This window comes from Platalea leucorodia, assembly GCF_965183815.1.
Source record: "Platalea leucorodia genome assembly, chromosome: 5".
NCBI lineage: Eukaryota > Metazoa > Chordata > Aves > Pelecaniformes > Threskiornithidae > Platalea > Platalea leucorodia.
In genome coordinates, this window is record NC_138827.1 from 39,936,650 (window position 1) to 40,225,007 (window position 288,358).

Genomic DNA, 288,358 nt, shown 5'->3' on the forward strand with positions numbered 1-288,358 from the left:
GATACAAAGACCCGGGGCCTCGTTGCCGCCTCCCGCCAGGCGCCCCCTCCTCCTCCTCCTCCTCGTTAATGAGTAACGACGCCGGCGGCAACGGGAGGCGCCTCGCACCGTGACACCCCTCCGCCCCAACGCCGCTGGGGGCTTCGGGGTGCACGGGCGCCGCGGGAGGGAGGCCGGGCGCCCACCTCCCTCCCGCGGCGGCGGCGGCGGCGGCGGCCTCACCCCGTCCCGTCCCCCCGCCGCCTCAGCCGGCCCCGCCCCTCTCCCAGTTTCCTCCGCGGCTCCCCCCCTCCCCGCGCCAGGCGGAGCTGGATCTGGGAGCGACGTCGTTCCTTGCCGCCGCCGCCTCTCGCCTCTCCCCAGTGACCGAGGCCACCGGCGGGACTTCCCCCCCCCCCCCCTCCCGCCCTTCTCCGGCCGCCGCCCGACTCCTGATCCCCGCCGTCGCCTCTGCTGGAGCCGGCGCTGCCCCCGGAGCAGCCATGAGCTGGGGCACGGAGCTGTGGGTGAGTCCCGGCTCGCCTCTCATTGTGTCTGGGATTCGCCGCCTTCCCTTGTCTGCTGAGGCGGCTTCCCCGGGGGGGAGGTGCGGAGCGGCCGGAGCTCAGCCGGCCGCCGAGGCGCTTTGTTCGGTGCTGGGACGGCGGTGCCCCGGGCAGGGGGGACTTCGGGGGGGGACGAGGAGGCGCTGGAAGCGGCGGAGGGAGGCGGCGTGAGGGCTGGGGAAGGGGGGCTGGGGCGGTGCTCGGGGGTCGGGGAGCGCCTCGGCCGGGGTGTGGGTGCGCGCGCGCGCCGCCTGGCGCGGCCATGGCGCTCACCGCGGCGCCTCGCCCTCCGCCGTTCGCCCGGTAACGGTCGCAGCAGGTCGGGCTTCTTTGTGTGCGCCCCCCGCCTTCCTCCGAGGCGAAGGGAGGGGAGGGCTCTCGGTGCGAGGCGGCTGGGGCCGGCGGCGGGCTTTGGGGGGGGCGTGGGGCGGGGTCCCGGCTCGGCTCGGCTCGGGCTCGGGCAGCGGCCGCGGCCCGCACCGGGCACCCCGTGGGCGGCGGTGCCGGGCGGTCGCAGGGCTGCTCCTCTCCCGAAAGCCACCGGACTGCTCTGACGAGTAAAGCGTTTTGAGCTGTCGCCCCTAATTGGAAGCAGCTATTATACAGCTTTGTCTCTGAAAGTACCCCAGAACATTGGCTAATACTGTATTGTGTTTTATTTTTTAAATACAAAGAATTGGCAGCAGGGAGACAGGCAGCGTCTGTGCGCCTGTGTCTGCGTTGCATTAGGTCTTGTCTTAAACCTCCACCCCTCCTCCGAAGGTTTTTTTGGCTGTGCCGAGGGCGGCAAAGCAGGGGCTTCTCCCGGGGGAGTCTGCCGGAGTGAAGCACGGCGATGTCTGCTCGCAGGCAGTTGTGGGATGTTTTATTTTCTCTCTCAGATTCCGACTGTTGCGGCTGGAGCTGGAGCTGACGCTGATCGTGGGAAAGCTTAAGCAAAAAAAAACTGTAGTACCAAGGAGGGTTTAACGGCGCCGTTTTAAATGCTGCCTGCCCTTCGTTTATTTGCTCTTAAAGACCAAAGACTGTGAAGCACAGACACTTGTGCTCAGAAAAAAATTTACACAACCCTAAACATTGCAACTTGAAGTCTATTCAGGAACTCTTAACTGGGACCTAGGATTATAATTTTTTTCCTCTCCTTTTTTTTTTTTTAATTTGAAGTTGAATTAAATTCCTTTATCAGTAGTTTCTAGTACAGGGCTATTAGTCTCTAGAGGAGCAAAGATCTGCTCAGCACCGAGGCAACTAGTTGCCCGAGTAAGTTGGGGAATCAAAGGCAGGTTGTGGCATTGCAGCTGGAGCCTGTGGGTGGGGTGGAGGAGCTGGGCCAGTGAAGCTCCTGAAGCCACCTGAATTAAGTTGCGTCTGGCTATGCAAAATGAAGATGTAATAGCATTGCATCAAGTGTATGACGTGGAGAAGCCTGATTTAATGATATTTAGGGGTTACTTTAGTGTTTTATACAGTACCTTGTACTTAATTAGGATTTATAGGCATGATGAGAATTCAGATAAAATACACTTATGAAGTACTGACAGCACTGCTGTAACAAAACAGAAATATAAAACTGTTGTAATATTAACAATAAGGAGTAAGTAAAAGCCGTGATTTATGTCGGCAGCACAAGCGTGTCTTTGTAGCTCATGCTTGTATATACTTCAGATGAGAGGTTGTAGGTCAGTGTTTTGGAAGAGTGGGGGGTTTGCATTTTAGGAGAGCACAGAATTTTCTTCTGTAAGTGCTTAAGTATGTCTCACTTTAGAAAGCAGAGTTTTGGCTTACTCTGTTAATTTTGGCAGCCTCTTAATTTTATTTTCTTTGTGCAGCTTGTAAATGACAGTTCAGGTTTTGTCGTCTATCTTGTATTCGGTTTTGTAAGAAAGTGTTCTTCTTCCTTATGTGCTTAAGAAATGTATACAAAAAGGTGGATTTTGACCTCAGACTTCCTTTTAATGACAGGTACTTCATTCACAGTGTCGTGAAACTAGCTGAATTTTATCTAGACCTACTATATGTTATTTCCTAAGTCACTACTTCTTATGTGTTGGTTTGAAGAAATAATGCCAGAATTTTAAAAATTTTTAAAGTTTTACTGCAACATTTTTATTTCAGCAAAATGTAATACACTTTTTGCTTCATATCAGGGGATACCTGCAACTGTATGCTAATCAGGTAACTATGCATAAAATGGTCTGTTTGTAACTATATAACTAGACTCTGACAAGACAAGGTTCTTTTTTACATTAAAGTGTGCCTTCTAAGTGGGTTATTTTTTTCTGCTGAATCTGATCATACTTTTTAAAAAATATCTATTAGGGATATGAAGCAAACTTCTCTTAGTTTAGGAAGAATATTCAGTGCTTCTCTTACTGATGGGGAGGAACATTGAACATTTAATTGTTTTAACAACTTGGGCAAATAACAATATTTTTTTTAAATCTGGCACAAAATTAAGTTCATTAAAAATTAGCTTAAATCTGGGTTAAAAACACAAGGAAAAACAGTATTTGTGGAGTTTCAAAGACAGGGCTCTGCACAAGGAGTAAATAAACTATTAGATGTGTTTGTGTTCTACTGTAGCTTTTCCTTCATTGTTCTGGGTTGCAGGCATCCGTGCAGCTTCAGAAGGCAGCCCAAGCCACGCTGGGTTTGCTAATGGCAGCAGGGCACTCACAGCGGTAAGAGTCTCCAGCTGCAGAGAGCTGTTCTGCACAGGTTTTCTGGAGACCTCGTTGAGCCTAAAGCTCTCCCTCATTAGTGCTTGCACCTGTGGTCATAAAGTGGAATTTTTCAGGATTAAGACTGATATCTAGATGATAGTTTTTCAGAACATTTGCAAATATATATGTAGGCTTTGCTGATTCACTGAGGCAAATGTGATGATTTTCTATCAGGTGTTTTAATATCTCCTTAACCCTGCCTTCTCAAATTGTATCTCTTCATGCTGGTTATTGGTATTTTATGTTGATTTGCAGGTCTGATTTTTTTTTTTTCTTTTTTCTGGAGTCTTTATGCTCTTTCTGATAAAATAAAAAGTGTGCGTGGATGAATTTAGAGACCAGTAAGGAGCGGTAAGAAAAATTAGGGAATTAGGAAAGCAACTTATATCGGCTATTTATAGGGTACGTATTTAATACGGCTGTTCTGGTATTGAAACGATGCATGCGCTACTCTTATTTCTTAAATGGTTATATCAGGGATATGACAAGGGAAAGATTTTATTTGATGGGCCAGTATTTTCTAATTCTTTAAATTCTGTAGCTGCTATTCCTGTTCGTGGATTATCGGGCTTTTTGTTTTTCAAGCAACCATTTTTATAAGTACACCACCATTCTCTGAAGTGGGTGTGCATTGGCTAAAACATGTATGTCTTGAGTAAGCTGAAGTAGTCACTTTGTGCTTTTCAGCATGTCTTGGCTAAACAGCATGCTCCCTGTTGCGTTACTGCTTCCGATTATGAATGTATTTTCTGTGATAGCATTGTATGAAATAATGTGAATTAATAATAGTAAAATGTTGATTCATTTAAGCCATCCTGTCATTAGAACTGTTTCATTCTACAACGTTTTCTACGCTGTGTGAAATGTGTTCCCCTTTTATGCCTTTTTTTTAGCACAACAAAAAATTTTGATCAATTTTGAAAGTATTATTCCACAAATAGTTTTATTCTCATTAGTGCATTTATCTTTGTGGTCACTCTGCAGCATATTCCTTATGGTATGTCCACATAAAACCTGAGACACTTCAGTGAACTGCCTTGCATGATAATATTCTCTTAATAGTTAGAACTGGAAAGTCTAGTCTTCTGTAATGCAGTTGAAATTATATTTTCTGAGAATTTGACTGTTGTGTGCTAAATTTTCCTGTCTGTAATATTAACTTTTTCCTAGGTAATATTTGTAAAGCAGTAATTGTCTGATGAAAGGGGGCACATAATCGCAAAGTAGCATTGCTGCACTTCATTAGTAATAGAAAATTGCTGCTGTTTATTTAGATACACTTTTCAGAGTTTTAACTTTTTTTAACATGCTTTTTTCAAATGCAGCATGCTTATGTTCACCTCATGAGCAGTAAGAGGATTTACACACTGAAGTCCTGGTCAGACTTGCATACTTTGCTTAATAAAGTGCCCTGTCTGACTTCTAACAGACTGTACTGCAATGCCCGAGGCAAGAATAGATGAATGGAACTAAAATAGTTTTTTTTAGTAACTTGAAATATTTGGAAATAAAAATGATGGATTCTGATGCATTAAGGAATCTACGCAGCATGAGCATCTGTTCAGCGTGTATGTTTCTGCACATCTGGAGTTCTTTTTGTGATGGGCGTAAAGCCTACAAATAACGTTAACATAGAATATTTAACAAAATGTATCTGGTTATTGTTGTCTTAGGTTTTTGTTCAGTGAAATTGAATATGTAGTGCCTTTGCTTTGATGCTAAAGGCTCACTGAGCTTTGGAGACAGGAGGATGGTTGATAATGAAGTTCTTGGCTTAATGAGTGGAGGCAAGTGAAACTCTCTGTGATTGGCACTCTGAAGTGGCTTCCTTGGAAATTAATTAAAGAGTTTGTGCTGTCTCTTTAAAAAAATCAGGAAGGATGTTTTTCAACTTTTGATGCACATTCTGTCTTTCGAACCTCTGTGAACCCCTTAATAGCAGTTGGCAGAAAAAGAGTTTGAATACCATGTCAGAACGTTTTCAGTCTGTAAAACCAGTCTAGCCATCTGTTTCTCAGCTCTTGATAAATATTTAAAGCAGAAGTTTTGCTGAGGGCTTTTGTGCTAAGATTTTATGATTAAAAAAAAAAAAAGCTATAGAAGATTTAATGATACTATTGTTGTGAGCTCCTTGGGGCCAGAAGCACACCATCTTTTATAATTAAGAAACCACTGGCACTGTAGAATATTATTTTAGAAATAAGTTATGTTTGACCAAAGAAAGATCAAAGTATATTTGATGATGTGCTCTTTTTAATCTTTCCTTAAACAAAATTCATTTTGTGCCTAAACCCAAGTTTTATTCACAAAAATATTAAATAATCTTCAGTTGCATCAGTAGTTTTTCAAAAGCTGTTAAAAATTTTCTTATGCTTTCGTTGTCTGTTTCAGACATTGTTTCCTTCTTGTTTTAAAATCATATATTCTCTTTTTGTAGAAGATGATAAATTGTGTGGTGATGTTGTCTAATCTTAAAAGTTGGTGAGTTTAGCTATATGGAAAACATCCACAGAATGTAAATATGAAAAGGTTGACTTCAAAAAGTAGCTAAGTATTATGTAGCATATTTCTGATGTAATAATTTCTTGTATTTTTGTTCACTAGGTTAGAAGATTTGATAATTTTTTTTAGCTAAATAAAAGCTTTTTTTCCCAAGCAGTTTGAAACTAAGAAACCTTTCTCTATAGTTAATATGACTGTGTGGTTATGTAGTCACTAGCATTGTTAATGCTAGTCAATTGTTTTTTTAAACAGTTAAAAAAGCATTGAAAGTAATTCTAAATATCAAACCATATCTCATGCGGAAATTCTTCTGTGCTTTTGCATCTTAATCTTTCGTAAACTTCTTTTCCAGTGTGCTAATGTATACTGTGTTAGAGGCAATATTCTGTTTAATATGTAGATGTTTGTGAGATGAAACCTGGATGTTTTTTCCCAGATTTCTTCTTCAACTTAACATAAAGATTGCGAGTAGTACTGTGTACAGATTCCCTTTTCATTCAGTGTTCTTGCTGTTGTGGTCTGCAAATGTGTGCAAGGAATGTGTCTTGTGGCTAAAGTATGAAATTACAGAGTTTTCCAGATGCATGGGATGGCCATACATTTCCTCTGTCATGGGTAAGACACTGGGTAAAATGCTTAACCTCTGTGAGATTAGTCTTTCGCAGAGAGTATTGTGCAGCTTATCTCACTCTCCTGAAGACTTCGAAGATTTCCAAATAGAAAGTTATGTAAGGATCAAATACTTGATTATTGAATGTGTAGTTACTTCAGGCTCCAGAATGAAAACAATTGTATTGAGTTTTAGTTAGAAATAATGTTTGTCCGTATTTTTCCAGCAATTGTCTGGTTCATAAACATCTGACCTTTTTACTGGTTTTTCCAGGAAGGGGTGAGTCATTGTCTTGAGACTTTTATCAGTTTGGTTTTGATGTTGAACATAATTTAATTTAAGAATGCATATGTGTTTGTGCCCTTGAGTGTCTGTTTAGAAAGTATTTTTTCAGTTTTGAAAACTGTTTATCACCTGATATGTATTAAAATGGCATCTGTTTTTATTTATGTCCCCACTTGTGTATGTACTTGGAAATGTATATGCTCTTCAAGGAAGTTGCAAACATGCATGGGACTTTACTAATCTGGAAATTCTGTACACTGGAAGAATATTTCTGTCTTTTTAAAAATGTATGTAGTATCCTTATTCATAATACAAAATCTGAGAGTTGCCTGTATCAAGATTCTAAATGCTACAGCTGGCAGTTTGATTTCCTGAGTGAGAATAGGAGGAGGTTGGTTGAGATTGCAAGATCTTTTATCTCAACCAAGCAGAGGATTTCTTTAAAGAGTGTGTCTGTCAAAACAATGATCCTTTGGAACGGCAAATCCATCAGAACTTGGGATGGAGAAAAGCATGAGCAGAGAAAAGTCTGTTGTCAACGTGTTCAGGTTTCTGGTTTTGGTGAGGGGTGTCCCAGTAGGTACTATAGACATACTGAAAAAAGTCTAAAAGTGTTTAAAAGGTCATTTGTGTGTTTAAATTAGTTCTTACACTGGATTGATCTGGGTGAGACCCTCTGTTATTAATACAGTAGTTGAATACTTCAGTCCTTACATTTGCAGAACAGTTTTTTAGCGTGCTTGGTAAAGCCAGTAATTGAGTAATGCAGGTTTTGGGTGGGTTATTTTTTGGGGTTGGTTGGTTTGTTTGTTTTTTTTTATGGAGGGGAACAACTTTAACACATTTCAGATTAAATTTTCATAGTTCATAGCACACATGTGCATACTTTTTCAGCAGCTTGAATTCTTTTTGGTAGAAAAATAATTCCCCAAAGTCCAGATATGTTCAGCTTTTTCCTTGTGTTGGTGAACAAATTGTTCAGTGAAAGCTGAAATTCCAATCAGCTTGTTTCATTTTGCCCCTAGTGAGTTTACGTACCCCAGTCCCAGTGCTCTCTTGGCAGAAAGTTGAGAGGTCCGTCTTCAGATGCATGTCAGTGCTTCAGCTGGATGGGAGGAGAAGGAAGAAAAAAGTATTAGGCTAATGAAAACCTTCTGGTTGTCATTAAAATGCTGACCCTCTACACTGACTTTGTTTGTAGAATTATCTGCAATGAATTTATTAGTCTGGGTTGCTGGTTTTTCTCCACTATAAGTTCTATTCTAAGAGGAGAGGGCAACAGTATTGTACTTCCTGCTAGGTGACAAGAACAAGAAAGGGCTTAGTTTCAGGTGTACTTATATTTCTGTTAATTTCAATAGTATCGAAATTTTGAAATAGTTACATGTGAGATTCATTAATACCTTTTCCTTGATTTTTTCTTTAGTCAGAACTCTGCTTCTGCTTTGTCATTTACAACAAAAAGGGTGTTAGAGTGCTAAAACTGCTTTTTGGCACTGTGGTTTGTACACAGTTTTGTTACTTTTTACATCTTTCAAGGGAAAAGTGCAGTCTTCCAGTGAGCTAAAAAGCTAAAATTGCAAGACCTGGATTTTTCTTGGGCTTTACTGTGGAACTCTTGTGTGGTCTTGGGCAAGTAAACTTATTTTTTCTCTCAGTTAGTTGGGTTGTAAAATTGGACTAAAATTTGGATCCTTTTTAATCAAATCAATATTGTAACAATACCTGCATTTGTAGAATACTTCAGCATTCTTTAATGTGTAAGTGCAAACCATTATAGTGTTTTAAAATGTTAGAAGCAAAACACAAAAAGCAGCAAATTCTAATAACTTGTCCTGATTCTCTTTGACCAGACTGTGTACTTGAAGTAAACATTTAAGTGTCTTCACTTGAATGGGTAAAATCTGCTGTGTAATAACAAGAAACTTCATCGCTTTATCATAGTATCTATTAGTGTAATGCTTATGTTTAGCAAGTGTTTGTTTAGGAGGCAGGTACCGTTCAAATCACTTCTCATCGGCTGGTACACAAGAAATAGTACAACATGCTTTTCTGTAGTTTCATATTAAGTAAACAATATTTTTTCAGCATTGTGCAATGAAATGACATTCACTTGATTTGAGTTTGGAGTGTTATTCAATTACTGAAGAACTTCTGAAATATGACAGCAATTGCACTGGACAGCCGAGGGGCAGTCTTACTTTCGGAACTTGGGGGAACCAGATGTGAGTGAAGGTGATGAAGATGGGTGTGCCTTTTGGATCTTTTTCTGCTTTGTAAGTCCTTTGGAAAGACAGCACTTGATTGCTGGATTCTTTCTCATGCATGATGGGTGACCAGCTCAAGTGGATGTGAAAACCTCACTTTGTAAATTGTAGTTGTAGTTGGCAGAGTAATTGAGGGGGTTATCTTTGAATGTGAGGTATGCTTCTTGTACACTTTGTTTTTCCCCTAGATGCTTAATTTCTTTCAAAGAACGTAAATAATGTTTTACTTTTCTAATAATGTTTTCAAATAATCATTTGCTCCAGGTGGCATAGGGTTTTCTTGTGACCATGAGTAGGAAAATAATTGATACGTGTGAACCCAAGACAATATCTGCTACAATATAGTTGGCTTTCTCTGCAGTAGAGGAATATTCTGGTAGAGGAAATTGTAATGTTTCTAATAGCCAACACTTCCCCCCCCCCCGCCCCCAAATGGGTGGATAAATTGTTCCTGTTTTAGCTATCTGTTATGGCATCTAATTTTCCTGCAGTTTTTTTCCCCTATTTATATGAAGTCAGTCACAATTAGAGGAATATTTAGGGTACTTGACATCTGTAATCAATAGTTGGAGTGTATTTTATGTTTGTGTATATTTAGTGCCTAGAACCATTAGTCACATAATGGGCTTGTGTTGTGCTGCATTCTACACAAACACAGAGTATAGAGACCATCCCCAATTCAGTTAACTTTCAGTTCTGGCAGAAGAAAACCAAATGTTCAGCATGATGGGCAGCGATCTCAACTGCAACATCTTAACTGTTTCTTTTGGTATGCCTTGCAAGCGAAGGGCAGCAATGGGGTGGACCTTTGTCATGTTTGCAGGGGATTAGCACGTAAGCAACTTAAGAGAATGCAGGAAATACTTGTTGAAATGTACAAGGGAGTGCTGGAGTCTCATGAAGAGCAAACAGTAATCCTTTGGTATAATGAGGTAATAGAGCTGGAATCAGCCAGTAATATCCTTGAAAGTGAGGTTAGAGGCTAATGTTTGACACGACAGAGAAGGATGCAAAGAAACAGGGCGAGATGACGCTCAAGAAACGTATGTGGGTGAGAGGATAATCTCTCAATAGCAGAGAAAAGGATGTTGCTGTAATTGAGAAATGAGATGGATAAAGAATGGATAAGGATTGCAGCTATTGCAATGGTTAGAAGCAGCCTGATTTTCAAAAAAAAATATATAGAAGTTGTTAACAAGTCTTAGGATAGAATATAGATTTGAGATTCAGGAGAGAAGTCAAATGCTCAGGTGAAAGAAAAGGTTAAGACCCTAGTTTATAAAAGGTACAAAGCAATAAAGTGCAGTAGCTGATAAGAGATGATACACATTATCTGGATTTTAATGAAACATGTTTTATCTTAGTTGTTCTCTGAAAATAAGTTCAAATTTGTGATTAGTAAATGGAAAACTCTATGAAGGTTTATTAATGAGAACTGATGGTAAAACAGTTTTGTTCTGAAAAGTCAAGTATGGGTTCCCTCATCCCCTTTAGATCTACTTTTATTTAGATCCTAATAGTAAAGATACTTGTCTATATATTTAATTTTACCCATATTTGTTCATTTTAGGAACAAAGGCCTCACAGGATCAGTGAAACTCATTAATGTGCTTGAGAGAAAGTATTGTATACTAGGAACTTTTCAGAGCGGATTTTTTTAAGAGAGGGGGTAATTGCAAAGCTGATTAAAATGTGCAGATACTCTAGTGATATTGCAGTACTAATGCATTCTTCAAGGTAATCTTAGAGGACAGTCTTCTATTTCTCCCCGTGCCTGGCCCCTCCAGTGTGTTTCTGTGGTAAAATGTGCAGTATATCCTGAGTTACCACTTTGCATCTAAGCTTCCTGACTCTACCTGTAGATTGTAGTTGCTGCACTGCATTATTTAAATCAGCAAGAATTACTGATGTTTTGTTATTTTCTTTAATTATTTAATGGGATCTCTTTTCAGGCTTATGAGCTTTGACTGCTCTAAACTGGGATTTAGTAGAACAAGGATATAGGTTGGTACTGGGATTTATGAATGGTGAAAATTTTACTGTCAAATGATTTAGAATTCATCTAATTAAAAGTTTTATTTTAATTATGTTTTTAATTATCTGGGGAATTTGCTAAACAGATGATGACATTTGAGATCTGTGCAATATGGTCAAGAAGATGTTACAAATTTATTTGGAGGAGGGGTAGAAAAGGATGAACTTGTGTTGAAAGGTTCTTCAGCATGTTGTAATAAAATTGGAAAAAACAGACTGGAATATCTGGTTAGGTCTTGTATCTAAGAAGACGGTATGTTTAAAAGAGGAAAAATGAGTTTCTTGAAACTAAATAGTAACTTATCAGGAAAATCCAAATGCCTGGGATTTTTCTACTTCATAAGTAACGCGAGGGGAATGTAGACTGTACAGTTCCATGAAACTTCAATAGAAATGTCACCATGTGAGGCAAGCCAAGCAATTTTGTGAAGTATCCTGACTCTTTGGCATGATACTCAAATATTTATTCCTGTAGCAAGAGGTATGGTGGTCTGATTAAGTCTTTAGGTTGATACTAAGGAAATAGGAGTTGTGGGTTATTTGTTTTGGTTTAGCTTGATTGCTTCTTTGTTTTGTAAAAGCTGCGAGGCCTTTTGTTTTCCTTGTCATGTTCTCATTCCTGCTGAAGTATTGCATTTATATAACCTAGGTTTTCTAATCTATCTCCCCGAGTTTGATACACCATTAATATTGAGCATTTTTTTCCTGACTGATCTCTGTCTAATAACAAGGGCAACTTCTTTCTATAATGGCTTTTTAAGAAACATTTTTATTTTGGTGCTGGTGCTAGGGAGTCTAATGATTATCTCCTTCCAGGGACAATGCTGCAGTTCCTTGGGCACTAGCCTAGCACTTGAGAGATACAAGTGTGATTCCCCAAGTTTCGGCTTTATCTTCAGCATTCCTGAGAGGGAGATAGGGAGGTAGGAGTGGTTGTGTGTAACTAAGAAGTTTTTACCAGAAGAAACATCCAGTCAGTGGATTGGAATTGAAGTCTTGTCAAACCAGGAATTGGTTCTATGTGTTAAAACCTTAGTAGGTGCAAAGAAAAACAATGACAGGCTGTGTACGCTAGCTGCTCTGTATGCTTGGATGGCTTAGCACCCGGTGACTTTCAATTACTTTCATTCTGAGGGGGTGTCGTTTAGTTTCATTGAAATTTCAATAGTTGAACTGAAGTAATTTTCTTAGAGTTTTAAAATAAAGTCTTAAAGATGAGGTGGCAGTGGTATTTATGCTTAGTGATTCTTAGATAAAACATGTTTCCATGTTCTGTCTGGTTTATACTGCAAGGCTGTAATTGTGGGCTATGTTACGAATACATCTTGACATAATTTCTATGAAATGCCTTGCAATTTTTGAGAAACTATGTAATCAGCTGAAGGTGATAGTACTGAATGGCCAGCATTCATGCTTTTTTCAATAATGAGATACGATGGCATATCAGTGCTTCAAACACAAGTTTCAATCTTGAGTTTTAACTCTGAAAGGAGAGCTGTTGTTTCATCTTAATACAGACCTTAGGTGGGAGTACTGCTATTAGTTTATCTATACCGGATGCTGGGAAACTGAGAACAGTGAATTTCTAACAAAGACCTTATATGTAAATGTTTCTTATGATCTTGATAGTCTATTTGTAGTACTTTGGACTTACTTAGCATTTCAAACTTTTATCGTGCAGACGTAATCAGACCGTAAGTTAAACCTGGAGCTTGTGGCTTTCATGACTGTTTTTCTTCCTTAGGTCATTGGAAAAGAGGCTTAATTTTTTGCTGACTTCTGTTCATTTGTGGGAAGAGGATCATGCTCCTCTATCTCCCAGTTAATCTGACAGCTATTTGGATGTTGCCTGTGATACTTCTAGGACTGGTACTGGTTACTCTGTTAGGAAGACAGCATAGTTTTTCATAATGTTGTTTCTTCCTATCCTTTCTTAGGTTGTTAATTCCTCTTACTCAATACAGTGTACCCTCAAACTTGTTAATAATTTCAGTGGATTTATAGGTGACTTTTCAGTAATTAATTTCACTGTATGTCTGTTGTAGAATACTTTCTCTTCAGTTCTGGTTATATATTTTGTTTGTTAAACATTGAGGAATGAGTGATCCATATTTTTAAACTTCGGTAAATTTTTGTCTTGTTATTGGTCATGATGATGAAGTACAAAGGAAAGAACACTTGCAGGCTTCATCTGTCCTAAAGCAATCAATGTAAAACAATGTTTCATATGTTGGAAAGGGGTTTTTGTTAAGTACAGAAATTGTCCAGTCAGCTGCATGTACATAGCAAAAATGCCTTACATCTCTCCATACTTGTAATTTCAGACGGTGAGTTTTAAAGCATTTTTTTCAAAAGCACTTTGCAAATTTTTCTTTTCTTTCCAGTTGATTTCAGTTATCTCAAAGTAGTACAGTGTGGAGTTTAATCTCATTGCATGATATCCCCCCCCCCCCGAGATGTTACTATATTTTATAGAGAGCTGATGAGGGCACTTGAAAAATCTAAATAAAAAATTGTGTATTCCTGTCATAAGTAAAGGGTTTGAGGCTTTGCTTGAAGTTAGATCCTTTATTTTTCAATATTCTCTGCCACTAAACAAGCTAATGCAATAGTCGGTTCATACCAGGAAATGGCACCCTAACATATTACGCAATTCTTCACCATGAGATTCTGTTTTTTGTTCTCCTGAAAACAATTTCTTTTAATCTTCATTTGCTGGAAGTTCCTGACAATTTACTTGCTCCATTTTTAGTTTGTTTAGACTATCTTCTTAAGTTATTTTTATTCATAATCTTTTATCTCTTTAGAGTTACAATTCTTTCAGTTGCTTCAACAGCATTAGTTTCTGTCTTCTGCTTAGTATTAACTTCTATTTTATGAGGAAAGTAGAAGAATAAAGAGTTAGCACGGCAAGTTAATAATGAAGAAGTACCAGTTATGTAAAGTTATGTTTGGGGTACAGTATGCTTTCTGATGTGTGCAGTTTTCTTCTGGGCTTTGTATAGGCTGTGATTTATTTTCTCTATTATATGGTATAAAACACCTGCAACATCTTAAAAAGGTGTTACCGAAGGCTTTCGTGTTAATATTTCAGCAGTCTTTTGTATCAGTATTGCCATATGAAAAATACTTTTCAGTAGCTGTTATTGCTTTAACTTTTTTGAGTGGAAACAATGGTAGATATGTTTTACATAGTGCTTAAATGTGCAGTTTATGAGTTTATCTTTTGGCTTTAAACCTTAAGGACAGTATATGAAAAGACATTTCCAGTAAAGCCGTATTTAATACTAGCTGACACAGAAGGTAGTACGGCTCATCCAATTACGTTCATCTGGCTGGAAACAGGTTACTGTTTCAACTGCAAGTAGTTTATTTGAATTACATTTGGGATGCTGTTACCCTACATTAATATTAGGAATCCTAAGTTAGATCTTGAGAAAAACACCTTTGTTCAGTATTTTCTCCATGATTTTATATGCCCAATTTCACCTCAGTATTTGTGTACTGGTTGTGCATTTATCGATGTTGTGGCCCAGTTTTATTGCTATTCAGTATTCTGCTGTAGTTACCGGGAATCCACTTGTTTCCATTTGAGTTCTTTACCTATTAAATCTGTTACACTGCAAAAAAGCTATTACTAGTTTACACATTACAGTTGTAAAAATGAATAGAGTTGTTCCTAGGTTGCACAGATTCAGAAAATCAGAGATGAGTATGCAGATGTCGTGGTAAGTGTATTGTGTAATCTCTCCAGTTTGTTGAAATGGGGAAAACTATTTTGCAGCATGGTGAAAAACATTTTAATTAACATTTTAGCTTATTGTTGAATTTGGAATCCTTGATGTGAGATGTTGCACTACTCATGAGCAACAAAGTTCTGTATCAATCAAAACACTTTATATAGGCTTAGTTAAAAGCATGATTATTAAGATATTAGTATATTGTATCTCAGCATGATTTTAAAATGCAAGTAGAACAAATGAAACTAATGATGGTGACAACCATAGCAGTTTTGAGAGTGTTAAATTATTTTTAAATCGGTCTCTTGTTACTAGTGATTGCCTCTATGAACTGAATGGATGATACATTTGATTGTTGTGCGGATGATCCGGTTTGTGGAATGCTAGAGATTCAAGCATTTATTATGGGTTTGTGCTGCTATGTATTCTTGAGAGGCATAAAAATTTGGAATTGCTTGTATGTAATGAAAAAAAACCCCAACTTTACTTTTACTATCAGCAGTGCGTTTTTAATTGTAACACATTGATATCAAATAAGTATTTCCAGCCTAATGGACTAATGCAAAATGTGTAAGTATTAATGCTGGGCACATCTCACGTGAGTTGGTTCCTGCATATACATAATCTAATTTGAAAACTGAGTTTTTATCAATTACAATAAAACCAAGTCCAACATAACTTTCAGAGCTGAAAATACAATTTGTCACAGTATAGGCTTTCTTTTCGCAATTTATGAAATACCAAGAATTAACCTGTGTTTCATGCCATTATTATCAGGGTCACATTCATTTACATGACTTGGGCTAAAATCTAGTTCTCTGGATGACTCCTTCAGATAGGAAGATCAAATTGCAAGCAGTATTCTTTCTTTTCTCTTTTTCTCTCCCCAGTAAATCTTTCTAGATTACAAGGTTATTTTCAATTCGCGGAGGAGTGAAGTTGCTTCTGAGTAAAGAAATAGAAGAAATATGGCATTCTGAAGTAAAAATTTATATGCTGAGGGTTTAATTGCTAAAGAGATGTTTTGGGATACTGCTGACAGGTTAAGATAAAAATATATTCTTGACTCTTACTTGATTCAGTTTTGCTACCTTTGTTTCAGTTTATTAATTTCTTTTGAAACTGGAGAGTGGAGATACTTAATCTTGGTACGAAATACTATTTAATGTATCTCAATTTGTCAGTTAAATATTTTGTATATGCTTTTTTATGATCTGAAAACAAATTTTGCTCTCACAATAAGCCTTGTGATTTTGTTTTTTAAGTGTGAATTGCCTGTTCTGCTCTTGTAGAAGTATAATAGTTTTGCTTATTCTTATCAAGCATTTTAAAGCATCTGGGAAATAAATCCTTCATGTGACTGTTTTGTGATATCTTATGTGATACAGAAGAACATTCAAAACTTAGTCAAATATATTTTGATAAATGATCTTTTGAACATTTAAAGTACTTCGTATTTTTCTGAGACTCGTGTAAATGTAAAAAACATTTATGACAGTGGTGTTCTCCTTTGCCAGAATGATACGTAGTCTTTGAACTCTTTTCTTGAGATTTTCTTGCTTCCTTTCCAAATCATTCTCTTCAGAAAAAATGTGTGGCTGGGGAGTCTCTTTAATTTCTTTCATTTCCCATTATATGCTAAAGACGCATTGAATTAATGTAGTGATGCAGATAAGAAAACAACTAATTAAATTTTATTTTGTTTGTATTTATTTTCTTTTTAAAAGGTAGGCGTGGTTTTACAATATGTAATGATCTATGAAATAAAAAAAGAGATACTTAGGGAAAAGGCACTTCTCTTGCATTTTTTTTTTTCTACCACAAAATCCTGATATGTTTTTGATTACAAATAGGCAAGCTTTAAGCACTGATTTGAAAATGTTTTTGCTAGGATGTAAAGTGTTAAGGCTCCCCAGATATGAAACACGGATTTTCAGTGGGTTTTTAATCAAGCTGATAATGTTAAAAAGTTGGAACTCCCATATGCAATTAGATGGTTTCAGTTTTATAGTCAGTGTAATAAAAAAAGACATAACTTTTATTCAGTGTAAAAGAAACTGTTTTGTGGTTTTGTCATTATTTCATGTTTTATTCAATATTTGAGGCTGTTTCTCAGAATTTATGTAGCATTTTCTGACAGTTCCTAGAACATTGATTATTTACTGAGATTTATCACTTACTGTTTAATATTTTGCTATTTTAATTCCCTGAGGACTTAGTGAAATGAGTATTTAGTAAAGACATGCGTAGCACTTCATGTTGAAGAACGAAATTACAAATAGTTGGGTTTTTCATACAGGACATAAAGAGTGTGATGTGGCAATGACATAAAATACAGGAGAGGTTCCATGTCTTTAGGCAAGAAAAAGACTGTGTCACTTTCTTCTACTTACAGGTCGATGTGTAGTAAGGAGTGTTAGTTTTATAGGGTTCCTTGGTTACAACTGGGTTTTGAAAGGGAAGTACTATGATTCGTAGCGAGTTACTGTGCTGATCTGCAATTGAATTTTGAACTACATCACCAGTATATTGTTGAGCACTTTTTAACTGTTTTGCTCTTTATTATGTCTGATTTGGTAATACTGTAAAGTCATTAGGAAAGAGACCTACTAATTATTTACTGCAATAGCAGTTTTTCTGTGGCTGTCATCAGTGGAGCGAGCTGCTTTGTGTGGAGTATAGAATTAACATAGTGCTTAAAATGTTGCTGCTAAATTGGTTTCCCAAAGCATTTCTTGATTAGGGCAGAGAGAAGGTTCTCAGTATCTGCCTATTGGGTAAACAGTGAAGTTAGGTCAGTAGGGTAAATTGTGCAAAATAGGCTTAAAGAAGGAATTAAAAGGGAAGTAGTAGATGGACAGGAGATGGAAAAATTAGATTAGAAGATGATTAAAAACTGATCCTGAGAAATTACGAGAGGGGAAAAAATGGCCAAGACCCTTCTGTTTCAGTGACAGGTAAAGTACCTGGATTTGATGCTTGTTTATCTATACCTTTCTGATCTCTACTGTATTTCAGTGTGAACAACCTTGTGTTTTTGTTAGTATAGTCAGGAAGGCAATAACTGCAGAAGGTAGGCTCCTACTGAGGTACCTTTAAATTTCTACGTTGGCTGTTTGATTGGCTCTCAAAAAGAAATCGGCTCTTCAAAAAGAAATGGATGCAGTCTGGTGTCTGTACTGCCAGATGTGACCCTGTTGTTCCATGTTTGCTTCTGTCCTGAACGTGAGTACTATTTGTCTTGCTTCAGAAATATTTGCACTGATTATGCTATAGATTTGCTTGCTTTCAATATTGAACTCCTGCAGTGGTGTGGAATATATTTATGGAGTCCATTGTCTTTGTAATACTGCTGTAATTGCTATGCCGGATTACAGAAACAGTATGAAATTGAGCTGTTTTGAGTTTGGGCTTTGTATATGTTTTGGAAAGAATGAGAAATGTAGCTATGACAGTTTAAAAATGCATGTTTTTTTTTTTTTTTCAGTATGCTGAAGTTCGTACTCAGCTTTTGTATATGCAACTTCAATATCCAAATATGCTGTAATAGGGGCTTTTTACCGTTTTAAAAATGTAACTTTTCTAATGGAAGTGCATATGCTTATGGTTAAATTACATCACCGATAATTTCCCTTGTAATTTAAGGTATTTGGGAAGGAAAAATACCTTGTTAACCTGGAAGGGGAACAGCATGTGTTTGTATTATTTGATCTTGCAAAGAAAGTACATTTCTACTAGAAAAAAATGTTTTATGAATAATTTTTATGTTATTCTTGCAATACAGGTTATGATTCTGAAGTTTATAGTGAGGACTTTATATTTCTAAGCTCATATCTTAAAAACTCTGAGATAAACGGACACACAGCAGAATCCTGTTACATTTTAAGTTATCTGAATCACAAAACCTTGAAAAATTCCATTGTTTTGAAGATGCCAGTAGTAACATCTGGTTTTAGTTTACATTCTTTATTCAGTTACGTTAATGTTACTACAAATTTTACTTTAAAAACAATGAGTTCAGTAGATTCCATTGAAAATAGAGGATGATTTTTGTGGGTTGGTTTGTTTTTCTTGTTGGTTTTTGGTGGTTTTGGGGGGGGTTGGTTTGGTTTGTTTGTTTGTTTGTTTTTCCCCCAGGGTCTTATCTTTATCTGAAATAGTGTCCCAGAGAAGATAGGAAGGCTCTAATTTACTGCCATGTTACTTTCCTGTTAAGTATATGGATCTGGTTTTATAATCAAGTTTGAAAAGTACTTACTGTTGTTTGCAAGATACTCATGAAGGGGAAAAGATGTGGCTTGTGTATTCTTTCTCTTGAGTGCTAAAATATTCACAGGTGATGCTGAAAAGGGAAGTTCACCTTAGAGTAGGACTTTTTACAGAAAAATCCCCTCATCTTTTGATTTGACAAAAACAAACAGTATATGGTGTATCAGTTAACAGACGAGTGTTCTGGTTCCGTAACTGTTTACCTAACCAATCCCCAGTGATCTCTCATCTTCTGAAGTGTTTGACCAGTGTCTGCTCCCATTTGATGGGAAATGAGTGTACTCAGAACAGAGTCTGTAGTGATTAATTTTGTTAATATTTGCAGCCTTTCCTAAACAACAAAAGGCTAATCGTTCAGTTCAATAAAATTGAAGAGCTGATCAGAATACCTGTGTCTGGGTATCTTACTCTGCGTGATTTAGAAGAGCAAATAGTTGTTGACAATCTGTACAGTACAGCTGTATCTTTTGAATACCAGTAGCAGCAAATGTGTATGCCTTCATCTTAAATCTGTCTGATGGGAGCTGATAATAGCATTAGGAAATACTTTCTTATATTCCAGTGGCATTCACTGTATTACAGTGTATGTATGTTAGGAACAGTGAGAGTAGTTGAAACAGCTTATTGGAGCTATGCTAAATAAGGAGATTCTGTCTGGATCTCTGTGTCTGTGTTTGAAGGTAAAAGATTAATGTTTACCAGAAGGTTCAATATGTATTATTTCAGTACCAAGTTCTTGTAGGTTTACTGGGTATTTTAGTTATGCTTATTGTGAGAAGTGATCTAAAAGTTAACACCAGGATATGTTAGTTTTATTCCTGTGCTATAAGTTTTATTTTATGAGTTTACTCCAATTACTGTTTAGAAATAGTGCCACGAAAGATATTTTAAGGAACTGTTGACTTGAGTTTAATATTCTGAATAACATGCACCTTTATTAAATACATAGAAGGCAAGTTACAAGGGATATATCTTACTCTCTGTGTGTTGAAACAGTGAAGTTCTGCTGCTGATACTCAGTGCTTGGATTCTGTATAGATATTTTTATACTATGTTTGTCCTAATTGTCAGAATGATAAACAGTATGATTCAACCCATACCAAACAGGTTTTTTTTCTTTCTACTTATTCCACTGAGATAAGGCTTAAATGTGCATCTTTAAATGTGAAACACAGCAAATTGACCCTTCTGCATGCGATTTGTGCACCCTGTTTGTTAAACACTTTATGGTTTTGAAGTCAGTTAAAAATGCTATCCTCAGAACAGTCTACTTAATAGCTGAGCAGATAAATACAAGGAAGTGATATTTGGATGACAGGGAAGTTGATACTCTCTTCTTTTTTGCCTCACCCAGCTGGCAGAAAGTACTTCCTTGTTTTAAATTTGTATCGCTTGCTATCACAGTCATCTTGGCTTTTTGGTGAGTTCAGAGCTATGACTCTGTTATAGTTCTGAACTGTAGTATAGTCTATAGTACAGACTCTGACTAAGTTACATGCAAACTAATAATTCTTTTACTTACGTCACATTTTAGTTCCGTAAAACTTTCACTAAATAGCGCAGTGTAAGCTGAGTTTCATGGTAGTACAACTGGACGTACTGTAATACAGCTTGCACTGAGTTGTGCATGTAAATGTAAAGGATGGAGATGTAGCTTGATAAGCAGTGACTGTGTTCTGCAAAGCAGTGGATGCTGGCTCGTTGCAACAAAATGAGCAGCAAAGCTGGTGGAACTTGTTTTCTTCTGAATTTGTGATGTAGGGCATATAGGTGTTCTGTAATAATATTCCATTTGCATAACCTTTAGCTTTCCCCTGTTCTTTCCACTGTACTGCTCCCCTTGTCATTATACTTCCAGGGTAATAACCTCTTACTCTCAGGGAACCATTTCGCTTTGTAACATCGATACCACTCCCTTCTTTTCTTGAGTGCAGTGTTCTAAGTTCACTCCTGTAGTGTATGGAGAGGAAAAAAGCAGTGCATACTTTGCTTGTTAGATGCTATGCCAGACTGGGCAGAGCAGGAACTGAACCCTTCTCTGAAGAAGTTGGCAGTAGGTAAGACTTCTTTCCCGTTTCTACAAGTTTTTAGAAAACAGATTCTTTAGAATGCAAAAATAGGTTGTTAAGTCACACATGGAAGAACTGGAGAGTGTCAGGGTTGCTTGCTCATTCAGTTTCCTGTGGATGCATTTTTAATAATATTGTAGAAGTATCTATAATTTGTAGAGAGGCATTTGAAAGTTTTTAAAGTTTTCAGTAGTTTCACCGGTGGATTGCTTAGTCATACAGTAAAATGTTCACCTTGTACACTGAGTGTCAAACCATGTAGTAATCTTTTCTAAGTGAAGAATGAAATGATTCTTCGCACAATTTTCCAAAAATAAAAATCTTGCAGCACTGTTTTCCAAGCCAGATACTTTGTTCTTGCGGATTTTCTGCAGGCTGATGTTAGACATGCAGTGAATGTGCTGTGTTTGTACAGAACTTCTGCTTCATGTGAGGCCTGGCATGGCTATTGCTCATACAGCAAATTCAGCATTCTGCTGCTTCATTGATGTATAGCCCCACTGCTTTATACTGTGTGGTGTTCCAGTGTTGCTGTAAAGATGGGATTTTCTCCAGGTATTTCTTAATGAGCAACGGCATCTCTAAGCATCGTACAAACAGTAATATTTTTTTTACTGTGATGCATCATATCACACTTACTTCATTTATGGTTAAATGTGAAGTCTTCCTGGCTCCTTTTGCAAGTGACGTAGCTAGGACTAAAATCTAGTTATGCTTCTGTCTGTTTATTAACAGCATTCAGCCACTCCCAGAAGACTCAGGAAGTGCCTGCTTTCTGGCTTGCCTATGGTGAAAATAAGATTTCTTGGTGTTTAGGGGAATGGACATAGTTACGTCCTTTGTATATACAAGGCAAGTGTAGTGCTGTCCCTATGTTAAAGAGGAAACTGTTTTAATCCAATAATGCTTGAAAACATATTTATATGATTTGTGATCTGCTGCTGTCTTGGACCGAGCTGTTTGATAATGGTCTGATATGTGTTAAAGTAGGAATTAAGCTTAAAGTGGAACTAGGTGGAGAATTACTGTTTCAGAACTCAACTTTGGTTCAAATGCAAATAAGATTCAAGTATTTTAAAGATCTTTATAAAAGGCATATGCAAAAAAATTTCGTTAATTTTTTTTTAATCAGAAGTTGATTATTTAAACGAATTTCCTCCCAATTAAAAGTTTAATGAGATCAAGGGGCTATTTGAAAGCCAAGTGAGTGGATTCTGATCCAGTTTTCAAAGTGGGATTTCCTGGTACACATTTTATGTATGCTTGTATTCTACAAGCAGGGGTGTATGGTTAGTGATAACTGCTTTGTATGTCTGTGTGTGTGTTTGTATTTTTCTCAAGTGGTGGTGGTAAGGAAGTCCATTCTGTTTGCTTGGGACAGAGTATCTCACCTCCTTACTAACTTGTAGGTAAAGATGTTAAAGTAAAGCTAGTACGTAACCACAACAAACAGCCCTGGTTGTTTGTTGACCAGCACAATGTGAAGAGGCTGTAGCAGAGAGGAAGGATGCCTGTAACCATCTTCTGGCTGCTGCTGACTGTTGATAGAATTTCCTGAGGAGGAGGCGTTGCATTTAGGCAGCTGCGCTCCCCGCGGAATGAGGCGGGCAGTGAGCCTGCCAAGGGAGGACAGAGCGGGCGTCCCCTGAGAGAAACAGAAAGCAGACCCGTAGGTAAAGTTGTGAAGAATTGAGTTTTTCTTTACTTAAGTTTGCATCCTGATACAGTGAGGTAAATACACTGTTCTAGTTCATATGAAGGTGCCTATCCATCAAAGAATTCTGGAGGTGATTCATAAGCTGGAAAAATAGGACTGGTTGTTGAGATGCCCTCTGTGGCAGCATGTTCCATTCCTCTCTTGGCTTAACATTGATGTTCAGTGTCCCAGCTGTGAACAGTTTCAATCAATTTGCTCTGCTGGCAGAAAACTGATGCTGTTAAAATCTAATCGTTAATCCAACTGATAGATTCAGTGGCATGGGTGAACTGGAGTGCACAGCTGTAATCTCTAATGCCAGTCTCTAATGTCTTTTCACCTGATCTGCTCATCTCCAGATGCAGAACTTGATTCTGTTGTGCTTCTGGCTGCTCAGTCCAAAAGCAGTCACAAATGTTTCTACTCCTATTCTCTCTGTGGTGGATTCCTGCCCTTTCCTGGAAAATGAATGTGTCTGCCACACCTGTGAAGTTGCTAGCTGCCAAACAAGACATCCCCTCCTGCCAGACCTGACTTTCCATCAAAAGTTTCCAAAGCAGTTCCTTTGCTGCTGGTCTGAGGACATCTTTAAAGAGAAGTGCTTCTTTTCCTCAATTGTGTCTCTCCATTTTTAGGTCGCTTTAGAAACCTGACTTGCTGTATATGTTATCTTACAGCATGGCTAGATCTCCGTGGTTCTGTACCACTTTTCACTTATAGAATCATAGAATACCAGGTTGGAAGTGACCTCAAGGATCATCTGGTCCAACGTTTCTAGCACAATCTAGATGAGATGGCCCAGCTGAGTCTTAAACGTGTTCAGCGTAGCGGAGTCAACCACTTCCCTGGGGAGATTATTCCAATGATTGACTGTTCTCATGGTGAAAAGTTTACCTCTCGTGTCCAATCAGAATCGTCCTGGGAGTAACTTGTCCCCGTTACCCCTTGTCCTCACCATGGGACTCTTGTAAAATGGGAGTCTCCATCTTCTTTGTAGCTGCCCTTTAAGTACTGGTACATGGTGATGAGATCACCTCTAAGCCTCCTTTTCTCAAGGCTAAAAAAACACAGCGCTCTCAGCCTATCGCCATACGGCAGGCTTCCCAGACCCTTGATCATCTTGGTGGCCCTTCTCTGGACCCCCTCCAGCCTGTCCTCATCTTTTTTGTATAACGGGGACCAGAACTGTGCACAGTATTCCAGGTGTGGCCTGACAAGCACCGAGTAGAGTGGGATGATGACTTCTTTATCTCTGCTGGTGATGCCCTTTTTGATGCAACCCAGCATCCTATTGGCCTTCTTGGCCGCAGCAGCACACTCTTCACTCATGTTGAGCTTCCTGTCCACCAGGACCCCAGGTCCCTTTCCATGGAGCTGCGCTGTAGCCAGGTGGATCCCAGTCTGAGCTGCACTCCTGGATTATGTTTTCCCAGGTGCAAGACCTTACACTTGCCTTTGGTAAACTTCATAAGGTTTTTTGAGTTGTTTACTCCCTTTATCATGCAAACATTTCTCTAATCATAGAAATTGACTTTAAAATCGAAGTTGACAGTGGTATTGCTTTTTAAGAATATATACAAAAGTTTAACAGGCAAATGGATTTTTCATACTGCATTCATGCTATGAATTTACTAATTCTTTACTCCTTAGAGCAAAGTAGTCTTTCATACAGAGTAATTTTTTAATTCCCATTGTTTTCCTTTTACATATTAAGGACTTCAAGTCTGCATTTATTGGAGAGTTTCTCACTTAACTATTTTCAATCTGCGACATACAGTTTACTGTTAACACCAGTGTCTTAATTTTTGCAAGCAAAATAGCTCCATGTCCTGAAAGTCAGCTAACAAATTGTTTTCAGAAGTTCTTTTTAGGAATTATTTTTCCTTTTCTTGTCTCCAAAAGACTCGTAGATTTTCTTCATGCTATCCTGCCTGTACAGTCTATACTGAACTTTTGTTTTAATATGAAATTAAAATGTGAAGTACTGTTTAGTTTATGTACATACACCTGTAATTTTTTTTTTTTTTTTAATCTTAATCTCTGGGTGCCTCTGCTTTATTTCCAGTGTAGCTATGGCTTTTGGTGTTGCTGCTCTGAACCTTCTCACTGATATTAATCTTCTACTCTATAAAATGCTTAGCCTTTTAATTTTTCTCACAGCCACATTTTTTCCACTCTCTTAACTCTAATGCACAGATTGTTTTCAGAGAGGAATGAGGTATAATTCGCAGGTTAGTCTGGAAGCTACAATCCAGAACTCATAGAAAGCAGAAAAGCAAGGCACTTTCTATTTTGTTTTTGGTATAGAAACAGCTCTTTGTTAGTTTTTAGATGTAAAACTAACAGGATGTTTAAAAAAATAAACTGCTGTTTAGCTGGAAGCAGTTCTTGTCTGCCTGTTAGGAAGAAGGACATTGCAGTTGCAAGAAAAATAGGAAGACCAGAAGACCAAATTGGTAATTATAAAAACAAGCAGGCAGGAAGAGAGAGAAGTGATAATTAGTTCAGACAGTAAAATAGAGGCATTATTATCCTAGGATAGAAAAGGAAACAGAAATGCATAAAGACAGAGACAAAAGTAGAAAATAAAACCAATTAGGCACTGAAGAGATTTTTGAAGATCAGAAAAACTGAAATGTATTCTCAGAATAACATACTCTAATTAAAATACAGTTTTATAATCCAATTTGTCCTGAAGACAAATAGGGAAAGGTATACTCTACTATACTGGTAACTTCTCATTAATATATTTATGTCCGATTATGGTTCCCATAATTTTTAATGTAGCACATCAAGTAGTTCTTTGCACAAAAACTGCAAGGTATTTTAAAAATAAATAAATTTACCTGGAGTTATCTTATTCATGTAAAATGTTGAATTGTTTGAACTTAATTCAAGGCCTTGATCTTTATTAAAAAAAAGAAAAAAGTGAGCTGCATAATGTTTCATAGAAACACTTCAGATATTTCAGGAGAAGAGTTTGATAAAATCTTAATATGTGAAGTAGTCGCTTTATAATGTTTTGTAGCTTAAAATATTTAACTTCTTGAATAAAGTTGGGTCTTTTTGTCTTCTGCAGTACTGCTGATGCAGGGAGGACGGACATGCAGAATTTAACCTATCATTTAAATTTATCCATAATTCAGGTTCATTTGAGAAACCCTCATGGGCTTTAATTGTTTAAACAAGAACTGTGATGATCAATGTTGAGGTATATAATCAGCCACATTTTCTCAGTTGGATTACTGTGTACTTGGAGTTGTGTGGTTAAGTAATTTGTTGCTTTTCCTAAAGTGATAATAAAATGCAACATTTCTATCCACAAGTGCACTGGGACTTTTTTGATGCCAAATGTTTGGGTTTTTTTCCTTGAAGAAGGCCCGATTCCTGCTTTTCTGTGCTCTGAACATTTTTTTTTTTTTTTGTGGCATCTTGTTAGGGCATAGTATGTATTTCCTTATACTGGACTGCATAAGTGTTAAGAATTTAGAGAGCAAAATATGGGATTGAGCTTTTAATCTCCCACTCACTGAATCGGAAGTTTAGACTGGCCAAGCTATGCAGCCTGGAGAACAAAGAATTAGGAAGAAAACTAATCTTGTGCCAGTGCTTCAAAACTGCAAATAAGATTACTTGGGTAACTGCAGACTAAAACTGTGGTCAGATAAAAGTCTGGAAATAATGATGTGCAACTGAGTCAAAAGAGAATAAAATGATGGTGGCATAATTAATGCAATGTGTCATGATTTTGAATAAAATCTTTTATTAAATAATATATTTAAAGATACTGCATATTTAATTAATTATGGTAAATAGTTGAGACAGATTGCTTAAACTTGTAAGTTGATGTAGTTCTGTGTTTAATATGATGAAAGCTGGGAGCGTGAACCCTTTAAAAATCTCAGTCTGGTTAATGCCTTTTATTTGAAACACCCATATAAAGCAGTGTCTGGACTAGCTACCGATAGCTTTGGGAAGACTAAAGGTTTGGTAGTTATGCTGTAGCATCCCCTCCATGCTCATCCCTCTGAAGAGATCCTCCATGTTTTTATTGGTTCTTGAGGCTTGTTTGGGGAAAAAAAAACAGGCATCTGTAAGAGGGGGAGAGCAAATCTTGAGTTTAACCCAGGAAAGGCTGTTTTGTCTGTGGTGCAGATTTGATTCACCATGGCTCCTTGCTTTGATGTTTCAGCTGCTATTATTGTAAAGCTTCCTGGTATCTGCAAAAACCTGATAAGTATTTGTAACGTTGATCTGTGGTTCCAGTAAATGAGCTGGAAGTAGAATTTAGGGAGGTAATATTTCTTTGGGAATAGTCTATATTGACCTACTACAAAGTGTCAGATTTGTTTGTTTATATTGTAGAGAGTTTGGACTACATTCCAGCATTTGAGTGGGCAGTTTCTACTTAGGGCTACCATCCATTAGCTGACATTAATCAGTTTAATAATAGTCAGCTGCAGTTTTAATAAAGTTTTTTACAAAAGTTGCCTGCTCAGCTGTTAAGGGGTGTGGGGAGTTACTAGACAAACAGCAATATATATTCGCCTTGGAATATTGTTGAGAACATGCTTTGCTCTCAAGGTAGTAGATAGCCAGATATTGTAGGATGTGCTCTTTTCTTTAATTGCCTTTTGCTGATCTCTAGTTAATGCAGCTTTCACATTTTTTACAAAGGAGCCAGACTAATTATTACACTGATGTATTTATTTTGAAATTCCAGGCTTAAATTTTATTGCAACTACTTGGTCCATTTTCTCCTCTGTATGGTATTGCCGATTTTTGCACTTTTTTTCCATTCAAGATATCGCTTGGCTTGTGTCTCAGTGCATTAATTTGATTTCCTTTGTAGCCATATGGAAGATTTTCTGCTGGTGTTCCTGGATGAAAAGGAAACTTTTTTTGCGTAATCGAGGCTCAGAGCTCAAACGTGGATGCTTCTGGAGAGATGTTGAAAGGACCATGAGTAACTTTGTGACTCGCCTCTAGATGCCTTTCTGAAAAGGCCATTCTTTTCTGCTCATTTATTGATGTTTCCTTTATCTTTTGCTCACTTATCTCATGCTCAATATCATTATTGAGCAGTGTAAGGTGATTTTTGTGACTGTGGACTTTCATTCACTGGTTTATTGTTTATAGAGAATTTTAAAAATTGTGAAGCTGATGTGTTTGCTTAATACATTTTCTTTATCTGTTAATTGAGAGCTCTTTTCTCCAGTACATACATGACTTATACAGAACTTAAGAGACATTGTCAGTATGTCCAATTTAATCCAAGGAATCAGTGCTTATGTGGGAGCTCATTATAGTGTTTTTATTTTGAATACAAATCTACAAATAATCTGTAGATTTTTTTTTTGTTTTGTTTTTGTTTTTGGTAGGCATCCGACTTTGGTCATTTATAAGCCAGTTTTCAAAAAATGCTTTGGTACTTCTTGCAAGTATTATTTTTTTACCCTTCATACTCTATGCTTCATTTTAAGATGGTGCATAATATAATTGCTGACCAAAAAATGGCAGTGAACAAACTGACGTTGTGAAGCTGTCTTACCCTTCAAAAGAGTGGGAACTTACTACTACTGTTTTTTTTTTTTTAATTCCAGTAAATGTGGACTAATGGCTCACTAAATTAGGATTTCCATTCCTTATCTAGGAGATCATTAATGCATCCATGAGTAGTTTTGTAGATGTCAATAATGGTGGAGGAGCTGGACTAATGTAAAGGTCTGCAGAGTGGGGAAGAGAGCTAATGGGTTTGAATTTTTTTCTTACACAGGATTTACTCCATTCCGGTTGTTCTGTGTATGTTCTATGCATGTTCCTCATACAGGGAGGGAACAAATTCTTTCTTCCCTTGAGGGGTATGGGATAATCCTACAAAGCTGTCTTTGCACAGAGCATACTGTTTCTAGAATCAGATGAAGAGGAATTGAGGAAAGGAAGAGTTTTTGGCACTCGGTCAGTGATGAAATACTTCTAGTAAAGCGTGAGGGGAGAATAGCATGTCAAATGTACTCACTTTTTTCTGTTCCAGTTTCATATTAGTAGCAGAGAATTAGTGTTGACCAGTAGAGTCCTTTTTTTGTTTGAACAAAATATTTGGAAAGGCATCCTCTCTGGTTACATGTTCGGAAACATAAGTAATGTGGTGTTCCATAATGCTAATGAGCCTTAGCAGCAAATGAGAGCTTTGTGGACTGAAGAGCCTAAGTAGGACAGCACAGGCTTTGTTCTGCTGCACACTGAAGGAAGCCAGTTCTTCTTAATGGTACTGGATGTTGGCTCCATGCCAAAAGCACCTTTTGGAAACCTCTTGGATGCCAGGTTAATGTTGTCAGAGTAATTACAAAAATGAGTGGAATATAAAAAAGAAGGGATTCTTGAGAGTGATGATGTATTTTTACGCATATATGTAACCGTGGATTGACACTACAGTGTGGTAACTGTCTCCCTCTTCCCACACACAAACAATGCGTATGCAGCTTTTCTAAAAACAATAGCAGGAATGTTACTCTATTTGACAAAAGAACTTGATGTGGAAATGTCCAGTTGGTGTAAAGTGGACGCATCAGAACAATATAAGATGCAGGCCATGGTTTCCCAAATACATTAAAATCTTGTCTTTAGTTGCTTTCCTGTCCTGTCTCTTGGCTGTTTATATGGGTCTCTGGTGAAACAGATCAGGGAAAGTGGTTGTGTTTTTGATGGAGAGAGTGATGCAGAGGCAGGAGGACATGGCTGGTAGTGGAACAGGATGGGTGGTTTTGCTTGGCAGTACTTGCATGCCATTGGATTGAAGTGTTCAAGGCTCTAACGGCCATGGTTGTTAGTCCATGTTGCAGGATACTAAGAGCTACAAGGCAAGATTTGAAAGCAACCTTAATCCTGTTATGTTCTTTTTTTATTGTTCTTCTTGGTTCTATATAGTTGTGCTGTCTTGGTATCTCTTTTAGTGAATACGTTTTCTTTGAGTCTTAAGTCCTGCAGCATTTTGTGGCATTTTTTTGTGCCATAAGAAATGCTTTCTTCAGCTTTTTTTTCCTTTTTCTACTTTTTATCTTTTAAATTCACCATGAAGTGTATTTGGATTCAGCATATATAGGACACAAACTTTGATGTTGCAGTTGCTTGTCTTTTTGGATTACTAAGTAACTGTTAAGAAAAATTTACTGTAAATGCTGTCATAAGCTGAAAATCCTCGAGATTTTCACTGTGGCAGATTTTTTAGCATAAAATACAAATGTGCTCGACTAAAAATATTTGCTAGGCTGTATTTTGTATCTTTATTCATTCCTGCCTAATTCCTAACCCCCATATTTCCACTTGTTTTTTGAATTTTCAACTTGTCCTAATTAGTGTATCCTCCACCCATTGATCAGTACAGAATACAGTGAAAGATTGGTTTTGAAGATGATTTAATGTATTAAAAAATCTCCCAACTTTTTTTGGAAGCGTGGTTTATTTTTGACTGTTCCTCCTCTTTGTTTTGTGCCTTTGCTTTGCTATAATTTTCTTAAGGGCTAAGGACAGGTTTGCTTTCTTTGAAATCTCTTGCTAGAGCTGATCATGAACTGTGTATATAAATTTGCTTTAATAAATGTTTTCTGTATGCCGACTACACCCAACTTGGTCAAGCAGCTGTGATTTATATTCTTTCTCTTTCAGTGGGTAATTGTAAGAGTTGAAGTAATTTTTGTTTTTTAATCCAATGAAATGACAACTTCTTGTGTTTTAAAATTGCCAGACACATCTCTCTTGTTGAGATACTTGTACCTAATACTGATCTTTGGTTATGTCTTTGTTATCTTAGTGGCAAAGATCCACTTCTGAATTAAGGGATTTTTAGGGGGGATAAAAGACATACTTGCATTGTGAAAGTGATCAAAGACTGCATACAACTTAAAATGCAAGTATTTAGAGCTGTTTTTACAGAAAGAGGTAGATCTGTACCTGCACATACAGCTTACTGTTCTGGTATATGGCTGGTATATATATATATATATTTATAATATACACACACACACAACTGATATATAGCTTGAATAACTTCCATCCAAGTAGCAAGCATTCCCTCACAGCACAACTCATAAATAAATTATATGTCGTTTCTGGTGCTGCTGTGATTCTTAATTAATTCTGGGTATTTTTGTTTCCTTTTGTTTTTAAAGGATCAGTTTGATAACTTGGACAAGCATACACAGTGGGGCATTGACTTCTTGGAGAAATATGCAAAATTTGTAAAAGAAAGGATAGAAATTGAGCAAAACTATGCAAAACAACTGAGGTAAGGTTTTTTTCTTTTTAAAAGAATCTTAACAGTTACTTGAAATCACTGTGTCAGATGATGGGCAAATATGTAATGTTGTGATTAATGACCATTTTTCATTTACAGAGTTAATTACATCACTAGTCTTTTTCATGACAGACAAGTTTTTCTTTACCAGTCCAAAACACGAAAATATCTTTGGGTGTGTGCTTGCTTGCTTGCTTGTTTTTGCCTTCTTCCCTCCCTCTCTTCCCACCCACCCTTCAAATCTTTGAACTGAAAAGGTTTAAGACTTAACATTTGAGATTTGAAACAAAACAAAACTGTAGTAGTATTTTTCCACTGACTATCAGCACGTTTGTTGCAAAGTGTGTTATCCATATCTACGTTTTTGTGTGTGTGTGCGTGTGTTCAACCAGCTTCAAGCCTCTGCTACTAATTAATTTCTCATGTTGAATTGGCAAGAGCTACACTACATTGCGTTGAGAAATCTGATTGAAATCATTGAGTAGAACTTGAGAAAGCAGTAGAACTTCTTGTCCTTTAAAGCACACCCTTTCCGTAGCTGGTCTTGTCCCTTTGGGTGAGACTGTAACCCAGCCACCCTTTGTGGTGGTTATATCTGCCCCAGCCTCTCCAGTTTACTTTCTATTGGTGCCAAGTGAAGTATCTTTTAGGTCCAATGGGAATTTCCCCTCAGGTATCGTACGAAGATCGTGCAAGAAGAGTAGCAGCAATGAGATGGCGGAGAAGCATGTTCTTCAGAATAAAGTAGGATTGATTTTTACCAAAAGGTGCACACAGTGTTTGAAGAACAGGATTTAAAATGAGACACTCCTGTGAACTTGGCCTTCACTGTAATCTTTGCTGTCTTGAATTCCTTTGGGGATTCAGGTGAAGCTGCTGCCTAGCCCTTGTCAGACTGAAACTGATAGCAGCTTCTCTCCTGTGGTGTCTTCCATTGACTCATCATTGGCAAACTAGATTGTCACCAGATAGAGAATTGTTGAATCCTTCCTCGGAAATGCAGTAATGAGGTTCACAGCTGAGGGTATGGATGTTCTCCGTCTAGGCTGCTCATTTTCTTTTTGATTTCTTTGTCAGTTTCTTTTGATCCAGTTGTGTGTATTCACCTAACATAATACTCCATTACTTTACTGAAGGAATTTTTTTCTTAAAAGGAAGGAAATAAATACCACTTTTCCAAAGCTGGCATAGAAGAACTTCAGGAGGTAAAGGAAAGCTTGAAGCATGCACAGCACCAGTTCACAGCCCATTTTTGATTTGTTTTCAGTTGTCTGTTTAAAAATGGAAATGTGTTTTATTTGCACAGATCTATCCAGATCTTTTCATTAAATAGTATGAACAAATGTCGTTTTGCTTAATTATATTTAAAGGTTCATTCCACAGCTAGCAAGATGAGACACCATGTTACTACTTCAGGACTTGACTAAAAATAGGAAATCTTCTCTGTTCAGCTTTTTACTCTTTTGCGTAAAACTACTGATTTGTCTCAAAGTGTCTTTCAAAACTGAAAGAGTTATGTCGAGTACCCCTTCTGTCAGATGACTGGACTGACTGTCCATGTGCAGTAAGTATGACAGTTTTGGGAAGCACAGGTCTTGCTGCACACATGTGATACAGTGCATGCATGCACTTCCCGCCTGCTGCCAACAAGGGTCTGGACGGCACACACACGAGAGGGAGACTGATTTTCTGCCAGTAGACCAGTTCGTGAAGCTACTCTTCGATATTCTTGCCTGTGTATTCGTTGGGGGAGAACTGATTGTTAGTAGGGAACTGTCCTGTGATAACAATTTGATTTCAGCCACCATGTAAAACAGTCGTGAGGCCCCAGGGGAGATTGAGATTAAGCAAAACCTTCACCTCCAGAAGAGTTAGCCATCCTACAGCTTGCTCCTGAGAAGGTTCTGGTGAATTTTAATGATGGCAACATATGGCCTTTGAGATACATATTAGTATCTCTGACAGAAATTTCTAGTTTATCATCATTTTTTTCCTTTTGAAATGAAATCAATCTGAAAAATAGTGTTGAGAATCTCTTCATAAAGAACTTTATAACTGAGATTTATTATGCCCTTGTTTAGTAGATGTATAAACAGTAGGGTGAGTGGTCACCTCCTGGTATTTCTACGGCTCTCTCAGTACTTGAATGGGAGACCAAGAAAAAACAAGTTTAATGAGGGAAGATAATGTTAGTGGTCTATGGTGGTATTTTTTTTTCTGTCTTGGTTTCAGTGTGGGCCATGAACATTCTGTGGAGATTCTTGATGGATCTTATAGACTTAAACTCAAGGATGAGAACTTGAGTGACTTTTTCATAACAGTTTTCACAAATTAGAGTCTGTGTCCTGGCAGAAATTCATGCTCGCTTTGTGTATACCCTTGCATTTTGATAAATTTTTTTTTTTGTATACTGTCACAACTTAGTGATGTGACTTTCCCAGGTGCAACAGCTGTTCAGAGTCTTGTAGGAGATGACAAGTGATGCATGTACAGCATATGAGGAACTGTTTGAGTGAACTCACTATGTTCTTACTGTAGGCAGTTATTGCAGTTTATGGTCGCTGAGTAATTCCAGAAATGATAATGATTGTAGATTAACAGATTTCATTTTAACTGTATGCCTGTTTAATTTTTTTCTTATTTTATAATTGAAAAAAAAATAGATTTAGTATGTGCCAAATTACTGGGCTCTTGGCTGAACTTTGAATTCTCAGATGCTGTTTTTGATCAGCATTGTTGCTTAAAAGGGGCGAGGTGAAGGTCTGTTTTGTTTAATTCCACATCATCACACACAAAATAATTCTGGAGGTTCACTCCCTTTTTGTTCTGTCTGAAGCATTATGACACTTGAGAAGACAGAGGAGTTCCACTTCCTGTGATGTTAGGCAGTAATACAAGTTATACCCGCAGTGATAGATGAAACTACCATGCGGAATAAGATTTCTGAATTCGGTCAGCTTCTCTGGTGTCAGTTTAAAGAAAATAGCGATGATTGTTCTTGAACTATTTGAGTGCTTCCCTTTAAAATTGCACTTGTGATCTCTGGAGACGTCTAGTTAATCTGAGCAAATGTATTTTTCACGTTCCTTCTGCATACTATTGTGTACGAGTGGGTTTTTTTCTAAATACAATTTTAGTATATGCATACGTCTAGTCAAATTGAGACATAGTTACATTTTTATATGCAGAATCTTGGAATCATTATTTAAAATGGGTGTAAGCTCAAATGTGAAGTTGGGGACACAAATTATCACCATATGTGTTCACTTCTCAAATCTCTCTTCCTTTGATTGGAGCTGAGAATTTACACTGTTATTATCCAGATATGGATGTGGCAGGTTTTTTTTACAGTGATGTTTCTGCAAGCCAAAGCATACAAATTCCTAATGGTTCCAAGGATATTCAACTTTGTAAATTCAAATTCCATGTTACAATTTTTTAAGATTCATCTCTTCAGTTAAAACTTTTTCTGATGACGTTACTAAATACAGTTCATTGTCATTGCTCTCACCCAGTCCATAATATTGATATGCAATTACTGAAGCCATCAGAACCCTGATGAAAGTATTACTTTATGTATAAATTTGAAATGCCTTTAAGTACTTAGTGCCTTTTTTTTTTTTGGTAACTTATGAAAGCAGACTTCAAAGTTTGTTCCCAAGCTTGTTTGTAATATGATGTAGAGGCTGTAGAAGTTTAGTATAAGCAGATGCCACAGTACCTGAGCTGCTTCCTTAGTACAAATTCTACCATATTGATGCTGCTGCTCCCATTCTTTATGTTCTATATTAATTGACTGAAGAAAACTTACTTTTGAGTTGATAAACACAATTTTTGAAGAAATGTTTTGTAAAATTTTATGTAGATGTTTTATGTACATGACTATAAACAATTTTAATTTATTAACTAGGGTGCTTTTTTAAACTTCTGGCTATGTGACTGAGGTACTTCTCTTAAAAATCAGTAATATAGCCCAGGCTGCTATCTCACTGGTGTTGACCCGAGACCAATTTATACGGAGAAGAGAGGTTGATAAAATTACAGGAGCAGCCAATTGGATGTGGTTAGTCCTGTAGGAAATCTGCTTCCAGATGGCTGTAAGACAGAGTGTAGTAGAAGTCGTCTAAATTGTACTTTCAGAGAGGATTAAAGTGTCATCAATCTACACTTTTCTAAGGAAGTATGGAGCAATTTATCCCATAGATTTGGTTCGGTTCTGGTGGTCTGCAGTTACTTCTGCAGTTTTCTTCTAAACCAGTCCAGATCCATATTTGAATCCTTAGGATTAGATACACATTTAGATAAAAAAGAACATTATGCCCCCTGAAAGTGTCAGCTGGCTCCTGTTTGAAATAATGCTTCACTCTTCAGATCCACACTCATACTAGCTGCTTGTCAACCTGTGTTTTTTCAAAGATTTAAATCCAATTTCTGTGTTTTTTTCGAAGTGTTGGTGTTCACTTCTTGGAAAAGCCATTTATGCTTCATTGTTCACAAGAACACTGGCTTTTTCTTTGAGCTTTAAATTCTGCATTTGCTTGTTGTTTCGTATTTATTGACTTTGATTATTGTACCTTGTGCTGTTATTGAACCTTAAATCCTGATCACACAGGATCTCAAAACTCTATGTTCCTGTGACCTTAAGGTAGGCAAGATTGACTAATGAAACTGACTTTTATTAGGAGAAAGGAATATATACTATTTTTGTCTTCCTAGAAATAGTAAACAGTTGCATTAAAAAATGAAACTAGAACAGAAATCAGCATGCTAGTAAATAATCTATATTTGTGACACTTCTGCCACTTTAAACTGTATATTTTAGTAAGTGATTTCTTTTCTCATTTTTAACACCTCTGAAAATCTTCCCTTGAAAAGGCCTGTGCGTGGTTGCTTAGCTACAGCATTGTATGCTTGTTATGCATTTCACCTTCTGAATAACAATAAGGTGAATTTTAGGAGTTTCCCATTTGTTAATAAGCACTGAGGAGCAAAGCAGAAAGTAAGGGAGAACGAAACATGGGAAAGTTACTTAGCGGAGAACATTATTCTTATTTTTCTTTTACTTGGGTTTATGCATTTTCCAATCAAAATGTCTGTGCTTAATCCATACCAAGTAGAATGTTACAACAGGCAGTGGATTCTGGTGATAGCAACAAGATATTCTTGTTTTAACTTCAGTGAGAAAGTTCTTATAAAATTTGTAGATACTTTTTAGAAAGTCAGTGTTTATTCTGTTTCTTAGCACATATTGATGTAAAAAGGACTTGACTGTCTTATCATGGTTGTTCTTTCTGGTTGTAGTCTCTGAGGGTATGGAAGGAGACAAAGGGTCTAAGCTTGCTATTTCCACACCGACTCCCTACTCATATTTTGGTATATACTTCATGACTGAACATAGTCTCACTACTTGTACCCTTGTACCATAGAGATAATATGACTTCCAAATAAATTGATTTGAGAAATTGCACACGGTTATTTTAGATGAAAGCAGGATTAGCACCTTTGTTTTAATGATAAGGTAGTTTATAACAACCGAAGTTACACACTGGACAGTGGGAATGAGATATAAAACATGCATGCAAGATTTTGTTCATAGAATCTTCTTTTATTTCTCCTTTCCTTTTTTTCTGGAGCATTGGGGGTGTACATTACTATATATAGCCCATGTCTTTGCTGCTTTTAGGGAAAACTGTTTTGGGCTATGTTAATAATTAGGCTAAGAAGTCAAGAGGCCAATTAAAAGGCAACTGTTAAAGCAACTCTGCTGGGTTTGCATTGTTTTATACCAATTTCTTCTTTGGGTGTATACTTTGTATATATGTCTAAAATAGTTTCATTACAAAATATCATCCCTTTTCACAATACAGAAGTTTGAATGAAGTCTATTTCATACCAGTTAAAAAGCAGAAGCATTCTTTGCATAATCCAGGTCTACCCCAAGAACGCACTTAGAGAAGTGTTCCCTGACAAGCTCAAGGCAAACAGCCTGTCTCTTGAACAAAATGATTCAGTTGTGTGGGCTTGTTTTGTTGTTCGGGCTTTTTGTTCTTAAATGGAAAGTATGATTATTTAGAGATGTACGGGGCGGGGGGGGGGGGCGGGAATTGCCAACATTGTGTTGCTTCTATTTGTGGGTTGTAAAGCAAATAGTTGACATGCATTATTTTCTGCTGAGATGTTTAATTCACACTTAAAAATATTACTTTGATAGTTTAAATGAGAGATATAACTGGCAACCTGATCCACAGTTTAAACATTACTAGCAAGACTTCAATGAAGTGGTTCTAATGTTTGGAAAATCTGAGAATTTTTGTGAGGGTGGGCATTGGTATTTAAATACTGGTCTATTTAATTTGAGTAATAGACCTCTCTTTAAATACTGTTTGCTGCTTTTAAAAATACACAGCAACTGAGATGTTTAGCTTCTTTGACCTCAAAAAGCACAAAGGTTTTGAGGGTAAGCAATTTGAGAAAAATCCTATGTCTTACCTGTTTTTCTTTCATACAAAAAAGGGTTCTTTATTTGCTGTAGAATGACACACTCTCACAGGGAAAGGAAAAGAACTGCAGTATAGAGTTACAATTTCATTTTTTCTGTTTCATGGAAAAACCTGACAATTTTGGAAATTGCTAGAATAAAAAATGCAACCAATTGAAGGTATGAACGTCCTGCTACTAAAAATGAGAAGGAAATTATGGATTTTTTCCAAGACTGACAACATATATCCTTTTGAATTTCAAGAATTTTAAAAGACCTCATTGCTGTCAGAAAAACAATATTGTAAGTCAAGGCAGAATGCTGTGCTGGAAAAAATGCGTACTCAAAAGTTTAAAGCAAAGGTTGACGTACAGGAAGATAAGAATTCAAAAAATCATTGGACATTCTCTCCTCTAATCCCTCCTGTCTGTAAAATTGTGTGGCTTCATTTCATGTTCATCACGGGATTTGGGATATTTGTAGCAATATAAATAACTGCAAATATTTTGTGGTTGTTTGTGTAAGCAGTGTATGCCTCTGTTATTTATGCTCTTGGGTAGAGTAGGTGATGTGGTTTGTATGTTTCTTAAGGTGCTATTTCTGCATTGTGTGATAACCATATGAGTTCATATCAGTCTTCTCGGAAATTGGACTGTGATACTGTGTAAAGTGCTCGTCCTATGGATCGTCTTCTAGAGATTTTCTTGGTTTCTAAAAACCTGATATTTACAACACTGGTGGTAGGGCAAAAATGTAACATCTTTCCTGAAAAGAGATGCTGTCTCTTCTGTTCTGGAAATATCCTTACTGAAGTTTTGGAGATACTGTGGTTAAAATATTGGACCTGAATGTATGCTCAAAGCTTAATGTAGGCATGGAGTTTTGTGCTCATGGGTATAGCATACAGTGTGTGCTATCTGTACGTTATACAGTGATCATACATTTGCTTTTTTCTTGTCTGCTAGCTTCTTTTGCATGTGTGAAAAGGATGTTAAATAAAGAACTCGTTATTTTATGTCTAGTCACTGTGCAATAGAGGTTTTAAAATACTTACATTGTTGTAGGTCAAAGTGACTTAAAACTTTGAAAATGCTATCGATTTCTGCCTTGTGTTGTCTAAAGGACCATTATAAGATTACAGAGGGAATAGATTTGTTCCTTGAAGTCATTAAAGAGATTTGTTCATGCAGTTTTCTATGTGTATGTCTTCTCTTCTCAAAAGAGACTCTAACATAGCATCTTGTTTTCATTCTTCTTTAATAGAAATCTGGTTAAGAAGTACTGTCCTAAACGTTCACCCAAAGATGAGGAACCCAGGTAAAATGCGCATTTCAACTTCTATGTATAAGAAACGAGGACTACAGTGTACTCTGTCCTTTCATGGATTTTTTTTTTTCCTTTTTTTTTTTAAGATAAAGTATTTAATTGGCTAAGACAACAAAAGAATTCTGCTTGGCTTCTTGTAGTTCTGCTGTAATTCTTAAGCGTGAAACCTGAGTTTACTTATATTGGTATATTAAAGTAGTAAACATGGCAGGTTGTACTTGCTCCATTCCAAATTAATCTTTAGCTAGCTGAAAGTTTGAAAGCAGAAGTTTAGTATGCTATGTACAGTCTAGTATTATTTTTTAAATAGAAAAGCAATTATGTGTCCTTAGGCTGTGTTTTTTGCTTAGTTGAGTAGAGTTTTTCAGTGCATTTGTATGGCAATACAAATGTAGCTATATGTTTGTATGCTGAGACTTGAGCGTACACAAAATTGTCATGTTTTTGGCAAGAAGAGCTGTTAAGCTGCTGACTTGCTTTGACTCTGGAGACAAAATAAGTGAATGTTTAATTGTGGAGGAGCAATTTGTGCTAAAAAACTTTATGATTATTTGTCAGAGAGGTGCCTGTTTTGCTGTCCATGTCTGTAGCCATTTTTTTATTTATTTAGAAAAACACAATACTTTTTTCTTTAGGGATAACTCTTATGAAGGAAAGTGGGCAAGTTTCAAGTTGCAGCCAAAGCACGTGCTATGCACAGAGCGCCTGAGAATTCACACTAGGGTTTCCTTTAAGTCTTTCGATTATTTAAAGACCTTGGACCACAGGGAATGGGATTTCTAGTGGTAGGGAGGCATTTGAATTCCCCAGAGCCAAGCCTGTGGAGATGGCAGTATTCCACAGTTAAAAGAGAGAAAGATGTATATTTTAATGTGGTGCCTGTTTTTTTTTTTTTTTTCCTTTCTTCCCTTCCACACACATTTTTCTACCCTTTGCCCCTCCTCCTCCCCCCTTTTTAGTGCCAGCCATAGTGGCACCTTACTTCCAGCCAAGAGGTGGGCAGGCAAACAGGCAGCTGTCTCCAGAGCTGATAGCAAACTTGTTCTGTAGACCATCTATCGGGATGCATATGAGTGGTATGATTGGCATGTTCCACCCTCAAGACTACCAAGCACATCACCTCTGCAGCAAGTTCAGCCTCCGAGCCTAGGGACGTATGTATCCGTTCCCAAGCTCAGGCCTCTCAGTTGGCAGCTTAGGAGATACCACTATACTACAGGGCTTTCCAGGTAGTATTCTTCTTCTTTCTTTTCCATCCACAAAAATCCATATTCTTATAAAATGTATTTGAAGAGACATTGCAACATATAGTACATGCTAGGCTTAATGTAGGCTTTCCCAACTTGCATTTCTACTATAATTCAATTAGCATTAAGATAAGGTTTATTGTAAAATATATATATATATTTTTTTAAATTTAATCAGGAGTACAGACTGTACTAAAAGAAGTCTATTTAAAAAAAACCATCTCACTTTTTGTATATGTATGTTTGTGTGTGTGTGCTTCCTGTCAGGTTTACTTCGTGTATTGCCTTTTTTAACATCCTTAATGAGTTGAATGACTATGCAGGACAACGAGAAGTAGTTGCAGAAGAAATGGGACACAGAGTGTATGGAGAATTGATGAGATATTCTCATGATCTAAAAACTGAGAGAAAAATGGTAATTTTTATATTTTGATTTGGTAATAGGATATCAAAATGGACGTGTCTTTTAATGAATTGATGTATTTGTTTACCCAATTTAATGAACTTGGCAATAAGTAGGTTTTGTAATACATTTATAAAACACATTTAAAGTTATTCTGTATTTTTATGTACTGGTTCACTACAGTTATTAAGCCTAAAACTTAAGATCTTGGGAGATGGTGCTTACTAGTAACTTCTTTGCCAGTGTAATTTTCATCTGCGGTACTGTTCTTTAGATAATTAGTAATGTCTTTGAAAGAGTACTGGTAACCTGTGGGAGATAACTGCACATCATAGAGTGTCAACTAGAGCAGAGACTAACTAATGGTAATAGTACTAAAAAGATACGTAAACTAAACATATTTGTGGTGTTTTTAGCATCTTCAGGAAGGGCGAAAGGCTCAACAGTATCTGGACATGTGCTGGAAACAGATGGATAATGTGAGTTTGTGGTTTGGTTTGGTTTGTTTTTTTCCCCCATCAGACTTAATAATATACAGTCTGTAAATGGAGCTGTTGTCATCTTGCTTGCTTAGACTTTAATGTTTAGCTGTATTACTGAATGTCCAAATCAGACTTAGTAACATGCAAAATACAGCTCCATGTATTTGTAGTTCCCTCCTTAAAAAAAATCTCCTGTAAACAGCTTCTGTGTGTATGTTTGAGTGAAGCCTTGGCTTTTATCCAGCATGAAGGAATCTGTTTTTAAGATGGGTACAGACTTCTTTGGTTGCTTCTCTGCAGGCTACTTTTTGTTTAGAGAGTAATTAATAATGAGAGTTTCGTTATGTGAAGGTGAAACCTTAAGTCACTATATTTGACTTGAGTTTGAGGGCTTGTTACATGAGGTCTATTCAAGAATACCACTATAGACTATTATACTTTCAGGAGGTAGAATTACTTTTTAACAGAGAAATGCAGGAAGTGAATTTCTCTAGAACAGATTATAAGCTCCTTTTTCTTGAGACATATGCTTTTAAAGATGAGGAAATATAAAATTCAACCAAGTGTGTTCAAGATGCATTCTGATATTCTGCTGGTTTTGTGTCTTAGAAATTTATTATATCTTTGATCCAGATTATTGTGAAGCAGTACTGGAGAGGTAAATTTCTGTTTTGTTGTTGTGCAATGTCTTGCTTCAGTGTCATGTCGAAGAGTTTGATTCATGGTCAGAGGACCGGAGTAGAAGCAGATGTGGTAGTTTCAAATGCTGTCACCTTTCATCAAGATAATTCCCAGAGTTCACCTCAAGCAATCAGTTGTGTTGTGTGCACTGTATTTACTTGAGTGCAAAGTCAGTCTTTTAAATGCACACAGCCTTTAAGGGACACACTAACCTCAATTGCCTGACTTTGCACGGAAGCAGGAGAGCAGTGCTTACACAATCTCTGTTGCCAGTTTGTCTCTAGAGATACTAACTTCTTGAGCTGCAACAGCTTGTCCTACAGCAGTTGTCTTGACAACAGTCGGATATATTGAACATCAAGTATATTGAATAGTGTTGTCTGTGCTGCTTGCAGCTACACCAGTTGATATGAATACTGGTGATAATGGATGGGTATGGTAAGGTCTTGTAATGTAGATAAATCCTTCAGACTACCTTCAAAATATTATAGTTGAATTTATTCAACTCAAATTGATCACTGAAGAAGGGAACTTGAAAATTTTACTCATACAAGTCCTGGGTTAAGTTTTCTGCCCCCTGACTTTTATTTAGGTTATTGAACTCTGTTCATAATTAGCTGTGGATCTTTGTAATAGGTTATTTTGTATTTTGATTATCTGATATTTTATAGCATAATTACAGTTGCTTCCTTGCCGGTACTTCAAGGAAATGGGTTTTAAATAGAAAAGTTGAAAATTTTAGAGACTTGGTTGCTGTGACAACAATGTATTTACTTAAAGGTACTTAGTGAATTTAAGATATTAAAATGGAAGCTTTGATATCTAGAATTCAAAATTACAGTACAAAACCAAAAGGGGATAGTGGCTGTTGAAGCAGTACTTTTGTGGCTTTCGTAGAGCAAAAAGAAATTCGAGAGAGAATGCAGAGAGGCAGAGAAGGCACAGCAAAGCTATGAAAGACTGGACAACGACACTAATGCGACAAAGGCTGATGTTGAGAAGGTAAGAGCGGTGCCATTTCTTTCTTTACTCTCTCTCTATTATAAAAATATTTTATGTGCATGTTTATAACCAGTACTGGAACAACATTCTTTGAGTGTATAAAATACCCTTGCTTGTTATGTGCAAAATCAAAGCTACAGTAAAATATAAGACAGCAGAGAGAGGGAGTATGCTTCATTAGTCTTGAGATGATGCTGTTGAGATGACGACTATCTTCCTTAAACAGACAGGCTTACTGGTATGTGGTATCTTGTGCTGTATATGTTCAGTCACTTCCATGTTTTTTAGGATATGCGCGTTTAAGCGACGCGGCTAAGGGAGCCAAAATGATCATTGCTCTCTCTGTATGTGACAAATCAGGTCTGTAGACTGTCAGTATACATGAAGTCTCACATTCTTATTTCAATTATAAGGATGTCAGTTTTGATGACCTGTGATTAGTGTTTTTGATAGTTGGTAAAATAAATTAAAATAATGCTGTATCTAATTGAAAAGCACAAGACATGTTTGAACTGATAACACTTTCCTACTAGGCTAAGCAACAGTTAAACCTGCGCACACATATGGCTGATGAAAACAAAAATGAATATGCTGCACAACTACAGAATTTTAACGGGGAACAGCACAAACACTACTACATTGTCATTCCTCAGATTTATAAGGTAAAATAATTAACAGAGAAAGTATGTCTGATCTTCTTTTAAGGGAGAAGTAGATTTTAAAATTTAAAACTTTTATTTTGGGGATTATAGTGGATAATTTTATCAAGAAATTAGCATGATCTTGCTATAACCTGCATTTTATCATGAAACTTACTGCTTACAGTAATTATGCTTAGACTTGTAATGAAAATATTCTGTGGTGTTTTCTATGAAGATTTTATATTTTATAGACTTTGTTTAAATATTGCTGAAGACGTATGGCAAAATAAACTTTTGAGACATTTGGGTGAGAGCAAACATTTAAAACAGTCGTTCTAGTAAGGTTTGATCACTAGTTCTCTTGATACTTTGTGTGTGTGTATGTGAGTGCTTTAGACTCCAGCAGAGATGAAGGAAAGCATATAGCTAATGGTGACTATGTGGTTTAATGTATCCCATGTACAGGTATAAAATGGGTGGATTGGAGGCAGAAGTACTTCCCCCTGCCTCCCCCCGGGTTGGGCATTGCTTCACCAATATTACCAGCAATCCACAGAACTCTTCCAAAACAATAAAAAAAAGTTAAAGGTCAGATTAGATCAATACTTTGCATCTAAAAAGGGGATTTCTCAAGGTGCCTCATGTAACTATTAAGGTTTTTTTTTAAGATTCTTTCAAAAACAGAGAGACTTTGCAAACTAGTTTAAAGTAAAGTAGTTGGGGGGCATCAGGTGAGGGAGAGTTGCGAAGTATATTGGCATGTATGTTCAGCTATTTAGGAGAATACTGTGACTGTAGAAACTGTTTCTGAGACATGGAGTGAGGAAATGGAAAGTAAAAATGCTAACCTTATTTGAAGGTGTATCAACTTAAGAATGCTATGTATTTTCCAGAAGCATAAGGCAGTTCATATTTGTAAAAAATACTTACTAGAAGGTCTAGGATTCACAGGAGAAAATTGCCTTGGCTTATTAAAGAATTTTCTAATATTTTAACTGTTAAGCAGCACCACAGTAGATCTGACACTAGCACACTGATGGAGGAATTGCAGTCAACTCCCAGGAGAAACAGTTTGATCATCTTTCTGTGTAGCTTGGACCAGAGTTTTGGTTTATTGCCTTTATTTCTCTAGGGTTAAAATCCATTATCGTCGTAAGATATTACTGATGGTTTTTGAAATCTCCAGTGAGAGCAGAAAGGCCTAGTCCTTTCTCTTGAGACTACATTTTTATTATTTCCTTGCAAGTATTTGGTAATGTTCTATGGGAAAACCTTGGGAGAGGGATTTAGCATGACTAGGTTGTTGCTTTGTTTTGGAGAGATGAAATTGGATGCTGTTTGAGACATCTGCCTTTGTTAGAGTAGATACAGGAAAGATCCAACTTCTTATCCTGTTTTTGATAACCTATTGATGAATGTACTATTGCTTTTTGTTTTCTTTTGTTGGTGTTTTGTTGTTGTTGTTGTTTCCCCCCCCCCCCCTTCAATTAGATATTTCTCTTTAATTTGTTCTTTTTTTATTGTGTCCCAGTAGACTTTTATTACAAATCTTACGTAATGGTATTCTTTTCTTTATTTTCTTGCGCGCTTCTAAAGGAAATGGTTTGTATTTCAAATCAGAGAGCATGTCTAAACAGCATATAATTTTAATATTTCTAATTTTTCCTAATTTTTAATTGTTGATATTTATTGGAAAGTATAAAAATGAAAGCAAGATAGAGATATTTATCACCAGAAAGAAATTATTTGGAACTAGGAGAGTGTGAGGAGATGTAGAAATTAGTAGAATTTCTTTACTGTAGTTTTCATTTTTGCATGAAACAAATATTTTAAACTAAATAGGTGGCTGTAGACACTGTACACGTGCTTTGAAAAAAGAATAAGGAAAAGAAAGTCCAGTCCTTTACATCATTTTTCAAAATCAAAGAGTATCAACTCTTCATAATTACTGTTATGGGCATCTTAAGTCTATGTCTGAAAGGACTTGATTTTTTAACTTAATCAACTTCTGTTTTGTTAAGCAAGTAAAAATACTGGGAAAGCACAGAAATTCTGTACTATGCTGTGGCGACCACAGTAACTGCATACGTCAGGATTGGGGGGGAAATCTGCAAATAAAAGCTTTATTTTATCTTACTTTGTGCTTGCAGCAACTTCAAGAAATGGATGAAAGAAGGACTATCAAACTTAGTGAATGTTACAAAGGCTTTGCTGACTCTGAGCGCAAGGTTATTCCAATTATCTCTAAATGTTTAGAAGGGATGATCCTTGCAGCAAAATCAGTTGATGAACATAGAGTAAGTAGACCTGAGTGACTTTCTAAATGTGCATGAGCAACTTACTGATATGGAAGCTGTGGAGAGGGGAAAGGTGGACTTAGCCTGTACGTTTATCTTTCTGTTGTCAGACATTTGTCTGCTTGAAAGATGTTGTGACTTCAGTTTTAGCCTAAATGGTCACTTCTGCTTTCAGTGTCTGTTTTCTTCCTGTTTTTTTTTTGCTTCCTTGTGGTCTGAAGATTTTTGACACTTTCTCACTGTATGTGATTTTGGACACATTGTTTGGTTATCCTGAAACATCCTGGAATACCAACACAGTTGGTATTTTCTCCAGTATGTAGCATTAAATCATATAAAGGGTGCTCAGTTAACAGAGTATCATTCTGTGTCCTGTCTGATTACAGCTATTGGCACGTCTTTCTTATTCCTTCTAATACGGGTTCTTGCCTATTATATCTTACTACATCTAGTTTCTTAGTGTTATCTTCCTTTCAGTGCTAATGTTGAAGGATTAGAAGGTGGGGTGGTAGTTTGGCCCTAAAGCATGTCCTGTTCTAAATTTGTGATAACCCTCGGGGAGTATTTGCTGGATTCTGAATAGCAGGGTATGCTTTGATTTACAGTCATGGTAACACTGCTGAGAAAAAAAGAACAGACGTCGTCTTAACTTGATCTGTCCAAAAGTGTGCAGTTTGAGCTCTTTCTCACTTTCCCATCTGTGCATCTCTGCAATTAAAGGGAAAATTTATGTCTCCGTGTTTTTCTCTCTCCAGTTCTTGATGGGTTTGCTTGTTTTGCTTTTTAAACTCCTTCATGTCCTATGTTTAGGACTCTCAACTAGTGATAGACTGCTTCAAATCCGGTTTTGAACCTCCTGGAGATTTTCCATTTGAAGATTACAGTCAGAATATTTACAGAACTATCTCTGATGGAACCATCAGTACACCAAAGCAGGAAGGAATGAGAATTGATTCAAAAACTACAGTGGGCAAAGCTAAAGGAAAGCTGTGGCTATTTGGAAAGAAGCCAAAGGTAACAATTCAGAAATTACTATTTGGAAAATTAAAATGTAAATATCTAGAGTGCATGGAAGCAGCAATTTATTTATTTTAAAATAACCTTCCCCTTGCCTGCCACTGTCTCTTAAAATATGTGTAAGGAGATCTGAAAGTTTGAGTAGGACTGGATACTTCTCATATTAAAAGTCACGTTCTCACTGGGGGAAGTTTTTCAATTTTTCTTCTAGTGATTTGTGTCTGGGAATGTTTTTAATAGCTTTTGATAAAAGTAGCTTCCCATTTGTGTAACATTTCTGAGTTTCCGTAAATACTTTCTGCAATTGCATAGAAAAGGTGTTAATTGTGAATGTAAAAATAAGGGGAGGGGGAGCATGCTCTGGAATCGGGCAGACTTCAGATCTCTCTTTTATACTACAGAAAAGGAACCCCCTTCTAAACGTCATATTTTATAGATGTTTATATATAGGAGTGTTATACAGATTTTTATTATACCTGCTGCTAGTTTTGAAAACCTCTGAGGTCTGTCTGAAAACATTAACATTTATAATACCTCATTGATAAAACATACTGTTGAAGCTCCATACAGGTAAATGTCCCAGAAGAAATATTACTGTGAAATAGGTAAAATTATTCCTATGCTCAAGAAAAAAATTGAAAGCAGAGACATTACTCCTTTCTTGTATTATTATATGAGTTTCAGTTAAAACTTTCTGTGCAAGATGCTTTCATGGATCAACAAAAAAGATTATCAATAGATGAATTAGCTAGATAAATGACTAATGAAGCACATACATACTTAAATTTATGCTAGGTCTTTATATATGCTATGGGAGCATATCAGTGAGTCATTTTAATGATGCCCACAAATTTCTGTGAGGTTATTTTAAGGCTCCAAGTCAGTTTCTGCCATTCATTATAGGAAATGATTCTTAGAGCTTGTTAGTGGTAGGATTTATTTTCCACTTGATAGTATTCCAAGAAAGCAGATCTTAAGCAAAAGAAAGGCTACAGCTGATTCTTTATTCCCTCCTCAGTGTATTATGTAACTGCAGCTGTGTGCTAAAATGAAAACTGATTGTTTACTTTTCATGCAGTATAATTAATGATTGAAAATAGTTAAAATGCATTAATGCATTAGCATATTTATTGCATTTGGCTGCAGAGGTGGGTGAGATTCAGCCAGTTTTGAAATTAGATCGTGATTACCGGTTTGACAACAAGACATCTTTCTGAGAATTTTGGAGAGGGAAGCTATGAAAATCTGCATTGGTTTTCAATCTGGACCTTGGCATTTCCTGTAGTTGTAAGAAATTCCTTAGTATGATGACAGCCGAAGAAAGCTGACAGGACTTTCCCTATTCTTCCTTCTCCCCATTTCGTTCGCTTTGTATGTAGCATTCAGAGCGTCAGCCGTACTGTTTCCTATATGGAATCACAGATACACATATGCATCTCTTCCTTAAGGACCTGGAGGAAATGGAAGATTATGTCCCATTTTTCATCTGTTTTTGGGGAGGATGGAGGGGCGCTCTACAAAACAGCAGCTGGGAGCAAAATACTTATCAGGAGATACATACTTAATTCCAAATACTATTTACAGGTTTTAAAAGATATTCTTAAATTAGCTAATATAAAAATACGCTGACTTATTGTAGCTGGGGTATTCATGGTGGCCTTTGGGCCTTCATTTAGTTGAAACTGTGGCTGGTCTTGGCTTCCAGATACGCATTTACCTATTTTTGATGTTGTCAAAGACATAAAACCCTTTGGGAAAGGGAATGAGTTGTGCAGCAGAGGAAATGGTACAGAAGAATCAGTCTGGGAAAAACCAGCAGAGGCATGAGAGACAAAAGATGAGAGAAGCAATTTGAAAACGGGGAGGAAGAAAGTGGAGGCAGTTCTCGTGATGATATTGATGAAGAATGCCATGCAGCCAGTGCGTCAGTCCAGCTTGACTACAGAGATTGAGTATACTTTCTGTTTTAGTCATTCTCCGTAGATGTACCTAATATTTCTATTTTAGGCTTACCTGGTAGGGTACATCAAAGTGTAGGAAAAAAGAGTGAGCAGGAATGCAGAAGCTTCCAGAACGGCTGTAACTAAAGCTGGGGAAAAGCAGGACTTCCTGCTTTAAGAAAAGAGACAGGCAACTTCGGGATCTCGTTTAGGATCTTGTGGAAGTGTTGAGTCTAAAGCTTTTTTGAATATTCCTTCATTCTCTGCACCAACCTGTAGCTCCGAAGATTATTTCATGACGGAAACCTTTTAAAACCGATGCAGTTATAGTGTAAATGTGTCTGGAACATTACAAGCTGTTTCTGTGATGGATGGAAATTTTATTTTTGTAAGACAGAATTTTCATTTTAAAATTACTTTGAACATTTGGCTTATTTATTGCTTTCTTTATTTCCACATTAGCCACAATCCCCACCCCTAACCCCTACTAGTTTATACACATCCAGTACTCCTAATGGGTCCCAGTATCCCATATTCTCCATTGAACCAGTGCATTATTGCATGAGTGACATAAAAACAGGGAAGCCCAGAATTCCTTCTTTCAGAAGCCTCAAAAGAGGGGTAAGTTTGATAACAAGTCGAAATGCATGATGGGCTATGAACAGTGTGTTTGTGATGTGGCTTTTCTAATGCTCTTCACCCTCATTATAAGGCTTAATTTGTTAAACGTAACACTTCAGCTATAAGGTCACCGATAGGATCCTTTGTTTCATATTACACAGAAGTTACCAACAGGTTAAAAATAAAATAAAACAGAAGCGCTCTTTATCGCATTCCAAATGCTTGTGCCGAAAAGAAAGGTGTTATAAAGAGGGTGCTCAGCATGTGTTTGAAACCTTTCTTCATTGTTGTTCACATTCACAAATGTTTTCCTACCATCATGTAACATATTTTTGCAGTAATTTATCATTGGGCATATAGTCACCACAAAAAACATCTGACAGATGAGATGTTTATTTGCTGACTTTTAATTGAGATAATAGTAGTTGATTATGAGACACTGAACTAAGAAGGGAGAAATTTCATTTCTTTTGTACCTCAAATGCTATAGCACATGGTGCTTGCAGATTCTGAAATACTGATTTTTGAAACAGTACAATTCTAATGCATTTTCTGATTAATAAATTGTTCTTGTTTGTCCAAGGTTCTTTTGGGTAAAATTATAGAAAAATTACTACCAAAAGCCACCTTCTGAGATTTATCAATTCGCTTACCAACTTACCGTGGCATATTCTACAAATAGAATTTGTTTGGAAGACAGTAAAAGGGAAACGTTAAGTGGTTTCCTAGCAACATCTATAGTACTATTGATAAATGTACTGGCACTTTCCTGTTCTGTCAGTGAAGCATAGGCTGCCCAGTTTATGTATGTTTTATGATATTTATTGATCCAAATAATGAGATAATTGGATGCATTTGACTATATATAATTCATGATTTTCTGATCTTTGAAAACAATATTGACTTGGCTGTCTCATGTGCACCAAGACTGGTTGACTACTGTTGACATAATGTGGAGATCAAAGTACAACATTGCGATATTGCAGTAAATTATGATTTAGAGGTTCCCTTGCTGTCATTCTGAAATAATGAGTTACACTTAAAACTTATTTTCTTTAAGTCATGTTGTGGCATCTTATTTCAGGCCCCCAGATATCTTGGAAATACCCTTTCTACCACCACCATTTTTTAGAAAATTCTTGCATTTATGGAGGACAGTTTCTCCTTTCCCCTTCCGTGTCACTTATCTCATAATTTGTTCTGGTCATGAAGATAATGTTCCTTCTTTAGTACTCAGTGAGGAGCTAACTGGATTAGTTGTTGAAATGGCACAGGCCTTGATTACGCCTCCTTTTTGTCGATCGCTAAAAGTATTGACTCCTGCCTCACAAATCAACACCTTGTAATATCAGTACTTCTAGAACCTCTTATTGAAGCAAAAGATCATCTCCTAACCACTGCAGAATGCTAATGGAAAATGTAAACATATTTTTATTGAATTTTTTTGTTTTTACAATTCATTGATCATGTTGTAAAAGTGAATGATTTTAATATAGAAAAGTATTCCGTAAAATTAGCAAGGATCAGTAGTATCCTACAAATCCGGATTAACTCAAATATCCCAGAATATCAAAGAGTTAATCTCTGTAAATCTTTAGGATGAACATTTAACTTTTATATATTTTGAAATTCCTTGCAAGCATTTTAACAGACATCAGATTATCACACACTGAGTGCCTTTTCAACTTAAATGTATACTGTAATTCTAATAGAGTTTTTTTTATCTCATTGATCAGTCTTATCTTTATAATATATCTTGATTCAGTGCTTAATAGTTGCTAGTACATGATGCTGTTTTCCGCAGTTTTGTCCCTGGAAAATGATGTCCAAGTGGTATTGACATGCAGAACTACCAAATGGCATTTAATTTGCTTCTGCCTCTACCGAGATTTATCCATGAGTTGGCACGTATCAGTCAGTAAGCGTACCGGGTCTTTGGTTTAACGTGCCCTGTACACGATTTCACTCAAGGCACCGAAGATCGCAAAACCGAACTGCCCTCGTTCTGTGCTTCGTGCATTGGATTGTCCTGTCGTGACGTATAGCGAAAGCAGCACACAGTAGCTGTAGAACAGGTTATTGAAAAAAAGTCTTTAAGTGTAAGCAAGTGTAAGTTGCTTTATTAGTACTGCTGTTACATGCTGGCTGTTATCCTTTCACATCTTAACATTTCCAGACAGCGTTAGTGCTTATGAGAGGTCTTTGCTCAATGCCACTTGATACATAAATAGATGCATCATCAACAGTGATACATAAACCTTACTTGTGTTGTCTTGGAAGACGCTTTCTAAAGGGAACGAGAAATTTATTCTGTAGCCATTTTACATCTTTGGACTTTATCGAGGTTTCTACCAAAGTATCGTTTGTTAAGGTGCTTTACTTTCCTCGTTGCTAGAAACTCCAATTTTGTGTGTGTGTCCCAGTCAACAGCCTTAACAATTGCTGATGGTCATAAATGATGTTGGAGGTGTATATCATTTCAAAGTCATTGAAAGCATGCTAGATCTTCAAAATGCTGTGAATGTTAAACCGAAGATACGACACCTGGCATCCCATGTTCTCTTTGCTTTCTCTGAGGATAAAGTCTTTAGTCTTTAAACGTCTTTATTTTTATCTGGACTAAAACATTTCTAGATTAGCAGCAATGACCCAAATGCTGTTTTCAGAAAGTAAAATTACTAACTAACTTCTAAACTTGAAAAAGATGTTTACTGTAGTTCTGCTGTGATAGTAAAGTAAATACATTGTAAAAATTACTTTTGTAAAAGTGATGGTAGTGGATTGTTAGCTGTAATTAACAAATTATTTGCATATGGCTGACCAGTCCTTCATCATCATCAAATTCTGCTATTTTGTGCGATGTTGGCTGTGTGTTTGTTTCCTCTCCTACAGTAGAAGTTCTTTACCACATTACTCAAAACACTAAAATTCAAAAGTAGTTTAATGAAGTTGTGCACTAGAATTTCGTAAGTTAAACTACCCATTATCACCTAGTATTTTTAAGTGGGTAATTCTTAAAGCAGAAGTGCATTTCTGATTATTGTGTTTTGCTTTTCTTGTGCTCATAGTAAAATGTTTTTTAAATAAATTAAAGTTTTAATCCTTAAGTAATATTTTAAAGATACATTTTTAGACATGAATCATTTTCGTAACTGGTCGTTGCATGTGAATAATTTCCCGTTTCTTTCTGTTTTCAAATGAACTGTGCAGTGGTCGGTGAAGATGGTAAGCCCGTGTGCTGATCTGTCTGCTGTACTTCTGCTAAGATAGCATGAAAGTAATCTTTTGAAAGTGTTTCCATATCATAACTGCTTTAAGTCAGGTGCTGAAATACATCTTCAGATTTTCCACTCATATACACAGTCTTCTTAATCATCCATGCTTACAATAAGATAATTAGACTTGTGATCTGGCTGCAGCTAAATCTGTGATTTTGGAAGTTTAGGGTTGACCAGTATTCACAAGTTGGTCGTGATGGAAATAGTTGGTGATTTATCTTTGTCAGGAAAATTGTTAAGGCAACATAAAATAGGTATATGAAAAGATTACAAAACTTGTGTAAAGGAGAAATATTGAATACTGCAAAATTCACTCCTTTGAATTTAACCAAAAAAATTGCAGGAGAGATGATCCTTTATGCTTAGGAATATTAGAAAGCTGTTTGAAAACCGCACTTCAATCAATATTGTTGTTTTGCAGAGTAAATCAGTAAAAATTCACAAAAAGACCTCTGTTTCTGATTAGTGCTGTAGGATACCCTGGTTCTAACTGACCTGTAAGGAAGAACGATACCGAGGATGTGATTGTCTTCTTGTTTCTTTGTAGTTTGTAAAAGCACCTGAAAGGATTTTAATTTTTTTTTTTTTCCTCCAGAAAGAAACACTTCTGCTTTATTTTGGAAACATCGTATCTTGATTTCCCTCCTTTTATGGTGTCTTGTATTCCCTTCTTAAAAAGCAGTGAGATTTTGATTTTACAAGTGCAAAAGAACCGAGAAGTTGAGGGGCAAGAAGATCTTAAGAGGGGGTGTTAGAAACTTGGCACCCGAGCCTAAGGCTGCTTGTGTCAAAATCTCGACAGCCAAGTTTCTGTCAGGTTTCTTCTTGACAAAAGCAAAGCTGTCCAGTCCGGTTTGCCTCCATGGAGGGTTACTGTGGTGGCGAGTGGGTCTCTTGTGCTAAAACCAACTTTCCTAGGCAGCTAGGACACAAATAATGTAACTTAACTCTCTGTTATTAAGATGTGTACCATATTTCCTTCTTAACACTGTCAGTGTCTGTCACCCTGAAGGGGGAAGAGTTCTCACAACAAACTCACAAGATACATAAAAATCTCTTCCCGTGCTTTTCATACCCAAGTCCTTCCATCCTGTTTATAAGCTTGGCACAAGTCTGCAGTCAAACCTTTGCAGGTTTGGGCTCCTAACAATAGGTGGTCTTAAGGTTTTTTGTTTTGTTTTGTTTTGTTTTTTCTTTGTTTTGTTTTTTAAAGTTTGGAAAGTCGGAGGTTTTTTCCCTCCCTGAAACATTACTTTTTATAATGAAAAAGGTGACTTGGAATACTTGAGCAAGTTTTGAGTCAGATTAACAAATCTAAGTCAAAATTTTGATGTTATAAAGGCTTTTTCTGTGCTCTGTGAACTAGTGTTACTCGAGGTAAAATGCATCAGAACTTTGTAAGTTTTAATGTGTTTTCTAGCAAGATTGCTGAACTTCCAGAAGAGAACTATAATAGTACTTGCGAATGAAGATCCAAAATACAGTATTTTTCTTTTCATATCATCCAAACCACCATATAACACACACTCCAGAGAGAGAGTCAATTATATACATGTTATTATTATATACACATCTTAGATTTTTGTTCTGACTGAAATTACTCTGTAGTAATTAATTCTGTCCTTTCTAAATCTGCTTTAAGTGCAGAGGATGTAACAGGAAGTATGTGGCTCAGCTTTTCAGAAAAATAATTAAGTCTACAAATTTTGAATGACATCTGTGAGCCAACTGTTACAGAAGGCAGAAAGAACCTTGAATGAATGGCTACGATCTGGCAGCGAGAACGTGCATTTATTCTGTTGCCGTCTTTTATAGCGCTGTGTGTCAAGTAAGAGTTTTTAAGAAGGTCCATCCTGCTTCCAGTGAACACTGTCCTTGTGTGGGTATGTCACTTCAGCTGTCCGGACACGTGCGTGCTGCTTGTTTAACAGTATTTCTACTTGCAGGGCCCTGCACTAGAAGACTTCAGCCATCTCCCTCCAGAACAAAGACGCAAGAAACTGCAACAGAGAATCGATGAACTCAACAGAGAACTACAGAAGGAAACAGACCAAAAGTGAGTGCATTTTTTTGGAGTTTTGTCATGGTTCTCTCTCTGTCTCTTTCTGTTGAAGGCCTCTACCTAAGCCAGCAGTGCTGAGATGCTGGGTGAGATTATGCTAGTCCAGGCTGTTACAAAGTTCATGGTTTACGGTATGTAGGTTCTGTTAGCACTGCTTCCTTCTGCTTTATTATAACACGCGTTTTGATCCTAATGTTGCATCGGAAACATTGGATCTAAGAGCGTGCATTACAAAAACAAAAACAAAAACGAACAAAAAAACCAAAAACCAATGCGTAGGTCTGCTGAACAAGAGAGCTGCAACTTAGTGTGTTAAGAAAAGAACGTTAGTCATATTTAGGAAACTGCGTATAACAAACAATATGGGAAACAGTATTGAGAGTGGATAGAGAAGAGCCGACAGTTGGAGTCCTTGTGTGCTCGTGCACGACACAAGAAAGGAAGGCAAAGCGCCAAGATGACAGAATGGCAAAAGGATTTAGGCGTGGTGTGGGGAGCAGTAGTTCCTCGTGTCTGTGCTTAGTATCTAATCACGGGTCAGGGTCTCATACGCATAAACGTTATTTTAACGAATGGGTACTGATGTATGCAATTTTTATGATGATTGTCGGGTTCTGTATGTTTTTAGAGATGCCCTCATCAAGATGAAGGATGTTTATGAAAAAAATCCGCAGATGGGTGACCCAGGCAGTTTGCAACCAAAATTAACTGAGACTATGAGCAACATGGACCGTCTTCGGATGGAAATACACAAGAATGAGGTTAGACTCTAAAACAATTCCTTGGAAAATATAAATGAGTGATAAAATTGTAGTAGTTTGCCTTACGGGTTATAAACATAGCGCCCAGAAAAACTACTTGATTTAAGAAAGCGCTCCTGATACAATTCTTTGTGGGGTGCCGTGTTTTAAACAAGTACGTTCATCTAGTTAGAATAAGGATGTACATTATTAAAGATGTAAACTGTTTAGAAGAATTTGTTATTAATCACTTATTCTGAAATTCATATGTGATTAAAGACGAGTTTTTTTCCTTAAGACTAGTATGGAGTATAGGCTATGCGTGAGGGATAGGTTCATGCTTCATGTGAAGTAATTATGAGAGTTACGCGAAGGCAGTCTCTATGTGGCTGCGTACTGACGAGCAAACCGTAGGCAGTTGAGTGCATTTGTTAAATGGTATTTGCTGCTTCAGGATCAAGTTTTCTTTGACACCAATATTTGCCTTTTTTTCCCCAAGGCCTGGCTCTCTGAAGTCGAAGGTAAAGTGGCAGCCAGAAGCGACCGGCGGCACAGCAGTGATATCAACCACCTTGTCACACAGGGCAGAGAGAGGTCACTATTCTGTCTCTACTGCTTTTATACCTTATGCTAGAATCGGTACATCTCTTTGATGGTTAACAGTAGGTGACGGTTGTTACTTATCCTCTGAAAGTTTATGTCCTTCTAAAGGAAGATCTTGCTAGTTCTGAATTCTAGAGGTCACTTTAGAATCATTCAGGTCATATCATTAGAGGTCATTATGGTAACATAAAAAAACTAGTGAGTCGAATCGAAACACCCACTCATTAAATAGCAGTGCCTTTTAAAGCGATCTTATTCCATTGCATAAGGCTCACCAGTTTTCCATGCTCTGTAGAGACAGGTTTGTCAAATTTATGTTTGTTTTTGTAGCAGAATTCAGTCCAAGCCTTTGTTAGATCGGTGTTTTCAGAAAATCGCCTCCAGCAGTAAATACAAACACTGCTCACAGGCGTTCCCAGAGCGATATCCACAGTCTGCCCTTTCTCTGATGCACCCATGTCCTGAGTTTGAGCGCTAAGGACCCTGATTCAGTGTCCTCACGCTCCGATCGTTGCATTGTAGCCCTGAAGGGAGTTACACGGATGATGCAAACCAGGAAGTTCGAGGCCCACCGCAGCAACACGCGCATCCAAATGAGTTTGATGATGAGTTTGAAGATGATGATCCGTTACCAGCTATAGGACATTGCAAGGCAATATATCCGTTCGATGGTAAGGTTAACAGCACGCACTACGAGTCCTTGACTGTAAGGCAACTTGACTATAGGGCATGGATTATTTGCCACAGAGAAGACAGGTAAAATGATGTAAAGTAAATTAGCTGTATGAGCAACCAGTTGCTTATGAGATCAGTGGAAATATTTTATAAATCAGTTTAATTCACGAGCAGTACTTTTGTGCTGTTCTAAGATAAATATTAGCACAGCTACTGGCAAATATTCAGCTTTACAAATGGGACTAGGTTTTTGTCTGTAAGCCTGTTTGACCATATGTTCTCTCGCGCAGATTTTTGGTTCTTCCTGTTTATATATAATCTGGAAACTATGCCCTGGGAAAAAGACGACTTGAAATTCTGTCTGAACGTTGAGACTTCTTTGCCTCTTGTTTTCCCAGGTCATAATGAAGGCACTCTAGCAATGAAAGAAGGGGAAATTTTGTACATTATTGAGGAGGACAAAGGAGATGGGTGGACAAGAGCTCGAAGACATAATGGAGAGGAAGGCTATGTGCCAACATCATATATAGATGTAACGCTAGAGAAAAACAGCAAAGGTGCAGTAACCTATATCTAACAGTAAACTGGCAGCTTTCAGTTGTACGTTCCCCAGGGAAAACAGTGGAAAAATAGTAATTTACACAGGTTCATGGAAAGCATTAGAAAATCAGAAGTCAGCAATGGGCTGTTGTGGGCAATGTCAGTTTGCTGTAGTTTTCTTCAGAGGTGACCGCCTTAAATGACGCATTTTACACTGGTCTGTAATTTTGACCAATGTCTTCTGCTTTGTTTAACTGATCTCGTGTTGTTGCTTTACAAAGCACTAAATCCGATTCAGCTATTAAACTGAAAAAGACCAGGATTCCTGCTTTTTCTATAGAATACTTTGGTTTTTATAGAGAACTGAAAACGTACTTAGCCGTAAAGATCTCTAAGAATGAGTGTTCCCACTTTTATGACTTAAACTATATGCTTAAAACAGAGGGTTTTTTCCTCTAATAACTAACTGAACTCAGTTACTGAAAATTATGAATTTCCTTCCTTACCAAATACTTGGCAGCTTTCACTTCTTAAACAGGAAAATGTTTTCTGATTCTGAAAGCTCAACAAAAATACTCAGGAAAAAACATTATGATTAAGAAGGACAGAAAGTCCACTGACCTGCCTCTCTCCTTCCTTTTCAGTACTTGTAATGTAGAATGTTGTGTATTGGACACAACCTCATTGTTTTAACTCTAGATACCTTGAACAAACAAAAAAGAGACCACGTGTAATGCTCGATGTCTTACTGAAACCTCTCTGCTCCTGAAAAGGGAATGATTTTACATTCTTAATCTGTGCCTGTAAGCTAAGTCTTCTAATTGCATCATGTTTAGTTTGAAATCAAGGTCTTAACAGTGAGGGGAAATTACTGTACATTGAAATGGCTGAGGATTGGAAGCTGCATTGCACTACTTGATTATTGGGGGGGGCGGGGGGGGAGCTAATCTAAAAGCCGTGGCTCGTATTTCTACCGAGAGTTTGTGGAATTAAGTACAAGGCTAATGTCTAGCCACTGAGAAGGCCTGTTAGACCTGAGCACGCTCCTCTGTCTTCTGAAGGCCTTCAGTAACTTTGTTCTTTTCTTTTTCCTCTTGGACTGCAGGTTCCTGAAGCGGGTTTCTGAGAAAATGGGCGAGATCTTGAAGGAGGTTACATGCAGCTGCTGGGGGGGTGGGGTGGGGGAGGGTACTAGGCTGGGAGGCCCCAGGGGAAAAGCTAGTTGCATGAATGCATGCAGACGTACATTTAGTCACTAACATCTTAGCATCTCCATACGTAGGTAAGGATGTATTACAAATTTTTCAATTCATGCAGGAAAATAGAGTTCCATTACCAGAGTAAAAAGGCTACTGCTCCTGAAATTGCTTTATTTTCGTTGTCCCAGGTGCACAAACTATTTTAGCTTGTGCTGTGTTTTGGTTCTCTCAATCACGCTCTTGTCCAACTCCTTTTAATTGGCAGTCATTTAGAACCAGATGTCAGGTATCAGTCTGCCTGTGCCACCTCCATGCTCGCCCTTAACCTCCTCCTGCATGCCCAGGACAGTCAGGCATGTCTGCGTAACACTTTGCCATCATCGCTTGTCTTATTTTGTAACAAATCATTTTGTTTAAATATCTTCAGCACTAGAGTTTCATCCCAGTATCCATGTATGCTGCTATAACTATACCACTGCAACCATCATTACATTCCAGTTTTTGGCATAGCTGATAAGAGACCATAATGTGTTTGTGTTGATTTGGGGAAATAATACATCTCGGCTCTAGCCTACAATGCAATCAAGAGAAACTCCTAGAACTGTGGTCCATCTTCAGCACTTCAGTAACCTGTTGTGAGCACTGGAAACCTGGAACACCACCAGAGCGATTCACCACTGCGAGCTAATGACTGTTTTCAGAAGTCAACCACTTGCCATTCAACTGCTGCCTTAAACTAGAGTGCCTAAATCTGTTGTTTGCCAACACTACCACAGTATCCCCCAAAGGGCTCTGCGTCTCAGCTCTTTTCACAGTGCTGCAGCTGCTGAGGTAGCCACGGTAGGTGTTTTCTAGAGCTCTACGTTACTGGATACATGGTGCATCATGAATTTTATACATTGAAACGTGTATCTATCTCTTCATTTGACTTTAATATTTTTTAAAGTATTTTTATGGAAACTGTCTTTTAGTTTTTGACTATGAAGTTCCAATTTTAATTACTGCAGTGCTAGTCCATTTCCAGGTGATGCTTCATTGTACGGACCAGTTGAAATTTGAGTGATCCTTCGTAATGATCTATGTGCACTTTTACTTGTAAACAATGGAAATTTGGATATGTTTATACGTGTAAATAGAGTTGTCTGCAGTGCCCCTATTGCTTATGTTGTCTTGCCTCCCAGTTGTGGTTCTATTAATAAATGCATCATATCTGATTTATTAGGGTGATAAGAATTAGACTAGAGATGTTGGGGGGAGGAATACTTGTATCCAAGCCAGCTTGTTGACCCAGCCACCTGCTGTTTGGGGAAATGAAAGAATAATCAAAACATCCTGTTTCTCTGGGGTCTGAAGCAATATTGGGATGCAGCAGTGCTGGATTCTTTTTAATTTCAGTGTTATTAGGAACTGTACTACCAGTAAAACTGAATTTGAGTGACTTGTGTAGAGGTTTATTCCTTTTATGTATACCACTATTACACAGCTTGACCTAGTGTATTATGGGGGCTATTAAACTCTAAAGTTTAGATTTTTGGAGCTTGTATACAGGGTTATTTATATAATAATGTGACATTACTCAATACTGACAAAACTACTTAGGTGGTTTTTTGGGTTTGGGGGCTTTGGGGGGGTTGTGGGGGGTTTTTTGGTTGGTTGGTTGTGTTTTTTTCCCCCCAAATCTAGTGCTTTTTTATTTTAGAGAAAAGGAGGAAATGTGATCTGTGTACTTTCTGCTAAAGGGCCTGTGGTTGCCTGGCTAACAGCCTTGCAGGTCAGTAAGAACACTTCCTGGTAAAGGACTAAATGTTCTTTTCACGCTACTGTTTGTTTTCCTAAAACCGGGATTTGCTTCCTTTGGAGGCAGGTTGCTTTCGTGAGGGATAGTGCAACTTGTATGAGGGTTATTAAACATAGGAAAAAAACATTTGTACTTGCACAGCTAGTTATAAATCACTTATTCTAAAATTCTGATCGTGAGTTGTCTTAAAGAATCTTACATTTTCCAGTAATTTTTAATCCTTCTTTTGTGCACATGTTGATTTCCTAAATGTTAAATGCTTTGTTTAAAAATAGTGTTCTCTGTTGAGAATATTTTCATGGAATAAAAAAATCTTTTCATGGTCTAAGTAATTAGCTTCCCCATTTGTCTTCTGTTAAGATTGACAGGGAGACTTTCCAGTGTGAGGCCTGTAACCTCTTGTTATGCTGGTAGAACCTCTGCTGTGACTGGAGATGGGGGGAACGGATAACGCCATTTTGGTGTTAGCTTTGTTGTTAGCCTTCTTTCCTCAAATACGTTCAAATGCTGTAACTAACCTCTTACTCCAGGAACAGGCTTAGTGACAACAAGCACATGCAGCTCTAACCATAGTTCTTGCTTAAATATTTATACAACTTCTGAGGATAACGCTTATACGCCAGTTCTGTATGTGACAAAGTGGAATTTGCTGCTAAAGCACTCTTTATATAAACACCATGCACGCTGGTTTCCTATTAAAAGTGCTAACAGCTTATACTTCGCCTTCATCCAAGGGAAAAAAAAAACCAAAACTACTTACCAAAGTGATTCACCTTGGTAAATGAAGCAAGTTTAATATATACATACACCCACACTTACTCATATCTGAAAGCATTTTAATTATCTGGATTGTTTGTTCTTGCCATTTCATCATTCGTTCCTGGCAGCGTAGCTGTTGTGCAGGTTCCAGCAAAAGCCAAACTACTACAGATGCCGTCTCAAAAAAAAAGTAAATTGTCCCAAGACATACACAAGTCATTGTCTGCTGTCAGAGGTGCAGTCATATCTGAGCCTTCTGTTGTGGTCACAGAAAAAGGATCATTTCTGCAACCTGCAAATACGCAAATTATTTTGCATAAAGATACACTTTCATTCCCAATTCTATGTACAGCGGTTTATATTCATTAAAGGAATATTATACAACAAATTTTCTGCAATGTCACATACTTAATCTATCATTTTATTTACACTATTATTATTTGCTTCATTTTAATATTAAGAAAGATGCCAGTGCCCTTACGCCTGGGCATTATCAAAACATTGCAACTCTGGGGAGATACAGAAAGCTGTAAGACTGTCTTACAGGGATAACCTAACTGTTTAAAGGGATCATTAAAGGACTTGGTGACACAGTAAATAAATAATTTGTTTAGAAATCAGTAGTTTTAAAACAAGTGTGCATTGTGCAGTTAAAAGTTCTAAACATCTCGTGAAATGCAAGAAGTTTGTGCAGTATCAAATTGCCAAAAATTGCCAAAGCTAAGATTATTTCAAGTATATCAATCACTTAAATAGTGATTACAGAGTCTTATATACTTAATTGTTCCACCTGCTTCACTGGAGGAGGTTCCAGTTTTCGGGAAAGTGCAGTTAAAATCTGGCTGAATTTCTGGTATCTTTCGTTTTGATTAACTTGTGCTCCTTTGCTGCCCCAGAGCAATCTCATTTGAAATTCGGTCTTGAAGATTTCACTCATCTCTTCATCTGGCTGGAAACCTAGTCAGTAAAAAGAATCCCACACTATCGCCATCACGCAAGTTTTTTATTCAGAAGAAACGGCTTTTAAACTGTATTCCCTCCAAATAAGATAAGCTTTACTGTGCTGCCTTCCTTTTGCACAGGGATTTTAACAAGCTAGTAAGACAGGGACAATCCTTTCCATCGGTGGCAGTCTAGTAGCACACAGATGGCTCGAGGGACGCTGGGAGAGGCTGTTCTGTGCTCAGTTCTAACGCTCTAGAATTGTCATTTTAGCCTGACCTTAAATATAGCGACCGAGGTATACATGCTGCCTGCAGAAATACTTCCATTTCGCTCCCCTCCCTTGACCTTTCCACTGCGAGTTTAAACTACAAAGCCACGTGATTAACGGGTTGCTGCTTTCGGGCTGCAAGCAGTAAGAGCTCGGTGTTGCACCTTACACTGCAATAAAGAATCTTATTGTGATGGGGGTGTTTCATTGGCAAAAATCAAGAGTATCAGGAATGTTAAATTGTACAGAAGGCAGGAAGTTATCCTCGGTCCTTACTGTACTTCTATGCAGTTGCTAGATGGGTCAGCATATTACGTCATGAGATCTTTGAGTATGTTTAGCAGAAATGTATGCTCTATTGCTTCCTGGAGAACTATAGCAATGAGTAATTTACTGTCTGCTTTTCAACAATATTGATGATATCCTCAGACTGAGTTTCCTGCCGGACATTTGCTACTGTCTCAGCTCCCATGAAAGAATTTCTTGCACTAACTTTTACTGGCGCTTACTTAAGTGGAGACCTTACTCTTCAGACACGACCCACACGTTCTGTTAACGCACAGCTGTTTCTCCCTACCTTCCAGCATCTGTTCTGCAGTCAGGCTGTACATTTCTGCATTCTGTGCTATCTGACGAGCTGTGGCCAAGTGCCTGAGCATGATTTCGCAGCTTTGGTCACTGCTTTCCCACAGGTCCGTGCCTTCAAATACGACGGCTTGTCGCTCCATCAAGGTAACGAGAGGCATCAGCAGTGGCACTGTTACGTTGTTCTGTGGAGCACCGATGGTCTCTGGGATAGAGAGTAACAAACAAATCGTATCACCAGACAGTCTAAAACCTGCTAATTGAGGAAGGTACTGTAGCTGCAGTATTCTCAAAGTTGGAAACTACTCTTTGTCTTCCACCTTTCAAATTAGCACCTTACCTCAATACACCTGTCCTCCCCGTTCCCAGTGAACTGGTTGGGCGAGAAGGCCAAGACAAATAGCGCTGGAAAACCATATTTGCTACAGGAGAAGGCTCTGCTGAATTATCAGACAGTGGCACAGAGATTTTAAACACATTTAACATCTGGGTCATTCCAATAAATTCTGGGAGGCAAAAACGTTTTCCTTCTCTACCCATTCTCTTAGAGAAATGTTATCTCCTCTTGTGCCCCTTGGGAGACGAGAGCTGCAAAGAATCTGATGGAGGAGCACCCGATGTGATCAGAGGAATTGCCCATTCTTTGTGTTTGAGAATTCATCCTCTGAGCCGATAGGCAAAGCAAATAAAAAGCAAAATCTGCCAGAAATAACCCTCCTCTGAGGAGGAAGGGGATTTTTTTCCTGTCTTTGAGGCAAGATGAGGCAGAGTGTTTCAGTTTCCGCTCCACAAAGAGGGAGAGTGGGTTTGGGCAGAACGTTCTGTTTGGCGTGGGTACGTGCACACAAGCACCTATACCGACATTGGGCTGGCAGACTCTTGCCTTCTATTTCATTGTCTTACACAAGTTCACGTACTCATTTTAACGTATGATGCCCGGCTCTCGAAACAGCAGCTGCCTCAGCTCCCTAGACAGGAGATCAGCAGCGGGAGAGGTAAAAGGCTAAACAGAAACCAGTGCTGCTCATACTCACTATTCCACTCCTCTTGGCCTTCGTGCAAAGCTTTGCTAAACGGCTTCAGCTGTTTTTCATACATAATGGCAGTCTGGGTATAACGATGCCTGAGAGAGGTCCAGGTTTGTTCTAACCTAGCGACCTGTTCAAACAAAACAGAGAAGACCCGTTATTGACTCCGTGGCGATTCACAGGAAGAGTACGCTGCTGGTGACAAAGTTTCTGTGCTGATGATGTCTCTACTCTTGAAGAAATTGCATAAATTAAATTAAATTAAACAATCAAACACCACCATGTTTTGGAACACAAAGAGAAACAGATTTTTACCTGTGGCATTTCCAGTGCTTTCATAATGGCAGAAAATGCATACAAGTCCCCCAGCGAGTCCTTCAGCTCCACCGCGACTTGGATGATCCTGTTTAACGTTGCTGCTCTGTCTTCTAGATTTCCTGTGCAACCCAAGATATCCACAGCTATTCCTATTGCCATGGTGTTGTGCCTGGAAGTGAAACAATTTATACTCCTGGTTACAAATTAGTAAATTAATAATACATTATGCTCTACATGTGTTCAGAGAAGATGAATTCAAAGGTATATTTCAATATCTTGGTGTGCCCAGCAAACTTACTCTTACCAACATCTTTGCATCAAGAGCAGTAACGCCACTACTGGAATAGATATACATTGGCTTTGAATTTGTGTTTCAATAAATGTAATGAATTTTCCTAAGACATACAAAATTCTGCTCAAGCAATGAGCGAGTGAACACTTCCGGGAAAATTGCCCCAGTTCCCTTTGTCCCCACACTCAAATCCTGGGACGTTCCCCCTAAATTTCAGCAACCAAACTACTGAAGTCTGACTCAGAAAAGCCAGATCAGGGATGGAAGGCCCTAATTGTTCCCCCTTAACTTGTGCAGAGGTTTTACAGCAAGCTTTGTTGATCTTCTTTTTTTTACTGTAGTAGATCCTCTAGCCTATTCCCCAGTTGCAGAAGGCTGCTACCTTCAGTCCCTTCCACAAACACTTACACGCTCAGCTGGATTACAGGTCCCCTGAACTTCAGTTTACCTGAGCTCTGGAAGGAGAGCTGAGGGTGTTCAGCAGCTCTAAGGACCCTGCTTTCAATACAATTCCCCCTTCCCTCTGTGAGATGCATGGAGTTGCCCAGTGACCTTAAGGAATTTTTCCTACGCAAAAAAAGTTCTGTACCATCTCACTAGATTTCCTTCTGTACGCGTGAATTCAGAAAACGTGCAGGAGCGCATTCTTTGAGGAAATGTAGAGTGCAGTGTAGCAATGCTCTGATCTTCTGGCCATCTGCCCTGGAAATGAGTAACAGGAACGTTTACCTTTCAATCAGGTCAAGGCGCAGTTGATGTCCGTAAGGCAAGGTAATCAGTTCAAGACCAGAGTTCACTCCCATAATCCTCCTCATCTCGTCAGAAACATCTAGTATCCTCGCCACCTGTCAAGTGCAAAAATCTCTGCGTGAGTTTTGAAACTTAACTTACTTCAAAAAAAAAAAAAAATCCCTAGCCACATAGAAGTCCTCCAGGTTAGTGCAGGGCATATATAGTCATCTAAGAACTAGAATACAGTCATCTAAGAAAAAATTAACTTAGGCACATTAGGTGCCTTACACAAAAAAACAATAACATTGTTTTTGCATGATTCAGCTATCAGAAAAACATACAAAAAGTGTGACCAAAATGCTTTATCAAACTTCCGTCCCCCCCTTCCAGAGAGATTCATACGCAAGCTCCAGGAAACGCTCTCTTGGCCTGGGCCTTGTCAGGGTGGCACTGCTCTTTGGCCTTAAAGCTGTACGCATGTGCTCCGCCGCCTTCGTTTCTAAAAAGACGACCGCGCGAAATGTTTTTGGATAACACCGCAGGGGCCTCGTAAGGATTAATTAGTAAAAGGACTTTAAGGAGGACACTGAACGTTGAGTGCCTCATGAAGTCAGTATATGAAGGCTGACACCCTCACCAATTTGTCTTTGCTTTTTAAACATACATACAGTATTAGCTACTGGTTATAGCAGTAACAATTATATATGCGAATTACAAGTAAAACCACATTAATACGATCATGTGAGATTATCTGCTGGTTTAAGGCCTGTATGTTGACACACTTACAAACCAATCTGCCTGCTGTTTTCTGATACGCCCATCAGCAGGCTTTCTGGGTTATGAAAAGATGAAAGCAATCGGGGCTACACAAGCAGCCTCACTGCTACAAAACCTAGCGCTGGAGAAACCTGTTTCACTTCTAGAGACGCAGGAGTGAGAGAAGCCCCTGGAGACACACCGACTGCTACTCCTTCGTCCCAAAAAGCCCTCTCAGGCACACAAAGTGGCAGGTATTCGCTCCATCACTTACTTACCACAGGGGTGCTTCTTTCATGATTAGAAATGTCATTATTTAAAAGGCAAACTGAGCTACTGACGCCCGGAGAAGACCTGTGAACTTCAGCCTTATCACAGATCTCAGAACAAAGCATTTATTCTGGCCCAGTTCACGTGCCAATCTCATTGTATCATGCCGTTCTTATCAGTGCAGTAGTATGCAACAAGTTCGCAATGACAGCCACTGGCTCAGCGCTGCAAGATGAAGATAACATAGACTTCTCTACATGTCCCAGCTAGTTACCGTTCCTGCTCCAAAATCCAAAAATCTGTTTCTGTAAAACACTTCAGTGACTCTTAATTAATTGTACAGGCTCCCACACTTCCAGCAGGCCAGTTTCCTTGGCCCCATTCCAAAGTTTATAGGATTTAAAATAAGGAGACTAATAATGAGCTCACTGAATATAATACATACATTAAAAAACCCTTACTACTTCTCTAAGGCATGCATATCCAATGCCTTCAAGCAACATACTCTTTAACAATATATTAAAAGACATTCTGGTTATTGTTATTAACTTGAAGGAGGAAAAGGTGAATTTTGGAAGGAAAACGTTAGAGAATGCTGTTACTACTCTTGGAACCATAGTACAGAAGCTGCAGTCTATCACCTCTGACAAGACCAAGCAGTTGTGGAGCCGAGTTTCTCTGAGTCACCACGTCTGCATGAAGCCTCACTTAGCAGCAGCCAACGCTGCTACTGAGGAGAGAAGCCGTGCTTGCTGTTGGCCGAGGCCAGCCGCTGGCCGGCACCCACGTGCCCCCATCCCACTCCAGTGAACTGCCCCCTTCCCAGACCCACGGTGCCAATCAGTGCAGCAGCACTAGGAGCGCGCTACAGCCACGTTTCTTCTGGAGCGCCACCCTTCCCGCTGCCTTTCTTGTCCGCAGCGGAGCTGCCCAGTAAGGCGCCACGTGTCGCTTCTCAGGCTGCTCTTAAAAAAACCAACCACCAAAACCCACCGAGGCCCGTGACACTCGGTTCCTCTAGCTCCTCTGTGGCAGGTACAGCACTCATCGTCCCAGCAAAGTGGTGCAGATTGAACTGCAGTTGCATTTCTTCTATTACACAAAGTCGTCATCTCATAAGGAGATGACTTCTCCTGTCTTTCTGACCCAATAGCCAATCTCCAAGCCCTGTCAGCTGAACAAAGTCTACGTTGTGAAAAATAGTTCTTTGTGTTTTTACATCTTTCTAAACAATTCCACTAGCATTACAGTCCTCTCATAGGAGAGAAATGCAGAAGTCCTGATAGCTATTTTCCCACACCACGTATCCAGCTGTAAGACAGAGACTCAGACAAAAATTAGAAGAGCAGCTCGTTTTAGAAGTTCCACTGAACGTCTTCTGTTACGGCCAGCAGTTACCAACCAGGTAACGTCCGTCTGCTGTCTGCCATCGCGAGCTAACTAGCTATTCCCCCTCACGAGTAGTTCTTTCCACCATGGTTTACAGCACAGATAGCTCTCCTCCAGTATAGCAGAAAGGCTGAATCGTAGACACACAGCAGCCGATAGGAGATTAAACAGATACATGGAACACTGAGAATTTGAGTCTAAAGTCAAGGATGGTGGGAGACCTTTAGTCCAAAGGGTTTGTTAACATTCTTGTTCTTCAAATGGAAAAAAAAACCCGCCCTAAAAATTCCTGCAAGCAAGTCAACACATTTATTACATTAGCTGCAAACCTACCCATTAATCTTTTCAAATCAGTTCTTGAAAAAAAGTCTAAACTTGCAAAATATAAAATAAAATGCAAGAAAAATTTTTTCTTTTTTTTTACCTTGCAGTCCATTCTAAGAATATGCTGTGCGATAATCTTTGGATTGTTGTTGGTGAAAAGCTCCTTAACTCTTCTTAACATTGATGTTTCCAATGGCTTGTTTTCAGGAGGAAGTAGTTTGGATTCAAAATCATTCGGTTTAAAACTAGACACTGTCTCAAAAACAGGTGCAGAAAAGATGCTGTCTTCTTCAGCCGTCTCAGTTGGAGCTTCTAAAGGATCTGCAGAGTTCATTGTAGCGTCATCTTCCAGGATCAAATAGTTTGTTTCAGAGTGCCTGAATGAGTGTGTTCCCCTCTCCTTTCCTGTCAGATGTTCCACATAGCTGTTTTTCTGACATAAATGTTGTTTTGTTGCGGCAGGATCTCTGGCGGGGCTTAGTTCACAATAGTGTCCTTCGGAACTGTGGGAAGCCAAAGGAGAATCCGGAGGCTTCATCAGGGGTGCCTTGCTGGGTTTAGGTGGAGGCTTCGGACAGAGCTGGCTGTCTGATCCTCTAAGAGCTTCCCCGACTTGTGACTCAGCGGTGACTTTCTGAGCGACTGTGGGGCTTAGAGAAGGTTCACTGCCTGTTCTAAATGCAGGAGAGCTTGGACAGGAGTCGGCACCTACTTCAGGTAATCGAGATGGATGTCTTGAACCTGCAGGGGAAAACGGTAATTTAGGAGGCCAAGCCATATACAATTCCTGATGCCTATGCCAGGGTTCATCTCTTAATGCTATCTCCTGAGGAAAACGTTGTCAGATCACGTCAATTATTTGCTGACAAAAATGTATATGAAATTATATTTTGAGGAATGAGCTAGCCAGCAAATTCCATTCACTCGCTGATCCTCCCCAAATCCCAAATACACAGAACAGCTGCACCATAATATTATTCTGTGGTAATGCTGACAATAATTCCAGTCCCTGCTGCATACATAGGCTATACTGTCAGAGCTGGATAGTCTCCATGGCTTGGAATAGGAGGTTTCTTTGTAACCTGATCTCCGCTATAAAAGCAGAAACTTCCAGCCACACCACATAAAAGATGAGTCATTTCTGAGAACGACAAGTTGGAGATGAAAGAAAAGCTTCCCAAAGTCAAGCCTGAACCTGCAGTAAGGTATGGAAGGAATGAATTTCAGGGATGCTAATCTTTTTGCTAAACAGTAGCTGATTCGAAGAGCTGGAGAAACGCATCCATATACTTCTGTGTATTTATGCCTCACCCTGTACTCATTGCATATGCAAACCTTGGCATCCAATACAGGACCGAACGCTGTATCAGACATTCCCAGTCTGCAGTTCTCAGTGCCTTTGCAAAGGTATCACCTTTGCAAAGTGGCCGGTTGCATCAAATCTGCAAATCACAGCCTGTCACCACTCAGAAGTAGTGTGACACCAGAACGTGCTCAGAGGACCCCATGACAAAATGCACAGCAGTACTCTTCAGGTTAACTGTTATAGTACCAAGAGAAAAGTTTTGCAGCCATGGATTGGAATAAGATAATCAATTCAATTACAGATGGACAGAGACTTGTTTTAGGAATGTCTGTCCATCCCACTGTTAAACACAGGAGCACACCCTTTCTATCAAAATACAGTCTCACTATACAAATACTTAACATTATCTTTGTTTTGAGAAGTCTTTCCACAATAGGCACTATAAATTTTAACAGCTACCGTATTCAAAACGACTCGCAGCCTTGTAAGTCACACTAGAATTTGTCCACATGGGAAGAGACGCATCATTGCAAGCTTCCTTACACAGCATGTCAGTTTGGAAACAACTGCCTCGGAAGAGTCTGAGAAAGAAAAAGCCCCAATCAAGTGTTGGTACACCTTGTATCACTGGAGGAAGACAATGACGGTGGCCGTGGAACCAGACAGCAGCAAAGGTGGTGAAAGGAATGAAAAGCAAAACGGATGCGGGGGGAGAGAGACAGAAGGACAGCACTGGGCACAAAAGCCATGGTAGTGCTTTTCTCCTGGTGAGGACCGCTACTGCATCTGCATACTTTACCCTGAGAAAAAGCAGTTACCAGGATTTCCATGAAACACAACAGACTTCTGTCAGAATGACACGAGTGAAACTTGTGCTTGTAAAGCACAAGTGAGGAAAGGTAATACTGTCAAAAAGGATATTAATGCCGACTGTGGCTGTCATTTTTTGATGTGGAAGCCTGCTGAGCTGTGTGCTAAGGTACTCGACTAGCTGGTGCGTTGTAAATAAAAAACCTGTTCCAACGACTTAAAAAGCAAGCAGTACGCTAACACAGCTTACATTGACCATTAAATACAACTGTACGTACAGTACTCAGAACACTCAACAGTCTCACTTTGGTCTGAAGTGTAACAGACCACCTGGGCGCACACAGATTCTAAGTGTGAAACATTGAATTACAAAACATACCTATTAGCAGATAGCTCTCTGACTGGTGAGCCTTTAGAGGGAATCTTTTCTCCAGAACATGATCCAAACTAGCTGGGTGGCTACCACTTTTTTCTTTGTTTCTAGGGTAAACAAAAATGCAAACAAAAACATATCAATATAGCCAACACACTTAACAAACATAACTAATTGCCAGAATACATCATAACCAGGGGAAGGATCATTAGCTTTCCACTTGGGCAGTTTATAAGAATAAAAGGTACTTCATGCTGTTGTAGTAGCAATGAAATGGGCTATGGTATGTGTAACCCTGCAGCATTCGTGAGGGTGTTTCTTTGAACATTGAGACTTTTTAATGGAACATTTGATTTGGACACTGAAATTAGGATCCATTATCCCACACCTGGGATTTTTACTGCAGAAGTCAAATATGGAAAGAAAGACTTCTCTGGAGCAGCAGCAAGATTTTATTTTAATCCTTTGTCTTATATTAGTCAAGATTTGCCAAGTCACCGAAGAACAAGTTGCACTGCTGTTGTGCTTCCAGAGTCTACATTTGCTCTCGCTCTGTGGATTTCACATGAATTATCCCTTCCCTCTCCCCAATATGCATCAACTCACAAATGGAGAACCAGAGCCAAAGCCACAACATCTTTAAGCAACTCGTCCCTTTGGAACTGCAGACACGCGTCTTGTTTTTCCAAAGATATTTTCAGAATCTGATTATTGCACTCATTTACCTGTCTGCTGGAATTACTTTGTTTTGCAAGGCTAATCAAATGGCACTCAGGAAGCACTATTTTGTCACTATTGTAATGCAAATAGCAGGGCTAAGAGCCTCCCCATAAACCCGGGGCACGCTCTGGGTCACATGATGGGTGAAGACTGTGTGCGGCCTTGCCACTTGCATCACGGCTTCATCCATTCCCACTTATTTTACCTCCTTAATGTAGCTTAAATGTTCTAAAGATATAACCATAAGATATAACCAAAATATATAACCATAACCACGTAACCCCATAACCACAAAGTGGTTAGCATCTTCTTAACAATGTCAGGAAGTTTCAAAAATCAGGCCCTAAAAAATCCTTTGCTAAAAATCGGCAAACCCTCATGCCTAGTCTTCCATCGAAAATCAGAGTGAAAATTCACATCACCTACAGCGGGAGCTGATAGAGTTACCTCCTTTCCCTCCATAAGGACAGGAAAATTGAAGTACCTCAAAAGATTTCCTCTGGGTACGCTCTGCTCCGGGGATTGCATGCTGGGTATGCCAAGACTCAGCCTTTTTGCAGTTTCTGTTTTTCCTTCAGGGATACTTGGCTCTTTTTGTTGGACTGGAGTTACACCATACTTTTCTTCTAGATACCTGAGAGGCACAGTCCTGTTGATAGGCTGAAAAATAATTGCTCCACTCTGCTTTGATATCGGTGTGCGATTCCCAACATAGTATCTAACTAAGCCGGGGATACTGTCGAAACTTTCAAGTTCGAACTGATACTGAACACGGCAGTGGGCTTCATTGAGTCTTAGAACTGTTCTGTTGATTTTAAAATGCTGAGAAGTATTTTTCCACTGACAGGTAAGAACAAAGTTCCCCAGACTGGAGAGAGAATCCCTAATCAGAAAATCTCCATCTCTCTGAACCAGGCCTTCTGCCACCTTTGAGGAAAAAGAATTATACAAAAAAATACTTTCAGAATCAGAAAACAGTCAAACAACACATAGCAACAAAATATTCTTAAACGTAGGACTTAATTTGGCTGCTCTAGGAGGACAGACAATGCCAGAAATACAAAGCAAAGCATGAAGCGTGGTAGAAGAATGATGTCTCCAATTCTAAAATTAAGAGCTCATCCCACAGCAGAGATCTGGAGGGGCTTCTTGGAAAATGCCCAGCAGCCAGAAGCACAACCCACTTTTGCATATATATTTCTTCTAGTTTGCTAATAGAAAATAAGGCATGAAGGGAAAGCAACGATTCAGGATTTTAGAGTTTGAAGTATCTGAATAGACAGTCTCACGGTTTAGAAGTCACAAGTTTAGAAGCCATTACTACAGGACTCCAGAGACGGTCCTTTCATTATTACCTTAAGTGACAGAAGCTTTCAGTTTTTATTCTTTGTGAATACCGCATAGTACTAGGAAGAGTCAGAAAAATCCCGTTTTTCTGTTTTGAGTTAGTCCTTTCATGTGATAAACTACGCATGTAGCAGTTAATCTTAAGCGCAGTGTATGTGGCTGTCGTGCCTGCTCTGCTCATTCAGGTGAAGGGCGGCAGGCAGCTCGCAGCTCCGGTGGGAGCCGGGTACGCACAGGAGGGAGGCCCGCAGAGGGAGCTCCAGGTGCTCTGGGAACCTCAGCTCCAATCCAACGACAGCTTTAACATGAATTTAACTACGATTGTAAGGATCAAAATTAAGTTATCACATAGATTTTGTTGTGGGTATTTTTGCCCTCCCCCAAACTCCAAGTGCAAGAAAGAAAATAAACAAGAGTGTTTTAACTTTTGTTAAGAATACTGAACCAAATTAACATCAGTCGGTCTGAACAATATGTGGGGATAACACGCTCATATAAAGCTTAAATTCCGTTTCCGCCTTTATTCAGTGCACACATATCCTGAAATACCTGTATCTTCCACCCTGAATCCTTCCTCAGCCTCATTTTATGCCAAGCTGTGATAACACCATAAATACCATAGCTTTTACACAAATAAGCATTATGTTTCTACTAAATTAATGCAGGTATCAGAGATGGGTATAGTACTGTAGTGCAATTCTGCTTGTCTATAAAAGCTCAAAGCGCATTTCGCAATGCAAAGACCACTTACCTGCCGAGGAATACGTCCATGGTACCAGGCATGGCTACGCAAGTCTTCACTACTCAGCTGCAGTTCTTCCTCTAACTCCTTCTTCAGTTTTTCCGGACTGTTGTCCATAACCTGCCTCTCCCTAGAAAACTGCAATAAAAGATTAAAAGCTTCAACCGTGCCAAGTTTAGTGATTAACATTTTACCTGGGTTATAACTCCCATCACATGATCTGCACTAGCCACTGGAATGCAGGTGCTGCTTTTAGCCAGCTGCCTTGCCTTCGCTCTCTAGATTGTATTTGCAAAATCCAGCATTCGGTGAGATAACATGTGATTGTTATATACTGCACTGAACAAAGTGTTCTGTCCGCACACCAAGCTAATAATGACACACCTACAAAGTCCCTTCCTTCCCTCACTTCCTCTTCCCAATAAGAATTCTAACTATACCCCAAAAAATGGAGCTGGACCCAAATGCCCTGCTCCAATATTCTTCCTCCTGTTTAAACTTGCATTTTAAACTCGGATTCTTTCCTCCCACACCTTTGAACCCATCCATTTAAGAACATTCCAAATGCATCAAGACAGGCTAACCTGGACATACATAGTTGTTCAGTATTTCTGTTGCACTAAAAAAAAGTTTGCCAAAGTGAATTTTCGACCTTAAAGGGCTCACTTCTAATGGTTATTAAATCTGCATATCCAAGATGTTCCCTGCTTAAGGGAAAAAAGCTCTTACTGCCCCTTAGCACAAAAAATCATGAGATCCGCTTGGAGATCTCTCCATCACCACTATACAACTATGATAAGATTTTCTGGAAAATGTCAATCTTCGTCTCTTCTTGGAGTACAGCTTCCATGCCGGACCATTCTGGCTCATTAGCCCGTCTTGTGGATGCAGCGTTGCTGACAAAGCACGGTGCAGTATCTTCTCTAGCGAGTTGTCATTGTACTCTTTCATAAGCACCCAGCGGAGGGAAGTTCTTTGGACTCCCTTACATTCTCCACGGGCTGGGGACTCCAGCCCGTCTTTACTGTTGCTGAAGAGTTTCAAAAGCCTAAGATAGCCAAGAGAAACAGGTCCATTGCAGGGAACATGTTCTACATTGACCAAAGAATCAGAGTACACCCTCTCTTAAAAGAAAGTATATTTGAAAAAAGGGGGGGGGGGGAAGAGAGGGAGGCCTCCAGCTGGAGAGAAGACTAAAATGCAACATTTTCCCCCAGTGCATTATGGATTTTTTTCTTAGCTCTGGATACGAGCCAAAGCTCACAGGTTCCCTTCACTGACACACTGATGTAAATATGCAACACATGCATTATTTAAAAAAGAACTGGGAATGCTCGCCCACCAATCCTATTCTTTCTGTGAGCACTGCTCTCTATAGCATTTTTCATCTTCAATTTGAATACTCACAGCACCTAACCGTGGGAGCAGGTGGCATACGTTTAGCACTTCTTTCAACAATCCTCCCTGCAATTTCAAGCAGACTGAATTACATCAGATTACTAGACAGCAGCTTTTTGGTGGAATAATGCCAGAAGAGGCATCCTGCTGCCAAGACTATTTAAACATGCTGGGAGCCCAGAGAAATTCTGAGATAAATTCTCCTCTCTGCTTTTCTCGGAGAAAACTAAGGCTTCTCTTAGACAAACACAAATGAGTGTAGTAGCTTATACAAGGCGGCAAGAGATAAAAACAACCTGGTAAAGAATCACCTTTCACCTCAGTGTTGCTTCTGTGAACCATAACAGGTTCACATGGTATTTATCCATACAAATGTGGTTCAAAATGGACAATCATTTTCAACAAGGAGCAAATCCTTTGTGCTTTTGTACAATCAAGGTCTTTCACCAACTCCTCCCAAGCTTTACGAGAAGAAAAGTCTGCAGGAACAAACCATGCCACAAAAAAAGACCTTCACTGCAAGGGCTCTTTCATGAAACCGTGTACAACGTGAAGAGATTAAGTTACTGGGTGTAGAAAGAGTCATAGAAGAGGCTTGCTGAGGACTCAAGTCCAAAAGTGTATCAAAGTGTCAAAACTACCAAGTAAGGCCAAAAATCCCCCCGCCACTCCAAACCTCTGTGACCTATCAGACTAACACAGCTGATGGACCAGGGGCACATGCCTGCCGCCTTTATTTCCCAACTCAGATGGCTGGGTACCCATTTAAAGCGTTGATTCCAGAATTAGCAGTTAACCATTTCACTGCCACACATTATAGAATGATAGCAAGTATTATAGCATTTACATAAGCTGAAGGTAGAGTGAAGAGCAGACAAATGGAGAGTAGACTTCAAGAGCACCTTTCCCCTGACCGCGCAAGGAAGCGGCTGGAGAACCAAAGTACCCCCTCCAATCTAAACAACAGCGCTCACTTGTAATGGTATACACATCTTTTACATTCATAGCTGTGTATTTTGCTGACCTTCTGAAAAGAACTACTATTTTTATGTCAACTGTATTTAAGTTTTTGAAAGATGCTTTTGACTGGAGATCTTAAAAAAACCCAAAACTACTGTACAAATTGTTACCATCATTCCAAAAGCATCTCACTGTATCTCAGTGGTAGGCAAAGCTACTGTAAAAGGAACAGACTACAGCATACAAATGCAATAACTGAATTTGCTTAGGAGAGCTAGATTCATAGCCAACAAAAAGAGCTATAGGTCTGTGTATGGACTAATTTCATCGATCGTACTGACACAAATTATCTTAAAAAACAGGCCGATCAAGTTACAGATACACATGAATTACAAATACAGCAGAGAAACCTAGAATTTTTTCTGGCGGCTAAATGGATTTTTCACTACTCAGATGAACGTAATGAGACACATATTGCACTTGAATTACATCTAGCAACACAACAAGAAAAAACATTTCAGGAATCCAAACCAACTAAATTGTTAACATTCATGATTATCGGTTTGTTAAAAATCCCCTTCACCATGGTCTACCACATTGAGCATACTCTGATTGCCAGAGGTCAGACATCTCCCGAGATGAAGCAAACATGCTTAAATAACCCTTATGCAACTCTGAACTTAGTGGAAGAACTCCTGTGGCTAGCACAAATCCCAAAATACACAGGGGGGAAACTGCCTAGGTAAGCAAGTTTAGTAATAGCATGTCTTCCTGGACAGTTTTTTGTTGGCTGAGACTGACTTCTTATACAGCCTACATCCATTAAAGGAGAAGTGTGACTGATGAACTGTCTGTAATCGTACCAGCCTATGCCTTTCAACTCTAAACACCGTACCCAAGGCCTCTGGTCCTGCAAGGATCTCTGCATACACTGAGCCTCCCATCATGCAAGTAAGGGCTCAAAAATCACCCCGGGCGCAGCCTACGCAAGCATGTTAGCCTGTAAATAAGGAAGAGTGTAAGCTTAGAACAGCGTAATTAGCTATGTCAATGGACTGTCTTTTAAAAGAAAAGCTGACCTATTCCATACAACGTGACGCAGATACTTCAGCCTCATTTCCCAATAGCACCCAAAAGTTAAGGGACAGTAACGGTATGCTGTAAATTTGCACTAACTTCATAGTGACAAACCTCCATTTAGTAGTATGTCCTCAGTTTATGCTTTTGTCTAAGACACTTTGTAGGCTCCCACCCAATGACAGAAAGAAACCCGAATTTACATTTACACTTAGATAGTGAAGTGGATGGTAAAAAGAAATTTAAAAAAAAATCTAGGACAAAAATTGAAGACTTCAGGATATTCTGCAATAAAACATCGTTGAAGCAACAGAGGGAAGCTTCCAGTTTAAATTCTTTAAGATTCCCAAATAGTAACAACCCTGTCAGAGATCCCTGGAATATAAAAGCAAATCAAGTCAGCAGAACTCTCTTCAAATAAATACAGGTGCTTCTCCTGACCTACAAAGAACTCACCCTAAGTATGCGCTTTCCAGAACTGTTTGTTCACATTTTAGTCACATTGTTTCCAGTCCTGGTGCTATTTAAGATATTCCTGCCATACTGAGTTTTTGCGAACAGGTCTTTAAAAGAAAAATACAAAACTAGTTAGCAATACAATATTATCAGCCTCCAGCAAAAGCCCCCAATTCTACTTACAAACCCAATGGAAAACGTAGAGAGCCAGGAGTTTAGAAGGGGTAAAAAAAACTTACCGTCAGTACAGTTATTTTAGTGTTTTTAATAAATGCCATGCAAGTTTATTGTATTTTACAAAGGCTTTCTACTTCAGGGCCATTAAACTAAAAGCAGACTGTGCTTACAGATGTAACAAGCTATCCTTTATGTTACATATTATTTTACATTTTTTCAGGCAAATATTCATTTAGTGTACCAAAAACTGGAAAATACCAAAATTTAAGGAAGCAAAACATCAAACTATGATCTTATTCAGGGTAAATTTAAAGAGGACTTGACCTCACACAATATGCTGTACCTATGTAACTTGTGAACACATTTTAATGGGAATTTCTCACAATAATCTGTTGTTTGTGCATCCAAGGGGTTACTTTCATTTGAGTCTTTGGCACTCTCCAAAGGAAACTCACTATATCAAGCTCTTGTGTCAACCATCCTAGCTGAATTCATCACGTTAGATTAGAATAATTTTTAATTGTGCTGAATAATCTACTCTATGAGTTTGGTGGTAAACAAAATAGAAGTCCCACAGTTATTTCTGTTGCCTACTGGCAGTGGATTCTTTCTCCAGTTCATACCTGCAACAACTCCAGTGAAGTACATGTATCCATGGAATATCAAAATAGCTGAGAGAAGAATCACACAGGTTTCTACATATATACCCAAAGTTGCAATTTATACGTTCTAGCTTTTGTGGCTTACCTCAATTGTTATTAATTAATTCCTCTCTAAGGTGATCAAGTGAGGGGTTTTTTTGTTTGTTTTCTTTTTGTTTTTTGTTTGTTTGTTTGTTTTTTTAAACAGCTTGAATTATAAGGGACAGGCTTTTACTTTTTAGACACAGTTTGGAAGTGGTCCAAAATCTGTCATGCTAGATCATCTCCCTCAGTTCTGATAATGTGGAATTTCATACCATCTCTCTTTGCATCCTCCTGGCAAAGTACTATTTACTTAAAGCACAGCCAAGGCCTGTTACAGGTACATGACTAAAGGTCACCACATTTCCATCCCATCTCAATTATTTCCTGGTGCTTTGCACAGCTCTGCCAGCTGATATTTAAATTAGCCCAACAGGCAGCCTTGGAACCACCTGATTTCCTGTTGCCTTGAAGGTTTCAAGAAAAAAAAGAAAAAGAGAAAATTATTAGGGATAAATGAGAACAGCTCTGTGAAAACTGAAGTGCGATCTGATTGAGGAAATCAGTCAAGCCAGTACCTTTCCAAAGCTTTTAATAAATGTACTGTATCTACCTAAATCAAATCTGTTACAGCTTTCTCCCAAATCCATCTTTTCTCCAACACTGGAGGCCTTCTACTTTTGCTTAAGTGCACCATGAACTCTGAACTACAACTTTCTGACCTTGTAACATCACTAGGTCCTACAGAATCTCCAAATAAATGAGGAGAGATGGGAGATACTTTGTGATGCAGCAAAAACTTAAATTCTGTGAGATTTCCATAGCTTTTAGCCAAGCGGATAATTTAACAGAAAGCCCAATCAACAGCAAATGTGGAGGGGATGCTGGGGCAGGGACAGGAAATACCAGGAGGGAAGACAAAGATGTGAAACGAGAAAGAAGGGAGGGGACGCACAGACACAGGACACTAAAAACATCTGGAAAAGTGAAAAATTAATGAAATTCTTCTATTTCCAAACCACTAGAGAGCAATCAACTTGTTCATACAGAAAATGAACGTTTTATTGTCAAAGTTCCAATTCTGGATTAAGATATACTGCACTGGCTGCAGAGATCCCTTAAGTCTCTAACCCTGTGCTCTTGTGATCCTGATCAGACTGCCTTTCTGGCACTATGAGTACAAGCATTTTAAAATATACAGTTACATCAATTTATAATGATTTAATTTTATTTATAACAAGTACAATGTATTTCATTTCACTTATAACTCTACTAATCTGCCACCAAAACCAAGAGACTTGCACTAGGCACTGAAAAGAATACCCATGTGGAACCAGATTCTCCATCTTTGTTTGGAAACATTCTTGCCGGTCCTTATTTTCTCCTGTACAAAAAAGTAGTATCACTGGCCAAGAACTTACAAAGTGACAAGAACACGCAGACAGAGTTATTTCTGAAATGGTTATTTTGAGAAAGAACTAATGGGAGAAAGGGAGTTTCTAGATTCAAGAAACCATTTTCTGATTAACTTGGACATTTTTACCTACAACTGTGGCAATGTTCTTCACAGGGGCAGTTTTCTCCTATCTTCCAGAGTGCACAAAGTTCACACAGGACTACAATGAGTGCTATGTTAAGTAATGGGAGGGACAAAATGGATGATAAAAGTCTCTTTGCATAGATGAGTGCCAACTTCTGCAGGATTTTATTTTTATTTTCTAGTGGCGTAACTGGTTGGTTGAGACATAGAACAAATAGCATACAAACTTTTGCCATGCCCAAGATACAGGAGAGGAATCTTGAACTAATCAGAGAGATTAATTAATACAGGAGAATGGCAATTTTGAAGCCACAAGATTTCTGTGTGCTTGTTTAGGTAACAGGTGACAGCTTTTGAGGTTACTGATGAAAAGATAACATGTCACTATGAAAACTTTCATCGTGACTGTGATAGCTCTTTAAAAATCAAACTCCGTCATGTGCATGTTCTCGGTCTGCCACTATGAACAACATAACCTGCCTGACATTCAGAGAAAAGTGGCCATTTTTTATTAACTAATAAGTGAGATATTTGTTTGGGAGGAGAAAAATAAAAAAGGCTTTTAGCACCAAGTTCCATCTAATTTTAACTGAAGGTAATGGAAAGACTTAATTCTAGTGGACTCTGCATCCACCTTCAACTAAAACACTATACTGATAACAATTCCTTAATCTTCTAGGTGGCCACATTCAGAGCCAGGAGGACAGCCTCATTTCTGGAATATGGATCCTGAGAAATCCCATGTTTACAGTTAGTCAAATCCTCATCTGCTCACTCAGTGACCCTGAGGATTTTGACTACCAAATCTAAAGGACTTTAGAAGTTGGGTGTTTTTTTTGTTTTAATCTGAGAAATACCTAAATGAAAGGTATTACCAAGAAGTTAAATGAAAAAATATCTACTGGAGAATGTTCCCATTCCCATTAAACAGGAATCGCTTACAGAGCACCAGTGGTCCCTCTGCTATCTATAGATATATATGATAGAGGGTATACTGCAGTGAAAATTTGATAAACTGTATAAAATTACCATGGGAAATTTAAAAAAAGTTATATAGTATAAGACTCATCAAAACTCAAACTCAGCAGCAAGACAACAGGGAATCAAAGTTCAGGGAGCCACACCAAATTTCACATCATTTTGATAAGTCAGTCTTCTCCCATCTGGCCCTCTCCAACAACAACAGATCTAACATCAAAAAGGCAGACCCATAATGCTGGGTGGTGATGACTTGTAAACTCATGTTATCAAATCCAACTGCCTCCACATACATGCTGAAACTGGATCCATGAAGCCCAAGGATGCCAGTGAAACAGATTTAGATCACCACATACTGAAGAAATATTAAGATCTACTATCTATAAAAAGTGTTTGCAATTCATCCAAGATAAGAGATGGCACTTGCAATAAGTAGCTGCTTATAAAAGGCTTCTTACGCATGCCACATTCATAGCATTAGTACATTACCCAGTAATGAGCTAGATCAACGTGCTGGAAGTTTTAAAACTTGGCAGTCCTGATAATTTGAGTGGCTTTCTCCTTTTGTGCAGCTTCAGCTGAGGGTGAATCACAGCAGAGAATTACGAATGAAAATACTTGAACTTCAAGGTCTTTCCCTCCAATCGTAACAACCATACTAGCTAGAACGAAAAGAACTGTCTTGTGGCAAAGTTAACTTTATTAATTTAGACCTCTTCATTTTTTAAGTCGCTGTTTATCACTGATTTAGTCTTAACTTAATTCTTAACTTCCAAAAAATGCAAAAAATTAAAGAACAATATTTTGGCCTGGAAGTGGTGTAAGCCACAATTTAGAATTCTCTTTTCACTTTCTTTTTTTAACCACAAACAGGAACCCATTGCCTTGAAGTTTCCCTTTATTTTCCTCAAATGTAGAAGCTGACCTTAACTGTAAACAGCTATTAAAACCAAATGGGATTGTAAAAGGTACTGACACATCGCGAATGAAGAATGAGTTGATCCAAGTTCGGACCTTCTGCACTGATCATTGTGTTTTCTACTAATGTATGGGAAAACAAACCAAACATCTGCTATTGAGATCCTAATTTCACACACTAAAATTAAGTATAGCAAAACATGAGTGCTCAAGTGCTGTACTGTTTCCTGTGCTTTGATGGGACACGACGAGGCATCTCTGAGCTTGGCCACATACTGTTTTCAATTAAGTCGGACAACATAATTACAATGAATTTATCTCAGTGCAGCAAAAAATCTGAATCTCTCAGAGGCAGCTGCGGACTTCGGCATGCTAACTTATGGATCAATTTGGTATTTCATTACAATCGTAATTACTACTACAACTAAGAATTAATCTCATGTAATTACACAAACTGATTTTGCTTGAAGTGGTATATTTTTACAAATTAAGTAAGAAGACAACTTGGGCTCAGGTGTTCGTATCATCCTAGGCACTTTGGCATTTCATGGGACAGACATCATTTGGCCCCAAGGTGCAGACCTTACTTGATTTGACCACCAGCTGTTTCTGTACCTACAGACACTTTCTCTTCAGCAAACGCACCCCAGTTTCCTACCATCAGAACTTCTTAAAATAGCAGTTCATCAGATTCAACTAATGCTAAATCTGCATGCTGGAACACATGCATTCAAATCTATTTTAAATGGTGCAAATCTCTTTAAATAGAACCTTATTTTTGAAAGAGCCCAGCTGTAATTTGTTTCTACATAAAAGGTTTTATTTTCTACCCTCCATACAGCAAACACTATTAATGTTTCAGTTTCTCTAGAGACTATATGGATTAGACTAAATGGAAAGTTGCCATGACAACACCACCGTTATTTTAGGTATTAGAAATTCATGCCAAGTTAAACAAAGGGCATGCATGGTCAAGAACAACGGTTTTATAACTGTTCTGACAGCCAACAATAAAACTCAATGTCATTTCTAAAGTTTTAGAAGAGAAGAGTTAAGCCTTATGCTTAAATTTGGAATGAAAATGAATTACAGTAACAGGAGAGCATCTTTAGCTCTCTATTCTGCTGATAACTTCTGACATTTGTCCCGGTGAGAAAGAGAAGACAGTCTGATCAGAGTCACTTTTCCAGTGTGCCCAAGACTGAGCCCTTCACCCCACTTTCAGAAATGGACAGTTAAAAGGCAAATCACTGGAAGAGAGAGGAGGGGGGCAGCTGTTCCCAACTTTTAAGTGCCTCCATCAAAGTTTGAAAGCTGACAGGCCAGAAGGTAGCAACCTTCACATCCCTCCTCATTGCATGTGCTCTGGAAAATCTATATACATTACACAGTGACTTAGAGAGCTGACACTTTGTTATTCAAAGAACAATTCAAGCATAAATCTTAAATAAAAAGATTTAACAGCTTAGGTGTAGCTCACAGATCCTCAAAAGTAGTTAGATAGCCCACCTGATTACAGTTCAATTCCCAAGTCACTTAGACACTTCCATAAGTGTGGCTCAAAATGTTTATAAAGGCTTTTTCTTTGCATATAGTGCATTTTTGCATAAAGTGAAAGATGTCCCTGCCCACGGCAGGGAGCTGGACTAGATGATCTTTAAAGGTTCCTTCCAAGCCAAACCATTCCATGAGTATATGATTTTGTGTATTTTGTAATTTTAAAAGTTCTGAAATATAAGGACAAGTCCAAAATTGTCTGAGGCATTTTAAAAAACTGAGCTCCTGAGCACAATTGCTTATGTTTTCAGTAAGTAGGTGAAAAAGTTAGGGAACAAAGTGGTCTGATCAGTTAAATTCTGAAAGCTTGAAACTTTACTAAAATTCTCTACAGCAAGTTCCAAACCAGGGCGTTTTTAACTTAGTGCCTAAACATAAAGACAGTCAGCTTCAGGCTCATAAAACTGAAAGTTGTTTAAGCTTCTCTCTGAGACAATGGTGAATTCTAAAGATGTTCTTTAGAACAGAAACACACTGTACCCAACCTTCGTATAAAAACAAACACTTCTGAAGAAAAACCAAAAGCATTACTGACTAGCAGACTGTGTATTTACTGTTATTGAAAAAGGGCACCTACCTTGACTCTGATAATAGACTTACGATGATAAAAGCAGCAAAGCGCTGCAATCAGCATTTGAAAAACATTATAATCCTTTGGCATTTTCAGTTCTGCTCTTTGTGGCTCCTCAAGATTGAAGATAAACAGTCACCATTAGCAGTTTTCAGAGATTTAGCAAGCTCTTTAGTATCACCACTGCCTCCAGAGCTGCTACACCCCCCTACTCATGAATCAGTCTGGGACACTTTCCACAGCTGAAGCTGATACTATCAATGCAGTGGCTGCTGGCATGCTTGCTTCCAAGCATGCCATATAGAGAGTGCCAGAATCCTCATGTGATCTCTTTCACCCATCAGTGAAATCCTAGCTCCTCTATCTTGGTATCCCCTGGCTCAGAGATGTATTTAAGCCACCAGCTCAAGGCAAACTTCTCTTCTTGATGAGATGCAATACCTGACTGTCTCCCTGTGCTGATAAAGGCTTCATCAGTTGCTCCAGCTCAACCATGCAATGTCTCTACCTACAGCATCAGTAATATACACACAGAACACATAAAAGAAAAAAATGAAGAGGAAAAGCAGTTGATTACTGTTTGACGACCGTTCCTCTTCATACTCAGATAAGAATTACATCCTTAGAGCTTATGTAACCAAGGAAAATGATAAATCTGTTTATTTTTAATTAGGAAGCTTCTGGCAAGCAGCCCTTGGAAAAATAGCAAGAAACCAACACTGTCAGCATGGTCAGTATTAGTGGTGCAACCGAGGTACCATTAGTACTTAAAGTTATCAGTGGACAGCTTTAGCTTGGTGATAGTCCCATGGGATTGTGCAAACTGCTAAAGAAAGAAAAGAACTGAATTCAAGAATACCTCTGATTTGGCAAAATAAAAATAAAACACTAAAACAAAATTAAAAGTAGCAGTTTTATTTATGCCTGTGATTCTGTTCTGTTGGACAGCATAGTCCATAGTTTACTGACCAGCAAACCACTCATCATCAAAGAATCTGTCCTACATACTTCAAGGCCTGTTCAAGAACAAAGGCAAAAAAGGGAAATAACTTGGCTAATTATAATAGCTCTTAGAGACAAGACCTCACCTCCATAGCAGCGCGGTTAACGGACTTGGTGAAAGGAAACAAAATGCACTGGATTGAGGAGTACAAGAAAGCCTTTAACACTTAAACAAAAGAGAAACTTCAAAGAGATGAGCCATTTATAACTTGGATGGTACCAAAAAGTCCAGAAGTCACAGGTACTTCAGATCTCAGATTAGGAATAAATTAGTCCCATGGAGTGGTTAAAAGGAAGAGTTACTTGTCTTTTTCATCAGCAACAAATATATTCCGTAATTAGGAAGGCATATATATTAAATGCTTATTGATGTCCTCAGGTATTACTTGCAAGGCAATACTTCTCACCTAATAATAGAGTACTTCCTTCCCACATTGACTGAACAATGTGGAGTGCGCTCAGTGCCTGCATCAAGCAATGGGACTTGGCACACAAACAAAGCAGCAGCAAAGACAAGACCTAAAACGTGCACTGCCTTTCAAGGCACGTGGGATGGAGAGCCTATCCAAAAAGAAAAGGAAACCTCAGTCTTGATAACAAGGAAAAGGAAGCGTGATGTGTAACGTTCTTACCTGCTTGACCACCTAAGGTTTGCAGGTATCTAGCACCAAGTTAAGCACTAAAACCAGGAATGTCCATAAAGCTAGTCAGACTACTTGGCCATGTGTAGGAGACGTTATGCCTATGATTCTTTTGAGAAAACGAAAACTCTGTAGGAATAACAGATTAGAGCATTAAATGGACTGAAAAGTGATTACCCTGGCAAGAAAAAGGATGAAAGATTGGCTCAGCAAAGAAGCTGAAAATCATGACTTTGAAGATGGAGTCCTGCTATAGCTGGGGAGAGGAAATGCCTCTCCAAGTAGTTTATGACAAACTCAGATAATGAATGAGTGGATAAAATACTGAGAATGTGAAAGTATCCTCCTTTTCTCTCTACTCTGTGGTGCAGCATATTTTAATTTACTTTAAGTTGTTTTTCCACTTTGAGGAAATCTATAGGATTGCTTTAGCAGGTAGCCAGAGAAGAGAAGATTAAAAGATACCCTGCAGAACTCCAAACACAAAAGCCTCAACTGTGACTTCTTGTCTGGAGGTTTTTGGTACTGTGGGAGGACATCTCATCGAGGACTATATTTTTGAAGAATCTTCATCAAGAAGTTCTTATAATAACACCCTAATCCAATTTACATAAGGGGGGAGAGGGGATGACAAAAAGGGAAATGGAATTCAAGAATGCATGAGCTGAGCTGAGGCATTTCTGCTTTATAATGGTGACAATAAAGTATTAGTACCACTGCAAAATACACTAAGGTTTCATTTGGAATACCACGAACAGAAACTATCAAGACAAGTAACTCAAAACTACAGCAGGTGACAAGAAGGACTATTAGGATGAATGATCTATTTTGGCAGCAGAAACCAACCAGTTTAGCAATGCAAAATAAGGTGGGCTACTTTTGCTCTGAAAAGAATTAGAAGTAAGTTCCAAAAAGGAGAGGAGTTCTTTATGGGATAAAAAAAAAAAACAACAAACCAAACCAAAACAAAACAAAAAAAATGGGCGGGGGGGGACAAGAATTATTATGACCTAGCAATGAGTAAACCTACACTGGAATTTAGAGAAAGGTTCTATATCATCACCAAGAATAAAAACCCCAAGCTTTCCAAAAATGAGGGTTGCAGTGACAGTTCTAATAGAGCTCAACATGAAGCACTTTATAAAAAGAAAAAAACAACACCCAAGTCCCCACAGTAGCATGATACAGTACTTGTTACAATAGAGAGGATGCAGCATCCTTTATGTACTCGTGTTTTCCTACTTTCTCAAGCTCTAGATTGCAAATCCAGCCATTATTGTAGCTCACTAGCTAACAAACGCATTTTCCCCCAGGCCTCGGTAACTTTACGCGTACATTCATGTCTTACAGAAAGACCTATTAGTTTTGCATCTTCTTCTATGACTCGTTTACTCAGGAATACTTACTGGTAGAGTTCTATTGGTCTAGTTTGAATGATATAATTCTCAATATGGTTCCTTTCCCTGAAACAAGTAGTAAAAACACAAGGGAGGCAAAGAATGAAGTTTTTGCGTATGGATCATCTTCCCAAACCTTTTCAACAGGACCTAGGCTTCCCCTCTAGTCTTTTCCCTACTGAGAGCAAAAGGACATAATGGGTGTATCTTCAAACAGATTCCCTGGATTGTAGGCACAATCTCCCCCCTTCAATGGGAATAGCACAGCTCAACCTGGGAAGTAAATTTGGCCTAATACATATTCAATGTAGGCGTGTCTATTTTTCATTTGAAAGGCTTGTTACTAAGCAGCAGTGAAAGAAGTTTAAGTGTTGCATCCACAGCTCTACATGAACAGCAGGGCATAAATTACAAATGGTAATTGCCAGTTCCTTATTTCCTGTCTGTAATGGAGTAAGTAAAGAATCAAAAATTATGTATGCTGTGAGAATGCCAGAAATAACAAACCTTAAAAAAATTATACGGTACAATTTCATACAGCAGCTGCTGACACTTTTTATCAACAGTATAACTGGCAGGAAAGAGGGTGCTTTATTTAGATAGTGAATCTAATTTTTTTTAAACAAAACTAATGGGATTTTTGTTTTTATTAAAGGTTAACATGACTTCTGCACATATAGTTCAATGAATGGATGACACGTTCTTAAGAGTCAGAACCAGAACCTTTGCATGACACTGTGATACAGCAGCATGAAAATTAAGACTACTGGAAGGAATCTCAAAGAGTACATGAGAAACCTCTGGGTGATAGTATGAGAGTTCCTGCACTGCTGGCTATCATGGCGCTGTTTTCAGCCAGCATGATTGAGAACAGCCTTCAGGCTGCTCCAAATTACACCTCGTATGTAGATAAAATTTACACTTGTAAATATTGACTGAGAGAAACAAAGGATGGTTTAGCCACATTTTCACTCTCCTGTCCTGCAACTGTTTGCTGGTACTTTGGGTTCTTGGACTCTGCACATGAGAAACAAACCATCTGTTTCTTGCACCTTAGAAACATCAAATACAACCTTTCTGCTAAGTCAATCTATCGATTTATTTCTAATGCTCTCCAGCACCAACAGATCAACCATCAACTTCATTTCTTTGTTTTCAAAGATTCTGGCCAAGAATCTTAAAATATCTGATAATCCCTTCATCTGTTTCTAAGGATGGCTGGCTACAGTGGTTTTGATAACTAAGTTTATTAAGAAAGGATTTCTAAGTTCATAGGATTCAAGGCCACACGAGTTTAAGGATACTTGATCATATATTCTGTGTTGAGTTCCTAATAGTCCATCAGGAAAAGAAATTAAGGTGTCTCTGCTGACCCCATCTGTGTTATTACAAAGCCTCTAGAGTTATTTAGGGAGTTTTCATGGTCTGGTTTAAATTACACTTACCCGTCACTGCATATTGGGACTGTTCCCCTGACACACCTAAACTGTGTCCAGCTCCACTCACAGCACATTGCATATGCAGGAGTTTGAAGCCTTCACACTGGACAGTGTGAACCTGCTCTGGGGGAATCCTCTTAGGCTGCTTTAATTGTACAGGCTGAACAAAATAGAATGTAGGGATAATTTCTCTAGGAGGATATGGTTTCTTTTACTCTCATCACAAAAAAAAAAAAAAATTCTTTGGCTCCAAAGTTGCAAGTGGCTCAAGTAAAACAACCAAACTCCATAAAAATATAAACATTCGACAACTCACAAGCAGTCTGACGTTATCAAACAGTCTACAGGTGGCTATTCTGAACCAAATACCACTGATGTTCATGGAAGTGCTTGTAATTCACACACAGAATTATGATTTGTGATTTCATATTACAGAGAAATAATTTCAGACTAAATTAGATGAGGGAATTGGTGGCTTGCCACTGTTACTTAGTACCACATTAACAAATCATTTAAGCATTTCAATCAGCCTAACAATATTCAGTGAAATACATATAATGCTTCAGATTTCTCTCTACTAAATGAAAGTAAACAATCCAGGCAGAAAGCCAGCTGTAAATGAAAGACGGCATGGTGTACCATACAAGGGTCAACAACATAAATCTGATTTGATACAGCATGCAGCCAATCCAGAGCACGCTGCGCACTGTTGCTGGATTAATGACGTCATATGGAATACAGACACGTCCCAATTACACAGTGCATATGCACAATTTAACTATGGTTACGAGTGCCTATGGCTATAGAATGGCACCTGTAAGGTTATAATAAAGTACAATATGAATAAAATTCAAAAGAAAAACCCCAAAGAAAATCAAGCATTTAAATCTTCAGATTGAGACATTCTTCACTTAATACAGAAGACTTTTCTCTATAACTAGTTATTTATTCTTTTTAATGTAAGAAAAAGTCAGGAAACAGGGGACAACAACTGATAAATAACTTGTCCATGCAAACATCATCTTCACAACGCCCACTACCATTCAGTCTTAGTACTTAGTCCTTCAGACATGGCCCATCGCCTCTAACAAAGTTCTGTGGGGGATGCCTTCAAATACAGGTAGTGCCCAACTGTTTACATCTGAACACTTTCTAAAGCATAGAATAAGTGGAAGAAAGGGGATGACAACGCTGTCAGAACGCGTTGCTTGCTTTTATCTGTTCCTAACTCTACGGGCGCACAAGGTCCCACCACCCAGCTCATGTCCTACCAATACTGTGTCAAATTCTTAATAGAATTGACTCTTTCATGTTCTCTTCCATAACCTCACTTCCTGCAGGCTGTTGTTGGTGCAGCTTCTGATCATGAATCAATAGATACCACTGCAACTGTAATTACACTTGTTTGCACGGCACAGGCGTGGTATGGGAGAGGTCAGCGTAATTTCCTCCTCCTCTCTATCGCAGTTCTGTGAGGCAAAGTCAGAAATACGCTGCAGTTGTACAGGAATAGTGAGAAAACAGAATTTGCATCTATTTCATTTTCAATGCTGCTTGAAAATCTGACTCTCATAAAAACCCAGATCGGCAGCTACAAGAAATAAGCGCCAACCTGCTTATGAGCTTCCTACTAGGTCCTAATTTGCACTTTAAGACATCCAAATATCTTTGAAAAATCTGATCTTTTATAACTAAAACATACAAACTTTAAAATCATCTGGCAATAGGCCTGGTTTTCCTACTAGCCATCTTCCTATTAAGAAGGCACCAGAAGGTTTTATCGATCCTACCAAAAACTAGTACACATATTCTTGAGCTCCATCTACTGTCTGCCAACCCATGTACAAACATGAAGCAATTTAGTAATGTCTCACCAGTCTTTCCTTCAATTTATTCCTTGGATTGGAAAAAAACCCAAAATATGAAAAGGCATGAATTTCCTTTTGTTCAGAATTAGTTCACCGCTTATGGCTCCTATTTTCTTCTCTTTCCTGCTGATTTAGCTTCATTAGTCTAACTTTAGCTTTGCTGGACAGCATACAAGAGCTCTCTTGCTTATAAAAAGAAGCCATTAACACAATCGCTAACTACAGATTTCTGTTTTTGAAAGCCTCCACAGTCCTGTCCAAGTAAAGTGATTGTTTGTCTCAGATTTACACGAATTCCAAATATAATTCAGAGATGAAAAAACTCTGTTACTTCACCAGGGTAAGTGGAGGCATTTCAAAATCAGCTATTCATTTAAAACTCCTGGATACCCTAAAATACTTCTGTTTTATACAAAGGGAGATTTTGGATGCGTAGCACTTGAAAATAAAACTCACAAGTCACTTGGGCTAGTGATCTAGTAAGTCTTTCCTCTTTCTGTATATCTATGTGGTCTTTTGTAGCTAGAGGGGAATTCACTCTGCCTGCACCTAAAGCCAATCACAAGCAGCCTAAGTGTTAGTGCAATGCTGACTTTAAGCCAGTTAAAGTAAGGCTCTGTCAGAGCTCAGTTTTTCAAAAGTCTTTACCAGCATGTATGAGTTTGAAGAGGCCTGTCTTCCTCCCACATTTTCGCACAATACGCTTTGATGAAGCAAAAGTAGCAAGCTCACCTCAGCTCATATACCTCCCTTTCAACATTTTACTAAGCAAAGGATTTGAGGGCATGGACGCAAACGACCTCTGGGTATTCTAGATAACCAACATAACATTATACTCCCTCATTTGTGTAAGTGCTTAGTTCCTAATAGTATGAGACATACAAAAGTCTCAAAAACCTGCTCCTTTGACAGCACATATCAATAGATGGCATCCCAATTGAAGTGTACTAATGCTCCTTCCACTGCCCTTTCCACAGGCCAAACTGTATCTAAACAGTATGTCTCCAAAAAGAGGCAAGATGCACAGTCTTACTCTAATTATTACGTATAAACGCAGCTCCAAGAGATTAAGAGCTTTACCTCCATAGGCTTTATCAGGAAGAGTACCCAAAATGCTTATTAATAATCTGCCTTCCACAACCTATATACTCACTCCCCCTTGTGGTTCATATGCTTATATACATTTAAAAATCAACTTCAGTAAGGCATAGCTATGAAGGAGTTAAATATAAGTATTTTCATGTCCCAGTCAGCTTTTGCTATTAGTCCATCTTCAAAATTATGAAAAGGATCCAACAACATCAGTACCTATCATCTTTAAGGTATAGTTCCTGTGAAAGGATACTGAAAGCCTAAAATGAATAGAAAAATAAATATTCCACGCAAGAGAGACAGCTCAGAAACAGTTAAGAAGAGATCAACACAAAAGATGGTAGACTGTAGTCAGATCTCTGCTGTTATTAACAGTTTAAATATCTCACATGAAAAGGAGTAGAATTCTGTGTGGCACTCATACCTTTTATATTCACACCTATTCATATATATATATATATATAAAAGCCTACTGTAAGCTGTAAGAATTCCAGCTGATGCCATCACACAAAGATATCTTTTCCTTCTCTTTGTGTCAACTGAGACAAGTATTTGCACAGAAATTGAAAACGGAAAAAAAACCCAACTCACTTTACAAGTAGATTAAGCTTTATGCACTTTACTGCTTAGTCTCCACTCAAATCTTCACATCCTTTTCGTTACGCCTGAGGTTGCTCTTACCAAGATAGATAAAATGTTCACTACAGATGAGGTAGAAAAAATAGGCATGGCAATATTATAATTCAGCACCTTTCTTTCTTCCCCATAGGTACCACTTTTGTGGGAAATGGCATGTTCTTTTCTGGCAAATGAGGCAATACAGTGCCTACTGCAATGGAGTGGATTTGGTCCAGGATTACACCTTGGAAGCACAGTTTGTCAGAAATGATCAGTCCCTTCAACAATCACAGTATCTGATAGAAGATACAATAACTCTGCAACAGAAAAGGATCACAAATCAAGATGAACCAATGTCTTAAAAGTAAAACACACCCTTTTTTTCTCCTTTCTTTGAAAAGTAAATGCATGTCACCATTTAATAGTATTTCCTTTCACTGACACTGTCATTTTGACTTGGGGATATTATCAATAGCAATGTATAACTGTCAGCATTTGAGAGCCACAGGCATCAATATTTTGGAGAAAAAGGGTAATTCATTTAAATTCAAGTCTCACAAGATTGCCAGAGACAAAATGAGAAGAATATTTCTTTGTACCTCAAAACTTCTGTCCTGTGTTTCAGATTCAGACCTTTCCAGCTTGTATTTCTCATCTGTGAATAAGGCTTGATAGTAGTTACTGATCATCTAACAAAGATATCGAAAAGATCAACTAAGTATCTACAGGCACGAGTATTACTACTGGTGCCAAGGTTTTTGCTGACTCCAGGTCAGACATAATTTAAGAGTTAATGAGAAATAATACAAGAAGTAGAATACAGACATTAACAGGGTCAACTTCATGATAGGACAGATGTAAGATTAACCCTTAGCAGGCAAATAGAGAGAGTGCATGCTGCTTTAAGAATTATCAGCATTTTAGATTTACCAAAGCATACTTAGCATTACAAAAGATGCTCCATAACCAAAATACCCTAAACTCCATTTCAGCATCAGAAGAAGGGAATGCAAGAGCCACTGCTAAAAGACTTCACCATAAAGGCCAGAATAATTAGAAAGCCACTATCCACTTGACTGAATTCATATGAGGATTATCATTCACAAAGAAAAAAAATCCCTCCTCACAGTATGCTTAAATAAATAAATAAACCCAACAAAAAACCACCCCACAAAATCCCCCAGATCTTAGAGCTAATCAGGTCATTCAGGAATTGGGGGCTGGGAAAGAACAAAAAGCCCCGAACAGTAACAGGCCAACGTGGGCATCTCTCTACTAGGAAAACATGAACTAGGACAGTAGACTGAAAAATGCATTGTCTTGCAGAGCTGTAGAATCATACTGCCTGCATACTTGCTGCAAACACGGCTTAGATTTTATTCATCACTTTGCACCCAAAAGATTACAGAACTGCTGACTCGACCACCTTTTCAGAAACTAGCCTATTGGTCAAACAAAATTCAACATGAGAAAATACCAAAACTTGGGTGTAAGATTCCATCGCTAATTATGGATAACCGCATTCTATCAAATAAAACAAGTCTTCATTAACCCCAAATAAATAGGGCAAGATTCTCATACTGATTGTAGGGGAATTAACTACTTGAGAGCTGCTGAATTTCAACTACATATGTAATTCCTTAAGTCTTTTTTGAAATTCTTCTGGGTTGCAGAAAGCTTTTAGGAATAACTATCATACATACCTAAAGAAATAGTTGCCCTTTCTAAGCAGAGAAGGGGCACATGTTGCAAGAAACAAGCCTGGTATAAGGCTGAGGAAAAAATTCTACTACCCGAAACTTGAATACTACCAGAACAGGATTAAAAGTACAAGACAAGATGATTTGTGCAACTTATTGCAACAGCCAAAACTTATCCCACTAGAAAATTAAATCAAGGTAACAAAAAGAAGACAGAGGGACACACACAAAAAAAAGCCACCCGTATGTCCAAAAAAGATAATTTACATCACATTTTAGGAAAAACTTTTCCACAGTAACAATGAAAAGACAGGTAGACTAATCTAGTTTGGGAGGTAGAACAGATTATCTTGGGAGGCTACGGAATCTCTGCTGGAGGTTTTGAACAAATCAGAACATCTGTTCTAACAATCTCAGTGACACCCCGACAAAGAAATTTCGGAAGTTCCCTCTAGGACCTACTTTTATAACTTAATGGCTCATTCTGTGCCTCTGGAGAAAAAAAGCAAGAAACTTCCAACAGTCAGGCTACAGACTTTTTATCACTATAAAAGTTTCAATGAAATTATTATGAAAAATGTGATTTTAAGAGCCATGACTTGATTTTAAAAATCTAGTGCTTTTTCTCCAGCAGAGGGCAGTGTATAACTAGCAACTACCCCTCAAGCATCAAAACTGAGTGTTCATTGTGAGACAGATCAATATATGTATTTAACATTAGATTAGGTCTAACAGGATCTTATCTTTCTGAATCATACAGCTTGTATACAAAAGGCAACTGCTGTGGAGTGATGTTTGTGAAGCTTCAGTTCCTACTAAGAAGAGAAACATGGAAAAAAGGTAAATATCTCTGACTGAAACATCACTGACACCAGTAATGATCTTTGAGTTGGATGTCAAATCTGTAATGACAAAGACAGATGTGTAAAGTCAAAGTCAGCTGTATGGGCACACTCCTTTTCTCTTCAAAAAAATACATTCCATCTGGTATTTCCACCTTCTGTGATGCTGTTGCCCTTGCTACAGTTGCAAAAAGGAAAAAAAAAAAAAAAAAATAGAGCTACAGATTCAAAAAGAACCTCCTGATCATTTGGTGCCATAGTGTCAGGCATTCCTCCAAGCTCAGATACATCGTGTGTAATGCTGTCAGACAATGCAGAAACCCAAGAAACTTTCTGCTCACAAGTCACAACTCGCATCTCAACAGGCAAGTCTCCACAGGACAGTGATACGCAGCAGCTCACGAACAGGTATACACTGTAGTTGGCAACTTTGCCAGTGGGGTGGGGATTTCTCTAATATATTTCCATGTCTAAAAAAGGCTCCTTGTAATGAAATTTCAATGTCATCAGGAAGAATTCTTCCCCAAACTGTGACTACTTGTCATGCTGACACAGATTTTTTTCCTAAACTTTCCCTAACATTCATACATGCATAGAAACTTTGCTTTTGATAGTCTTCTTACCGTGTTATCTCCTTGGCACAGCCATTAGAATGATAAGAGACAAACACCCACACATATATGTGATTGGCATCCACAATATTATGAATTTGTGCAATTAACTATACAAACTGTGCATCAATAAACCTCATCACCTGAGCAAAGTTCCCTGAAGTTGAATTAAACCCACAAAATACTGTCCTATCTTGCAAAACTACAGATAATGACCAAGACATCAGAATGTTATCAAAATTTTATTTTCAGTTGCACTCACAAAAGCCACCATAAATGACAATAATTTCTATGACAGTTTGCTTTCTAACAAAATCAAGGAGGAGTAAAAATAGGGAAAAAATTAACACTATGGGGCTGAGACAAACAAGAATCCTTCAGTAGAACTTCATGAGGGAACAGATTTTTTCTGCAGCTGTGACTTCCTTAGACCAGTGATAGTTTTTTCAAGTCTGAATCTAAATATAAACCTCCCTCATGACCACACTGAGCAGACAATCAGTCATAAATTTTGTAATTTTTCCGCTAATGGATCAAAATACAACTCCAAAACCGCAGGCCACAATAATACTCATCAACTCATCACCAATTTAAGTATTTCTGCAATTATTAGCACTATTTCCACAGGAAACGCTCAAAAGGTTTCCATGAAAGGAGAGAAATCTGTTTTTCTTTCTTTCCACCCTGATATAGCCTTAATGATTACAGCACAGACTTCTATTAAAAAATCCTAAAGTATCTATAGTGAATAGGAATGGGACAGCAAGCTATCTTGAGTTCACATGAATTTGATCAAAATGACTCACAAGAAGTTCTCTGACACACTCAAAGCTGCCACCACTTGATCCTTTTTTCCCTGCAGGAGTCTGTTCTGTGGATGTGCAGACTCAGGGTGTGGGAAGAACCTGCTGAGACTACCAATGGATCTATTATTTGGCTCATAAAACTTGTAAAAATCTCACAGAATGTACAATGTGCTATTGTGTCTGTAAATCTCTTTCATGACTTGGTTAGCGGCCTGACTCAAAGCAGTCTGGCCTGTTTTCTCTTCTACCATAAAAGGGTTTTTGAAAGAGCCATTTAACTGTGACCATGGTTTCAGCGACGCTGTGAAGACAAAGGAAGGGTTGAAGCCATACGGACACTTCAGTACTCAGACTCCAGTAAATCAGTACTTTTTTTCTTTTTTCCTTCAAACTTCCTTTTGCATAATTAGCTCTCTTTATATACTTGAATGAACTAATACATCAATATTCAAGATGCAGGAAACTGCCGTTTGTGAGCTGTAATTTAGATTCAAGTATTAGAAACCATAGTACATCTATACAGACATTCTCTAAAAAAGCCTTCAGAGGATTAATTTTATAATCAATGCTTTCTGTCTTGTATCTTGAACAGAATAAAACAGGAGAAAAAACAATTTATTTTGCCTTTCCTCTGTCCACAGTATGTCTAAATACAAGGAATTATTTATATTACGTTTAGTCACGAGATTCTAGCAAGGAACAGTTTGTGTAAAAAGCAAATTGATACAGTCAGCTTCTAAGGTTACCATCAGTCTCTCTGCCCTATACAGCAATGCCTGCTTGTAGTCACTACTGCCACAATAAACGCTGTGATATTCTTGTCACTGTGAAGCAGAGCACACTGAATCAAAAAAATAACCGTGTTACTTTTCCTCATACCCAAATGAATTCTCCACCTTCTGTTTACAACAGAGTCCAATCCTGAAGAGATGTTGATCACTCCCCAGCAGGAGCACATCCTGAACAAGTATTAATTATCTATCTTATGGGACTCGCACGACACTTACGTAGCATGTTTGCATCACTGCAGAAACAGTGCTAATTTGCAACTGTGAAGCTGCAGGATCAGCTCTGTGCCCAGCTTCCCTTTTTAGAATTACTTTTTAAATCTAGCTAGTTTAAAACTAGCTGCTTGTGTTGGAGTTGAAGGAGACTAGGTATGCCTGTGCAGCCTGATAAAGTGGATCAGTTATGAGGATGGCACATACTTGATCATATTGGATCTTTCAAACCAGCCGGCTACAATTAGCACGTCAGGGAGCAGCAAGGGTGGGGCTGCTCCCTAAGGGAAGGCGGTCTGGGAGCACAGGGTGGGCAACGCGCTCACCAACAAGGTGCAGTCCCACAGCACCGAGACGCAAGCAAGCTGAGCAGGGCGATGACACCAACAGGTCCTATCACAGCATGGGTGAGCCTCAGGCAAGACCAGGGTAACAGGCCAGGTCCAAGGTCCACCCAGGGCTTCCCACATAGCACTTCAGGAACAGGGCTAAGGGCAGGCACACCTAAGACGCAGCTCAGGCAGGGCCTGAAGGCCCCAGTCTGAGCTTAAATGGAGCCCTTGCTCAGTGGGTGTGGGTGGAGGTCCTGAGTGAGGCTGGTGAGGACACTTAAGGCCAATTAGTGCCCTCAGGGCCCTGACATAGTACGCTTTGCTTGGGACCGTAACTCTTGGGTAAAATCACCAGCAGCCAGACTACCCTAATGCAACTTAAATTCGTGCCATGTACTACTTTCAAGATAATGCAGTTTTTCACAAGGCAAATAAATCCAAAGTCTCTCTTCTCTTTAGTCTGAACAGCAAGATGAGAGAAACAAGAATCAGTATCAAGACTTCGTGCACAATTAGCTTGTTCTAGTCTTTTGATATATGCTTGATACATCATACATGCTTAATACTCAAGTTTATATGTGTTTTCAGTCAGTCAATCAACACTTCTCTCCCTAGAGACAACACTAACTGTATTTTCACGTGCATCAGAAATATGAATCTGTCTCTCAGAACTTTGGTATCCTGAATCAGCAAAATAGGATTCCCCAAAGTGCTCTTGTTGTTGTCTCCCTCTTCTCTTACTATCTCTTCTTCATTTAAAGGTATTTTTTTCACCACTTAAGCAACATCTGTCAAAGCCTACCCAACTGGCACCAACCCTGCTTGCTCAAACTAAAAAAAAAAACATTATATGTCAAATAGACTTGTGCAAACGGCAATGTTGGTACAAGCATAGTGAGATGCTACAGAAATCTATTCTTTCAGCTTTGTAACTTGAGTAGGTCAGTGTTCTGCAGTTTATACCTGACTTAACACTGCCACCATAATTTATTCAAGGAGTTGGAAAATTTATAAACATTAATATAATAGTTACCATAAGGTAAGTTATGCAAGACAATGAACACATACCTGCTGAAACTTAAGCCAACAAAGGGGGTTCCAAGATCCTGTTGTTATGAATTCAGGCACATCTTTTGCAGTCATAGTAAACTGATAACAAATTATTGATGAGAGTCCTCCTTTATTTGGCATTAATGATCATTTTTTGTGTAAGAATGTATTTCTGGAGTCAGTTTTGTTAGTAACATAGACTTTTACAGCCAAAAAAAGTTTTTGGGGGCTATATTTGTTAGAAAGCAACTTCTGCATATTTTTCAAAGTTGTAGTTTAAGATTTCTTGTCCAGAATTCCTATTATAATACCATTGAACTGGGGACCAAACTCACAGTTCACTAAAGGCAGGGATATAGACAGGAAAAAACTGAAAGAGGGAGGAGAAAAGAAGGGGATGGTAACCCTTGTATTCTCCCTCAAAGTCTCTTTTCCCCAGGCTTTCCTCCCCAACATCAAAGTTTTAATAACTAAGCTTGCACCATTGCTATTGACAAGAGTCCAAGACAAGCTTCTACTAGAAAAGTTGAAAAGATCAGAAACCACATTTATTATACAGAACTTGCTGCAACAAGACAAGACACACATATTGATGAATTGGCACATGAAACCTCTGCCTTCTACTTGGCCATATTATTAAAACTGTAACAACGTACTCTGTACAGCACAGTGCAAGATACACAGTAAACTAAACAGAGCAATTAACATGTCCACCACTTTGTTGCCTTTGGCATCCCCTCTTCTACAGTACTCTTCAGAAGGCTCTTGGCGTTCTCTGCCTCTGCTACTTTATCATATCCCAACTTTAGGCTGGGATTGAGGCCAGGGACCTTGCAACACTGAGCTAACTGTTCAGAGTGGAATTCCAGCAGCAGTCCTAAGAGTCCTTTGGCAGCCCATTTTCCACGGACCTTCGTGTTCTGCTCTTCTCCTTCTCTTCTTCCAAACCTCAGTTCCTACCTCCACCCCAACCCTAGGCAGAAAGTCCAGCAGAGGACCCCTCCGCACTTTCAGGCACATAAATTCTCGGCACTTGCCTTTGGCAGTCCCCTCTCAACACTGCATTACATTCTCCTAGTTTACTTCTTCGGTCAACCTGAACCCTAACCTGGGCACCTCTCTGTTTCCCTCAACTATGAACACCCACAGAGAGAACTCTAGCAGCAGAACCCAGCTGGCTGGCTCTCCTCAGTCTCTTCCTCACCTGAACTCTAACCTGAAGCAGAAATTCAGGTGTCTGAGAAATTCAGGCTGTCCACATGAATAGCTACAGAAATATCCTATGTTCAAGGATAACCTGTGTTTATCAGACACTTTTCAGAAGATTATGGTCTTCTAAAAGACAGGGAACAAAGCCCAACCATTAGAGAAGCCCATTGTTGAGAGACATGACACAGAAGCCAGATTCTTTCAAGGTTCTGAGAAATAATATTCACTTAAATGAAACATGTTGAAAGGTACTAATTCAGTGGAAATTACAGCACTGCAAGAGACTCTCAGTACAGAATCACATCCCTAAGGTTTCTTCCAAAGTTTCTATATTGACAATGCAGGACTGATTTTCGAATAGAATTTATGAACGCTCCAGAGTATTTTTTATTTACTCTAACAAAATACACATTTATATATTTTTTTCAGCACTCTGGTCTTATACAAAAGGAAAATAGAACTTACAATTTTGCCAGGATTCCAGTTACTTTTTGGACCAGAAGTGAATTTTTAACTGTAATGTTAGTAAATACATTGCTAAAAGCATAAACCTAAATCTGACATTTTTATGATTTCAGATGTGTTCCTTTACTACCCCAGAAATCCGTAAGCAAGAAATATGGATTCTTTTAATATGTTAACAAAGGCAAGATCATAGGTAGTCACCATGTAACTGAAAAGAGGCCCCAATATAAAAATGCAACCCACCCCCAGAGCACAATGCCCACAGGTATTTCACTGAAGCATGCAGAAAATAGTCTGACATATAAAATTAGTTTTTCTGTAGCAAAAGATAGACAGAAGCACTATTTAACTAGAAATGACTGGAAATGCTCTGGCAGTGCTGGTTATATACTGAATAAAATATTTGAGGGTAAGAAATGATACCTTACCTTAACATATTCCAAAGTAGGATCCAGAACATTCTGATCTCTGTAAGAAAATGGAGCACGGAGGGAGGAAGAAAGGACACAAAAACAAACAAAAAAACAAATGGTGAGTCCAAATATAATCTCATACTGAAAAGATGCATTCATCTGAGCAATAGGCTACTAGGTCGTGTTAAAATCCTCCTTAAAAACTGTGCGTTATAGCTAGATGGCCTATGCTATCTAACTTTTAACAAATATATAACACACTGATTTCTTCTAGAAGGTCAGGTAGTGGAGCCACTAGTAATCAATTTGGGGAAAAAAGTTAATTATGCAGAAAGCAAAAACAATCTTGAAATTTCAACAGATGGCTGAAAATACTTATATACCACATAAAACATTTGAAATAAATTTAAAAGAGAGCTCTCCCAACGGCTTCTAAATTTATTTCTTTGCTTGTATGGTTTCCCTTTTAAGCTACTGCTACTTGATAGCATTGAGAGGGCATTGCTAACACAAGAAAACAGAAAGTAGAACATTCACTTTTTGTATAAACAAAGCAAAGAATTCATAGATTTGCAATAGTAGAATGTTTTATTTTACATTTGGAAAAATAAATATGGTTCTTGCACTCTTTTAAAAAGTTCTCAAAATTATCATAATTTCAACATTACAATTATTTGAAAGCCAGATAATCAAGTCATTACCCTATTTTAAACAGAAAAGATCTCTTTGCAGGTTTTCTACACGTACAGATGGCAAAGGGCACAGAAGCCTAACTGAAGAGCCCTGTGATCAATTACAACTTTTTCTATAAATAGAAATAAAAATAAACATATATTTTCAAAGGTTTTTGTATATTTGTTTTTGTATGAGAACTAGCAGGCTAACAGAGTTTGCAGTACACAACTGGATGCTTTCTACAGAACCTGGGATGACATACATGGTGCTGCCTACATACAAACGTGTAACAAGCACAATGAACACCTTGCAAACTGACAGAGGGATCAGGAGCTTGCTATTGCAATCAAGTTTGCCACACGGACAACATATGCCCCATAAATTTAGAAACAGAACCCTGTTTGGTGGAAGTTGTTATGATGATGTAACACTGGAAACCTAATAAGCAGCTTCAGATATGTAGAAATTGGGTTACACTGGAATCAACCAACCCAGAATACAGTCTCTAAATTCCCTGTGTTGTTTTGAATGTAACTGTATATCACCTGAAACTAAGTTATTATTCTATACTCAGTTTTTAGTCTGGTTCCCTAACAGTTTTTAATCCAGAATACCTATACAGAGGCAAAACAGAGCCCTCTCACTTCTTAGCCCTGCCCGTAAATAATGGTGCTCAGCTGCTCAGGCTGTATCATGTGCTACTGTTTCACATTATCACAATATTTACCAAGGGTCAAGTTCCATTTCTAGCTTAGTTTAAAAAAATAACAACAACAATGCTGCCAAATTCAATGGAAACAGAATTTGGACCATTTGAAACTTTTTCCTAGCCAATATACAAAGAAGGGGCAGCTTGGTAACTGCATGCACATAAAATATGTATAAGCATATCAGAGAAAACAGGGGTGAAGCACAGAGGAAAAAGAAAAATGAAGTTTCTGAACAGAAAAAAAGTTTTCTTCCTCAACACTTGGCAATTTGACTGGGAAAAAAATCTGATTCTTAATCAGTTCAGCAAAGCCATTAAGCATGGCTGAACTCTTCTCACATTCAAATGAACTGCTGGAAGCTGTGCCAGCGCCAAATGTTCTGAAAAAGTTTGCAATTTAGTTCTTCACTTGCCTGTGGAACCTTTCAGGACAAAGGGTCTACCACCACTGCATATGCAACACACTCCAAAAGAACAAACCTGAGCAATAAGGCTAACAACTACTTTACTTGCTTACTTTGGCAGTGAGCACATGTTGTTATCGTCTGCATTTACAAACTCCACTCCTGCAGACTGGCCTTGCTACGGACTCCACTGTTCCCACCCTCAGGTACAAGACAAAAGATCTTTAGGACAGATCAAGCCAAAGCAAAATGAAAGAGGCAGAAAAGCTTTAAGACAAAACAGTCTATTTACAGCTACATACAGCAGGAAAACCAGAAGAGAGAGGGAAAGAAGTGACCTACATTTCCTTCATCAACCACATGACAGAAGTGCTTTGAAAATTTTGCTTTTAGGAAATGGATAGTGTAAAAAAATGTCTTCACAAGTACTATAATATTTAATCTGGTAGGCTGTTACACAACAAAACGTAGGAAACCCTGCAATTCACTACAAGCACAAGTTATACATACAAGATGTTTATGTTATAGCCCTATTCACCTCAAATACCTCCTACCAGATCGACCCCTCTCTCCCCATCTGCCCTTGTTGTTTAAGTCTTCATCTTTGTGCAAATTTTTGGAAGTTATTTTCAAGGAATGGTAACTTTCATTGATGTGCAGTAACTAACAGTGAAGATTAACTACTGCATTTTCCTGTCATTCAATTCCACCATAATACTGCCATATTATATGCAGAAAAACAGGTTAAGCGGTTAGCCCAAATAACTAGGAACTAACCAAATAACTAGATCACAAAACTAACTCCTGAATCTCAGCGCTCTGTTAGCAATGATGATGTGCTCCTTTATGCCATATGCTCCCAGCAAAGGAAATCTATAATGTCAGGAACCTAAGAAAAATATAAAAGCACTTCTTTTCCTTCCTCAAGGAATCTTAAAAAAAATGGTGAACCCACAATCTCACTTTTTGTATCAGATGATCTGCAGAAAAAAAAAAAAAAAACTTTCAGATAACTACCAGATCAGCTGAAAGGTAATTGCAGGCTCTGCCATCTCTCAAATCAATTCAAATGAAGGTTTGTTTCAATAATACTAAGTTCTTCATCTTTCATCAGATTTTACTACATTTCAAGTAATGCTAATGTTTATCTGCATAATAAGCTTGACTTTACAGCTGTATTCATTTGCATCTGTTTACCAACAACAGGCATGTATTAGAGCCTGCATATAAGTCAACCATTACTGTATAAACTGAGGGTTCACGGATTGGGTTTTATTACACATTTTGGCTTCCTAATAATCAGACAAGCCCTACTTTCATTCAGATAAAAGGCACATTTAATGCAGAAAGATGTCACCTGGAATAGAGAAGCTTTCAGAACACCTCAAGGTAAGGTGTTGGGTAAGGGCTGCAGTAGGACACACAATATTGACTTCATGCTCTTTTCATACTCATTCAGTCACAGAGAAGAATTTAAGAAAGGGATGCAAACACACTCCCACATCCATTTTGAATACTTACATTGCTGCCAGACTCTATCACCACATTTCATGACAAAACAAAATCCCTTTCCAGCATTTTTTTGCTCATAGCAAAAAAAAGAAGAAAAAAAAAAAAGTGCCTGACTTGATACATGTAATTAAGCCATTCTCCTGAGTAGTGTAAGTCCTCTCTTGACCCTTCTCCATATGCACAAGATCTGTGTGGAAACTGTAGTAGCATAAACAGTCCTGCACTAATAATTAACCACTAAAAGAAAGCAGTTAGTCATCACAATCTGTCTTAACCGTCACCATTCTGAGGCTGTCCTAGCCAGAAACATATTCTTTCTAGAGCATCCTTACTGACATCTGACAACACCTTCCTCTCCGCTGGCTGATCTTACAGACATATAACCCTTTAATCTCTCCCTACTAGTCCTTGGAAACTATCTCAATTTCTTTCCAGTCCAGCTGGAAATTCTTATTGGAATTATGGGGTTTTTTGTATGGGTTTCTTACCGATATTGTCAAGAAAATACACAGAGCTTGAAAGTCAGGCATGGAGCTCCAGCAACCCTACAAAAAGATGAAGTAGACAAGACAACAGAAAATGTGGAGCTGCTCCTTTGCTTCCCTCTTCTTCCCCCAAAACAAAATCTGTTGCAGCAATGAAGAGCTTGGTGTCATACTGGTTGGAAGTCACTGTCTATGAGCAAGTACTCATACCTTTGAACACTGTGAGAACCAATGTAACTTCTCAGAAAACAGGGATTAGTGTTATATGTAGACTCCTTCAAGATACAGCTAAAGCTGACTGAGATGAGAGAAGCGAATGAAATTCAGATGTTATTGGATGCTATTCTTCCACTTCCCAACACCTCTAAATGACAGCCAAATGTGTGGGAAGAATTTAAAAAAATGCCTTTTGAAGTTGTCAACATCAGTAGTCATCAGCTAAAAGGAAGAAAAAAAATTCCTATAAGCAACTTGAATCATACTTCTGGTATGACAAACTAAATACTGCCATACTGCCAACTTCAACTCCTGCATTGATTTGAAGACAATGAGCAACCAAATATGAAAATCGGGTAAAGAAAACATTGACATCTGAGTAACTAGTCACTCTTCTAAAAATATTTAATTGTTATGTGCTTATAATCAATGCCACAACTGAAAAGCCGAATCCCAGAGTTCAACCCCAACATAAGTTATTTGCTTCAGTGGGTGCAGGAAAATAGCCAGAATCTCAGTAACTCAGAAACAGTCTTTTTTTTTTTTTTTTTTCTTCAGACTCTGAGGATTGCCTAATAGCTCTCTATAGCACTGCTTCAATAAAGAACCTTTAAGCAGATATCCTGTAATCTTTAGCTGTTGATTCTATGAAAACCTCCATCTTTCTACTAACAATTGTACGTTATCTCCTCTCATCATTGTTGCCGTAAAGAATCCTGCAACATACAGACCTTGATGGACTAAGCCATATTAAGCATCTGCTTTCTCCAAGCCTTTGGCATCCTCACAGACATATCAGTCACAACTATAAATTAGTTGTGATAGCTTTAACAAAATTTAAGCGTAGATACAACAGTATTATCAGAGATGCCCAAATCCTCACCGTCATTCAACTATCATGTAGATATTCTTACAGTGATGGAAACTGCTGAATGGCCCTGAAGCAGCTTTGTGCTACTCCACACTTTCATAAATGTACTTATGGGAAAAACATTAGGACACGTTGCCAGTACTTGATGTATGAAAGTACATTTGTTTGTTTATTTTAAAGTTACCTTTGTTGGGGACATTTTCAAAACCATCTCCTTTCTACTACATTGAAAGAGTGATCCCGAGAAGAACAATCTTCTCAGTAGTGCCAATGCCAAATCAGAGTGAAGACAATAGAGGCTCAAAGGGAGCTTGAGAAACTGAAAACGTACCAAGCTGTGGCATAGTTGCTTACACAGACAGAACTGCTATAAAGAGACCAGATGGGATCAAATGCCTTCTTCAGTTTGTGTCTTTGAAATCTCTCCATCTATGTAGATTTAAGAAACACACTACTACTTAAGTATGAAGGTGCAAGTTTGAGCATGCTAGACATACTGTGTTTAAGTACATGTACTGCAGACTGATGTTATTTGTACTGTAAACTAGAGTAAAAGACCCAGTGATTTTATCCTCCAGCACCTTCTGCTTCACACACACACTCCTACTACATTCCTAAGGCCATTCCACCCTTCTGTCTACAGCTGCACACCACCATGGCCATGACTCATTCAAACACCAGTGGAAACAAGTGCAAACTGCTATGACTAACTGCGTAATGACCTGCAGTTCACACAAGAACAGCAGGGTCTCTTCAGTAACCAAAACTCAAGAAAAGATACAATGTACTTTTCTCTGCAGTAAATGAAATCTCAATTCATTCATCATTGTTCAGAATGCCCCTGCAGAGATAATGTTACAGCCATTTACTTTCACCACTTCAATCTTCTGCACCTCCCCACTTGCTCCATTTTACCTATCACAGCAGAAAATCTACCCCATTTTTTCTACCTTTTCCAAATCTGTTTCTGCTTCTGCACCACATACAGTACTGGTCTCTACAACCTGTTCAAAAGCTCAGACTAGGCACCCCCATCCTTTTTCCCTTTATTTTCCTTAACGTTTAGGAGTCCCAGAGCCAAAACTCTGTTCTTCAAAGCCCTTCTTAAATCTTCTATTCTCAAGACTGTTACAATGTCGCGAAAGTAGTGGCTGGGCCGCAAGACTGTTGCTTATCCAAAATGGTCACTGTTTCTACAAACTCCTCTATATATGTGCTGCTGTCTGTCAACTTACACCTTCAGCTGGCAACTCTTTACAGTCACTGCTTTCGTTGCTGTAGTTATTGAGAATCTAGCTCTGCAAATTTTTAAGTGTTCAAAAATAATTTAACCTTGGAAAATGAATATGCACATTCCCAAGAGACTGACAAATGCTCAGTAGAACCACAGACTCCATCAATCCATCTGAAATTCATGTAAATCTAGGTACAGTTTATTCACAAAGCATGGCTGTCACTTGGCTTATGTGTCTTTCAGAAACGTGTATTTGGACTGAAGCATAGGAAAGTGAATCCTTTGCTTTAGTACTGAATAAGATGAAGGTGGGAGGAAGAACTGTCCTCCCTGTCTATTTCTTTAGCCCAGTTTAAGAAGCTTGTTACATCAAATGCCTCTCTACATTGGATATTGCACATGAGCATTAGGAATATATCCCCCTATGTGACATTTAACTACACTGGGGATATTCTACTCAATTTCACTGATTTCCTCCTAACTAACAGAAATTTATAATCCTGTATTACAGTTGATCACTCATCTCCCCTCCCCACCTCCCATCATCAAAATAAGATTGTATTTTGACAAGTTTGCACCGGTGAGCTGTAACAAGCTCAGAACACAACTCCGAGAACACGCAACCTTAGCACAAAAAAGTGGCAAAAAGTGGGCGCAGAAGTACTGTTCCTTTCTTGGAGCTGGTTAGCAAATGTTAGGGACACTTGATGTTAATTTCACGTGTCTGTATGTTTCTGTGCTAAGTGAACTGGTTTCTGCAGTAGTAGTTGAAATTCTTCAGATGTGGAAGTGTCAAATTATCTTATTACCAGAACAGACATGAAAAATCCACTAGCTCTACTCTTTTTTTTCAGCTACAGAACAGAAAGCCTGAAAATCCTTTAAGAAGAACAAATTCTGAAGTGTAACAAAGCAGTTCCAAGGTATTAAGAAGGATAACAAGGGCATGGAAGAAGAGGAGTTGTGAAGAACTGACTGCAGCTTCTGTAATACTTTCAGAGGCCAGCAGGTACCTTGCAACCTATCATAAAAATACATATCAGACTGCAGCATGGGAGAAATTGCAATGCAGGATACCTTTTGCTGACAAACACTTCTTGCTGAAAGGAAGAAGTACAGCTACAAATGGTAGTTTCACCCAGAAGGTGACAGATTATGGGTGCCTGGCAGCATATATGTAGTTGGTAAAACTTTTGATACAGAAATGGTCTGTCATAATCTAAAAATATAAGGACAGTTGTGCTAGTACAATATTGTCATGATCTCTTCTGATTTACCATGTTTTTAAAAAGAAGGCCTCTAAAATGATTGCTGCCCTGATTAAGAAAAGCGTTTACTAGAAGTAAGCACCTAAGTGCAGGTGAGAAAAAAGGTATTTTAAAATCGCAGTTGCCTTTTTGCTACGTGCTTTCTACCTGTCTTCATTCAGGGACTGAAAAGAAAACAGTTACTTTCACATTTATCTGCAGGATTGTTGGTTGTTAGCCATAGGTGCCAAGATACTGCTGTTATGCCCTGCAGTAGTCATGGAAAGTGGATCTTTATTTAAAGCATAAAAGGGGTAGAAAGGAAAACAAATGGCCACATGTGGACAAGCAGGCAAGCTGAGGAAGCAATACAGTACTTGGTACAAGTGAATAGGGCTCTCCAGAATCTTCACAAAACAGACCAAGAAACAGCAGAACTAGAAGAGAAACTTTGGGTATGATGGAGGGGTAAGTCAAGAAACTTTCCATTACATAGTGTCCTCTGCCCAAAGAAGAAACAGCCTGAAAAGATACAAGTTTTCAGGAAGTTTAAAAAACAAAAAACAAAACCAAACATACACTCATTTTGTTTGGGCTTTGATGAATTTGGGCCCAAGTTTACGTGGCAAGTCATTCATTAACAATAAGGTCCCGATCCCACAATTAATTTCAAACAATGATACAACTGTGCCCATCCCATACGGTACTTCATTTCCTCTGCTCAGAAGTTGAAGGACTGGGGTTTAATTAATCTCCAATACTGGAGAACTGGTCTCTCTTTTTGAGACATTTTGTCCTGTTCCCCCAAGATCCCCCATGTGCAGGTATTTGATAATTGTCACCTGTGGCCAGGTTTCCAAAATCCCCATAAAAAGCAAGAAGTGAAGCTTTGGTTCTGCAGGTCTCTGTCAAGCAAGCAAAGACAGCAGAATCACAGAATCATAGAATCATCAAGGTTGCTTCATACAACTGAGATGGAAAGTAGTGTAAACATTAAATGACTGTAAGGAGTCAACACAGCTTGTGCTTCTGCCTGATCAGATTGACATTAAATCATAGAATCACAGAATCGTTTAGGTTGGAAAAGACCCTTAAGATCATCAAGTCCAACCATTAACCTAGCGCTGCCAAGTCCATCTATACCATGTCTTCAAGCACCGTATCTATCCATTCTTTAAATACCTCCAGGGATGGAGACTCAACCACTTCCCTGGGCAGCCTGTTCCAATGCCTGACCACCCTCTTGGTGAAGAAGTTTTTCCTAATATCCAACCTAAACCTCCCCTGGCGCAGCTTGAGGCCGTTTCCTCTCATCCTATCACTCGTTACTAGGGAGAAGAGACCGACCCCCACCTCACTACAGCCTCCTTTCAGGTAGTGGTAGAGAGCAACAAGGTCTCCCCTCAGCCTCCTCTTCTCCAGGCTAAACAACCCCAGTTCCCTCAGCCGCTCCTCACAAGACTTGTGCTCTAGACCCTTCACCAACTTCATTGCCCTCCTCTGGACACGCTCCAGCACCTCAGTGTCCTTCTTGTACTGAGGGGCCCAAAACTGAACACAGTACTCGAGGTGCGGCCTCACCAGTGCCAAGTACAGGGGGACAATCACCTCCCTGGTCCTGCTCGCCACACCATTCCTGATACAAGCCAGGATGCCATTGGCCCTCTTGGCCACCTGAGCACACGGCTGGCTCATGGTCAGGCGGCTGTCAACCAACACCCCCAGGTCCTTTTCCGCCAGGCAGCTCTCCAGCCACTCCTCCCCAAGCCTGTAGCGCTGCATGGGGTTGTTGTGACCCAAGTGCAGGACCCGGCACTGAGCCTTGTTGAATCTCCTACAGTTGGCCCCAGCCCATCAATCCAGCCTGTCCAGGTCCCTCTGCAGGGCCTTCCTACCCTCCAGCAGATCGACACTTCCACCCAACTTGGTGTCATCTGCAAACTTACTGAGGGTGCACTCAAGCCCCTCATCCAGATCATCAATGAAGATATTGAACAGGACCGGCCCCAGTACTGAGCCCTGGGGAACACCACTCGTGACCGGCCACCAACTGGATTTGACTCCATTCACCACCACTCTCTGCGCTCGGCCATTCAGCCAGTTTTTAACCCAGCAGAGAGTGCACTTATCCAAGCCGTGAGCAGCCAGCTTCTCCAGGAGAATGCTGTGGGAGACAGCGTCAAAGGCCTTACTAAAGTCCAAGTAGACAACATCCACAGCCTTCCCCTCATCCACTAAGCGGGTCACCTTGTCATAGAAGGAGACCAGGTTAGTGAAACAGGATCTCCCTTTCATAAACCCATGCTGGCTGGGCCTGATCCCTCGGTTGTCCCGCACTTGCTCCATAATGGCACTCAGGATGATCTGCTCCATGACCTTCCCCGGCACCGAGGTGAGGCTGACAGGCCTGTAGTTCCCCAGATCCTCCTTCCAACCCTTCTTGTAGAGGGGCATCACGTTTGCTAGCTAGAAGTGAGCATCAAATGGGAACAAAGGGGTGCAGTGTTGAGTAGAACTTCACAACTGAAGAATCTGACCCCAACAACAGATGGAGGGGCTGGAAAGGAAAGGCAGAGAAGACAAACCAGAAATGACCCCCAAAAGTTAAAGGATAAGAGGATTTGATACTAAATGCAAGCAGAGAACATTAGCTATTCTCTGCTTATACAACAGAGCATTCCTTCTACCACAAACATCTACCAGCTTTAGGGGGTAGCTCTGCTCTACCTCTGAGACAGCAGAGGTCAGATTTGCAGGTGCATGTGAGAACAGGACAGATCAACAGAAAGAATGGGAAATTCTGGGACAGAAAGCATGAAGCTTTGGCAACATCTAAGGAATCCTTCCTTTTGAAAAAACATTTATGTGTGCATGGAAGAAGTCAATGAGACATTCAGTAGCCCTAAATTCACCATACTTGTCTTATCCCTATTAAAAAACACAACCGCAAACTCACAAACAGTCTGGTTCAGGTTTTTTGGAAAACAAAACTCATACTAAGAGGAAGTTTCAGGCATTACACCAAAACCGTAACTATTTTTATATAAAAAGTTCTGTGGTTTTACAAAAATTTCCTCCCCACCTTACCCTAAAATTTAAAGGGAACCAAAGGTATTGATCTTCTTCCTGCTAATGTTACAAATATTTTCATTCCTGAAGAACCACACTGCATTCTACAAACCCAACAAATATTATTATTTACTTTTTGTCACACAGGAAACATGTAAAATACTTATTTTGCTTGACATATTCAAATCGTAACTTGATAAAACTTTATTTTTATTTTAATTTTCAAAGTGCACCTAAGCGTACGCTCTAAGTGCACACACAGTATTCATAGAAAAAAGTAACACATATTCAAACTAAAATTATCCAACAAATAACATTTTCAAAATCACTAGGCTAGAACAAAATAAATGCCGTCTAAATACCTGACCCACCACATTCTCAGAACCCAAAGCAAAACAGAATTTGCAGCATCTGGAGAAGCAAAACAGGCTGCAAATTCTGGCAAGGAAGAAGCAAATCCCTGAATAGTGTGCTCCTCACCAAGTACTGCCTTGTCAGCTCTTTTCCCTTATCAATCAACTGTCAATTCAAGGACTTCAGGAGGTCTCATCTATTGTAGTAATACCACTAAGAGGAACGGAAAAGTTTCAGGAACCCAGACTACAGTCATTAATGGCTTTATACCTCAAGACTAACACCTTGCTAACTTCCAAAGGTACTGCCTTCCAAGGACAAGGTCCTGCAGAGGACAGTGAGCCTGCTTAACTTTATACTGATGAAGTTACCCTATTAATGTCAGTGGTACTGGTCAAGTTTAAAATTGAACATTTTTTTTTTTCTGTACAGTTATACAAGATGAGACAAGTAGGCAAGTCTCACCCAGCTAAACATGCAGAGCCTTGAAGATCAGAAATGTTGAAGAGTACAGAACATCCTAAATGACCAGATAAACTAATCTGCTCTAGAATAACTCTCTGCTGCAGCAACAGAAAGTCCAATGCTAGATAATAGCACTTTATCTGAAATAATAGGGAAAAAAGCTGACATAGAAAAACAAGAGGAAAAAAAAGTCTGCTGACCAGTACTCAAACTACGAGTCTGAAGTCTAGCTAAATATACACTTAGATATACCTATCATACCTTCAGAACTACAGAAACTAAGTGTATTCTTAGCATCTGTATGTAGATGCTTAGGGTTAATCTATAAAATAGATTTTAGTTTACATGACATTTGCCACATTTTGATCTTTTGCAACAGGGTTCAGTGAGCACTGGAAGACGACAGAACTACTGGTTTGCCCATTTCCTCAGTGAAAGAACCACGCTATAATCACAACCTGCCCCTCTGCCCCTCCCCACAACCATCAGATTCAATTTTTCTTTTTTTTTTCCTAATTTTGCCTAAATCATGTTAAAAAAAAAATGCTGGATATGAACAGTTCACGTCTGAGATTTTGGTAGAGTAAAAAGAAGCTGTTATGCCTTACCTACCTACAAAAAGGAATAGTTTGTAGCCACATCAATAAAAGGAGAAGTAGTGTTGCAGCTACAACTGCATTCAGGACTTTCAATGCAGCCAAGAATTTACAGGGCTTGAAAACACAGAATCAAGACAGGAGAAAAGGAGAAAATATTAAAATTAAAGCTCTGTAGTTACAACTCTATGCTTCTAAATATATAGACAGTTAAAAGTAAAGCTTTAAAAACAGAGGGGGAGGGGAAAATCTAATTCTGACCAGCTGGTAGGTCAGAATCTCTCATGAACAGTGATACAACAAAGCATCCGGGGCATTATATATAATTTAGAGGAACGTACAACGTATTGTGATTCCAAGCCAGTTCCAACAGTACAGCCCTACTGTTTATCAGTGACTCTATTTCTGAAATGTCAGTATAGACAAAGAATGGAATTTGAACAAAAAATCTTCTTTGCAAGTGTGAACAGATGAAATGGTTACTGGAAAGACAGCTAGTAAACAAGAATTAAACCCAGCATATATTCACAAACATCCTGTATAATGCAAAACAGCCAGTGCAAATTAATGTCAACTTTGTTTGAAGGCTTTAATTAGCATGAAAACTTAGAGCGATCATTTCTGGCAGATGGTGTGCTTCAACACTTCCTAGGGGAAGGCTCAGCAGAGGGAAGATAGTGATTTAATGGAGACGTGTGACCATATAGTTTCTTCTAAAATATCCAAAGCTCTACTCTTCAGAGAATCCCACACTACACATACAGGGTAAAGACAAAATTAACTCATCTTTCTTTCCATCAAATGCTAAAATTTCTCATACACATACTTTTAACAGTCAAGTATCTTTACTAAAAAGTCTGAGTTCAAGAAGAAACACTATGAATATCCTAACCACGGTAAAAGTCTTTGTTGATGTTTATTCTATACTAAGTACTGAAGAATACATGCAGCAGCACCCATGACTATGGAATGGATTTTTGTGTGTCTTGTAAAAGCACTAATTTCAACTCAAAACCCTAACTGAAGGAAAAACCTTCAGAATGTGTCTTATGCTCCTTTTTCTTCTTCTTTCCCTGGTATGTGGATTGACTTACCAATAATGGACAGCATATATGGAGCCCTATTGAAATTCAATCAAAATATAAGCCTTGCATGAGAAACATGTCTTTTGGAATCAGACTGTTAGTTTTTATGAAACTGTTAGATTTTTTTTTTTTTATGAGAAAGTTTAGGAACACAGAATAGTATAGCTGTCAGCTGCCAGACAATCCAAGAAGCAATTACTTGTTCCGCTATCTCTTGCAATCACACTGCCTTGTGAAACAGAGAGCACAGTATCAATACTGGAATCTAGTTTTGCTTTGGAATACTTGCAAAAGATTCTCTGCAAAAATCTTTACTCCATTCCATCCTCTTAACAACCCCCAGAAATCCCTTGCACCTCTACAATGAAGAAACATTTAAGCATGTTTGTACCAGAGCCAGTACCAGACCCACAGAGGCAACTACTATCTTAACCCAAGACTACATGGGTACTGTTGACATCCAACTGAAATGGTGTAGTGTTGAGATTGGTCTTTGACAGCAGCCTTCATCACTACATTCAAACTTGCTGTGATAGCGCTAGTTCTGCATTGCTTTTAGGTCTTGTTTATCTGAGGGATACTTGGCTGGATTAATGAAAAAGCATGAATATACCACAAGTCTGTTAAACTGGAATGCCAGTCAGGGAGAATGGTAATCATCCAAGTGCACAGGTAGTTCCAAGTGACACCATTTCTTCTGTTAATCCAGTGCAAGTTCAAGTTTGTGCTTTTAACAACTTGAGGTTATTTCTCATCACCTCTCTGATTTTTGCCCAAATGTAGGTACATGACAAATCTTCCTCATCTTCTACAGCCTTGTGATGTGCTTGGTCACAGAAAAACTGAAGTGAGTTTGACATTTCCAATACTCATTTATTTGAAATGAAATATGCCTGGTAAGACCTATGCAGAGTTTAAAATTATGCAAATAATTGAGCTAGCATTGCCTGTGAAAACCAGGAAAGTATTGGGGCCAGGGGGGAAGAACCACTTACCCTTCCCAAAACACTAGAATAGAGAAACAAGAATTATTCTACTTTCCTAGGAGAGATACTAGTCAAGATAGCTGCACAAGACCATGAGTATCAGCATAGTGAAATGAAGCATTTGATATAGCAAACACAGCTGGGTACTCTTTGCCTCAGTAAGAAGAGCAAGATAGATGTCTGGGCTGACCCTCTTCTTCATCCACACAAGGGTGAAACTTTAATAATTAAAAAGAACTTGGAAATTCTGGGTTTCCTGATGGCAGCTACAAGAGGAAGGCCAAAGAAAGACTAGAGGTTCTGGCAATATATATGCATTGGAAAAATTTTTGTTTTAAATAAAGGTATCATAATATAAAGTGAAGCTAATTAAACAAAGATAACCCATGGACTGGGTGCCAAAGGGAAATCCCAACTGTGCTTTATTTAGGTTTAATTGTCAACATCAGGTAATAAAGAATATTCCACACAAGCAGCTTTACAGTTTTACAGGCTAAAATAAGAATTCTCTCTTGAAAGTGAAGAACTTTCAAGACAGAATTCTTATTTTAGCCAATAAAACTAACTTTCAAGAACTTTCAAGAGCTCAGCTGCTTCTAACTTTGGCCATTTAATTATTTCCAAGAGACTAAAAATCGGATATAGGCTTTCTCAAGAAAAACATTTTTTTCCTCTTGAACTGACTAGCGCAGGTGTACATTCCCAAACCAAACAGAAGAGAACATAACCTTATTGTATTGAAAGCTGACAAAATAATTTCTCCAAGTTTTCAGAAGTGACTATCAGGTTTGAAGAGACTTCATCTCATGTGTGTTTTGTTGGTTTGCTTTTTTTTTTCCCCCTGAAACTGCATGAATTAGTTACTGCAACATTAGAAGAGTGCTTTTGTATGTCAGAATTTTATTTTTCCATGTTAATCCAGAACATACTAGAAATTCCGTAAAGACATACTATTTCTGGTCATACAGATGTAAAAATCCTGACAGTATATAGTCCTTCAAATAAATGACTGTACATACACTTCATCTTGGCTGCAGAGTAACGCAATTAGGTAGCTGTAATATAAGACAGGAGAAGAGTTTCTGGAAATCAGAAGAGTTCCATTAGGAAGTGACACAATTCATTATCTTTTTCCTGTTCTCCTCACTTTGGCTTATTTTTTTGTCCCACAAAATTATGTATTGTGTATTTATATATTAAAGATTACATTATTCATTTTGAATTATTGAAAAAGTTATCATAGTTATGTTTTCTATGTTAGAATTAATCAAACTTAAACTATGACATGCCTGAGTCACAGTTCAGTATAATCAGATCCATGTGCACATGAACACTGTAATCCTAATGACTATTAATTCTGGTCTACTGACATCAAATACAGCAGTTGGGTTGAAAAATGCATCATGAGAAAGTTTCATTAAAATGTGTGTTCACACTTTTAATTTTTGTAAACAGCATTATAGTAATGAAAGACTTTTACTCCTGAATGAGAATATCCATGTAACGTTACACTATTTCACGAGTCCTACACTGAAATAAAAATGTTACAAGGCTTTGTGATAAAACTCTGAAAAGGTAAATTGGACTTCCCTATACTATTAGTCCCGACTAATTTCAACATGAGTTTAAGCATTAGAATATATACTATAGCATTTATGGCAGAACGCTTATCACAGGAAAATCAGACTTGCTCTCTCAATTTTCTTTTATGTATACTAAGGAAAGGTGCAGAGTCATCCCGAGAAGACTCAAGAAGTTATATATTTGCTGACTGTCAAGTTGGTAGTGTCTTCTGCTCTAATACAACTGGGCTGTCAGGTCAGGGAGCAGAACGTATAAAGATCCATTGTAAAAATTAGTAGAAAGCTAAAGTTAGAAGCTGTTACCATAGCATTCCGTGTGTGTTTTAGCAAAGCGATTGGAAGATCAAACACAGGGAACAGCACTTGCTGCTAAGACTCAAAAGACGCAAATTCTATTAACAGGCTGCACTAACAACATCCTTTGAATCTCTTAGTATTTCAAAAGCATCGTGTTTGAATTCTAAGCAGGCAGAACTTCTTGACATTTTCCTCTCAAGCATTTTCTTCTTACTCTTATTGCTTGTGCAAAAGTGTTCTTCACAGGACAAGGGAAGTTATCAGTTACAAGTATAAATATATTTAATATGGAGGCTTTGGTCTCTCAAGAAAACAAAACATCTCTTGCAAATCATGTTTAGTAACTGCTCTTGAGAAGGAAGACATAAGATAAAACTTCAGTGTATACCACCATGTTCTTTTTATGGCAGCAGCACTGGCTGCTTGCGTTCTCTAAAAGTATGCAAATCAAAGCAGCAAATTATGTTAAAAAGCCAGTTCATATAAGCAGGTACAGCTCGGAGATCAGTGACAGAGGAATACTTAACACACTGAAGCCCTTTCTTCTTTCAAAGTGAATGGGGTATAGAGAAGAAAGACTTATTTTCAAGCGAGAAGAAAGCTTGATCCTGTATGCCGCAAGCAAAAAGCATACAAAAACCACTCTACACACACAGCCCCACATAATTAGAACTGTCTTCCCTCACGAGATTTGAGAACAAGAAATCTTATAGCGATGGACACAGCAAAACTATAAATCCTAATTCAGAAGTTGTCATTTGGTTGTCTTTTCTCAACCTGTAACGCTGTCACCCAAGCAACCTAACACTCTCTCATCTTTGTGCCTTTAACTGATCCACTGTATTACACTGAATTTTTCTTGTGTTAGCTGGAAAATTTTTCCCATTTTATAGACCTCAATATGAGAACAAAAAAAGGACATTTACAAACTAATTACTTTTTTGCAAGCAATGAAATATCAGTGATGATAATAGATTCCCAAAAGAAACATTAGCTATGAAAGCATAATTCTTTCTCAAGAGTCATGGATGTTATAACCAGGAAGTCAGGCAAGAATAGTACACAGGGATAATTTGCCATTAGCTCAGTGTATGTTGGGTTCCATTGAGTCCTCAAGAAAAACAGCTCACACGTAGCTCTAGGTTGGAGGCAGCTGGAACACTGCTCTCTGTTTTCCCTCTGCACTCCATCCACACAAGCATTGAATCCAAATCAAAACCAAATCAAAGTTTGAACAGTTTGACTTCCTGGTTAAAATTGCTCTGTTAGAACAATGCAAAAGGTCATTTCAAAGCAATTCAGTGACTCTTAAGAGTTTCCTCCATGGGAAATAGTACATGCAGTGCTATACCTTTTAAACATTCAGAAGCAAGACCTCGTCCTTAAAAATTATTTTTAAAAACTACACAGATGTCAAAAGAAAGACTAAAAATTCAAATCACTAGATCCCACAGAAAGAGTAGCATAGAAGGACATTTTAAACAGGCATGAGTGTTTAACAGCCCGTATACTGACCGATCTTATTGCAAAAGGAAAATTACTTTGAAGCCTGAGCTATTCAGTAAGTCAAAAAAGAAGAAATTCTCAGAATTCCCGAAATCCATGAATCAGATTCACTCCTCCCCCTCCCCACCCCACACATGTTTCACACTGGTTTTTGTCTGGCTTCTTCCATCAAGATCTGAATCGAGTACTGGAGAGAAAAACCAACCTCTGTTAGAATGCAGAGTTACAATAAACAGCTGCACTTATAACTGGACATTTAGAGGTCTAGAAAAATACATAATAATTCCTATGCAACAAACATATGCAAGTTAGGGTTTTACAAGGTACCTGGTATGGAGTTTCTTGCTCTTCCCATTTTGCAGAGGGTACTCTTCTATAACATCCTGCACACAAGGTGGCTGCTGCCGGTGTGTTCTGGTGTATGGCAATGTTCCCATGTGGCTAAACATATCACAAGACCTAACAGGAATTGTCCCCTTCTTCTTCCTGGGGAGAGTGCCATGGATAGAGATGTCTTGAAAGGAGTCTGAGCGATGCTCAGTTGGTGAAGGTTTAGTGGTCAAAAGGTCCATGGAAGAAGCTAATGAGAACTGGTGGTTCACTGGGCCATTTCTTGGAAGACTTGAAAATTTTCCTGCAGCTATCATTTTTCGTTCTGGAAAAAACAAAAACAAGATTTATCATAGCGTATCAATCAAAGCCCCCACTTTAATGGACGTTAAATAGTATGACTAACACAGGTATCTAGAACTGCACTTCTGCTTTCCTTTGAGGCAGTCGAATACCTCAAGACGCAGCCTTATTATAATTCAGTCACGTTGCTCCCAACTGCACATCAAGCACACGTGTACATTAACGTTCATACATGTGAAAAGTCACAACAAAACACAACCAATCTGGACACACATGCAAGAGCAGGCCCTGAGCAATTCTCCATTTTTATCCACAGAGTTCCTCCTTCTTGTTCCTTCACATCTTCTGAAGACTCAGACATCAACTTAGAATCATTAACAAAAAGCAAAGTTTTAAGAACATTTTGACAAAAATAAAGGACGCTCTACAGCTTGGTTTGGAAGAATAAGTTTCTAAACCCAGTAGTTGGCACACTGTGAGGAAGAAACTGTTTCTGAAGAGTCTTGCTCAAGTAATAAATCTAGCAGAGAACTGGTCGCATATTTCTAACAGGCTGTAAACTAAAGTGCTCTACCCAAGAGATAAGGGCAGGAGCAGATTACTGGAATTCTCTTCTTCAGCATGCACTGCCTGCTGGCTCAGATCGTTGTTGACATTAGGGATTTGCATAGCTGTCAGTCTCTTGTACAATCAATTATAGCTTGACGCACAGTGCAGGTTTTTCTGTTATCGTGAGCAAAAAAACTTCGTGAGACAAACACTTCAGGCACATTAACAGATTGCTGTTCTGTTCCTCAAAAAATGCTGCCTTGTGCTCACTTTGTAGTGTTACATTACAGAAGACAGGCTGCCTTATCCTATCCAGTTCTATTAGCCTGCAAAAGCCACTCTATGGAACATACACACAGACCTAAAGGTTAACCAGTCCTACATTATTTAACCTAGGTGGTAGTCAACCAGGTGCCTCCTATAACAACTGAAAAAGCTACAGAAGGAGCAGAGATTGATATGAAATCAGAAAGCAGAAGAGCTTTTGGAAATAACAGTTATGGACAGGGAGCATCTGTTCTGACCTTGGTCAAGTTTCTTGCTGAAACATAAGAGTAGCACCCTGAAGGCCCAGCAGCCTGCAAGTCAGCTGCTTACAGTTGCACAAGAATTCCTCTGGTTTTGGGGAACGTGCAGGTGTCTCTAAGAAAACAGAGCTAGCTCTGTAGTCCTCCCGCTCCTTTCTCCAGCCTCAGCATCACAGGTACTATCGAAGTGTTGCTGCACTGAAGCTACTGTTACTCTACTCGGAGGTTATCACAACAGGCTTAGTTTTACAGTAACACTAAAGCTGATCTCAAATTTATGAAAGAATTCTGCTATTTCCAGTCAGCTGCGTTACAGAGATTCACAGGCTGGATATCGTTTCCAGGCTTCAACAACAAATCCCTTCCCACTTCTCCCTTACTGAAGGTCCTACAATAGATACTCATTAATTACAGATGATAAATAATAATTAGGTTGTTTTTTTTTTTTTAAATCTTCAATTTGCCAAGGCTCTGTCTGATCACAGCTACTAGGTACTATAGTAGAAAAGCCGCTGGAAATAGCATCTCTGCGCAGAGAGAATCTGTTTGACTTTGGTCAGGTTTCTTGTTGAAAAGAGTAGAAAAGAGTTGAGAAGTTAATACGAACTGACATTTTTAGTTACACAGATCCAAATAGATTTTGAAATCCTAAAGAAACCAAACCCCACTCTCACAAAAAAGTCTTCCATAAATTATCATATGGGCCCTTGATGTGAAATACTAAATCACCTCTCCATTTATCAGAGGATACAGTTTCTGCTGGCTGGTATTAAAAATATCACATAATTATTTTCAAAATAACAAAACAAAAGTGCTGTAAAGTCAGTTTTGCATTACAATTGTTCTAAGCAAAACAACTGGTCCAGAGATAGGAAGCTCTAAAATGCAAATGCTTACCACAAAGCTACAACCTCATATATATAGCTAAAGCAAACTGACAGAGCTTGTTTCCAGTAAATTCAGCTTTATTATTAGAGAGGAATGATAAAAATTACCTCAAACAATGCAGGGAGGGAAGGAGGGAGGGAAGCTTCTTAGAATTCACACATTCATTTGAAAACTCAACTTTATATGTTTACTGTAGTAAGGCAACAAACACCAAAAGTCTGAAAAATTGGAGGCTAGCCTGCTCATATTGCACAAACATGTTGTTGTTCTCCTTTTTGGGGCTGCTGAGATTCTGTACTTAATCATCATACTGTCTTATTGGTTTATAAAAACACCTCCAAATCTCTGAATTCTGACTATTTAAGTGCAGGTTATCCAGTCAGAGAGATCTTCCTTAGGCTTTCCTGCAAGATTACTACTATGCTGAAATGGAACACATGAAATGTCATGCAAATGGGTATCAAAACCAAGCAGGTATCAATATAACCAATGAAAGCTTCGGTTTAGTAGTTGATACCAGATGAGTCCACGATAGGCTTACAATGACAATAAACTGTCAAACACTTCATGTTTGAGAATCCATAAAGAAAGCTGAGAATTCCCTCTCCTAACCAAATCACAGGATAATTATTATAGCAATCCAGGTTTCCAATACAACAGTCTGAGAATTTTCAACAAATAAACAATGACCCTCTGAAGCACAGCATTTTCCATTTAACCTCGCCTCCTAAGAAGCCCTTCTTAAGAAAGGAAACCAAACTCCCTCAGTTATCTCCTAATTGTTGCACTTTTTAAGTCACTCTCAGTAACATCCCGTGATTTACAAATTTGACACCCAATCCTCAAATTCACACCTGAGTTTTGCTTTAACGAATCAAGTTAGAGTTCCAACATTAGTAAGAAATACCTACATTCAAGAACTTGCAAGACACTTAGCCACAATTATGTGCGTACAGAAGCTTTGATAATATTTCAAGCAATCCTCCCTGCAAAACCCCTCAAAAAAACAAACAAACAAAAAAACCAACAAACAACAAACCCCCAAAAACACAAACCCACAAGCAACAGGTCTGCTAACTTCTACCCATAAATTCATCTGCTTGCCTATCTGCTGGTGTACTATGTACCCTTCATAAACATAAGCCAAGAACTACTACAAATAGCTAAGTAACAAAGGTCCTGTCAAACTATCCATACATTTTTCTCATATTGAATGTAAACACTGCAAGGAGGGAGCCTCTTCAGCTGAAGACTCTGGAATGTCTCAAATACTTTAGCGTATGATTCAAAAGACTTTACTAGATACAGAAACCTAGAAAATTTTACTCCCTAAGAGACAGGGTGCTTTGAACATCTGCCATCATGCAATCAAGAATGGAAATGGTGGAAATTATAGCAGAACGATAGCCCAAAAGGAACTGAAATTTAATTGTACACATTCTCATTTGTCAAAATGTAGCTTCTAACAAAACAGAGCACTTTGGAAGTCATACAAGTTTCCTTTAACTAGATGCAAACAAGATTGACTCATGCCAATATAACGTTAAAAATGCCAGGTGAATTTGTATTTATATAGAGAGTGGCATTTCTCTTTCTTCAGTCTGTAATTTGGGAAAGTATATGGGAATGGAATTGGCAGGAGTCGGACTGTAAATTCAGAGAATTGGAGGGCATGAAAGGTTTCCAGGTAACTTCTGACGTCCTGTTTTTTTGTTACAAATGAGGGTGAGGGAATACAAACGAAGAAATCAACATTGCATTTAGGAAAACAGTATGAGTTTGGACACAGAATAAAATACGTATCTGGTAGGCAAGACCAAACATGCATCAAGCTCTAATCCGATGGGGCGTGCATCTCTTCACGTCATTGCTCAAAACAAAAAAGAACCATACGAACAATGAAACAAATATCCTCCGCTTCCCCAAAACAACATACAAAATATCCTTCTACTCCTGCCCTCTTGGCTTTGGGATGCAAATACAAACTTTCTGGCTCAACTTGTCTTCATGAAAACTTTCTGATGTTCACACAGTCTGAAGAAGTGTTCTGATGGTTCCTTCAACCTGATACAGGTACAAGAGTAAGCATCCCTTCCATACCACAACATAACACAACTAGTGCCAACAGTGGCTACTTTATTGTTTCAATACATTGGAGGAGGGGAAGCCGGGGAAAGGGAAATCTCCAGTTCTGCCTCAGTGATTCATGAGTGGCCTAACAAACAGTCCAAGGCTGTATATGCTCATGCTAAGGGATACCTCAATAAAAGGAAACAGAAAAGCAATTTCAGAGTTCTGAATCAGACTCTCAAGCTATCTCAAAACTCTGGGTTATATCTAAACCAGTTTTGGACATTAAAAATTCAGATTTCTCTCAAAGTCTTATTGATCTGCAGTCCAGGTGATTCTTCCTGTTAGATCAAACTCTTAAGACTATACCTGGTGTTGTTATACCACCAATGGTACAATACTTAAAGTCTTACCATGTCTTTATCATTATATATGCTATGAAGCTAAGAGGGCTTGAACGTGATTTAATACGTCCAACTGAAGAAAAACTGCCTTATGTTCTCAGGTCTTTACAAGATGGAGACAACTTTTGTGAAAACCCTACTTACTTTTGACCCAGCAAATCTCCTTACAACCTCCTCCCACCCACCTGCCTTCCCTCCCTCAAAACCAGCAACAATAAATTATGATGAGTGGGAGATAAATTACTCTTTTCTCCCTGCTAAGTTACCTGGCACATTTGCATGCACTATACAGATGCACACAGGAAAAAATGAAAGTGATCAACCTTAATTGTGAAGAAAGTCAAGTTCAGTACAAAACCCGGATCACTTTCCTCAGATTTATTTTTTGTCTAGTAAGAGAATAAGTTAGGGAAACAGAAAAAGCATGACTGAAAAGCCACTAAGTTCACCTATCATAGAAATACATACAGTTAAAACTATAGCCACTATAAACTCAAGGTAGATTACATGTTAATCGTCTCCCTAGAAGCAATGTAGTCATCTTCGTTAGTGTAACAAAAAAGAGAGGATTCCTGCTCCCAAAATGGCTTAGAAGCAGCTTTCTACAACCTGTATTTTTTGACTTTTTTTAAACACGATAAACTGATGCAGTAGCTGCTATAGCAAACAGGTCACAGGAGAAGAATATTACGGTGCAAGAACCTACAGCCTGTTATGATAAGGAGAAATAGACTGAGGAAAGCACAGGCAATAGTTCAAAGGCTTTAAGCTACTATCAGAAAAAACATGACTCTGTCAAACATCAAAAACTCCCCACAAGATTACAGCCAGGTCAGTGCTTCCAAAGGGTCTTGAAGTGCTATCAAAATATTCGTGCTCTCTTTTTCTCTCCTTAGATATGTCACACAATTTCCACCCTCATACATCCTTGCAATATATCAACCTATTTAGAATGTTATATTTAACTATTATTCTCAGGCAACAGAAAGCACACAGGCTAAGATAAGTTACCTTTGAAATTTCTCTGTTTCGAGATGACAGAAACAGATAAACCCCACACTTCACGAGTTTTCACACGTAGAATGCCTTGATATCTATAAAAAATGCCACGAAAAAAAGTGATAATTGAAGAGGATTCAATAAGTAGAGACCTCCTTCATATACTATGAAATTATCTCAGAAACTTAAGTGCCTGACCAGTTAGCTCAGTAACCCTGAACGGTAGGAAGCCTTGACCTGAAATAAACATTCTCTCCCCATTTTGTTGTCAAAAATAGAGGACTTCATCAAGGTTACAGTCAAATCTAAGCGTTTTTTAGCTAATGCTTCAAAATACAAGCTTTTGTTCCTCCTCTAGTATAGGAAGTAATTTATTATTTTGCCTGCTCCTCTGTTCCCACCATGTTCCTGAAAAGAACCCACAAAACAACCCACTCTAACTGAAAATGAAGTATTTAAAAAACCTTTTCAGCAGTAAGTACGCACTTAATTATTTTGAACTAACAACCGACTTATGGAAATTACAAATTTGGACATAAAGAAGCGCTTTTATGCACACTCCTCTTTAACTGACAAAAAAAAAAAAAAAAAAAAAGACACAGCTTTTCCTTTCTCGCTACTCACTGAAGTACCTCGGTATCTCGAGTACACCAGTGTTTTGTGTTTAAAGAATATTTAATAGATTTCCATGGGATTCATATTCCCATAAAACCTAAGCACTGGATCAAACGTCTCAGTAGTTGCTGCCACAGCTATGGCATTTCTAGGAGTCCGCAAGGCAGCCGCTGCCAGGGTCAGGGCTCGCCCTGCTGCTCCATTCCGTGCCCGGACAGAAGTGGAAGGACAGAGGGACGCTCACACACACGCTCACACACAAAACCAGCTTTTCATTCTCTGCCCGAGAAGACAACGCTGTCCCCACAGTTACCAGTCTGATCGCTGCTGCTTCTTTCCAGGCTTTCTGGGGATTAGCTGGAGGTTTTGTCCCGGCCAAGCGATCTCCTGGCAGCGAATCCCGTCCAGGTCCCTCGGGGCTGCGGAGCCCCGCGGGCGGCGGTGCCGGGGGGAGCGGGCAACCGGAGGCCGGACCCGCAACAACCAGCGGTCCGGAGCGCTTCCAGTAAACGAACTGGGACGTTCTCGGGAGCGCCCAAGGTATGGCCGTGCCGCGGGAGGAGCCGGCGCGTACACTTGCACCAGCCCGCCCTAAAGAAGCGCAGTTCGCGATAACTAAACTAAGGGTGACCCAGCCGGAGCCTTCTAAGGGCGCCTTATCGCTCCCCGGCCCGGGCCGCGGAAGCACGGACCTGGTTCCGTGACTCTCAGGTTTTCACCCCAGCAAAACGAGACCGACCGCCAGGCGCCAGCCCCCCCGGCCCCGCGGAGCGTGCAGCGGCTCAGGCAGCGCCGCGGCCGCAGGCGCTGTGAGCGGCGCAGCCCGCGCCCGGCCGTGATTTACGGCTGCCCAACCCCACCCCTCCGCGGCGGCTCGGGCCGAGTCTCGCCGAAGCCCCGGCACACACACGCCATTTACATGCCGTGACCTCTCCTTGCCCTTTTCCATGGATTTAAGACCTTGACTTCCAGAATTTCGCCTCCCAAATTAGCGCTACGGCAAAAATTATCAGTCTCCCAAATACACCCTGTTCACGGACCATTCAGAGTCTATTACACATACAATTCACCCACGTTAGCAGACGGCCCCCTCATCCCACCGCCTTACGTGAGGTTTGTGCAACAGGTTCGTGGTATAAAACGCATTTTCTAAAACAAAGGGTCAAATAGCTGTAAAGGATCGACAGCTACTGACAGAACAGACGGCTAGTTAACCTCCCTTTGTAAAGTATACCCTTTAAAACAATCAGATAATGACAGGCAGAACATTCAATTTTAACAGACTACCTCAGGCACCTCCAGCCGTACCACTGACTCAGCCAAAGGGCTTTTGCTTAAACAGAAATCAAGGCACACTCAGCTGACTTTCAAAGCCCTGTCTAGATCAATTTTTTCTTTAACATTGTATTTCTCTCTTGCTGGCTCAGTCTTTCAGGCTGCCTGGCCAACGTTTCTCTGCTTTTGCTGCAGTTATTCCAGTTGTCCAAAGCAATTTTGATAACACTGTTCTTTCCCTCTTGCCAGCATTCATAAGCCAACACTGCAAACCTCTTCACAGCTATCCTGCTGGCATTAGCTTTCCAGAGGTAGTATTTCTCTGCCTAACCAGACGTTTCATTGATTTTGACACTAAATATTTGATCCCTACTAGTTGTATGGTGGTTCTGTTTTGGGAGATTCTCTTCATACGCTATTTTCATTTCACTTTAATGTTCAATCCTTTCACACTCTGTCTCCATTTCTACCAGGACTAGTTTTAATAAGCTGCTTCTGATGTATCTACTTCAGAGCCTGACCACATGATGTTGCTGAAGTTGTGGTCCTAAACTATGGAAATGATAAATGTCAGTACAAAGCAGATTACTCATCTTCCAGGACCTCTATGTATTATCAAACCAATCACCAAAACCAAACGAAACTGTGGTATTCTCACTCCAAACAAGCTCAGCTACATCCAATGGTGACAACAGCAGGATTAAAATTCCCCATGGTGACTTACCACAGTGACATCTCTGGGTACTGGGTAGAACGAGGACATCGACCTCTATGTAGTTTGGGTTTTTATGCATTGACCAAAACACTGAATTTTGCAACAAAATATGTGAGATAAAATATCTCACAGTGAAAGGCATTTTTTTTTTAAATGAAGCAATTCAAGACAGAAGGAGCACTGGACCTTCCTTTGAAGTATAGCTAGAGCTTAAGAAACATTTAGCTCATCAAGACAAGACTCTTTAGCCATCATGGATGTTGCAGAAGTAGGAGAGGACAGTTCTTGGAAAAGTCTTGGAATTTTCATAGATATGAGTAGAATCTTTGCATAAGAAAGCTCAAGTAAGATGAAGTTTAGTATAACATAAGAGAGAAAAAAATAAAGGCAGAGAGCGCTCAAATATGCAGTAGTGCAAGAAGAGGGGATAGAAGATTAGAAAATTAAATTTATCTAATATACCGAGATAAAGGAAGCTCCCAGTGGCATTTCTGACCAGTGCTCCCCTTCCCATAGCAACCCCACTTTGGTTCCTTATGGCAGGTATGAGCAGTAGGAAAGCATTATCACTGTTGGTATTGCCAGCCGCCTTTTACAATAACAACTTCCAAAACAGAAAAGTTGAGGTAAATGTGAAACACAACAGTTTCCCAAAGGATTCGTTCACTGGTGCTAGGACGTAAGTCACCACTTATGGCAGGCCGATGGATGCAGACTTCTACACTTACATAACTTTCTGCCCCCAAATTATAGAAAATTATAACATCATCTGACACTGAACAGAACCTTGAAGTTAAGATCAAAATTCAAACCAATTTCACATAAAATGAGGCCTAAACGCGCAACAAAAACTCACTCCAATCTTTCCTCAATTAAGTTTTTCCCCCAAATGCAATGACATTTGAGCTACTGATGAACTAGGAAAGCTAGCAAATCTTGAATGGCTGATGGCACTCTGCTTTCGTCATTGCCAGTTGTGCAAAACCAGGTAAGTATTGGGACAGAGAGGTACCAGAAATGTTTCAGGCACAGTGACAGATTCCAGAATTTCATTGCCACAAGTAACAACCTATGGAGATTTCCCATAGGATATTTCTGGCACAATCTTTCTTCAAAATATACCTGGGGGAGGGAGGGGAAGAGCAGGGGGAAGAGAAAAGAACCAAAACACAACCGACTATAATCCCATCTTGGACACCAAAATGCCTCCCTAATACATGCTCTGCAAGAAAAATGGAATTATAGTGAGAATACAGAAAGAGGAGTTGAGATACCTGGATTACACTTTCAGTTCTAGTAGTCTGACTCCCTCACCTCCTGCATGACCTATACTTACATTTTTGTAACATACATCAGAGTGGTAGATATTTTTCAGAGCAAAGACTGTATAGTACTCTATCAGCTTATCAAGTGGAAGATGCTATAGAAGTGCACACTTCATTTTATGCAAAGAGGAAAATAATAATGTCTTGCTTCTCTATCTAAACCATACATTCCACAGTTCAGGTAAAAAACATCTAAAAGCATACCAGATCAGTTAGCACATAAGATGGTCTCTACTGGCCAATTCTAAAAACTCAGGAAATTTTCAGGCACTGTAATTACATAGGAAGTAAAGTCATGGTTCATTGTCATGTTTTATGAATAAGAACTAGAAAAAGAGAAGTAATTTCCTTAGTAACATGACTGGGTGCTAAGTAATGGGACTGGTAGCTGGGCAGTCCTGTATAAACTGTGATTACTCTTACATGAGTCATTACGTCCTTTTCCTAGGAGTTTTATTCTGTCTTCAGATGAAATTGAAAATTGGTCTTTGTCTTCACGTATGACAATTTACACAACCCATCCTTGTATATACTTGATGCAAAGCTGTTCAAGAGAATTTGTCTGCAACGGGTAAGAATGATTACGCTACACTAGGTATATCAGTTGTAAGTTACTTTGAATTAAGCTAGATTAGATTCCTCATTGCAAAATTTGTGTTGTTTTCATACTTTTATCTACTTTGGAAATGGGTTTACTGAGATGTGGGATGAAGTCTGGAAGGACCAATGTCCTGAAACAAGCACAGCACCTCTGTCAAGCCCTCCCCCTCAGTATTGCATGCTGACCTGCCATACCCCTTAGTCATCTGTTTATCTATATGGCATCATGCTGCCTGCATATCACCTTGCGACAGAAACGTTAGCGGTGAAGTGCCGTCCTTTGTGACATCAGCCTTGGGAAGGCTGAGAAACCAGCAGTGTGCTGGCCATCCCTGGCCACGCATCACCCACTGCTGTGGCCTTCTATGGTCACCCTTGACTTCTGCTTTCTGAAGGAAGGGAGTATGTACAGGTGCATCTTTACGCCTAGTGCAAAGACACCTAGACAAGCAGCTATATAAACAGATGAGTGAGGAGGAACATAACTGGGACCTAGGTCCCAAGACCTGTGATGTTGTAGCTTGTGTACCTTAAACGTGCCAAGAGTTGGGTACTTGCCAGTTCTTGAGAGACCATTTTCAAAATGTGCCTGGCTTGCAGTAACAAAAGAGATGATGGGACAAAACAAGAGGATTCATTGGAACTTTTCAGTTTGACCTTAACCATCAGAATTCCAGTCTTCCTAAAATAACCAGGAGAAAATACATCTACTCTAAAAGCACTGCTGTGCAGCTGCAAAGATAAAATGCAGAAGTAACTACACAAGATGAGGCCATGGTATGCATGGATTGCTCACACAGCCATTCTTGTAGATTTCCTGATAAACAGAAGTCAAAGCAAGTTTCTGCTGTAGAATTGTAGTAGAAGAGAAAAGACCCAAACAAACAAAATGCTACATTCCCCCAACTCCCACAGATGCCACAGAGAAAAAATAATGATCAGCATAACTGTTGACTAGGAAATCAAGTTTATTCACTGGTAATTTTCAAATTAACCGAAGACATACCAGGACAAATTAGAATGACAATACAAAGTGAAAAATGCGCCAGTACTTGAAATCTGACAATATTTTGTTTGAAAATGATGAGCTATGGCAACTGTGCTTTCTAAGGTCCCTCCTCGCTGCCAACTGAAACAGACAAGTTTAGTCAGCCGCTGACCAGACCTCCATAACAAAGCTACCAACATCCAGTCTTGCTATTTGGTCTGTCTTAGGTCTGGAGATACAAGGTCTTTCAGAAACTCCTAAAGAGCTATCTGTTACGAGTCAGCATCAAGAAGCCTCTTTGTCCCTAGCCTCAGAAAAGTTTGCAAGCAGAAATGTCCCATAGCTGATCCTCCTGGAAATAATGCTGCAGTAAAGCAGGAGAGTTCGAGGAGTTATATAAACCTTAGCTCATTCAGTGACAAACCGGAGCACGCACACGCTCTGGCTTGCTGGAGTTTCTGGCTACAGCACATTCCATTTTTGCTGACCTAGAAGAATACCAACTGGGTACATAAAATACCAGATGTCTGATCTACTGGCTAAAAACTTTAGTTCTGACAAATCAGTTTTTTCCAATAAACTCCCCTAATCCACAGCTCACTATCGTAAGTCTTAGAAAGAAACTGAAACTTTTGGAAGGATTTGGAAAAAAATTTTCACTGTAGCTATCAAAAGTTCTCAGAGCTACAGCATTCCATGTGTTTTGAGTCAGCTAGTATCAGCTACTGCTAGAACCTAAAAAACTCAGTACAGCCCTTGTCAGATATAATACAAGAAAACTGAGTATCATTATTAACAAAAACCAATTAGTAATAAAAAAAAATTGTAAAAAAAAATTACTGCACATATTCTGTGACAATAACATGTTGTGTTCCTCCCCCTCCCCACCTTCAATTTGGTATTGAAAATCATGTCAAACAACTTGTGTTGGCATAGATTAGATAGACCTGTTTCAGAATTTTGAAATACCTAGGTAAAACTGCACTAAAACCAGTTTTCTTTTATTGACTAGTTTTGGTAAATGACATATTAAACTGGAAGACAATACCATAAAGAAATGGACAAGATTTTATGGGTTCCTTTTTACCAGGGTGTCTGTTTTCCTCTCTTTGCTTCTAGCAGTGGAAGAACTGTTACTATGGAGCTAAGATTTCCTTGTAAGCTTCTGGTTTTCCATGTTTCTGTAAAAAGTCTCAAATACAAGAGAATTAACAGCCTCTCTTTGCATGCGACAGGTGTTGTGGAGTTTTTCATTTAGAATGTAACTGATGTAGAGACAAGGACAAACAGAAGGCCAGAAAGCAGCAAGAAATAAATTTGGAACTTTCAATAGATGAAATGGTACAGTCAGAGGTGTATGTTTACAACTTTGTAACAGCATCTACATTTCTGACCTCCTCAAACAAAAATGGCAAAAACCTTCACATCCTTGTATCTCTCAGTGAGCGCAGAATAGACCACACAGGCAGCAATACCACCTCTATTATGCAGATGAAAGTGTTCAAAGCAGCCTCCTCTCCGTCTATTGGCAAAGCTACCAGAATACTTTAGCACTAGTCTGGAATCTGCCAGGTTGACACTACATACCGCTGCTCCAAAGCACGGTGGTTGTGTTTGTAATGTTTCAAAGAGAAGCAAAAAAACCAGAACGAGTAAAAGGGCTTCATCTGAGAGTGACAAAGGCAAGATATTTGGGTTTGACAAGGCAAACCCAGTTATGCTTTATGCTAAGTATTTTGGCCATCTAATAAAAACACATGAGGGAGTCCCTCGGTTATTTTACGCCTTCTTTGAAGATGGACTTGTCTCTATTTATATTGTCCCAAGCACAAGCAAGGATCTGTACTGTTTACTCATCTTGCTTCTTAATAGCACACATCTTAGGTCTTCTATATAATGAATGACAAGGAGAAGGCCCACATGGCAAGAAAACACTTCATATTTAACTTTACACTACTGCAGCAGGGCAAGAAATACAACATACGCAGAAACAGTTATTTAAGAATTTAAATGCAAAATCTCTTTTCCCCACCAAAAGCAGGAAGTTATGGAATATCAATTACATTTAATCTAATTCAGGTTTTGCATATTATTTTATATTCACCCACAACAAATTATGTCAATGCATATATTTTATTTAAATCCATTAAGGCTGGCCTTCTTTGTGTGACAAATAAAATTATAAAAGTCCTAAATATATATCCTATTAAAACTGCAGTCTCTCTGTATAAGAAAACCCATACAAGACAAAAAGGAAAGATTCTTTAAACCTTTAGCCTGTCAAAGGAAACACTCTAAGATGTTTATGAAATCACAGTAAGCCATAAAATGTTATTAATCAGAATTCAGCTCAGTAAAAGAAGGTACTGGAAAAACAAAGTTCTAGCTCTTAGAACACCTCATAAAAAAAAACTTGTTGTCACTTAGCTTTCTATATATCTTTCCACTCATAACTCAACCGATGACATATAGAAAAGTACATCATGAATATTTACAAATGTACACAAACATTTTAATAGTCAAATGATACAAAGCTTTCCAAAATAACTCTTTATTTAAATTCATGGTTATAAAGGAACCACAAAATATCTTCCATGTCTGGCAATATCCAAGGTATTTTTTTTATTATATCAAACTAGACATTTGCATTTATATATTTACATTACCCTCTCTGCAGGTAACATTTCTACCGCACTGAAGGAGCTGGTCCCAATATGGTGGGATTCCTCAACATATCTGAAGCATGATTTATTGTTTTACTACAGGTCATAAGAAATCATAATAAAATTGCACTCCTAAAGACTGTAGCACAATATGGTAACAAGATTAAATATCACTCTTTCCCGATCCCACACAGCATCAAACCCTGCTTTAGTTGTATTAGAGGATACAGGGTTCCTTCCTGGAGCGCTACTCTGTAAGTACTGGGCTTTCAGGATGTCTGTCTTGAACTGCTTGTTACAGGAGAGAGCGCTATGCCTCATGCTCTGGGAAGGAAGACCTTTTTGTGTAATACAGGAGTCAGATTACACCTGATTTGTCATCTGTTTCTCTCATACCAGAAGAAGCTACTTCTAGAAGAGGATGTGTTATTTCCTGGCTTCTTTGCAATGCCAAAGAAACATTTCTAAGACTACAAAAAGGTGCTAGGTAGCCACTGAGAACATTCCTGTAAGCACAGACAGAAGCACAGCCTGCATTTTGCTTTACTTGGGAGTGGTTTAGTACCCAAATTTTGGATGCATCTTGATTCCATATTGGGACAAGCCCAGGCAAGCTGCAGGCCCCACCCTCTGACTCTACAATTTCCCTGGAACAAAAACCAAAAGGTACCTCTCAAAGGAGTCACAACATGCTATAAATACCTGAATGGACACTGGCCTAGATGGCAGGACACCAAGATGCAGAATGTGCTGCAGTGCACATCAAAAGGTAAGTCAAGATACAGGCAAAAGGATTTTGGAAAGAGTATTTATGGCTCTTCACATTCATACCTTTTTGAAACTTCTTTTTTGTTAGATTAAATGCTTAGACAGTATTCTGAGAAAGCATCACTATGGGTTGGCGTGCTCTTTCATGTTTCACTTGACATCTACTTTGCCACTACCTGATACAAGATCCTGGACTTGAGCAACTACTAGTTTGACTTGGTGCACAGCCATGTGGTCTTCTGTTCATAAAACAGTGGCAGGAAGTATGTTCAGAACTGGTAACAATTTTGCACTTAGGAAGAAAGTTTGCAGAAATTGGAAACATTTTTCCACTTGTGTACTTTGATTTGCAAGGAAATGAAATATAGTGGTAAGCACTAAGCAAATATTTGAGACCATCAGGATTTAGAGAAAAGGAATCAAATGCTTTCTTGAAATTTGGAAGGCTGCACTCAAAGAGATGAAATGTTCCAAGCCAACTGCAGTTGTAGCTTTTAGGCCTAAATTCATTCCACCAGCTGTCAGCACTTGCTGAGTGATCTGCCAGGAAGTCAGCCATCCTGGGATATCTCTACAATCAACAACAAAATATAGAAACCTACATAAGGTAATTCAAATTGAAAGTGGACTGAATTATCTGCTGAATTCATCTTTCTCTTTCTAATACCTAGAGGGAGCAGAAAGCGACTTGCCTCCTAATAGAACACCTTCAGCTGTGGTTTCACTTTAGGCAGCGGGGCTGTTTCAGGGGCCTCTGCTCTCTCTTCCTTGGCCATTCATACTTGTACAAGTGTTTGTGCAGCTGAACAGTGAACTGGCACGGGGACTTGATCTGGATGATATGAGGGGGGAAAAAAGTTGTTTTTCAGCCAGATAAACTTCCCAATGGGTTCACCAAGCAGCTGCAGGATAGTTTTAGGAAAATACAAAAGGAATGACGCAGAGATGGGAAAAAGCAACCAAAGGAAAGCTGAAGAGGGCACAGACTGCCTAGGTTGGCATTTTGGAACCCCACCTTCAATTAAGGTCAAGAGTCAATGGCACAGCAGCATTTCAGTTTTCTAATATTGATCAAAAATATCAGAGCCTCATTATTCAAAGCACTGATCCACTACAAAATTCATTCTGCCAGACTGAAGCGGTTTAACAATTTTGAATGGTTATTTTTCTACTGATTAGCTAATGCTACTCACGTCAAACCAGTTATTCTAATCACTCCCCTACCATTGGCTGGCATAAAGATAGCGTAAAAGCATAAAGGTAGTGAACTTCGTATTGTGTACTCTGCCCAATTCAACAGATATGTGATCATGTGCACATATTTGGTCCAGGTCAAATGTGTTGCTGGGCATTATGTCAACGCACAGATCTTGGTATTAATTACTGTGGAAACACAGCCCGAGTAGCTAGACAGGATGAATCCAAATCTTAGTGTACTGAGATATGTTCTCTCCAAAGTAGTTTCAGAACCAGATAGCATTTTAGAAAACAGAAAATGTTTTGACAAAATTTTCCAGAACTTAACTCCGCTCTGCAAAGAAATGCTTAGTCCTATAAAATTAACCTTGTGAAAATGCTTACATATTAAAGTGACTTATCAGATCAAGCACTGTCTGGAAACTGTTGAACTAGCAACAAATACAATGCTGTTGTTGAAAGCTCAAAATAACATCAGAGTAATATAGCCTTTACTCTGTACTGGTAAGTACATTAGTAGGACATTAGTATTTATTTAATAGAATGGAAGATTTTTAAAAAATGTTTTTTCTAATGTACGACCTTAGTACAGTTCAGTGCTAGGGAAAACAAGCATTTCAGTGTAACTCGTTAGGCACTTTGCTCCTAGACACAGCACTCTGTCAAAGACAGACACAAAACAAAACCATGTCATAATAGGCTGGAGACTAGATAACAACGATTAGCCCCTACTGTGAAAACAAAACAGTCTGCGCTCATGTATGACTGACTGAACTGATCTGTTTTACAGCCTTCTCAGAATTCTTTAATACAATAGGCAAAGCTATCTAGGTTGTAAATATCCTGTCGTAAACAGAACAACTCAGAGATCAATTTGGCTCTATTTTTTCAAGCACATAATTCAATTATACACTTAATTGTTTTCATTAGCCAAAACCAGAGAGCGAACGAAAACATTGCTCACCAAGATAAATGCCCATAAAAACATGAACCATCACTACTTTTACTAGAACTTAGCTTAAAGAATTCTAGTACTTAACTGCCCCCCCCCCCCCAAAAAAAACCAACAACAACAAACCAAAAAAACCAACAAATGGCATCATGCGGTCACCTTGCAAGACATAGGTCCAGAGGTCAAGAAATATATACACTCCAGTTTGGAGATAAAATGTTTGACTCAAATTCACTGAAATCACCAGCAGCACGGCAAGATTAGATTCAGCTCAACATATCTGAAGCTGAACAATCGTGAGTTGTAGCTACGCTAATAGAATTTGGAATGTTCCAGTGAGTTGACTGAAATGTTATGTAACTATCTATAAACCAATTCACCACGTGAATGATGGCTTGAACAGCCTTTCCCTCTGAAAAAATGTTACATCGAGAACTGTAATATATTCCTTACTCCAGTACCTGAAAAGGTTACAAAATGCAGTCCCAAAGCCACATGAAAATAGATTCTAACAGAAATATATCTAGTTGCACTGCAGTAATCAACTTGAATAATTTCCTAATCTGTTCTCAGTAGCAGTAACAAAAATGTCATGTTCATATTTCAAGAGTTAAACCAATTAATTGTAGAAGTTATGTAATTGTTAAACCAATTTTGAACTCCTCAGAAAACATTGAGAAAATACACTGACCTACTTGTACACAACCAGTTCTAGTTTCTTCTGAAAAGTTAGAGTAGCTAAACACATTTTATGAATATTCGATTTCTACACATGCTCCAAAAGTCTTTTTAGCTTGACCAAGAGAGGGTAAAAGCAGGAATGTTAGCCAAGTAGATCACTGCTTCACATTGAATTTGTAAAAGCCTTAGGCAGTGATCTTTAGAATTATTGGGCAGATTGCATAATACTCATATCTTGTTATCTATTCTAAAAATATCCTCTGCAATAAGTTGTAGTTGAATGACATCTCACTATATCCTTCCACTCAGAATAGAAAATCTTACAGGGCTTGTTCCAACTCTCACGAACTTGAGTTGAATTTTGATACTGAACTGATAAAAGCATCATAAAAGCAACAAAAGATGTAGTGATCAAGTCTTAATTCATAGCAAAGTCCCAAATGGAAAAGGAGGGTCAGGACTGCCTGCGTAAGCATTCTCTCCTCACTAGGGATGTGGTGGCATATACACAAAATAGCTTGGTTTAGATCTTTTGATATGATCTTTCCAAGTGAGGAAGACATTCATGACACGGTCTTCCGTCAATTATGGTCTGTTAACATTACTGTATCTTGTTAAGCTGAAGACTGTGAAAGCAACAGAAAGTGAAAGTGGAGCCTTTTCTAAATAACAACTTCTAAAAAAAGTACAGGTTATATTGCTTTTTAAAACCCTGCCAAAAGACTAATGTTTATATATTCTTCTTATTGTCCATGTAAAGTACCCCTGTGATCTCTATTCAGAGCAGTATCCTAGACTGAATCAGAGCATTAGTTTGTCATCTCTTTATGACAGGAAAGCTCAGCTTGCCTTAACTCATTCTCTTAGTCTTTAAGAGACAACATGGAAGTCTGTCTTCTCTTTTTTTCTACCTCCTGAAGCAGCAGGCTATTGGAAATTTTGTGTGTCGGGCAGACTCGATTTTCAATTCCTATTTTTCTAAGATCAGCTTCTGTAAGATGGAGTAAGTTCTGTAGCAAATGCCAGAGTAAGGAACATACTATACCTATTAGTCCAGGAGAATTCAAATTTCTTTCCAACAGGTTTGCTGTTTCTGATACTGTAAGCTACGTAACAGCAAACATGAGTATATTTATGTGTTATATGAAGCCCCTTTGTCGTGATCGAAGGAATGAAGAATTTTCCTTTTAAAACATTAATTCATTGTCTCTAAATTTTTTCTCAAAACAAAACTGGTCAAGATAGTTGGAGAGTTTCTAAAAGCTATTACTCCTTTGAATAAAAAAAAAAAAAGGTGCTAGTATGCCAATTGCACTTAAGCTAATGAAGGAAGATAAATCTCAGAGTGAACTAAGGGGCATAATAATATTGGAAAGAAAGGTTTTGGATAATCAACAGGATATTCACTGTAATTAATAGATCACATGGGTTGTGACACTGTTTTGAAGAACACGAATTGCCAAATAATGCATTTGAGTAATCAAACCTGAACTGTTCTCTTTTATTCCCCTTTCTCTCCACAAAATCAATACTATTTTATTTTCAAAATAAGCTGCTGAATAACTCAAGGCATTATTTATAAGTTGGTACAAAATTTCAATTTGACATTGATTTATAAGTATGTACAAAATTTCATTTGGTGTTAACTGCAGTACTGAACAGTATATGCTCAGGGTAACACAGTGGGAGCGTTTATAGACACATTTTGGGGTTTTTTTAGTAACTTTAAAGAACTTGCTGCATTTTGCAGCAGACAACACTAATATGCAGAAATTTCATTTGTCAGGGAGAACAGTCTCCCGCCTTGAAGTTTTCTTCATTCAAGATCATAAGCACTTCCGAGTCTAGCTTAAGAACTAGCTAGAGCAGTTGACTGAAACCCAAGAACTCCATCTTCTACTGCCATGAATTTACTGCTTACCTAAGAAAAATCTAATTCAAGAAACTGTGCATCACTGTCCTCCTCAGCAAAATGGATATAATCATACCTTCTAGTGCAGGGATAAATACCCCAGTGTAAATAGTTATTAGTAATTATTTTTAAAAGTAGGAGACATCAAAGGCAATTACTTAGACTTTCAAGAACTTAGAAGCTTGGTTCAACATTGTTCTTAAGCATATGCCTAGTATTAAGCAGGTTAGTAAGTATATGAAGTCAGGGTAAGTCAGGCATTTTCTCAAATTAAAGTTTTGTTTCAGGAAAATATTCAGTTTGGCTGAGGAACTAAGGAATGATATAACGCTTGTAATCTACAGATACTGCAGAACTGAAATTCTGACTCATGGCCTTGAACTTAAAAAAAAGCCCATTGTATCCAGAATGACGCACTAAGCCTATTTTTAAGTTTTGCACTTCAGCAAAAACTTTTTACAGGCAGCTTTCAGGCTCGGTAAGCTGTAAACTGTCTTTGCTGCAGGTTTTTTTGTTTGTTTATTGACTGTCAAAACAGCTGTCCCATGGTTCTATATTACTGTCTTCTGTGTTAAAATGGTAGTGTGAATCACAACGTTTTCCAATTTGCTTCTAAGTCTTACTGACTGAGTCCTTTTGGGAAAGAAAATGCTGTCCTTTTCCTAGTTGTGACAAATTAAATTTATATTTAAAATCCTTTTATTTTGCTTGGATTACAAGATTACCATAACACTCGCTAAGAACTCTGGTATACAAGCAGCACAGATGTGACACAGAAGCCAGCTTTAAATAAAGTGCCACTTCATGAAACTTTGATTAGTGACAAAAATTGTAAAAGACTTGTTTAAAAGTGAATCCAAGGACATTTTGAGCTGATGAGTATATTAAGTTGTATTTTTTACATTTATTTTCTGAATTAGGAATACAGCAAGACAGAATTAAAACATGTCAAAGCAGCATTTAATTGATTATATAGTATCCAAATGTCAATACATTTGTACATGGATGATAAGAACTGAAAATACAAAATGGACAATAAAGAGGAAATTTTGATCAAGTAAGAACTCTGGGAAAAGGGCTACCTAAGAATTTCTAAATCAGTTTATAGAGATCTTCAAGATGACTCGTGTAAAGTCCTTCTGTAATGTGGTATTTGCTCAATAGAGAAGATTATTCTTAAGCCATATTATTTACCTATAAAAAACTTCATGTAACAATTGGCACATAAGTTTATGTTTTATCTAGTTCTGAATTTAAAGAAAGTTATTTGTTAACTTTTGCAGAACAAAAGTTATCTATGTGTTCTTGCTCTGCTGAACATGTCCATTTGTTACAATCTGAGAAAGCCAAGACTAATATAGGACAAGCAGCATTAGAAACAGTAAAATGTTCATTTTATCTAGCTCACCAGTGACTATTTCTCTGTTTGTTTTAGTACACAGTTACAAAAGACATTGGTTTTATTTCCCCCTTTCCTAAGACAAAAGCAAACTATCAGCCTTTAGGTTTTTTGCTCCAACTTCACATCACAGAACATTAATCACTTGCATTATATCATCTTACTTGACATTTTCTCGAGAATTTTATTGAAAAAGCCAATCCTTACCTCTACACCATCAACTGTTCAAAGAGCATGCAATATTCTGCAAGACCAAGCTGAGTCAGGCAGTTAGAAATGGGTAGATGCTTCATTATCTATTCATTCACCTCACAATGCCTTTGATTCTGAAAAACAAAACCAAACCCCAATTACAAATACTATTGCTTAGGAATGTTAAATGACTGAACAACTCAGAAAGCACTTAATAGCATGAAGTTCTACCATTATGGGCGAAGAGATTAATACTTTCTTGGCCACTTGGTAATTGGTAGTTATCTATGCATTAGGATTATTACATTTAATTCATGGTTTCATTGTAATCCTCATACAAACAGGGAATGTCGAAGACTGTATTTTGTTTAGCTCTCACAGCTGAATTAATCTTTTAGAAGATGAATCAACCGAGTCACTCAATACTGTAGTATCAATTAAAAATACTCAGCCTTTGTATTCAAAGAGAATGTTCCTCAATGTGCTCATTCAGTGATAATGCCATTCTTCTTACATGTGTAACACGTTTGACAAAATGTACAAAATGAAGAGGAATAGCAAAAGGAGCAGTGTTATCTGTAGGAATATGAAGGAAGCGAATGAAACTGCACATTCTGTAAGACAGCCAAAATGAAAGAGATTCTGTGGTGGGTGTTTGTCCAAGATGTGTACATAGCTAAAGTCAATCTCTTATGGAGTATTTCTACGACAAAAGCAACTGAAAGATTATTACAGTTTGGTCTCTATAATGATGTCATCTGAATTTGAGTTATCTGTAAATAAAAATACTTTTTGTTACTTTTTTTCCAGTTGCTAAAATGAAATAAAAGATAGACATTAAGAAGGACACATGACAGACATAGGAAGACAAGAGAGACACACATAAAATATTCTCCCAACATCACTGCTCTATGTAAGCAGTTATGTAAGACTGACATAAACAAATACTTAAGCTTCCAAAGAATTGCTGAGTTTGTGAAGAGATTTCTATTTGCAAGTTTGAGCACATCCTAAATAAATGCGAGGATGCCCGATTCTAAATCTATAACTTGTGACCTGAACATTTCCTACCAGAGCACTGATGCCAAAAGCAGGAAATGTTCGTGTTCAGACATGTAGTGTTTTTAATCATATATTTTTGGTGAACGTTTTCCTCTCATCTATACTTCAGGAAAAGTACTTGCTCATTAGCTCTGTATAAACCAACTGGAATTATGACTTTCCAGCCACAAACCACTTGTTCCAACGCATCTGTCAACTCTGAACACGTGACAAGAAGCTGCCCAAAGGCAGCTGACCATGTTATGGTCAGCAAAGAGCCAGTGTTACTTTCTGTTATACAGAGAAAGCTGTTTAGCATTTTTATAATTCTTGGAACAGTAGAAAAGTGTTGAAGCTTTTATTTTTGTTCTTTTTTTTTTTTTTTTAAAATACAAATTGCAAATCCAAAAATAAGAAAGGTAGGCCATAGTAGCAGTATTACCTGTGTTAAAGTACAATACATTCCTAGAAATATTTTGAAAGCATTTAAATTAGAACAAGTACCGTTAGTAAGACACACAATGTTTTGGACCAGACATGGTTTTGGAAGCCACTATGAATTTTGCCTCGGTGGTCAACCTTGGAAACAAGTCAAAACGGTTACACTTCAGAGACACATACACCATTACACTGCAGAAGCTGTAATCCTGGAATTCGTCACTTCATGATCTATTCAAGAACAAACCTGCTGATTTGCAAATCACGTTGTGAAATCCCTCTATCCTCCACCTGAATACTCCACTATATTACTTGCTTTATTGCAGGTTTTTATCATTGTGAAAAAATGGCAGGCTATGGATGACAAGTATACATCTAAAGAATGGTGGTATTGCAGTAACTAGCAGCATCTTGTGGAGTAACACCAATCAGAAAATCTCAACATTTAATGGACATACCACAAAAGAATTTGTTTGAGGAATGTTAAAGCCACGGAGAACATTCTTATGTGAGGCGAGGACAAGCTCAGCCACTGAAATCTTTCATTTATTGGCTTGCTTTAAACAGGTACTTTTAGATTGCAAGATGGTCGGCATGAAAGACATACAATTTTCAGGGAGATAAAAGGAAAACACAGCTAGTTCGCTAGGACATTAGTAAAACCGCGGGCAAATAGCTCTTTTCTGGTTCATACGCTTCTAATTCAGTCACAGACTTTAATTTTGTTGTCATAAAGGAGCTTGTTTTAAAAACTGTTTAACAAATTCACTAGGAATATATTTTAAGACTACAAATTTTATATTTCATTTTGAATATTTAGCTTCCATGCTAGTACATGACAACTAAAAAATATCTACAAGAATTGGTGGGGAGTCACCACACTTATCAGTCCAGAACAAAGAGAAATTTTGCCCTAAGCATGAAAGGAATTCCAGAATTTCCACAAAGCAACATTCTCTTTAAACAATATAGTGATAAACAGTGGCTATCTAATCTTACCTGGCGAGCTGCATTTGCTCTGTTATTAATTTATACTAAATGAAACAAACAAACAAAACCCCCAACAACAACCCCCCCACCTCCAAACCCCCATACCAAAGGAAATTCAAGTGCAAGCAGAAAATGATGTTAACCTTATATGACAAGATACTAAGAGATACAAGATGTACCTTTTTCCAAATGTACTGCACTTACACCTTTGAATGTGATTATTTTATGGCATACTTTTATGTGTTACTAAGTCTTTGCCGACACCTGTGTAGATTTTTCCCTATTGTTCTAATGAAAATTTGTTCCTACAGCTGAAGGGGACAAAGAAAAATCTCCTTTCTCCTACAAGGTAACTAATTGCCTTTCTGATCCTTCTGCTAATGGTAGTTTTGGTGAAGAAAGGTAACAAAACATTAACTCAAACATCTCTTATTTAACCAATATTACACCGTTAATTGGATGCAGGGTACAACCTAGTGGTCAGGGCACGAGAGATATTCAGAGCCTGCTCAAGGTTAAAGTGGAATTACAAAATAAATTGTAAAAGACCCTAAATATATCATTATGAGAACTGGTTTTAGGCAGAGGGAGTTTCCTATTACTCTTCTACACTATTTATTTTTATTTCTGAAAATAGGATTAACTCTTGCTTAGGGCAGGTAATGCCAACATTTTTTAACATCCAAAATGCGATTATAAACACACTGGCAAGGTGTGTGGCAGATGTTGGGCACATATTTTTTCCCCACTGAGAAATGAATATCCTTCCTTTCCAGAGGAAGGAAGCAAACAAAAATATAAGATGACAGCATGTATTGGGAGGGCAATACAAGATCTATGTTCTATTTACTCACTCTAAACACTGTCACTTCCTGTACATCTCAGGTTTCCTGCAATAAAGAGATCGTCATAGGTTTTGTCAGGTCACCAGATTTTTATGGGATAAACCCATGGTTGCTCCGTGACTTGTTTCTATTCATTCAGTGAGACTTTTTCTTCTATTGTTGCTTAACAAGAATGAAGTTAGAGTATTTTGAAATCCTTATGTGGAAGGTCTTGCAGTATTACCCACATCATTTATACAATTTCAGGGTTTTTTACATCAAAATAAACAATTCAAATCCAACCTACGTTCGTACAGTTCTGTTTCTGAACACCAGCTGCTCAGAGGCTTTTATGAAATGAAGTTGCTGCCAAAAAGTTATCAAATGGGTAATAATGGGAGGTTCCTACGGTGGCACTCTGATCTACTGAACTGAGCTTTGCTTTTACTTTCGGAGTGCTTTTCTGTATGATCATAAAAACATGCTCACAGTTGCAGTCATACATATTGGGGTATATTTGAAGCAAAAGCACAAAGAAAGGTGTTTTCTATGTAACTTTTAAATCCAACTGTTCATACTGCAATGCTTTACTATACTGATAATTCATTAGTTTTCTTCTTTCCTCTATCACAATATCCCAGAACTATCAAAAGACGCTTCTGCTGATGTTGGCTTGTTATACTCAAGACACAAGGTAAGTGATATGTAATACCAGATTCTTAATTCAGCTATGGTTTCATCAAATTAGCTCACTGTAATTTTTGAAAAGGGGGTATGACACCGAGGTTGAACAACTCAAAATCACTGTGTGGATATAGCAAGTATTCCAGGGACAACAATTCACGCTTCTTTTTCAGTCTCACTTGAGGATTCAGGCTGTAATACGACAAGGAGCAAGCCATGTATCATGGTGCAATCCTGTCCCCACCAAAGTTACGCAGGTGAGCCAGCAATTTCATCTCATCTGGAAAGTCATTTCTCTCATTGTGCCTTTTCTGCTTCAGCAAAATTGACTTGTACTGTACTTCCAAATTAAGACTAGCCTCCTGCTGTGACACAATCATTTATTACGAAAAATGGATTTATTGGACACTTGCATTAGTAAAAGTTTTATGAAGGATTTTAATCACCTGAACTTGGTGCCTTCTTAACTAGCTCCCTTGAATCAAGGGCCCATCAGTTTTGTTTTCAGATGTACTTTCATTTTCACATGCACCTTTATTTCCCTCTGACACTAGTGAAATCAAACTCTCTAAATGACAGCCTCAATAAAACTGATCTTCCCATACAACATTCTGTACACCTCAGGTCTTGTATTGTGGCACTAAGTAGTAACACTGACCAAAGGTCTGCTCTTTTTGCTGATCACATCTTAACTATTTATGCTTAACTAAGCAATTTAGACAGGTATTTCTTGAATGTTCTACTGTAATGCATGTTCAAATGCAATTTCTGCCATTCATGTGCCAGTTTCTGAATGCAGTAGAATGAAAACCTAGCAAAGCTGGGAGTGGTCATCGTGTTTGTGATGTCACTTCTCAGAGATTGTACCATCTTCATACAAAAGAACTACCTTTTCTGTTGCAGCCCAGGTCATATTTCTATTTTGCCTCTCCCTTCTTTAAACAATTTGCCAAGTGTAAAGCATGTTGTCAGTAGTACAGTTTAAGACAGTAAATCTGTATATTTTGGAAAAAACTCGGAAGCTGACTGTTCTGTAAAAGGAATCCTAAATGCAGAGTGGGAAAGTCAGAAGATACCAGGCAATGACCCAAAGCTTGTTTCATCTCTATGGCAGTGATAACATCTCAGTGAGAAAAGTAACCTTCTTCTCCAGGATTTGTTAATACAGTAATGGTAAACTGCCATAATTTCTGTGAGACTTGTTCTAGCCTACTGCCTTAAATGAAAACCAGAAATTTTCTAGTTAAGAATCGAGCATGGTTCTCCTAATAAGGCTACAGGTTGATATTGCACTGATCAAAACCAGTGTATTATAAAGCCATCTCCATCTTTCCTGCTAGCAGAAAGGGAGGGGCATCTGCAAGACAGGGCAAGAGACAGAAGCAGCAGAAATAACTGAAAAGCAATCCATCAGCAGAATCAAAGTGTCAGACACTGATCAAACAAATACTGGCACTGTGCACTAGACAGTCCAGAGAAAGCACTTCTTGGGCCAAGGTTTGTGGCTGAAAGGAGTGGGAAAATATGACTAAAAAACCTGTTTCCCCTACTGTGTCAATCCTCTTGTATTCACAGAAACAGAGCTTGGTAGATTGCATATAAACTGGATGACATCAAAGCTACCACCATTTTTTTTCTTCAGATAGGAACAATATGCAAAACCTTGAAGTTTTGGTTAACTCTGCATGTAAAGGAATAATAGGTGACAAGTACTCATCATGTAATAATTACTACAATCAGATTTCATCTCTAGACTTCCATCAAAAACATCTTAGAAGGGAAGAATTACCTACATAAGAAGATGCGATAGATAGCTATGTGACCTATGCACAAACCACATGCAGAGGGCATCAAGGGTGGAGAGGGGAAAAGAAAACATAAGAACACAATGTAAAAAAAAGGCTAATGTTCTTACAATGATGACGGTTTAGCAAAATAAAACAAAGAAATAAAAGTGATCAAAGTAGTATCTCTGAGAAATCCCTGTTATAACATGTAGAAAACATACAAGAGGAGGAAAATAATGGAAAAAAAAATGTGGATGATCCAATTATTTTACTTAAGAGAACATAAAGACATGCAATTTAAGTTCAGAAAATCTGTGGCCTAGTAAAGTGAAATACATACTTAAATCTCTTGGAAACCAATTACATCCACACAGTCTGGACCTGAACTATTAATGCCTTCTGTACTTTATGAATCAGCTGTTGACATACAACTGTTCTCAGTATCATGTAAGCATGCAGAGTTAGAACAGTAGTAAAAGTGCCAAGGTGCTATCACAGTACTGGAAAAGGAGAAAATACGAGGTCAAGCTACTTCCATAAGGCAGCATGTGAAGGAAGTGGAACAGGCAACTGAATAGATCTCAGAAAAAAATCTGGAAGTATACATATGGCGGGGAGGGAGCACGAGCAGGTACTCAGTAAGCTTGACCACAAAAGGAACATAAGGAATCTACTTTGTTGACTCCTTTCTAGTGTTGTTCTTACTACAGAAAGGAAAAAACATGCAGGCTAACAATTAAAATATATATAAAATGAAGGCGGTTGTCAAAAGAGCATATGCAATAGTAATCAGCAATTTCTAAAATACCTGTCAAACCATGTATCTGATGTACTTCCTTTCTTCATTTTAATAATCTCATATTGTGCTGGGAGGTGTTAACTGAACAGAAGAAAGAAGACTAAAAGGACAAATGACTGAACATGAACCTTCAGTGCAAATGTTATCTGCTAGAGCTAGCAAGATGTTAGCTACAGTTAGCTCTATTATAAAATCTAAGTTTTTCATAAACAGTATCACACAGCTGAATCTTCCTCATCATTACATTTAGACTTTTTCCAGTGTATTATTTTGATTGGTGGTGATTTTTACTGAAACATAGAAGAAAGTATTGAGAATTTTGCTTTCAGATATCCGATTTAAAATAGATTCAAAGACTGACATTCCTGTGTAATGAGTCACATTGGCTATTTAAAATAAATGCATTTGTACATATGGAGAATGCAAACAAATACTTACTGGGGTTTTAAGTGATTTGTGATAAGCTGGTAGTAAGCAACCAGCACCCTAAATATTATCTGCCTAAGCAAATAAATTAGACCACTCCAAGGGCACTATGCATTTGCACAGTGCATAGCATGCTGCTGGCAGTATACAGCAATGGCTGACATAAACTGTGTTGAACTACTGTTAGGTTGTATATCACATTCTCAAAAAATTTAGAAATATATTTGCATTTTCAATTTTGCCTTCTTCTGTGCTGAAGAGGCAAATAACAGATTTTTTTGCTTTGGCAAATAAATAAAAAAACTTGAATAATAAAATTTGTTTTGGATCAAACCAAACCAAACCGAAAAAAAGTCTAAGGTCTTTGGCTAACTGATACGCATTTTTTATTTGTGTTTAATCTTATTTTTCCTTTTTTTCTCCTACCCAGACCTCATTAAAATTAATTCAGCTGAGACTCTGGAATATAGCAAAAACTCATAGGCTAACGTAAACTGATATTTACTTGTACTGTCCACATAAAATGTGGAGATTTGTTGTCTACAAACGTGGAAATATCTTGTCTATACTAAATGTGCACTTAATATATTGTAAAAGAACGATTGTCTTGCAGTCCTATCAAGCATTTAGCTACTGTGCTTTCAAGAGATGTGAATAAAAGCTGTAAAAATGAATAGAGAAGAAATGTATTTGTCTTCCAATAGACTGTCTAAACACTGCTTTGCTTTTCTCTGTCAAATTCACTTGAATACAGCCATTAGTCTTCAGTTGCTTTCAGCTACCGTTACATGGCTGGTGGCAGCACTGCTGAAGCCAGTTTATGTAGCTACCATCTACTACCAGCCTCCAATTCGCAGTGCTTGTTTCTCCCTTGCACTGATTTCTTTGCCATGCTAGCACTAGTATTTGCTTGACTGTGCAGTGAAGGGGATCAGAGACTTGATCTGGCAGAGAAAATGACCCAGACGAAGAGGTTATTATATCAAGTCAAATCAGGTCTCTTATTTCCTTCACTGTACAGCCACAGAAAAGCTTGTGCTGGCACAAAGCAAGCAATGACGAGGAAGTAGTCAAACAGCAAAAGTGCAAATCTGAGACAAATTCTGCCGCAGGTTATGGACTCCTCTGCCATCCAGATCACAGTCTGCATGTAAACATACACCCTTTTAATCCATCTTGGACTGTGAAATAAAGCAAGTGGGGCACAGACTTCCTTATTTCTGCCAACTGTGTTGTGGAAACAACTACAGCAAAGGGATGGGGAAGACAGATGGGGAGTGGCAGCACTGTAAGTCACTGTAGCTGTTTGTTTCAGTGCAAAAATCAAGGCCCTTAGACAAGAGGAATAGTAAAGCTGTACACAAAACTTCTGTCCTCATTTGTGATACCCAAGAGGTTTAAACATCTGTTTTCTTTTGCTCTAGAACAATCTGAAAGTCTTTTAAACAAACCAAGTTGATATAAGTCTTAAGCAGTCCCCTTCTCTTAATGAAAGGACAGGCTTGATGAAGGTCTCTGCCTCTTTATCCCACAGGAGTCTAAGCAGAAGCTGTGTTGCTGAAAAACTACCAAAACATACGTTTTACTAGAATCATATTTCATGATTTGATGAAAAGAGATGAGTACTGGAAAACAGTATGAGAAACAAAGCAAAATTGTGTACCACCAAGTGTACCACTGTCTTGCAGCACTTGAGTGGCAAACAGGTCAAACAAAGCACTTAAATCCAAGCAGTAACTGTATTACATCAAATTTAAAATACAAATGAAAGCATGCCGCATTAGAACTTCTAAAACACCGTATATTTAAGTCATAATCAGTATTTGCAACATGAGTGTTAAACAAAAAACAACTAAACAAAAAAATCCTAAGACTGTGCACGTGAGAGATTTAACTTTTTCTTTCCCCTCTTGCCTCTTTCTTGGGCTTTGTAGACATCCTGGCATCTCATTTCAAGCTTTCCCCTTTACTGTGACTATTAAAACATAATTTAAAACTCTGAAATTCTCAAGTTATCACAATATTCTATGGAAAACATGAAATTCAAAATAAATTGTAATCTCCAGGAAATGCACTCAATTTTTGCCCTAAATGCAAATGACAAACATAAGTTTGTGCGTAAGATATCACAAGCTGCAAGCTTCCTTTCATATTTATATTGATACCAATTAGCAGTACGTACAACGAGCCAGTCAGATATAGGCAAACTTCACAGCTATTTCTTATTGTAACTATAAGTAATTGCATTTTCCATCAAATTAGTTAAATAATTAAAGCACAAGTCTGATACTCCTACAGCATAAGTATATGATGACAACTCCTCCTAGTGGAAGCATATCTGACACAGCAAAATTCAGAAAAATACAGATTTCCTAGGTATAATACCAGGCTTTTGCTGGTACCGGCTAGCCCTGCATTTTTTTCTGCCCTCATTATGGATTTAAACTAGACTCATCCAACTTTTCAGTACTACAGAAAAACACATATGGGCTTTTAAGGAAGATAAAAATCACTTCACTTTAAAGTTTGCTGCTATAATGGCATAACATCATTAATTTATACACATAAATGAGAATTACGTTTCAAACTAAATTAATCTTTTACTGTAGGACTATGTCTCACCACCATCTCTTAAAACTTTGGGTGAGACTGATGTGATGTAAAGTAACTTACATGTATCGTGAACAATGAAGCTCTGCTGATTTACTGGTGCTCGGAGCGCAGCCCTCTGCGGCTCCTTTTTGTTTCCTCTCTCACTCATACGTTGTGTCGACTGTGCCAGGAATGATTTCCATGTGAATGAATTCCCTACATTTATCTGAATAGACTACTGTGTTCAACCAATTCCATCTCCAAGGGCTCAAACTGTCACAGACATTACACATGCTGTTCAGCCTGAACCTAGAGGAGTGGTTTTTACAATAATAGCTCAGAGCAGACAGAGCTAGTAGGAATATGCACTATCACACTCTCATTCATTTATTTTAATCCCTGATTTGCTTCATGTTTCCATGTTCAAATCATTGTTTTAAGCTCTCATAATAAAAATATTTTTGGTAAAATTTTGACAAATTGTTGTGAAGGACTTAAGGATACTGAATTCTTTCAAAAGAAACCATTAGCATAAATATTGTTGGCAGGCTAGGCACTGAAGTGACACTTCTAACCTGGATTTTTAGTTCAGTCTGATATTTAGCAAATCTATTACAGACTACAGAGAAACAAACACAAAACATTACTCAACTTGTATAAGCTGTTCTGGCCAATGTTTATGTAAAGATAAAGAGTCTAGAAAATACCAATCAGGACTTAAATATGTACTGACTCAGCAACTCAGTAACCACACAGCAGATTATCATTCATAGCTAATTAAAGTGTATGCCTTAACATCTACTCAGACTACTGTGTCAGAATAATCCAGTTATATGGAATATATCTATTTGGTTTTCTCCTTGTGATACAGTTCTGTTTTCCAGACATTTCACAAATAACACCACAAACACTGAGTTACTTTATCCTTATGTCAGACCTCAAACCAGGTATTTTCAGTTGGTAGGTAGCCAATACCTGTCACCAGTAGCTTACAAGAAACAACTAAGACAGTGCTTCATCATTCTTTATGTAGTGCTTATGGAGGGCATAGACTAACCACCCTTCATTTACCTTCCTTACATAACAGAAGTGCAACTTTCTCCACTTCATAATATCAACATATTTTTAATTATTAATCAGAAGCTCTAAAAAAGAAACAGCAGTTTTTCACATAATCTTATTCAATGGGGACATACTGTCACAGACGTTCTGGGTAGCAAAAGTATAAATGAGCTTAAAAGACAGTACGTACAGAGAAAACAAAAGAACAAAATCAAAAACTATTTAAAACAAAGACAGAAGGACAACCAAAATCTCTGAAAATCCTCAGACAATGAACTACCAACAGCTGTGGTGATATCCTGGGGTAGTAAGTGTCCCTGTATACTTATGTTCTTATAACACTTTTATAAGCATAAGGTTGTCCTATGAAGAGACTGATACACTTTTTGTCTGACTGAATGCACATGTTCTTGCATTTCATTTGGACTGCAGATCTGGCACAAACCTGCTCGGATAGTGCAAATTAGTTCAAAGAATTTTGAAAGTGTCACTTTGCTCTTGCAGACTTTAAAAATACTTGATCTAGCATACTGGCAATTCCCTAACTCTACGCCCAGACTAATTATTGTCCATCCTCCCACAACTGGCCTAAAGTTAACACAAATGGCGTACTGTGTATGCTTCTCAATTGACAGAAATGGTAAATGTTGATTCTTGATGCAGGTCAGATTTGCCCTGGCAGGTGATCTGACAGCAATCATGTGATCAAGTATTAATGAACCTAGCATCTCACCAGAAAAGACTGTACAAATCTCCAAATATATTCAGTACATGCAACTCAGCAGATATTTTGAGGACTAGGGCTAATTGTAATGGTATTTATGTGATGATGCAGACTCTAGATAATTAAATAAATAGAACGAAGATCATCAAGCACTTCAATGGAAAGTGTTGACCACTACAGTCTAGTAAGTCTTTCCTCTTTCTGTATATCTATGTGGTCTTTTGTAGCTAGACGGGAATTCACTCTGCCTGCACCTGAAGCCAATCACAAGCAGCCTAAGTGTTAGTGCAATGCTGAACTTGAGCCAGTATGAGCCATTGACAAGACTTCACAGCTGCTTCTCAGCTTGAACAGCTAGAGCCTATAATGCACCCAACAGCAACAGACTGCAAATGCATATGGCATATAATCAGAAATCTGTTTAAAGCTAGCATGCTAAACTCTCTGTGGAGAGAGGGGATCAAGAGAAAATGAAATTACAGCTGTGATTCCAAGCTAAAATTTCACTGCAGACTAATCCAATTTAAAACATTCTAGTCCTGCTCCTTTCAATTCCTCAGCCATACCAACCCAGAAGCTACCAACATCCATTGCACCAAGTCTACTGTTTGCATAGTCAAATGCTAAACTGGATATGTGAAATGGTCCTCTTTTACAAAGCAAACAAAACAAAACAACTGCCCCCCTGCAGAGTGTGCATTTTTAAAAAATGTGCAGATCCGCAGATTCAGGACCACTCAAATAAAGGGCCTATCTCAAGTTCTTTAACTGCTGATTACTACTGCAATAAGTTTCTGAAATGTTTTATCATAGAATAGATTCATCTTCACCTCTTTTGCCCTTCAGAATGGCAAGGAAATAGTAGGACTGCCTTTTTTTTTTTTTTTTTTTTTTAATAAGGCTGCTCATACACAATATTTGACTTTATACATACAGAACTCCTGAATCAGGCTGCACAATTTTTGGTTAATAACAATAGGCTTTTTATTTGCCTTCCGGTGCTTTAACTTTTATGGTAAATTTAGGTCTTTCTTTCAAGTTGTTCTACAAATAATGTATCTTTTTTTAAAAGGCTGAGATATTCACATGACCAATTAACTCCAGGAATTGAGTACTATCTGATCTACCAAATTAGACTTGTGATAAGAATCAAACTGGCAGCAGTAATAATAACAAAATAGAGCACAGGTGTGTGTTTGCTAAATTACAACCATGAGACAAACACATGCTCTCTTTTCAAGTTATGCTTCATTATGCCCCTATGTTGCAGTTTATTGCAGTGTAACAAAAGAAAGGACTGTGCTGGCACTCCTCGTACACGCCAGTAGTAGCTAAATCAATCTTTTTAGCTTAAGACACTGATAAAGGTGGTTTGAGCAAACCCAGCTGATTTTGCATTGAAATGGATTAGAACAAAAGCCTCGGTTTGTCTGAGCTTGGTTTCTCCTTTTCTGCAACAGCTTAGTAGTCTTGGGCCTCTCTGCTCTGCAACCTGCTGTTGCTCTCACGTACATGTATTCTTACTGCTTGGCTGCTCTAAACTTCTGTACTGTGTAGTTAACGACAGAAATTGTCTCTTCCTTCCCTCTCACTCCTCCCCATTAGTCTGGTACCCCAAGCTGCAAAGCCATGCCAGCTACATTTCCCTAGCCATCTATGCACTCATTTTTGTTGACTTTCATTTTACAATTTCAAGCACAACCCCTCATGTAAACTACTTCTATTTATTGAAATAATGGATTAAGAGGAAAAGACAGTAGACAAAACATTTTATATTGATTACTTAGATTATAACTGTTCCAGTTACATACTGAGTCTCACAAAACCAACAAACAGAATCCTAGTGACAAAATATACTTAACGATAAGATCTTAAGAGAACAGGAAAAATACCTTCCTGCTAAACCATGGTGCTTTCATTTAACATAGAAGGCTTATTTTGTAACTTTTTACAGTAAATTAAATTACTTTGACATAAAAATACTATAAAACATAGCAAGCTGATATCATAGGAAATTATATTTTGGTTGAAAAATTCCTGGTATTATTTCTAAAGCAAGTGAATAGCAAAAACATCTACTGCTTAAGATGTCTGGTTACCTAGCAAAGATAATGAAGCAATAAGAACCGTTTAGGGGTTTAGAGCACAACATAACATACTAGCTGCTACCTCCAGATATATTTCATAAAGCTGCATAATAAGCAATAACAGAAATAATTAACTTTGTCTGAAATGAAAAATAATTTAGTTGTGAATTCAACCCCCTCTGAAAGTAAAATCACTCGCTGATTTCTTTCTTTTTAATCAACTTATAATTACACAGGAAAAGAAAAAGAGTGCACTTCCTGAAGATGATCAATAATCATTCAGGTTGGAAAAGACCTTTGAGGTCATCGAGTCCAAATAAGCAGGCTTATTAAAATAAACTATTGTATTCAGTGAGAATGATCTATAGAGCACTGGGCACAAGGCTGGAACAAATGTAATTTTAACCTAAATTCTATTTTGATTTTAGATTGATGTTTTCTCCCTCTTCTAAACTGAACGTCCTCACATACATGACATTTAGGGCTATAACTCACAAGACCAGGTAACTCGCATTCAGACAGCTAGCAATAAGAAAACTTCAGAGTATCATTAAAACTTAGGCTAAAAATTGCAACAGTTCAGAAGCTGCTTTATGGGGAGCTCAGCCATAAAGGCCAGTATGGGTCATAATCTCATTAACCTTCTTAGTAAGTCAATCTGCCTGTAAGAGTCAGACAGAGACTTTATTTACCGAATTCTAGCCTCTGATCATATGTGCAAAAAGCAATAGCTTATTTTTCTACTACACCTTTGGACCCAAAGAGCTAGCTAGCTGAAATGATAAGATACTTGGGTTCTAGTTGGAGAAAACATTGGTGGTAAGCCAGGAATTTCTTTGAATCAACCAAGTTTACTTGCAAAAATGCTACCAGTCATATTTTTGTGAACACAGGGCAAGTCTGATAAACAAAGAACTATTTCCTTTTCCTTTGAAGATACAGTAAAGGCACTGCCAGGATTCCTAGAGCCAGATTAAAACCACCACAGGTAGATAACACAAAATGCTGAGCCAGTCTAAACTTGCGATGCCAATTCAAATTTGTTCAAAGTATTTTTGATTAATTTTGTGGTAGCAAACTTCATGCTTTACCAAGTCTGTCTACACAACAGTTTTATTGGTCTTTCTGCAGGTAGGCCAAAGGATTTCTTTCCAGTCCCCTCCTGTTTCCCCTCCTATTCCTTGATGCAGTGTTACTGCATTCAAGCCATGAACCACCTTTAAACGAAGGCTTGAGGTTGGATTCTATTGATTTCTCAGTCATCACCACTAAGCTTTCCTTACCTGCTGACTTCTGTACTGCAGCGTTCCTCATAACAAGCTTCCATCGACACTGTGGTGTGCACTGAACCTCTTCATCAGAAGGCTCTCCAGCCTTGCCCCATCGTATTGTGTAGCAATCTGCTGCAACAACACAGCACCAGTGCAGAGGCAGGATGATCCATACTGCTGCAGTATAGGACACCATCAAGTAGAACTTTGGTTCTCAAGTGTGACTTGCAGGAACTCAGCTGTGATTCAGAGCAAAGCTTATTGCTTCAGCCAAGCTGTGAATTTGCACCAATATCTGAACACCTGTTGAGTGGCACAAGTGTATCTTAGGTTGCGTTAAAATCCCAACGCATTGCAGGTGAAGCATTGGGCTTCTACCCACAGTACTACTTTGCCTTTGATTGTGTTATGTCCATAATCTTGCAATTACCAGATAAACTCCTCACCACAAATTTTATGCTGTATCAAGTACAACCTGAAAGGAATGCTTCAGTGCTTTTAAGCGCTGACATTTAACTCATTAAACTTTTCCTCTGGCATCTGTCTGAAGCTTCAGGTATCCTCATTAGAAGAGCAAAAGAAGACAGAAACAGCTCATTTACAACTCTGTGCAGTAGTAACAGCAGCTGTCCTTTGATATATTTTCCTTCATTTATAATCCATCTATTTCAAAGACATTCTAAGTGCTTACAATACAATAGTGAATCTGCATGCAAAAGTAACACAGACTTGTACATCAGCAGTAGTATTCCACAAAATGAAACTAAACCAGAACCTAGCTCCTCTCCTCTCCTGGAGGGCTTGTTTAAATAGACAGGCTTTCAAAGGCAGCCTCAATTAGGCTCACTGTGGGGGAGGGTCTGTTCTCTGTCAGAACAAGAGGGTAAGCAAGTTTCAAGACTGACAGCATTACATTGTACAACCTGAGGTTTATTAGCACAAGTATCCATGTTAATCTTAAAAATCACACTAACATTAACTGATACATTCAGCAATCTGATGAAAGAAGTACACCAGTCTGTAACACAGTCATCATTGCACTAAGTGTGTAGTTGTGAGAGGACTATATCAAAGTCTCCCAAATACATTAAGCTACAATATAAAGAAGTATTTCCATAAGATATTTAACATTGTAAGGAAATTTTCTGCTCTCAGTTCTAATGACATTGCTGGGCATGGGTGTACAAACAGAGCTTGTACACAGAAAGACAGTGGAACACCAGTCAAGAACACTGCACTTGAGCACTTCTGCCTCCTATCCATATGAAAAATCACTCTGAGAGCTCTTCTTTCCTTCACTGAAATGTTAGAAATTATTGATGGTTCCCGAACTTCATGGATGGAGTAATGTGAGAAGTCTCCCAAACTGTTTTTGCTAATGCTGATCTCTTTTAATTTTATTGCAGTTTTTCTGAAGTCATTCTTTCTCTAGGTATAACTAAACAACCATTTTATCCCCCTCCTCAAACCATCTTGTCCTTTTACTTTTCACTTTCCCTCTTACGGGTTCATAGACTCCTCCACTTCTAGAGAAGTCTTTAAAAGTATTTTCAAAAAGTAGGTAATAAACTCCACATTAATAAGAAAGGCCCAGACAGAGAAACGTGAGATGCAGTAAAGAGGAAGAAAAACAGAAGCTAAAACCAGCCAGATGAAAAGACATCGAGAAAATTTTAGGCTGAAGTTAGTAAAGAGAGAATAGAGAACAGGAATCTAGCACAGACCAAAACAAAGATCTGAAAGCCTGCAGTAAAGCATGATTAGAGAAAAAACTGACACACAAGAATTACTAGAATTTTCCTTGGTTTTTTTTTTCCCCCCACCATGACATGAGCAATAGTGCAGTTTGACTATTGGAAGAGCCTGTACACATGTTAATTGCTCTGGAAGTAGGTCAACACTTGGCTAGATAATAGATTTTCATTTTTTTAAATAAACAATTTTTCTCCCCATTGTTTTCTCCATACTTGAATTACATCAGTTGGTATGCTGTCTTTTGACTGAATCCCTGTAAAGTGATGCCTTCAAGGCAGGTTTTTTATTAGTTTTATTTTTCCAGGTCTTAATGGAGAGTTAACAGTAGAGGTGTGAGATTTTAAAAAAAATTGTTAATATTCTGAACAGTTGTGACGTAGGGTAAGAAAAAGGAAAGTATACTGCTGAAATACAGCTGAGGTTCAGACAAGCAGAAGGATCATAGATTTAAAAATAACAGACCAGTCTAAAACATATCAATCCACTACTTGACAGTGAAATTTAGGATTAAAAATCTCCCCATTTTTAATCTTTTAACGGTGTAATAAAACATCAACATTTCTGCCACTTTTTCCAGGTTATATTATGTCTACTGTGTCACAAAGCTTCCAATGGATTTTCACCACTTAGCATTTTCCAGAACGATGAGCTATGCCATTTTACAACTGCTTTAAGTAACTTGTTTAAGGTCCTTTGCCAATGCAATAAAGAACCAGCAAGTTCAGAAAAATTTAAAGCCATAACTGGATTTTAAATTTTGTCAGTTGTTTAGAGATAACAGTAAAACAAACAGACTTGATTTCTAAAGAAGAAATCACAAAGATATCAGTCCTCAAAGATACGGGTACATAACAACTCTAAAAGACAGGCATCAAACAGAGATGCCAGTGGAAATTTGGGATTCTAGAGTAGGGATTGGTACTTCTAAAAATAATTTTGGTATTTAGTATCTAAATATTTATTATTCAAAAGTTCAACATCCTAGATGTCTCTCATTCTGGAGAAAATAGGTCCTGTTACAGAGATGAACACAGAAGATCTCTGATAGAATGGAATATTCAGTTACCATTTTAGAGAACGGATGCAGCTATTCCATGACCAATGTTACAGTCCATTAATAACAACAGCCCTCCCTACAGGTGAATGTCAGGCTTCCCGCACATTCTTCTGTGCCAACTTTGTTGATGCTCCTTAACTCTTCTTCTCAGATTGAGACAATTACTTCAGCTATTGGTCAGTGATGCAAGGTGCAGAGATGCACCAGCCAGCTCATACATTCAGTAGAATCATAGTGGTATTTTGGAACTTTAATGAAAAAACAAACAAACAAACCAACCCAACAAAACTTTATGGTAAGTAATAATAGGTTTTCTTTAAAGTTACTAATAGCCATTTACTCTAACAACATCACTTAATAAGGTTACAAACTATACAGGTTATAGCCTTGCCATTTCTTGGATAATTAATTCAAGAAAGAAAATTTGTAAAAGAATTTATTCTCTTCTCCCAAAAACTATGTCTAAAAAGTGCATTCTGCCAAAACAGGGCTATGTTATTTTCTTAGCAAGCTATCCAGACCTAACAGGAGGTTAATAAATACAAGGCAGTTCTGTGACATAATCCAGTTAAAGAAAATTGCACAAAAGATCATTCTTTACTACAAAAAATCTCATGTATTCCCACTAAAGAATGTTTGAAATGGAGTTTGTTCCTTACTCCATTAACAAGATGTGCATGAGATCAGATGTTTACCCATGTTTCTGGATCTTCAAAATGAACTTCACATACAAATCAGTGTACTTATACTGTAAATATACAATTTAAACCAGAACCTATGTGCAATTTCAATGGTCATACTGAAATTACCACCTCTTGGGTCTAATTATAAATTCAAATGAATAATTTTTAAAGGAAAGCCTTTTAATAATTATGTATAAACTCTTATCAATGTGTCTTATATGTAATGAACAAAAAAGCCATGATCTGTTCCAAGGAAATTCCTATTTCCTTGGTTTGGAAATCAAGACACTTATATTTGATAACAGTATTTTTCTTCTTAAATGGTATCTGCCTGCATTCAAAGTGAGTCCCTTTTTAAAAAAAAAAAAAAAAAAAAAAAACCAAAAACACAACAACAACAACAACCTAGAAACACCCCAGCCCACCCCCCCCAAAAAACCCAAAACAACCCACAATGCTTTTCAGTCTACTATACCTTTTATATCAGTCTTATGATAATATATCAGATAGCCCTAATTTCAACTGTTTGAGACAAGGAAAATACAAAAAGAGACCAGCCGAACTGAAAAAAGAAAGACAGTGTACGGAGGAAGTGAAATGAAATTAATAAAAATACAGATCTTTTTTCTCATTCTAAGATATAAAGTGTTGATGATGATGGAGAGCTTCAAAAGCACAACCATACAATATTCAGTAAATGTTAGCTATTGTTCAAAACCACTCAACTTTTACTGACTCTCCAAAACTACCACTAGGTTCTATAGTTGAAAAAATATTCATGCAACAGGGAACTGCTATAGCAAGCCTAATGATGAGGGGATTAGAATGGAAAGTGAGAGCACTGGACTTTCTTTTCTGGCAACATAGTTCAAATCCCAAGTGAGATAGTAGGATAAATGAGCCAGAGGGCCTTCATTCATTCTCCAACAAGCACCACACCACAAAAGATCCATACATTATGTCAGGAAAATACTCAGCAAGAATGAGAAGCCTTGGAAACAGAAATTCTTGACTCGGAGTCTGGTTGAAGGTCACTGCTCTAACACTGCAAAGTTCACTTGATTTGCATTTGATATATTGATATGTAAAGGAATTTCTGAGTTGTTTATGATCTTTTCTTTCCTGCAAATGATCCAAAGATGGAGGCAAATACTAATCTTTTCGATTTCATAGCTTGGTGGAAGGGGACCAAAGGAAACGCTTCACATTATTGAAGGAGCTACTGAAAAGATATTGACAAACTTTTTTCTAATTTCTGTTAAATTAAAAAAGAAAGTGTCTGTGTAGAGGAAAACAGTCAAAGTTTCCAGTTTCCACACCAGAACTTCCCTATAAATTAATAAGCCTACATCCAATTTGCTAGTTCAGATCTTCCTTAATAGCTTCAGAAAATCCCTATTAGCTAACTAAACATGATGAACTGATGTTTACTGATTTGCTAACTGCCCCCCCTTTATTTCAAAACAAACCTATGCTACATTGATTCTTTTTTTTTTTATTCCATGATGCTTGAATCAAATGAGATTAGACACAGTTAAGAAAGCAGCACTAATCTGATGACACTACTCCAACAAATAAAGTGACAGGCCTTTCATTAAAAATATACAGAAAAGACTCCAACAGCGACTAGATTATTTTCCTTCTTTTCAGAAACCTTTTGATATGACAAAAAGAGTTCTTAGCCTGGCATCTAATTACAATTCCAATCATATAATTCACTGCAAAGGATTATGCAATCCTTGCACAATTTGGAGGTGTAACTTACTGCAGGAACCAACAACGCGCTTAGATATTTATCTTCAGTGCCACAAATCAGGTAGGTAACTGCCTAAACATTGGCATTGGTGATTGCAATCAGCTGCTGGGGCAGGAGAAAAAAATTATGTGCATGAAATTAATGGTTGCTTTCAAGAATTTTAGACTTAGCAGTTTATTATTTGAACTCACTTTATTACTGAGTGTGACCAAAGAGGAAGACACAAAGAAGCATTTGCTTCTTTATGAGCACTTGATCAAATGCACATGCACACAGAGGGCATTCACTAAGCTGGTCCACCATTATAGTGATTGTAAATTGCTGAATGATTTTCCTTGACTCAAGACTGACAAATACTGTCTGAGAGTATTCTTTAGCCAGAGACACGTATCTTCCCCTAGCTGGTGCATGAACTAAAACCAACTTCAGAAATACACTGCAGTTCTTCAGCAGTAGGGACTATAAGGTATGGTATTCTTTATCTTTTGAGAGTAAAAATAACCTAAAAATATATGTCATTCAATCGGAGTATCTTTTAATTTTTGCCATCCAAGGAACAAAGGCACAACATCTCATTTCTTGCAGTAAAATTTCTAGGCTCATAAAATGCAAGTGCCTCTACCAATAATACTTGCATTTTGGTTCCCCTTGTGTTGAAGCATGCTAGCTGCGAGACTTTGAGGAAATGAGCTTGAACATTGAGAAGAACATGGGTGGATCCTAAAAGCTTCAACCTGGACAAAACCATCAGATAAATAAGGGAATTATAAAATTAGTTGCACCATGAGTTCTTGCCTAAGAATGATTAATGCATTTCAAAGCTCTTACTAACTTCTTTCTTTGCTGCCAGCAGGGCATATAGAAATAGAAACCACAGCCTCTGACCCTGCACATAGAACTAAAGCCAGGACAAGCAAGACAAGGATATGACATAAATTACTGCTGTAGCTAAGTAAAGTTTATCTGCATACTTGAAAATCTTTCTTTGACAGTGCCAGCCACTGGTAAGAGGAATGTGTTGTTATCATTATAAGGAAACCTAGAACTAGGGGCGTTCTGGTATTACAGTATCATGGTGGTGAACACGCAAGCAAGAAAAGGCTGAGAGAGATCCAAACAGCAATGTTTAGAAAGGTATATTGTGTATATGACACTATTTTACTAGGAATTTGTGAATATTGTATTGCACTTCGGCACCCTCTGGTGTTGACTGGTTCTGAGAGTTAAAATTCTGAGAAAAAATCCACTCTGTAACGTTACTAACTGTGGAGACACTCCTGATGTACATAAAGAACAGGATCCTATCACTCTAAAGCACAAAATTGGTGCTCCAAAAATAAGGAACATGCAGAAGCACTAGAACCCAATCCATGTAACTTAATAGCAAGAAACCTTTGTCTGAATATCTAAGGAAATCCTTGTATTTTTGACAGTTTGGTGAAAGAGTTACTTCTTAAATCTCTCTTTGCTTAAAATGAGTTATTTATCATTAAAAGGTTCTTTCTTTGTTTTCAGTTATATGCTTGCCAAAAATAAGATCATTACTACTGCAACATTAAAATGAAAACCTCTTTTTAGTATGGCTCACTGTATCATCCCTCACAAAGAAGCTGGTGCTTGTGCCATGACTGCAACATTTTTCCAAGAGCAGAAACAAGTACAGTCATGTGAAATGAGCTCTAAGCACTAGTGCTGTAAAACTGGGAAAGCAGACATTACACCGACTGGGTATTACAGCTGCTGTTTTCCTAAGCCTTTTCTACCATACTCCCAACAGTGTTAGATCACAGACATCTACATGCAAACTTGTCTATACAGCATGTTTCAAATCTTTTCAATGCCTCTGTGTCTCTCTCAAAGCAAATCATTGCATCTTTTCATTTGATAGTAAAGTTGACATAAAAATATCAATTATGAAAGTTTTTTCAACATATTCCTGTATTTTTCCCCACGATTCTCCCTTATTTTTTCAAAGGCAGCTGAAAAGATATGTTAAAATAAGATTAATTTTACCTTCCAAATAATTTAGATTGACAAAATGACAAAAAAAAAAAAAAATTCAGACGTCTAAAAAATATACAATTGCCCTGAACGTTACACAACACGAGAAGATTCCCTGTATTACTTAACTTGCAAATAGTTAACACATACAATTGTTATGAAAAATGCAGACCATGTAAAATCTTATTATAAATATTTATCTCTCAAAATATTACATTATAATAAAGATTTTTATCTTAGTCTCTGTGGATTTGAGAATACCCCATACTATTATATAATCACATTTCTTTTAATTCCGAATTTTAAAAAACAGTACTAGCATACTGAGGAATAACTGCCACAATTCAGATCCAAGATTAAGATCTTTCCAAATTTTAAACCCACAAAAAGTTGGTTTGGAACCATCTGCTAGCACACCTAATTATTTGTTATTAACCAGTGAGCACTGTTCATAATGATAAGACAGTATTGATTAATAAATATACACACAACAGTTCTTACCAGAGAAGGAGGTCATCATGGTCTATTATGTGCTCTTAAAATGCAAAAGCTTCTTGGCAAAAGACACACCTTGAGAAGTCCTATGCCCAACCAGCAGTCAGACCTGCCTACGAGACAGCAGCTGATGAATCACAGAGACGACAACTGAGCAGTGAGTTTCATTTTTTTTTTTTTTTTTCTCCCCTAAATCAAGAAGAAGCTGTATACGGTGTTAAGTGAACTTTTTTTCATGCCTTATTTTTAATTATTATTATTATTACTTTTCTACTAGGCGAAAAATGTACCAACTATTTGCCAATGAGCCGTTATGAAATACAGAAGTTCCTACTTTCAGCTGAGAGTTTTGCAGGCTATTTCTTAAAAAATATTGCTTACAAAAAATTTCTTCAAGAAAACTGTTACTTATAAACTAGAAGAAAAATGAAAAAAAAAACAAAACAAAACAAACAAAACCAAACAACAACATTGACTTGTTTATATCAATGTGAAACTATGCACAAGCTCAAAACACCCTCCACCAGTCCAGAGCTCAACAGATTAATAGGGAGAGGGAAACTTATCTACTCAGGCATCACATCATATTTTATCATGTATTATTATTACTACTAGTAGTAGTAGATGATTATGGAAGCTACCTAGGAGTTTCAGTTAGGATCATTCCCCACTCACCTAGGCTGTATATCTGCCCTGAAGACACTTACGCTCTCAAAACCCAGATGTATAATTGCATCACTTTGCAATTATTTATCCAAATGATTTTTTTCCTTCAATCACAGGTGTATTGATCCTAACCAGAAGACCATTGTATTGAGGAGTCAGTGAGCCACATAACAGGCGCAGGCCAGTAGAGCTTGGCTGTCAGAGCTGTGCTGCGCGGCACGTTTCCCTTGACTGCAGGGTAAACTTAGCCAACTTGCTAGCTGTAACAGGCGAGCCAGCAGGCAGCTCCCCCTCGGTGCTGGCAATTACATTACCTGTGTGTCCTTGTCTTTATCTAAAAGTGCAGCAAACAGTTCTCAAGTGAACCGGCTTTCTGTTTGACAGTAGAAATGAGAACTAGAATTGTTTTAAGAAAATCCTGTAAGAGCTCAAAAGACCAAAATGTCCGATGACCAGCTGGTCATGGACAGGATCTGCCTGGCGTGCTAGGCTCTGATTTGAGACCTGTTCAATATCACACAACTAAGCCTCTGGAAGGACATAAAATTATCTACACTATCATTTTTCTTCACAGTGTTAGTTCCAATAAAGGGTATTTTAAACAATACTTTATAGTCTGAGTGTCTTCCTTACTGGGACCATAACGAACCAGTATCTCCTGGTACAAAACAACAGGCCACTAGATTGCTTTTAGGTATAACCCCAAGGAAGAGAGGTATGATGTCAGGAATGTTAATCCATGAGCTGAAAACTAATGATTTTATCATTTCTGTAAGTATATTAAAGTTGAGCTACATATGGCTTGCAGGTGTAAATTCCCATGCCGGATGTATGTCACACAAGCTCTGCCAGCACAGAGATTGTGACACAATCTGAATTTCTGATTTTATGAAGAAGCAAACTAGTACAGGCTGTTGGGGACTGATTTCATCGTATTCTACCGGGGATTAGCTGCACACTCACCCCAGCCCCATTCTGCACTGCAGGACTGAAGACCCTGAAAGAACAATCTCAAACCAAAGCCAGCCCCCTATGAGAGTTTTCTTAGCACCGTCAACATTACTCTTTCTCCATAGCCCAGGCCTTTATGTTTCTCCTCTGCTCCTTCTTTTGTTCACCTGGTCCTTCCACTGTACTCTCACATCTTCCAGGGATTCCAAAGTAACTCCTCTGCCAGGTTCCACTATTCCATTTTAACTCAGTGTGAATGTTACTTGTCCAGCCTGCCTAGAGATACCATTTTCATGCTTTCACCAAATGCTGTTTCACTCTTTTCTCATTCTGATTAGTAACATAAAACATACAACTATCTCTAGTAGACAACTGTATTGCTGAAAAACAAGATGCAAAACCATCAGTCAAAAAACGTAAAGCCTCTATGTAACTAATACCAATTACATAGCAATTAATACCAGATACATAAAGTGCCCATTTCCCTTCCAAACTAGCCTTGAATAGGATTAGTGCTTGAAGGTAAATTAAGAAGCCATATTCCCATTTTTACACATACAATAGAATACCTTGTCATCACAACACCCACAAAAGCAAGTGATAATTTTGTAGCAAACATTGAATAATAAAGATCACTTGTATCAGAATCTGATTGAAATGTCCCTGAGCCTCTGTCTGGGTGTAAACATCTACGCCAATCTCTCTGTGATTTTGGACGGGGGCTGTGATGCTATTTCTTTCGGCTTTTTCAGACTATTTTTTCTGCATTCCCCACCCTAGTGGTTGCAAACTTGAATATTTACAAAATTAACTACAGTAATGTATTGCAATAATATTTACATTATTTTCATGGAGGGTGATGGCAAAAAATAAGAGATCTTGTTATCAGTGATTCCTGTGATTTCCAGATATCACTGACTCTGGAAGCTGCTTGTTTCATTTTGCTGCAGAAATGACTGGTACCTATTACTAATTTGAATAAACCAAGATAAACTTATATAAATGTATATCACAATTCTGAACACAGGAAATACATTTTTGGGGTTGTTAAGTCAATGCTTACTGCCTACCAGCATTTTGGAAACAGAGGTAAAGGCCCCTAAAAGAACAAAGGACATTATTTTACTTCAGTGCTAGAACTGAGGAAAACTCACTGCTGATTGAGAGTGGCAGAGCTAACTCTGCACATTCATCACAAAGAAGCCTTTGTGCCTGCACTGTCTGCACAGAAGAGCCTTTGATGTGCAGCTTTTTGTTTCTTCATACTGTAACTTCTGCAGGGTGATAAGTTGCATTAACTTCAATGACTGGTTTTACGAGACAAAAATTGGAAGGCAGAATATGGAACAATGATTAAGCAAGGTTTAGCTGTAAAAATCACTTGCTAGTGATCAATGTTCCTCCACTATGGCTGTTAAAATAGAGAAAAAAGGTTTACTGATAGATTACAGAAGTGCAGGATCTGAGTTCGGTGTTCTGCTTTTAACCTAACTGCAAAACTGCAACATGGCGTTTGGCATTCACCATTCACTTATACAATACCCTAAATGACTTCCAAAACAAATGTACTGTGTTTATAGATACAAAGCATATATTTTTTTTACATCTGTCAGTCTTGAAGCACTGATCAAACTACAATATTCTATACTATAATATCCCAGCATACAATGCAGCTGCCTATTTATGTAGTCATTCCAACAAAGATTCTTGAGACCAAATTTTAATTTAATTGGTGTATGTGGAACTTTGCTGTTTTCACTTTCCTCAGATACATCTATTATCTTCAATACATGGTAAGTTAAGTCTTGCAACAGTAATACAAATTAGCTAGATTTCAAGTTGGCCAGTACCAGATGGTAAATGTGCCTGAAATAATGAGTATAATCTATTGTATCAGCAATAAATTTGGCAGATCTACAGTTCTGAAAATATTAGTCAAGCTACATTATATAATCACCTTCATTATACAATTTTATAGATGGAAAATAAGAAAAAGAAGGACAGAGTAGAACTCCAGACAGGTAACTCGGAGCTGACCTGGCTCTGCTAGTGACTGGCAGATGTATTTGACCAAGTCACTTAACCATGAGCCAGTCTACCTACAACTGGAATTCCACAATCTCTCTTGTTTCACAAAAACATTTGATATCATTAAATTGAATTTTAAAAGGCTGGAAATTACTAAGAAAGTCTACAATCAACGTACACATTCCAAGTAACTGCTATGCTATTTCTAATGTTCATAATCCCAATGACATCTTAGTTTTCCAACTGTGCACAAACTTCCAATTCCTTCTGTTTGCTTCCCATACTGCAAGCATCGATGTACGGGCACTCCAGGTAGGCCCCCAGCAGTGCTGCTTTCACAGAGGAAGAGGGAGATCCTCCCCCATCACAAGGGCACCTCTTTACTGATCCTGCGTCATCATTTCTCTTTAGATTATGATAACCCTTCCTCAGAATGTATTCCCTCCTATCCAAGCCTCTTCTGCTCACTGAAAGGACTGAAGAGACATCTGGACCCCTGTAACCTTCACCCTCCTGATATGTCCTTGGTGCCCATGCAGATGTGCAGCAAGGGGCAAAAGTCTAAGGACCAGACAAGCCTTGACAGTCTCTCTGCAGTATCCTGGACCCAAGCCCCAGCACCTAGCAAACATCCCAAAACATCCCATCAGGGTAGCAGATGGGTGCTTCTATTCCCTACAGATAGGAATCTCTGATACCTATCAGCTGTCTTGTCTTGTTGATGTTTGGCTCAGGCTCAGCTGACTCTGATGCCTCCCCCTGATGGGTCCTTGTTCATCCTCACCTCTTCCCAGGGCACTGCACTTGTTCTGCGATTGCAGCTCTGCAGGCAGAGAAGGAGCCTTCTCTTCTGTTCCCAGAAGTAACAAGGCTCCAGCCCCCTCCATCTTGGGATGGATTTCCTGTTGATCTCTTCTTTCTTCTGTGATGGTACAAAGTCTGCTCACCTCTTCTCACAGCTCCTTTTCCTCAATCAGCTCCTTAGCCAGAGCCCACCTCCCACAAGGTGGCTACCACGTCCACCCCCTGTTCACAGAGAAGCACTAGACACTCCCTGAATGGTCCCTCTGAGTAACGCCATCAATTTTGATATGGCTCTTAATAGGAATTGTTCTGTATGAGAAAATTCATTCCTGCCATATGGTCACTCAGTGTCATATTTGCTTACGCTAGATCTCAAAAGGCTGATGTTATATGTTATGTGTCATGTATGGGGTCAAGGTACTAGGCAAAAGAATTTGGGAACCTTCCAGATAACAGTGACTACAACTACCTTGTTTATAATAATGCCATTGGAGGGATACAGAAGTTTCCAATTTTCCCAGCAAAACAGATCCGTTCTATCAGTATTCACCATGCAACATTTTTTTCTTTTTCTTAATACTTCCCACATAAACCTAAAGAGAATAGCCAAGGGGTTGGGGGTGGGGGGGGGAGGGGAGAGAGATGGGATCTGTTTGGATTTCACTCTTCTTTTGGGTTTTTTACATTTAATATATGTACTCTTTAGTGTGATAAAAGCTGTTGTTACAGAATGTTTGATCATTGCACAATTCTTAGCTCTACAAACTGGAGATGTGACAGAAAATTGACGAGATATGTTATATACTCATAAAAATATATATTCACATAACAAGATTTCATAATCAATTCTTTTGGAAATAAAGGAAAAAAGACAGACATGTCCTTTTCACATGAAGAGCTGCTTGTATTGTTTATATTCAGGTCACGGCAACGACTAGAACTAAGCCTTTGGCTGGCAGCCTTTAATTTAATTCTGTTAAAGTGAATTTCCTCCCATTTTCATCAAAGAAGAATTTACAGCAGACTGCAACCCAAACAGAATCAAAATCACAGCTTCCCCATCTGCCTATCATTACCAATAACCCACATAGCAAATAATCTCCAGTTATCTTTAAGAAAAAAAGACATGAAAAATGTTATTTTTGAAAAACGCATATAGTAAACACATTTCACCCAATATATGAAAATTTTTCCTAATCCATGGAGAAAATAGCTAACTGTAATACAACTGTAAATTCTAAACAAGAATTTTTGACAGTTGTGGATAATAATTTATAAAATTTGAAAATTACATTTCAGAGTTAACCCATATGGTGCACATCACCCACTTGTGAATCTGAAACTCCTTTGTTACCATTCACCCTACTTCCAAAGTATCAAAAATGTAAACCGTTCCTTTTCATCGAAGTATCATCCCCATCATTATGCACAGACCCACTTCTGCTTCACACCATTCATCAAATCCGTATCTAGCCTATGCATAACCTCCACAGTCTCTGCCCCTATGACACAAGATTCAGTCTACTCCTGTGCATCTCTGATCTACTACACTCTAGTATCAATTATTTTAGGAAAAAATCTGAAGTCTTCTCTGACTGCTTACTATAAAAATAATTTCAGATTTCTACCCGTATAAAAGAGAATGCTCATTTTCACAAGAAGTAAATCTGAAGTTTCTATGACTCCTGTAAAACGGGATGAGCTTTGTTTCCCAGTTGGCAGGTAGCATGCAGGGGTGCAAAAGGCCTAAGACAGCAGTGATGTCCCGTTAACCACATTGTTTGGTTCAAAGGAGCTGGAATACCCACAGATAACTCCTTTGTAGTGCAGGTGCTTCATCATCTTCCCTGTCCACTGTGTGTGTGTGAACCATGAGCTGCTGAGCATCTTCTCTGCACAATCCTGCCTGCGCAGGGTCAGGTGCTCAGTCACGCTCCCTTCACACTTGCCAAGTGGGAGTAAAAAGTGAGAAAAATGAAGAATGTCAGCATAGAGTTCGAAGGTTACGGGTACTGACTGAAGAGTTAGTCAATTCCGCAGAAGTATCATGGAGCTAAAATTCTGCAGAACACGGAGCTGGATATCACCCTCACCTTTACCTACAAGAAAACGTGAATGGCTTGCCAAGCCATGCCACAAGGCCAAGACAACACAGGGTTAGAATTTGAGAATTCCTGGCACCCAGCCCATTACCTCATATTACACACTGACTTTAGCTACAAAAATCAAATTCATAAACTGTGATACAGTTCCATTAAGTGAATATTCAAGTAGATAAAGAAAATTTACAAATAAACCTTTAAAATACAATCAAATTTGCTGGTTCTAAAAATCCAGAGAGGGATAAGTTTGCTGAAAATTTCCAGTACAGTAAAATCAACATACGTTTGAAACAGATCTAGTAAAAACTTGTTGGGGGAGGGAGGAGAAGAGCATATATATAATTCTGGGCTAGATTCCCAGCCTGTGTAATATTTGTAATTAAAAGACTGACAAAAGGACACAATTTTTAAATGGTATTGTTTCTGCAATGAGATCAGAGGCAGTATTCACATGGTATGCTGAGTCAGTCACTCATATGCATAACTGAGTGAAAAGCAAAATTTAATCAAGAATAAAAGCTTTTCATCCTTTTAGAACACGCTTGGCAAGCTCTTTCCAGAAATGGCAGACTACACACAACCAACCTTAGGAACACACTACCCAGTGACAATCTGAACAGTTGATAGGACGCTCTGACCCCACAGTAACTTTTAGCTGTCAAGAAAAATAGTCCACACAGTACTAGTGCCACACTCTGGGACATCTAAAAAGAGCAATAAATCCCGTAATATTAAAGTATCCCTCATCAAAGAGAGAAGAGGCTGCAGCCATTTCTCTTCCTATCCCTATTCAGAGGAAGTCCCAATCAATGCAGATTAAAAAAGCACTTTTCCCCTGAAAGAAAGGTAATGACAACACTTAAAGCCTGGTTCTATTAACCAGGGACATCTCCAAAGGAAAGGTTGGCAAAAATCACCTACGTTTTCTCTGTTAAAGTGAGCATCGTGCCAACTCTGTCCATTACAAAAACTGAGGCACTCCGAGCCAAATTATACTCTAACATTGATATAGCCTTGAAATAACTCTGCTGTCTTGGTTTTGTTAGTTTGGAGTGATTCAAATGAAAGCAGAAGTTAACGCAGTGTTTTTACCTACAAAACATTCCTGTTATCTGCACTGAACCAGATGACTGCACCGCACCACTGCTTAAACACTGCACTCATTTAATATGTGCACATCATTCCCAGAGAACATGGGTGAGGAGAGAAAGCAAATACTGCATTTAAACAGTGCGGGAGAAGGTAAGGATTTTTTTAGATTGGTTCAGATTCATTATCTTTTAATCGTATATTTAAATTCTTGCTTTTAATCTGCGTACTTGATTATAAGCAAAATTTATATGTTAATAATCTCAAAGTGCTATACTTTAGCATGTATGCTAGAGAAACACATCACACTCCTCTTGATTATTTCGGAAGTCTTGAGACCAAATCTGTATTCTTGCTGTTGGTTTTCTCCTGTTCCTTTTCTAAGTAAACTCTGGCAGAGGCAGCATAATCTTTATCAGTGTCTCAGGTTTATCTGGACAACATAACTGCTTCATTCTTACAAAACGAAGAACCAAGTAACTGAGCTGAGGAAGCAACTGAATAAACAGGTAACAGAAGAACTGTGTCACCCAACAGCATTTCGTAAACCTGTACAAAGGAGAAGGGAAACCTGTTGAAAAGCAGCTAAGCTATCTGGGTAGATTCTATTAGATATCTTTTGCCATTCAAGTTTGATATATGGAAAGTGACAAACAAAATAAGGTACATAATCATAAGGCATTTCCAGAGGAAGTTTAACCTCAAAATTTTAAAGTTACCTTGCAGATGACTAACTTGCACACCACCACATGGAACAGGGAAGAATCTAGTGTCTAGACTTTACAGAAGGGAAAACGGAGCAGACTGCCTACAGTCACACAGCGCAGTGGTGGCTGCACAGCTGGAATAAGAATCCAGAAGTTCAGGATTAAATCACTTTAGCACAGGTACATACTTTTTCTTCCGAACTGCATAGGAGGAGCTGAGCTATAGTGTCATCTGAAAAGCTTTAAAGGAACAACTCGACTGTGTAAATATTTGTCAGCTTGATGTTAATTTAGAAAAACAAAAGGCCAGATGGTTACACCTAGATTTCAAAATGTAGGCAAGAACAAAACTTTGCACTGTCAGCTTCGTCTTTGATAATTATTAACTTAAGGATGTAGTCTTTAAGACTGCTTTGGCACTTAAGGTAAACTGAGGTGTATTCCCCATAAATCTGAGGATTAACTTGAGACAAAAATAGGTGTTGCCTATCACTTTGTTTGCTCTGAAAATTACAAATAACATAAAAAGAGACTAGATGAAATTTCATAATACCGAAGAGACAACCTTAAGATGAAGAACAAATGCTTACAGAAAAATAACATGAATGAAATCATGCGTCTAGGATTTAAAAAAACAAAAACAAAACAAAACAAAAAAAGCAAAACGTGGAACTAAGCGAAACAGAAATGGAGAGCTGCAACACAAACAGAAATCCCAACACAGGGAGGCCAAAGATCAAGGGTAGTTGTAGTTAAGAAAATTCATTCAAAATGCATCACAGATAGGTACTTTGCACAGAATACAACTTGAGGAAAGTACACAAAATGACATTGAAAAGAGCTGCATGAAAAGCAGTTTGAGAGATGAGAAACTTGGGCTTATTACAAAACCTGAAATGCTAATAAAAACCAAAAGAACTCTGTCTTTTCAGAATAACATGGACAGGCTCTCCTTTGGCAACAGAAATGCACAAAAAGTTATGCTTCTGAAATGCAGTGGAATATAAGACGAGTAAAAGGCAGAACTATATAGCACCACTAAAAAGATGCTAGTAGCTAATTCTCACTGTGTCAAGCTATAGAACATGGACAGAAAATTTCAAAGTAGAAAAGGCCGACCGACCAGACAAGAAATAATTCAGGAAAGCAAATTCCCACTGGAAAACAAGCATAAAATTATGAAAACAAGCATTAAATTATGACGCACACTCACAAAATATGATTTTAAGAATAACAAAAAAGGGGGCTTTTTAAGAATAGCTTTATATAGTGAAAGGGAAGCATCGCTTTGGATATTTTTGACTGATGTTTCACCCAAGTGTTATGCATTGCTGAAACAAAATTTGATACGCTGTAATGAAAAAAACAGATCCAATTAACAACAAAAAAAACATTTAAATTGTCCTGAAACAGACTCCCATCTCTGGAAGTCAGATGTACTCCACTTTTGGCAAGAGGCCCCAGCTGGGACTTCTCCAAACGTCCTGTCGCAGTGCTCAGAGAGATTCCACATGACTCTGCATAGGTTTGGTACTAACAGGGAGCATTCTTGAAGTAAATGTTTGTCAAGCATTTGCCACTTCAATCCTCCAGAAAAAAAAAAAAAAAAAAAAATCTGTATGTGTGATTATTGAAACTGATTTCTGGAAGTGTTGAGGATCTCCTGCAAGCTGCTAATGCTCCAATTATTTTCTGTGGAAACAGTCAATAGCAATATCACAAAGGACATCAATGGGAATTAAGCACCTTGTAGTCATGATTTTCATCCTTGTGTGATATGAAGAAAGCACTCTTGACCACAACTGCAACAATCTGCATTTATTAAAAATGTTCCTTTGACCATCAGTCTGTACCACTGCAGTGAATGGCCTCCAAAGGTAGACATTCAGGAAGAAGGAAAAACATGGGGAAAAACCCTCACAAAAACAACGTCACTGTAGACACCTGGTTTTATGTAGTTTGCTTTCTGAAGAAAACATAACAATAAATATCAAGTAATACTAACATAGAAATAAAGAATAAATCAATAAGAAATTAATAAAAGTGTGGTACACAAATACATTACATAATAAAACTGTAAATATGAATGAGGAAAATATACATATAATTTTGCTTTTATTCCAAAAGAAGATATTAGAAGGAATTTAAGCAAATATGAATGAACTGCAAGTGATACCATTCTAACCAGTTTCTAGGCTCATCACCAGTTGTATCATCACAGAAAACAATGACTAAGATCCATGGACTGAACACCAGGTATTTAAAAATTACTATTAAAAATAATTACCTAATGCAACACAAGGAAACGGTTTCAAACTTTTCCATCAAAAGACTGTATTCAGCTCACAGGTAGCTCTGCAGCAGTTGGCCTGTTAATAGAGCTACACAGAATTAACATTGCCTATAGAATTAACATTGTACTCCCTTGTAGGAGTAATCTGACATAATTGCTCATGTCCCCCCAACTCCTCAAGACACTGCCCTTGGGAATCACTCCTACCTACCCAAATATACTTGAGAGAACAGAACATGTATTAATCCAACCACAGCCATAAATAAGACAATTGGAAGAGGTTATTAACAGCAGTCTTCCTGCCAGCAGCCTGACAAAAGAAGAGGGGTAATTCTCCAGTGCCCTGGTAATCACACGGAGATTACAGCCCCCACTGAGGAAAAGGCAGATATGCAGAAGCATCTACGACGTGAAGCATTTCTCTTCATGTTAAGAAAATAAATTAAAAAAAAAATAATCAAATTGTAAATTATTGAAAGAAACCCTCCCTGAAAGAGTTCTTTTTGGGATCCTCAGGCCCTGTGCATCTCAGCATTTTTCCCGCCAGTTCGAAGAGTGCTTTCTCTTGCCACACTACCTAGATGAATCATTATAGCAGTAGGGCTGTAATAATCCCCACTTCAAGGGAGAGAAAGAAAAGAACCTGAAATGTACAGATTGCGTAAGGGTTCCATTTAGGTAATCTATACATGACAACCTCTTTCTATGTAGCCTTCTATGATCTCTTGCTCTCAACAGGTACATTTACTATAAAGGTTCTTAGAGAAAGATGATGGTACTCCCAACAAACATCTTTGGAAGCTCTGTAAATTTGGAAATTGACTTTCTAATAAATTAACTGAAGCTCAAACCTTACCAAAATTAATTGGATATACAGTACATAGTGCTTTTTTTTTCTTATGACAGAAGTTAATGCTGAAACACAAGTTGTAAAAAGTCTCTTGAAGAACACTTCAATTTCATAATTAATTTCTAGATATTGTTTTTCATCAATGGAAGAGTCCTATAGGATGGTGCTATTTTTTGGCCTGCCATTGATGCACTTGCTGTCTTGTGTCAAGGTACTCCTACCTCAGTTTCTCCTCACATTTAAAATTAGCAAAATGGCACCTAGCTGAGTTTAGCAAAAATCTTCTAAGTGCCAGTAACTAAAACCAGCACAACTGTACTCCAAGAAACTTCTACTCCCTGAAACAGAGCACAAAGTTGAAGAGGAGCTAAGGTGAAAGCCAGCTTACAACAGAAGTGGACTTCAGCCGGCCCCAGAAGAGGGAAAGTCCAAAGGACAGATCCAGGTCCAGGCGCCAGCAAAGGTTAACCTGATCTGTTGTTTTTGCCTAACATACCACATCTGGTTAGCTCATGAACAGAGGGCTGTCCTGTTTCTCATGCAGCAGCTCCATCTCCTGTCCAAAAGGAAAAGCGGACTTTGCATTGGGACTACATTTACAGAATAAAAAAGGAAACTGACTTGAATAACTTGAAATATCTCTGGAAAATTTCTAAACACTTCCCCAGTCAGTCCTCCTGCATAAATGGAACCAACAGCCAGCCTTTACCTACCTGTGTAAGCCAACTAACCAAAATATGAGAGGAAATAACAATCATATGAGTGTCAGGATTCTTCGCTCATAAGCCTGCAGAAGTAGTCTCACAACAAACTGATTCTTCACTATCTGCAGTCATTTAGTGCTGTGCCAAATCACACTGGTGAGGTACTGACTCATTTCACCCCACAATAAATGTGCCCAGGTATTCACAAACTACAAGGTGTTGATGGCAATTCTTGGTTACTTACAAGTGGTTTATTTGAGTTGCACAAATGTAAATTTAAGCTTATTATTGTGAAGAATACTCAACTCAATTCTTAAAAACAAAAGTTCTGTTTCTTTTATGCAGCGTAGAGCCTTGAGGACTCAAATTAAACTCTCCACACTTTGCATTCCTTTACCAGGAGCACTATGAAGAGTTCTGTCCATAACGGAACAGTTGTGGCAAGACCACATGGACCCAGAGCTTGTAAATTCAATCAGACCTACTCTGAATCTTGTATAACGTAGTGATTCTTGGTCTGTGTTTACAACTGCTCTGGCTTCACAAGAGTTTGTTAGCTTGGGGGGGGGGGTGTACCCCCAATATAGTACATGCTGTAACTACTGAACCCTTCCAGTAACCCCCCAGCTTCTGGGCAGCATTGCAGGAGCTATTTAATCATCAGCCAGCTCATGAGCTTTGGCTCACTGCTGGCCACAGGCGCACTAGCTGACTTCATGGGAATCACGGGGCGTGCTACCAGTGTGCCTTCGTTACCTGAGTCACCCTGGTTATTCATTACACACAGTATCTCAGCCCGTGATGCAATGGCTAGTGGATTGCTTATCCTAATCAGCTTATTTTACATCAATTTGATTAATTTCCTGGTTCCTCAGATTTTATGGTGTACCTATTTTCACGTTTTTCTCCACTCTTATGGATACTGATGCTTTTAAATTATGAAGTGAAACACGAGATTCTCACAAAAGCATTTTACTGTATAACCTAGGCCACAGCACTACAGAGCAGATCTCCTTCCAGTCCTGCCCGCTCTGGCCCCAGCTGGCTCCCCTGAGCCCTCCAGCACGACCTGGTGCCTGGCAGCCCCATGCCCCCTCCACCAAGCCCAGCAGGGATGGCCGTGGGAGAGCCGAGCCATGGAGTCACCCCAGCAGCAGAAAGCCATAGGCTTTGCCTGGGCTTAGAATTCAGCTTTGGGGTGGGTTAAAGAAAGAATAACCTCATGCTCGTGCCTTTTGGGGTTTCTAATATGCCTACTCTTGATTTAAAAAAATAACATCAAAGACTTGTTTCAACCATAATTACAGCTTTTAAGGAAAAATCTTGTTTTACTGAATCCACTGGGGGTTTTACTGTGATTTTAGAACACATATAGTTCAGTCATTGCTCCCTTTAATAGACTTAGTAATAGGCATTCACAGTATTTGGAACAATGATCCAAGTATACCATAATGTTTTCACCCACGTTGAAAATAGTGTCACGTAATAGAATATTATTTCCCTAATTTATTGTCCTTTTTGTTCTTTCCACTTACAAGCGTTTTTTTTAAGGTCTCCAAAATATTCTCATTCACTAATTTCCACATCCCATTTCTCTACCTGTCGACTTACAATAAGTTGCTGCAGTGTCTAACAGAGTGCATGGACATGTTTTTACTGGTCACCTATGTCTTGTCTTTCAGACTCCCACACAGTATTTTTTTTGTCTCATGTGGCACTGGAAAGCCAGCAAAATGCTGCAGTGCATGGGATGCCCAGTAAACATAACCAGAGTTTTCTAGGTTCCTTTAATTCAGGTGTATTAAAAAAACAAACAAACAAACACACACACAAAAAACAACCCGTGTTTAGACTGTCCCTAAAGACCTACAATGCTGGAAATGACCAATGTTAAAATAACTTGGTTCCAAATAACTTTGGAACTGACCCAGTGTAGTTTCCATATCCTTGATGACTGAAAGGGTTTGTTTTTTTTTATGTCTGAAACATTCAGGTTTACTTCAGAAGTGGAGCACTGTTAAAAGCACATTATAAATAACTGCAATATGAGAAATGTTCATATTTATTAAAGCAAAATCACGATCTAATTTATCAATGTATCACCTTCATCTGTGTAAGAGCCAATCCTATGAAGACTTCCTTATGCAGATTTATGGATGTTTGGAGGAACAGTTCCCCAATATAAGGCAATTGTGCAATATAATTATATTCCCCCAAACATAAGGATTAATATTGAAAACGCCCGAGTGGAACGACGGCAAATATTTTATATTGATTACCGACGAACTTAAAGAAAGTCCGTTCTTCACGAGAAACAACGGCGCGCGCCCGAGGAGCCCTCCCGGGGGCGGCGGGGCGGGGCGGGGCGGCGGCCGGGGGGCGTCGCGCGCAGGCTCTATGGGCGGTGCGCAAAGAGTCCAACAGGTGGCTCCGTGGCGCAATGGATAGCGCATTGGACTTCTAGAGGGTGAAGGGATTCAAAGGTTCCGGGTTCGAGTCCCGGCGGAGTCGTGTCTTCCATTTTCCTTTTTTTTTTTTTTTTTTTTTTTTTTTCTCCTTCCCTCCTCTTCTCCTCCTCCCTCCCCTTTCGGCTGAAATCTTTTTCTCCCAGTCTCCCGTCCCTTACCTTTCCGCCGGAGCAATCGCGTCGACCGACCTGGCGCTTCCCAGCGGCCGCCTCCCGTCAGCGAGGTTGTCCGGGGCCCGCCTCCCGGCGGGGAAGGCTGGGAGCAGGCGGAGACAACGGCACCAGGCTGCATCGAGGGTGGCAGCGAAGGGGCTGCGCCGCCGCTGGGCCCCAGATGCTTCGCCGCCAGCGAGAAGGGCGGAGGGGCGAGGATGGCGGCCGCGGCGAGCGGCCGTTGGCCCCCAAGGCGGCGGGAGAAGGGCTCTCCTCCTCCCCGGACCGCCGGCCGCCCGCAGGCAACGGCCGCCGCCCGCGCGCGAGGCGCGCTCCCCAGCGGCGGGAAGGAGGAGGGCGGCCGCCTCACCGCCGGCTCTCCGCCTCCGCGCCCAGCGGGTTTTCAAACATACGTTCAAAAGCCGCCAAGCAAACCCCTGCAACAGCAGCCACTCTGGCCAGTTTGTCAGTACCTACAAACCAGCCTGCCCATGCTGCTGGGCTTCTGGGACAGTCTCCGGAAAGTAATGTTACTTGAAAATTAGACTGTCTTTCCTAGAGGCACTTCAGTCACGGTCCACGGTACGTTTCTGGTTATTTTCAAGCAACAAAACAAGCCCACAAAATGCAGTAGACAAAACTGAAGCATTTAACGCTTAATACCATCTTTTCTTCCTAACTTACACATACCTATAGATAGAAGACAAAGAGCCATTTTAATAACAGCAATCAAATAAAACACATTGGCTGGTAAGACACAAAACAGTAGCACCACTAAACAAACCTTCATTTTGCTCAGGATTTAATAAATTATAAATTCATCTGATTCATGTTTTTATTCAATTTGTGGAGTTTTTGAGAAATTATTTTTAATCCTACATGTAAGACTACAGCCTCTTTCAAACTGTAATAATGTTTGTTTAAAAGCAATAAAGGAAAAATCCACATAATTGAAAGGAAACACACCATCAGGAACGTGAACTATCCCTGTTTTGCAGCACGTTAACCCACTCAAGAATGCCACCTAGCTATAAAATACTTATGGCCCTTTCCAGAAACATCAAGCTTTCTCAGAGTTTGCAGATAAACAGCAAAAACAAAACCTCTCTACATTAACCCCATAAGAAGCAACTAAACGACGGCAGATAAAACATTCCTCCTTGTTCAGTCACTCCCAGCAATGCATTTCAGTCCAAATACTATTTCCCTTTCTACTTTTTGTATTTAAGGATAGCTACATAAAATTTGCTTAGTTCCAAGTGAAAAAAATTTGAAGGTAGAGGCTTTTACATATACATGCTTGCATCTTGCAAGCGATATTTACATAATCAATACTCTAAAAATGCAGAAGTTAATTAAGGGCTACAGTCCAAAAGAAAAAGAGAAAATTGCAGGTTCAAGGAGCAGGGCATTTCCTAGCGGCAAGCACAGGAACGGCTCTCCTGCAACACTGGCTGTGTAACGGAGTCTAATGTGAACCTGACTGCAAAAGCATAGGGACACAATTCCACAAAATATTTGTATGAAGAGGGTTTTGAGGAAAATGTTGCACAGATAACATACTTGTAGTATTTCAGAATGCATTGAGAGAACCGGGAGAAAAAAATTCAAGAATTATAGCAAGCAATATAAATTGGACAGATGCTGCTTGCTACAAATTATAGAGAATTAAAAAAAGAAAGCAACTTGAAGGCAAAGAGGCAGCCTATAATAATAATCCTTCTATCTGACTGGATACGAAGAACTTTTTTTGCCATGAGGACAGCTAAGCAGTGGAGCTCTGGGAGATGTGCAGTCTCCATCCTTGCAGGTTTTCAAGCCCCGATTGCAAAAAGCCCTGAGCAACCTGGTCTAACCCTGCTTTGAGCAGGAGGCTGGGCAGGACAAGCTCTCGTGGTCCCTTCCAACCTGCGTTATGGCAGGATTCCAAGTCTCAGCAAGACTCACCTAGGTAGGCTCCTGTGATACAGACAGGACTTTTTAAAGAGATCAAAAATAGTTTTATCACATGAAAAATAGCAACGATAAGAAGATCCCTTCACTTTTAAGGAGACTAAGTTGATTGCAGAGAGAAGATTAAAGACCCCCAAAGAAGGAAAAAGGAAGAACTGCAAACAACGAGGGCATGACAGAGAAAAGTGAGAAGTATTTTACTTCTGTTCCTAAACTAACTATGCCTACTAGAGGCACCACGCCAGCAACACCTCAGCCGCTGTCAGTCTAATCCCTTTTCATTACAGCCTTTTGATTGGGACACCTAGGACACCGACTGTGAACTCCCTGGGCTGTACAACCGTTGGATAGTCTCTGCCCCAAGGGCAAGAAGAAAAAGGAATACTGTCCAAACCAAGGGAAACTTAAAGAAACAGGAGAAAGGAATTATTATTGTCCACACAAAACATGTCAGTGACATCCAAAACATCAATAGGTGCATATGTAAAAAAACCCAACATGGTACCTACTGCCCTTTAATCTCAGGGAAATTTCTTGTTAATAATGGTTTATGTCAATAAAAGCGAAATTACAAATTAGCACAAATATTTCTGACAGCCATTAAAAGAAAATATTACTTGCATTTATAAGCAAAGTTTCTCCAACAATGCTAGTGTTTCACAAATAATTTTCTAATGTATATATTTTCAGAGAAATCTGATAAGCTTATGCAATCACATGGTGCATTTTGTTTTCACTCTCTCCCCAGCAACTTAAACCTTATGTCAATTTCAATCAAATTTACTTCAGAGGTAGAGGAGTCCAAACTACTACCTGCCTACGCTTTTATGGAAATTGGTGGTTAAGAAAAGGTGCACTAACTAGTGCCTTAACTAAAAGGGCCTGAAGCAGCCGCTCAGGCGGCAGCTGACTGGCAAGCCAGCAAACGCAACCCCCAAGTACGACCCTGCAGCCCAGCAAACACCGCCCAGTACATCTCACCTCTTGTTCACTTAGAAGAACGGGGACACTTGCTGGGCACAGCTTGTGGCAAAACAGAAGACACTAGAAAAATCAAAGGAAGGGAAAGGATATAGAGCATACAACAAATCCCTCACCAGCTGTGTTGTACACGAAGTAACTTCTGTAACAAGCTATTGAGCAGCCCGAGCCACAGACATTGAGTTGGCGCTTGCTGTGTAACACCAAAACTTGCATTCCCCTTTCAAGGTCTTTCAGAGTTGTACATTGCTTTTCCAAAGTTGCACTTGAACATCCCAGGATGCAACAGAATGACAACTACTGTGGTGCCTTGTTTTCTTTCCTCAGTGTTCAGTATTAATTTTTTTGTGCTTCCATGTCTCCTCCAGAGAACAAGACACCATAGTTGTTTTTATTGGCTTTTTTATCACTTATTAGCATACGTATAATTGTATTAGAATAGCATCTGCATGTTAGCTGAGACTTGGGGACAGGTGGTTCTACTTGTATGTGTTTGATACTTCCCAATGAATTCACTTTACTTTGCAGACCATTCATCTCCAGGCAGCCAAGACTTTTTAAGGAATCTACGTTCCCATCTGGTAGCAAAACATTATGATCAACTTCAGAAGAATATAAAAAAACCCAAAAGATCAGGGGAAAATTTCTTTCAAGCTTCAGTTGGTGATCAATATATACCATGATGTTCATTTCATTTTAGCCATTTCCAGCACAAATAACTAATCGTTAAAAAACCAACTACTTCTCATTCTCAGTAGTAGAAAATTTCACAGTTAAACACTGGTCAAGAGCATACTTCTTGTTTAAGATCTGCAACCTTTAAAATTCAGTGTTCGTAGAAGAAAACAATCAACACCACTGGTCCTCCAATAATCGCTTCTAAATCTTTCTCGCCCAATCCACCTAAGACAACGTAGTGACAGTTTTATTTCTTCTATTATCAGTCTTTTCTGCTACCTAATGGCAGTAACTGAGTTACACTAATTGTAACAGCAATATAATAACCAGGTCTTTAAAACCCAACTAAACACCACAACAGTTCTGACAATCACAAAAGGTTATGAACCGTCACTAAAGGGGAACTGAGCTGATGCCATCACTGCTTCTACAATGGCAGCCAGGGCCTTCCAAACCCACTCTATTCATTTACCTGAAGAGCTATGCCAAGTCAGCTACCAGACCACAATCTGCACACTACACCCCAGATAAGGGACCCCACTGTCAACTTATTTTCAGAAATATCATTAGACAATTATCAAATGGCAAAAATTAATAAAAGCAACATATGACTGAATGTTAAAATTTTATATATAAATAATACATATTTACATTACCTTAGTAAACAATATGTAATTTATATCTTCTTTATTTGTTTATATTTATTTATAAATTATATATTATATATATTATCTATTATTTATGCTTTTTAAATATATATACTATATGTGTGTACACTGAATTCCAATTTGTTCTGGCACATAACAGGTGCCAAGGCGCATTACAAATGTAACTTTAAACTGAATTTACTAATTCATTGATGTAAAGACTGAAGCCTGAAAAGACCACAATCCATGAAGTTGGATTTTGTGCTCAGATTTAACAATATGCTTTCATATAGTTATCTTTTTACAGAAACATTAATTTAAATAAAATTAATTTTTAAATCTGAATTAATTTAAATTTAAATACCCGATAATTTGATAAAGCTCCCTACCAAATTCTCACTGCAAGAAATTCCCTAAACCTCAATTTGCACATGACCTGCAATCTTAAAAAAGAAAAAAACACCACAACCAAAGCATTCCATAAAAAGTTTTATAACAAATAAGTTGTTCCAGCTTGTTATTTTTCTTCAAGTCTTAATTGTGAAATTTCTTCTTCTTCCGATTCCTCTTCCCTGCTGCAAAAGCTGCTTTTTCACTCATGATCTCCTGATACTTCTTTTTATTATATCTGAACAAAATAGATAATTTACTTTTAAGCATGGTAAACCAAAGTTCAGGAAAAGATAACATGGAAAGTACTCTACATAAATAATTTGCCAAACTGAGTTCTCTCATGTTTTCTCAGTCAGATTTCTTTCATTTTATACACTTACGCACAGGTAAAGGGAAATCAACACTTGGATTAATGATAAATGCAGGTAAATTTGGTTTGGAAATAAATTTGATTGAAGAATCATGAATTTTGGCATAACCAGGGGGTTCTTCATTGCATATGCAATCACATTTTGGACAGTTTGCTAAAACACTGCTACTGCCCATAGCGGGAAGACTCATCAATTTAGACAATACTATGGACAAATTATACCCATTTTTACACCGTCTTCTCAGCAAACTCAAGATAATCAACCTTACTCTACTTAAGACTGAAAACTGAGGCGAGATTAACACGGAACAATGAACAGGATATACTTACTGAACCTGAGTTGCTAGCTCCTCTAATACAGATTCTTACATACCTGCACCAATTACCACAAGGGATCACTGCACACTGAGCAGTATTGAGGCTTTTAATTGCAACACTGAAACCTGACAAATATCTGCACTAATGCTAAAGTATCTGGTTAAAGCCCTTAATTAGCCACAACATAAATTAACTGATCAAATTTCAAAGACATTAATTTTAAAAAAAATAGCTTCTAATAAATACCTTACAAATCAGGTCAAGCCAGAAAACTAGTTAAGAAATAGCTATACTAACTTGCCTTCCCAGCATTAATAATTAATTCACAAGCCTGACAACATTAACCTTATAATCCCAAATCATGTACTATTTCCAAGAAAATATGTCATCATGTGAAAAAGGAAGTGCAGATTAACATCATGTAATAACCAATATCAAAATGGATCAACTAAGGGCTCTACTCCAGAAATTGTAGGTTAGGCAAACATTAATTAATCCAATCATATTCTTCAACTAAGACTTCTAGCGCAATTTTGATTCCTATGACAGGTGGCAGACTGACATGCTTATAAAATGAAATCAAATCAACTTTCATAGAATTACAGTCAGCACTTTTCTATCAATTATGACAAGAAAAATTATTCAGTCTTTAAACAACAAAAAAAGTGCATACATAGGCATAAATCACTCATTCAGAGCCCTTGGTTTTTGATGTAAGCCTGTGCACTTGTTTTAGAAGTGAATCAGAATAGGGCTGCTATGTTATCTCTTCAATACTGACATTATTTTAAGAGTGGCTGCCAATAGTGATGACCCGAGTTGGATAAAACCCTTTTATGAAGACAAAAAATACACTGTCTCAGTCTGATTATCCCTTGTCCCTTAGATCTTCTCAATGGCAGTGCTGCTGAAGTGCTAAAATAGACTAAAAAGTTTTCCTTGATGTATTAAAAAAAGCACAAACATATAAGCTGAATAAAAACAACAACAAAAAGTTATATAGTTAAAAATACTCCTCTCTTACATAGGATATTAGAATTACAAAACCGTTTTTAAATACCTTCTAAACTCAGAATCCGCAAGCAGCTCTTCAACAATTGTCCTCTTCCTTTGTTTCTTAGGGATTCGACTATGGTAAAAGTCTATGGGAGAATCAACCACAGTTCCAACCTAGAAAACAGAAATGAAAACATTCTTACTGTACAGCAAGAAGCTGATTATTTTGCCCCCCCCCCCCCCCCCCTTTTTTTAAATCCTCAGCGACAAGTGTAAAGACACCTACAGAGAAGATCAGAATGGTATCTTAAGAAAGTGCAAAATATCAGAAGAATTAAGCAATGTTTTGTATGCAGTGTCACTTTTTGTCTCATTGTTTAGTGCACAGAGGAGGGCTGGAGCTTTAAGACTGTACAGTTTTCAACACGGGACCACCGCATCAACACTTGTATTCATAAAAGAATTCCAGTTTTTAAACTTTTAAACATTTTCCCAAGGAGGGAAAGGAAACCCTTATGATCATCTTAACTCTTTCCTGTCTCTGTCATTGTGGTGGTTTTGCTGGATGGCTACACAGCAGTTAATCTAGCTCTAATACAAGGGCTTCATCCTGGAACGCATCGCATTTTTTCCAACCAGCATGTTAGCCAGTTCTGATGATTCAGGTTAGTGGTGGAGATACATGGAGTACATGTTTCATGTAGTGAAAAGACCTGCACAGATCTCATCACGCTTCCATCCAGCAGAACGCTTCCATCCAAGTTTTCTATGCCCAGAAACTTCAGAACACACAACAAGATCCACCCTTTAGAGTGAAGCGGTAATACTTTGAGAAATGAAAACAATTTCCTCAAGCATGCTAATATTCAAACACGTGTAAGTAGATGGAAGCCTATTTCTATAGTTCCTGCAGTAATGATTTTCTTTATGCAAACCACTTAAAAGCTGAGACCTACAGCAGCAGAAGTTCTGGCTTATCACAAAACTAGCTGTCTCCATTCAAAGTGCATTAGCTAGTAAGAAAATAAAAGCTCATTATTTTCTACACACTTGTTAAAAAAGGCTAATGCGTTAAAAAAGCAGTGAAAATCTACTCCACTGGGGGTTAAGAATATGGATTAAGTCGGATGTTTGTTCAGTACTATGAGATCAGCTGAAATAAAAAAACAAACAGCATATACACTTACGTAAAATAGAGTTAACCAGTTGTAAACTGCAGCCAGGTAATCAAAATACTTTAATAATTAAGCTATGACATTACATCAACATAGAGGCTACCTACAAACAGGCAGGGAATAAGAATAGCTGTTCGAAACTTCAGCAGTACAATGCCACCTTCTGCTGTTTCCTTACCTGGAAGTACTTGGGTAGACCATCTCTATCATTCTTCTTATAAAAATGCTTAGGGTCTAACGAAGCTCTCATCTTCAAAACTTTAAGATCATTTTTCAGTTCACTTGTGATTTCTGGGGCTTTCATTCCAAACCAACCGTCACCTGTTGTTTTCTCTCGCTCTGCCTAGGATGCAATACCAAGATTAATAAATTTGCGTTCAGCAACTAGGATAGGATAGAGCAGGGAACTCTCCCCTCCAAAAGATGCATAAAGCATTTAGAACGTTAGTCTGTACCTTTAAAAAGTGTATTTTATGACCCTTATTATAAGAAGGTCATCAGCACTGTACTCATGACAGATTTGTACCATCTGAGCACATTATCTTTCACTTCCCTGTCCTGGTGACTAAAAGGATGGCTTTTCACAGGCTGGCTCAAGGAAGACACTAAATTGCAGTTCATCACTCCACGTCCAGCGAGGCCTGTATATGCACACAGTCCCAAGCATGAGGCTTTCTACCAAAGCTTTTGTTATTTGAGGCATTATCAGCTCTTCACTTACCCTGCGCTGTTTCTTTAGCTGATGAAGCGATTCCCTGAAGGGTGGGACACATTCCTTTTTTTCAAAATCTGGAGTTATTATACTCTTCTGCAAGAGCTGTAAGAATTTTTTAACATTAGACAGTCATCTCATTGATACAAATGATACTGCTTTACCGTATTTACAGAACTTACTAAAAGAATCATGCAGAATCTAAGCAAGCATTATAATACAATACTTGAGCTGCTTTGATCCACAACAAAAGTCATAGGGATCTTCAAAACAGAACCCTGGCCAACGACAGAAAGCAGTTGGCTAGCTCTGGAAGAAGTGAGATAGCAAATACTCTACAATACAGGATGGATGAGCCTAAGAAAACAGTCTCATAAAAATAACACATTCCCTTTATCTCAAAGGGTGTTTTTGAAGTAAAACTGCTAATTCCTTATTAGGGAGTATAGACCTTTATTTACTGAAATTCATTGTTGCTATGGACTAAATACCTTGTTAGCAGACCTTCAGCTCGTGTAAAACTGCAAAACTGCAGGCATAATCAACTTTGTTTTATTTTACAAGACGATGCTGGCATTTGCACTGCTTTCCACTTTCTGAATTGTCTCATATATTTACGTTCTTACCATTAAAACCAAACATAAATTCACACTGTGGCCAAAAAGAATGGAAGTTCTCAGCAAACCATAAAACAGGATACTTCTTTAAAAACAAGTAAACCCACCTTATTAAATTAACGTCTTTGTGTTACTGTAGTCACAGGTAACCACATAATTGTAAACACATTACCTGGTCCTTCTTTTTCTCCTTCAGTTCTTTAGTTACACTCGATCTAGGCTTCTGGTTTTTTGCATCAAAACTAATATATAAACCTCCAAGCTTCTTGATATTCAAACCAGGGTCTATGCTGCTGGAAAGATGTAAACTAAAAGGGAAATAGTTAATGATTAGAATATTTTAACAAGCATGCAGCTAAACCTTCTACTGTCCTCTCAGGAGGATAAACAGAAAAAATATTTTTCTTATTCTTCCCACTTAAGTTCAGTCCTGCAATGATTTTAAGTCTCGGTATCTAGAAGAAATATCTAATTTAGAGGTGACAGACGATGAGGGGAAAAAAAAAATCATGCCGTTATATGAAGTGAGAGTTTATTAAAGAACAATATCTGTGGAATCACTTCCACAAATCTTTCCTATTAACTCTAATGCTGTATTCTTATCTTAGATATTACTATCTTCTATAAAATCAAATTCTCAATTTGCTTAACCTTGCCAAAAGAATGCAAGACCAGCATCCTTCTATACATTGAGAAGCTTTCTAGCTAAAGAGAAAAAAAATACCACAAAAGCACAACATACAGGTGGTAAAAATGTTGTCAACTCTTAGTGAAAAGTATGAAGAAGCTAGAATTCATCATAGGAATGTTAAAGTCCTTGTCTGTGTAACAGTACTAGGAATAACGTTATTAAACATTTCAAAGCTAGTGTGTGTCACGTTTTTTCCGTTACTTCATTCAGGCAGCCAAAGGAATGTATCCGCAAACAATGTACGACGGCTGACTCAAAAGGAGGTTTTTGATGACAAGAATGCTTAAAAGCGATGAAGTATTATGGAGAAATATGGTAATATCTAAAGACGCCCAACAGATATTGGCTGTAGCTTGAATGCTTATTAATACAAGCCCTTTACAACTGTATATTAAACTGTGACTAATCTTCTATAATGCCTTTACACTAAATGCTTGGCTAAGTTTTTGTAAGACTTCCGGCCTACCTGAAGGTTTTTAGAAGATTAAGACTCATTTATCCAACCTAAACAGAGTATTATGCTTTAAACATATGAAGCATATAAAGGGATTTTAGCAGGAGTTGGACTACAAGAGCTCAAGAGGTCCCATCCAGCCTAAATTATTCTATGATTCTATGCTGGGCTGATTTCACTTGAAGTGTCACCGTCCCACAGCACAAGAACTGAAAACATACAAGTATACGCAACTGTTCAGGATTAAAAAGCATGATCTAATTAGGCAATGTGTAAGGAATTTACTGGATTTTTTGTTACTTATATCCAAGCTAAAAAATCAACAATTCAGAAAACTGTGACCTGAATAAGCGATTAAGTCAGCCTGACCAGTTCAACCCAGTTTCACATTTTGTTTTTTAAGCCGAACACATACAAGGCCTCCAGATGCCTAAATATTTCAGAGTCCTGTTCTGCTATATACAAAACTGAAAAAAAAACCCCAAACTCTGAATTTATGGACTATAAATTGTATTTTATAATCTGTGCAACCCCACTTTCCACGTCACTATGACTTATGTGATGTGACTATTCCATCATTTATTCCACATCACTTCGCACTCAATGTACATATCCTAAGCACATGCTTGAATGAAATGCAGATTCTTTAGTTATTCCCAAAAAGATACTTACACATCAATCTTATTCTTCAACAAATCATCATCTTCATCTTTCTCATCTTCGTCTATCAATTCCTCTTCAGCCTCTTCCAGATCTGAGGATTCTTCACCTTTTTCACTTCCTTCATGCTTACTTTCAGCATCACTATCTTGGTCTACCTGATCTAGATAATACTTCTGGCTGGAACTCATGCCAGGCTCAGTATCAATTACAAAAAGCCCTTCAGCATGCAGTGAACTGTTTTTTAAAGATTTGTTGCGGGACGGAGTCCTCTCATCTGCCTCTTTATAACACAGATTCTCTTCAGCTGCATCGATGTCCGCCACATCACTATTTTCAGATTCATCACTTTCATCTTTGCTCAGAAACAACGCAATAGAAGCGTTTCCACTCCTTGATCTTTCACTGCTGTGGGATACAGATTCAGCATATTCTCCTGTTTGGTCTTCACCACTGTCCACACCGATTTCAAGCATCCTGCATCTACCAACACTATCAGTTCTTTGTGCAACAGCTGTGTCCTTTTGTGGGCTGCTCACTGCACTAGCTTGCCCACCCTTTCTTAATTTATCAGCATGGCTGAAAGACTGCTGTGCATCTGCCTCAGCACCTGCTCTTTTGCATTCTGGAATTTTTTTACTTTCATTCGGTGTTATTTGCCCTTGGGATTCTAAAAATTTTTCGGGACTCATGCAATCAGTCAAAGAAAGATCCATGCACTCTAACTTCCCCTCTCTCACAAGTATTTTACTGTGTTCTTCTTTTATTTGGCCACATGCTTCCTCTGAATCATCTACCCTAACAGCCTGTGTATTTTTTATTGCTTTTTTCCCAGGCGATTCAGTGTCACTTAGTTTCATTTTTGAAAGACTGCTGGGTGTCGCATTGTTCAAATCCTCTTCTTTCACATCTTCACTCTGGGTTGTATTGACAGATTTGGAAGAAAATTTGCTTTTAGGTGAATTGGGTTCTTTATTATCCTCAGCGACAGAGGAAGCATCTTGTGTGTCACAGACAAGCTCCGCAGCAGGTCTAGAATCAGAAATTATTACTGGCTCAGATTTAACAGTGTCCTCAATTAAGTTCTCATCTTCTGAAACAATTCTGTTTCCTTTCTCAGTCTGCTTAGTATTTTCTGCTTGTGATTTCATTCGCATGCTCCTAGTAATTCGTTTGGTAGCGATGGATGGTTCCATATGAGAACTTAAGCAGCATGACTCTGCATCAGAAATATCTTCACTCTGGGCTTCACGAACTGTATCTGGCTGCAATTTCTTTTTGCTTTGCCTGCTTCTTGTAGTTCTGGTAACATTAGGCATCTGGACACCAGAAACAGCAGAGGCACAAGACTCGGCTTCAGAGGTATCATCTTCATCCAGAATCCTGCCTAACTTGTTTAGAAAAGCTGTCTTATCATGTCTTTTTTTGTCAGGAGAATCCGGTTGATAAGGAACTACAATTTGTCGTCTTCTTGTTACTCTTACAAACAAAGGTGTCTGAAGACCAGACACAGCAGAGCAGTTCGATTCTGTTTCTGACACATCCCCATCAGCTTGTGGTTCAGCAACTGATTGTGCTGAACGAACAGTTATGTTCTCATTTCTAGTAATTTGCCCCTCTACGCTATCACTGACATCTGACTTTGTTTCTGCATGTTCCACCTCTTCGAACTGAGATTCCTGAATTACCTCTGGCTTATGAATTGATTTAGTTCTTCTTCTAGTCATCCTCACAGTCACAGGAGTACTAACTTGAGCAGATGCCATCTAGAAAAGGAGAGAAAAAAAGTGTGCTATTGACAGATAAAATAACCCCATAAAAAGGATGCTATACAAATCACTAACAATCTTTAAACAAACCTACTCAAGCTGACAACATATTACATGTCTCTGTGCAGCCCCACTTACGTGGAAGAAGTGTTAACAAACCATCCCTTGCTTATCTCTTTGTCTGCTGTCTTTTGGTCAAGGCAGGAGAAAAAACACATGCAGCCAGTAAGAAATATAAACAAACACATTAAGAAATAGAAACAAATATCTTCTAATTCCAAAAAGTTCTGGCAAGCTGTCATGGGAAGCAAATCCAGAAGCGATGTTCAGAAACATTCAAAGATTTGCTGAACTCTAAAACACTGAAGCCTAGCAACTGGCAGAATGTACCCCAAAATGGCTTCCATAACCAATTTTAACCGTTTTAGGAATGGACTGGCCTCACCGCAACTGCAACACCAGGTATCATCTGCTGCTTTAACGATGCCTGTAAGTTACCTAGAAGGCAATTCAAAATTTTGTAAAGAAAAAACGCTCCGCAGCAGCAGGATCTTCCCAAAACACAGAACAACGTTGGATCAACATAAACCATGCTACCTGAACTACCAGTATTTATGTGACAGCGTTTTCATGACTCGTGGAAAAGCCACAGAGAAATGCTAAAATAACTGCAGTGCAAAGGGAAAAAAAAAAAAAAATTCCTAACTTTTAACTCGCAACGTTAAATGGCTGAACAACCTACAACGGCCGCAGGCCCCGACAGGGGAAGGCGGTGGCACGGCCAGCACCGGCGGGCGGGCACAGCGCTGCCCCCAGCCCGGCCTACGCCGCCGCCGTCACCGAGCCCCACGGAGCCGGCGGGCTCCGCTGCGGACACCGGGGCCCCGGTGGCGAGGCCGCATGCGTGCGGGAAGATGGCTGCCCAGCACCACAGCCGCGCCGCACGGCTGCCGACGGGCTGCCCTGCCGACCGGCGGCCCGCGCCCCCCACCCTCGGCCCCACTCACCTCCGCCGCCGCGTCGGCGGGCTCGGGCTGGGGCCCGGGGCTGCCGCTGCCTCCCCGGGCCCGCGTCCCCTGCTCCCTGCGCCGCGCCGCCGCCCTCCTGGTGGCCACCATCTTGTCAGCCGCGCCGTGCCCGCCCCTTCCGGCAGGGCAGGGGGCGGGAGCGCGGCCGCCTCCGCCCCGCCCGCTAAGGCCGGGTGCCCCGGCCGGGCGAGGCGGCGGGAAAGCGGGCGGCCCGCGGCAGCGCCGCCGCTGCGTACGGGAAGGCGCGGCGGCGACTGCAGAGCGGCGGCCCGCGCTGCAGGGGGCGTGCGCGCTCCGCCGGGGAGAGGAGTCCAGAGGCCATGGGGCGGTGGCATCCCGGAGCCCCTCTTACGGCAAAGCGCAAGCTGCTGCTTACGCCAGCGTGAAATAGCGTTACTGAGATGATGAGAATTTAAACAAAGCACAGATCAAAAGCCTACGAGAATTTCAAATTTTAATTCAAACTTTCAAGTTTCTGATGGAAGGAAATCCCATCTCGCCCACTTTGACGCAAAACAAATGAACGAGATAACCTCTAAGATGTTACACTATCAATGACTAGAAAAATAAAGATTATCATGTCTTAAAGGGTATGTTTCTACAGCAAGCAAATTGTCAACAGTTTACAGAAAGGAAATAAATAATTATCCCATCAGAGCAGCCTATACATTGTTTTAGCACAATTCTTGGTTTGTAGCATTCCAATTTATAAAACTGAGCACACATGCGAGTGATACAGTACAGGATGCCGACAGCCAAACACAGAGACGGAATTTACAGGTAGTGGTTAATCAGCAGCAGCACACAACTCAAAGCTGGTAGGGAAGTTTAAAATGAAATTCATGTGATTTTGAAACTCTGATACACACTGACCTGACATAAAAAAAACAAACCCAAACTACATTTTGATTGGGGGAGGGGGGGAAAATCAAACTTTTATTGATGCATTACTAGTTCCAGTTCCCGCTCTCTCTCATTTATCAAGAGCTGAAGAAGTCCAGGAAAATTTCCCAGTATTTGCCACCCAGAGGTAAGATATTTGAGGACTCAAAATTCACCTTTTCACTTAGTGGAATGGATTATAGGAAGGTGACACCCTAGACACTGCCTACAAGCGTTCAAATTCCACTAGCTGCCTACATGACAGGAATCTGAAAGATATTGGTGAAAATTCATTCCCTTACACTCCAAACCTCAAAATACGTACAGCTACGTTAATGAGTACTACTAGTATGAAGCCCTGCTCCTGCCTGAAATCAAAAGGAAAATGAGTATTTTAGACACTCAGTATCAAGCTCCTGCTGAACTACAAGTTGAACTTTTGCTATCTATTCTGATTTAAAGGCCAAGGAAATGAAAAGTGTTTTTCAATAGAAAGACTACATTAAACCAGAAGCCTTGCCTTAGCTGCAGCAATCTTTCTAGGATTCAAAAGCCAGTGCGTTAAGCTACTGCCAAACAGAAATATACCTATCTATCTTCAGGCTAACCCTTGCTTGCACCATTCCTGAATGGCACTCAAGCAACAAAGTTTCCTAGGCAACCCCAGAAGAAGTCATCCATTTTACACAATCCTATAGTGAACAGCTTCAGCGTTTACTATCTGTTCTGACTTGGCTGATTCCGATTGCATAGTTCACAATTACCAAAAAAACAAGCCACAGTTGAGAAGACAGGCACAATTCTATTTTTGATTAACAGACTTTTTCATCACTTGTTTTCAATTCTTATTTTAAACATTCACACAATAATACATTTTCTATTTCAAACAGTAAAGATGCCACCACACTCGTGCAAACACTAAACAAAGTATATTGAGGCACAAAGAAGCCAGAAGGAATTCAAGTAACAGTCAAAGTAATTTGGAAGATGTATTTCTTCTAAATCATAGAGGTCTTTCACACTGTATTAAAAATAAACCCATTTTCCCATCCACACAAATTAAACAGCTGACTTGCCTATATATACATACCAAGAATTGAGATACCAGTTTAAATTTTCTGGGTTATTTTTCATAAAAGATGACAATTTTCTAGAAAAACTAGTCCTTGAATGCTTGAAATCTATGTACCTACCAGATAAGTAACTATTATTTAAAGAGAAATTCATTTTCTTAAAAAATAAAAATATATAAGTTTCTCTATACTACCTAATGGCAGCTAAAATATAATGATAACTTTACAGTGAACTGGTCATACAAAGAAAAATATTTTAAACTGTTTCTCTATAGATAATTTCAATTGAAAACAACAAACCCAAAATATTTCATATTTTAAATGAACTGGTCAATAGGTTAAGAAAGAAAAATAGTGTTAGAACACTGCAGACACTCCTGCTGACAGCACGCTGAATAATTACAACTTTTGGTCTTTGTTACAAATGCTGTAAAGTGTTTCTATGAAAAAAGCAATGTTCCCCCCATCCCCAAGAAATTAAAACAGAAAGCCATCTTAAAAAAAAAAAAAAAGTGTTTTAAGAGGCATTTCTTTTAGCTTGCATGATATAGCCTTTGGACTTGATAATTCCTCTGCTTTTAACAATGACTGAATACCGGAGAAGCCATAAAGGAATCCACTCATGTGCGTTCGTGTTCTGGATGCTTTCCTGAAGAACTTCTTGGAAACTTGCTTCACAAAGTAATTCTGAAGTTAAAAAAGGATATTCATGCTTTAAATAATGTCATGTAAACAGCTGCAAAAAGCAACATTTAGTAAGAGAAGCCTTTTCCTACTGTCAAAAAATCTTAGGCAGTGCCAGATACTCCACAGATCCACTCTTCAGGAACGCACGTAGGGTAAAAGCAGCTGAATATTATAGAAGAAATCTTCAGGACACTCTTTTTGCAACATCAAGTATTTTCCACAAAACTAATTAACTGAGATTTCTACAATATCAAATGGAGCTGATCAGCAGAGCCATTAGCAGGAAAAAATGAAAATTAAAGAAGCTAGCTAGACAAACCAGAGGTGACTAAAGCATAAGGCTGAAATCAGCAAAGTACTGAGCATTCTCATTTACCTCTGCAGTCATTGGAAGCTCAACATTTATAGCATCTCCCATAATTAGGCTCATAATAACCACAAGCCCAGAAAGCATTAAAAAAAAATCTGCTTAAATGCCACAAAGCAGAAGGCAAGTACAAATCCTCCTGGTTTCCTCTGGAAAGTCAGTCAAGGGAACAATCTCTTTGATGAGGCATGTTCCCAAAAGACAGTCTCAATACTCTTCAGCTGACCATTACAGAAAAGTTAAGCTTTGCAAACAATGCATAAGGGAATCACTCATTGCTTTGTTTTCTATCCAAATCCTCTTCTCCTTCATTTAATGACTCTCAATAGAGAGTATTTAGTAAACCACAGACATGGAAATTGTCAGATTGAATGGCAATTCATCTTGTACGCTGCCAGAGCGGTGCTGATACGTGCTCAAGCACTGATGAAATTCATTAGTTGCAACAGTGGTACTATAGAACATGTACTTCATAAATACTTTTTTTCTTTGGGGGGGAGGAATGGGAAGAAAGGAGAAGGAAGGAAAAGTATGATCATCATGAATAGTTGGTCATAAGGAAGAATGTAGGGAAGGAATGAACTAAATATTGTTTAAGACTTCTTGCTTACAATTCCAGCGAGATATTTAAGGTGTCATTATAGTGAAGAAGATTAGATGGTGTTTGAGAGAAACTAATATAATATACCAGAATATTCTAGGGAGCTGGTAGCTCAGAGTTCTAGAGTCCAAAGAAAAGCCTCCAAGCCCTTCAATCATTTAATAAACAAATCTCTGCACAAAACAAGTAAAGAATTTACACCAACTCTTTTTGTAATAATGTTATTTTAATAAGTCACTACTTTGAAAGAATCCTGCTTAAAGCATAATAATTTTATATGTCTAACATTACCAAACTACTCAAAAACCAACTGACCATGAACATTTTATGCAAGCTATTTCACAGACAAATTCTGGGCAAGTGGACTTCTATTTGTCATTTACTGGCCTTCAGCAATACAACTGTCATTTCATTTTATGTTTTGTGGAAATAAGCTATTTTTTTTTAACATATGTAGTACAAATTTCTAAGTAGTTTGTTCTTCTATTTACTTTATTTTCCTCTGACTAAAATGATTTCAAGAAACTATCTGAGGCTGCAAGATTGCCTTTTCCCCCCTTTCTTGAAGCAAAAGCAAGGACTTAATAGAAATATTTTAGAGGTGAAACTTTTGGAATCCTTTGTTCAGGATTCAAATGTAACGAAGTTTGAAGCCCAGAGAAAGATTATTCCTGATTTTGTACTGAATAAATGCATTTAGAAGTCTTCTGTTAACTTATCTGGCAAAGCCTTACCTTTTGGGTCATTGTGAGTTAACAGCTGTATGTCAAACTGTTTTGCAAATGCTGTGAGATCAGGTGGCATCACACAACAGGAAGCTAGGTTCACCTGATTACTACTTGGTTTCACCTGAAAGTAACAGAATACTTTTAGAAGAAGAAAAATACTAATGTACTTATTTTAGTTGTTTATTTTCCCCATGTTCTCTATTACAACAGAAATTTCGCTTTGAACATTTTGCTTTTGACCATTGTTTTGAGGTCTGCACAAGGCTAATTAATTCTGCATGATGCTGAACAGGCAACTCCTACATCTGCAGTTTCCTGCAGCACAGAGCCCAAAACAAGAATAGGATCTAACTTCAGGTGCTGCCACAGCAAGATGCGTGCTAACCCATTCTGGCTTCCTCTCTGCTGTGCTCCCTAAACAACAGCAGGCTGTAGTAAAAACATTCTAGGGGTGTTAGTTTGAAAAAGACTTAAAAAAAACAAGCAAACAAAATAATTTTTGTTAAGGATAGATAATTTGCAGTGTTCCATGCCTTCAGGTAAGTGCCTAGATCAGGTTAAGTTAAAAGGGACTCTTCCACTGAATCTCTGCTCATCACAAACTGCATTAATGAGCACCATGCAGGTGGTCATTAATCCCCTCAATTATCCTCCTCTCGGTATACACAAAGCAGTGAAGAGCACAGATGGGAACTCTCAGCAGGACCTCTTGTACAGATACAGCATGTTCACCTACCACAAAAGAAGTGTCATAGGAGGACTATTCAAAGAACTAATAAGGAAACAGTAAATCCACAGGCTTACATGAGCATGGGCACATACTAGTACAGACCTCCATCACTTAAATGTTACAAGAGGCAATTAGTCACATTGGACAACAAAATATTGTACCACATGATTCATAGCCTGTCCTTTCCATTTAAGCTTAGCACTCAAACAGCACTTTTCTAAGGGGAAATCCCTCCCTTCATAAAACAGCTTAAAGTGCAAACAGCTATGTTTTCAGAGTCACTGGAATAAACCTGAAGGTTTAAGAGAACTGTTTATACTCCTTTCTAAATATAAGAGCATTCAAAACTTAAACCTTAACAACTTCAAAGAACCTGCTACTGAACAGAGCCGTGGTTTCCAGCCTTTGCTGGCCTGTACATAAGAACACCGGACAAGTAACAATCACACTTTGAGCCTCCCCCACCTTGAACAACATTGTGACTGTCCACAAGATGCTGAAAATAACAGGGCTAATTAATATTTAGTATATAAACCCATTTACAGCAGTTTATAACAATGTGGCAGTCAACAAAACAGTTACTCTGTCCTAGAAATACTACAAGTAGGAAGTTTGTTCTCACCTGTGCCCACAGATAGAGCTGCTCTAACTGTGTTTTATCTAGGTCAGAGGTACCTATGGCAACAATCTTTTTGTTTTGAACTAGAGTTTCAAGTTCTTGCCAATAAGGTTGCAAATACTCCAAGGAGAGGCTAGTTCCATCTTCAACAGGAGGTGGGGCAATAATGACTGAGTCTAACTGAGCAACTCCGAGGGCAGAACACGCTGAGGAAAAAGAACAGAAACACCGCAAAATCTTGTGTGAGATATCAACATAAGCAGCATGACTCTTCAAATTCAGCAAAAAACACACCTCCTGCTTCACTCTGCTCTGTTCCCATTTACCGTTTGAAACTCTGAGTGGATCAGCAGTCAAGGATAGTAATATAATGTTTTTAGCAAAGAATCAAACATACAGCTGAAGGCCAAGTTTCAACTGCGGGGGGGGGGGGGGGGGGGCGGGGGGCGCGCGGAGGGAATAAAAAACACCCAACAAAAAACTCACCACCAAACAAAGCGTGAAGCTTTTTTTCTCCTTTTCAATGTTAAAACTATATTTTTCTCTAAAGACAGTGGTGACACACAGTTCTTGATTCCTTCACTCTCAATTTCTTCCAAAATTTTTGACTTTCACTCTGAACTACAACTCAAGTACAGGGCATGGACTAGGAGAACTATTCGATATATGTGAGGAGTTAGACTAAAACCACACCAAATATGGAGATTTAAATTGCCAGAGAGAAGTGGCAAGTCTTGGAGTATCACTAAGCTTTGGGAAAGATGCAAGTCATGAGGCCTGTTCTGCACAGCAAAAAGAATAAAACTAAGTAGCTAAATAAATTATTTTCTCCTGAAGGAGGATTCTATCACTGTATTTTTAACAAATGGTACTACAACTTACAATAAAGAGGCTATTAACTGGGGTATCAATAGAAAAGAATGATATCTGACCCTTTGTTCTTTGGTAACCCCTCATGCTCAACAATCTTCCAAAGTGGTAAAGTTCAGTGCTGCTCACAATTACTGCTACGTTAGGCTAACGAAACTCTATGTATCAGTACAGCCATTGTACTGTATTTTCAATACAACTTAACTATTTCATCAGCTGCTTGCAGCATTGTTTTATTTCCTAAATAATCTCTGAAGTACTGTGCCCGTAGTAGCAAAGTTCATCATGTTAAAAATAACTGGCAACTAACAACAACTGCTAAGAACTATTGTATCACTGTTACTAAAACATCACATGCTATTCACTTTTTGACAAGTTTTGTGTGAAGGAATAAAAACTTGCTCCTGCTTGGAGCAAGGAATCAGATTTGAGTTTGTGGACCCAAGGTTACAGCAATCCACATATAGTAAGTTTACTGACTGAACTAACACGTAAATAGACTTGATTCCCTAAGTCTCTCTCAATAGGAAAACAGGATATACTTGTGACAGTCACTAAAGACACCTCTTAGATGGAAAAGGTTCTAATTTTATTTCTGAATACCAAAATAAAAAAAGAAACACTACCAGAAGTTTGAGTTTCACACTTACCCAAGTCAACTGCATCTCTGGTCGATGAAAAGTTTGATCCAACGATGAAAAGTTTTGCTATTTTCAAAGAAACTGGAATCAATAACTAAACAAGCCAGCTATTACCAAATATATAGCTATTTACTTTTGCTATATACACTACTTATGAGTTCTTGGGTAAAGAGTTCTTAGAATATACACCGATTACTTAAAAAATTGGAAAAAACCACCCTTCTGAAAGGTGACTGCCCAATAAAGACACTGTTCTCTTAAATTTCAAAGCTGTTGTGCAGTCTCAGAACAAGAAATCATCCAGTTAGATGATCTAATAAGCTGTAAAGCTAGGGCTTAAGCATCAAGACACTAAGCAATAACCATAACAACCTGTATAAAAACCCCAAGCGTAATAGTACAGACAGACTTCTTCACAACTTACTGAGACTCAAAATGTACTAGTGTTAGTTTGGACTGCCTCCTTCAAGTTCATCATATTCAACCTGGAAAAATTATGCAAATAAACGTGCTTCCAATGCTATTTCTTAATTGCAGTATTATCCATAACATTTTGCTTCAGAAAAGTCAAAGATTCACAAAATACATTTAAAATGTCTTGAGGGGATGCAAGTTAAACTAGAAAAATGCTGAGCTGCTTTAAAACCTGTAATACAAATTCAAGTCTTTCTTAGCCAACTTCTAGATTACGCCCAAAGTATGACAGTGTGCACTGATGTCATTTGACTTCGCAATTACAAAACGTGGTGGAAAAAATATACATATATGAACATCCTGTTAATGACTGCACATGAAACCTTCGTATGCCACTGGATTTTTGACTACATTCTTACCTGATACTTTCAACTCATCCCTTTCTTCAGGATTTATTTTTTCTATAGCTTGAGCTACAGTACATTCCAGAACCTCCCGTATTTCCTGTAGTAAGTACATGAGACTTAGGAATAACTCATCAAGAGGAGACAGTAAGTTCCTGAAGAATGTTTTTAAGTAATTAAAAAAGCTTACAGCAGTTAGAAACAAAAATAGTATAAAAATGCAATGACAGAAAGAAAGTAACTCAATGCTTCTTGATCTCTGAGGGGAGGTCAGGAAAACTAAGCTATACAAAAGGCCCTCTATGCCCCTAATATAAAAAATACAAATTACTGATAAGAATTATTTGAATAAGAGTTAGTAGTGTTCCGATTTTCTGATGTTAACAGATTGTTGTGCCAATTCAAACCGCCTTGCTTTAAAAAAGCCTCATGATCAGCTGAAAAAAAAAAAAACAACATTATCAGAATTAGGGGGTTTGGGTGTTGGGTGGGAACATCTTTGTATAGAAGTATTTTGTAATTTCATTGAAGCCTATGAAAAGCCTACAGTGAAAATGCTGTAATATACAGATTTAAAACAATAATTTTGAAACTAAAAATTAGTAAATTTTCAGAGATTTCACCCTCTGACTTCATTTAAGCCTAGGCCGACATCTCATGTCAGCTGGCACAAGGTGATTTTTTTACCTACATGAGATTTTGTATTATACACACACACCCACCACCCTGCCCCCAACCAAGAACTCTCTGGTAATTTTTACTGCCCTACCAAAAAATCCTCAAACAAGTCTTTGAGTTATTCCATAAAGTCAGCATTTTAAACAAAAGTTAACTTTTTTTTTTACTTAGTGGAAATGAATATAATTCATAAAAGAATTTGGAATTATGCAGTTAACATGTTTTGACAGTAAAACCTAGGTTACGCTAATTAACTTTAAATGGATCACTACACCTTACAGAGACAAATGTTTGTGTTCTCTTCTTGAGCAATCATTAGATCTTCCACAAATCATTCAGCAGTAACTGCCTCACCACACTCCAGTGTGGAATGCAGCAATGTGCAGTTGATACCATTGTTACACAAGAACTGGTAACAAAACCCAAAGAAATGGTCAGGAAAGTTTTTTAGTGTTTTTTTTTTTTTTAATGAAACTTGCTAATATTTCAGAGTGAATAATGTATTTAGTGGGAACCTATTAGTGCTTTCCTGAATTTCAGAAGCAATAGTGAAAGAGGAGCAGGCAAATACACCAAGATCTTGATGTCAGATGCCCAAGATTGTGGTTTTAAGAATTATGTGGAAGTCTTTAGCTCTTAAGGGAAAAATTGCCACTTCTGCATCTTCAGAAACATTTCTAAGACAACCAAGGCTACGATTCAGAGTTCCCCTCCAAATGGGATGATCTTCAGCTATCTAGTTTATCACCTCCATAGTTTAGATAATTCTCCATTGAGCTATATTTTTTTTGTGATTGCTCCAACAATTAACTTGAAATCTTACAGACCAGGATTTTTATTTTGCTGAGAATTGTCTTATTTGCCATCAACAGGATTCTTTACTTTGGTATTTGGTCTTAACCTCTCCAAATTTACTAAATATTAAAAAAAATGGGGGAGGGGGGAGAAATACTCTTAAGATAGCTGGAGCTGCAGATACTTTTACAGAAATTTCATAGAATAGAGAGATTTCATAGATTTTTTTAAAGGTGTAACCAACTATTTCTCTGTTTTCACGTTTAACATGGATAACATGCACAACACCTCCCCTACCTGATTTAGGTCTTGTCCAATCTTTGAGCTCCATTCAGTCAGCGTTTTCTGAATGCAGTCCCGCACCTACAAAATATTTTTTCATATTGAAGTGTAGGCATGTTGTAGCTGCACAGAAATACAATGATTCATAGGCGTGTAGGACAGACTGAGCAGGTGAACCAATGGCACCTTCAACCACAGAAGATTCTTCCTTCATAGCTTCCATCTGAAACTTGTTCAAACTAGTTTACTTATGTATTTTCCTCTCCTCTTTCATAAAGAGTTTTAGCAGTAATACAAGTACTGTACTTCATTTATTTCTCAGACCAATGCCATCTTTAAAAGAAAGAACAATGCTAAGCAAGCAAGAAGTAGGATGTGGGGTGGTTTGGGTTTTTTTTGGCATAGAGATTCTTAAGTTACAATGTAGTCAGATAATAGTATACGTGCTGTGACATTGTTAGAAATGAGACTTTACAATCAACCACTAAATACTCATTATATTAATTACTTCTCTTTCCAAGATGCATCTGACCCTTTGCATTTACTGCCTACCTATTCCACTCTGCCAACCACTAATGCTTTTAAATCCTTCATTACTGAAGGGGGAACCTTCAGATTCTACCCCCCACTTGCATTTTTTCTGCATCCACAGATGCAAAATAAACTTGACTAGGAGTCTGATCATGTATTTTCTTGAACATAGTAGGGCATAACTATGAAATCTAAATCAGCTAATTAGCTGCATATTGCACGAGTGCTTCAGCTGCACCAATGCTCTAGCTTCCCTCTGACACATCTTGGGAGTTGTTAGCCTGCAGGCTGAGTAAATGTGCTGTCAGGACTGCTATCTGCCACAGGTAGGAGCACTTCCACGAGCTGCTGCTTTACTTCACTTTTAGCAATATGGTTTATAACTATGTGGATACCTACTTTTTGTACCATTAAATAGCAATTTCCTGTGACACCTAACATTAATTCAGAGAGCTCATAATACCGTGCACAAACTAGAAGCTGACTCTCGCCCCCAAACTGGATATCACAAAGCTTAAGACATAAGACAGTAACAATACTCTGTGAGCACAAATTCTATACATTCTTTCCCAGTCATTTAAAACGGCATGAAAAAAATAACTGAGTCAAAAAGCAAGAACTGACTCCCCCCCACTAAATAGCTATCCACAATGCTGGGAATCTTTAGCCTATTTTGATGCAACTTATAATGTTCTCGTCTCCTTTCTGAAGGAAAGTGAGACAGTGCTAAATATGTATATCCTATATATTGCTACTTTGCAACTGTCACACTTTATATTTCTACTGCAGTTAGTATGCACAAGCTTCTGTCTCCAGAGCACACCACTCCCCTGCCCCCAACACATGTGGAAAGCGCAGCATACTTGACTGCTTCGACCAGCTTTTCCAAATACAGTTACATCCCCAAACTCCTAACATTAGGGTTCATAGCTTGCAAAATTTTAGCTTACATTCTGTCACTGAGAACTGTACACACATTAACTACACCAAATAGAAGAGTTAAAAGCCAATTTATTTCTGATAATTAATGCCAATTATTTGCTTTTGGAATTCCAGCAACTCTGGAAAGCAGGCAGCCTTATGTTGAAATGCAGATTTCCCTGTAAACAAATGAATTTAAATACCTTAAGCGATTAGTTACACACACTGGCCACTCTTTATTTAACAACCCTCCAGAAACTACTCGCACAAGGGTGCCCGTTACACTACAGCTGTCTCTCTGCTACAGAGTCTAGCCCTATTTCAAGAATGTTGTAAAAAGCAACCAGGCCAAATGAAAAAGCTATTACTACATGACAACTAAATAATAGGATGATGAATTCTTCCTTCTCGTTACATCACCCTCCCAGTCCCCTTTCTTACCATTTGTGCATGATTAATATGCAATCAGCCAACTTACAGAATATCAACAGTGCCACTACATAGCAATAACCAGCCAAAACCATAGTTCTGATTATTAAATGACCGTTTTCAGAGTACGGTGTCATGACAAGACAGCAAATACAGAGATTCTGAAGTTTATGGCCACAGGATCTCCAGACATTTTATCAGGATTATTCTAAGTGTTGACACGTACTGCTAAAGGTAATAAAGTCGTGATTAAAACGTTCTTTCGACTTGTTAACAAAGAATGGCAGCTATACTCTTTAAAGAGGACAGCAATGAGTAATTTTCCTGGTCACCAGCAAGAAATTAATTTCAGGTTAGAAAAGAGTTTTCATCATTTGTAATGCAAGCTCGTACCTATTCCTATCTTTCTCTTGCTAAAGAAGTACCAGGGGTCTCCTCTGCCATTACAGACAGCACTTAAACTTGCCAGCGATTTAATTCTTCGCTCCCCCAGAGCAGGAACACGGTCTGGATTCCCGAGAGACTCCAACGCATGGAACAGCTCGGGGGCCCCCCGCGCCGCGGCTGGCGAGGCTGGCCGTGGCCGTCCCTCCGGCTCCCGGCGCAGCCAGCCCGCCGGCTTCCCGACGCGCTCCGCCGCCAGGCCGCTGCCCGCGGCAGCGAGCCCGGCCCCGCCGTGCCGCTCCACGGCCCGGCCCGGCTCCCCGACGGGGCAGAACGTGGAGAGGAGAGGCACCGGCCGGGAGGGAGGGAGGGAGGGAGGGGTGCCCGGCGCTCGCCCCGCCGCACCGGCCGCGGCAGGGCCCACCCCGGCCCCCCGCCGCGCAGGCGCCCGCCGCAGCCCATCCCCCCCGCCTCAGGGCGAGCCCCCGCCGCGACGCCCTAAGGGGACGCCCCGCGCCGCCCGCGCTCACCTCCTCGCCGGGGGTGGCCGGGCACTTCTTGCGCAGGCAGCCCCAGTTGAGGAGGTTGCCGGTCTGCAGGGTGAGGGTGGCCGCCCGCTCCAGCAGGGCGCGGGCGCCGTCCGTCCCCATGGGGAAGCTGAGCGCTGCGGCGGGCGCCGCGCTCCCTGCGGCACCGGGCAGGGCCGCGCCGTGACTCAGCACAAATAACGGCGGCGGGGGGGCGATGCTTTGTAACCGTCCCCGGTCACATGGCGCGAGGACAATGGGCGGCGGGGCGGGCCGAGCGCGGGAAGGAGCGCGCCCGCCGCGCAGCGCCGGCGCCGCCTCGTGCTCGCGCTCGCGCTCTGCGCCTGCGCGCCGCTCCCCCCCGAGGCGCTGGCCCGGCGGCCGCCGCGCTGCGGGCGGGTTCGCGGGGGAGTCGCGCCCCGGGAGGGCGGCGGCGGCGGCAGAGCTGGGGCCTGGGGGGGGTGCAGCGGCCGCGGGAGCCGGGCCCGAGGCACGCGTGGCTCTGCCGGGCGGGAGCGGCCCGCCGTGCGGTGACAGCCCCCGCCGGCGGCGGGGGAGCCCGGCCCGGGCCGCCTGGCGGGGCTCCCTGCCTGCGCCGGGCCGCGCTGCTGGGCCCGCTGTAGTCGCCGCACAGGCGTCGCTTGCATAGCTGCTCCGCAGGCTCGGTGGAATTAGTGCAACCCCCCGAATTTTAGTCGTGCCGCTTTCAAGTAACGTAGTCGTTGATAGACACTGAGATAAAAGGCCCAAAAAAGGAAACCAAATGCTTACTTGGTGTGGTTACGTTTACGTTTTGATGAAACTGAACTTAATGCCGGGGTATAACTCCAGTTTGACACCAGCTGATTTCAGTGAAGACACACCGGGTGAAACTTGAAGGATCACCGTTTGGGGATTTTTTTTTTTAAGACCAGGTGGCTTCTGGAAAGCCACGCTCTGTACCTTAAAGTTCTTCTGTATTGGAGATGCAAGGGGGGGCGCTTTTTTTTTCCCTTCCCCCCCCCCCCCCCCATAACTACAGTTAAAGGGAACAGTAAGCCACAAATTGTAATTTTGCTGTCAGCATGGGAATTTGAATTGTGTTTCTAACAGATTTTCTTTCCCCAAGCTGCATGTTGCGCTAATACAGAGAACCAATTTGCATAACTTCTGTCAGTCTGAAGCACTGCCTGATCGCGTTCTGGTACAGAAGGTTAGTTTAAATGTTCTTTATATTTGTGTTCTGATTACTTTCCCGCATTGGATTCCTTTCATGTATTTGAAATGTTTTCCTGAATACAGAGCATCTGGAAGTGAAATATACTGAAAGAAATGTCAGATCCTTTGGAAAAGCAGTAATTTTGTTTTCTTTTTCTTTGACGTAAAAATCCAGGAGGTCTGACCTGGCCCAAAGGTTAACCATCCAGACTCGTCATCGGCTCGAGAAGGAGCGCACACCTCCCTATGCCTTCACAGGTTTGCCCATATTTACACGAGTAGTGAAGTCTGTCCTGCTGGGTCTTTCTGATGGGCCTTCTGGCTTTCTAGTAGAGGCCTTTTCTTTTGGTGAAATTTATTCTTTGATATTTCATTTAAGCAGCTCTGATGGTTATAATTCTACAGAAGCAGGTTAAATTTGGGGATTGCAGAAGGTTTTCAAACAGTGCATAGCATAAATCTGTCTAATGGGAATTTATGGCAGTGAAAAAGCAATGTTCAAAATCTACAGTATTGTAGAATGCGCTGATAGTTAATTACCTTAGCTCTAGAAAAATGTAATGAAGACTGGTTGCAGGAAGAATAGTATCAGTCTCTGTACTGCTTTATGCCATGCGTTTAATTCTTGGCAGCGGCAGGAACACATCACAGGAGAAGGGATCTCAGCAGAGTTCTGTTCTCAGTCCAGTCCCCCTGAAACAGAAGGTAAACTATCAGAGAAAGAACGGAGGATGTTTTCTAGCTCATGGTCAGTTGTATTTTTGGAGGTTATCTCATTAAGCTACTCCACATCTGCGAAAACTATGAAATGCGGTTGACTTCCTGCAGTAATCCTGTAATGCTCAAAGAAAAATAAATTACCCTTGCGAATGAAATGCCACCGAACCGCCGCTCCGGGCGGTCGGTGAATATTACTCTCCTCTCCCAGTTTTTGAGCACCGGGAGCTGCAGAACTTGGCTTCGTGCGAGGAGGCACGGGCGCTCCCGCACTGCCGCAGGCTGCCCGGGTGCCGCTGCCGCCGCGCCGAGGCAGGGGTTGTGCGAGCAGCCGGGCAGCGGCGGCGGCCCGGGGCGGGGCGGGGGGGGGTCCGGGCGCCGCCTCCCCCGGCCCGGCGCTGCCGCCGGGAGCCCCCCCCGCGGGGGCCGGCGCCGCCCGCTTGCCCGCAGCGCGGGGGCCCGGGGAAGGTGCCGCGGCGGCGGCGGGAGCAGCCCGCAGGATGGGCGGCAGAGCCGGCTTCTTCGAGGTGGGTGCGGGCGGCGGCGGGGGGTGGACGGTGGACGGGGCGAGCCCGGGCCGGGCCCCGCAGCATCCTGCCGCCGGCGGACGGGGCTGCCCGGGGTCCCGGCGGGCTCCTCTCTCTTCCCCCTCCATCCGCATTGAAGCACCGGGGAGCCGGAGCCGTCCGCTCCCGGCTCTGCCGAGGCGAGTGACCGCCGCTGGAGCCGGGGGGGGGCACGCCGCTCGCCGGGGTTTCCTCGGGGCGAGGGGGCAGAAGCGGCCCCCGCCCGCCCCGTCCTTTCCTTCCCCGGCCGCGTTCCCCTCGGCGCTCCTCTTCCCCGCGCCCCCGGAGGTCCTGGGACGTGGCCCCGGCGGGGGAGGGGGGGGTCCCCGGGCTCTCGGCGGTCCGCGGAGGCGCCGGATCAACGGCTCCGGCTCCCGGCGGGTCCTCCCGGGGGCGGTGCGGTGGGCAGCCTGCCGGGGCGGCCCCGGCCGCGCATCCCGGCCGTAAGGAAAGAGCCAGAGCGAGGAATGTTCTCGGCACCTTCTGTCCCCAACTTCTCGGAAGAGCCTGTCGCCAGTCGCTGTGCGCCTCGCCGACAGCCGTCCCGCCGACACCCGGAGCGGCTCGGCCCGGCCCGGCCCGGCTCGCATCGGCGGCAGGGAGCCGGCGAGGGACGTGGTGCCCGGGCCGAGGGGACGGCTCCCAGCCCGGCTGCCCTCGGCGGCGCAGCAGGCGCCTCTGCCAGCGCGGTGCATTCGAGTCGTGCGTGGGAAACAGAAAATAGCCAGACGGAATTTAGGACGGCCAGCTCCTTGCGTGTACAGAAAGTGCAGAGCACCGTGCACCTGGGGAGCGTGAAGGGTAACGTATCTCATCAACTTAGATGAACAGCCACGCCAACTCTTTGCTAGAATTAGTTAGGCTGGCTAATACAAAAATTTTTAAGAGTGGCTTGTATTACAAAAACACGTTGGTACGAGCTAAATGGCAGCAACCCTGAATGCATTTCTGCAGGCTTACACTCCAGTTTCTCCAGCACGACTCACCTAAAAGTGAACGCAATTCCTCCCCCTCCCCTGCAAGATATAAAATAATTGTTGTTATAATATTAACAGAGTCTACAACAATCTGAAAAGCAGCTGCTCCTCTAGTTACTTACCTTGACCTAAACGTTCAGATTTTGCTTTTCAAAGCTATAAAAGTGTTTTGGACGTCACTAACAATTCAGCAAAATAAGCTGTCTCCAGCTCTTGTGGGCGTGAGGTAGGCACCTGCACCGTGCCTTTTCCTCTGCAGTGTTGACTTCCCTGGGTTTTTTTTTGGAAAACCAACCAAGCTTTTCTCTGCCTCCTGCTTTTCTCCCAGTGTCCCAAACTCTTGTGAGATCCAAACGCAGGAGCAGGCACATGTGTATTACCTCCTGAATGTTTTCAGTTGTCGTCTGGTCTGCAGGTTTGCTCTTCTGCCTTGGCCATACTGAACTTCTGAATAGCACTTGTTACTAGAAGATCTCAAAAGCACAGACATCATTCTTGTCCCCGACTTTGCAGATGGAGAAACACAAGAAAGTGGAATGACCTGCTCCATCTTGCTAGGCAGAACAATAGCAGCAGAGTCTTTGAGTCCTAAATCAAGATCCTGTGTCTAAGCAACACTAATCCAAACTCAGAATGCCTCATGAATTTACATGTCAGCCTTGTATGTCTTAGTCCTTTTCTCTGTACAGCAGATAATGGGTGGAAACAGATTTGCCTAGCTCACCCAGTCTGTGTCTGAGCTGACGCAGGGTGTAGGATGTGGACAAAGACAGCCGAGGTAGCACTGAGCACTGCTGTTGCATATCACTTTCTGTGCTGTTCTCCCCACCGATTTGCTTTCTGTTACAAGTTCAATGAATTTGAATTCTGAATTGCATTTCCCCACCAGGCATTCAAAACTGAGCTATCAAAAGAGAGAAGGTAAGTGTCCCGCCTCTCCCAGTGCTTCCTTGGGGGGGACGGAAATCTCTACTGGTGTTACAAACGTTAGCGTTCCCTGTTTGAGGTACTGTATGGTTCTGCACTTTTCCCTGTACACCTCTCAACCATTTACCCTTTACTGTTCTTCTGTGGTGCTTCCTGATAAGAATCACGAAGCACTTTACAATCACCAAACTGTCGCTGTCTGAATTTTTTTCAGTATGACTGTTACAAGTTTAGCAGAGGTTTATTGGTGGAATATTTCTTCCTGTTTTGCTGAGTTTGTGCATTTGATCGTGCTTAGCCCACAATTTCATAGGTTCCTGAGTATGTAGGAAGGTCCTCTCCCTTATCCATGAATAAAATTACTCTTTGGTGATCCTTACTCTTTTGGTGAATGGATGGGCAAGAACATTAGACTGACTGAAAGGGTAGTCAGGCACTGGAACAGGCTGCCCAGGGAGGTGGTTGAGTCCCCATCCCTGGAGGTATTTAAAAGATGGGTAGCTGTGGTCCTTAGGGACATGGTTTAGTGGTGGACTTGGCAGTGCTAGGTTAAGGGTTGGGCTTGATGATCTTAAAGGTCTTTTCCAACCTAAACGATTCTATGATTCTATGACTGTGAGTGCTGAGACACTGGCTGTTAGTTCCCTTCCTTTGTCCATGAGAGTCTTTCTCAGCGCAGCTAAAGACAGAAACCCTTAAAAAATAGGCAACATTGTATTAAAGTGACTATTAAAAAGCCAGTGAAAGGCAGATTCAGCTTTGGAAGTACATTTAACTCCTTATTTTGATTTGTCTGTGTTCAAACTTAGTACAAAGAATTATCAGCAACCACCTAAGTAGGCCAAAGTATGCTGGACCTAATGGATGGACAGCAAAAAACCCAGAGGGGCTGGGCAATTTCCCTCTACTTGTGAGATGTCTGTATCAGAACTGATAGGCAACGTCAGGTTGCCCTACTCCTAGACCTATGTCTTGATGGCTGCCTCTACATTTCTGTTCTGTAATAATGCTAGAATAGGTCTTGTTTACTTCAGGTATTGGTGTGTTTCTAATTTCACCTCAGCTTTTTTATCACTAATAGCTCAGGAGAAGCTTAGCAAGAACAACTACAGTTTAAAGAAATACGTGCATACCTGAAAGTACTGCACCTGATAATTTGAGGAGATTCACCTCTGAAAATTTAGAGACTTATGATAGAGACTTGTATCTAGATAATTAATATTCTCTGGGAGTGCTCATTTCTCCAAACTGATTAGAGAACAACTCTTCTGACCTATTTTAGATGTGTTTCAGAGCTTATGATACAGTTTATCCTAGAAGTGCCTGCTTTTCTGCTTTCCATAGAAAGAACGTCTATGTGACATGCTCAGATGTAAATGTCTGTAGTAGAGAGCTCTGAAGTTAGGCTAATGAATTCTACTCTTTCTTTCTACTTGACAGGTTTAGGTCTTCAAAAGCATTTCATATAAAGAAAACAGTATGGCGCTCTGACTTCCTAGAGGAAAGATACCTGAACAAATACACTCATACTGCAGAAAATTAGTGTCATAAGAGCCACGGTTGTACTTTTGCTTCCTTAACTGGTTTGGATGGGAAGTGCCTTTTGTGAGCAGTGATAACCAAAAATGTTTTGGAGTCTTCACTCCCTGAGGATAGATTGAACTGACATATGCAGTACAGTCTAAAAGCAATAATGTACTGGCCCCCCTTGCTGGCATTTAAAGTTTCTCCCCCTTCTGACTGTGATGAAAACCCTCTGAATGCAAGGGGGGGGATGACTGCTGCCTAGCCAGCATTGCTGAGATGTCACAGCTCCTGTTACAAAGGTTTCTCCCACTCAGAGCTATGCTGTCTAAAGCCTCATCAAGTAAGAGCACTGAGAGCAAGTGCTAAAAGCAGGACTGCAGAGGATTTTAAGATTCTGTATCCTCCAAGAGTTGCCTGAACGAGACAAGGCCGCATATAAGATACTTGAACAGTCATTTAAAGGGACACTGCTGAAAATTGCCCTGCTATTTGAAGACATCTGCTGTGTTTTCACCAGCAACACACAAGATGATTATCACAGAAAGAAATGAAATGATAGGGAAAAACATTCTCCCTTTCTCTTTCCTCACCACTTCTCCGCACACTTACCGACACTTTCTACACTCAGTTGTGCTGCTTCACTTAAAAGACAGTAATTTGTCCTTTTTCTCTACGGAGCTTGAGAGAGAAACTTTTTAATTTTGTATAGGAAAATATGATAGTAAAACATTACTTGGCAGGAAGTACCTGGAGCTACTCAGAATCTGAAAGCTACGTTTGAAATCAAAAGTCTTGCTTTAGAAAAAATAATGGTATTTGAAGTATATTTGAAAAAATTAATACAAATCTTGTGAGTTTACCTGTCAGTATAAGGGCTCCAGACTTCCCAGGGCTTCCAGTCTTCCTGCCTGGTCAAAAGACAGCAGACCCATCCTTGATACCTCTAGGTAAAAAAAAAGGAAAAAACCTCTCTCTCTTCAGTCTCTTCAATTCCATGTCAAAAGCATACATTGGATGTACATTTTGACATCCATACACCAAATGTGATCCAGAAAGAGTAGTAATGGAACTATAGATACTGAAGTTCAACACTGCAAATCACAGTGCTGATGCAAAGAAATGACTGTGATTTCACAAAGAATTTATAAACCTCTCCTATCTGAATATTGTCATTGTAGAAAATAATCACCATAAACTAAAGCCCTGAGGCAATGGATATTCTCTTGCACATGGAAAAGGCTACGCAGTGGTGTTGAAAGACCTGGATGTCTACTTAGTGTTGAGTCAAAGCTGGCTTAGGTTCTCAGATGGAGGCACTCCAGTCTGCTTCACAGTGACAGTGATACTCAGCGAATGATGGGTCACTGCAGTATGCCGGGGAAATTGGCAATGTGCTGCTCTGTGTTAGCCAGTGTAAGTAAATACCCACTGAGTCAGTATTAACTGGTGCAGGTTCCTTTCCCATCTTGTGTATCCTCCTGGAAGATGTCATGCTAGTAAAAGCTGGAAAGCTTTCACAGGCTTTGAAGAGCCAGAATTCACTGTGAAAGCACAAATCTCTAACAGCTCTTCCATTTTGTGAAAAATAAACCAGCCTCCCGCTCCAAGGGAATACACCTTCCTTTTCCTTCCTGACCATTCTTACACAGACTTATTTTATCCTTTGTCAATTATATAAGTAAGTGGATTTGTCTTTCTGAAGGATGACCGTTTGTAGCTCTACACCTGTTACCATCCTCAGGTCCAGGTCCATAAAGTGCTTTGGGCTTTGCCATGCCTTCAGGTGAGGCACCCAGCTCTAAGAGTGGATATGACGATTTGGTTAAGGTATCCAAGTTTACTTCACTGTGTGGTATCCCAGAAGGCATCCACCATAGGGAAATGCTGAACAGAATGGCAATGAAAGGGAGCAGTGCTTTAAGCAGCCCAGAGGGACAGGAATTCAGGATCTCTCTTTGGTAGGAGACTGCCTTTTTCACTGGAATACACTCCTGTCCTCTCCTGCCTGTACTTTTTGGTCTCTCTTGAATTTGTATTCCTTGCTTGGTGGCCCAAGCCACCCAAGCCTTCTATGGGAGGAGTGGGGAATGGCAGAAGACAGTCTAAAGTAATTTTCCCACTTCCTGGCAGTGTGTCTAACCATTCCATATAAAGCATGAAGAACTAGATCCTCTCCTTTGCTGAGAGTTTAGTTTCATTCAGAAATAATCTAAATGCTGTGCATCGCGCTGACCTTGGGATAGAGATGCTTACTGGATCAAGGTCCTCGAGGATTTAGATGCAAGCATGCCTAACTAACAAATCTGAAACAGGTGGAAGAAATAAAAATGTACTGAGTTTCAGCACAGTTCAGGCGGTGGTTCTCATTGGCTTGCGTAGGAGCAGAACTTAGGAAGCTGAGGAGTAAGTACCTAGTGTGTGTCTTGTGAACCTTTAAATGTTAGACGTCTAAATTCTACAAAAGTGAAATTTAATTGTATAAAACCTTTTGAGTATGGGTGTCACTGTATCTCCTCTTTTTATACACAGTGAAATAATGTAATAAGATTCTAGTTTCATGAAATATGAGCCAATGGCTTCAGAGAGGTAAGGCTTTACTTAGTTGGACTACCTACAGAATAAGGTACAGCACTCCACAGGTAAGACAATGAAATTTCACTTCATGGTTAAACATTTGCCTTGGTTCTGCTTTGGAAATTCCTCACGCAGCATGTGGCTAAGCTACGGAACTCCCCGCCTCAGGACACCATGCATGCAAAAGGTTTACACGGGTTTAAAAGGCAAGTGGATAAACTGATTGAGGAAAAATCCATGAAAAGCTATTAAGTACAAAGGCAGCACTTCTGGTGCAGGAAAATCACAGTCTCTGTGTCTGCCTCCTCCCTTCCCCCCCGTCGCTACATTCTTGCCCTGTTTTATTCCTTTTTCTGAGTCACCTGCTGCTGGCTGTATCAGAAAGAAAGATACTGTTCTAGATGGATCCTTAGATTCATCCTCTGCAATAGTTTGTACATTCCTGTGGAAGGGAAATTTCAGACTGTAGCAGCAGCAGCACAAACATAGTTTTCAGTGTAAGTACTCTTACAGCAATTTCCCTTTGGCTTAACTTTATTGACTTCAAGAAAGTTATTCTTGATATGCCCTAGTGTGAGATCACACTAAGGCATGCTTACTTCCTTCAGGAACAACACAGTATACCAGAAAAGCCTAAGGAGATAGAGAAAATTACTAATTCCATAGGAAAAATAAAATGTTTAGAAAGATTTAATTAGGACTGTGGCAATGACTGATTTTTTTTTTAGTGTTAAATTCAAGGAACCTTACGTAAGTACTCTAATAGTTCAGGGAGAATTAATTCATTCTGCATTATTCTTTCTCGGGCTGGTTGGTTCCTAGACTGTAAAATAAGCTTTTTTTTTTTTTTATTGAGTAATTTCAAAAGAAATCAATACAATATATGCTTATGTCAGTTCTCACAAAATCTCACTCAGCTACAGTTTACTGAATCTGCTGAGTACAAATGGCTGCAAATAAAACATCCGAGATGCACAGACATGATAAGTGTGTCAGTATTTCCATAACAGTTATCCCATCATTTTTGAAGATCTGTTGATCCTTAAGCATTTGACATGGCTTTAAACTGCGGGAATTTGATCTACTATATTTTTGTAATCCTATTGAAGGGACACTGCACCTTAAAAATTATTTTTTAAACACTGTTTGTTCAACTGTTCTTCCCCTATGAATAAACTTTTGCCCCTTTTATTTTCCTCTTTTATTTTCTGAATTAAAGTTTAACAGTTGAATGTACTTTTTTCTGCTTATATCATATATTGATTATTCTTTGCCCTTGACCTGTTCTAAACAATAACAACCAAGAAATGTTCTGTTTTTAAAGACACTATCAATCTTTAATCCTTATGCACTAGAACAAATTTGTCTTCTAAACATTGACGATGTATATTTGTAGTCATACAAGAGTTTTAACATAGCTATCTTGCGCAACTCTGCCTATTGATTAAGTTCTACTCAAAGTAGTTTTTGAGAAGCTGCAATTTAAAATGCCTTCTAAAATTCACCAAATAAGTGGACTGTAAGTCATACTGCACTAGTGCAAGCCAACAGTCAGTGTCCTATTGTGCTAAATGCTTTGAAAACACAGAAATTAAAGTTCTCTGAGCCAAACTATTTATGTTTGAAAGGGATGATACCCATCAGTGAGTGTTCCAAGAACAGATTGCTGGGTATCTCAAAACTGTTGCCAACCAATACATTAACTGACTTGGTGCTGCGCCTGAAGACTGGAAACACTGTGTTCAGTGCTACGTGGGTTCATGTGATTGGCCATTATGTTCAGAAAAGATAACATTTCTTGCCTTGGATCAGGCTTTTCTGTCCCTTATGCAGGGAACATCTAAACACGGGGGGATGTTCTGATCCAGCTAAGAGGCGTGATAACTAGAGGAAACAGTCACCTTGTTTTCACTCTGTCGTCGCGCAACTTCCTATGGGCTGGAGTGGAATTTAAAGCTGTGTTCCTATGTCTGTCTTTCTGAAAAGGGAGGGAATGTTTGGTGTTTGCTTAGATCTTGAAAGTAACTGAAAGTAACTGAAATGTTTGTATTTCAGGAATGGGTGTCCAAAAAAATATAGAATAATTTAGGTTGCAAGGAACTTCTGGAAGTCATGTAGTCCAGCTCCTGCTCAAAGCAGATACAAGTAAATCAAATGGCATTGGGTCTTGTCCAGTCCAGTTTTAAATACCTCCAAGGATGGAGATTCCACATCCTCTCTAGGTAACTCGATCCAATGTTTGGCCAAGCTCATGGTGAAAAAATTTCCTTGTATCTGATCTGATTCGATTTTCCCATATTGCAACCGGTGTCCGTTGCCTCTCACCATTATCACTGTGCACCTTCAAGAAGAGTCTGGATCCATCATTTCTATAGGCTCCCTTTAGGTATTTGAAGAAATGGGCCAGTACAGGCAGGTATGTCGGTTTGGCACTTCAAAGAGACATGCTGGAATGGAACCGAATAACACTATAGAAAATCTTGGATGATTTGTTTGTTTGTTTTCCACACTGATTCCAAAGGTTCACAGAAGTACCTAAATTTCTGTACAGCCACTCCCATGAAAACCACAGAGCAAAACAAAATGGTCTATAATTTTCAGTCTGGCCTTGTGCATAGCAAGAATAACCCAATTAAAAGAGCGTAGGTGGCAGAAAGATATCCAAATGACTCTGTAATTGCTCTGGAGAAGATTTCTCTAATACAGCCACTGAAGGCCATAGACTAAAACTGCCCCTGGGGGATTCTGATCCAATATGTATATGCTGGGAGTGGGTATGGAATGGGAAGGAGACTGCTAAATCTGTGGGCCATGTTGCAGTCTGTAGGGCAGCCCAGTGGTATTCATTGACACAAGAGCTTTGAGATACACCAAAGGTTTCAATAACCCTTGTAGCAACTTGGCATCAGAAGGGACAAAAAATGGTTTACAGCCCCCACAGCACTTGTTCTGTGGACTGCAAGAGTCAGAATGCTGTATTTCAAGAACAGCCCTCTGGGAAGGGAATCCACTTCAGTTGCTTTCCGGTGGAGATGTCTCACAACAGAGACATTAAAACTTGAAATTTGTGTTATTTCAAATATAAAAAATGAAGGGGAAACATACATACAATATCCCAGTAATCTGTCACACATTCGTTACGTATCACAAAGGAGGAAAAGTGCTTACCTCCCTGGATGTCCCACTTAGAGCTTACAATGCACAAGTAGAAAATAGCACAGTGCATTAGTATTCCTTGTGGAGATCAGATTTGATGCTTCTGGCTGGAGCTGAAGTGCTCCATTGCTGCACCAATAGAGAAAGAACAATCTGGGACAAGTAAAAGAAGGAAATAAGATACTTTAACCAGGTGATCTCTTCAAAGCAACCCTATTAGAAAGATACTGGACTGTGACTCCTATTTTTAGTAAGGAATCATATTTAAAGTCTAATGTTAATCTATCCTCTTGCCCAGTTAATACCAAGCATAATTAATGCTAGATGTTTATTTAAAAAAAAACAAAAAACAAAAAACAAAACAACAACAAACTCTTTTGGTACCAAGTGATGATAGTCCCAGTCATTTAGCGTGACAGATAACCTTTGAACTTTCACTCTTAGCTATACCACAAAGTTCCATTACAAAGTGTTTGATGAGAACAAATTAAATTGAAACACCATCACTGTATTTTAGGTTTTGCTAGCCTGCTGCAACTGAACTTTGTAATGTCTGGGGACTTTTCTGCTTGGCTGCTCATTAAAATCAAAACCTTTTGCCAAAGTGCCATTTGATCATGGAAATAAACTGCTCTTTCCTTTTCAGAGCTATAGCTAAACCACTGCTTGGAATATAAAATGCTAATATGTAGTTACTAATACGGGTGATCTGAGAGTCAAGAGTAACATTGACGATTCTTATAACAACCTTTTAAGGATTTGTGAAGTCCAGATCTTTAGCTGCATCTGTTCATTATGTCTGCCAATATTTTCCGCTCTCTTTACAATTTAAATATTCTGGGAACAAGGCACATCATTAATCTTCAAGCTGTATGTACTCAGAGTATTTGCTTACATGCATATATATGCACATTTAATTTTTTTTCCTCAAACTGTCTTTCTAGTTTTCCAAATCATAAAAATTCTGTTCCTTAGTGATTCCTGTGCAACTTGTCTATCCCTTATTTCTTCCTTTTGCTCTAGCATAAGAAAAATACCCCAGATCAATGTGTTTTGATCAATAAGTTAGCTACTTTTGCTTCTGAATATATCCAGAAAGACAATTTATTTGGCAAGAATATTATTTTTTTGCAAGTTGAGTGCTTTGAGAACGTGGCTATGATTAAAGCTGTCTCTCGAGCACATCAGAAGTGTTTTTAACACAGTCCACAGATCAGAGAACAATGGTGTCTCGCTCTGAACAATGACTGTGAATTTGGGAATCAACTAAGAGTTTAGACATTATTTAACCAATAATTAGTAATTACCATTTTGTGTCCTATCAGGTGGAAATCCTTGATTGGAAGACAAAGGAACAGCTCTGCTTCCTAGATAAGGTAAAACAAAAATCTGTTTAAAATGCTAGGTGACTATTTAAAAATCACTAGCTTCTCTTAAGTAAACTTAGTGTTTATGAAAGGTATTTCATCTCCTGATAGCCTTTCTTTGGCCACTGAAGAGGCAACAATTATGCACACTTCATACTGCCTACAGAGTACTTCAGCCCTTTTCCAGAAGGAGCTTTTGGGCAAAGAGCACAACTTCAGCTTCTTCACTAAGATGGTGCCAGTTGTGCCTCACTCACTCATAAGCCATCAAACTGTCGCTGCTGTTGTAGTAACTCTTGATCACTGCTAGAGAAGCTGCCTCTGAAACAGATGCCACAAATTGTCTTCCCTTTTTCCTGTAAGAAGTACTTTGAATCATCCATACCAATCCTAGCCATCTGTAAGAAAGTTACACTGTTACATTGTTTGAGTCACATCTCTACTTGTATAGTCTTACACCTAGCAGTTGCCTTTCAAAATATGCATCTTTCTTACATATACAATAATATTTTTTGTTGCCTAGGTGGAACCAAATGCCACAATTAGGGAGATCAGATTGATGTTCCATAAATTATGTAAGTATAACTTTTGCAGCAGTTCACATCACAGCAGAATATCCAGTATATAAATAGGAGAAAATTACATAATTTGAAACATGTGATGCACGCACACATAATGCTAAGTAACCTGCACATGAATGCGATCACAGTGAGATTTCAGTATCATTTTTTTATACTATCTTGATATGCCTTTGTATTTTTTTCTGCTGCATAATTTCTCACAGATATTCATGTTGAATAAATATTCATAAAAATCTTTAACTAAATCTTATCTTGTTGTGTAAAACAAACATTATATATCATGCAATCCTGTATGGTCTTACAGATCCTCGGTGGTATCCAGCAAGGCAGTCGATAAAACTTGATCCAAGTAAGTACTTGTAAGGACTAGAGTAACAAGGCTCTGAGCAGGGGCCTGGCATAAAAGGTGTACTTTGCATGGGTATTGGCTCTTAAGAATGAATTTCCAGCTACGTTCATTAGCACTATGAAGGCTGAAGAGAATCCAGAACAAATTCAGTTTTCTGAAAGTACTGAACGGAGTTCCACCCATGTGCCTGGTGCGTGGTAATTAACTCAGGAGTCTGCACATTGTTCCGATGCACTTTCTAACTACTGAGCACTTTTGCTTTCAAGACAGGCAGCACAGAACCTAGATACTAATTTCCCTTAGCTGCAGTGAAATGATCTCCACAGTGATGCTCAGCTGGGAGTACTAAAAAAGGCTATGAGTTAGAGCTATCAATTCACATAATCCTCTGCTCTCAGGCAGGAATTACAGTTCTTTTGAGGTAAGCTAATGCAAAACACATTGCCATGGATGTAGGATTTGCTGACAAAGCTGATGCCAGCTGGCTGACTTCACTAATGCAGTTGTAGGTATTGCTACTAGAAGCCTTTTAGTACATGGCCTGGGTGCACAAAAGAAAGTCTAATTGCCAAACTGTTAATTCATCTTAGCATTCAGTATAAAATGTAGCACTGTCTTCTTTTGCTTCCATTAAGCGTAATTTTATTTAAACAGTCCCTTAAAAGCATGCTGGTGAAGATGATTAGTTCATTGTGTAGAATCTATCCATGGAAAACAGGCGTATGAGTACCTTATTTCCTTCTTCAAAGACCTACCTTGTCAGATTCCTCCATGGACTTATGTTGTGCAACTTGCCATGAGAAAATGCTGGCCTTCTGGAGATTCCCCCAAATCTAAGCATTAAAAGCTTGAGTACTAGCTCAGGTCCTGTGGAATCACCTCCTAGCTGGTTGGTTGGGAAAAAAAGGAGACAATGAAAACCTCTGTAAGAGAGCCTTCCAGTCTCAGCTTATCCCAGCTTCTGTTTGTCTGATGATGAGCAATGAGAAGAGGGGAAGAGAGAGCAGAGAGATGGAGATGCAGCTGACCAGGAGGTCAGTGAACTATGTTAAAAGGCAGTGACCCATCAGCAAATTCTGCTGTAGCAGTGATGAAGCAAGTCTACTAAACTAGGCAGGCACATAGAATTCAGAATTCTCCTAACTGTCTTGGTGTGAATAGAGGATCTAGGTTTATATGTGATTACAGGGATAATTCAAAATTAACTATAAACATTCTTAGTTTGTTTATTGAGATTCCAATAAACCCACGTCACGTCAAAGAATCTCACAGATTGGTTGAGGCACAATATAAAGCTAGTATGATACCAAAGTTGACTTGAATTTCACTGAGATGTAATTACTTCTTTCCTTCTCAGAAGGAAAGTCCCTGAGGGATGAGGAAATCCTGCAGCACCTCCCTGTTGGCACAACTGCTACCTTATACTTTAAAGATTTAGGGCCACAGATAGGATGGACTACGGTGAGCTATGCTTCAAGTCTAAGCCATTTTAATGGCTATTTTTCCATAATTAATCCTCACATCACTTTTTGTCTCTCTCCAATATTTCTGCATGATGCCTGCTGTGACAGTGGATGCAGGCAATGAATCCTCATTGCTTCAGTTCATTTAATCAGGGAAAGCAGTAATAGAATATTCTGAATGCCTAGTTCCCTGGGAGAGCAGCAGTGGAAAACTTGTTGCAGGGTAGGTTGGCTCTACTGGACTAAGGTGCAGGTTCTCAAATGGATTTAGATGTCTACTGCAAAATCACTAGGAACTAGGTGCCTAAATGCCTATGAGGATCTGGTTCACAGGGCCTGCGTAACTCTCCTGACAAAGATCAAGATTATGCTCCTACAAGTTTGTCCTGCAAACAGGCATGTGAGCAACTTCACATGTCAGTAACTGAAGTGCCTTCAGCAGGAAAATGCATGAAGGTAAAATCAGTTAGCTGTCTGCATGTGGCTGCATCCCAGGATGCTACTGGCAGGCAAATGACAGCTGATAATTTCTGCAATATTAGTAGCCATCCACAACGACCTCACATACTTACTGTCTTCGCTCAAATGCAAATCCTATCATCAGAACTCACTTGGCAGGCAACACAGCACTGCTGTTTATGCAGTGAGATGATCAGTGACCTTCCAGCTCTTCAGAAGGTCCATGATGCACATATTATACTACTTCTAATGAAACAGCACAGCACCAGGGGAAAAGTACCCCATAATTTAAAGGCACATTTACCATTTCTTAGCTATGAGACATTAATAAAGTCTTGTGTTAATGACAAATAGCGAAGACAACATTCCTAGGAGGTAAAAAAAAAAAAAAAAGTCAAATGTACTGCAAGACTGAATCTTCACATCATTACTTTGGCTGCTGATGACTCAGGCAGCTATTACGCGATCAAAAAACCAGTAAAAGACAGGCAAAACTTCTAATGGCAATGTAGACTCCAAGACACACATGCATTAATATATATCAAAATATCACAGTGCAGAGTAACACCAGACTTCTGCCATTCCATAATCTTTCCTTTACATTCTGCTCTCCCTGCCCTTCAAGCTACTTCATTCAAATGTAAGCCAAGAAATACTTCAGTCTTGTGAAATAAAAAAGACAAACTTCTCATCTACAATCAAATCCGATCTTCGCAAGAGAAAATGCTGAGTGCTACAGAAGTCGATAACACAACTTTTCTGAGTGCCAAAATAACTCTAAATACATTAGAAAACAGTGGTTGGATTTTTATTTTTTTCACAGAAGTACAACCCATTTCCCTTCTTCCTCCATAAATGGGGTATGGGCCTACCTTCCTCACTTACAGAAGTGTGGAAAATTCAACTGATAATGTTTGGTCCAAAGTTAACTTAAATTTAAATTGATGTTCCTAAGAAATACACACCTATCTGAAATGAAATCAAGTTAGATAATAGCTTCTTTCGTTCCCCCTCTTTTTTTTTTTTTTTTTTCTGTTTTTCTTCTTTGTCTTCAAATTAAAGATTTTTTGAACATAGAATGAATTGATTTTTTCCTGGGGCATCTGCTGTGCTGTTCATACAGATGGCATCACCTGTGAACACTTACAAGCTGTGTTTCCAGTTTAAACAAAATTCATTCATTAGAAACAAAGCTCCTCTTTTTCAGGATAAATTCTTCACCAAATTTCATTTTAACCTAAAATAAAGCAACAGTTTTTGAGGGCAAGAGGAGGGTGAGCACTGCGTAAATGTAACGTGCATGCATATTTACCATGATCTCTGGGCTGCCATGGTTATCTTTTCATACCCATCCTGTGTCAGCTGCACTGGCAATGGCTGTTTGTATGCAACGGAGGCAAATGCATGGCAAAACATTTACGTGCATGTCTACCACTTTCATAGCCCAAGCCCAAACTTGCTATTCCCTCCCTGCCTCTCTAAATGCCATCCTGGGTCAGTGGAGGTGTTTATCCCACTGCATTAGTTATCACTAAGAAACCAAAGCAAAACCACCATCTAATTCAGCTGTCTAATTATTTTCTCTCTTTTTGCAGGTATTTTTGATAGAATATACAGGTCCATTGTTCATCTATTTTCTGTTTTATTTCCGCATGCCTTTTGTCTATGGACTGGATGAGAGGTTTACATCAAGCCCGCATCCAGTAGTTAAGTAAGTCCGTTTGCAGGCTTGAGCAGTATTTCTTGTTAGCATTGTAGTCTTATTCCAAATGTCTTGCCACACTTGTTTTTTTAAGCACTCTTAAATGCTTTTGTCTTGCTGTTTCTAGCTTGGCATGTATCTGCCATTCTTTCCACTACATCAAAAGGTTGATTGAAACAGTATTTGTTCATCGGTTCTCCCATGGGACTATGCCACTGAGGAATATTGTGAAGGTAAATTGTGTCAGAATCTATCCATAGCCCCCCTTACAAATGCAACCTAGCCAACCTATGCTCTGCCTCTGCAGCACAGACTTTTTTGGTGTGGCTTTTGCAGTAATGCACAGCAAATCTCACCCATAAATCTGTAGTTTTTTCAAAAGACTTTTTAACATTGATTGCTATTGTATAACCCACATGTTGTCATACTGTTATTCATGTTATAGTATGCTCATCGCTCTTTTAGAATTTTAAACCTTCAGCATATGCTTCCTTTTCACTCAGCTAGCTCCTTGGGCTTGAAGGTTTTAGTAACAAGGGTAACTTTTAAGGTAGCACAGGCAGGCACAATATTGGGAGGGCTGTTTTGTTTTTTTTTTAAATCTACTTTTTGTAAGAGTCATTTTACATCTTTTTTGCCCCTAACACCCTCTTCACTGTTAAGCAACTGTTAATTTACCTTTGATCCAGCGCAAAGCAGCTTGGTTGTTCTGCGTTTTCTTCTCTTGCAGGAGCACTCCCTAATGTTAGCAGTGCTGCTGTGGCATAGGGCAGCTGTTGAGACGCAGACCCCCTGTTTCCGAGACGTCTGCAAAGTAGTAGAGTGGACTGCATGGTTATGCATGGGCAGTAGTTATGGTACAAATGTTTGCAACAGAGTACGCACTGGTATTCAAAAATATGCTTTATACTCAGGAAGACAGGAAATTATCATCTACAACTGGAAAAGCATATAGTATAGTATAGTATGGTATAGTATAGTATAGTATAGTATCAGCATTTGGATATTTAACATTTGGTATTTAGACAGGCCCTTGGAATTTGTATGATGGCAGCGATACTCCCAGCAGCTGAAGCTCTACCTTGTGGCTACCTCCTTACAGCTGCGCAGCGGCTCTGGTAGTTCTGGGGATAGTTTCATGCTTTCTAAATGGAAGGAGGGTCTGTAGTTGAGCAGTGGCCCTCAGAAAGAATCCTCCCTAGCAATTTACTGTGTTTCCCCCAGCGGAATAGTGCGGGGGTGGGGGTGGTGTGTGTTAAAAGGCTAGCAGATGACTTACTTAAAGACTTGTTCTTGACACAATAGTAGTTAATGCAGGCTAAACAGCAGATAAATGGGCAACTTTACCTTGAAAAAGAATCTGTACAGTGTGATAAATCTTCATTTTCTCACTGCCATCTCTGACAACTACTTGTTCCTTTCAGACCATACAAACTGTTGTTGCTAAAATTGACATTTGTACCAGTCATTCTGATCACTTCTACTTTTCCACCTTCTCAGGTTGGTGGTACTTGCTTTCATCTGTAAAGTTGCTCACGGTTCTTCTACTTGCTTAGCAGTGCTTGGGTTTGATTTGCTTTTGTAATTTCGTTGACTTTGGTGGTGTTACTCCAAAATTGTGCCAGTGAGAAAAATATCACATCCTCTTCCCTTTTTTCTCTCACAACCAGATGGTAGACAAAGCTTCTTACTTTAAGTGTTTGATCACACATAGCAGATATAGATAGCTTATTTCCTAAGTGCAATGGAAAGCTACCTTTAACAAGACATACTTCAATCGCAATAAGCAGAGATCTGAGACAGGAATTGATGAGATTTGTGATTTTCATCCTTTGTTTACCAAATGGAAATAGGAACAAATGATGCAGTAAAATGCTGCAGGGGTTCACCAAAAGCAGTTCATGCTATATACTAACATAATATAATTCTTTCTAAGATACGTGATTTTTCGAAGCAATGGAAAGGTAGAATACCTGATTTATCTGGACTTAGTAAACAACTGACTCAGGGTGAATAAGATAGGGATTAATACAAAAATTGTGTGGTGATAAACTAACTACAGGAAAGATGATTATGGTTGTACCAGAAAAGGATCTGTCAGACCTTTAATAACAGGGAGGTACCAGTGGAATTCCTCAAAGATTACTCTTATGACTGGTCTTACCGAACTTTTTCATGGGTAGAAGGAAGGGATATTGTTGCTTTCTATGAAAACATCTATAAAAACACTAGACCTAAAGAAATACCATTTAATCCAGAAGACAATGTAATGAGACAAACAGAAGGGTACATGCTGGTCATGAATAAACATAGGCAGGGTATTAAGAAATACTTTTAATCATCATAGGGATCATCAATTGAAGTAGAGAAGACAAAAATCCTAACCATAACTTTGTAAACTTAGGAATAATTTATTTATGGGATCCCTGCAATATCTGAACTTGATCCACAAAATCTTTTTATAAGAGATTGTTGTAAAGCTTTATCATTCACCTGGAATATGAAAGATTCACAGAAACAATTTCTTTCTTTCAAGTGAGTTTATGAAGTCTGCATGTACTCTGCTGTTCCTGTCTGAATCTCCCTGGAGGCTTTTGTATGAGCAATAAGGCTTCTAGTGGCAGCTGGACGTTTGTAGTGTTACTGCTCAGGACCTTAGCAGCGGCAGACTCTACTCATCTTAAAGCTCCTTTTCTTATAACTGAGGAATACTCTCACAGTAAATCATGTTCTTTGGATGAATAGTACTTGTTCAGTTTAATTACAGCATGTATTGTTGGGAGCTGAGCCATGATAATTTATTTATTTAATTTTACTTTACTGAAATCCACTGGCACATGATCCATCCTGTGCCAAGCCCCAAAGTTAGGGAAAGGTTTTTCATAAGATGCCATTCCAAGATTACAAGAAACTGTTTCCACCTAAGTTTGTACAGCAGTTAGTACATTATAGGTGATGGTGGAAGAAGCTAGTGTTAGGGAGGAAGCAGTAATTTATGGATAGGACACTAACTAGATGATTGTTCCTCACAGGAGTCATTCTTCTGGCTTTGCTGCTTTTCTTGGGGAAAAGGACAGTTGTCACGGGGAAGTTACTTAATCTCTCTGCCCTTTTGTCCCACCTGATCTGTAATTATTGGTTAATAATTTGCTCTTTCTCCTCAGTTATCTATTAATATATAATCTCAGAGCAAGGACATACTATGTGCTTGTATACAGCATACTCAATAGGGTGTCCATTTTGTCTGAGGTCTCTGGGCACTTCAGTGGTTCAATTAACTCTGAAAAGAAAGCGGAAATATGACAGAATGTTTGATGCAACTGCTTGCAGCAGATGGGGGGCTTACCCCTCACCAGCATTTTCAGAAAAATGCACCATCAGACACTGCAGTCAGCTAGTGTGGGTTGCAGATGCTGAGGTAATCACTTTTGGGGGTATTATTGCTAGAAATGCAGTTCTGGTATATATAGGGGAAAAAGGCTGCAAAATTCAAAGCAAAAAAAAAAAGAGTTTAACCAGTCAGAGCAGGAAAGAACGCAGCCTTGGATAAGAATTTTAGCTGTGTGAGCAGGAAAGGAAAGCTGTGAAGGAGAAAGCAGAAAGACCTAGAAATGTCCAAGGTACACGAACCTAGTGGAAGGCCAAGAAAAAAGCATCACCAGAAAGAGTAAGAGGATCAGTGTTTTACTCAAGAGTGAAAATAAGAGGGAAGAAAAGATAAGGGGAAGGAAAAGAACAGAAGAAGTGGTGAAAGGAAGATAAAGAACTCAGTTTTGGTCTTGCTGAAGTCCAGGTGATAATGCCCTAAAACATTAAAAACTGAGGCACTAGGTTTGATAAAGGAAGAAATCTCAACTGATAAGAGGCAAGTTTATGAGTTGTCGACAAGGGTTAAAGTCTGTTTTGCAAGAGAATGGCACTTAGGTGTGAGAGCATAGAGGAAGAGGAGGAATGGACCAAGAAAGGGCCCCTCTCCTACCTACAGATATATAAGGAGGGAGAAGATAACCTGTCACCAAGATACTGAAGCAGCAATGAGTGTCAGAAGAAAAACCACAGGAGGCAGGGCCAGGAAAACCAAACAAGAGGCAGAGATTGTCATTCTAAGTGGTTTTTTCATGGATGAAGCCTGTAAACAAGCTTTGAGATTGGTCAGGACTGAGTCAGTACAGACATTAGTGACGGCCGTGTTATCAGAGTTTAGAGAATGGAAGCTGGATCACAGAAAGCCAAGGACAGCAGCAGAAGGGACAAACTAAAGATATCACAGCACAAGGGCAGAGGAAAGCATCAGACACGGTGACTTTAGGTAGGAAAAGTTACAGCATGGGAAAGAAAGAAAAACCATGGGGTGAAGGAGAAGAGGAAGGGCAAGAGATGGGCAATGCAAAGTAATAAGCAGGGAAGAGAGCACAGTGCCTAAATCTGGTTTTACAAAGTCTCAGGGGTTAGCAAAACAAGCCTCTAACATTCAGTCTGTGTGGCACCTCATCTTTGGCCAAATGGCTTGCCAGACAAGATAAATATGTTTTCAATAGTATGATCATACTTTCTAAAACTGTTTATAAACTTAAAAGCTCCAAGACAGTTGAGAGGAAATCTTACTCTCCGAGCACTACGTCCTTCCTGTTATTTCCTGTTGTCTGCTCCCACCTTACCACACTTAGTATAGTCATTTTTTGTTGTATTATCAATCAGCAACTTGAAGGATCAGCCCAATTCGTTATTATCAGTGGTCCTTGCAGTGAATACCAGCCTAGAGGATTGTACTAAAACAAAGAAAAATTCCCTGTTTTTCAGAACTGCTTGTATTACTGGGGATTTGCAGCTTGGCTTGCTTATTACATCAATCATCCTCTTTACACTCCTCCTTGTAAGTAGCAAAACAACCTCCAATATGATTTAAGTACTTAAGTGTTTGTATATTAGTACTAATCACATGTAAACTTCTTTTTTAATAGCTTATGGGAAAAAACAGATAAATTTTGCTGTGATCATGTTTCTGGTAGGTTTGTTGTTCTTTTTATAAAATGCTAAAACATATTGCTTTATTTCTTATGTTGTATAAGTGGAGGAGTGAGTAGGATAGGTAGATACTTTTAAAACTTGAATGCTTGGGACATACTACTAAAGCTGACCACTTGCATGTAGAACAGATCAATCTGCCAGTTTTTAATGGGATCTTGTACACAAGGGAAGATTTTGATTCTGTATCCATTCCAAGACTGGGATATTTATCTGCTGGGATGATCTCTCATAATCTTTAAAAGAATCCTGGAACTACCGTTTTGTGACACTGTGTTTAAAAGCCAGTGAGTTTGTTTTGTGAACTGTTTATTGAGTGTTAAGAATCACAACAGATCATAAAACTCAGAAAACCGGCTAACTAAGAAAGTATGCTGCTGATAATTTCCAGAGATAGAGGTTCGTTTTGCTGGGCTTCAGAAATTTTTTACAGCTTTCCTTATGAAGCAAAATGCTTAAGTCCCTGTCTGTTCATTCTCACAGTTCCTAGGAACATTTCATACATGTAGAAGCAATGTTAGTGTAGCCAACAAAGATGTACCCAGTTCTCCTATGTATGCGTAACTTGTTCAGAACATCAGCTGTTCACTTGCTTTGAGAAACTAATCATCAGTGACTGCAGGATCTCAAAGCAGCTTCCCAGTATGAAAATTCACTGAGTTCATAATCTATTCCCATTTTATAGAGAGACTACATAACTGAAAGCACAGAGCTGGGCATAAAACTCAGGAGCTCTGACCACCAGTCATTTGCTTTAACAGTTATGCTTTGCAGACACTGGAGATGATTGTCCATAATCATATAAATGGGTCATTTCAGTACACTTTCTGCGTAATTCATTGGGGAAGCATTATTTAAAACCAGTGGAGGAAGCTGGGTCAATTATATTTCATGATTCATATCAATTATACTCTAGAGAAGAAAACTTACTTAGAGTCCAACCGTATCTTCCTTGGGATTTTAATAACTTTTGAGAAACCAAAACTATTCAAATCAATTTTTGGGTGTTTTTAAAGACATAAGAATAACCAAAAGATAAAGCAAGTATCCCTGGATTTACTTTTATCCCCTTTGGTTTATTGCCTTTAGAGCTCATGGGAATTATAGAAGTAATAAATTTGATCTTTTGGACACTGAATCCACATTTGCTGGTGAATATCATAAATATATAACAGTATAATATGGACTCAGGTTTCAACAAAGACATTCTATCCTCCTGTCAGACAGCAATCTTGGTTAAGGATATTTATTGTTTATAATAGATACTTTTCCTTTTTTTTTTTTTTTTTTTTTAAGTACCCCAGGAAGTAATAAAAGGAAGAAGAGTAAATAGAAGAGAAGCACGTTTTTAATTCTGTCATACTTTTTCTTGCAGCTGTGTGAAGCTGGAAATTTTTCCATTCATGTCGCACTCAGTGACCTCCGGAGAAATGGTAAAAATTGCACTATCATTTTTCACTTTTGCGCAGCCATTCAGTACTTCTACAGTTACTCTGCCTCATGAAAGACCTGGTCCTGGAGGGCACTGATACCCACCAGCTGGCTGCTGTGGGAGCACAGGTTGCTCAGCACTGTGAAGATTGTATTCTAGGGGAGATCAGACAGCGCAAGGAATCCAACACCAGACTGTTAAACAGCACTTTTCATTTTACTGTAATTTTTATTGGTTAGGGTCAGGTTGTGTTGGGGGGAGCCGTTATATTAGTTACACTGGTAGTGCAAAAGGAAACAGCGCTCCTATAAGCTATGCTTTGGTGAGCAAGGGAAAGTAACTTCACTGGCTTCTACAGGGAGCACAAGATCTCTGTGCAGGCCAGGGTTCCTTGAGCACGAGCCAAACATCTTACAGTTATCAACTATGACTGCTAAAATCCCGTTCTGTGACAATCGGACAAAACCTTTAACTTCTAAATCTAAAACTTGAGGTACCTCTTTTTACAGGAGTGACTGTGATCAAAGGCATACGTAGATGACTTTCTAATGAGCCAGAACATTTCCTCGCGGTTATCCTATTCCTTCTTGTGGGTCCAGAGGACATTCTGTTTTCCCACATCCTGCTTGTCCCTCTGACAGTGATGAGACGCAGGAGTAGGCAGATTTGGGTTGTCTTTATAGGAAACAATATATTTAGGAGTGTGAATATTTTGTGGTTTGTTTTCTAATCTATAGGATCCAAAATCCGTAAGATCCCATATCCAACAAAGAATCCTTTCACATGGCTGTTTTTCTTTGTATCTTGCCCTAACTATACATATGAGGTATGTATTTTCAAACAAGATTTTAAGATTTTAGTTTTGCTGAATATATTTTCATTTCTTTTGGAATGTTAAACATGGAAGAAACCTCTGAAACAGTTCAGCTCAATACATTTCCCCTCCTCCCCTAAACCCCATGAAATCAGATTGCAGACAGGAATTTGTCTGTTCTTCCTCTCCTCCCTGGAGGCAGTACTTACAGGGCCAACCTTAAACAGACCAGACCCTGGGCCTGTGCTTCAGTGTGGCTGCTAGACAAGACGAAGATACACTTGAAAGCAGTGCAAATTTTGCAGGCAGGAACAGGGAGATAGAGTGCCACTGAATGTATGTTGCAAGAAGGGGATGGTGGCATCTGGTGGATTTATAATATAAAGGAGCCCAGGAATATCACAGTACGCAGGAGGATAGTGGGCAGACGAATAGAAGATAGTGTGAGAGAAAAGAGGAAATAGGCCCAGGTCATCTTCCCCATTTTCTTACGTTATACAGTCGCCTGTGTTGGTGGTGACTGCTTTAGAAGCTTGAATTAGTTTATCGCTTCATATTCCTTAATCAAGAGCCAAACTCCTGACTCAGTTCAAAAGCAGTTAAAACCAATGCAACTCAGTGTAAAATTCACTCTTGCACAGAAGGACAGCATCAAGTTTTAACTTCAGTGGAGATTAACAGATGTTAATGAGAACAGCATTTGGCCTCAGACTGTAGAAAGTTACCATTCCCAGCATTGACGGAGGTGTGACAAATACAAATTAGACAGAGAAACAGAAAGGACGCTATATTGTAATGCTTAAAATTTTGTCCTGATAATAGCTACAGAAGCAAACACAAAGGTTTTGTTTGGGATAATAAGGCATTGTTCACCTTTTTGGCTAAAGGTTATTAACACTAGAAATTGATCTGGCTGACCTTGGCTTTTTTATTTACCTATACTAGGACAAGGTTGTTTTTGATCAATAGAGACATAAATGCAAATGCTGTCACCAGAAATATTTTAAATTTCCTTGGCCAAAACAGGTGGGGACCTGGATCAGTTTCACTATCATGACTCAGTGTGTTCCAGGTGAGTAATGTTTTGGTACTTCACCCAGAAGTGATGTCAGCAACAAGAGTGTGTTTTTAGTCTGATAATGAAATTTATCTTTTTCTCCCTTCCTTCCAGTGGGGCTGTTCACCTTGCTTTGCTTCATTCAGATGACAATCTGGGCAAAGGATAAACACTGCACCTACCTACGAGAATTCAAGGATTATCCAAGTCTTCGAATGCCAATTATTCCCTTTTTGTTGTAAGAAAAAAAGGTTCAATTTGAATATTGCACGGAACTTCAAGAAGAAAAAGCTTATAAACCTGCTACCAAATAAGTGAATTAATTTAAAGGATTTTGGTGCATGCTGAATCTCCACTGCTGAGGGAAATTGTAGGCACTTGAAAGCTACACTTCCTTACATTCAAGAATTCTCAACTCAGAAGCACCTTCAAAACATAAGGCTTCATTGCACAGCTGGTAGTCAAAAGCCCCTACAGTTCACTGTAACCTGATTGACTTAGATTTTCCTGTACTAGTCTATTTAGATTGATGGATCAGAGATACTGAGAAGTCTGTGCTGAAAAGCAGCTCCAAATTTAGCAGTGGCATTCTGCAAGACATAAGTAGATTGGAACGAGGACATACCAGCTAACTACTAGAGAGCTCAGCTCAGCCAGCACGGCCAGCTGGCCTGAAGACAGTTGCATGATCTGCCTTCTTTGACTTGAAGAAGAGAGTGTGCTGCCTGGAGGCAGGTGCTTTGTAACAAATAACATTACCAAAGAATATGAACGGTTCCTGGAATAAAGAAATAGGCAATATCTCAAATATCTGATTTGGGTCTAACCCCTAATTTGCCGAAAGAATCTGAAGAAGTATTTGTGGATGTAACATCCTGTGTTGTTGGGTTTTTTTGTTTGTTTGTTCGTTTTCAGTCGTCTTCGTTAGTAAACTGCATACTAGTAAATAAGGTTCAGAAGATCTGATCTATGCTACATCTGTGATATTTGGCCTGTTTTCATATAACAAGTAAGTCCTTATGATTCTAAAGGACCTTTTACCTAGCATTTTATGTCAGCATTCTCTGAATAATTTTTAATACACTTTGTAAATACATGAAGTGACTGTTAGTCCTCAGAATGCTAGCTCCCTTCCTATTTTCAGAGCCAGGGAGAAAAATCAGCTATGTTTTGGACTTCCTGTGTTTTCTTTTTCACAAGATGTTCAGTGGGACTTAGTTGGGTTTTGTGCAAATCTAGTAAAAAAAAGACTGTTGCAATCTATCTGAATGACGTTTTAAAGAAGCTGCTTTAGAATATGAAGAGAATGCGTAGATACTGTTTTGTTTCATGATTAATTTATTTATCTATAATGGATGTATAGAAAGATTTTTGCAACTATTTGTAAGGGTGAAATATGCAATAAATTCTAGACTATATTTTTAAATCAGTTGAAATAATTATGGCAAAAGAAGATGAGTACATCTGGTTGCTGAAGTTTCGTAATATTTTGTACAGTAAAAAGCAAGAATGTCCTTATATATTAAAAAAAAATCTACATCAATTGAAGAAAACACCTAACAAAGCAAAAATACATGACCCAAATTTTATTTCTGTATAACATATCTTAGAGAAGATTTCTTAGAAATGGTTAGATCTGGTAGATAACTGTATTGCTAATACATCATCATGAATTTGTTTCCAGTATTGTTATTTTCCACTAGTTTAACTGTGAACCAGAGAAAAGAGCTGAACGTCAAATGATTTCCCACTGAGTGCAGTGTAGAGTACAAGCAGGTTGAAATTTTCCTTCTGAGCACAGAGAAAGTACATACCCTATTCACACTTTACACCCACTTACGGTCCAGTCACCGGAAAGAAGAAAAATTTGATCTTGTTTAGTAACAAACATATCTTTCCAGGCCTCCATGAGAAAACAAAACTTTTGGCAGATTTGGACATACTCTCTTTCCTTTTAATCTCCATTTTGACATTCTGTTTCTATTTGAGAAACTTGAGGATGAGTATGAGATCATTTTCATTAAGATTTTTTTTTTTTTTAAAGCAGACTTCTTGCCTAGGCCTGAGATCTGAATTAATTCTTCCCATTCTTGCTGAGACAACCGTCTGTTTTCACTGGCAGCCTGGTGAGACAGTGAAGCAGTCTCCCAGCACTAGCGCCATGAGCCAGCACTGATGTTCTGACCTTGGTAGTCCTGTGCACTTGGGATGGCAGGAATCCGCTTCTAAGCTCAGCAATGCTCTCTGCCTTGGGACCTGTCTGCTGACTGGTAGCAGTTGACTTAAGAGTTAAACAAGAAAGACCTACCAGCCTGAAAGGATCAGACAGAGAAACTGTCTTTCATGCTTTTTACATGTCAACAAGGAGGAATGAGACTTCTCTTCTTGTATCTTATAATGAACTTTGTGTTAGAGGAAGATTTTGTTCTATAGCAAGGACCTGCCTTTCCTTTGACACTTTCAGCATGTATTGTTCCTGGTAGAGCAGTAGAAGTTGGCTGTTGCTAGGGCTGTTGCTGTTGTGAGCACAGTGCTCAGAAAGGTGCAAAAAAATCAGTATAACACTGAGTGTGGGAACCTTCGTTTTACCCTTGTACTGCTCTGGTATGGCACATCTTTGCACTGTGAACACTCTAAGTGCTAGTGACTGTAGGAATAGTCTATGCAACTGCCTGCTGATGCAAAGCAGGGGACACTTTTGCTTCTCGGCTGGCTCCAGCTGCACGGGGATGCAAAGGAATTTCCTCATCCTCCATCTGCTGTTTAGCAAAGTTCACAAAAACCTGTGTGAGGAAAGCAGAAAATGTCACCATCTCATCAACTGAGATGAGTTAGTGGAATGTCTCTGTAAATTTGCATCCTCTTGGCCTCTCTGCAGGGAAGAGACAGAAAGGGGAATCCATAGACATGAACTGAACTGAGACACTGCATATCAGCAGGGATCATTAATTCCTTCTTTATTTTGAAAAACTTCCTTGCAACTTCCTTCCTTTGGATGCACTTACTTGCAACTAAAATCCTATTTTTTCTTAAGCAGGCGATGGGTTCAGCAAGGTTTGCATGGCTTGCACAATGTAAGTGACTTTGGTTGTGATGGGAAAGAGGAGGCAGAATATTTTAGCAGGAAGCTGTAAGGCAGCCAGGAATGTCTCTCTAGCATTCCCATCAAAGACAGCTTTGCATATGTGGACCCTCGCTACTTTGGAAAGCAGGCAGATGGGGCTCATACCCTCTAGCAAGTGGGTGTTGCCAACAGTCCTAGTGGACTTTCCAGGTTTTGTGTGTCTAATTGCTCCTGTGTATCACAGTATCGCTGACACAACACAGTCCAAATCTCTTATTTAAAATAAAACATTATTCTCAGCTCAGCAAGCCTCATTCTGAATAGCTGACCTTGCTCACACTGCTGCTCTTGAAGGAATGAGTTGTTTGAATTCTGTCATCTGGGAAAGACATCTTACCAGCTTTCAAATGGCACCTATTTACACAGGGAATTAGTTACAACTGATTTCATATCAGATCCACCCTGCTTGATGAGGGGTCTGGGAATTTTGCCTGAGAAAGAGGTGTGAGATAATTCTCTACCCTGAACAGTTTGGTCCTTCAGTTGTTTGGATACATCCCCATTGCATTACCTAATTCTCGCTATGGCTTTCTCATGGATGCTTTATTTTTTACTTACCTGATCTAAAGTTGTTTGAGACACAGAATATTCTTCAATATGCAAGTTTTCCTTATTGGAGAGTATTAACCGAAAAATCTTAGCCAGAGAGGAGGAGCAAATCTGATACTGCAGCATGTTGTAGTGTTTCTCCCTCTGTAAACTCCCTGGGAAGTTCATACGTATGAATTGCTCAGCAGGAGTAGGATCTGGAGGCAGCCCAGACTTTGGAGCTTTGATTTTCAGAGTGACAATGTAACCATCTCCAAACCTGGGAAGCACATGTGGATTTGGGAATTGGATGAAGAGATGGTTTCATTATTCAGGAAGGAAATTCATTTTCAGCAGCTATGAAAACAGTAACAATATCTGAAAGATAATGCATAAGATCTAGCTTTGCAGGAAGCTCTGTATTTGCCCTGCAGAAGTGGTGTGTAGCATAACAGAGTTGAAATGAGGTCTGCTCAAATTGTCTAGGATACCAGAGTGGCACCCAGAAATGGGTCTGTTTAAACAACAGCTCTTAAGATTAGATTGCTGTATTAAGTACAGTACGTCACATACACTAAGTTTTCACATTAAAAAACACCATAAAAGTATTCTACTTACTTGTATTTTAGCTGCTGAATTGTGCCCAGGCATTTGAAGGTACCTTTTACCATGATGGCTAAACGAGTACAGAGGGCTTCACATTCTTCCATACTTTCAAAACAGAGAACAGATATTTGAGATAAAAGCCAGCAGATGAACTTCTGCTACTCTGGGATTCTGAATTCTAACTCTTTTTACCTGTGTGAGGTTAGAACCACAGCTCGCCCATCTCTGAGCACGCTGACAATGGAGTCCCACAGGAGGCGCCGGGACTGAGGGTCCATTCCGGTAGTCGGTTCATCCTGTAAGGGAAACGTTAAGACAATCAGGGTCAGAGAAGCAGATAAGAAAATCTATTTAGAATCAAGTCATTGTGTGTTTGGGCTTTAGCATATAGCTGCTTTGCTTCTGAAATCTGTGCCTTGAGAAAGCACATGCACCTTGAGAAGCATATGAGTGAATGGGTACTAATGTACTTCTTGGCACAAAACAGTAATGAAACAAGTACAAGCAACTGCAGGTAAGAATATAACGCTGTCTGTGTAGGGCACAGCTACAGGGAAGGGAATGCAGTGACCATTACGACAAAGGCAGTCCCCAGTCTAGTATCTTAGATATCAAAAATGTAAGCATTTGTGATATCCCATTATAACAACATTTAGGACCCAAAACAGAAATAAATGGAAAGAGGCTCATGCAGTAGCAGTTACATCAAATTTTGTCAAGTTTGGCTCACGTATTTTGATGGACATTAGAGATGTAGGTCAATATACTGGAGAAACAAAAGAATCTTATATCTATATACTAGCTCTAAGACAGAGATGGACACTTTGAATAAAATCTACCTTTTCTGGGGCAACAACTCTTGTAAGAGGAAAGTGAGTTCTCCCCAGGTAACCTTCTTTCTTACATAAATCTATAGGACATTTCTCAACCCAAGAAGCTAGTGAAGTCACCCTGATTTACACCAGCTAAGGATCTGGTCCTGCATAAATCAGTTAACCCAGTTAGTAACAAAAAAATTTTTAAAAATCTTGGAGAAAAAAGATTTCATTCAACATTTTGTCTTAAGAAACTATGAGAAAACATTTTATCTGGCTGTTTACTACATACAGGCAGAATACATGTAAAGCCGTATTAAATGGCACAAGGAACCATGCTATTAAAATGTTACTAAAATGTTTCTTTGTAGCCTACAAATTAAGGTGGTACAGTATAATCTAAATAAAGTATTTTTGTAGTAACTGCATTAGAATTTCCCTTGAGATATGCAATTATCTGATAACTTATGTTATTTGATGAGAACCACATTTCAGCATTTGTGTAGTTTAGTCTAAATTTGTATAATTTATTCCAAAGATATTAAAAGGCTGCAAAAGGGTAGCTATCTTCCTCTGTTCTGCTGGATAAAGCAGCAAGGTATATGTCGTAAGATCATCTTTTACATGAGCGGTTATAGTCTGACAAGAAAAGGCAGATTGAAACCAAACATGGATTTAAATTTACATTTCTCTGGATTATACTTGATCTTAGACCATTCTTTGTTGAAGACCTTTCTTTCATAATCACTTTCATTCATAATCACTTGGGGTCCATTGAAAACATATTTATGCGTCCCAGTCTATCCCTGAAATTAAAGAACTCAAAATTACATGGAAGTAGATGTAAGTTGAGGGCAGAAAGGAGCTTGCAAGGACTGTCACAGACGTTCCTATAACTCTTTAGCATGTGGTTTTATGAGATGTTATATTGAACTATCACAGAGCTATGTTACCATGACACTTACTAGCAAGACGAGCGGTGGGCAGCCTATTAGTGCAATGGCAGTGGAGAGCTTGCGCTTGTTGCCACCACTGTAGGTACCAGCCAGGTGGTCTGCATACATAGGAAGTCCCAGCTTCTGGATGCCCCATTCAGCAACCTATGAGAAAGACTACCTTTTTTACATAGCAGCTAATGCAAAACAGACGGGATTGCTGATACATCCCTCTTCTGGCAGAGACACGGCAATACCCTAGGTTTTAGCACATTCATTTTAGAACTGGAGCAGGGGAGTCCAAAAAGTTTATGATGATGAGGGGAATTCTAACACTTGAGGGAAAGCCATAAACCAGCCTCAGCTGTAGACTTCCTATCTGTGCAAGAATTTAAATTATTTTCTTCTGGAACGTTCTTTATGTTTTCTTTCTTATACATAAACAACTTTAAAGACAAGAACAAAACAGCAACCAGTGCAGTTCTGAGACATAGCAATTGCATCTTTAGCCTTCCACGGTTGGCGCCACAGTTTTGCAAGTACCATTAATGCCATTTGACAGTGTAGTCTTCTACTTAACTGTCCAAATGACAGGAACCACTCCCGGGACTTCAACACACAGAATGGCAAGCCCACTTTGGAAATTCTGGCCCTTGGCATGTCATGAACTCAGTTAATCTTTACAAATATTCACTGTAACTATGTATAACTCAAAAGCAAGAATGCTTTACCCTCTCGATTTCCTCTGCTGGAACCCCCCGCAGGCGTGCATATAAGTAGAGATGTTCTCGTCCTGTGAGCAAGTCATCAATGGCGTCAAACTGAGGGCAGTATCCCATGTTTTGACGGACATTAGAAATGTGGGTCAATATACTGGAGAAACAAAGAAAAGAATCTTATATCCATAATACTAGCTCTAAGATGGAGATGGACACTTTGAATAAAATCTTCCTTTTCTGGGGCAACAGCTCTTCTAAGAGGAGAATGAATTGTTCTTGATACAACATCCTACTAAAATACCTGTCTGTACAGAATAGCAAGGGATATATTCTCATCTAAGTCAGCTCAGTCCTGCTTAAGAGCGTAAGCCCATTTCCCCTCACCCATTTTCCTGTTTAAGTATAGGCTAACTTAATGAGACATTCTTTGAACAGCTACTCAGGTCATATTTTTTGCAAATGGTGTTTATTTCTAGAAGAAAAAACATCAGTCAATTTCATCTCAGAGTGTGGTCACTGGGAACAGACAGGCAAGACAGGAGGCCAACACTTCGTTGGTAGTAATAGTAGTAGAAGTACAGATTCACAGAATGGTTGAGGTTGGAAGGGCGGCTCTGGAGGTCGCCTTGTCCACCCACCCTGCTCAAGCAGGGTCACCTAGAGCAGGTTGCCCAGGACCACGTCCTGGCAACAAAATAGCTATTGTTCAAATGACATCAATGGACAAAGAATCAAATCCCAACTACACCTAACAAACGAACACACACAACCTGGAACTAAACTAACGTAAGTGAATACCAGATCACACTGTATTAACTTATGACATTGTGCCAGCACTGTGTAAACAAAGATGCTAGAAACAGCCAGAGAGAAGTCCCAAGGCTCAGATCAAAGTACCCTGCTGGACTGGTTATCTTGTGTTTGCGAGCTCTTGCCATTAGATCCAATTGCCTTGCCCCACTGTTAGCATTACTATAACATACCCACAGATTTTACTACAGAGTGTTAGAAGTGTAAAGTGCCATTGTGTGTCAGGTGTGGTCTGTCTCAGTGCCATAAAACTGGAAAAGAGCTGCTGGGTCATTGAGACTATGATCTGGGCAGTTCTACCCCAGTAAACGGGCTGTCACAGGTTTTTTTAAAGTTCTTACCTATTGCCAGCCACTACAGCATCTCCAGATGTCACATCAGTATCTCCAGTCAGCATTTTGAATGTTGTTGTTTTGCCAGCACCATTCACTCCCAAAAGACCAAAGCACTAAATTACAAAATTTATCACATTCTTTAGTATTTCCAACTTGCAAATCAGCAGAGGCATGAAATCTGAACTGATCCATTCAATGTAATCTAGTGTTATTGAACAACCTACCTCTCCAGGACGGATGCCAACACAGAGTCTGTCCACTGCAGGCTTGTGCCTACCTGCATAAATCTAAGTTGACAGGGGAAAAAAAAAAAAAAAAAAAGAAAAATCCCATTTCAAGGTATCTACAGGAAAAAAATCTTCAGAATTGTTTAGTTTAATGTTATTGGGATGAGGCAACTTTAGAACCAAGACAGGAGTAAATAAAAAATTAGAAAGAACGAGTAAGCATTCTACAAAGTCAGATATTTAGTTACATTAAATAAATTCATAATGACCCCTAAAAATACCAGTTTTTCTGCCTGCAGCCTGTCCTGGTTTCAGCTGGGATAGAGTTAATTTATAGTATAGTATATAGTGCTGTGTTTTGGATTTAGGAAGAGAATAATGTTGATAACACACTGATGTTTTAGTTGTTGCTAAGTAGTGCTTACACTAAGTCAAGGACTTTTCAGCTTCCCATGCTCTGCCAGGTGCACAAGAAGCTGGGAGGGAGCACAGCCAGGACAGCTGACCCAAACTGGCCAAAGAGCTCTTCCATACCATATGGCGTCATGCCCAGTATATAAACTGAGGGGAGTTGGCGGGGGGGCAGCAATTGCTGCTTGAGGACAGGCTGGGCATCAGTCAGCAGGTGGTGAGCAATTGCATTGTGCATCACTTGTTTTATACATTCTTTTATCATTATTATTATTATTTTCTTCCTCTGCTGTCCTATTAAACTGTCTTTATCTCAACCCACAGGTTTTACTTTTTTTTTTTATTCACTCCCCCATCCCACTGGGAGGGGGAGGGTGAGCAAGCAGCTGTGTGGTGCTTAGTTGCTGACTGGGGTTAAACCATGACACAGCCTTTTACTTCATATCTTTAGCACTAGGAGACAGACCTGATGCTTTGCTGAGACAAAGTATCTTTGACACATCAAACCAAAGTGGAACAATACAGCAAGATAGTCTGAAGAATGATACTCCAGTTCTCTAGTCATGAGATAGCAGTGTGTGTAATCTTTGTATTTCTGTAGCTGAAGCTTGCATGCATTCTGATAGCATAACTCAGATGCCTTCAATATCTGGAAAGAAGATAAATTAGCAGTAACTATAGCCCTCAATGTGAAAGCAACCAAATAGTTAACTTGAGATTGAAACTCCTATGGAAAAAACAGCATTGTAGAAGAAAAGACTAGTAGTAGAAATGGACACTCAATAGATAACAGTCCTGTCAGATGATGTGAGGTAAAAAACACCCCTTAAGCAGGGAGGGTTGCGCTGTCCTTGCTGGACTTCCCTGAGGTTTGTTTTCTAATCAAAGGAAACAGCCAAATAACATGTCAAGCCTTGACTTCTGAAATGTTTGTTATTTTCTAAGGCACAAGGTTGATTTTGAAAACAATACCATCTGAATCCACAGCTGAAATACATTCTGAAAGAATAAATTTACACCAGACTCATTTGTTTCATTCTTCTCAAAATACTACCTTGGTCAGTTCTTGTAATTCTAAGATATCTGTTTTGTTCCCTCCACTCATAATTCTTTTTCTTTCTTCTGCAACATCCTCATCTTCACCGATAATAGGTGACATGACAGTCTCAGCAAACCTGGAAAAACCCAAAAGATTGATTGCACAAACAATGAGTGGCCCTGGATGCAGTTAGAATAACAGTGTGAAACAACGGCTAATCAATTGTCAAAAACGTGACTGGTGGAAACAGGGGGGTTGAAACTTCACAATGTGACACTGGGTGGAGCATTCATGCTGTTGGGAGAATCCCTGACATTTGGAAGTTAATCTCTAAATACTAAAAAGGGCTTGCTTAAAAGAGCTTGCCTTGTCAGTTACTGGTATGACACAACCTGCCCCTCAGCCACAGCTTTCGTTGTTTGGCTGCTCTTCAGTAGCTAATGATAGATCTTTTGAGTAGACCTCCCTGTAAGATAATATTTTCATAATTGTACCAATTAGTACTCTTGTTGGCAATCTCAAACAGGAGTGAATGACCCAGTCACACCTGGAAGGTAGCTGCTTTCATTGAGACAGAGGCACATTTGCAAAGCAGAGAGGGGAAGCTTGCATAGTGTCCAGGCTGCAACTGTCCTGTGCAACGAACTAGAATTCCTGCCTTGGGATGTCAGGCTAGTACCTCATGCCAGTACTTATGACACTACAAACTTCCCAAGTCATTTTATAATCTCACTATTATCTAAAAATAATTTACATTAAAGTCTTAATGCAAGAAAACTCATTTCTTTAATAATATATTCTTAAATCCTGTTAAGATAATGCACATTTGTAAATGCTTTCTTGAAGCAGGATATCAACAAACTAAGATGAAATCAGGTAAGTAAATAGAAAAAAAAAAAGCTGAAAAATTCAGAGAAAAAGAAAAAAGAGGGCCATCAAGAATAACAAAGACACCCTGTTAATAAAGGAACATTAATACAAGCTTTCAGACATACCATCTTGTGGAGAACAAACGGTGCTGCATAAGGAGATTCAGAATGAAGAATACAATCCCTTGAACAGCCATGGCAACCAGGTTCTTTCCAACAAAGTCCCACTGAAAAGGATTGGAAACATGCTCCTCACCTTTGGAGAAAGAGCACCAGAAAGCAAGGTGAAATACTGCTGAAACAAAACATTGCTCCTCAGAACAAAAGGCATAATCATAATGGTTTAGGATGAAAATCTGTACTTTATGTGGTCATGATCAGGCAATGTCTCCATTTTCCGTGTCATAAAGATTCTTAAGAAAACACACTCCAAGCTCAGCTGCTGCATGAGAGCAAAAATGAATATAAGCTCTCTGAATATGCACTAATTTGGATATCATAACATGAAATTTGCATGGATTATGTGAAAGACATACATTTTCTGAATAACAACAGATGAGTTCTGCTATGTGACTATTCTTTTAATAAGAAGTTGTCTGATATCAAAGACAGACACATCCCAAGAGGATGCGTTTCAGGAACAGCAGCCACTTTAGCATTAACACAAGGGCTGCCAAAGTATTCAAATGAAATGAAATAATACATCCTACTGTAATGATCTAAGGACTTCAGGACAAATGATAAAAAGACACCAGAGTCTGGCACTGAACAAATGGGTTCATTTCCAATACAGACTACTGGTTGGGCTGTCGAGTTCTGGCAGATGTATCAGAAGCTGTGATACCTTCAGAGAGGTTGCACTTTCATCCTTCTCATCCATCTGATGATGTGAAAGGGGAGAATTTCAGAAACAGTCACTGATTTTCCAAGATAACACTTCCAACCATCTCATCCACGGTCAGGACATGTGACACTGATATAACTTGTTGTTTATTGGCTCTTACTTACCAAACCTGGCATATACTTCAGTCACAGCTTGGTTCATGGCCAGGTCAATGAGTCCACGGCCCAGGCAAAAATGTGGGAAGACAATCAGCACATTTTTCAATGTTTTATTAAACTTCAGCAAAGACTATAAGAAACAGAAACAACATAATAAGCAGTTGAAACCAGACTTCTTTAAGAAAATATAGCAACATGAGTGAAAAGTTCTTTGTCACATCAGAGAAACTGGATGTTCTGTGTTCCTACAACAGAGAAAACAGAGTATTTACCAAGTTACACCTGAAGCATCTGCAACCTAGAATGCAGCATAACAGAATGCTGGCATACACCGCACCAGACAAGGTGCTTGTGAAAAACTGTCAATGGGGAGAGAAATTAAACTTTGTAATGAAGTATTTCTCTATGTAGCAGAGGTAACATGTAATTCTGGTGTCAGCTATTATAAACAGCAACTGTAAGCAACAACAAAGAGTGGTATTTTTCTGTCATAGCATCTTTATTTATAGCTGGAATATTTCCATAATCGGGACTGCCACAATATTGAAAAGTACCAGTGTCTGGGCATAACTACACAGTAGACTTTGGTGCAATGAGGAAATACCCAAAAGAGTGTAAGTGCGAGTAGCAGTCTGGCTACAGCTGCACCAACAGTGAATCCAGAGAAGGGCAGTTTTCCCTCTGGAAACACAGTGTCTACAAGAGAGACATATTCTCGAAGATAACAATACTGCCTGCTGTCCCTCCCACAGACTGAATGGCACTAGATTGAACCCTGCGATATCAAGAAGCACGGCTGAGAATGCAGGAACACCAGGGACAGAAAGTATTTTAACGTTGGCCCTTGAAACCATGAACTGAACCAAGATCTGTTTCTCCTTCCTGGCAAACAACAATGCTTGATCAGCACATGGTGTTTGAAAATACACTGTCAGTAATGATAGCTAATTGGATTGCCATCAGATGTAGAAAGGGTGTCAGTCCCAGTGGCCAGAGTATCAGCAGCTGTAGAGGTGGCAGTAGTAGTGCATACAAGCCAACAGTGTTTTATAAACTGATCTCTTAGCCTTTCTAAGAGCTAATTTTGGCACTTAGGGTATTCTGTCTATTCTTGTACTTTCTGTCACCTTCCTGGTGGTGTTAAACCGTTTTTTGGAAATTCTCAAAATGCTGCTATAAGCAGAACATCTCTTCTAACACAATGACTGGCAGGAGTAAGTATCTTTCCTTACTTAATGGTGACTCTGTGACTTTCTACCATCTGCCTCTTCCTGTACAACTCAAGCTGCAGAAGCAAGCACAAAGCGCCATGTCCCCTCCTCCCCAACTGTGAAAGCATACAGAAGTTTGCTCATAGGGATGAAAAACACTCCATGTCATTCCTTGTATGTGTAGCCCAACATATCAATTGCCCTGAGTTACTTCTCTGGGTTATTCTGCTCACCTGTCCCTGCCGTTACTCAGCAAGTTCCCCACTCATTTACTGCCAGAAAAAATGGCAAGGTAGAGAAAGACAATTACTGTTAGAGATGGTTATACTCGGATACTCTTTGCACAGCTCTTTAAAACCGGGTGTCAACAAAAACATTACTTACCGGGTTATTTTCAAATAACTCCAGGATGAATGTAATGGCACTGCTGTTGATGCCCACAAAGAGATTAATACAAGACAATGCAACATAAGCAGTGCTAGGGACACTGAAGAAAGAAGAAGCAGGGTACATCATGGGAATTACTGCCCATCTGCATGCAAAAGATAGAAAAACTATGACAACAGCTTCTCAGTATTCTCATGTCAGTTGGCCTAATGAAAACACAAAGTTGAGCTTTCTTCTCATCCCAAGTGTAATAAAACGGTGTAATCAATCAGAGATGCCACTACAGTATTCTTTCCCTGGTTACTAGGTAAAAAGTTTTTTTCTGCTTAGCCTTTTGTGCTGTTAAAATGCAGGTCAATAGAAACCACTAAAATTGAGAAAACTTAATACTAGCAAGGTTATTATCACGCCAGGTATCCTTGCACATCTCACTGGATTGTACACCAGGAGGGAGAAACAAAGAAATGTTAGATAAAGCAAATACAATGTACTGCTTTGCTAGATACTCCTCAGCCTTTGGAACTGTCCAAAGAAATTAGAAACCTTGTAAATTTTGATATTCTTTCCTAATTCCTCTACCATTGTTTTTTTACTCCTGATTTGGAGCTTCCTGTGCCATGATTTCTGGAACATAGCAAATGTACATGCAGCAGCACAAGAGGAGTATTCCTCTGGAATAAACTTACAATGCTTAGCAACAATCAGTCTGACTAGGAAAAAGTCAGTAACAACCACCTGAATTGCTTAACAGGACAATACACGTGGTCAGAAAGAATCATCCTAAGTTTCTCATTGTGACTGCAGCTGGGCACAAGGGCTAATACATGATGCTATGAATTTACCTTCCTTTCGGTTTTTTATTTTGAGTAGCAAATTATTATTGAAGTGACTACCATGTGATGATATATTTTTTTTTATATTTCATGTTGGTAGATGCTTTAAAATATGCAAAGATGCTTTAAAATAGGCAAAGATGCCTTAAATGTCCATCCACACAGCCATGAATTACTGTATTTTAAAAAAATATATAGAGCCACAGCTAACTTTATTAAAGATAACACTATTGCACTTTAAAAAGACATAATGAAAAATTAAAAAAATTAACATTCTGATAACATTTTTTAACATTGGGTATTTTATAGAGATTAAATGATGATGATGCTTTAATTTTCTCAGGATTTTCATTCAAAAGAACACAAAAACTTCAGAAAATTAAGGGTAGTCTGCCCAGAAAAGAACTGTTCCCTCTTAGGTGTAATTTGTGACACACATAGTAGGATGTGAAAAGCTTAATTTCTTTCTTTAACTCTAGAAACAAATCTGATCGATCATTTTGTCTAGACTATGTCAGCTGCAAGGCTATCAGGAATATGATTCTATAGCTAAAAATATATGATCACTAATTAAATGAGAGAACGTGAATTTCAGTCAGCCTTATAAAATGCTATTTTGCCAATACAAATACTCATTTGAAGTTAAAAAAAAGTGTTGAAGACTCAGTACTCTTTGCTCTTGAGTTAAACGGTGAAAGTTATTTTAGTATTAGCTGTCAATGAGGCAAATGAACAACCACTAAATTCCTACACAACATACATATCAGAAAGCAGCAAACTGAACAAATATTTTTTCTTGTAAGGATCACATTTAATGCTTAAAAATGTAAGGCAGTGATGAAAAAAATCTCCTTTACAGCACGTGGCCAGACAGAGTGTGTCAATATCCTGGAGCAGGGACAGAATCTAGTTCTAACCTGTATTGTACCCACTCAGTTTTATTCTTTAAAGCTGGATTTCACAAAGTACTGAGCTCAATAACATGAAGTCATTTCCATGTGAAATACAGGGCCCCACATGCAGGAACAACCTTGAACACTCACCCGTACAGAAGCAGCAAGGCAACAAGCACAGGGAGATTAGTTGGAGAAGTGTATGCTTTCTTGTTGAATCCAGCAAATATAACCACAACCATTCCAGCACTCAGTGCATAATTCACCTGCCACATCACAGAGTAAAAATCAGTGTGTAAGACCTGAGAAGATCTGCAAACATATCCAGATCCTACACATTATTCCAAAAGGATTTTTTATTGAGGAACACTGGAATGTATGAGCTAGACTAGTCACACTCAAGCTTTTGGATCAATGGGTCTCTGGCAGCACTCCACATTTTTCTGAGGCATCTTTTATCAGACTGTTCATCAAAAATACAGCGTATAATCTAAGGATTATGGTTTGGGAGCCAATTATTTCATGGTCCTGCTGGCAGGCTGCCCACAGAAAGAGGCTGTGGGTATGCAAGGGAAGTGCAGTTTCTGGTGATGCAAAGGCTGCGTAGGAGGGAAAAAGCTAGTTACTTGAGCCACATTCCTGGGAGGAGGCTAAAGTGAGTATGCTTGGCCACTGCTCTTCTCAGTTTCTCTGTTCAGTATTAGTAGCGCTAGTCTACTGCAATGCACAGAGCTCCCCATGCAGAGTGGAAGGTGGCATTTCACAGAACTGCTAATACCAATTAATACCTTTGCATCATGCTGTCAAGGGCCACGGCCAAGCAGAATTCCTGTCAAGGAAGCTGCTGGGAGGCGGCTGTGCCCAGCAGGGGACAGGAACAGAGACCTGCTTCTTTTCCCTCATTTACTAAATTAATGCTTTGCTTTACCTTCTTCTGAAAGGGCACCTTCCAAAGCCCAAAGAGTTTTGGGCTTTTCAATTATTTCATTTTATTTTTTTGTTGTTTTTAATTTTTTCAATTCCATGTTCATGCTTTTCTTATTGCATAAGCCCTTGGCCACTCTCTTTGTTGAGAAGGCATGGCTAGAAAACAAGCCCCTTGCTGTGCCTCAACCAGGCAAAGAATTTGCTCCTTTGTGACAAAGTGGCCTGAGGAGTAATGGGAGAGTAGCTGAGCCCTGTCTAAGCAAGCCTGGGCCTGTGGTCTAAATCCTTTTGGAACAACACAGTGAACATGATTCAGTGACCTAAACAAAAACACCTATGTCATTTTTGACACCCTAGAGTATTTTGTCTGGCCTCCAGCTACTGTTCCAGCAGCCTGTGAATCTTCCACTTAGATTTCTTGAATATCTTGAAACACATTATGGTTCTTCTAGAGGGCAGAAGTGACTAGCATCAGGCAACTGGGCTTTCCCCTGCTATGGTAAGTTGTACTTTATTATACATTCAGTTGTAAGGACTGGAAACTCTAAGAATTTCAGGGTCATTAGATGAATAATGAGCTGTGTACCTGACAATTTCTACAACTGTAATGAGTTAGGAGGTCAGATCCTTAGCATGCTCTCTGAGAAACACTTAAAGAAACGAATGCTTTGCAATGTTCAGAATCGCTGTCACTCAATTCACAGATTAGTCCCCTGTTCATGCAAACCCAGGAATAACTGCAGGCTATGAAATCAGATCAGTGTTACTCACTATGTCCCACATGAAGTTAGTTAGCCAGTAGATCACAGGGCTCACACCACTGACAAACTGTAGATGCCTGGCTTTTGTTACACGTTCTTGAATCAGGTATAAAACAAAACTAGCTGGTATAAAGGACATGGCAAAAATCACACAGATGGCAACAACAGCATCCACTGAAGTGGTCAGTCTAAAACAGAGCACAAGAAGGGACTGTGAGCAAGGGAATGGATGCAACACAACACTATAGTAGCATTTGGGGAATCTGGAGGGAATTTTAAGATCTAGAAGTAGCAACATTATTTTGTAAGTAAGTGGAAGACTTTTCCAATTTCGAACTGTCCTAGTGTATTTTCCCAAGTTGTGTTGGGGACTGTAGCTAACAAATATGGATGTTGGTGGCACCATTCCCTGATTTTTCACTTGCCTTCATTCTCTGGAACAGTTCAACTCCTATATAGAGAGAGATATATATATCTATATATATATAGATATATCTCAGTTTGACAGCCTTTCCTGCATGGCGTGTCTCAAACTAGACATTAAGGCACAATAGTTGAAGTGCTCTGGGAGCTGGGACTCAAAGACGCAAGTTGTAGACGGTGAGATGAAGCGCAGATCTTGCCTCTGTGCTAAGGCAGAAGTTTTCAGTTTCACTGACTTCTGAACTTAATAGGAGACATGAGTGTGAAGTCATGTCTTCCTAGGAGTGTTTTTTTCAAGAAATTATGGCTTTTAGATTCTGGAATACACCAACGCTACTACATGCCATTGAAAATCTACCTTGTGTGCTGTCCTTGGCACTAAGACGAAGGTTGTTGACTACTGCCTACCTGTAGTCAATTAATGACAATTTCTGATTCCTTTTTTGATTATGATCTCTGTGTTATTTCACAAGTAGATCTATCGGCTTTGGAGCAGAAGACTTCAGAATCTTTGTGCTTGGGAATCAACAGAAACATGTAATCATGTATAACCAACGGTCATAGCTCCTACATGGGATGGGAATGAACTCTTATAGGAATATAATGTGACAGAAAAGAATAGATTGTATATCTAATTCCTGATTAGAATAAAACTTCAGGGAAAGGCCTCCACCTTCTGTCAACTGAACTATTTCTCCTCAGAGTGTGAGTACAGTGGAGGTGGTAGCTGCCAGGAGAGGGAGAAGTAAAAACCAGCAGCAGAGCACAGGCAGACTTACACAGTGACTTCAGAGAGTTGCTCCTTAGTGAGGTTCAGAGGATGGTTTACAGCAGTGATCCCATATTCCTCAGGGGCTTGGCCAGTCCGCAGGTTAGCTCTAAGGATTGCATTATTGGCTATATTAAGGAAACTAACCATAGCATGCCAGCCTTTATTGTTAAACCACACCTAAAAGAGTCAGAAAGCACAGATTCATTTAAGAAGGCTTCACTAATAACCCTGCACTGCAGGAGAAAACTTGGTTGCCTTTTATCTACTTTGGGGGCATTGTCACCAGGGAAGAATCCACCACCAGGAATTCATAGCTCCTAGGCACAGTCCAGCAGGAGGAGCTCACATACTATGCTTTTAAAAGGGTTGGACAACCACTGTCAAGAGATTTTATAGAAGTACATTTTAAAATTTAGCCGAATGTCTCCTACTCGGAAGTATTTAGGACAGTGAGAAGTACTAAGAACATGGTTAAAAAAATCTCACATTAGAAATAACTTTGCATTAACACTGTATCCCATATTACTTATAATAAGTATAGTAATATATAGTATAGCTCGTCTTGTATCTGAGAATGCCACTACCAATATTCTTACAATTTGAACTCTATGTCAAGAAAGACAGAGTTAGCAGGCTACTTCCAGCAAATACCTTAATATTATCTTCGGTTTCCATGTATTTAAGGAAATTAGAAATTTCTTTAGCAGCAGCCAGTGAAGTTTGTCCCTAAAATAAAAAAGAAAAGGCTAAAGATCAGCTGTGTGGGTGAAATCCAGTGCTGCAGGTTTTCAGCTTTGTAACAATTCTTTAGTAAAGGGACAAAAAACCCATAAAAAGCTGGCTTACTCCTGTCACATTCATCATTCGTCCAAGGTCACTTAAAAAATTGACAACTTGATCTCCAGAAACATGAAGAACTGAGAGCCTTCCTCCAATAGAAATTCCTCCATATCTAACAAAGAGAAGAGTATCATCAGTCACTTGTACCACAGACCCAAAACTCTGTACATTGATGGAAATAGTAAAAATCCACTTAATGTAAGTTTGATTTCTAGACATCATATAATTCCTGTATAACAATCTCCACTCTTTTTCTAACAAGTTATATTAGGTCTTTATAGGGCTTACAAATATTAGAAGTTCTATCAGTTTCTGAGGGGTTCATGCCAGGATCCTCAGAAAATTATTATTTAGGTAGATGATTTGGAGAAACCAGTTATTTCTACAGTGCAAAATCTTTAAATCAAGATAATTGACATATAACTGCTTGGACAGCATGGAGGACTGAGGACAGCATGGACCTCAGTTAAAATTTCAGTTGCCCTGAGAGGAGCAGGTATTCACCAATGCTGGTGCTAGCCAATACTCCATAATGATAAATACTATTGCACGAGATGAACCAAAGTCTAATCCCATAGAAAGTAATGTTTGCACATGAACAAGCAGATATTCCGTGAAGGAAGCCAGTCATCCAGCTGCTACCTTTGAAGTGAATTCCTACTACTGATTAAAAACTAAATAAGTATGTTCTCCAGGCTAATCAGTTATCTTTCTAAGCTTAGTATCTATCTGCAGCGTAGACATCACACTGGGGTTAGCTGATGCCTCTACCTAAGTGTGGAGCACTAGTGGAATCTGTTTTATAACTACTGCACATGTTCAGAGTGGGGATGAGGAGCTGTGGCTGTTACTTATGTATTTGACAGCTGGTGCCTAGGTTTCATCTTACCCAGGTCCTTTTTTTGGAGGGTTCATATTCTTCTGCTACACTTTGAAAGAGCTGTGTCAAATCACTATCGCAATGTAGCGCAGTATTGTATTGTAACTTTCCATCACTCACATCCCATTAGTCTGACTCTTGCAGATAATAAAACTGTGATAGTTCCATTGTGTGCCTCTGGCCTTCATCCTTGTGGGGGCAGTCCAAACAAATATAACCCCTTGTCTTTATAAAACCCGTGCTGACCCCCAACCTATTTCCCACTGAAGCCATTTCTTTGTCCTATACTATCATCTGCCACAATTCCCCTTGTCTATTCAGAGAAACATTGGGAGGCTCCACGGTTAAACAGAAATTCATTGTTCCTTTATTTACCACCATAATCTGTGAATTGGTTTCTTACCTTTGCTCATTGACCCAGTATTTGCTCTTCAAGCTGAAACAGACAAAGAGAATCCTGTCTTTTAATGCACTGAACCAAAGTCAATGGTATTGTCAGGCTTAAATGTATATTAAAGGTGAATTCCTATGCTTTGCAGATCTCCAGTTTCCCCTAGACAGCTTTTTTGTTTTGTTTTGTTTTATTTGCTTTCTTTTTTAATTGCTGCTGATATTACTTTGAGTTGTGGTGTTGTCAGGACTTTTGGTATTCCCTGCAGTGGGTTTTTGAGGGGGTTTTTGTTTGTTTGTTTTGTTTTCTGACATGATTCATCTCCAGCTCATACAGAGATAGGTAAGATTGCTAAAGTGACACATACTGGCTCTATCCTAAATCCATAATGAATTGATTTAAAAAAAAAAATTATCTAAAGCAATTATGACATGTGCTAAGAGGAATCAGTCAAATGCAGCCAGCACATAGCTAATACAACGGGAATTTCAAGAACTCTGCTGGGAATTGAAAAGGTAGGAAGGCCTGAATCAGAAATAATAGGCCATGGACACTGCACAGCTAATTACCATGCATGACACTCAGGCAAGCTGCAGAGCTATCAGTAGGATAGATATATCTATGTAACATTGTCCTTTGGCTCTTTAGCGCTTCTGGGAAGCAAGTGATAATTAACTCAGGCAGATGGTCATGCTGGTGTGGCTACAGTTCTTCAGGGACACAAACTAGTATCTCTGCAAGGCAGTTCTCCGTGCTGTGCAGAAGCACCAGTTTTCTCACTATTGACACAGTTACCATTAACATGGCATTCCATCAACATTGAAACTTAGCTCTGCCTATAAAGTAGTACTCAATTATACAAATAGGTATAATTAAAACAATTTAACTCCCCTAAAATGAGCATCTCCTATTCTTACATCAGGAATATGGACATGATGCTCAAGTCTACACAATACTGTGACACATCAGGTGCTATGTTATTATTAAATGAGAATTTCACGGCCAGGTACAAAATGCTGCTTGTGAAAAACAAGGAGAGATTCATCCCTACCTCCCTTTTATCAAAGTGGGATATGTTTTCACCAGAAAATCTGAAATATTTCTGTGGGTCAGATCTTGAAGAATTTCTGTGCTGTGCTGCACTCTCTGGAAAGAAAAGAAAACCTAATCAATCACAGTAAACTTTACAGTCTCTAAAGCTACTAAGTAAGTGTTGGGGCTGCACGGCTAGAAGGCGCGTCCCCTGGGTGGTGGATAGGGGATCCCTCTCTGGAGGGTGCACCGGATAAAATTGAAGAAGGTGCCGCGAACCAACGCAGCCTAAGGGAAGGCCACCCTCACAGAAAAACCACTGGCCCTCCAAGTCATGGGCGTTGGGCAGGAGGCCAACTACCTCCTCCCGGAAGAAAAAAAAAAAAAAAAAAAAAAAAGTTGCAGAAACGACGAGCATCAGAAATGGCGGAGATGGAGAAAATCGGTAACGAAGTGAGGAGGAGGAGATGGAGCTGGATCGGTCGTGTCCTGAGGGGGAAACCGACGGAAGACTGCGCTGTGGCCCTTGACTCCAGAGCACGCAGCCGCGGACCGATCGAAGTGGAAGAACGATGTTCGCGCCTTGTGTGCCTCCTGCCACCGAGAGAATTCAGATTCAGATACTAACAGGTCAGAATATTGTCTCTTGGTGGGGAGAACTGTGAAAGGATTTTGTAGATAGCTGAAAATAAAACATTCAAGTAACAAAACAACATCTTTTCCTTTGTTTCACATGGTTATGATAAAAAGAGGGGAAAAAAATCCTAGTTGTTTGTGACTGAAATCTTTATATATTACTGTTATTCTGTTATAGCAGACCTGTACCGAGAAAGAATGGATCTTGAAAATCGTTGTTTTACAAAAGCATAATGGTAAGCACAAGTAAAAGATTACTATATAAGTGCAGTGATTTTAGCCCATGTCAAAGCTAATATTTTTCTGTGACATTACAGCTCTAGGACAGATTAACGTGGTTTGTCATTTAGACATGTAGCATTTTTCTAGATCTCATGCTTCAGCACATCCAGTGCTTCTATAAATTAGCCGTCAGATAGAACTCCTACCATTTCTTAAGCAAAGCACATTTCAGATTCTGCAGAGAATCCCTCCTGCCCCTTTCCAAAATAAGCCAAAATAAGTACAGAGCAATAGTACAACTGATCACAGAGTCCCACTGACTGACCTGGTTTGCCATGAATGATAGAGTCTAAACTGCTAAGGTCCCTTTTAAATACATTGCTTCCTTCTGAGTTTTTGAAGAATTCTCAGCCAAGCCCTTATAAAACATGGAATGATTCTTCTCTTAGAAGCCTGTTCGGGACAGGCAAGGAGAAGAGCTTCTGTCTGCCTTTCTACCAAATAAGCCCAAACAAACAAAAAACCCCAAATTCAGATCAGATTTGTAATGAAAATGATGCTACATGACACCTTTGTGAGTCTTTTGCAAATACAGCATCACTGGGAAATGCAAGACCTCAAAGTTGCCGAGTTTATCCAAGGCAGAATATACTTAAAAAGGTTCCTGGGCAGTTTCAGAGGGCAAAGCTTGCAACCTGAAACGACCTAGTAACGACCTAGAAAGTAAGTCTAATGAACTTTCCAGAAGTTCCTACATTTGTCCACAGAGAGGCAGTACCAGATGACACAGAAGATACATTACAGATGTCTAGCTGATTCTAGACAATACACAGCATCCTCATTGCGGCTTCATTAAATGAGTTGTCTATGCTCAGACATCCTTCATAATTATTTACATACAGTTGCTTTCTTGGATGCTCAGAAGTGAACTGTTTCTTCCCGACAAGTTATAAAAAATTATCATATCTTGCAAAATTATCAGGATAATATTACAATAAATACATTTCCCTTAGAGGACTAGAATCCGCACAAACAAATAAATTAATTTTGCATCCTACTTGGATTTGAAGTTTTAGACTAAATTTCCATCTCAAATACACTAGCATGCAATTAGCAAAATTCAACTTTTGCTGTCCGTTGGGATTGCTTGGAAATCAGAAATAACTTGGGATGCTGTGAATAAGGTCAGAATATAACCTCTTTATTAACTGTTTTTTTGCTTCATAGACAGGAATTCTACAGATATTTAAAACAACTTTGCTTTGTCGTTTTGTGAATAGTGATAGAGAAAGCAAAGCAAGCTGAATCAGTATTTTTAAGAGACAGTGTCATGGATTTGGATTCAGAAATTGATTAAGCTTGTGACATTAATGTTAAAACCAGAATTATTTTAGATATTTGGCTATTGTGTGCAGCCTGGCAAACAGGAATATTAAAGTTGAATGCCGTGCATGGTGAGACATTAAATTAGTGAGCTATTACTCTGAGAGTGGCTGCAGTTCTATTTTTTCCAACTTGTTAGAGAAGCATTTAGAAAATGTAAGCACTAACAGGCTATAATTTTCCTTTGCTCTTCAAAAGAGCAAGCACATTTTATAAAGGACATTACTAAGATTATTCATTGATAGGAACAGGTGGGAATGTAGCTCTCATCTCTTCTCCATATAGCATCAATGGTTATTAAATTACTCATCTTCATGCACATGCATACAAACATTCATTTTGCTAGCTTAGAACTTTCTTTCTAGAAATGGAACCAAAAGACAAGTAAAAAAATTATTATTTGGGATTGATTCAATATTAATTTTTCTATTTTTAATGAGATGACCCCACTTCATGATTTTTGAAATCATGGAATTTTTTCTTTCCTTCCTTTCTTCTTTCTCCTTCCTTCCCTTCCCTTCTTTAAGGGAAAGAAGAGGCAATTAAAGATTTCTCTTAATTAAAGAAAGGCAATCTTCTAAATAGAATTGTTCTTTGAGGCAAAAAAAATCAATATATTTTTTAAATTATTTGATAAATTGTTAAAATTTTTGTGATTTTCTTCTATATGAAAAGTTTGCAAACTGGATGAAAATAGTAATCAAATTTCATTTAAATGTGCAAACTTTTCCAATACCTCTGAAACTTAATTACAAATTCCAGCAATTCTTGCTCCCTTAAAAAAAAATGTAGTTAATTCCTTCCGTGTATATTAGCATGGCAAGGTACTTACACACTGATCCCTTTTCCAGCTCTTCCCGTGAAATTTCTCTACAAAGATTTATGGCACAGGGACACTACCTGTGGTGGCGGGAGGCCTCCTGCACCTGCAGGACATTCTGGCAGCATAGTGAGTTTCTTGTGAGTGCTGCACTTGCAGGAAGGTGAAGGATTCTCAGGGCTCCACTGTTGGCTCAGCAGGAGGCTGCTTAGGTTTGGATGAACAGCAGGTGTGTTCCAGGCAGTTGGTATGTTATTGCATGGGTAGTTCCTGTGTAGAGGAACAGACTCTAAGCTGTGCAGAGATACAGTTCATGAGAACTCACAAATACACAAAATCACAATGCTGTCAGCAGACGTTCTCCTCTCAGCCCTTACCCCATGAGTTATGAATAAGAACATTTTAGAGTACTTTACTTTGTAAACATGAATAAATATAATCTCCCTGCACATCTCCCCCAAGTTTACTGTCTTCAGCTTGCAGTCAGGACACTGAAGGAACACAGGGACTGTGTTTGACCCATTAGTACACAGGAAATCCGCAGCAGACACATATCTTTGCGAAGAAACTACCGTTTTCCTTGCTCATGCAGTGTATTTTCTCTCTTTATTTTTTAAAGTTTCCTCTTTGTTCCTGCTGTACCAGACAGAGGAGAGGAAGGGGAAGAGGGAGGAGAGGACAGCCAGAAGAATCAAGTTGCTGGATATCACGACTGGGAGAGAGGAAAGAGAAAAGGAACAAATGGCAAAGCATAGCATGCCAGTGACAAATGCCTCCAAAGCAGGACTCACAGGCAGGGTAAGTGGGTAGGACAACAAATACTAAAGTAAGAGCTCTACTAACATTGTCCTTCAGAGTGAGAATAGCTTCAAATCACAAAGACCGTCCTATTGCTACTTCACAATCTGAGCGATTGCTGAAGTTATTGCTTCCAAACACACCAGCGGGAACAGGAGGAACCTGAGGGGACTCACATGTGGAAAGTGCCAAGGGAGCTGTGAAGATTTGGGTCTGAGCCCACTGGCCTACTGACACACATTGCAAGGTTGCTTAACTCTCAGTACAAGGCTACATGAGCTGGCTTCCAGCTAGTCACATTGAGCACTGTGAATCGTTCTTAATCCAGTCGCATTGTAGTCTTGCTGTTTGTTTTTTACTTTTGACCCAATGTTAGATATTATTGCCAACATTATCTGAAGCATTGGCTCTAGTGAAAAGTCAAGCCAAATCATTCTTGTTTCACTACTCAAGTTCCACTAGTAATACCCTGCTAGAATCTTGTTCAAGAGAGATTAGCCAGCAACTTACAGAAGAGGCTGATTCTTCATGCAGCGATTTCCAAATCCTGGTTTATTCAAGAAAGCATCAGTGAGGGAGACCATCTGCTCATTGCCAGGACGCTCATTGCTAAGGGAATAAGATGGGACTTTCTCCATAAATTTTTTTTTTAAACTATTATACCGGAATACACATGGCAACTGGTAAAGGACAGCCATATGGCAGAACCAACTGCACCTCTCCAAATGCTGATAATTCAATTATTTTATTTATTTATGCAAAACCCCAGAACCTTCCAAGATGTTTAACAGGCTAAAGCAATGGTCCTTTTCTCCTAATATTAAAGCATGACTTCTGACATAGTCCTATAGCAATATTCTCCGAAAAGGCTTGAATCCACATTTCTACCCTCTCAGCCCTATCACACTCAGTAATCAGAAGATGAAAAACATATTCTGCATTTTCATTTGCTGAGGCTAAAAAGACAATGCTGCTCATAGTGAAGTGTCTCCAACTAAAAACCTAATAACATTAGACTACAGAATATTGCTAGTGCCAAGTGTTATACAAGTATGAATATCAAACTCTGCTCCATACACTACCATGTGTAAATTTAATTAAAGTTTCATGAGAATTTTCAGTATGAAACTCAAGGAAAATGTTTCAAAATTATTGCCTTCAGTTTTACTGCTTTCTGCTAGTTGCGATCTAGTCTACGACTTAAACATTGTTTCTAAGTTTCCTCTGCATTGCACATGTTTTGACTTGGTGCAAGTTCAGCTTTGGAATAGGTGGAAGTGAAGGTGAAACAAGTGTTCAGGAGAGCACAGAGGAATTGTTCAGTGACCTGGAGAGAACAGAACTGAAGCGTCTATGAATTATGAAAGCAGACAAAGTGCTAGTAGACAAAAAAAAATTCAGACCCAGCCAAAGGATACAGTGTGGGGAGAAACTGCTAAGCAGCAGCATTAATAAAACCTAAGACTCTCTGCTTTCATCTTGTTTACATATCTTTGCCCAAATACTGTACTAACTATAAACAAATCTACCACAGGTCAGCAGGTAGGTTTGAATCTCATTGTTCTCTAAGATTATGAATATAGGAGTAGTTCAATGGCATACCAGAAACAGTCCGATTTCTTACTGTCCTGGATCTCCTGCTAGGCAGGATATGTAACTTTGTAAGTGTTGAGGCCATGAATTCAGGTAGGAAGAGAAGAGTGCCAAAGATAGCAAGATATTTGAAGGACTATTGGTTAGACATACTGACAGCTGTATTCTCCACTTCCACCTATTTCACGCTATTTTAATTCTGCTGATTCCAGTGGAGTTAATCCTTTTTTATACCACATAGAGGGAGAAAAGCCCAGTAAGACAAGAGCCCATGATCCTAAACGCTAGGGACAAAAGGGTGCATATATGACAGATGTGCTTTTACTCAGTGACTCCTCTTACCTGAAGAAAGTAAACTGCTGTCCATAGATCCAAGGATGTAAGGTTAAGGCAGGATATTCTCCAAATGGAGGAATAATGACTGTAAGTATTAAAGACAGCAACACAAAACTAGCAGGGAGAACAATCTGCAGGGAACATGAAAACATCACACTAGGTTATTACATATATGTTGTAGAGTGACACTGTACACACCTCATAATATATATAAACAAAGGAGGGACAGCAGAAGCACACAGATCAGATCTGGTTTAGCTCCTGAACACCAACAATTTAATTTCCAATGCTTTCAGTTAAGATTCTGGTTGTCACAGAACTGTATGATGTTAAAAATAAAATGCTGGGCTAGTAGTGATTGAATCATGAACTTGGTGCGGGTGATAGACTCTAAGCAGAAAGAAATAGAATGTGTGGCAGAGGAGTTGGAATCATAATTAGAAGAATTAGGGACACTGTTACCCATTTGCAGCACCTCTGTTGCCTTGCAGAGAGACATTGCTGGGAAAGACAGCATTGAGAATGTTGTGGGAAAGAGTCAAGAACAGCAAAAGTCAATACCTGGGCTAGGAAGTCCTTGTGGCTGCGGGAGGCATGGTGGAACCGTTTGATGAGCAGTGCTTTGATCTGCTGATGGACGAGCTGAAAGCCTTTATACTGTTGGGACCCTTTGCCTTCATTTTGATCTCCTGCTGTGCCTACTGGCATTCGAGAAGTGTCATTAGTTTTCAGTGTGGTTTGTTCAGCTTCTTTGTTCTCAGTAGAAGTTTTGCCAAGAGTAGAACCATTTTCTTGAGTGTCTCCTAGGTTAAGATGAAAAGGGGCAGAGAAGACACTTTATCCTCCATACATGAATGTAGCACAAACATTTTAATGAGCTCCAGATTTTACCAGCTGTATATATCATATCACCAGATTGCTTTAATTACAACTGTTGCACTGTGGCTGTATCTAGTGGCATCACATAGGTTAACACTCCTCTTACTCAGCAGGATGAACAAGTTAGTCGTGTATGTAGTTTATGGACTAATGGTCAGCAAACTACTTTTTGTAGAACTACTAAAACCATTGACATCTGGGGGCTTGACACTCCACTTTTATTGACATAGTTAAGAACCTAAGAACCTCATCCAATCTAAATAAAAGTCTTTCTGCTGACTTCATCTTGTTTCTCAGATATCATGTCAGGCCCTAAAACCAGATATTTGCTGACCAAATTTATTTTGGCAAGAACACTGTACACAGACTGAAAGTTCTGAGGCTTTTCTTTACTTGGCTTTGAGAATACAGAAGAGTCCCAAGAAAAGTTTATCAAATACTGATTCATGGATCTATACCTGTTTTTTGCATTCCAGGGCCAGCTTCTGCCGTGACCTTTAGGAAAACCTGCCATAGACAAATACATGTCCCGGTTAGGAATAGAACAGGTACAATAACCCGACCTGTGGAACACTACACATCATCCTTTAATGTAACAGAAGAAAATTTAGACACCTTTTCAGCACTCCTGCTTATTACACAAGCAGAGGTCTCTTATGAAATATCTCAGAAAATAAAGGAACAAACTAAGATACAAAGACAGACAGATTTCAGGATAATGAGTCATGCTTCATAAGGCTAATGTGAAGTAAGGCTTGGATCCTTTCTCTATGCCCATCCCAAAGACTTTCTGAGCATGCCACAGCATATGTGACTAGGTTTTGAAGGGGATATTAGGAATTAGTAAGATTACATGTTTAAGAACAGGAACTGCCTCAGAAAACATTTTGCAGACTGATGGTAAGATCAGCAGGTATTTTAATCTGTCTGTTACCTCTTCAAGTGGTGTGTCTGAAACTCCAAAACTGCTGAGTCCCAGATCATCCAATGTTTCCTCCAGTTCTCGGAAGAGACTGGCATAAGATCGCTGTTTAAAGTGTTTATTGGGCAAAAGGTAAATGAGTTCCTGACCAATGCTTTCAATTAATTTTGCTTCTGGGATATGATGATGAATTACTTCTGCTAGCTCATTCAGATCTCCTGTGAAAAGCCAAAACAGTGTTCAAAGAATGAATATTTAACCATGCTAAGTGTGATTTCAAAAGCTGTTGTTTGCACTATACAAAAGGGGACTGCTCTATTACATAACTCTCAGATATCTCAGTTAAATCTGTACTAGACTAGGCTACGTTTCTAATTATGGCCTAGAACTATGTAGAAGAAAACTATTTCAGGTCTGTTAATAAAGAACAACAAAATCTTCAGGAATATCTACTTAAGTTCTTCTCTTATGTAGAAAAGCCAAAATGACTTTTTCTGAGAAAGCCAGTTTCCTTTGCTCTAGGTATGCTTCAGTTTTCATTAACAAATTACACATTTTGGTGCAGACAGTTCAAAACTCAGTCTATACTTCTAAAGCACACAAACTTCCAGTTCATCATCTGGACCTGAGACCACATATACATCAAAAAGGAGCAATGGTAAGAAAAACCACAAAGAAACCCTATCAAATTCATGTTACAATACAATACAGATGTTAGACGCAAGTACTGAAGAAGTGGGCCTCAGCAGCATTGATCTGTAAGATGAGATTGCAGCATAATAGGAGGCATAGCTATGTGCTGGAATGCCGAACCATTCTTACCATCCAGTTCCTGCTCTGGAGCTCCTTCTTTGTCCCTGCGTGCACAGCTGGAGCAGGAGCAGGAGCACCGAGATCCACAGCTACAAAGCGACTAGCATGGACAAGCAACAAAGATGAAAGTGCTTCAGATACATGCAAAACAGGATGTAGGGGTTGTCAGCCTTTGAACAGCTTGAGTCAGTGAAAAATATGTCCTATCTGGAGCATCTTGAACATATTATACTGAAAGTCACCTGAGGACTGGATTAAGCAATGCAGAAAACATAAATCCACCTGCACAAAGCATATCTGTCACTTCTAAATTGCATGCAAAATATCTGGGGAAATGCAATCAGCAGCGGCCATGAGTATACAGATCACGTTGCTACTAAGACTGGGAGCACTACTAACAGCAGAAAGAATCCAGATCCCTACTTCTCAAGCTGTGCGAGGCTGGTTTACCTATGGATAACTGTAGACTCTTCTGGTGTCTGAGCTAGTTAGTAGACTACACCATGTTTACAACCAGTGTACTGAAGGCTTCATATCCACCTATTATTTTCACCTGTCTAGCTGAATATATATTTATAAAACCAGAGAGGTTTTCTACAGAGACACTCATGTATCCATATAATTTCATGAGGTGTCATTGAATTTTCTCATTGCTGTCTTCATTTTGAAGTCAGTTTCGTACACAGCCTCAAGCAGCACTTAACTGCTTTCTACCTTGGTGCAGTGCATGAATACATTTAAGTATTTTTCAGATTACATGTGCAGGGAGGGAGCTACATACTTACTGTAGCCCTTCCAATTCTGGTGTTTTTCATCTTGCGAACAAGAGTGAGATAGAAGCCAGACCCAAAGCAGTTCTTTAGGAATACAGGAGAGCCTGAGCAGAAGAGTTTCCCTTGGGATATGATGGCTACTCTGTCTCCAAGGATGTCTGCCTCATCCATGTGATGGGTTGAGAGAATGATGGTTCTGCCTAGAAGGAACAAGGAGGAATGTTCAAGGCATGGACCCTCTCTGGAACTCAAAACTGTGCTTAGTTTTTTGCCAGTTAATGCAGGGTTCTCTCTGCACCAGAGCCATGTTGCAGATTTGCCACATCCATAGATATCCGTTCAAAGAATCGTGTTTGCTTGAATTCATATCCCACTACTCATGACAGTTTACGCAGCAGGCACATGCTGCATCTATGACAGGTTTTAAAACAAACAAACAAACAAACAAACAAACAAACAAACAAACAAACAAACAAACAAACAATTTCCACTCTCAAATCTGTTACCTGAGCGATACTTCAGCAGAAGATCCCAGATAGATCGCCTGGAATACGGATCAACTCCAGAAGTGGGCTCATCCAACACTACCACTTTTGCTTCACCCACAAAAGCAATGGCAACAGACAGTTTCCTTTGCATTCCACCTACCACAGGACAGACATATCCAGGAGTCTGCGATGAGTTACATAAGTGGCATGGATGTAATTAACACAAACCGATACAAGTAAAACAAAACCCATCCTCAGACAAATATTTCTGCAAAGTTAAATGAGTAGTCACATTTTTCTTCTGAAGTTCAGAACAGCTTGTTAAAAATTTTATTATTTTTTAAAATATATTTTTCATCTATGCATTGCATGTTCTGCTTCTTGCCAGAAGCAAAAGCAGGAAGATACGAGATTTTCGTGTTCTCATGTGAAACTAGACAACTTTTATAGTTGCAATAAGGACAAAGTAGTATAAGAACACCTGGCTGTTTATTCAAACCAGTTTTTGAATCTGAAAGTGAAATGTGTTCAAATACACTACATGCATTTGTACCTTTAGAATGAAAGAAATAACTCCTGCCAAATAATAAAGTATTATAGAGCACTGATCCAAACAGTGGAGCAGCATGAGAGTGTAATATTTCATTTGCCTTAAAATAATAGAATATTTTGGGTTTTTCCTTACATTGGTAGTTTTTTTTATATATATACTAATTTAAAAATAACAGCTTTAAGTATTTTTGAATTTGTCGTATATTTATAAGGAACAGAAGCTTTAGGGACAGGTTGTTGTGCCAGCTTTACTATTTGTACAGTCCCATTTACTCATTGAGCGTAAAGACTTCCCCAGTGCACAGTGATGTGTCAGAATATGGCCTCAAACATGTAATTCAAACAATAATTGCCCAAAGACAAAGAAAAGGCAGCAGAAAAAACATCTTAGAAGAATCCTGTGGGCACCTGACAAATTCTGAGCCTCTTCATTCCTTTTATGGGTGAGGCCCATGTCTTCTAGCATTGTTTCCAACTCTTGCTCAGCTTCATCCCTGGATCTCCCTTTCAGTTGAGAATAAAACAAGATGTGCTCTGCTACAGTAAGGCTGTGAAATCAGACAGAAAGGCACCAAGGCAATTTAAATGAATAAGCGGATTTTTTCCCAAGCAGCAATAAATTCACTCTAGCTTTATCTTGCTAAAGGAAGAGGGGCTGCTTTACCCTAAATCTGGATCACAAATCTTCTCTGGGAGAAGTGCCTCTGAGATATCTACCGCCAGCACAGTAAGAGAAACAACACAGGCTTTGGGGATGTGTCAAGCATGCAGACTGGGACCCTGATTCTTCAAGCTAGTATGGAATGATACTTACTGATTGAATAAGATGTTGTACTGAGGGCACATGCCTAATCTGTGCCGAATGGAGTCCATGTGGGTCTGAATATCCAGGCCGCCAATCAGCACCGTTCCAGAGGTGGGTGGGAAGAGGCCTGTCAGTATCGACCTGAGAAAATAAAATGAGGAAACTCCCACTCTCCTATCTTTCCGTGCCAGGTTAGGAAGGCGCATTGCATGATTCCACTAGATGGAGCATGATGACTTCTTACGATGGGCCTTGATGAAACAACTCCAGTAAAAAGCCTACATATAAATACTGTTGCCCTGCTATAGTGAGAATCTTGTGGATCTCCTAATGTAATTTTTGATACACCTGTCTGTATGGTTCTGGCCTGCACTAAAAAAACTGTTTTAGTCAGCTACTCTGATTCAGAGTAGTTTGTTCAGCATGTTATATCACCCCTATGTACAAATGGGTCTAAAATAAAGCTCACTAGGACCAAGATAGAGAATAATGGTTTGAGGTCTCCAGCCATGCTGACTCATGCCCTACACCTTTATTTTCTGTAAAATGCAAGGGGGCCAAATGTTATGTTGCAAATGGGTGGAACCTGTTACTAGATTTGGATGAATAAAGGATTTTTCAGTTCTGAAAATTTCAAAGCAATAGAAATTTTTATCAGGAGAATAGAAAAACAAATTTACAAAACGTTTCAGCAGATTAGAATGCTTTTATTTTGGGTCAAACATATTTCTGGTGGAACAATTAAAAAATTAAAAGGCAATTTAAAGTGCATTTGAAGTAAAAGTCTCTTTTAATTAAAAAAAAACTAAAGCGTTCTGCTGGGAAACATCATAATGAAACACTTCAGTTCTTTCAACATTTGGTAAACTTGTCACAGACTCATGAAATGTTTTCTTCACCAATTAATCCCATTTTGCCAAATGAAGTTCTGTATAAAGAAAATTAAATGTTCCTAAAGTCCAGCCTCCTGAGATGCTAGGGTTCTAGGACTAGACGAACATTTTAATCTGGACATGGATCTTGCATATATGTAGCCATTTTGTCTAAAGAAGGCCTGCATTTTATACTCTTTTGTACACAGACCAAAAACCACAACTGACTTAAAGCCAGTTTGACAGAGAAACCAGAAACACGTGGAGTATAGTGGCTTTCAAATCTTCGGCTCTTTCAGCCAGAAGATCCTTCTCCCTCTTCACCTCTCGGGAGTTTGGCATGTGAAATGAATTCTGGGGGACAGAATTGCGTCCTTCTCTTTAGACTTTCACTTCTTTGTGTCATGCATTGCCTCCCTCCCAGGGTTTTAGCTAATCCAGGATATTTTGTCTTTGCCTAGGGGCAGCATTTCCTTGTCTGGAAAAAGCTTGATGTTGTGCGCCAAGCTAGCTGCGGGGGTGGTAGAGAGACAAGGGAAGAGTGAAAAGAGAAGACTGCTCCTCAGGACAGAACAGGAGAGCACTGCCCTGGATTTGCTGCTTCTGAAATACAGACTTACATGGTGGTTGTCTTTCCTGCTCCATTGTGACCAAGGAAAGCTGTGATCTGGCCCTCATAAAAAGTAATATTCATCCCATCTACTGCTGGCTTGGGCCTGTTGGGAAAAATCTTCACCAGGTTCCGAATGCATACTCCTGGAGTCAATCCTATTGGCTCAGGCTCAAAGAAGGTATTTACTTCAAAGGCAAGAAATCAAGAATGAAAAAAGAATAAAAGAACATGTTTTAATCCCAGTTCTGATGATGACACATCAGTAAGTGCAGAAGCAACAGCACATACCCAGTAAAATACAGCATCATGTGCCAGGGCCAGATTCTCCAGTCACACCAGTATCAAACTGAGGCAAGATTTCTAACTGCAGTGCAATTTATTTAGATTCACCCACGTATCAATGACAGGAGAAGTGGAGCCCAGAATATTAATGGTCTGTGGAGAGGTAACTCATTGGATCAGGTGAAGCTCAACACGCTTTCTGTTTTCATTGTGTAGCAAAAAGATTATTTGGGATTGCTGTCTGTAGATACTTAGATAGGCTGAGAGATTACATTAAACGAGCAGCAGGTTGCCTTTCTAGCCAGGCTGAAATCTGCCATTCAAATCATCTGCCCAGCTGCGCATTCTTTTACCATGATGCTTTAAAAAAACCCCAACATTTGCCTTTAATCCTGGTAGGTGAAATTTAGCCCCTTGCTGAGGCCACCTCAAGACATAGGCAGTACCTAACATGAGCACTACATGGGATGGCTTTCTCTCAGGATTAAAAATGCATTATTGTAAATAGCACCATCAGGATGTTTTATTGCATCAGCTTCTAGACAAAACAAACTTCCTTTGAAGTAAATTAAGCCCTTGGGCAATGTGAATTATAGGAGTTGAGAAATTCAAACTAAAGACCCTGTCCACTTTTGTTTACACAGAATGCTTAAGGCTTTGTAGGGAGGCTTGTTTTGCAATTGCAGTTTACTTAAATTGTTCAGTACCCAGCAGGCCTGTGTGGAGAGCAGCCAATGCCATCTGGGTGAAACCAGCCCCACCTCCACCAGTGGCTTGTATGACTGTCATTATAAACAATACTCAGGAAAAAGTCCCAAATATGTTCTACATGAGAGAGCTACGCATACTACAGAGCAGCTGAAATAATTAATCTAGAATGGGTAGCTTTATTTTAAATTTTAAATAAAATTATGTTTATGACAAACTTTTCTTTTGTGAAGGAATCTAGGTTCCTTTTACCTTACTGGGCCAGATACAAACATCCCTGTATTTACAGAAGTTCACATGGAGCCCAGCTAGATAGTTCTGCATATATTGGCAATTGACATACCACCCTCGGTTTTGTATGTATCATGAGCTCAAGTCTTATTTGCCTGCAAGACTCACTGACAAGTTGTGAGGCAAATTCTCTGATGACCTCCCCCAGTATCTGCTTTGCATCACCTGAAGGACACTGGTGGAGGGTTGAGCTCCCTTTTTTTGTGATTCTTATTTCTCCATTCTGATCCTATTCCTTCAGTGCAATTCTGGGCCATTTAGGTCTTTCTTCAGAGGTGGCAGCATTTGTCGGGCATGTGGATGAGACTTTGGTGGAAGTTCTGCTTAATACATATCAAGCAATTAGGACAGATTTATAGTGTCTGCCCTGCTCTGCTAACCCGTGCTAGTATTGGACTGCACTAGAGTTAAGCCATTAGAACTACTCTCCATTTCCCACCCCATGACTCTTACATGAAGCCATTTTGGAAACTGTCCTTGAACCATACCAGGTCTGCTCTTGGCTTCTCCACATGTCTCCCAGTTCCTGTGCGGCTGGCTGAAAGGGAAGGCAGGCTTTTTTGCGCAGTGACAGGCAAAGCCCTTCCTCTGTGGCCATGGAGCAGCTGGAACCTGGGAGCTGATGAGTACAGCACCACAAAGATAAGGCAGTACTAGGAGAAGATTGGCTGAAATAACCTTTGCCCTCTGCCTGTCTTCTTTTCTTTTGAAGTCCTGTCCTGTTTCCATTCACCCTGAATGCATGTTTTCAGTGCCTACGTGAGGAGCTCTGATGACCCCACTTTTATCTCTAGCTTTTCAAGAGAGTCAGAGTGGGCCCAGAGCTCTCTGTAGCAGTTACTTTTGCCACAGAATCCACATGCATTCCTCTGAGCATCACATACAGAAGACACTTCTGGCTCCCCACAAAAGAAGACATTGGGACTTGAAAACAAGGCAGGTCACTCAGGAATTCTTAGGTGGTGCCTAATGTCAGCATCAGAAAAGGCTGCAGACAGACACACAGAGCACTTCAGATAAATCTCTTTGAAACCAGCCTTTCCCTGCAAATGTAAGACACGCTAAAGATAGGCAAAAAAAGGAGGGGGCTAGGAGGAAAGCATTCCTCTCAGCATAAGTATTTTTATTGAAGTCATGGCTCTGTTTAATTCTACGAAGTCAACGTACATGTCTCTGAGGCTTCCCTCAGCATGAACACTAAGTTGCTATAGAAACAGCCTGCATTCGCTCAAGAAAAAAGAAGTTACAGAGCTCTTCTAGAAGGCAGCTCTCTTATGCGTGGTGGCTAAAATATTCTAAGGCATTGTGAATGTAGAGGAATCAGTAAGAGGGTAGCTGGGAAAGTCAGCGCCTCTCCTGAGCTTAGCTCTGGCAGTTGCATGTTGTCCTCTGTAGCCTACTGGGCTCTTGTAGTTTGACTCCAATCATTCCTACAGCTAGTTTATTATGAAGTACAATGAGTATAGTATCTCAGAAGTACTCAGGTTGCTCTCTCTCCTTACTATTAATTTCATCTTTGTCCTGGACATCTGTCTTAGGCTTCCCCTGCTCGCCGGGTTCTTTTTCTCGTTTGTGTTTACACTGTTTGTTTTTACCATCCTTCTCCCCCTGGTTGTCACTCTTTTCTTCTGGCTTTTCAGGTTCTTCAGATTTCTTTGTTCTGCTTTCATTGTTTTCCCCTTCCATGGCCTTCTGATCCACACAGCCTTCTGACTTGGGACTTTTTTCTATATAAACCAAAAGTAACCAACATTTAATCAACCAAAATTTAATTTCCTCTTATCTCTAGAGGTGCTTTGAGGAAAAGGAGGTAGTCCTAAGCCTTGAGTTCTCAAAGAGCATTAATCATCAGTGCTTTATTCACGTTAGGAACACAGCACACAAAGCCATCTAGCTTAAAATCTGCTTCACAGTGTCAGGAACGGATATTTAAGGAAGACGACTGACAATTTTGCAATTATAGACTCAGAGTAGAAGATCCTGACTAATATTAGGTACATACTTTATATTTTGTAAGTGCAACTCTAGACCAAATTCCTCACCACAGGAAGAGAAAGGCCATACAAACATTTCCCAGACTTACAGGGAATGAGAGGAAGAAAAACAAAATGAAAAGGTTAAATGAAAAGTGAACTGCTAAACTGCTACTTAGATTAAGAAACTAGCTCCAGGCCGGAGTGAATGAGTTGGTGTTAACTTTTGTACAAGAATTTCTGGCTTTCCAATCTGGTCTTAGACCATGCTGCCACAAAGGAAAACAGTCACATAAAATCACTAATGGGGACAGGCTTGAAGCAGGAAGAAGAGTGATGTGAGAAGAGGGAGCCCCTGAAGGAACTGTTCACATAACACAAATTCAAGCTGGCAGCCTAGAGTGCAACTAGCACAATTGTGATTTATCTCATGGCCTAGGACTTAATTTTCTTGTGAAATTTCACCATAATTTTTTGCTATAAGAAATTTTAGCCCATAAAACTGTATAAAATTACCTGGTGCACAAATAGCAACATAAACAAGTTCATCATGTCACCTAAAATGGCAAAGTGGGGGATGCAAAAGTGCATGGATAGAAGTAAATTTTAAAAGTACCAAGATAATGTACCAGGTTAGCTTCATTTTCAGCTGTGCATTTATATTATCTGACATTTTCTTGTCCAGTTTTCTTCCCAACACATTAACCAGTTATGATAAAGTAAGAAAATGCTTAGTATTACCCTTGAAGGAAAGTTATGAGTTGAGAAAAGTTCTACAGTTGTTCATGTAAGCTGAGGCACTGAAGAGTCTTAGTTCTTCAAATAGGTAAGAATCATGTGCCTCCGACAAAGAAATTAATCAATCAGAGGTGACCTTTCCAACTGTCCCTGCTTGAGAAAACCCAAGGCAATGTTTTGTAGAAGAGAGGATGAAATAAGTATTAGCACACTCAGGCTAGTTGAGATAATCATGGAATAATTTAGATCAGAAGGGACTTCCAAGGATCTCCACTTCAATCCTCAAAAAACAGGGCCAATTCAGATCACAGTGACTATGTCCAAAAATGGAGATTTCACAGCCTTTCTGAGCAACCCGTGCCAATGTTCTAACTACCTTTACAATAAATATTTTTTTTCTTATATTGAATCAGAATTCCTGTTTTCCAGCTTACATCCATTGGCTCTCATGCTTCCACTAGGCTCATCTGAGAAGTCTAGCTCTATCTTAGCTTTCTCTCTTAAGGCTGAGCAGATCCAGCTCGCTCAGTGTCTTCTCGTATGTTATATGCTTCAGCTCCTAATCAACTTGGTGGCTCTTTACTGAGCTCCCTCCAGTAACTCTATGTCTTCCTTTCAATGAGGATCCCTAGGATATACTCTTGCTAATAAAGTTCAGGATGCATCCCGTCTTCTTGGCTACACAGGCACACTTGGCGGCTCATGTTTAACATGTTGTCAACCAGACCTTTTCTACAAAGCTGCCTGCCAGCCAGGTGGTGGCCAGTCTGTATTGTCCTGTGGAGTTATTCCATTCCAGACACAGTATTATGCATTTACTTTTGTTGATCTCCATGAGGTTCCTATAAAGCCATTTCTCCAGCCTGTTGAGGTCCCTCTGAAGCGCTGTCCTGCACTCCACTGTTCCCTCCAATTTGGTATCTTCCACAAACTTGCTCATGGTGCCCTCTATCCCATCACTCCGGCTGTTAATAAAGTCATTAACCAGTCTTAAGTCCAGTGTCAGTCCCTGTCAGACCCCTGCCAGTAATAGCTGGTCCCCAGTTATGCTTTGTACTGCTGATCACAATGCTTTGGCCTCAACAGTTCAGTCAATTTTCTACCTACTTTAGTGTCCACTCAAGCAGTCTGTATCTCATCAATTTGGCTACCAGAATACTATGTGAATCCATGCTAAAGCCCTTGCTAAAGTCAAGTTAAATGGCATCCACCGCTCTCCCTTTGTCAATTGATCCAGACATCACAGAAGAAACTCAGACTGGTTAGGCAAGATTTGCTCTTCGTAAATCCATGTTCATTATTTCCTGTCACCTTGTCCTTCATGTTCTTGGGAATGGCTTCCAGAAGGATCTACCTCTTAATCTTACCAGGGACTGATAAGCATCAGCAGAACTAGGATGAGAGCTGTGGAAAGGACTGCAAGATTGCCCTATTTTTTCTCAACAGTGAACTGTTAGATCAGCTCATCTATCTGATGTAACATCACCTACAAAATAAACTCTAGGCTTCACTTAAGCAAAAAGTTTTATCTAAGTAATCTAAAAAATGCTATTAAAACTTCATAAAATAAAAAACCTGACAATTAACTAGTAGCCATAAACTTTTCTGTTGCTGACCTACCTGAACAACTGAATATTTTGGGGCTTTCCAGCCTTCTCACAATCTTTAGTTTGGGTGCTAAGAAATCAAGAGTCCGCCTTATATTGAAAATATATTAAAGAACATAGAGAACTTATGAGGCATTAAGATAACCAGAAAATGGATTTCATTTCTACTAAATTTAGGCTTAAACTAAATAAATAGAAAATGTTAAAATCCTGTAACTGTGCTCCAAATTTGAGTTTTCAGAGGAGCTCTGGTGCAGAATATGCTCAAGTTCCACAGAAAGTCAATGAGATGTAGTGGCTGAACATCTTATCTGGGCCTTTAGAAATTTTCCATTCATCTATAAACATGCTCCAAGTCCTCCTTTGGCTCTTTCCTCCGCCTTCCTATACAGTCAAATCCTAATCTGGTGGGCAGCATTTGCAAAGCTGAAGCACTAAAGGAAAGCCTGTTCATCCCCTCAGAACGCACCAGAAGGCAAAGCCTCTTCAAAAAACCCAATATTATAACCTCCTCTTTTCTGATCAAAACATGTGAGCAGTGGACGTATTACCAGCATGTTCACAGAAAGGATTAACTCCCTTCTGGTTTATAGGTATCACCCTGAGATAAGACTGCCTTGTCAGCAGTCTGTCTGAGTTGATGAAGGGTAAGGGTGGTAATGAGAAGACTGAAGAAATTATTTCTTCACCTGTCATTTTGATTGGTTTCACTGTTACCTTGTAAATTTAAGACAGATTTCAAAACACCACCTTCAGCAAGACTCTATTCCAGACATTAATCATCATTCTGCATTAATTCCTATTTAAATACAATCACCTACGTGTTGTTCTTAAGTACTCCAGTATCAATGTGCAGAAAAAAAATCTGCAAAAGCAGGACTTTGGCACTCATTCAAGTTGGTCCAAGGGTGGTATCCATTTTGATCTTGCTTACAAACCCAAAGCAAACAGACTTAAATTAGTGTCAAACTAGATAGAAAAGCATCAGTTTTAGAAAGATGGGAAAGCCTCAGTGTAAATAAGATCAACATCGTATTTCATTTTGACTCATTTCACAAATGCTCTGTTGGGCAATAAGAACTCCTTGAATGTCTCAAAAGGTGTGGGTTAGAGAGCGGGGGTTTGATGTTGCTTGTTAACCCATGCTTTAGAGGCTCTCAGATGGAACAGTGACTCACCTCTAATAACTCTAATAATAGCAGGCCACTCCAAGTTCAAAGGCACCTGCTGAGATTCTCAGTGTATGGCTGTCTGTAATCTTTGCAGCAGCTCAGGTAATGGAAATGTTACGCAGTCACCTCTAAGCAGATCAGTGGTTTTGAAGTTATTTCTAAACACCAAAGTTTTAAAAGAACTTACCATCAGCAGTTGCTGTTTTCTCAGCTTTTGGGTTTCTAGAGCCAAGCCAATAAGATTCCTGCACAGGGAAATACCAAGGCTGTGGTAGCCCATAGTCCCCTAAAACAAAAATAAGTAGGTAAAGTGCACTTCATAAACACATTCCTCAGTGGGCACAAATTCAGCTAGGCAAAGCCTGAGCTATACTTATAAACACTTGCAATCCTAGTGTTGCATATCAAAAGGTCAAACCATCCACCAACAGACAGAACAGATTTTGTTTGCGGAATTTTTTTTTTTTTTAACAGGAGTAAAATATTCAGAAAATACATGATCTGATTAGCCTTACCTTTTCTTAAGTAGAACATGGTTTAATTATAGAATGAAGCTACTCCCTACATGGGGACAATCTGAATCCTCACCAGCCAGGCAGCAGCTGCCAAGGAATATCCTGATTGTCTAAGATGGGATCATAGCCTCACTCAGAGATTTTCTTTTAAGGCCCACTTAACACTTGAGAGTTGACATGAGTGAAAAGCTTATTATATTTACACTTATTACCCTGGGCCTGAATTCACAACTGGCAATGAGAAAAGAGACTCTGGGGCTTATTTCAGCACACAGCCTTGCAGGAAAAGTGACAACAGAGTAATCCTTTTCTTAAGCAGAAATAGGCTTTTTTGGTCACAGGCTAATTCTGTTTTGAAAAGAGAAAGTACAATAACATTATCAGTTCTTGTCAGGCCAGGCCAGAGCTAGTGCAAGTCAACACTGCTTTCCTGGATCATATTGATTTATAGAATGCAGGGATTTGAGCTGCTATGTTTAAAACTGGCATCCTTGTGAACCCAGGTGCTATTGGCCTTGTGCTACTTATTCAAAATAAGCAAGGGGAATTTGTGATGCTCACTGAAAGACAGTCAGCTTTTCTATATTGAAAATCACTGTTTATGAAAGTGTCTGCTTATTTCTGACTTACCAAAAATACCCTGTATGTCAGGCAACCACTTGTATTCCCATTAATGCACACAAATGTTCTGTCTGCATCCATAAGCAGTTTGCCTTGCACTGGTTATGAACTGGATTATACCCCTTTGAAGCTGGTGGCTAAAACAACTGCTTCTCATTCAGGATGAATGCAAAACACAAGTGAACTCCATTATGGAGCAGAATGTTCAAATAGCCAAAGAAGCAGTGTGCCAATGGGTGGTTGGCTGCAGAGAAAACTTGAGCAGGAGCTGAACCATATGGTTCAAAGGATTATCCAGGGAACTCATATAGTAAGCTCAAAGACTACAGCATTGACTTGGTAGGTCTGGCATGTGTGTGACAGAGAAATGCTATGAGAAATTCCACAGAAACAGTGGAGCACAAAGCCAAGGAGACACTCAGGGCAAATATTGGGAGGAACTGAAGCTAACGAATAGAAGTCCTGAGAGGCGTTACTTTTGTGTAAAGTGCTGGCTGAAAAAAACCAGCTTGGATCTATGAGCAAAGAAACTCCTGTTGTTTAATTCCTGCTGTGTTCATGGAAATAGTACATCGTCCGTTCTTTTTTAAATAAACGGAGTTGCAACACAGGCTTCTCCAAAGAGGAACTTTTAGGAAAGTTCCTGCAAATCAGCTTTGAAAATAAGTATGTCAAAATTGCATTAAACTTCTTTGTGAGGACACATTTCTTAAAAACAGAAAAGGCATTAATTTGATGTAGCAAAGCTCACTTTTGTAGGAACACAAACAAAGCAGACTTAAGGTCATATTTTAATTTTGAAGCAAAATATCCTCACACATTTCTAAAATCATTTAACAAATCCTTATCTTTTCTTGATTTAGATTAACTCTCATAAGTGATGTGTGCAGACAAGCACCATCTTACCTTATCCATCATTGATTTTCCTTCATAGCTAGAAAATCTACAAGATCTCAAATCCTAAGTAACCACTCAAGAAAAAACAAAACAAAACAAAACAAAAAACAAACAGACAAAAAACAGAAGGAAAAAAGATAGCCATCTGCCAAGGAACACATTCTGGAACTGCAGTTCACATGTGGGAGTAATAAATTAATGAAAAGAAAGCTCACTTGCTTGTACGGCGTAAGAGTCTGCATTTATAATATTGTAACAGTATTCAATAAGAAGATAAACATTTAAGCTACAAGGACGAACCATTTTCTCACAAAGAAAGTTCCCAAACTTTGTAATTGATAACAAAGAAAATTCTTTCGTGAATGCGCACTAGAACTAGCATTCCCATTTAGAAATAAAATAAATCCACACAGGAACTTTCACAGCTGCCTAGGACACAGCATACATCCCAGGAAATAGTACCATCCTTTAAGGAACAGTTGGCCTAATGTAGCCATAGTATACATGTGAACTAGAGCTGTTATTTCTATATTTTCAAAAATTTTAAAAATTCTCACTAGAAATGGTTGCAACTTCTCCAAAGAAAAATATGTACACAAATTGGCTTTTAACAGATGATAATTCTGTAGATTTATTTTCTATTTAAATTTTAAAACAGGACCAGAAATTGCACCCTCCTTCTTACTCTTTCCTCCTTTTCCATTCTTTTCAGGACTAAAATAGGAGAAAGGAAAAAGAAAGAGAGAAAAGTGGAAATCCTTAATAAATCAGTAGTGCTATATTGGATAAGACTCGTGGTCTACAATGTCAAATACACTTTTTCTGACAGAGAAATACTCAGAGACTGGTTAGACTAACACAGTTTACAACAACTGCCACTACTTTGTATGAATAAGAAATTGACATACCTGGAAAAATATTATCAAGATACCAAGAAAGTATTCCATAGAGAAAAGCATCAAAAAGCATCATTTTAATGGAAAAAAGAAAACTATATTCATCTCCTTCCAAGGGACTGGTTCTGATGTTACCCCACTGTAGGCCAAGACCTTGCTCTTCATAGCGTGACAAGTATTCCGTACCGAAACCAAAAGCTACTTGAGAAAGCAAACTCTGGAATAAAGGAAAAATGGCATTCAACTCAGACAGAGGGACATTTTGTAAAGCAATCACAAAAAAAGACAACTTTTAGGGACTGGACTTCAAAACTTGATAATGCCTAACAAATGATCAGGGAAAAGTGGTTTCACTTTTATATTGGATTGGGATGTTTAATCCGCTGAATGGCAGCAATTCTAAACAGTATTTAGCCATAATAGACTGAATTCAACCTTGGCTGTACTTTCTTTAGCTACTAGGCAACCTGCACAGCTTGTTTTTTTCCATTAATGTCTCTGTTCAAAAAATACTATAGATGCACCTAGAAGCCTGCAGTGTACACCTTTGCCTATCTTGGAGAAACAAAGTATTTCCTGAGTGTATGGGGCAGGGCCACTATGAGTAACAAGACAGAAAGTACACCAGATGCTCAGGATAAGGAAAACCACAACCATCCCCTCCCGTGGTGTGTCTGCTACCTAGTTTTCACACAACAAACTAACAAACCAGTATAGTATCTGAACATCCTCTTCAGTGTTGCGTTGCAAAAACAGAGCAAGAAGAGATAGAGCACTGTTTCACAGGATATGTAGCTCAACCAGGAATGCCAGACCTTAGGAAAATGAAGGGACAAGAGGGATCCCAACAGCAGCTCTCAGTGAGGCATTATCACAGTGTGCTCAGTAAAAAATGTTTGGTTTTCAGCAATGCATTCATTGTTCAATTACTTTACTTCTCCTTAAAAATTTTTATGCTTAGACTGTGTGCTAGTGTCAAGATTTCTTCCCAAATCAGAACCTGCCAGAGGCCAACCCTGCTCATTTCCTAACTTAATGACAGGACCAAGTTTTGCATTTTATTACCTTAATTGGTAGAACTAAAACTAGTATACACTACATGCGTATAGTACATCAGTTAAGAAAGCTGATTCATAGCCATATTTATACTTAGTTATAGCCTTTTTTTAAGAGTTTTGTTTTCTTCTTCCCTTTTCATTAGATTTCCTAGTGCAAGAGGAGAAAACAGTACTTCTCTTTTACTTAGGTTGTTAGAATGCTCAGCAAAGATGAGGAGACTGGATTAAAACACCCACTTTCCTTCCTGATTCATTGGGCAACAGAAAATCAGTGTGAATAATTTTGTAAGTTCACAGTTCTAATTAAAAAAACAGCAAGAAGTTTCCAGCTCCACTGAATTGTTAAGGATTTTGCCTATTATGGAAGAGAACCAACAAGGAAGCACTGCATGGAGAACGTCTACACCTTTTTAGATGGAAGATATTTCTCAGAGCTTTGGCACTTGGGCTCAAATCCTAACTCTATGTTCAGCTAAAGAAGGAATGTGAACCTGAGGTCTTCTCATCCTTAGATATTATCCTGTTAACTAGGTTATAGCACATAAGAAAGATAATTGTCCCCATTTTGTGAATTGCCTTTGTATTTATTAAACATGCCAGAAGTTAAATTTGCTTTGACTTATAAGGAAGTGTTCAAAACTTTTTGAACATTATGCTAATATCTTAGCATTCAAAAAGTAAAATAAATTTTATTGCATTTTCTAAAAGCCATGAAAATATCTCTTGGTCACTTCGCTTGCTTAGACTTATTCACTTGCAATCCCTAATTATTTGAGAGAGATTCAGAGGTCTCCCTCTCTGAGGAAGCGGTGTGCAATGCTTTGTTACTTACATATGCACAGTGAGAAGGACAGCTAAAATTTGACCCCAAAGATACCATATAATCAGTGAAAGGCTTACTGCTAGGATCTTCAGATTAACGCTCATGCGGTCTTGCCAGACAAAGCAGACGATGTGGGGCAGGTACAAGGTGAAGAAGATGACACCACTGCAGGCAGCTGCCAGATTTGCTTTGGAGAAGAAGGTGCTGAACAAGAAACACTGCATTATGGTGGCTGTGGTGAATGTCAGTAGGAATAGAAAGAAGAGAAGTGGATTGCTATAATGTAGTACTTGTCCGCACTGTAAGCAAAAGGAACACAGAAAAATTTAGAAGTATTGTCACTTTCTGAACTAACAGAAAAGGTCAGACTTGCCATTGACATGTAACCTGTAATGAGTAATAAGCCAGTCTTTCTTACCTAATATGACTTGTAACTCTCCCAGGCAGTAATGTTTCAACACCCAAGGTCATTACAATAACAAATCCTTCATTTAACTTTATCTCTGCTCCTGGATTGTGACTTCAGGTTAGTACAATAGACTGTGGAGTTCATATTCATATTTGATGACTGAACTAAGATCATAACTGATTGAAAATGGACATTCTGTCCCTGTCTTAATAAACAAACATGATTCCAAGCAAGATGTGCCTTCTTGGTAATTCATACATTTTAAATAAAACTATTTGAACTATCATAACAAATTTTCATTGATGTCTTCTCATCTTCTCCTCAGTCCACTTGCTCGATGTGCAGGAAAGACAACGTAACGAAGCCTGACAAAATGCATCTTTAAAGCAAAAAACTATCAGGAAAATTATAAAGCCTTATATAAGGCTCAAACAGGTCTATAAGGCTATAAATAGGTCTCAACATTGCTGCAACAACCCACTGGGCCTCTGAGACTGATTTCTTTCTCAACAGTGATACAATCTCTCATAAGAATGTATTTACAAAGGTGCCCCACACTGGCATAGTGAAATCTAGGAAAGGAAGCGAATTATAGGTATAAGCACATTCCTCTCTGGTATTAACTACCTCCTGATTTTTAATTAAACCAGTGTAGCAAATAAAGTAAGCTTTCTCTATCCACCCAAGCTGTAATGGAACCTCAAGGAACTATAATAACTCATCAGGGTAGGCTGATAAGATAGAGCGGATTGAACCCTAACTATGCATTTATACCAGTAACAGTTCCCCACATCAGAAAAGATCCAAAGGTATTCTTCCTTATCAAAATGCTACAGACTTATATAACTAAATATAGCAGCTAGGAGGAGCTTGGATCTCAGGTAACAAAGGTAAGAGGTAGTCCTTAGAGACAATATCCAAACTGTCCTGAAGAGTTGTAAAAATTACAGCAATTCTGAGTCACAGAAGCAAAAGGTTGTGGTTTGTTTTTTTTCTTTTTCTTTTTTTCCAGGCTATCCTGAAAGTTCTGTCTTTGCAGTCTCTTTTTCCATTGAAACAGTGACATAATTTCTAAGCAGGCAAGCACTGAATATTAGAAATTAATCACATATGGTGAATTACTAGATTAAAATTCTTTGTGTTATGATCCCTTCTATTTAAAGCAACAATTATTATTTATTGGGAGATCTGCCTCTGTCTACAGGAAATACAATATACAGAGTAATCAGCTTGATGTATTGTTCTGTGGGGGATCTCACAATAAATCTTACTAGGGAATTTATCTTTCTGTCTCTGCCAAGTGCTGATGCTGTCATGAGGTCTGCTTAGAAAAATGTGCCAGCTATGTGCTGCAATCAGAACAGGCCACCATCCATTCCCATCTCCGTAGGAATGGCTACTATCCCTTCTCAACAGCAAACTGGTATCAGCAGTGCAAACACAACAGTGTGTCTGAGAGTGGCAATCCTTACCATAATCAGTGCCGTGAGGAGGAACGTGCTCACAGCCATCATGATGAAGCTGTCTAGGAACCAAGTGCACCAAATCACCCCATTAGTTATACCTCTGTTCTTCATAGCCTCTTTCAGACGCATTTCCTTCTCCAGCACTATGCTCTTCACGATCATGGAAACTGAATATATCCAAGCTAGCACCATGAAGATAGGAAAGGCGCGGTTTAAGGTGATCATGAAGCTACCAAAGCAAGAAGGGAGAAATGAATTAATTTTAGGTAAAACAGAGAAATATTGAGATGAAAAGCAAGAATGAAAAGGAGTGAGGAAGAATGCATTTATTAAACATGGGACTGGAAATTCTCAGACTAAACTTCAATAACACTTTGCTAGTGAACTTCACAAGCAACTTAAATATTAATGAACTAATGGTTGCTGCACTCCCACGAGACAGATAAATGTTCTTTCTATTTTACAAAGAGGTTCTAAGGGTTACTGAAGGCTACAAAACATGTGGTGACTCATGAAAATATATATATCTCTTCACAGCAAATTGCCATAATGCTTTCACTATGATGTACAAAGAATATTTTAAGACATATGCTAATGTTAACAATTTGGGAGTGTCACTGTCTTTTTATGCTCCCAAGATTCACTGGCAAAAGAATTACACAAATTAAGCATTAAAAGCATCAGATGCTGCCAGCAAGGCTGCCAAAATTCATATAAACCATGACTTGGGGAATGCATTAGGACTGTCCCACATAGTACCACTTCCAAAATGACACTGCTGGGACAGGCTGCTGTGGGTGGCCCTTCATGTACTGTGCTGAAAGCACTGCTCCCTTTCTCCGTCCCTCCCCCCAGACTCCAAGGCTGCTCAGCCCTGGCAGATGATCCTTGGTGAAGCACTGCCCCAAGTGTGCTGTCACGGTGAGAAAGATTTTGGGGTGAAAAAGCTGAAAACATTTTCTTTGGATTTGGGATTGCAATTTTTCAATGAAATTACCCTGAAAACCAAATGGACTGGATTCTTTAAATGCCAAAAGCTTAGAGCTGCTAAAAACAAAAAGGAGCAAAAAACCTTCAGCTTCCTAAATCTGAGCCCTGCAGAATTACATTTTTGCCATATGCTGTTGTAGCTACCATTGTCTAAACAAAAGGAAAAACTTCACTTTTTCACCAAAAGTTCCTGAAGAGCAATCTAGCCTGCTGAAACAAAGCCATGCTTTTGTGGAATGGCCCGGGGTACGCGAGGTTTTGCTTGTTGGTGGACACATGTAACCTAGCACTAGGCCATGCTTAGCACAACATACATGTTTACTGTGAGGATGCACTTGCTTCACTTAAGCAGGCTCTCTGCAGAGACCATCACTAGGTTTGGATATCAGCCCTGAACTGTGTGTGGCTGCTGCAGGCTTCAGAAAACTTTTGCACAGATGGGGTTTCTGCCCCTGCAGTATTCTCAGTGGGGGGGAAATACACAGCAGGCTTCCCAGGGTAACATTTTGTCAGGCTAACAGGTAATGACTGATGGGAATGACAGGTCAAATTATGTATATCTGCAATCTGCCATTATCTGAAGTACTAGCATTTGCCTGAGCAGAGAACACTGACAGAACTATATGAAATGATTTCTACAGCACTTTTTTTTTTTTTTTTTTGAGTGAAATGTATACCAAGACAGCTTCAGTAGCACAGATTGCAGCATTGGAACAGGCACATTGTGAACAGGAAAGAGGCACCACTTCATAAAATCTGGAGCACACGTTCTGGTTCAGGCAGTGCTAATGGGTATCTACAGTCCCACTGCCTCCACGTAGCCATGAAATCTCCACATCCAGGAGCACAGTCTCTTTCTTTTTTCATTACAGAGCAACAAACCACCTCTTTCTCCTTTAGCTTCTTTATTCTGCTCTTCACCAGGGAAAGAAACTCCTGGTGCCTGCAATAATGAACTCCAGCCACAGTCCTGGAACCCTTTGCTAGATTCATATGAGATTTAAGACAAAAAACAGTCAATCTTCATAAAAACCACGGACAGGAATTAGGGAGAAGAAGGTTAGAGAATAGCAGGTTACTGTTGAAAATTGTAGCATCCACAAGGGAAGGAAAAGGGTTCATGTTAACAGAAAACAATGCTGTATATCCAGTTTGATTGCAGATACTAGTCATGTAATTATAAATGGAATCCTCTTTAAGGATGTGATTAGGATTTTGGAAAGAAAGAGTTTCAAGAGTTTAAATTGTCTTGGGATTCTACAAGGCCTGTAGGTGTCTTCAAGGACCAAAACCTACAGCTTTGGGTATTGGTTTATCTAGATATGATTAAGTCTACAGTTACAGTTTGGTAATACACTTGAAGAGACTGGGTTGTTTGATTCTTCATGACTTACAGAGATAGCAAGAGAGGTCCCAATTCCATTGGGACAAGCATTTTCTGTTCAATTTTCCTTTACGAAGTGATTCTTTGGATATAAAGAGAGCTGGGTTTTAGAGATGCAATTAGGGAAAAGCAGCTTACTACACTTCAATGGATTCTGCACAGTTAACTGAAGGATGCAATGCTTGTTCTAACATGGGTCAGTGCTTTGTGTTCAGTTTTGCTACAGGCACTGGTCATATGCTATAGCATGAGGCTTAGTTTTAGTTAGATAAAAATTTTTTAAAAGATCACATTTTTGCTGGGCCCTGTGTAATCACAGGGGTAGTTCCAGGGCTGACATTGTTAGGGATCAAAGCATTATAGTTGGGGTGCCCTGTTGACAACAGATTCTTGGCTGTAATCAACGTGAAGGTTTAAGTTAGGTTATTATTATTGCCTAGAAAAGTAAGGCAAAAAAACCTCCAGATTATTTTTTGGATTTTGTGTGATATGCAAAAATTGGAAGAAAACTTCTGCTTTTAAGGGGCCAATGTCTTGTCTTCATTTTAGGTCTGGACACTCGTTGCCTGGATGCAACAAAGGTCAGGATTGGGATTAGGGGTAGAATTTTGGCAAAGGTAGCTTCTGGAGGCTGGGTTATGGCAGTATAAGGAAAAGAACAAATTCATTCAGTTATGTCTCAGTTGTTGCTCTTGCATGTATACCTCAGGACTAGGGTTAGAACTGGTGCTTGAGAGTCTTAAAGTGCCCAGCAATCCAAGTATTCATCAGAATTAAGATAAACTGCTTTTACTCACACATCATCCACAAAACACGGATATGGCATTTGCTGCAGATAAATTCCTAATGGCACTTCAGTGTTGGTCTGGGTCTTTATAATCCCATGCTCAATCATGTCTTGGAGATATGCAAAGCCTCCCCAGATATAACGTAAATCATCCACAGGATCAGCTCTTGGACCAGGATCCCAGTACCTCAAAAGAAAATTCACATGGAACTCATTTGGGTAACCAGTGCCTTTAAGGGAGGGGTGGGGAAAAAAAAAAAAACCAAAACCTTAGCTACTGGAATTGTAGGCACTGCCTGGAATTGTCTTTTCTAGATTTTGGTCTTTCAGACCACATTGCTTGAGAAAGTATATGACTGGAAGGTTCTTTTATTTCCTTTAATTTTCTCTACACTGACATAGAATAGCAATTTTGGCCAAAAATGTACATAAATTAATCATGTAGCAGAGTAACTGTTCTAGAATAGAAATAACTGTATTTGGAATACAGTATCCTTGGAGATTAAACTGGAACAGCTGAATTGCAACTACCAGACACCATTATATTCCTCTATGTAGACAATCCTGAGAAATTATTTCTGCTGTCCCTTTAAGTCAGTCCATTTGAGGGGGGCCTTGAGGAGGAACAGCAGAGAAGTTCTACTGTCCAGGTGGAGGACAGCTGGGTCACAATCCACACAGGACTTCCCTGCCTGCCTCTCGCAGTGATGGAGCCAACTAAAAGCAGGTTACTGAATAGATTCCGAGCAGAGCCATTCCCTTTGCTGTATATCCATGCACCTACCCGCTGCTTGGTCTAACTGTTCACAAGAGTGATGCACTTGTGTCAGTACCTGGTAGCTGGAGATGGATGCTCACTGCCTTACATACTAACTATTGGTGAATACAGTTGGATTTCATGCATGTATCCAATGCAGGTTCAAGTGTCCTTATGTCTCTCATATTCATGCTATGGCAGGCAAGAACCGAGAAGGAACCATCACTTACCTGTCTTTTATTTTGTTTGTTTTCTCCACTGCATCTATGTCCATCCGGATCTTGTATTTCACAAGTGGTGGAAGACTGCTGGTTGTAGGCTCTATGTCTGGAAAAACAACACCAGCCCAGAATTTGTTTTCCTCCAGCAAATGAAGGGCTTGGTGAGTCAGTTGAGCTTCATCAAGATAACCTTCAAATTTATCCAAGGTCAAGCACTACAAATAATCACAAAAAGAAAAATTGCATGGCAATAAACTAGTAAGAGGTGTACATTAAAGCAAACATCAATAGTTGAAAACAGAAAAGAGAGGTAGGTTCATCTGAAGTAGTTGCTATTTTCAGCTTTAAAAGCTTATGCTGAAACTATTAAAAGTTGACTCTCCCCTCCTTCCTGAAAGCTTCCCCATTCTTAGTCTAATTCTTATGAGAAATTCAAAACATGCAGCATTATCAATACAAGGTCAGAAACACCGTTCTCCCTAAACCAAACTGTAAACCTCAGAGTTAGCATTGGTGTGGTCAATGTGAGCGGATGCAATAATTTTGAAAGCGGTTTATTCCTGATATTTAAGCATTGCCTCCTCCAAGCTCAAAAAATGTCCATCCCAACAAGTAAGAAATCAAGCAAGGGTGGCCACTAAAGCAGGAGCTGCTGTTGCAACTTAAGTATGACAGGGCTAATTTAGACGTACCTGCACAAAACGTATAGCCAGTACTAGGTTCAGCCAAAGCTTATGGTGCCACGTTTACTAATTAGATAGAATGAAATATTTTTTTAAAATATATTTAAGCCACTGTAATCATCCAGCCATGGAAGTGTGAACTCTGCCACTTGGACTATACTTGGAAGGTTCCCTCAAAAATGCAAATATCTGAATTGGAAGGGCTAAAGCTGCAGCACAGCTGAAGTCCCAGTTGCAGGAACTGTCTCCACAGTCGGCATCCAGGAGATAAAATTAACTCAGGCCAGATAAAATAAATCTGGCCAGGAGAGCTTTTTAGCAGGCCAGTTGAATCAAAACACTATCCTTTTTCAAGTTTTGGGACTTTTTTTTCAGCCTAGGAAGTGCCTGAGTGAACACCAGGGAGCTAAAGGATGACTGATCCATAAGAAAAGCACATTAGCTGTGGACTGAAAAAGCAGTGAAAAGCTCTTTGTCAAGTGAAGTGCTGGCAGAGTCAGAGCATAAATTTGAATCTTAAAGTCTCTTAGGTATTTAGGCATTTATTCCTATTTAATGCCAGTCAACTAGTTAATTGATCTACTGTTAATATTTTGTCCCTACTGAATTCTGACATGTGATTAACCTGCTTGCTTAAGTTAACATGCTTCGGCTGTCTCAATAATAAAACATAGTTTGCCCTTCACAGCAAACTGTCTTCTTTCTTAGTCTCTGTCATTATTGTGAAATGTATTATTATCAGTCCATATACAAGACACCAAGTCATCAAAATCTAAGCCCTTCGTGTCCCCCCATTTAACTTCTACTTAACAGGCATTATAAAACACAAAGACTGTGAAGGCTACAAACTTTATCATTAGTTATCTGTAAAATTACAGACTTATGTTTATATATTTAGCTTCTGCCCTTCAGAATTGGCAAGACATTACCAGAGAGTAGAAGTATTTAACCTCCTGATGGACTGGGAAGATACTTATTGAATTATCTTGCTTCATAAAACTCCAGGAGGCTAACTTGTTTGATCTTATCTTCTTGATCATCTCTTGCGGGTCAATAACCAAAAATTACTCCACATCAAAGTGCTCATACAGGCAACTTGTTATTTAATGGGCAGACATCTTAAAGACTCCTTTATTTAACCTTTCCCTGTGATAAATCATGCCCTGTTTCCTTTAAAACTTGAAGCATCGCAGTTTAATGGGATCTATATGAAAATGTGTTTTTAACTGGCAGCAAAACAGTGCTTAAATTGATAACTTTATTATTTTGTAGCTTTACTCTTCTGGTTTGTATGCCAGAGAGAAATCAAATTAGACTGATGGCTCAGGTTGTATAAATTTTTTTGGGATACGTTTATCCCACATAGTTGAGTTCTGGAACTCAGTTTAGTTCTTGCCAAAGTGTCAGTATTTCCACAGCAAAGTCCTGCTGTGTAAGTGCGGAGGACTATTTGCTGTTTCTTTGTTACGAGGAATTATTTTCAAGGTACTTTTTGCAGTTGCAGAACTCCTCATGTAGTTTTCCATGGGAATCTGTGGAACGGCACTGGAAAAGTACTGACAGACAACTGATCTTGTCTAGATTTTCACTGCAGAATAGACAGTGTCTGGACTAGGCTGAGGAGCAGAATAGGCTCTTATCCAGGGGTCCAGTCAAGGAAGGAGCAAGAGTTCAAAACAGAAAACACAAGTGCTTATAGATCTTCTGCGTGAGTAGAATGAAACCAAAGCTTGTATAAGAACATAGGCTAAGACACCCATGTTGCAATAAATTCACACCATTTGAAAGTGAAAAGAGATTTTCTGTTGTAACCTACTATTCAAAAGCTAGACTTTCTTCCTCTTAACACTAACTGCACTCAAAACAAAGGCTGTATGCTCTGCCTAGGTTTTTTTCAGTGAATTGCAACACAGCTTGTGCCTTCATAAACCTCACTATATCAAAATTCATTCATCAACCACTTGGGGAAATTTATTTCAGATCTTCTCCCAGTAATTATTTAACAATTTAAAATGGTCCAATAAAGATGAGAGAACCAAAACTAAAATACTAAGAACAGGTTTGGAAGATAAAACCAGAAAATAATAAGCATAGAGAGGTGACTAGGTGGCTCTCTCAAACAGTTTAGCTGTTCTGTGGCCTAAGGTAATCAAAGGGAAGAACTGGAAATTCTTGGGGTGGTGAGGATGAGCAGCCACTGCATAATTTGTGGGATTCTCAGCTGCACCACAGCTTGCAGCAGAGATCTGGAGTCTCCAAAGACAGCTGCTGGCAGCGCACCTCTCCTCATTGCATACTATGGTAAGGAGTAGTGTGTCCCTGAAAGGGAGCTATTTGTTCTCATTGTGCTTGGCACAGTGTGAAAACATTCTCAAATGCTAACAACTCAGTGTAAACAGCAGGCTTAAAAGAATAAGCTCATTACAAAGAACTTTAGGACACAAAGATCTATTACCAGGTACAGCAACTGCCCTGATATTGTGGATGTTCCAGCACTGACCTGCTGCAAGCAATATATTTCACTCAGCTTGAATAAGAAATAATTCTGCTAACATGATGCAAAAAGATCATCAGAAGAATCAGCAGAGCTTTGTGCAAAAGCTTTATTGTTCCCTCTTGTAATAGCTATAGGAAGGCAGATAAACTCTCAGTTCCTGCCTTCTTGCAGGGGATGAACGGTCTTTTAGACTAAACTGGATTGGAATTAGGAGAGCTAGGCTTGGTCCTGCTGCCTACAACTAGTATCAATTTTCTCTGTGAGCTTGAGGTTCAGCTTATTTAGCCATTAAATAACAACTCAATATTTACTTGTCTTTCAGAGATGCTTGTAAGATGTAATTCATCTCTATAAAGACCCTGACCCTCATATGGCAGATGTTAAGAGCTGAGTTCCCAAGTATTAATATTACTGCCAACAGCAACAGTTTTTTAAACTCTCTGAGTTAACCTGCGACATTGCAGGATCCCCTAGTTTTGCTTGGGCTCATAAATTTACAAAGAAGAGTGGGCATTTCATTTATCTAACTTAGGAGGAATCCACCCCATCTCAGATCCAGTTCCAAACATATCTTTACCTGCAGTCAGAAATATACAGGATGAAAAAAAAATAAAACCAAACAAAAAAGCTCCTGGTGTCACTTACCCAGTTCTGGGAAGGAATGGATGCAGCAGTTTGCCTAGCCCTCTAAAAAAATTATAAGCTTTTTTGCACTGGACTTAATCTGAGTCTGACGAACTCATTAGTAAGTTAGATTGCCCATACCAGAGTAACCTCTTACTAAAAGTATCTACCAAAGTATTTTTACAATGGCTCGATATTTTCATCTACTTTTTTAGCATTTTTTATTTACTTAATGACAGTTCACCTCACTTCCTGTACTGTGGCTCTCAAAAAGCCTCAGAGAGCCCCACTAAAAACACAGCACCCTAGAGAAGGGGGATACAGAAGCCAGGAAAGACAGAGATATCTTGTCAGAAGTGGCTATGGAAAAAGTGGAAACTCCCTCATTGGTTTCAATGGAATTTTGATTAGGTGCTTAAAAACCTGAAGGTGGACTTACCAAAGAACTATTGACTTCTCTGGTCCTGGTCTTGCTGAAATTAGTGGCCTGTCAGTTTTTAGTACTTACAAAAAAACATGTCCTTGAGGTTTTGCATTCACTTTGTGCTTCTTAGCATCATTAGTGTGTTCAGACATTCAACCAACATTTTGAATATAGCATATGGGGATCATCAAACTGAAGGTTTTTTTCATGAATAATAAGTATTCATGCTCTTGTACTGCTGTACTATTTTAAAAACATGCTTTTAATATTGAGATTAAATTTGAAACAAATGAAGATGCCTTATGATTTTAACCTTCTTGTCTGTTGCCACAGACCCCAAGTACCCTGCTTTAAGATATGCTCCACAAGTATTCCCAGCAGTGGGGGGGCCAACCTTACCTCCAGATACTGACTGAGCAAACGCAGAGCTTGGTCTGCAGCACTGAAGATGTTCCGCCAGTCAAAGTCTGCCATTCCCTTCTCCCGGCTCCCTGGAGACCCATTGTGGAGAAAGTTGATTATGTGTTCAGCAGTTAAGCCTTCAGCACCCAGTTGGCTGTTCAAGAAGTCCCTCACTGTAGGGTGCTTCAGAGAGTCCTGAGGAAATACATCAGGACAGCTTCACTACAATGATCTTCTTCACGTGCCCTGTTTAGCTAGAAAGGTTTCCATCTCCATAGCTCTTTCTTTGCTATGAAGTAGTACAAAAGGGTATGCTAAGGAATTAATTTTATAAATGGGCAATTGCATAGCTGAACTGGAGGTGAGACTTGAAGAATGGATGAAAAGAAATTTATCCTTGACTATTTATTGCTTTTTTTCCTTATAAGCAAGAGGATATATGTAATAAATGTCTAATCTAATAGAGAGGAGTGTGGAAAAACAAATGTTTTCTCTAAGATGAGCTGCTTTATAAACTTTAACTAGAGGTATTACTCGCACCTGATCAAAGCCAGATCTAAGGGATGTGGAAATAAGCAATTTCCTAAGGTAGTAAATTGCTGGACCCAGCAAAAACATGGTCCTACTGCCTCCTTTGCCTATGCAGAACCCAAGAAAATCAAGTTATCTGTTCTTGAAGGACATTTTTGAGAGACAGGGAAGCAGCGATTGCTGCCTTTATTAACAAGTCATTAGCCAGATTCTAGAGAGTGTCCAGATCTGCGGTTTTGTCACAGAGACGCTGTAATGCATGTAAGACTAAACTTCAAACCAAGCCCAGTAACCAGTTCAACAGCCCTAAAGGCCACAGATTCCTTGCTGCAAAGGCTGTGCTTCCAGCCAAACCTTCCAAATTAATTCGCTTCTCCCTTAGTAAAAATAAACAATGGTGAAAGTCTGCTCTTACTGAGGATCCCTGCTAAGTTATAACATACACGGATCATATTCATTTGCAGGCTGTTTTGAAAGAAGTACCACAGCTGAGGTCCTACTTCTTCCCAAGCTTTGGTCAACAGTCTGAGGCGTTCAAGTTCCTCAAAAGTGGAGTTTGCCTGAGGAATAAAGCAGTAGAAAAGAGTGTTAGAAAGCTAAGGAGATAAACAAACAGAATTTATGATCCAGCCATTCAGTGACAGTGAAACCTGTAACTTACAAATGTTGTAGTTTTTACCTTCAATACTTAATAAACTTGTTAAAATAGCAGAAATGTTAATAATCCTCAGAAAAAGAATTTGTAAAATCCAACTGGAATCAAAGTCACTTAGGATAAATTTCTGTTGTATTTGTAATGGAAAAAACAAGTGCTCATCAACTCCGGTTAACTTCAATTCCTTTAAACAGTCAGGTTTTAGGTAGAATGATTTCTTCCTCTCTTTTTCCCCTTGACTATTTCTCTCCTTTAAGAACTAAAAAGAAAGATGATAATGTGGATAGATGAACAAATGGGAGGCAGTTGGAGAAGACAGGCACTCTCATAGTTAAGATATTAGTTAAGATTTGAAGTGTTGGGCTGTTGTAAATCTGATGTTTTCCTGCGTGAACTATGAGCAGCAGTTCTTCTGTGCCTTACATAGATGTTGAGAGTAAGTGAATTGCTAGTTACAAGGTGGCCAAAACCTAGGTCATATGCGACCTTCATTTAACTGCTCAGATTCATTTCACCCAACTTCAGGTACTTAGCTGAAGAGTCCAGGCTCCATCCTATTTTCACAAAGTGAAAATTATTTATCATTTCAACATATGTAATACTAAACCATGATGTTCCTATTGGTTTGGAATCTCTCAGTGTTAGGTCTCAATGAGTCTATCCAAGCCTCATTTAAATATTTACTGGCACAGAGCTGCTGATGTTCCTACATCTGTAAAATATATATAACCATTACTATTTTTACTAGTGTAAATGTGGAATTACGCCAACAAAAGGCTACCTGAGCTGGAAAAAGCATGTAGTGTGGATCAAGATGGGATGAATCAGTGAAGATCTGTCTCCTGTTTTTTAAACGAAGAGTAACTGTCCCTCCTCTGATGACCATCAGAACAAATGGAGTTCTGAGAAGAAAATCTGATTAGGCTGAGGTAGCTGGGTCACTTTTTCAAAATATGTTTCTCAGAATGCAGTTTTTTAAAATATACATTTTTGTATTTCAGAACTTCTTACATTTTTTAGGATTTGCCGTACAGAAGGTGAATCAGGAGCAAACAGAATTTTTCCCATCAGCAGGGGCTTCACAGCACTCCAGGCTATTTTGGTTAAAGGGTTTGATTCCAAGTTCTGGATCAATGCATTACAAAAGGGTGCTAAAGACAGAAAGAAAGAGAGTCTTTATGAAACACTACTCAAATTGTATCATACATAACGTCCTGCAGGGCTTTTTACTGGCAGTTTAAAGTATTTTGAATATGAATGGGTTAAGTACATTCTGCAATGTAGAAGTACAACATCTGAATAAATGGAAAAGACTACTAAGTAGATATTGGAGTTGTAAAGTAGACACCATTGAAACTGGAAGAGCAAACAAATAAATTTACCCATTTGAAAGTTGCTGTTATTTATAAGATGTTTCAAATGGAAGGAAACTAGACAGTTCAGATCTCACTGAACAATTTTGAGCTCTAACTGCTTTTCTCCTAATGACTTAGCTCCTTTGTATTGTAGCTGATACTGACATGAAGCTATTTTTTCTCCTATTAGTGGTTAATTCTTACATAGTATGAACTATTGGACTGGCGATCCAGCAGGCTTGGATGTTGAACTCTGGAACAGTTCAGAACTGGATCCTACAATAATTTAGAACTAAACATTTTAACGTAAACATTTCTATCTTACTCCTGCACTATGAAGTAATTAGCTTACTTGGACAGCATTCAACTATTTTGTTCCCTGGCTGAAGAAATGGACCACTGGGCCTTTTAGAGGTCTTTTGAAGGTTCAGACATAAGTAGAGCCAAGTATCAACACGAACAATGAAAGGTAGGAGTCTCTCTACAGGCAAAGTGCTCACCTGTACTTTGTAACCATACAACCATATCTATCATAGCAGAAGGGACACAGAAATGCACTAGCAGCTATAATATGGGTGTTAGTACAGAAAAAATTGCTGGTGGTCTCAATGTAGAGAAAAACTAAATAGCAAACAGAAGGGGGCACAATAAAAAGATAAAATAACGAGTGGTAGAAAAGAAAATTGGTTCCTCTTTGCATTCTCTCCCATTACAATAGCAAGAAGGTAAGTGAGGAAATCAAAGCAACAAAAACTGGTAAATTGAAATATTTTCTATGTAAGATTTAATTATGCTGTAGAACATTGCTGCTACAAAATATAGGTACTTGTATGCAGGAAGAGAACAGCCGGCATGTATCAAATTGAGTATTATTTAAAAAGAGAGATTTTAAAATTCCTGTGCTCCAGGCCATCCATCAAGTGGAAAGACTATAAAAAAAAATTATCCTGGAGAAAAGTAATTCCAGAATGCAGCACTGTATTTTCCTGAGCCTTCTTCAGAGGCATCTAGTTCTTTCTGATATCAGTAACATATATTAGAAGATAAGACAGAGGGACTGTCTTAATTATGATGATGACAGTGTTTATGCCTTCATATTGATAGCAAATACATATTTCTGTCAGTTCTCAATTCCTGGGCTTCTCTGCTTCCAGCTATTAAGTAAGTATGAAGTAAAACCATTTCACCTGTCTCTAATTTCCTGAATCAACTGCTTAAAAATGTTATTTTATAAAAGCAACAGTGGTATTCTAGCTAAGTGCACCTGTCTACAGTCTCTCTAATGGTTTGGTGGAAAAACTTACTGGTTGTATTATCATAAAGATAACTGGATTTCTTCTTTGTTGAGTCAATCCCCAGGAAAGCTTTGTAGTTATTATCTTCATACCAGTTGAAGGAAAGCACTCTGGATCCACCTCCTTCTGGGTAGCCACAGAAAAGATCAGACAGGGAGCTCACCAAGTGGCCTAAGGATTCTGGCCTTCCATCTTGTACAAATGGTTGCAGAACCATCAAAAGGTCCTGAATGCTTGGCTTCCTGGCTAGCTGCAGTAAGACAAGAGTTTGTTAATTGCAGCCCCCAAAGGAGGTATGTATCTGGTGAGGTCTCAGTTGTGCCCAGACTGGTAAAGTCTGGATGCAGTCAGAACATCATCCTTTTATCTCCTCTGTCCTCATCACAGGCACCATTTTCAGTTCTTGTTCTCTAATGTCTTTTCTGAACAAAAGAATATGCTTCGTAATTGCCAATACTTATGTCTACATTTATTTTGTAATGAGAGAAGAATGAATTTCTAAGGAATCAGCTCTTCCCAAACAAGTCTATTTTCTTTTTGATAAAGCAGGTAACTGGAACATAAATAGAACAAAGGAAAAGGAGAACTATGTGCTACCCAGAAAAGTGATGCCATCTATTATTAGACCACTTACCTTTTGCACTGCCTGGGAGACATTAGACAGCACCCTCCCCCAGGCCTTCAGGTCAACACCTGGTGAGTTTCTGTCCAACACAGTGGGAAGCTGTGAATACATCAGAAATACAGATGAGTTTTGTATAGTTTCTACATGACAACAGCCATTACAGCGAGAGAAGAAAATCCAAATGGCATCTCTTTAGCTGAAATACTTAAGTTATTTGGAACAGTGAGTCTTGTAAGCCTGTCTTGTGGGGCAACAAATCCAGTACACACTCACACAGCAGGCTGTGTAAGCATTCTTACTAATATGAGGCTGAAACAGTCACAGGCCACTGAAAATATAGCTTGGGATTTGTTCTTCTTATCTAAGTCCACCATGCCAAAAGGTGCAAAAATGGAGGAGGAATGCAGGAACTGGGAGTTTGAGAATCTGCTTCTCACAGAGGCTATTCTTCCAGTGAGATGTACAGACTCCTGGTAACTTCTGAATTTAGCAAAAGTTGCGATACAGAAGCCCCCATTTGCTATGGAGGTAAATAACTGGTAGTACTTTACACTTGAGAGATTTCCTGATTTCTGAGACAGTCTGGTCCTTGCTGTCTTTCAGATCTGATAGAAACCGTTACTTCTCCAGGCTCCTGCAGACTGGCCAAATGGCCTTTCCAGCAGAAGTTAACACTTTCATTATCACTGGCTTCTTAAGAAACAGGTGACACCATAGTGTGCCACCACATACCACTTTGCTG

The 288,358-nt window shown here is 39.1% G+C and overlaps 6 protein-coding genes across 9 annotated transcripts in view; 2 read left to right on the top strand and 4 right to left on the bottom strand.

Moving 5' to 3' along the window:
- Positions 1-399: 399 nt before the first annotated feature.
- FNBP1L (formin binding protein 1 like) lies at positions 400-58,235 on the top strand. Of its 2 annotated transcripts, XM_082313726.1 has the most exons (15): positions 400-506; positions 30,909-31,024; positions 38,775-38,828; positions 40,352-40,499; positions 40,904-40,966; positions 42,548-42,652; positions 43,186-43,314; positions 45,444-45,590; positions 46,401-46,604; positions 54,393-54,502; positions 55,137-55,269; positions 55,748-55,842; positions 56,374-56,522; positions 56,925-57,083; positions 58,172-58,235. In XM_082313726.1, exons 1-15 carry the CDS (start codon positions 483-485, stop codon positions 58,177-58,179), a joined length of 1,644 nt encoding a protein of 547 aa, XP_082169852.1. In that variant the 5' UTR covers positions 400-482; the 3' UTR covers positions 58,180-58,235. The 2 variants fall into 2 exon arrangements, with proteins under 2 accessions (XP_082169852.1, XP_082169851.1); XM_082313725.1 differs by lacking the exon at positions 58,172-58,235 and having other exon boundaries at positions 56,925-58,097.
- Positions 58,236-61,591: 3,356 nt separating this feature from the next.
- Positions 61,592-182,198, bottom strand: BCAR3 (BCAR3 adaptor protein, NSP family member; the record flags this gene model as incomplete). The annotated part of the gene is given in 16 exon segments (XM_082311979.1): positions 61,592-61,779; positions 62,613-62,825; positions 63,655-63,778; positions 63,964-64,135; positions 64,988-65,103; positions 67,830-68,470; positions 70,225-70,325; positions 71,423-71,865; positions 73,037-73,165; positions 99,844-99,883; positions 117,450-117,777; positions 135,867-135,981; positions 138,490-138,503; positions 138,506-138,608; positions 178,695-178,757; positions 182,161-182,198. Coding segments are annotated over 14 exon segments (2,694 nt in total). The 5' UTR covers positions 138,576-138,608; positions 178,695-178,757; positions 182,161-182,198.
- DNTTIP2 (deoxynucleotidyltransferase terminal interacting protein 2) lies at positions 176,441-188,132 on the bottom strand (the record flags this gene model as incomplete). Its single annotated transcript, XM_082314520.1, has 6 exons — positions 176,441-176,450; positions 182,161-182,270; positions 183,450-183,614; positions 183,993-184,088; positions 184,773-184,908; positions 186,418-188,132. 6 exons carry the CDS (start codon positions 188,130-188,132, stop codon positions 176,441-176,443), a joined length of 2,232 nt encoding a protein of 743 aa, XP_082170646.1.
- Positions 188,023-202,088, bottom strand: GCLM (glutamate-cysteine ligase modifier subunit). Of its 3 annotated transcripts, XM_082311981.1 has the most exons (8): positions 201,769-202,088; positions 198,989-199,054; positions 197,234-197,318; positions 196,410-196,466; positions 194,893-195,095; positions 193,547-193,661; positions 191,754-191,844; positions 188,023-188,171 (listed from the first exon to the last, which is right to left on the bottom strand). In XM_082311981.1, exons 1-8 carry the CDS (start codon positions 201,886-201,888, stop codon positions 188,141-188,143), a joined length of 768 nt encoding a protein of 255 aa, XP_082168107.1. In that variant the 5' UTR covers positions 201,889-202,088; the 3' UTR covers positions 188,023-188,140. The 3 variants fall into 3 exon arrangements, with proteins under 3 accessions (XP_082168107.1, XP_082168108.1, XP_082168106.1); XM_082311982.1 differs by lacking the exon at positions 191,754-191,844; XM_082311980.1 differs by lacking the exon at positions 188,023-188,171 and having other exon boundaries at positions 189,339-191,844.
- A 10,560-nt stretch (positions 202,089-212,648) lies between these two features.
- On the top strand, positions 212,649-227,897 carry LOC309591767 (very-long-chain enoyl-CoA reductase-like; the record flags this gene model as incomplete). The annotated part of the gene is made up of 13 exons (XM_082314521.1): positions 212,649-212,666; positions 214,732-214,782; positions 215,297-215,348; positions 215,659-215,703; positions 217,061-217,164; positions 219,221-219,336; positions 219,455-219,560; positions 224,128-224,200; positions 224,289-224,332; positions 225,728-225,785; positions 226,522-226,610; positions 227,625-227,670; positions 227,770-227,897. 13 exons carry the CDS (start codon positions 212,649-212,651, stop codon positions 227,895-227,897), a joined length of 930 nt encoding a protein of 309 aa, XP_082170647.1.
- A 2,418-nt stretch (positions 227,898-230,315) lies between these two features.
- ABCA4 (ATP binding cassette subfamily A member 4) overlaps positions 230,316-288,358 on the bottom strand; it is a gene marked incomplete at both ends in the record, with an annotated part of 75,229 nt that continues 17,186 nt past the window's right edge. The window contains 43 exons of the mRNA XM_082314688.1: positions 230,316-230,438; positions 231,338-231,587; positions 231,926-232,018; positions 232,106-232,209; positions 233,694-233,828; positions 234,395-234,536; positions 235,534-235,640; positions 235,752-235,814; positions 237,220-237,340; positions 238,200-238,329; positions 239,082-239,205; positions 240,671-240,818; positions 242,550-242,665; positions 244,098-244,275; positions 245,290-245,459; positions 245,934-246,008; positions 246,129-246,234; positions 247,406-247,438; positions 248,445-248,539; positions 251,567-251,756; positions 252,795-252,893; positions 254,220-254,344; positions 254,775-255,016; positions 255,551-255,599; positions 256,027-256,232; positions 256,837-256,927; positions 257,613-257,800; positions 258,107-258,244; positions 259,049-259,188; positions 259,455-259,586; positions 260,938-261,115; positions 263,714-263,938; positions 267,889-267,987; positions 270,643-270,847; positions 272,589-272,810; positions 274,393-274,615; positions 277,558-277,734; positions 278,535-278,740; positions 283,153-283,350; positions 284,130-284,246; positions 285,353-285,492; positions 287,001-287,241; positions 287,626-287,715. Of these exons, the coding sequence (XP_082170814.1) occupies positions 230,316-230,438; positions 231,338-231,587; positions 231,926-232,018; positions 232,106-232,209; positions 233,694-233,828; positions 234,395-234,536; positions 235,534-235,640; positions 235,752-235,814; positions 237,220-237,340; positions 238,200-238,329; positions 239,082-239,205; positions 240,671-240,818; positions 242,550-242,665; positions 244,098-244,275; positions 245,290-245,459; positions 245,934-246,008; positions 246,129-246,234; positions 247,406-247,438; positions 248,445-248,539; positions 251,567-251,756; positions 252,795-252,893; positions 254,220-254,344; positions 254,775-255,016; positions 255,551-255,599; positions 256,027-256,232; positions 256,837-256,927; positions 257,613-257,800; positions 258,107-258,244; positions 259,049-259,188; positions 259,455-259,586; positions 260,938-261,115; positions 263,714-263,938; positions 267,889-267,987; positions 270,643-270,847; positions 272,589-272,810; positions 274,393-274,615; positions 277,558-277,734; positions 278,535-278,740; positions 283,153-283,350; positions 284,130-284,246; positions 285,353-285,492; positions 287,001-287,241; positions 287,626-287,715 (6,234 nt within the window). The remainder of the gene's footprint in view (positions 230,439-231,337; positions 231,588-231,925; positions 232,019-232,105; positions 232,210-233,693; positions 233,829-234,394; positions 234,537-235,533; positions 235,641-235,751; positions 235,815-237,219; positions 237,341-238,199; positions 238,330-239,081; positions 239,206-240,670; positions 240,819-242,549; positions 242,666-244,097; positions 244,276-245,289; positions 245,460-245,933; positions 246,009-246,128; positions 246,235-247,405; positions 247,439-248,444; positions 248,540-251,566; positions 251,757-252,794; positions 252,894-254,219; positions 254,345-254,774; positions 255,017-255,550; positions 255,600-256,026; positions 256,233-256,836; positions 256,928-257,612; positions 257,801-258,106; positions 258,245-259,048; positions 259,189-259,454; positions 259,587-260,937; positions 261,116-263,713; positions 263,939-267,888; positions 267,988-270,642; positions 270,848-272,588; positions 272,811-274,392; positions 274,616-277,557; positions 277,735-278,534; positions 278,741-283,152; positions 283,351-284,129; positions 284,247-285,352; positions 285,493-287,000; positions 287,242-287,625; positions 287,716-288,358) is intronic.

Excerpts from the sequence above, each read along its gene's own strand:
- GCLM (XM_082311980.1), bottom strand. The coding sequence starts at position 201,888 with ATGGGGACGGACGGCGCCCGCGCCCTGCTGGAGCGGGCGGCCACCCTC. Across the intron at positions 199,055-201,768 it reads CGGCCACCCCCGGCGAGGAG|GTGCGGGACTGCATTCAGAA; the intron begins GTGAGCGCGGGC and ends AATATTTTGTAG. Across the intron at positions 196,467-197,233 it reads GGATGAGTTGAAAGTATCAG|CAAAACTTTTCATCGTTGGA; the intron begins GTAAGAATGTAG and ends CTTTGAAAATAG.
- FNBP1L (XM_082313725.1), top strand. The coding sequence starts at position 483 with ATGAGCTGGGGCACGGAGCTGTGG. Across the intron at positions 507-30,908 it reads GCTGGGGCACGGAGCTGTGG|GATCAGTTTGATAACTTGGA; the intron begins GTGAGTCCCGGC and ends TTGTTTTTAAAG. Across the intron at positions 42,653-43,185 it reads CAAAGGCTGATGTTGAGAAG|GCTAAGCAACAGTTAAACCT; the intron begins GTAAGAGCGGTG and ends CTTTCCTACTAG.